Raw genomic sequence first — 288,358 nt, forward strand, 5'->3', positions numbered from 1 at the left:
GCTTGAAGACAGCTCAATATAAACTTACACAACTAAAATGCAAAGAGAAAAAAAGATGAAAAAAATAAAACAGAATATCCAAAACTATAAGACAATTATGAAAGGTACAACATACTTATAAGGGAATTGCCAGGAAGAGAAGAAAGAGAAAAAGGAACAGAAGAAATATTTGAAGTAATAATAATGGAGAATTTTCCAAAATTAATGACAGACATCAGCCAAAGATCCAGTGAGCTCAGAGAACAAGAGGCAGGATAAATAATAAATAAATAATATACATATAGGCATATCATATTCAAAATGCAGAAAATCAGAAACAAAGAAAACATTTTGAAAGAAGACAAAGAAAAAGAACACTTTACCTATAGCAAAACGAGGATATGAATTATATCAGATTTCTCACAGCATGAAGAGAATGAAGTAAAATATTTTAAATGTTAAAAAATCCCACTAGCCCAGAATTCTGTATCCAGCTACCTTCTCCTTCAAAAGTGATGAGGCTCATCCTCACATGTCCAAACAGGAAAGGTAGGTAATGAGTGAGAGTTATAGGAGAAAGGTGCTGGGAAAGGCAGAGAAACAAGGGAGTTGAGCACATAATCAGTAAAGAGTAAATGAAATAATGTAACATAGATTCTAAACTAGGCAGGGAGAGGGGCAAAATGAAAAGAGAAAATGGAGGATTCAATGGGTTTGGGGATCATGAGATTGAAAACGCTCATAGTGGTTCTGGTTGGAAGTGGATGTTTCAATTACTGAGTTTGGAAGAGAAGCACGTCCAGAGTGTGAGCTTTGGAATGTGTGACCAAAGTTAAGTAAATAAAAAGCCATTGGAGGAGACATGTCATTAAGGTTAGAATTTGGAGTGGCAAGGCTTTATTTTGTTTTGTTTTCCCTTCTTTTTTCCAAATTTCTTTAATGAGGTAACTAGAAAAAAATAAATTAGCTTATTGTACACACTATAATTACTAACCCTTTCAAACCTAACATAGTCTCACTTTTCTCCTTTATATGTACCTATCATGCCAGAATTAAATTTTGATGAATATGACAATGAACAAGTTATCTTACAGCTGAGTGGACTTTGCTATTTTAAACAAGAAAGACATATGAGACTTTTAATGAAAATTGAAAGTATTAAAAAAAGCGAAGGAGAGTGGTATAGCTACTATGGAAAGTAGTTTGCCAGTTTCACAAAAAATTAAATAAAGAATTACCATGTGACCCAGGAGTTCTGCTTCTAGGTATATATCCAAAAGGATTGAAAGCAGGGACTCAGATCTCTCTACACGAATGTTCATAGCACCATTATTCACAATAGCTAAAAGGTGGAAACAACCCAAGTGTCCATCAATGAGTGAAGAGATAAACTGTGGTGTATATACACACAATGGAATATTATTCAGCCACAAAAAGGAATAAAATTTTTATATATACTACAACATGGATGAACTTTGAAGACATTATGCTAAGTGAAATAGGCTGTGTCTATTGTATGATACTTGTTTTTGATACTTGTTATGATACTTAAATGAAGTATCTAGAATAGGAAAATTCATAGAGATAAAAAGCAGAATGGAGGTTACTGGGGGTGGGGGAGGAGAAAAGGGGGAGTTATTGTTTAATGGAAGAGTTGGGTATGATTAAATGGTTTTGGGTATAGACAGTGATGACAAGTACTCAATATTATGAATGTCACTACTGTTACTGAATTGTACACTTACAAATGGCTAAGATGATAAATATTATGTATGTATATTATACCACAGTTTAAAAAAACTGTTTAAAAAAGGGATGGAGAAGTAAACAGTTTCTCAGACAAATAAGCACTGACAAAAGATTCTAAAATTTCTGTGGGAATGGAAATGGAAAGGACCCAGAATAACCAAGCAATTCTGAAAAAGAAAAAGGTTGGAGGAGTTTACTACCTGATTTCAAAACTTGCTGTAAAGTTACCATAATTAAGACAGTGCAGTATTGGTATAAGAAGAGACGCTGATCATTGGAACACAACAAACAGTCCAAAAATACACGCATGCATATAGTGCCATTTGATTTCTCAGCACAAGTACCAAGGTAATTTAATGGTGTTGTAACAACTGGATATCCATATGACACACAAAAAAAGAATCTTGACTCTAATCTCACACTATAAAAAAAGAAAAATCACCTGGACAAGCTAAAACTACACAATGTCTAAAATAAAACATCACAGGAAAAAAACCTGTTTTCTTTATGCAAAATACATTTCTTGAGTAAGAAACTGTGCATGGGAGATGCCATCATCCTGGAAGTATGAGAGGATCCCTTTGTCTCTCCCCTTCAATCTAAGGTGAGTAAAACATCCAAAACCCAACAAACGCTACATAGCCCAACATACTAGGTTGCTGGAGAGATTCACACATTGGTACCAATGAAGGTGAGTGGATTGGAGCACATAGAAGAGGCTAAACAGGCACAGAGGTGGTGCCTAGGACCCTAGACCCTTGGCCACAGTGGCTGAGCCAGCTACCCTCAGCCCCAGAGAACATGATGGTCAGCAACAAAGGTGAGCCTATGACTCTGATGAGACAACTGTGGCAGCAGCTGCAGCCATAGAGAGCAGAGAAGCAGTGGAGGCAAACCTCCATGACACCAAGCCCCCAGCCATGGCTCAGAGCCTAGTAGCAGCAGAAGAGGCTCATAAAAGACTCCAACTCCAAACCGCAGTGGCACCTGCAACCACAAGGAAATGAGCAACAGTAGTGGCAGTGCCCCTCAAACCCAGCTCCCTTGACAGCCTGCCCCTCACCCCACCACAGTGGCAGAGCTTCCAACCCAGGTGATCCTGGACGCAGCTGAGGTGTCAGCCATCCCTATACCCCTGGTGGCAAAGCCAATGACCACAGTGACACCAGCAATAGCAAGGCACCAGTGACCCTCAGAAGTGCAGGTGGTGATGATGAGAGTACCAACAACACCTTGAATAGAGGCAAGGAAGGATGGAAAATACAGATCTTCAAGTATAACCAGAGGCAGCTCAGGTAAGAGAAACCAAAAACTAATGCAATAGCATGACCTACTGAAAAACAAAAGAAAGGTCTCCAATCTCCAACTGTTTAAAGTTTGAATCAAAACAAACAAAGCTATACTTAAGTAAGAAAAGTGTTTGCTGTGACAAATATTCCAGGAAAGGAATAACTCAGCAACTATCACAAAAAAAGCCATGATAACACAGCATCACAAAAGGAAAATAATACTTCTTCTGAAACCAACCACAAAGTCATGGAAGATTATGATCTATCCAATAAAGAATTCAAAATAGAGGTCATGAAGAAACTCAATGAGCTACCAAAAATCTCAGAAAGGTAGTTCAATGAGCTCAGGAATAAAACCAATGAACAGAAGGAATACTTTACCAAAGAGATTGAAACTCTAAAAAGAACAAACAAAAAGAAATTGTGGAGCTGAAGAACTCAATAAATGAGATGAAGAATGCATTAGAGGGGCCAGCCCCATGGCCGAGTGGTTAAGTTCATGTGCTCCGCTTCGGCAATCCAGGGTTTCACCAGTTTAGATCCTGGGCACAGACCTGGCACCATTCATCAAGATATGCTGAGGTGGCGTCCCACATGGTGGAGCTGGAGGGACCTATAACTAGAATATACAACTATGTACTGGAGAGCTTTGGGGAGAAGAAATTTTTCAAAAAAAGATTGGCAACAGATGTTAGCTCAGAGCCAATCTTTAAAAAAGAATTATAAAAAAGAAGGCATTAGAAAGTACTAGGAATAGAGAGGCCATAAGAAAGAGAGAATTAGCAAACTTGAAGATAGAAACCTATAAATGATGCAGGTAGAAGAGGAGAGAGAACTACGATTTTTTTTCTAACACTTTGGAAATTCTTTGGGAAATATCCAACTCAATTAAGAAAAGTAACATAAGAATAATAAGTATGGTAGGAGGAGAAGGGATGAAAAAGGGAGCAGAGAGCTAAAGAAATAATAGCTGAGAATTTCCTAAACCTGGGGAAGGAACTGGATATAAAAATCCGTGAAGCTAATAGAACACCCAATTACCTCAATGCAAAAAAACCTCCTTCAAGACACATGATAATAAAACTGTCAAAAGTCCATGATAGGGGCCGGCCTCGTGGCCAAGTGGTTGAGTTTGCGCACTCTGCTTTGGTGGCCCAGGGCTTTGCTGATTCGGATCCTGGGCACAGACATAGCACTGCTCATCAGGCCATGCTGAGGTGGCATCCCACATGCCACAACTAGAATAACCCACAACAAAAAAATACACAACTATGTACCAGGGGGCTTTGCGGAGAAAAAGGAAAAATAAAATCTCTAAAAAAAAGTCAATGATAAAGAAAGAACATTAAAGGCAGGAAGGGAGAAGAAAACAATAACCTTCAAGCAAACACCCATGAGGCTATCAGAAGATTTCTCAGCAGAAAATTTACAGGCCAGGAGAGGGTGGAATAATATATTCAAAATACTGAAAGATAAAAACTGTCAGCCAGGAATATTTTATACATCAAAGTTATCTTTTAGATATGAAGGTGAAATAAGGCTTTCCCAGACAAACAAGAGCTGAGGGAGTTCATCACCACTAGACTTGCCTTAAAAGACACACTGAAAGGAGCTCTCTTGCCTGCAACAAAAAGGCAAAGGCAAACGAAGATTGAGCAAGGTAATAACCAGACAGAATCAGAAAATTGCAGTTGTATATCAGAATAGGTTAGTAAACAATTAATTATTACATAAAAGTTAAAAGAAAAGGAAGCAATAAAAATAACTATAACCACTTCAACTTGATAACAAACTCACAACACAAAAAGAAATAGTATGTGACTGCAAAAACATAGAAGAAGAAGAGGAAAAGGACAAAACCTGCATAGGCAAATGAAGATAAGATGCTATCAGTAGAAAAAGGACAATCTTATCTATGAGACCTTTTACATAAACCTCATGGTAACTACAAAACAAAAACTCAGAGCAGAGTCACAAAACATAAAGAGGAAGCAGAAAAACATCAGAGAAAACCTCAAATCTGAAATGGCAGACAGAAAGACAAGGAAAATACACAATGGAAATACAGAGCAACCAGAAAAACAAAGATAAAGTGGCAGTATTAAATCCTCACATATAAATAATCACCCTAAATGTAAATGAATTGAATTCACTAATCAAAAGACACAGTGGCTGCATGGATTAAAAAACAAGACCCAACAATATGTTGCCTCCAGGAGACCCATCTCAGCTATAAAGAGAAATGTAAAAGTCAAAGTAATGCAATGGAAGATGACACTCTAAGAAAACAACAACCAAAAGAAAGTGAGTGTAGCTATACTTATATCACAGAAAATACACTTCAAGCCAGAAAAGATAACAAGAGACAAAGATAGGCATTATATAATGATAAAAGGGACAATCCATCAAGAAGACATAACATTTATTAGTGTATGTGACCTAACATAGGAACACCAAAGTATATAAAGCAATTACCAGCTAACAATTACTAAAGGAAGAAATTGGGAGCAACACAATAATAGTAGGAGACTTTAACATCCAACTTACATCAGTGGGTAGAACACCCAGACAGAAAGTAAATAAGGAGGGGCTGGCCCCGTGGCCGAGTGGTTAAGTTCACATGCTCCGCTGCAGGCGGCCCAGTGTTTTGTTGGTTCGAATCCTGGGCGCAGACATGGCACTGCTCATCAAACCACGCTGAGGCAGCATCCCATATGCCACAACTAGAAGGACCCACAACGAAAAATATACAACTATGTACCAGGGGGGCTTTGGGGGGAAAAAGGAAAAAATAAAATCTTAAAAAAAAAAAAGTAAATAAGGAAACATTGGCCTTAAATGAAACATTAGACCAAATGGACTTAATAGATATATAGAGAACATTCTATTCAAAGGTAGCAGAATACACCTTCTTCTCAAGTGTACATGAGACTTCCTCAAGAATAGACTATATGTTGGGAAACAAAACAAACCTCACTAAATTTAAGAAGATTGAAATCATATTAAGTATCTTTTCAACCATAAAGGTATGAAACTAGAAATTAACTACAAGAAGAAAGCTAGAAATTTCACAAATATGTGGAGACTAAACAACATGCTACTGAACAACTATTGGTCAATGAAGAAATCAAAAAAGAAATCAAAAAATACATACAGACAAATGCAAAGAAAATGTATATAAATGTATAGAAAATATATAGACAAATTTATGGAAAATGTATAGAAAACACACCAAAATCTATGGGATGCAGCATAAGCAGTGCTAAGATAGAAGTTTTATAGCAATATAGTCCTACCTCAAGGAACAAGAAAAATCTCAAATAAACAATATTACACTATATCTAAAAGAACTAGAAAAAGAACAACAAACAAAGCCAAAAGTCAGTAGAAGGAAGGAAATAATAAAAATCAGAGCAGAAATAATTGAAATAGAGAATAAAAAAACAATAGAAAGGATCAATGCAACTAGCAGATGGTTCTTTGAGAAGACAAACAAAATTGACAAACCCTTAGCCAAACTCACTAAGAAAAAAATAGAGAAGACTCAAATAAATAAAATCAGAAATGAAAGAGAAATTACAACAGACACCACAGAAATACCAATGAGTATAAAAGAATACTATGAAAAGCTGTATGCCAACAAACTGGATAACCTAGAAGAAATGGATAAATTCTTTGAATCATGCAACCTCCCAAACCTGAATCAAGAAGAAATAGAGGATCTGAATAGAACAATCACAAGTGAAGAGATTGAAACAGTAATCAGAAACCTCCCCAAAAATAAAAGTCCACCGGGGCTGGCCTGGTGGCGCAGCAGTTAAGTTCGCACATTCCGCTTCGGTGGCCCAGGGTTCAGTGGTTCGGGTCCCAGGTGTGGACATGGCACCGCTTGGCAAGCCATGCTGTGGCAGGAGTCCCACATATAAGGTGGAGGAGGATGGGCACAAGTGTTGGCTCAGGGCCAGTCTTCCTCAGCAAAAAGAGGAGGATTGGCAGTAGATGTTAGCTCAGGGCTAATCTTCCTCAAAAAAAAAAAAAATAAGGCCCACAATAAGACTGCTTCTCTGATGAATTCTACCAAGTATCCAAAGAAGTTTTAATAACTATGCTTCTCAAACTCTTCCAAAAAATTCAAGAGGAGGGGAAATGCTTGCTAACTCATTTTACAAGGCCAACATTACCTTGATACCAAAACCAGACAAGGACAGTACAAAAAAGAAGAATGACAGGCCAATATCAGTGGTGAACATAGACGTAAAACTCCTCAACAAAATATTAGCAAATAAAGTATAACAATACATTAAAAGGATCATACCCATGATCAAATGGGATTGATTCCAGGGATGCAGGGATGGTTCAACATCCACAAATCAACAATGTGATACACTACCTTAACAAAATGAAGAATAAAAATCACATGATCATCTTAATAGATGCAGAGAAGCATTTGACAATATCCAACATCCATTTATGATTTTAAAAACTCTCAATAAAATGGGTATAGAAGGAAAGTATCTCAACATCGTAAAGGCTATATAGGACAAACCCACAGCCAACATCATATTTAACAGTGAAAAACTGAAAGCTATTCCTCTAAGAACAGAGACAAGGATGCCCATTCTCACCATTCTTATTCAACATACTACTGGAAGTTTCAGCCAGAGAAATTAGGTAAGAAAAAGAAATAAAACAGATCCAAATTGGAAAGGAAGAAGCACAACTATCACTATTTGACGATGACATGATTCTATATATAGAAAACCCTAAAGGATCCATCAGAAAACTATTAGAAATAATCAACTACAGCAAAGTTTCAGGGTACAAAATAAACTTACAAAAATCAGTTGCAATTCTATACACTAATAATGAACTAGCAGACAGAGAAATAAAGAATAGAATCTTATTTACAAATAGAATGAAAAGAATAAAATACCTAGGCATAAATTTAACCAAAGAGGTGAAAGACCTGTACACTTAAAATTATAAAATATTATTGAAAGAAATACAAGACAACATAAAGAAATGGACAGATATTCCATACTCATGGATTAGAAGAATTAACATAGTTAAAATGTCCATATTACCTAGAGCAATCTACAGATTCAATGCAATGTCTATCAAAATCCCAATGACATTCTTTGCAGAAATAGAACAAAGAATCCTAAAATTTATATGGAACAACCAAAAATCCAAAATAGCTGAAGCAATACGGAGAAAAAAGAACAAAGCTGGGGGTATCACACTCTCTAATTTCAAAGTACAGTACAATGCTATAGTAATCAAAACAGCATGGCACTGGCAGAAAAACTGACACACAAATTACTTGAATGCAATTGAGAGCCCAGATAAAAACCACACATCTATGGACAGCTGACATTTGACAAAGGAGCCAAGAACATACAGTGGAGAAAAGAAAGTCTCTTCAGTAAATAGTGTTGGGAAAACTGGACAGCCACATGCAAAAGAGTGAAAGTAAACCACTGTCTTACACCATACACAAAAATTAACTCAAGAAAACATATGCAGTATGCTCTTTGACATTGGTCTTAGCAGTATCTTTTCAAATACCATGTCTATTCAGGCAAGGGAAACAAAAGAAAAAATAAAGAAATGGAACTACATCAGACTAAAAATATTCTGCCTGGCAAAAGAAACCATCAACAAAATGAGAAGACAACCCATAAAATAGGATAAAATATTTGCAAATCATATATCCCATAAGGGGTTAATCTCCAAAATATATAAACAATTCATACAACTCAACAACAAAAAAATGATTGACCTGATCGAAAAATGGGCAGAGGGTATGAACAGACATTTTTCGAAGGAAGATATACAGATGGCCAACAGGCACATGAAAAGATGTTCAATATCACTAATTATTAGGGAAATGCAAATCAAAACTATAATAAGATATCACCTCACATCCGTCAGAATGGCTATAACTAACAAGACAAGAAATAATACATGTTGAGGAGGATATGCAGAAAAGGCAACTCTCATGCATGCTGGTGGGAAACTAAACTGGTGCAACCGCTATGGAGAACACTATGGAGATTTCTCAAAAAGTCAAAAATAGAAATACCATATGACCTAACTAGTCCACTACTGGGTATTTATCCAAAGAATATGAAATCAATCATTCAAAACGATATATGCACCCATATGTTCATTGCAGCATCATTCAAAAATAGCCAAGATGTGGGAGAAACCCAAGTTCCCATCAACAGAAGAATGGAGAAAGAAGATGTGATATACATATACAAGGGAATACTATTCAGCCATACAAAAAGACAAAATAGTGCCATTTGCAACAACGTGGATGGACCTAGAGGGTACTGTGCTATGCACATAGACATAGAAAACATAGAAAGACACAGAAAGACAAATACCATATGACTTCACTCATACGTAGAAGATAAACTCACACATAGATAAGGAGAACAGACTGGTGGTTATCAGAGGGGAAGGTGGGGCAAAGGGCATGTATGTGTAGTGATGGATAAACTCTAGACTACTGGTGGTGAACATGATGCACTCTATACAGAAACTGAAATATAATAATGTACACCTGAAATTTACACAATGTTATAAGCCAATATGATCTCAATAAAATCATTTTCTTAAGAAGAGTTAAGGAGAGGTTCCTGATGATAGTCTTATTGCACTTACTTCTAGCCAGTGCAGTAGGTCTGTCAAAGAAAGCTAATTTTGAATTATGAATGCCTCCTGGTAATTCTCATTTGAGTTTCTGGCTCAGGACAAGAAAGGTGACAGCCATAGAGGCCAGTAAAATTGAAGGGTCTATAAACCACACAGGTGGTTTTATTTTGGTTACTCTTGCCTTGTGTCCCTTTCTTTACCCAGAACCTGGATACAAGTTTCCCTGGGTTTGGGGTTGTTAACCAGAGACAGGGAAATGGACCCCCGGGTTAGGGAGCCTGACAAAACAGAGAAGGGGCTGAGTTTGTTCCAGAGGAACTGAGGCATTGGAAATCAGGGAGAAGTTTACAATGCGCAAAAATATAGAATCACCAGTGTCATGGCAAATCCAACAGTCATTTGGAGATTGGATACCCGCCTTTGCAATGGGCTGAGATATGTGAACAACGGCATTATCTTTTCAGGCCAGAATAAGGTAAAAGGTGGACAAAAGAATCATAAAGAGCTTTATGGTGTAAGAATTAGGAAAAGGATGGCAAGAGAGGGAAGGAGAAAATAGAAATGTTCTTGATCTGACATCTTGGGAGGAAGCAGTCTTACTTGGTGTTGTCTACTTCTCTTCCCAGGCAGTTTGATGCTGAGGTCTCTAGCATTTGCATAGGACAAGATGTCAGGCGGAGCCTTCTTCAGCTATGAGATGAGTATCCAAGTTCTAGTTTCACAGCTGTGTCAGTGGTCAGGAGCACTTGGTGAGGTCCTTTCCATGAGTCTTACTTTTGCAAAAACATCAGAGTAAAACACTAACTCTTTGTAAATGAAAAAAGACTTTAAAATGCCCATGGTTAAAGATCTGCCGAGAGTTCATTCTCATGGAATTGATAAGGAAATTTGATTATTTCTGTGACATAAATTTTAAGATAATAACTGGAATTATGACTGCTAACATTATGCCAGGATTTCTAGGAATTTTAAATAACTTCTAAAATTTTTATAATGTATACCTATACAAATACAATATAAACAAGGCTTAGTAGTATTTCTTATTTCACAATACTTCCCATGTAGTTTAACATATAAAATAAGCCTAATTAGTTTAACATCTCTCTTTTTATAAGGAGAAAGAAGCTATCTTTTGAGATGTTCCAAAGGCTTTCTGAAAAATTCCAAAGTTACTTTCAGGTCAGAAAGACTTCACTCAGAATTTGATTTTGGGGAATTAATCAAAAGTAACAAAAAGTCTTAAAACACTCGGTCAACTAGAATCATATGTTGCTGTGAAACAATATCTACTTATCCACTTAACCAAAGGGACAAATAAAGACTTTACAAATACGGATAGTGACATAGCTGTAAAAAAATAAATCCCACCTTAGCTCTTTTAATAGAGGAGATTCAGTTTTATTAAGCAATCAAAGACAACATGAAACACAGGAAATTATTTTGATAAGACACAAATGTTGCATAAAATTCCTTTCCAAAGATTGCTTTCTACAACTTTCTACAACTTTTCTAATATCCCTTCAGATTTTGTCCTATGCTTTTCCTCTTCCCCAATCTGAAATTATCAGCCTCGTTTTAGAAAAAATTACTTTCTTTTCCCTTAGCAAAAATGCATCTCCATTCCTCACACCTTCTCTTATTAAAAACACACATCCTACTTTCTTTGCATACAGAGATGTTTCCCTAATTATTTCTAGTAGCTTACATATATTAGAATTGTTAACCTTCAAAAACCTTAATTTCTGGGGCCAGCCCATGGCCTAGTGGCTAAGTTTGGAAGGGGTTCAGATCCCAGGCATGGACCTACACCACTCATCGGCAGCCATGCTGTGGCAGCAACCCACATACAAAATAGAGGAAGATTGGCACAGATGTTACCTCAAGGCAAATCTTTCTCAGCAAAAAAACACCTTAATTTCTAGTGAAAACTAAGAAGTAAGCAGTTGTAAACTTTCAGCTGCACCAGCATACTTTAGATTGAAAAATTTATGAATATACTTCATAATTTTTGGAAACATACCTTTTTTATAGCACAATTTTTTTAATGTGGCACAAAATCTCTTACTAACAGATCCAAATATCTTTAATTTCTCTGTAATAAGCCAAAAAGTAGAGAAACCTACTTTCAGTAATTAAAGATTTCATAGTTTATTTGGAAATGATCTAGATATTCAATGACTACCCACATTTAATTCAGCTTAGCAAAACTTTAAGATTTCATGTTAACAAAGAGATTTGGGGAAACTATTAAAAAGTTCACCTAAGAACTTTTATCCCACTTACATCTATTTAATTCACTTGTCCTCAACAATATGCTTAGTTTACTAATGAAAATTTCATCATACCAAGTTATTTTTCTTGCTGATCAATTTTGTAACAGAGATAACATGAACTTATTTGACTAATAAAAGATATTTGACAGGTAGAGTAAGAGTTGTATGTCTGAATTATATTCAATGTTGATAACTCTAAAGACATGTCTACTTTAATTAAGCCAAGAAACTTAAATTAGCTTTAATATTGAATATTTTCCAAGACCATGTGAACATATTTGGCTGAGTTTCTATTACATTTTTGAGAATTTTATAAATACTTAATTATTATAAGCATTTAATTTTCTTTGTCAATTAAATAGAGTTCTTTTATAAATTAATTTTGGCCATACCATGAGGAGGTAGAAAATACCACACATTTACAACATATATAGGGAGACACACATAAACAGACAGAGAGATGTAAACAGAGACCTTATAGTTTCTGTCCTAACATTTTAGCCATGAATCAGATACAATAATAAAGAAATTTCACTAGTTACAAAAGAAGTTGAATTTAAATTGTTTGGGGGGAACCGACACAGGTAAAAATTCTCACCCTTTCCAGGCTTCTGCCAGTTTTTCTAGAATCTCTTCTGCAGGCTCAAGTATCTACCAGAATTTGGCAAGGTTATCCATTAGTTTTTTGTTTTTTTTTTTTAAAGATTTTATTTTTTCCTTTTTCTCCCCAAAGCCCCCTGGTACATAGTTGTATATTCTTCATTGTGGGTCCTTCTAGTTGTGGCATATGGGACGACACCTCAGCGTGGCTTGATGAGCAGTGCCATGTCCGCGCAGAGGATTCGAACTAATGAAACACTGGGCCGCTCGCAGCAGAGCGCGTGGACTCAACCACTCAGCCACGGGGCCAGCCCCGGTTATCCATTAGTTTTAATTTTAGTTTCCCCTTCACCACTTAAGGGAATAACATATAGCAGTTTACCAGAAAACCTCATCAATTATCAGTCTCATCAACTATGGAAGAGGCCCATACAGGGGCCCACCTTGGAAGGTGGATATTGGGGCATTCAAGTTGGTGTTAAAGGATTTGCACAAAACCTTTGAGGACAATCTTTTTCCCAGTGTCCCAGTTGATTACACATGAAACCTGAATTTCTGGGCCAGTGTTTTGATGACAGACCCCTAGGAGCATGTAATGAGGAAGGCCTAGGTGTTGTTTTAGATATCTTTTGTGTCTTTAATTTTTCATTAGCCTTTTACAATGAAACTTTCATTGAAGCTATTTTTGAATCTTGAAACCTTTTGGAACCTTCTGCATGCTAATTAAAATAGGTATCCCATTCTGTTTGTTTGATTTTGGAACCCCTACTTTTAACTGAACTTCCTAAATAAATGATCTTATCTAATTGGAACATTCCCCATACGGGCCATTGTAATTTTAGGTTGTCTTTAGTAAGATTTTTCCATTTTTGTAGATATTTATAGCTCCCTGGACCACAGTTCTTACACATAAAATAAGCAGGTGTGCTGGAAGGTGGCACACTCAACTCCTTGGAATTTAAGAATCCATTTTTTTAGCTAAGCCTTTGATTCTCTTGGAGCCAAACTAATACCTGAAGGGGATGTGCTGCTGGGTTGTAGACTGTGTGGTGTTTTTCAGTGTACCTTGTTGCAAGGAAATTTTCTTGAGGTTGGTGGGTGACCTAGTGTCAATCTAAGCTGTTCTATGATCAGCTTATCCTGATATAGGAGTCTTAGAGTTAGGCGGTGAGTGCTTTATGAGCTTTTAAGTGCTCAACCCATGCCCACCAATTCTGCAGCTTCTGGCTTCCAAGATTCCCATTAGTCATAGCCTTTACCTCACGTGCACATTAACGTACCAGCAGTAACCAACAAGATGTTACTGAAGACTGGCCAAAAGAAGGCAATGTGCATACCGCCAGCTATTCCCAGTATGGGACTGGGAACTAGGGAAAGGACTGAACCAGCAGACCCCAATAAACGGGGACTGAAAACTAAGATTACAAACAAATGGGAAGCTGCAGACTGAACTAACAGCAGTTCCTAATGTGGAACCTAGGGAGGGATTCCAACCAAATGGGGAACTGTGGGTTGCACCCCAGGAGTTCCTGAAGTAGAATCTGGGGACTGAACCAATGGATGGGGATTCCAATCAAATGGGAAACTGCAGAAGATCAGGAGCTCAATGCAGAGTGGAGCTCAGAACTGAGATGAAATTATCCACTGCTCGCAAAAACCACAAGAAAGGCAGAGAACTTAAACTGTTCATGGGTACCACACCTGTGTTTCTTGTTGTCTCCAAAGCTGTCAGAATTGTCCTTTGGTTCCCACTACTGACATCAAATCTATTAAAAAAATTCCAGCTAACTAAAATTTAAAGATCTTATTCAACAATTCATGAATTAGACAGCATCCCGTCTAGGAAATAGAAAGGAGCTCCAAAGAGCTCTAGAAAATGAAAGCTTTTGTTGGCAGAAGGAGACAGAATAAGGAAGCTACTAGCAAAGAGTGGATTGTTTCAGGAAAGCTCACCTTCCCTTAGGGGATGGCAGGTGTCTATCAGGCAGATTACCTCACTCGTGCTGACCACGTAATTCCAGATGACTAACTTAAGGTTCCTCTCTTGGAGGAGGTTGAAACTGTAATTAAGTTAGGTATTAAGTATTGGTTTTGTGACATGGGCTTACCACAAATGACTTCGTTTGGGGCTGCCTATCTCTTTTTCAATAGTAGGCAGAGAATAACTTGAGGAAGCAATGAGAAAACTGATGACGTGCTTCCCCAATGCATAAAAGGGGCATAAGTCCTGGAAGTTTTGACTTTATCCTTCCTTTGGTCTTGAGAAAACTTGTAATACCTACCTGTCCAGCATTTATTTACTACTTTAGATCCACTACTCTTAGGTTATAATTTTTAAATTATGCCTAATTCGCTCCCCTATTAATTTTTTAAAGCATACAATTAAATTTTACAATTATCAACAGAAAAAAAATTAAAGAATACATTAGGGCAAAATAATTTAACAAAAAGCAAAGTAAAGCAACTAGACCAAGTTAGCTAAAGAGGAGCAGTAGGTAAGACAGTAGTGGTAGCATGTCACACATGGTTGTTAGGAAAGGGAATGTCATGCTCACGGTCCTTCATGTTCAGCCACAGAAGAATGGGCCTTGGGCTGGAACACTGCCTTATCAAGATAAAGAGCCTACAAAACCTGTGTTGAACTTATCGCATTGTGTGGGAATCTATTTCCCTGTTTCAGGCTCAATGTGTGCTCCTTTGTTCTGCTTAAGTGAGTGTCTCAAGGGCCCTCAGACATGCTCCTAGCTTTCAGTATTTCAGACTCCACAGAAGAGGGGTCAGGGTCCTTCTGCAGCAGCACAAGAGGGGTGCATCCAAGCTATTTTTTCTGCCAGGGTGACCTACTGGCCATGGGAGACCAACGCACACTACTGGAGCTGATCTTGGGCTATCTTTTCTCATGTGAGTGAAAAAGCATTGCTGCATCCAGTGCTTAACTATGTTGTGTTATCCTTGGTGAATCCAACAGCAAGAAGCAGTAGGCAGAAGTGTCTGGACTTCTTTTCCTGGTGGCTGGCACAGTGATGAGCTTTGATATCTCTGCGTAGTCGGAGTCCTCCCCTGCCAATGCTAACTGGTGCACAACGTTCTGCTTAATAATAATGGCAAAAGTAATCCCTCCCTATTTGCTCTGTTTGACTAACTCTTCTAACTACCATAGCAGTTCTCAAAGTGTGGTCCCATGAATCGTTAGGGGAGGTCCCAAAATCCTTTCATGGGCTCTACAGTGTCAGAACTACTTTCATAATAACACTAAGATGCTGTTTGCCTTTTTGGCTGTGTTGACATTGTACTGATGGTGCAAAATCAAAGGTGGTAAAACCGTTGGCACCAAACCAAGGCTGTGGCACCAAACTGCATGATTAGTCCTTGTATTCTTCACTACAATGCACTAATGGCAGACAGACTGCAGGCTTGTCTAGATATATAGAAAAGTTTCTAACTCTTCAAAATTATGGACATATAACCAAACAAAGATTGAAAGAAGGCAATATAATGCATACACTAGAAAATCATTTTCTATTCCCACATACTTTGATTATACCTAATTCTATTAAACTGCCTCAATTTATGCAAGCTACAAGAGGCTACCATAACCAGTTGCACCAAGAAACACAGGTGCCATGACCGTTCACATCCAAAATACACATTGCTGGATTTCATTTAAGGTGAGTGAATAAAACAACAACAACAAAAAGAGATGTTCCAAACTCACCAGTAAAATTACTGTGCAGAGACTTAAATAAGTTATTACAATGAGAAGTCTCCTGAGAATTCTTTCATGTTCAGTTTCACAGAAAGCCAAACGTTTTGGACACTGAAAAAACACTATGATGACTGATTCCTTTCCTCGATGACTGATTCCTATGTTTCCCTCCAATTATTTTGTGTCAATAAAATTTCCTCCGTATCAAACACTGATGATAGTTTTCACTATCATGTAAAATTGTAAATGTCTTCCCATTGAGTTCTACTCAGTCATATGTCAATTACTATAGAAATGTGTAAATTCAAAATGTCTATTTTGACATTTACAACGTAATTTAAGTACAACTTTGGTCTAAAATATCAGGCTACATACAAGGCTTCTTTCATCACAGTTCTAAGAGGTGAAGGTCATTTCTTCATTCTTTTCTGCCTTTTATCAGTTCTCTGTTTTGAAACTACTTTGGACACGATTCTACCATGGTTCTGAGATTGTACACTAGAAATTCCGCATAAACCAACAGCTATAAAGTGCTCAGACTGGGTCTTTTTATCTTTCCTACCTACCTTTAGGTCAGAGGAAATTAGCCACAAGAGAGAAAGGCCCTTTGGCAGGAATTGCCAAGCTTCTTCAAACAGTGTGCTTGCTTCACGTGTCAGGGCACATGAGGACTGTCACTATGACCACCTGGGGTCAGGATCCGAACACAGAATCTGGGTTTGGAAACACTGTATACATTGATAACAGGAAAGGCATCTTTTCCAGATTTTCTTGGTTTTCTGACTAATCTGCCCTCTAAATTGTTGAAGTTTTCATTTGAGTCAGTGTTCATTTCTGATTCAAAACTGTGATAGCACCTATACTTTAAAAGGAAATTAAAACGTTTCTTTGAGGCTGTTCTTTGTGTTGCTAGTAAACTAGCAAAGCTTGCACCTATATACCCCTAATAAAAGTATTTCTACCAGGCTTGCAATTTGAGCTTCAAAGTTGTCCCCTGAGAAAGACAAAAAATTGGACAATATACTTCCTCTAAGAAATGTCAGGGTCACATGAAATGTACTGGAATTTACATTTGAATTCATTAATTTAACAGTGCAGACCTATAAATAGAAAAGAAACAGAGAAAAATGTATGAAAAGGTATTTTAAAGGGTTGGTGTTCAATTCTTTTTTTTTTTCTAGTTTTGTTGAGATATAATTGACACACAAAACGGCTGGTATTAAATCTTCACTACAAGACAAAATTTTAAAAATAATCTATTGTGAATATGGAGAGAATAATGCTGCTGAAATGACATCTAGTTATCTGTGACTCCACCAACTAATACAAAGATACTCCTCCCATACACTTGCAAACTATAGAGGTCTACCTTGCAAGTTTGCTAGCTGAGTTTTTATTTTAAAATATGCTTTATTTTTATTTTAATTTTTTTTTTTTTGAGGAAGACTAGCCCTGAGCTAACATCTGCTGCCAAGCCTCCTCTTTTTTCTGAGGAAGACTGGCCCTGAGCTAACATCCGTGCCCATCTTCCTCTACTTTATATGTGGGCTGTCCGTCACAGCATGGCTTGCCATGTGGTGCCATGTCCTCACCCGGGATCCGAACCGGTGAACCCGGGCTGCCGAACTGGAACGTGGGCACTTAACAGCTACACCACCGGGCTGGCCCCGTTTAACAGGCTTTATTTTTTAGAGTAGTTTTAGGTTTACAGAAAAATTGAGCAGAAAGTACAGTGTTACCATATACTCCCCTGCCCCTTCATCTCAGTTTCCCGTGTTATTAACATCCTACATTGGTGTGGTACATTCATTACAATATAATGAACCAAAATTGATACATTATTGTTAACTAAAGTCCATAGTTTACACATTAGGGTTCACTCTTAGTGATGTACATTCTATGGGCTTGGACAAATGTGTGATGACATGTATCCATCATTATAGTATCCTACAAAGTAGTTTCACTGCCCTAAAAATCCTCTTTGCTCTCCCTCTCTCCCCCTGAACCCCTGGCAACCACTGATTTTTTCACTGTCTCCATGGTTTTGCCTCTTACAAAATATCATATAGTTGGAATCATAGAGTATGGAGCCTTTTCAGACTTCTTTCACTTAGCAATGTGCATTTAAGATTCCTCCATGTCTTTACATGGTTTGATAGTTTATTTCTTTCTATCACTGAATAGCCTTCCAGTGTATGGCTATACCACAGTTTGTTTATCAATTCACCTTTCGAAGAACATAGCCTGTTGAAGAACATAGCATACAGAGGTCTACTTCACCAACTTCTGTGTTTTCAACTGCAATTAAAAAAGAATTTTTTAATACAAAATGCTTTGACTTCTAGGCAGATTAATCTTACCTGAAAAATTAAATCATCGTTGCCTAAATTTCAAAAAGCTTCTAAAGTCACTGAGAAATGACATATACATCAAAATTCTACTTAGATTAGTGCTGTAAAGACCTTTAGTGAATATTAAAAATTCTGGAGTATATCTGGTAGAGTACTTTGCAACAAAACATAAAGTTGAGGAAGAGTCTTGAAAGAGAAATTACTGAGTCAAATTGCATTTACATTTGTAATGACAAATAAAAATGGCAAGCAATAGGATATATTGGAGTATATGAGGAAGCCATTTGGTATAAACGTAATTTGGCCTGACTTTGTTTTTTCCAAAAGGGCCTGACTGTGGCCATTGAGCACGCATTGTATATCTGCTTAGACATCTCCTATGGCCAGAACAAAGGCCCTTGAGATACAGGTGCAACTTCCCCCCAAATTAGCATTTCCTTAGGGATAAGCATTTTTCCTTAGGCTAGGAACTGATCCCTGAACTCACCTTTGACCACCCAGCTCACCTGTGACCATTCAGCTGGAGACAACAGACTGCCACCCTGCTGTGTTCACTGAGACAGAAGACCTACCTGCTGTTTCCATCAATCGCTGTGCCGACAGAGCAGTCTCACAACTATTGTAAAAGGGACATTTCAATCCTATGTGAAACATCCTCTCTGGGGGTATATAACCATTCTGTACACCCCACTTCTTTGGTGCCCTTTCTTCCTTCGGGAAGAAAGTCCCCGAGTTATAATCCTCAGATTTAAGCTCAGAATAAACTCACCCAAATTTTATGGATTATTTTCGTCGACAGTAAGGATTTTGATTCACATTGCTAAATTCATGCCCACCAGCAGCATACAAGCAAGCCCTTTTCACTAAACTCTTGCCAGCACCGAGTATGGGAATTTACATCAGTACGTAGAGTTTGAGAAAACAAAAGTGTGTATTTATTTAATTTTAAAGAATATGTAGTTATTTGATTTTAAAGAATCATAGAAGTGGCGTGGGGAGGACACAAAGAGGCCTTGGTGGTCACCTGGCTCCACTCCTTCATTTTAGTTGAGGAAACTGAGATTAAACAACTCAACAACTTGCCCCAGGTCACATGCTCTTATTAGCTGCAGAACAGGTAAGGAAATTACTAAATGTCTCCTAGCTGTTTATGTACCTTTAGTAGTTTTTCTCTAATGGCACATAAGTGATAATGCTTATTGCTAATCACCTTAAAATAAGCGTATTCAGGAGGGGAACAGCCGAGGACTGGACCCCCCATGGTTCAGGGAGTTGGAAAAAGATGCGCAGAGCCGATGGCGGTGTAGACATGCTTTATCCTGCAGCAGACAGGGGGAGGGAGACCCCCGGTGGCTTCTCCTGCCACTTTCATATGACTTCCACACAAAAGTGACACACAGGGGCAGGCCCGGTGGCACAGCAGTTAAGTTCACACGTTCTGCTTCTCGGTGGCCTGGGGTTCCCCGGTTCTGATACCGCATGCTGACATGGCACCGCCTGGCAAGTCATGCTGTGGTGGGCATCCCACATATAAAGTAGAGGAAGATGGACACGGATGTTAGCTCAGGGCCAGGCTTCCTCAGCAAAAAACAGGAGGATTGGCAACAGATGTGAGCTCAGGGCTAATCTTCCTCAAAAAAAAAAAAAAAAGTGGCACACAACCAGTAGCAGGTTACATAAGATATGTTTACATACTCGGTTTGGAGCATGCGCTGCCTGCAGCGGGCATGCTGAGTCATGTCTGCCCAAAAACTGCTCTGGTCTTATTGTCCATGGTGTCTCCATTTCCCTTCAGTAAGCATGACCTTTAAAATCTTGCCTACACTGTTCTCCATCTACCCTCTTTCACAGAGCCTAAGTAAGCTCATTCAATCTCACTGCTTAAAATGCCATGCGTACATCATGTTGTAAGTGAGCAAAAGTGAGGCCATCTGATTATGCTAAACGGCCCCAGTCCCTCCTCTGTGTGACTACTCACTGCTCTGCACGTACTCTAAAAAACTTCACATGCTCTCCTGATTTATGAATTCTGCTTATATATGTATTCCCCAATAGCTTGATAAATTAAAACTTTCTTCTATGAGTTTCTCTCCAGGAACAGGCCAACCACAGGTGGGAAACATACCTACAAGATATTCATCACAGATGACAGAATAATAAAAGATCCTGGAGTTTGTCATGCCTGAAGGAAACCCCCTCCTTACTGCCCATTTTCCCTATCTAACTGCCTCAAGATTCTGTAATCCTTGAAGATAGTTTTTTGAGATATTAGTCTGCCATCTTCCAGATTACGCCAGCTAATCCAAATAAAACTTCCTCTCTCCATCCCTAACGTCTTAGGACTGATGGGCTCAGATTGTGGTGAGCAGAGCAGCCCATTGCTTGGTAACAGTGTCTCCAAAATTTCTGTCTCCAGCCCTATTTTCACTCCTGAACTCGACTTGTCTATCCAACTGCCTACTTGACATCTACAATTAGACATTTAATTGGCATGGCAGTTTACGGAGCTCCATGAACCCATTCCCCAGCAAAACTGGTAAAACATATTTAAAAAACAATCATTTTTAGTTTCTAAAAATTATCCTAAGGGCATGCAGCAAATGAAGAAACATTTATTCAAGAAAATCTACTACAATTTGGTAAAATCAGTGAGAGTCTGTGGTATTTGAAGCGAGACCTGCTCCCACCTTCTCACTCTCCCAACTCAGAGACAGAAACTCCACCCCAGACTGTTGTAGCCCAAAACACAGGGTTCTGTCTCCTCCCACTCCCCATCAGAGGGCTGTCTTTTGGGGAAGCCAGTATTTCTCATTCTGCCCCCAGCTCCCTGTTGCTTAAGATAAGTTCCAGGAGAATGCAGCCAAGAGGTGGGGATTCTCTTCTGCCCAGCTCCCAATTATGTGATGAAGGCTTTACTGTGAATGTGGCACCACTGAGAAAACTGGCCCTGATTGACCTTGCCATGGCTCCTAAGGCAGTGGTGCTGGGAGAAGCAAGCAGAGAAGAACTGAGGCTACTGCTGTCGCCCTCCAGTGAGTGCTCAGCTCCTAAAGCAAGGTGCCACTCAGAAAGAAGCACGCCATTGTCCCCACTCCCAGCTCGAGACCCCAGCTGGACCAGAGATTTTGCCAGGAGGGTGTAGTAGGCTGTAAAACAGTTCCTAATCTCTTCCCAAAGGAACTGACTTCATTTTCAACAGAGTATAGGAAGTTCAAGCCTAACGATGCTCTCAAAAACAGTGGAGGTTGTGGAGGAAGACAACTGGGAGGAGATTGGTAAAGTCATTGGACAGATAGGCTAAACTGTAGGCCAGCTACTTTCTTGGAGACAACTAGGGAAAGAGACTGCTGGTCTGACTACCTGGGGTCAGACCAAATCTCAAACACTGACCTCAGAAACTATCCTTTTGAGTGAGCCTGACTTTCATTGGTTTAGTCTGTGAAGTAATATATGCCCTAGGGTAATGTTGAAAACAATACAACAATCAGCCAGCAATTAGTGGAGCTTAACATCTGGGTACAGCCAGGAAAAGAGACAAAGAGAACCTTGCCAAAACCACTGTCATCCCAGAGTGACTGTAGGAACACTCAAGGCTACACCCTAAGGAGCACTATCAGAAGCTTTATACTGCAGAGGGTGGAGCTGGGGGGTGGGGACAGACTCCACTAAAATAATTGCATCACTAAACAAATAAACAAGCAAATAACAATAACAAGACTTGGCGGGGAGAGTGGTACCCAGACTTGTTAAAACATATTATCTAACACGTCTAACTTCCAACAAAAGATTATAAGACATGTAAAGAAACAGGAAAGTATGACCTCATATACTGGGGGAAAAAAGCAGGCAATAGAAACTGCCTGTGAGAGTAACTAGATGTTGGATTTAATAGACAAAGCTTTCAAAGTAGCCATTGCAATATGTTCAAAGAACTAAAGGAACCATGTTTAAAGAAGAAAAGGAAGGTATAACAATGTCACGTGAAACAGAGAATATCAATAAAGAAATAGAAATTATTTTTTAAAAACAAGTGGAAACTCTAGAGTTGAAAATACAATTGAAGTGAAAATTTCACTAGAGGGGCTCAACAGTATATTTAACTAGCAGAAAAAAAAATTAGCAAATGTGACAATAGATCATTAGAGACTGTGTAATCAGAAGAACAGAGAGAAAGAAATTTTTAAAAATTGAAGAGCCTCAGAGACATACTGAGACTATCAGAAGGAGAGAGAGAAAAAGCAGCAGAAAAATAAAGGAAGAAATAATGGCTGAAAGCTTCGCAAGTTTATTTAAAAACTATGATCTATACATACAGGAAGCTCAAAGAACTCCAAGTAAAATAAATGAAAAAAGATCCACATATAAATACATCATAGTAAAAATGCTGAATGTCAAAGACGAGGAGAAAATCTTGAAAGTAGCTAGAGAAAAAATTCATCATTTACAAAGGAACTTCAGTAAGATTAACAGAAGACTTCTCAGCAGCAACAACAGAAGGCGGAAGGCAGTGAGATTAACATATTTGAAATGCTCAAACTAACAAACAAAAACCTGTCGACCAATAATAGTATATCCAGCAAAGCCATCTTTCAAAAATGAAGATGAAATAAAGACATTCCCAAATAAACAGGAACTGAGAGAGCTTGCTGCTAGCAGACCTGAATATTTAATAGAAATACTAAAGAATGTTCTTCAGGCTGAAAGGGACCCCAGACAGTAAATTGGGGTCAAAAAACAAACAGCACCAGTAATTAGATAATTACAAAAGATAGCACAAACGCATGTTTTCCTCCTTTCTTCTCTTAAGTCATTTAAAAAACAATTGTATATATATATATATATATACACAATGGAAAACAATATATATATAGATACAATGGGCTGTTATTCAGCTATAAAAAGGAAGAGAGTACCAGCATATGGTACAAGGTGACTAACCTCAAAAATATTATACTAAGTGAAAGGAGCCAGATACAATAGGTCACATAATGTATTATTCCATTTATGTGAAATATCCAAAATAGGTAAATCCATAGAGACAGAATACTGATCGGTGGTTGCTAGGGGCTGGGTAGATGGGGTATAGGTTATTGGGTGTAGGTTTTATTTTGGAGTGATGAAAATGTTTGGGACTAGATAGAGATAGTATTTGTACAACACTGTGAATGTACTAAAAATAAATTTTTTTTAAATGAATCATAATTGTCCAGAAAAGACAAACCTATAGAGAAAGAAAGTCTATTAGTGGTTGCCTGGGGGTGGGAATGGTTAGTGACTGCAAATGGCTATGAGGAAATATTATCGGGGTGATGAAAATGTTCTAAAACTGGATTATGGTGACAGTTGGCAATTACGTAAATTTGCTAAAAATCATTGAAGTACCCACTTAAAATAGGTGATTTTATGATATGCAAATTATACCTCAATAAAATTGTTTTAGAAATGCACACATGAAAAACCCAGTTGTACAAAATGGCCTATAACATATAGAAATGTAACATATTTGCTAAAAACACTACAAAGGAGGTGGGTAGGCACAAAGCTGTATTGAGCTAAAGAAATTACTCCAGATGATAACTTGAATCCACAATAACAAGAAATGGAGAGAACTAGAAATAATAAATAAGAAGGTCAATATAACAAAAGTTATAAATATGTACTTGCTCTCCTTTCTTCTTTCAACTTCTTTAAAATATATAATCATTGTAACAATGCATTGTTGGATTTGTAACATTTATAGATACAATATATAACAGTTATACCACAAAAAGTAGGAAATGAAATAAAACTATATTGGAGTAAGGTTTTTAATCTCTTTGGAGAATCTCATTAAGTTACTATAAATCTGAAGCTGATTCCACAAAGTTAAGATGTATATGGGTAAGCCCCAGAGCAACCACTAAGGAAATAACCCCAAAAAAGTAAAAAAAAAAAAGTAATAAATAAATTAAACTGCTACACTAGAAAATACTCACTTTATGCAAGAGAAAGCAGTAAAGGAGGGATAAAGGAAGAAAAAACATATGAGACATATAGAAAACAAAAAGTAAAATGGCAGACATAAATCCAATTATATCAATAATGTTGAATGTTGTGAAATGAATAAAAGAAACCTCAACTAAACTGGAGCCTGAAAGGCCTGCAGGGGGAGCTCCCATGCCCCATCACACATTCTCAACTACACCGAACAGAAAGAGATGGAGGCTTGCACGTTCAACACTAAGTAGAACTACTTCACTACCAAGGAAGATTTCCCTGCCTGCCCAGCAACACACCAGCCAATGAGCAATGCCACAGCTCAGCCAATGAGAAAAAAAATGCCTCAGCTCAACCAATGAGAAACACCACAGCTCAGCCAATGAGAAATGCCTCAGCTCAGCCAATCAGAAACACTGCAGCTCAGCCATGAGAAGCATTGTCGCCCTGAACTGCTACTTTCCCCCAATAGACTTTCCTTTAGAACAGCCCCTCCCACTCCCCCTATTTCTCTACAAAGGCAGCTCCTGTCCTTTGTTCTCCAGATGTGCCTATGGTTCTCCACAGGTTGCACACACCAGATTGCGATTCTTATGGCTATTCCTGAATAAACTCGTTTTGAAGGTAAAGTAACAGGCAAATTTGCTTTTTTCATTTTTTTTTTCCAGGGGATGAGTTGCCCTAAGCTAACATCTGTTGCCAATTTTCCTTCTCTTTTTTTTCTTCTTGTCTTTCCCCCTCCCCCAAAGCCCCAGTACATAGTTGTGTATAGTTGTAAGTTCTTCTGGTTCTTCTATGTGAGCTCCCACCACAGCATGGCTACTGACAGTTGAGTGGTGTAGTTCTGCACCAGGGAACCAAACCTGGGCCACTGAAGCAGAGCACCTTGAACTTTAACTGCTAGGCCATCAGGGCTGGCTTGCAAATTTGCTTTTTAAGTTGATAATGTGAATGGATTAAACAATCTAATCAAAAGGCAGAGATTGTTAGACTAGACTAAAAAGAAAAACACCAAGCTCCAACTATAAGCTGTCTACAGGAGATACACTTTAGATTTATTGACACAAATTATGCAAGTGGCAACCACAAGAAAGCTAGAATGGCTGTAATGTCAGACAAACTAAACTTCAAAATTTAAAAAAAAATATTACAAAAGAGGGACATTTTGTAATGATAAAGGTGTCGCTCAAATAGGAAGATAAAACATTGATAAACTTGAATGCACCTAGTAACAGAGAACCAGAAATATGCAGGAAAAACTGACAGAAATGAAGGGAGAAATGGACAACTCAACAATAACTAAAGTCTTTAAAATTCCACTATTTCTAATTTATGTATTATTTATGTGTTTATGTATTACTTATGTAAAATATACTAAAAAGCTGTGTATAAAACCCTTTACACCCAGTGTGGTGACAGTATTTATACAAAATCTGGAAGTAAACCATGTGTGCCACAAAAAAATTAGAACAAAAGAAACTAAAACAAAACTTGCCTACAGAAATAGCTAGCACGTTCCAGCAGTTTCACTATTTTATTTAATTCTCATAATAACCCTACGTGAAGAGAACTATTATCCTCATGTTACTGATGTGTAAAATGAGGCTCAGAAAGGTTAAATAAGTTATTTGAAGTTGCAGAGCAAGTGGCGAACCCAGGCCTATCTGACTTGAAAGTCATGTTCTGCGTGCTATTCTAGATATTGCCTCCTCACAGTCATACACAACAGCGCAAGCTGAAACGACCTAGACATCCAGTAACAAAGGAAAGGGACCTCGTGTCGTTAGAAAAATGTTTACTAAAACTGGAATTGTGTAAAAATTGATGGGCATGGTACCTGAGAAAGCAAACTGTCACATTCTATACATGAGTGCGTGAGAATTTAGTATCTCATACGGAAACAGGCCAATAAGCCAAGACGTCAATGTGGCTTCGCTTTGGGTAATCGAACACTCGGTGGTTTTCATCTCGTTTTCTTTGGCTTTGTTCTTTGGTCCAGATTTTCAAGAACACATCGGAACTGCTTAAAACGAACAACAAAAAGCCGAATTAATTTTCATTGAACAAAGGGAGAAGTTTTTGTTTTGCAATAAAGAAAAAAACTCAGCCAAGTGTCTTCACAAACAGCTACGAATTCCAAGTCTAGATCTAAACTAGGCAAAACTTCAAGTGTTATCTAAAAGGCGATCTACATGTTCTAAATTGGCATCTGGGGACTCTCCACGGACCGGGAGTTTTCTTCGAAGGGTTTTATGATTCTCTTTATTTTTGTCTGGAGTTACGTTAGAAAGAGCCCACTGAGTTTATCGGGATTGATGAAGACAATGTGTTTAGATGGTCCAAATTTAATAATCCCTTCCCACGGGAGGAACATAATTCAAAAGTATTTTCAAACTATTCCCGGAATATGTAACTTGTAGACTGTAATAATACTTAAAAGGAAGCAAACATGGTAAGAAAAAGTCGAAGTGTTCAAAAATGCAAGCTTGTCCCCAAAACCTTGTCTCGGGACCAGCGAGCTCTTTTGGTCGTTCTGGCGGCGGGGCGCCGAGAGCCGCGGCTTTGTCTCCGGCAGCAGCGGCGCCGGGCCCCGGAAGCGGCCTCGACTGTGATGGCGGCTGCAGCGCCGAGGCCGACCTGCTGCAGACAGCCGCCTCGGCACCCGAACACGAGGCGCCGCGCCCCAGCGGCAGGCACGCATGCACTGACCGCAAGCCCGCGCCCGGCCCAGGGCCGCCTCAGGGCGGGGCCTGCGCGCACGGCGGCCCGCGGCTCCCCTCAGACCCGCCCTCCCGCTTCATCGGACGCGCGCACGCACGCACGCACGCTCGCGACCCCGCCGGGAAGCGCGCTCGCCCAGGCCCGGCGCCCCAGGGGCTTCCGGCGGGCGGGTACGGTCGACAAGCTGTCGCTCCGGCGCCCGTCAGACTGAAAGGCTCCTGCGGGGGCGGCTTTCTCGTGCAAAGGTCCCCGAACTCTGGGAGGCCAAGTACTGAGAAGGAAACGTCGGGCTTAAAGTTTAAAATGGGAAATTGGGTTTACGTTTAATAACCGTGGCTTAATAAACGTTTGCAGAATGATTAAAGTAATAAGTGGATGTTTGCTTTAATGTTAACTCCATCTTCAAAAACCCCATTCTTCCAAAACTACAACAGCAATAGTTTTGAGTGAGCCCTTGACGTCTCCTCTTCCTAGTGCACTCTCTGAACTGGTGGTACCTGCAAGTGAATTTGGCGAGAAATTTCTAAAGGAAATGTTTTTGCCAGCATCAGTTTTTGAAACTTTATTTTTACTACGCTCTTTTAAAAAAAACTTGAATGGTTTGTCCAAGTCTAACCCTGAGCCTGTCATAGTCTGGCTTCAGACCTGAACAACCTGAGCGCCTGTTCTCCCCGCCTATCCTTCCCCGGACTCGGTGTGCTTAACTTTAACCCGCACGTTAAGCGGACTGCAAAGAATCATCCAGCAGACAGGCAGAGAATATTCTGGTCGAGGAGTCTGAGATCGGCCTTTGAGCTCTCCCCTAATCAGCAACAAGGAAAAGACCACTGCCTCTGGACTCAGAGAGCAAAGTATTTCTGGGTGCCAATCGGTGCTCTTTCCACTACCTTTACTCAAAAAACATTTGAATATCAAAGACCTGTGTGGGCGGGTGCTCACTAAGTGGGTGCTGAACAAATGACGTTCCTGTGGGAGGCAGCATAAGAAGGGGAGCACACACCTGGGAGGCAGATTTTAGGTGGCACCTAGGAACCAAGTCATCATAAGCAAGTTACCTTACCCCTTAGTGCCAGTTTGCTAGGCTTCTTTTGTCGTATATTATTCTATTTTATATCCAAGATGAAATCTCTTAAACAGGTTTGCACTTATTTCCAAGAAGAGATGTGTAATAGTTTTGTACTACGCTGTTCATTTATTTTAATTTTAAAATTATTTTAAAATAATCTAATTTTTTGTTATTTTAATAACATATTTGAGCCATTCTTGACACTATGACACATGGCCTTGCCTTCATGAGGAGGGGTCAGAGAATATAACAAACTGTAAATACAAGGCTGAATTCATAATACCTTTGAAAACAGATATAGATACGAGAATCTAGAGGTAGGAACGATTAGAACTCTCAGATCCCGACCTACACACTATTACTACAGAAATAAATATACAGTTGAAAGTAAAAACCATTCTTAACGTATTTCTGAAAACTTTTTCCTTTGAAAGAAGTTTTCCAAGTTATTATACCTGAATTCTCATTGTTAGGATAAAGAGAGAAACCCTTCACAAAGAAAACAGTATGATTAAGGACCATATAAAGAAATACTACAATGGGGGTGGGGTGGGGGAATCCACAAAAATCAGTAATTATCCAAAGGATTAATTTAGTGTTCCATATTAATAGTCCACGAGAGGGAAATGCTTAGATTTTCACCCTTTCAGGATTCAGCCAACCAAGGACCTATTCCGTAAGAATATTTGTTAACTCTCCCCTTCTGAAAATAAGAGATATATAAGAAACTCAGATATTCCGAGCTCAAATTTCTAGGACAAACCCAAACTGAGCTAATTTCAAGAATGAAAGTGATCATCACCCTGCTTTCAGGTTCCAGGGTATGGACAAAGATACTTTCTTTTTGAGAGAGAGAGGGATGTGAAAACCTATGTAGTGCTGAAAGCTCTCCAAGAGCCAGTAATTGTTTTCTCATAGAATATTTCATTTAATGCCATTTCTGTACAGCACATTATTACAGAAAAACAAAATTATATAAACTAATTCAGGCCAGAAACAGTACTTAAAAATTCAATTTACAGAATCAGCGAACCTAATGACTTCTGCATTGTTACCCCTGGGCTTAGTAAAAGCTGAAGCAAAGTTCAAAAGTTTCAAATAAATGTATCAATAATAGTTCCGTATTAAAAAACATTTACGTTTTGGGTACGGTCCAAACTTTCCAGTATTCTCAAAACGCCTGTGTACAAACTTTCCCTTACTGCCTCCTCAGATTGAGTTATCCAGCCAGTAAAGAGGCATTCACCAGGTCCCCAACCCAGCCCAGACGCAAAAGCATCCTGTTCGCCGTGGTTTGAGAACTTCTACCCAACTTCCCCACACTGAAATCAGTTCTCAGAACCTCACACAAGACACCCCACCCCAACTCCCACTCCCACTCCCTGCGCTCCCCTCTCCACCGAGTTCGGTTCTAACACCACCCGCGACAGGCGTTCGGTTCTAACACGTAGCAGAACGTAAACCCGACACTCCCCTTTAAGCCCTTAGCAGGCACCGCCTACAGCTCCTCACGCCCGTCCCGGAAGTTGCGTCATGACGCTCGCGCGCCCTGTCCCCGGATGCACTTTTATATCCGGATTCTTCGAGCGGACTCAGAGCTCCACGGTTCCCTACGCGGTTAGCACATGCGCGCCGGCTCCGCTCCCTCTTCCTCCGCTTCCACTGGCTTCCACCGTCCGGGCAGCCGCCGCCACCGCCGCCGAGGAGTCAGGAAGTTCAAGATGGCCGCCGCGGAGACTCAGCCGCTGCGGGAACAGCCCGAGTAAGTAGTCTCCGTGAGTGGTGCTGGAGGCCGGAGCCCGGGGACTGCCGAGTGGGAAACGGCGGAGACTTGCACCGGCAGGCGGGAAAGTTCGGGCCTAACGGCGAGAGCCAAACTTTGCCTTTCCCCGCGCGAGACGCTGTAGGACGGGAGGCGTGCGGCGCGGCGGGCGGCCTTCGAGCTTCGAGCTCCGCTTCGCGGAGGCCGCGGCTGTTGGGTGGAGGGCGGTCGCGGCCTCCGCGCGGCGTTGCCCTGGGAGGCGAGGGCGCGAGCGGCCTCTACAGGTCCCGCGCGCGAGGCGGCTGCCGCTGCGGTGCGGTGCGGCGCGCCGTCTCTGCTTCCTCGGGGACCGCGCAGCATCTTGGCCGCAGCCCTGGGCGGCCTCGCCCTCGGCCTCGGCCCCCGAGGGGCAGTGGTGGCCGCGGGGCCAGCCCCGAGGCTTCTCCGCATGCAGTCCCCTCGGTCGCCCTGCTCCTGGCTTCCCTTTCAGGACCTGAAAGCAGAGAGGAGAAGGGGTGCTGCCAGGGCCACTCCCGGACCGTCCGAGAGCTATAGTTTGTGACGAGCGGGTACTTCTTGCCATCCCTGGACTGTTTACTCCAGCATCCTCCGATTTTGTTTCCCTTCTCCCTGTTGGCAGCTTATTTGCCAACTTGCCAACTTGAGGCGAAGTAAGATCGAGTCTTTTGGTTTTGAGGCCTGGCCTTTTTGGCCTGAGTTTGTAGCGCTGCTTTGGGAGTACGAGTGGAAGAAGTAGTGGAAATTGTTAGCTACTTCCAAACCCAGGCACTTTATGTCGTAATTAAGCTAATAGAAGAATCGGAGCGGCCGAGTGAAAACATATTTGTATATGCTGCAAAGGCTAACCATTGCTTAACTAAAAGCAATATTTCGTTTTTCGTGTTTATGCTAGAAAAACGCAACCTAAAAGAGACAATGGATTTTAAAAATAGTGTTCCTATAGCGACCGTTTTTTGCACCAGTTTATCTGATTTGTTTCCTGCCATCTTAGGAAAGAGGTAGATGGAGTCTCCCGGCAACTTGGGACTGAGAGAGAGGACAAATGTTGGCCACCAGACGGCCCGGCGCTCATTGCTGCGCATCCAGTCTGGACTCAGTCATCTGATTTACTCAGCTAGACAGAATTACACTAAGTTTTTCATTAAGGGTTTTTGAAAGCTGCTTTATTATCGTCACAATTTGACATAGAAGAGAGCAAACGAATTCTAAAGTTTTAACTAGACTTTGCCTCCTTTTGTTTCTCATCGAGATCGCAGTGTGGCACGGTTACAGTATTTGTGCCAATACAATACAAATCTTATGCTATCCAGCTGATTTTTCTAGTACTCTGTTTAAAGTTCTACCGTGTTATGTCCATTTATTTGATTTCAAGGACGGTTTAGATTCGTTTGGAGGAGTGGTTTGGCCATATTTTATTTACAGATTCAAATAATACTAAATTTAATAATGATAAATAACATTTTTTAGGTCTCTAATATGAATGACTCTGAGATAGTCTTTAATTCCACCTCCCCTCCCCACAGAACACTTGATGTAAATGGAATATTTGGCCTATGTGTGTCCCGCTTTCACTTATTTGAAAATGTTTAACAAAGAAAATAAGTTTGATATGAAAGTAAGTACTATGCATGCTGCTGTTAGTGAATGCTGGAATATAGTGTCTAAACAGTTTTTTAGAGGACACTGAGTATAGTTTACAATTATATGGAATCTATTCAAACTAGAACATTTAGAAAAAATATAAAAAATAGTTTTTAAGCTCCCTGAAGGTTTTTTAGTGGCTTTTACATTTGTCAGTCTCTTTAGCTCAGCCTTTTTGATGGTTTTAAATATTTAAATTTTCATATGCGTTGACTTACTTGCACTTACCAAGTACCAGGTACTGGTGAAAGCGCTGGACAAATACTAACTCGTTTAATCCTTGTAATAACCCTATGGAGGTAGATAGTGTTATTTCCCGTACTTTACAAATGATGAAACTGAAGCACAGGGAAATTAACTTGCCCAACATCACACTAAGTGATAGGCTCAGGACTCAAACTCAGGCAGTCTGGCTCTAGAACCCTGCTCTTAATTGTTGTGCTGTCTGATCTCCCACAGTACATTGTGGCTCCTTTTAAAAATAGCCTTTAAGGTTTGAAATCATTTTTATTTATTTCCAGTGTCTCAGAAAAGTCCATTTTTGATGTTGCAGTTGTAATTCTTTGAAATTTAATTTCTCACACCTGATTTTGAAAAAGTGGGAGTGGAGGTGTTTAAGACTACTTGGTCTTTTGGATTCATTCTTATTTTTATATGTACGTTAATTCTCTATTAAAGTAGTTTAATTTGTCAGAGAAATAAGCTTAATTACTTTCCTTGTACAGGAGCAGTGGCATTCACTTTGCTCACCATTCTCTGTCATTGAAGCATAAATCGAATACCTCCCAAATAACAGGTCATTAAGAATATTCTTTGAAAAAATATGAGAAAGAGGAAGTGAAAACAACACTAGTGGTTAGTAATTGGTCACTTTATTTTAAAGTTGTCCCATGGCTATTTACATTGTGCCACATGCCCCAAGATCTAGGTTGTTTGAAGGGTAAAACTTGTACATTGCACTTAACGAATTAATAAATACTGTTAAACACTCCCATGTTGTCTGCACTTTGAATTCAGCTTTGTTTCCAAATAATATGATTTGAGTGGTGTTACTCAGCTGTCAATAAGTACTGTTTTATGACAAGCGTGTTGTAGAACAGGTTGGTATAGACGTACACCTGCTAAATGTGTAGTGTTAAATTGCAAAATGTAAATTTATATATGTGGTATTTATATAGCTGTATTTATTGTTAATATGAACTATCCGAGACGACTGTTAGGTTTTCTTAACAAGAAAGCTTCCCCTAAAGCTTTAGAGGAAAGTTGTTGATAATGAATATAAGTTAACTGCCCTAGCACAAGCTCATTATATGTAATATGTTATGTCATTGATTCATTGAGTTTAAGTTTTCCTGGTTTACCCAGTCAGACTTTACTTGTTATTTTCTATGAAATTTGCTTTGAGAGATCAAGTGAGGGGGGTGAAGTTCTGCTATGTGCTTAACTCCAGTGTGGGAGAACTCTAGGATTGTTAAGGTTAACCTCATTGGCCCTAAGGTGCTTGTAGCATTTTTTATTATTTGGGTTATGTTATTATAAAATAACCTAGTCATTATTTCTTGAGATAACGTTCATTAAGTTATAGTAGAAACTGGGGTCACTCGTGGGAATAACTGTTCGATATCACTGGACGTCATGATGAAGATCTGATTCTCAGAAGCTTTAGGAGCTAGATTTTCTTTTGAAGGCAGTTACTTCCTCTATGGGTAATCTCTTAAGAATTTTGATTTGAAATTCCTTGTAAGACTTGTAAACTATGGAAAGCCTTAGAAAAGGGTCCAAAGAGCAGGTTTTCCTTGGGGAGGGAAGTGATTAAATTTAATCATTTGGGCTATTGCATTCAACAAATGGGTCTGTGCACTGTGTAAGGCACTGGGGATGTAACTGAGCAAAAACAAAATGTTTGCTTTAAAGAGCTAAGAGTATAGTATAGCCAGGATAAACCAGCTTTAGTCTGATGAGTACAGCTTTTGTATGTTGTTTATATAAAATCATTTTTTTGACACAACAAATAATTATTGAGTACCTACTATAGGTTGGATAATCTTCTAGGCCTTAGGGATAGAACGGTGAACAAAATGTGAGAATTTTGCTCTCTCAAGGGCTTATGTTATAATAGAGAGACAGACAAGAATTATACTAGGAAGTGGCAGTTACTTTGGAGAAGAATTAAGCAGAGAAGGGGAATCTGTGTGTGGTAGACTGGGGGTTGTGCTGAAAATGAATTGATCAGGAAAACTTGACTGAGAAAGTGTAGTTTGAGCAACGACCTAAGGTAGGCAAAGGAACCAACAATATATACACCTGGGGAAAGCATTCTGGGCAGGGGAAACACGTACAAGTACCAAGGCCCTGAGGTCAGAGTATACCTGTTGTTTAAGGAGAGCAGTGTGTCTGAAGCAGAGTGAGTGAGGGAGGAAAGAATTAGGTTCAAAGTGTTGGGGAGGGTGGGCAGGTAGTATAGGACCTTGTCGAGGATTTTAGTTTTTACTCTAAATGAGATAGGAAGCAATAATCAAGTTTCATGCAGAGTAGTGATATGATCCGACTTTTAAAAGCATCTTTGATCAAATGGAAGAGCTCCTGACAGACTTGGAATTTGATACCAGCCCTCTCACGTACTTCATGTATCTGTGACCTTAGGCAAGTCCCTTAACCTCCTTGAACCTTAAAGTCTCATCTGTCATGGAGACATGGAGAGATGGTATTTCTTGAGCGCTTTGTGTGACAGCTTTTTATATGTATAGACTCGATGTGACAAACCTGTGATTTGTCAATACTATTATATTCCCAGTTTTTACAGTTGAGCAAACTGAGGCACAGAGGAGTGACTTGCCTAAGGTTACACTAAGTGTCATGTTGGAGGCAGCATTTGGACACGATAATTTGACTCTAGAATTCCTGATCTTTGATAGTATTCCTTAAAATAACATTCTTAGTACCAGCCCTGCCCAGCTCCACAGTGTTGTGGTGAGTACGTATATTTATCCAGTATCTGAACGATAACAGCTTACTTTTTGGTCACTTGGTTTGTGCTAGGCATTGTGACAGCTTTAACAAATCTATAAACTCGTGCAATCCTCACAGCATGCCTTGAGGTAGGTATTATTATTTTCTTCATTTTATAGATGAGGTGATTGCAGATCAGAGAGATCTTAAACTTGCCTAAGGCCACATAACTAGTAAGTCGTAAGACCAGGATTTAAACCCAGCTCGTCTAGCTCTGGAGATTACTTCGCCACTCAACTATCCTTTTTCTTGAGGACACTTACTTAGAGGATCATTAGATAGTTTGAGTTTTAGTTTATTGACTCAGATTTTGTACTTTGGGCACTTAGATTTTTATATACCTCTAAAACATTTTCAGTCTTTAAAAATGTTCTCCATACCTATCTCCGTATCTTGAATTAGCCTAATTTAATTTTTCTCAAACTTTTAGCCCGGTAAGTCAAGGTTTAGGAAAAGAGACATACCCCACCTTCTGGATTGTGGGATGGGGGATTTCTGGGGAAGGGAGGTGGGTACCTATCTAAGGATTTAGCTTATATAAAGAACTAAGTTGAAATGTTTTTGTGCCTTTTTCTTAAATGTGTGATTTCCCCCCTCCATAAAAGAGCCATGTTGGTTTTTTTTTAAACGACAAAGATATGTTTTCTTTTTCCAAGTCTTTGAGAAAATTTGATGGTTCAGAGAACACTACTATATTTATCCTATGTCTTTTCTTACCCCATTAGAGAGAAGTCAGCACAAACTAAAACCTGGCTCTCACAAGAAGACACAGCTTTCTCTGCACCTCTCCTCAATACTTTTTCCTTTCCCACAGTTCAGAGTACCAGAAATGGAGATTGGCAGTCTGACACCCCAAAATTCAAAGTTCTTGCTGTGTGGTAGTTACATGTTCCACATTCTCCACACCCCCCTCATTGTCAACTAATAACTTTTCAAGCATACCTCCAGTGTGTCGTGCCCCCACTCCCCTCCAGGTTTATTAAAGTCTAAGACCTGGCTGGAGGACCAGACTCTTCTCCAACCTGTGCTGTAATGGCATTGTCATTAGAGACATTACATCATTGCATCCAGCAACCTAACCTTCCAGTTCCTGGGCCTCTGACTCCAGTGGTTTTAGGTGACAATTCACTGTTCCCATAATGCCCTTAGTAATGTCTTTATCATTGCACCTCTCCAGTGTTTCATGTGACTTTTCCACTTGTCTGTAATTTCCTTGAGGGAGGCAAATAGTGGTCTTGTACACCTTTGTTTTCCTATTACCTCGCTTAATGCTTACATTAAGTGTAGGTGATTTCTTAAATGTTGAAAGAGATTGAATGAATAGACTCATTAATTCATAACTTGCAAGGAGCTATTTGTAGTATATGGCACTAATAATAATAAACGTACTAAAAGTACAGGAGTATATAATTTGAAGGACTTGGACAAAATAATCCATATCTTCCTCCAAAAAATGCTATGATGGCCTGAATCCAGATAATTTAAAGTCTGATTTTGGTCTTATATTCTAGGACGTAATGGTTTAGTATAGAGTGACTTTACAGGAGAAACTTACATGTATCTAACCTGGAATTACTGAACAGCAAAGATTTAGCAAAATAATTAGAATCATAAACTCTTTAACTCAGCATAACCCAAACTTTTTTTTTTTTTTTTAAAGATTTTATTTTTTCCTTTTTCTCCCCAAAGCCCCCTGGTACATAGTTGTATATTCTTCATTGTGGGTCCTTCTAGTTGTGGCATGTGGGATGCTGCCTCAGCGTGGTTTGATGAGCAGTGCCATGTCCGCGCCCAGGATTCGAACCAACAAAACACTGGGCCGCCTGCAGCGGAGCTTGCGAACTTAACCACTCGGCCACGGGGCCAGCCCCAGCATAACCCAAACTTTTAAGCACAAAAGCCACCCGTTTAATTTAGTTAAAAAAATTTTTTTCGCATGGCATCTATTAATATGAACACATTTTGGGTAACTAATCTGTCATTTGAAATTCAGAAAGATTAAATTGCCCCCTAAACAAATATTGCGTTGAACTATATGAAATTGCTCATATTGGACTTGTTGACCTGCAAAAGACCCTTCAGTGTGGTTTAACCTCATATCACATGGTTGCTCAGTGGCCCTTAGAGGCCAAGAATCCTAACACCTGGTCACTTCACTTTGAAGTTTTAACCCCTTGGGATGTGTTCACACCATCAGTATCAACCATCAGTGCACACTGATGGAGTGCTTATTTTGGCTAGAGCTCAATTTTGGCTCTAGAGATTTTTTTTAAAAAGTATGTTTCTGAATTTCAAGTGGAGAAAGAGATTACTCTCCCAATATACATCAATATTAATATGTTTTATAGAAAAAGAAAAGAGCTTCTTTTGGTCTTAAGTCTATGTGGGAAATGCTGGTTTAAAAATCAAGTTACTGAGTGAGTTTAAATATTAACGACATTCTACTGTACCTGGTTTGGATTCCCTTTTTCTATTAAGCGTAATTATTTTAACCCCTTCCATTATGTATTTCTTGTAATACTTTTGGTATTTGAGTTCAACCTTTAGAAACAGATGAAAGGTAAATCACTGTTCAACTCAGTTCTTGCTGTATATCTTTGAAATAAAATGTCTGAAGCTGTGCTGAAAGTATTTTAGTGACTAACTTCATGTATTACATTGAGATGTATTTTATCATTACTATTATTTTGTTATGGCTGAATGCTTGATGAATGATATGATCTTAAAATGTGTTATATATATTTATAGGATGGAAGATGCTGATAATTCTGAAAAGAGTGTAAATGAAGAAAATGGAGAAGTATCAGAAGACCAATCTCAAAATAAGCACAGTCGTCACAAAAAAAAGAAGCATAAACACAGAAGTAAACATAAGAAACATAAACATTCCTCAGAAGAAGACAAGGATAAAAAACATAAACACAAGCATAAACATAAGAAACACAAAAGAAAAGAGGTTATTGATGCTTCTGACAAAGAAGGTTTGTCTCCAGCAAAAAGAACTAAACTTGATGATTTAGCTTTGTTGGAAGACTTGGAAAAACAGAGAGCCTTGATTAAAGCTGAACTTGATAATGAGTTAATGGAAGGAAAGGTCCAGTCTGGGATGGGGCTCATATTACAGGGTTACGAGTCTGGCTCTGAAGAAGAGGGGGAGATTCATGAAAAGGCAAGAAATGGAAATAGGTCTAGTACTAGATCCTCAAGTACGAAGGGCAAACTTGAACTTACGGACAATAAAAATAGCACAAAAAAGCGAAGTAAAAGCAGATCCAAAGAACGGACTAGACATAGGTCTGATAAAAAGAAAAGTAAGGGAGGTGTTGAAATAGTGAAAGAGAAGGCACCTAGGAGCAAGTCCAAGGAGAGGAAAAAGTCCAAAAGTCCATCCAAAAGAAGTAAGTCTCAAGATCAAGCAAGAAAGTCAAAATCTCCTACCCTTAGGAGGCGATCTCAAGAGAAAATTGGGAAGGCCAGATCTCCTACTGATGACAAGGTTAAAATTGAAGATAAAAGTAAGTCAAAAGATAGAAAAAAATCCCCAATTGTAAATGAAAGTAGAAGTCGTGATCGAGGAAAAAAATCCAGGTCCCCAGTTGACTTAAGAGGTAAATCCAAAGACAGGAGGTCACGGTCCAAAGAGAGAAAATCAAAACGGTCTGAAACTGACAAAGAAAAGAAGCCAATTAAATCTCCCTCTAAAGATGCTTCTTCTGGGAAAGAAAATAGGTCACCCAGTAGAAGACCTGGTCGTAGTCCTAAAAGAAGAAGTTTGTCTCCGAAACAACGTGATAAATCAAGAAGAAGTAGATCTCCACTTCTAAATGATAGAAGGTCTAAGCAGAGCAAGTCCCCGTCTCGAACTCTGTCTCCTGGTAGAAGAGCCAAGAGTCGATCCTTGGAAAGAAAAAGAAGAGAACCAGAAAGGAGACGACTTTCTTCTCCAAGGTAATTTATTTTCAGAACGTTAATGCTTGTTACCCATGCACCAGATTTTAAAGAAGCTAGAACTTGTGGACAATAAAAAGTGAGATAGTAATGAGTTTTATAATTCTAAGTATATCTTTTCTGCTGTGTTAATATTTGCACCTTTGTCAATGAGTATCTTGACTGGGTGATTTACAAATATTGAACTTGGTGACAGGATCAGGTTCTTTTTTTTTTTAGATTCTTAAATTTAGTACCTAATTTGCAGAATCACTACTTTTGAGGCCAAGTAATTTGGCTGATAAATATACATATTTATAAATATACATAAATATACATATACATAAATATACATAAATATATTTATGGAGGGAGTTAGTTTCTAGAGTGGAGGTTATTGCTTCCCTTAACATAAGCAAATAAAACAACCGGTTGTTTTACCAGCAAAATGGGTTTATTCAGTAATAGCAGAGGAGTTGCAGTTTGGGACAAGCAAGCTACAGCAAAACCCTAGATGAGTCCAGCAAACTAAGAAGAGGACTTATTGAGAAAAAGGAGGAAGTTGCGAGGGGTTGTTTTGAAGGAAAATCCATTAGTGGAAAGTAAGAGTTCAGAGTGGTGATGATTTCTCATTGGCTGATTTGCTGGGCAAGAGGAAATCTTTCCTCCTGCTAGGATAGTAATTGACATCTTCGAGTACTAAGTGTGAGGGCTCCCCCTTCTGGCCTCCCAATCTCATTTTAAATGAGGTTTCCTTTATTTTGTTTGACACTTCATTATATAGGCTGAAAGTGTTAGGTTTAAAAAAGGTGCCATCAGTTTAAGGATTGTGATCTGTCCATTCTCTTGAAGTGGCATGATTTTTGATTCTAACAATATAAATTAGAACTACAGTTTTGGGAGGCCCCCAGAATATAATTAAATTGAAAGTGGAAATTTGTTTCTGTTACTAATTCATATACTTAGAATTTCACTGTTGGAAAAAAATCTTTTAAGTTTAGGAAGAGTAGTGTAAGGAATGGTTTTATTTTTTACCAATAATAATAAAAATAATTCATATTTATGTAATAGATTTGGTCCATCAGTTCTTTTCTCATAAATTCTTGTGATTTTCTCTCCTCATGAGGTGGAGTGACTCTCATACTTAATTTGTAAATGAGAAAACAGATTGAGGTTATTTAACTTATGACATCGAAACGATTTTGGTGGGGAGGGGCAGGCGTTGTTCAGATGAGTCTAAACTACTTTAGAAACTGATTTTTAAATATTTTTGTATTCAGTAATTAGGCATGTGAAGTTAAGCAGATTTCGCTTAAAAGAATGGTAGCTTATCCTATGTAAAGATGCTATGAATTTCTGGCCAATTTACTGTTGCATATTAATGTTTACTGTGTATGGGTATAAGTATAAGTTGACCTTGAAGTTTAGATTATCATATTTTCCACGAAGTTTCAAGAATCCTGATTTCAAAGTGCTCTGTCTTGAGCAGTGTTCTTGATTCTTGTCTTCTAAGTGGCGTTGTAATGAAGCAGCCCCCTTCTTCCTTCGGCTTTCTGTGTTGAAGCAGTCGTTAGTGGTACTGATTATGTTAGCTAAAGTGTTTCTTAGTGATCCTGACCTCTTTCACTTTGCTTTCAGTTTGAGAAGGAAAATGTAAGTTTGTTGAGGGCTGAAGTTGATAATTGAAACAAAAGTATTTCTTTAAATTACAGAAGAAATCCATCCCTCCTCCACTAGCACTCCTAAGAAGAGTGTATCCTTCTAGCCCATTTTCTACGCATATACAGTTGTATGAATATGTTCTTTCTCATAAAAATGGAGTCATACTACTCATTTTAACAGTGATTTGCTTTTTTCATGAGACATTTTTGTGACAATACATAAAGATCTTTTTAAGGTCTTTATGTTAACGGCAACATGATATTTTACAGTGTAGATGTACCATAATATATTTAATCATTCCTGTGTTGAAACAGGAAAATTGAGGTTGATTCTAGTTTTTTGCGACTGTATGCAAAGATATGCACTAGTTACGTGTGAGGTTTCTTTGTAGAATAAAGTCAAGAAGTGGAATTGTGAAGTCTAAGGTTATATACATTTACATTTTAGAAAGTTACTGCCACATTTCCTTCCAGGAGAGTTATACCAGTGTGTACTTCCCTGACTAGATGGACTGTCCTTTTCTCTAAACTCTTACTTATATTTCTTCTGTTCTAAGATGAATGTTGATTGTAAGATGCTATTACAGGAGTCCCCGTTTGTCTGAGGGTGATACATTCCAAGACCCCAGTGGGTGCCTGGAAACTGGGACTAGTACTCAACCCTATATGTACTATGTTTTTTCCTATACCTACGTATTTGAGGAGTGACAGCAAAAATAGCACGGATTTCTTTTTCCTTCAAGATTTCATGGATGAAGATTCGTTCTTATCATAGATCTTAGCAACTTCTGCATGTGGTTTTTTTTCTTTCCTCATTAAGTCAAGAATTTTCACCTTTTCACTTAAAGGAAGCACTTTACAGCTTCTCTCTGGCATATCCAAATTTCCAGCATCAGTATTCTTGCACTTTGGAGCCATTATTAAGTTAAATAAGGGTGAGTTCAACACAAGCACCGCAGTAACTGCCACAGTCGATCTGATAACTGAGATGACTTCTAAGTGACTGATGGGCAGGTAGCATATACAGCGTTGACAGCCGGACAAAGAGATGATTCACGTCCCAAGCAGGATGGCTCAAGATTTTATCATGCTACCGGGAGCCACACGCAATTTAAAGCTTATGAATTGTTTATTTCTGGAATTTTTCATTTAATATTTTCGGACCCTGGTTAACCACGTGTGACTGAAACGAAGAAAGCAAAACTGGATAAGAAGGAATTACTGCACATGTAAAGCACTTAGCGTATGGAAATATTTAAGGAGGTTCCCTGACATTCTAACTAGTGAAATTCCGCCAGATTCTATGTTGTTTGTCTGGAACTAGAATCAGTGGCTTTACCAGTATGAATAACCTTTAATAATTCTTCAAATTGTGAGACCAGGCAAAATAGACCTTTTATTGTGTGCCTTGCCATAACACCAAAGTGTCATTATGATCATCTGAATTTAAGTTTTGTTACAAAATGTTAATTTTGTATTTACTGTCTTTAGGTTAGCATGCCCTTTCCTAAGATGTTGTCTACATGTAGAAGAAATTCATTTATTTTAATTTGATTTAATTTTTTATTAACTTGTATTTGGTCCCCTTAAGAACACGACCTCGAGATGATATCCTCAGTAGACGTGAAAGGTCAAAAGATGCCAGCCCGATCAATAGGTGGTCTCCAACCCGAAGAAGAGCCAGTAGATCTCCCATTAGAAGGAGATCTCGTTCCCCACTCAGACGTAGCAGGTCTCCCAGAAGAAGAAGCAGGTCTCCCCGGAGAAGGTAAAGATGTGTTACATATGCTGTCTTTTGCTTCATTAAACTCTGAATGCTTTTGAAGGTCTCTGTTAGTGCACTTGATAGGTTTTCTTAAAGACCATTTCTCTGAAAAATTGTAGCTGTGATGCTGTATAGTTTTCCTTTTACCAGCGTGTGATGTTTCACACGTACTGGTTTTTCTTTAATAAAATTTTCCCTCAAATTTAAAACGACTGAGTTTATTTAAAACTCACTCATTTAACGGTAGGACATTTTTCTGTTTTTTAAGAGAGAAATAGTAAATGAGCTAGGCTTAGGATTTTTTTTTAACTAGCAGGATAGATCATAGGGTAATAAATAGCCCAGTTTCCTGTCATTTTATCGTTGCAGTTCTGTATTTCGTCCCCTTAAGAACATGACCTCTAGATGATATCCTGAGCAAAGGCGAAAGACTCCTTGGACAAAAACCTAGTTACTTTACAGTGGTAGAAACCATTTTATGTGAAGCACATGTCGTCAGTTGGTTAATCAAAAAGATTGGTTTTTAAAGCAGGGAATCATTTAAAAGATACACTTCGACCTTAAGTATTTCAACCTAAAACATAAATGCACATTCATTTGCCAATCTTTTAACATTTTTAATTGAACTAATACATGAATATACTTTAAGAAACAGCACATCCAAGGCTTATATTGCAACCAGTGGATATGTCTTTACATATCTCTGAGTATTTTTGTATACTACAATCCTAGAGTAGAAATACTTCGTGTAAGAATGTACATGTTGGAAGAATGTACATGCCGTATTATCTTTTTATTTTCTGCTTCGTACAATCAGTTTTTTTAATACCACCCCTCACAACACACGTTTCTTTTCTGCCTGATTTCATGGCATTTCTGTATGTTTCCAGATATAATAGAGTAATTCTTAAGATCACATGCACATTGTTCATTGCTGAGCAGATGGAGGAAGCGGGAAGAGAGGCCCTTCTGGTGCTCCTAGCCTTCTGGCTCCAGACTGACTGATAGGCCTGCCTACACAGTTATCATTGTAGGATTTGTTCTCCCTTTTCTGTCCTCTTGGTATTCCTTTGTTTCTCTCTTTCCTTTTTTATAAAAGCTTCAGCGCGTGGTTCTGCATCCTAGTTGTTCATTTTTAGTTCTCTCTGTGAGCTGCCTCCACAGTATGAGACGGGTCGTGTGGTTCTGTGACTGGGAAATGAACCCAGGCTACAGTGGTGAGAGCACCGAATCTTAACCACTAGACCACCAGGGCTGGTGCCCCTTGTTTCTCTCTTATGTTGTGATTCCATCTCTTGTATCCCTTGTCTTCTCATGTTTTACCTCCTTGCTTTGGTACAATGCCTCTCCAGTAGTTTCCTGAGGAAAGTGCATGCAAAGGACATTTATTGGAACCTGTGTCTCACAGATGCTAAATTATTCTCATTGCTAAATTATCAAGGAGTAGAATTCTAGGTTGATATCATTTTTCCTTAAAAATTTTGAAATTGTTCTACTGATTTCTAGTTTCTAGTATTGGTATTGAGAAGTCCTATTCTGATGCTTGGGCATTTTTTGCGGGACATGCTTTTTTTCTCTATCCCTCTCTTTTTATGATAAATGTCTTTTATTCTGAAATTTTGCTATAATATGCCTTGGTGTGTAGTTCTTTCTTCCCATTTGTTTTGCTGGGCGCTTAGGCCCTTTAAAGCAGGGAGGTTTTGACTGCCTCTTCTGAGAAGTTTTCTCTCTTTTTTTGGTTTCTGTTTGCTTTCTTTTTCCAGTTGGACCTTCTGTATTGTTCCCATGTTTTTTGTTTGTCCTCTTGTTCTACTTTCAGTCTAGGAGATTTTCTCATTTTACCTTCTTACCCTTCTATTGATTTTTTTTCCTGTGCTCATATATATTATTTCTAAGACCTTGTTGGCTGTTTATTCTTTTTTTATTTTTTACTTTTTATAAAGATTGGCACCTGGGCTAACATCTGTTGCTAATCTTTTTTTTTCTTCTTCTTCTCCTAAAGCCCCCCAGTACCTAGTTGTATATTCTAGTTGTGAGTGTCTGTGGTTGTGCTATGGGGGATGCCACCTCAGCATGGCCTGATGAGCCGTGCTGTGTCCGCTCCCAGGATCCCAGCTGCTGAAACCTCGGGCTGCCAAAACAGAGCGTGCGAACTTAACCACTCGGCCACAGGGCTGGCCCAGGTTTTCCTCTTTTTTTGGCCAAACCTTTCTAAAGAATCCTAGCATATTAGAGTAGATTGTTTGAAAAGGTTCCTTGGAAGACATCTAGTTAGTCCAAAAAAATTGTATACTTTGAATTATAGACTCATATTTGGAAGGAACCATAAAGATAATCTATTAGCGGTGCCATGTCCACGCCCAGGATCCGAACTGGCGAAATGCTGGGCTGCCAAGGCGAGTGTGCGACTTAACCACTCAGCCAAGGGGCTGGCCCCTGTTTATTTTTAAATAATATTTTACTCTTGTTTTATGGAAATAGCATCTCTTATGTCAAAGATGATAATGAGTTTATTTTGTGGAGTTTTTGTTGTTTATAGTTTTCTTCTTTTACCTATACCTTGTTTCTTTCCAGATTCTTTTTGCTGCTTGTTTGCTTTTTCTGCTTGAAGACTTTCCTCAGACAGCTGGATTCTTCTTTGCTGCCCCTGCTGATTTACAAGTTAGGCCCTGAGAAGGCTGAATGGAAGCTTTCTTCTATTCTGACAATGGGGAACTTGTGGATTAGTGGGTATCACTTCAGGGTGAGGAGGTAGAGGCTTTAGCATGTCAGTGACTGTAGGTCTTGTCTTTGGGCTCATGAGTTTTCCAGAATCCTCTTATCTCCTGCTAGAAAGTATAGACATGCCTCCCAGTGGAGTTCTGGTCCTTCATGATGGTAGATTTCCCATTAATTCTGTTTTTGGTACAGTGCCTCCCTGATACCTTGGGCCAGTTTTTACGACAATCAGCAGCTCTTTATAAAGTGAATCTTCAGTATGATGCCTGAATGTGAGGAGGAATAGTTGGCATTTTCCCCAGGGTCAGCAAGGGGAATATACAAAGTCAAGCTGTTCCTAAAGGCTTTCAACCTTTCTTTTCAGCTTTCACCTCACATTCCACCCTTCAGAGGATATGGTGTCTCCAATTCTTGAGGCTTTCTGGGGTTTGGGGCATGCACTGACTTTTCTTATTTACCTAGTCTGTTCCTGTTGGATTACTATTTAGATTTGATTTGTTAACTACTCTTCTATCCAGTTTGTACATGTCAAGATTTTGTTGTCATCTGTGTTGTCATACCTCTTTGCATTCTCTTTGCCTGAGGATTCTCTTTTTAATTGTTCCTTTTACTGTCGTTTTAGTAAGGTTTCAGAATAAATCTGAGACAAGCAGGGTGGTCAGATGTGACATTAACAGGGAGTCTGCCAGTCCTTTCTAGACTCACAGCTTTTTCTGTTTGGAGTTTCACATCATCTTTGTAACATAAACTTTACCCTTAATGCTTGAACTATGATATTAGTTTCTATTTGTTTAACCTTTAGTCAGTTGTAGAAATATATGAGGACCATATTAATTAAACTTAGAATTTTTGTCGCATTTGTCTTCCTATGCTTTATGAGCAGTGATCTTTTAAAAAATCAGGCCGTGCTGAGGCGGCATCCCACATAGCACAATCAGAAGCACTCACAACTAGAGTATACAACTATGTACTGGGGGCTTTGGGGAGAAGGAAAAAAGGAAGATTGGCAACAGATGTTAGCCCAGGTGCCAATCTTTATAAAAAGTCAAAAAAAAAAAACAGCCAACAAGGTCTTAGAAATAACATATATGAGCACAAGAAAAAAAAATCAATAGAATGGTAAGAAGGTAGAATGAGAAGATCTCCTAGACTGAAAGTAGAACAAAAGTTGCTTAGTGCACTCTGCTTCAGCAGCCCGGGGCTTCACCAGTTCAGATCCTGGGCTCCGAAATGGCAGGGCTATTGAAAACATACTTACATAAAGTAAAATTCACCCTTTCTACTGTAAAGTTATGAATTTTAACAAACACATGCAGTCACATAATCACCGCAGGCAAGGTAGAGAACATCCATCGCCCCCAAGTTCCCTTCTGCCGCTTTGCAGTCAGTAAGAACAGTAGCTATGTTTTAGTCATTTTCAGTTAAGTTGATTATCCCAATCTTTCTGATTTATGTTATTTCGTGTTAAAATTTTAATTGACCCTTTTTTCTTAAGATTTTATTTTTAGAACAGTTTTAGGTCCATAGCAAAATTGCTTTTGAAAAGTACAGAGGGTTCTCCTCAACTGCTGCCGACACACCCAGTGCCTCCCTGACTTTAATTGACTTTTTTTTTTTTTTTAAAGATTTTATTTTTCCTTTTTTTCCCCAAAGCCCCCCAGTACATAGTTTGTGGGTCCTTCTAGTTGTGACATGTGGGACACCGCCTCAGCATGACTTGATGAGCGGTGCCATGTCCGCACCCAGGATCCAAAGCAGTGAAACCCTCAGCAGCCGAAGCAGAGCATGCGAACTTAACCACTCGGCCATGGGGCTGGCCCCTGACTTTTAAATATATATATATATTTTTTCCTCCTCAAATAGGGACAGAGGTCGGAGGAGCAGATCACGCTTGAGAAGGCGGTCTCGGTCACGAGGTGGTCGTAGACGTAGGAGCAGAAGCAAAGTAAAGGAAGATAAATTTAAAGGAAGTCTTTCTGAAGGAATGAAAATTGAGCAAGAATCTTCATCTGATGATAAGTAAGAATGGTCATTTTTTCCTTTTTCCAATTTAGGGAAATACAAAATGTTTTGACTCGGAAATCTTTAATTTCCACCTGAATATCATAAGCGAATCCATTAATTTGGTCCTGAATTTAAAGATTAATCTTTTGTGCATATTTCATAGGTCGTTTGGCTGGAGTGAATATTGACCCATCACTTTATCATGAGCCTTCCCTTCTTTATTTTTATTAGAAATGACAAGTATATTAGATAGTCTTGCCAATCTTAGTTACTGATTTTTGGGGTGGGGGGGAATTTTTATGCTAAGATTAAAGTTTTCAGTTTATGTAAAATGATACATACTTTGCAGTTGAGTCTGTCTGGTGGCAACTATGCCTGTTATAATGTGGAAAATGCAGAAACATTTCAGTGTCTGATAAAATAGTGTGGGAATTCTTTTAAAGCAAATTAATGAAATGGAACATCTCAAAAATAAATAAGACTAATTAGAGCATTGGTTCTCAACCGGAGGTGATTTGCCTCCCCAGGGACATTTTGGCAATGTCTAAAGACATCTTTGGTTGTCATCTAGTGGCTAGAGGACAGGGATACGTTTCAATATCCTGCAATGCACAGGACAACGCCCTCACAATGAAGAACTATCAAAACGTCAATGGTGCTAAGGTTAAGAAAGCCTGATTTGAGTTAGGTGATAAGAAAGTTGAGTGGGGAAAGGATGTTCTGCATAGATCCTAATACCAACAGGGTGCATTTTGCTTACTGTTTTGCAATGAACATTCCCATCATATAAAAGGCTGCGCTGGGAGGGATCATAAAGATTGTGGGGGAGTTTTTTGGGGGAGAATTGGGACCAGTCAAGGGCTTTGTTTGGAGGACAGCAACCTTCTTGAGATTCTATGCAAACATTTATATGTGCATTTTTGATAGCACAGGATCTGCTTTCAGAGGGTTCTGTGACTCAGAAAAGGTACCAATTTACTGATCTGTACTAGCCCTCTTGTTTTATAGGTGTGAAAACAGGCTAGAGAGAGAAAATGACTTTACTGATACTAAAGTCATGGCAGAGCCAGTGATGGCTTTTTTAAAACTTAAGGATCATTCTTTTGTTCTCAGTTTTGGTGCCATGAAACAGGTGAGGGGAAAAATGAGACATGGAAGGTTGAATTATTTGCCAGGATTCCAAACCAGGCACTGGGACAGTTTAGAAACAGGGATAAAGAGAATAAGGTGGCTTAAGACTTTTGCACAATCTTAATGATGACTTTCATTTTCCAGCTTTTATTTTTAAAATGTATGAAATTATGGTTTTGGAATCTCAAAGGATGTTTGAAATTAATTGTGCGTGTACGTGTGTAATTTTTTTAAGCCTCGAAGACTTTGATGTAGAAGAAGAAGATGAAGAAGCCCTGATAGAACAGAGAAGAATACAAAGGCAGGCCATTGTTCAGGTAGCTGACTTTAGTGAAATGTTCATAGTCCTCTTTAAATAAGCACTTCTAGTAAAATTAAGGTTTTCTTCTTCAACAAAGAAGTGACGGTAGTAACAATTGACTAAGTCTTGAAAAAAGAAGGGTGTATATAAAATTGTACGATTTGAAAAAATGAAAGTTTCTTAATAAAATTGAAAGTGTTGCCCTTTTTTATATGCAGGATTCTGATATAAACTTATTTTGTAAGGCATAAAATTTAAAGTTTGCTTTCTTTTTTTTTAATTAATGAACAATAAACCCTCATAGATGGGTATAGAATAAATTGGAGAAATTTCATTTAGCAAAGTTTAGGCCTGTTACTGTGTGGAAAAAAAACATTATTTTTAGTGTCAAATAAAATGTTGGACTTTCTAACACAAATGTAATTATTTAAATGGAGCATCTCAAAAATTTAAGACTAGTTTGAAGCAAGGTGATTAAGAAAATAGGGTGGAGAAATGGGTTATACATAGGTTTTGATATGGTCGTTTAATGATAAGGTTAGCTGACTTGGAAGATTGTCACTTCTTCCTTGGCCAGCGCTTGGTGAGTGATGGAGTTGAGAGGAAGAATTCTGGAAGACAGGAAAAATGTTTGGATACTGTGAGGACAGTACACAAAAGGAAAGGACAGTTGGGGCAGCTCACCTAAATATACATAGCAAACCATAAATTAGGGAATGGTATGTCAGAGCAAAGGAAAGAACTTAAATCACCAGAGGATGGAAGGCAAAACTGAGTTCCAGAGGAAACTTACTTTTCTGGGGCACTGATAAAATTGTTAATTAAACTGGTATCCCTAAAGACTTGGTTGAATCTTTTTTTGTTCTTGCCCAGGTCCATAATCCCTTATCTCCAACCCTTGGAGCCAGAGGTGCTTCAGAACTCAGAAATATTTGAATTTTAGAAAGGTAATATGGTGCCTCTATATTACTTAGCCCCATCACTGGGGTCTAGAACAGCACCCCATCATCACACACATTAGACTCTGCAGTGAGGCAGGTTGTGTTCGCAATGGGGGAGATAAATAAGGCTGTAAATAGCATCGTGTCTGTTCTTGTCAGGTTTTGCCACCTAATAAATGTGCACCAAACATAGAAAAACTTGTTCAGAGTTTTGTGGATTTTGGAATTATATATAAGGGATTGTGGATCTGATTCAATCAAGGCATTAATAACAAATTTTTAACATTATTTGACACCCTTAACTTTTAAATGCAGCACCTTTTAGTAAATATATTTGGGTAGTATCAGATTTTGTGAAAATAATATATTGTATTGTTACTACAGAAATATAAATATCTTGCTGAAGATAGCAACATGTCCGTGCCGTCTGAACCAAGCAGCCCCCAGAGCAGTACTCGTACACGGTCACCTTCTCCAGATGACATTCTGGAAAGGGTAGCTGCTGATGTTAAAGAGTATGAACGGGAGAATGTTGATACATTTGAGGCCTCAGTAAAAGCCAAGCATAACCTAATGACAGTTGAACAGAATAATGGTGAGTAAGTTAGGCTTTTGTTTTGACTGTGGCTTTTCTCTGAATTTTTAGTTCTCTAACTTCATAGTGAGAGAGATTATTTTGGGATGGGGAAAAGAGAAAGGGATTAGGAATATTGCTCCTGCTAAACATTATAATAATATAGTATTGAATGTATCCTAGAAAATGTTCTCTATAAATAGTTTTTATTAGTTCACATAATCTGAACAGTATGTGAATTCCCACATATTTATTACCTTTTGTTTTGCTTGCTCTCAATTATTTTAAAGCAAATTCCAGCTGTGATTTCATTTCATATGTAAATACTTCAATTTGTGTATCTGTTAGATGAGGACTTTTTAATAAAACATTGGTTATTCTTAATAAAGTTGATAATTTAAAAATATCTAATGTCTGATTACAGTTGGTTGGTTTGAATCGAAATCCAAATAAAATACACCTGTTTTATGTGGGGTATATAGCTCTTAAGTCTCTCTTAGTCTTTAATAGTTTTTCTCAGCCTTTCCCGTCCCCCGCCATTTGCCATTTACTTGTGAAGATACCAGGGCTGTGTGTTGTATAAAACTTTCCACTCTGGTTTTGTCTGGCCACATTCTTGTGTCATTTATCTTATTTCCTCTGTTGTCAGTATTTCTTGAGAACTAGTAGTGTCAGAGACTTAAATAGAGACTTGAATAGATTTATATTTAATTTTTTTGGCAAAATGCTTCATATGTAGTGTATACTAGCATCGCGTCAGGTGGCATGTGGTGTGTGTTTGTCCTATCTTTATTGACATTGAGGTTGTTTGTTTAGATAAGGTGACTGCCATCTATGCAACGGAAGTTTCCCTTCACCTGTTCACCTGACAGGTTTAGCCGTCATTGCTGATTGTTACTTTGATCCATTATTTCATGGGATGGGTTCCCAAAGTGGTGATTTTTTTATTATTATTATTTTTATCATTCCCTTTGAATTATTAACTCTAATTCTGTAAAAGAAAAGGTTTCTGTTCTTTGGTTACCCCAAAATATAGTTTGTACAAGAAAGGTAGGATAAATGCTTGATTGTTTTGTTTTATCGTCCAGTTTTTAGCATAGAATAGAACTGCTGCCCAGCAACCTCCAGAGATGACTAATGAGATTTTGGTTGTTTTTGTTGGGTTTTTTAAATTTGTACATGATGTACTTGTCTTTCAATCTATTGCTGTCATTTTTCTTTTTGAAGCTCAAATTGTTCTCTCTTCAAGAGCCAAGGTGGGGAGGGAGCCCTTTTAAGTTGGTTTCTAATGTCTTTTTGACCCAAACCCTTCAGTATTAAATAGTGTAGCATTCTTACTTTCTAGGACAGGGATCAGCAAACTTTCTGTAAAGGATCAGTTAGTAAATATTTTAGGCCTTTGTAATTAGACTTCTTTTCTCTATTTCAGCTACTGAATTTTGCTATTGTATAGAAGCAGCCACAGCCAGCATGAATGACTAAGTATGGCTGTGTTCCAAAACTATGGACACTGAAATGTGAATTTCATATAATTTTCATGTGTCAGAAAATAGTCATGTTTTTCTCTACATCTTTAAAAATGTAAAAATAGATCATCATACAAAAACAAGCAAGGGGCCAGATTTGGCATAGTCTGTTGCTGTTCTAACACAGTAAGATACACAGGCTCACCTTGTACATATCTTGCCCCAGAACAGAATCGGCTGTTGCTTCAAGGATCCCTGGTTCTGTTTAATAGGCAGTGCCATTTAGAGATCACAGGGCACTTATGGGTGCCCTTTATTTTTGGGCCTTTTCAGTGGACAAAGCTAGGAAATACATTTGTTTTTGGAAAGGAGGAGTTCATGTTGATATTGCCAATCCTATTTGAATTGTAAGATTTGTATTAACTACTTTGATTTTATAATTTCTGTCTCTTTTACAGTGAAAAACTTGGTTCCTAATAACATGATTACTCAGGGTATTATTTTGAAATTTTTATACACATAGTTATCGATATGATCATCAATATTAAATGTACCCAATGCAGTTTGAAGATGTAATGGTTTTTTTGTCCTTAGGGTACATTCCCGGGTATATAGTCACAAGTGTATTTTAATGTCATTTGAAATAGTTCTCTTGTATATGGTTATACCACCGATTTGATAGGTTTAGGTTTGTTTCCATTTGCTTTTGATTTTTAGGAGTTTTATGGATTTTTTAAATTATTAAAATGTCTTTTGTATGTGTATGTATTTGTATTCTATATATGCATGCACATAAAACATGCTATATACTCATCTATATGAAAAGATCTCCTTCATACCTTTTTGCAGCTGCACTCTATTCCAGTAAAGTGAATGCGCCAAATTTTATTCAAATTGTCTTCTAATGGTGGATATTTGGATTGCGTCCAGTTGCTGGCTATTCATTGGAGCCTTAATTATAATAGCATTGTGCATTAAGTCATTTTTTTATGCTTGCCACTGTCTTTGGGATAGTTTCTCAGAAATGGGATTGCTAGATCAGAAGAGTGAATGAATATGTGATTTTGCTGTATATTTCCAAATTCCCGTCTATAAGGGTTGTACAGTTTTGCCATCCCACAAGCAGTGCCTGAGTGTTTATCTAGGGCCTTTTAAGAGAATATTGTCATATTTTTGGATTTTTAGCTCGTCTCATATGAGAGAAATGGTATCATGTAATTTTAATTTGCATTTCCCTTACTGTAAGTGAGATTGGACATATGTTCATATGCTTAAAGCCAGTGTATTCTTTTTCTCTGGGAACTCCTATATATATATATATATATATTCTACCCCCAAGTTTTCTAAGAGTTTTAGGACTTTTTAGGGGAGAACTATATATAGATCTTTATCTGTCTATAGTGGGGATATTAACCTTTTGAGATTTAGGTTGCAATTTAGAAATAAATTTTTTAAAGAAGAGCATTCATTTTAATACATAATCATTGTTTCGCTGTTAGCATACTAATTTAACTGATGTTGGTGAAAGTACTGCTTTTAGGTCTTTCAATTTTCTGGAATGTATCCTTTTAGTGAAAAGTGGATAGCTTTATAAATCTTAAGTATTATAAAGTGATTTTAAGTTGAGTATTAATGGAAAACTGATGTGTGAGAAGAAAAAACGGTTAAATTGTTATTAGTGATTTTCCATTCACTTAGTATGTTTTAATTATTGTATCTCTCTTCATTTTTCAAATATTCATGCTAATTTCCATTAAGGTTCATCTCAGAAGAAGCTCTTGGCACCTGATATGTTTACAGAATCTGATGATATGTTTGCTGCATATTTTGATGTAAGTAATTTTAAGTCATAAAAATACAACTTTTAAAAGTATATATAACAAATGTGTATTTATGTGTATATACATATAGAGAGAAGCATAAAGCATTAGGTCAAAATTTTAATACAATAGTACTTAGGTGAGATAGGATGATGTCAGTAATTTCTGAGCCTTTATTAGAACAGAGTCTACTTTGGGCTTGTATGTTGTAGGTGATTGAGAACTTAAAGATTTGGAACCTAATAGAATTCATTGAAGAGTTGGAAATGTTATAAGGAGTGTTAAGAAATTTGGGTCCTTTAACCATTTTTTTCTTAAAGATTTATTAGTGCCTTTTCTTGAAAAAGTCTTAAAATACATTCAAAAGTATGAGACCGTTTTCCTTATAAATTTAAGAGAACATGAGAAATAAGACTTCGGTAAGGAGAGTTGGGGAGGATAAACATACAACAGAGAAATTAAAAATGAAATAGGATAAGCAGTCAGTCTCCAGGACCCTGAAGACTTTGGTAATTGGTGTAGGTAATGTGTCACATACATATATTTTGCAAGAGGAACACCGGAAAAAAGATGAATTAAGAGAGGATGAGATGATTATTGAGCCAGTTAAAGTATCAGCACCCCTCCTTGGCCTGGGTGATACTGAAGGATCTTCTGGATGTCATGGAGACTCTTCAGAAGTGCCAGATATTCTTAATCCCACACAAACTCAACTGTTGCAGCCAGTGACATTTCGTGCATGCATGACAACAGAGAAAGAGCTGTTATGTGGGCAGGGCCATAAAAGAAATGTGATAATTGGTCGGAGAGAGATTTGGACACTGATTGTTAACGTAGTGCTCCTCTCTAATTTTTGTCCTCCTCTGTCAGTAGCTGAAGAAGATGAGATCTGGTTTTGTTTGAGTTTTATTTTAATTTATAATGCTCTAGTCATATTCCTGGAAATTTTTTAAGATAACTTAATTTATTCCTGAGCATTATTGTGATGCAAGAGACTTTGGTAATAATGTTTTAGCTGTATTGCATTTGCATAAGTGATAGAGTATTTAATTTGGCATAAAATGTTTTTCTTCAATTTTATCTGGTTTCACCCATTTTTCTTTTAAAGGAAGTACTTCAGATGTCTGCCCAAGTAGTGGGTAAATAGCTCACATTGCCTTCTTAATTTCAGAGTGCTCGTCTTCGGGCTGCTGGCATTGGAAAAGATTTCAAAGAGAATCCCAACCTCAGGGATAACTGGACTGATGCAGAAGGCTATTATCGTAAGTTCACAGTTCTTACTAATTTTAGAGTTCATTGTAACATTTTGTAAAAGTGTGTTGCTTGATGCAGTCACACGTTGGAGAACTCTGGAAGTCACATCACAGTGCCATCGCTTAACAAGTATGGCACATCTAGCAGCTGCATGAACCCATGTTGTATTCTAGAAGCAGCCCAGAAGCATCACAACTTGAAGTGAGGTAAAGACTTGATGTGCAACTTAAATCTACTTGAAGTTATTTTCAGCCATGAGATAATCCTCCAGAATGAATGGGTGCATCACTTGCTCTCTTGATCTGAAACCAAGAAAAAATGACATAGAAGGAACTTGGGCTGCCAGTCATGCAGGACTACAGTTGGAGACTGCAGTGAGCATGTTTCTTCCCTACTCAGTGTCAAATCGTGGGCAGTTGAGAGGACAGCAGGAGGTCGTCTTGTAATGGTTGGAAGTGGGCATGTAACTCTAAGCACCTTATGAAGGAGTGACCAGGGCGGGTGTGGCATTGATCCTCCAAGCACATAGTAGAGATTTGACACATTTTTAAAGTGACTGCGCTGTTTCCTACTTTTTGATTTATTATATGTATCTCCTAGTTTTGTTTAGTAGTAATCTATTTATTATGGTCAAAATTCTAATTTTTTAATTTACTTTTTTAGGTGTGAACATAGGTGAAGTCCTGGATAAGCGCTACAATGTATATGGCTACACTGGTCAAGGTGTATTCAGTAATGTTGTACGAGCCAGAGACAACGCCAGAGCTAACCAAGAAGTGGCCGTAAAGATCATTAGAAACAACGAACTCATGTAAGTTCCGAAAACACCTGTGATGAAACCTTTCATAGCACAAGTATTCACAAATGAACATTTTTAAATGCTGTTTTTACTAAGTGTAACACAATCTTGTAAAACAAGTCCTGCAAGTATAAGATGACAGAAGCAGTTCTTTTGGACTGGATTTTTAACATATTTAGCATGTGTTATAGGTGAAGCACTAGAACTGTAGGCTGATTGTATTTAGTTCATTTCAGAGCCTTTCAGTACTTAACTTTGTGCACTGGTATCACCTTAAACTCCTTCCTTCTGCTGCTTATTTTATGGCCATCTTTTGCTGTGAATATCTTTAACGCAAGACTAGAGGTAAGAAATAAAAGGATCATATTGGTTAGCTGTCACTGAGCATATATGATGGCCTGCAAAAATAGAAAACTGATTTATCAGATAGTTCTGGGGATTATTTGTAATCTTTTATCTTTGTCCTTTAATAGAATAGAGGTAATTGCCATACCCATGTGTTGTTTTGTTTTTTGAGGAAGGTTAGCCCTGAGCTAACATCTGCTGCCAATCCTTCTCTTTTTACTGAGGAAGACTGGCCCTGAGCTAACATCCGTGCCCACCTTCCTCTACTTTATGTGTGGGATGACTACCACAGCATGGCATGCCAAGCAGTGCGTAGGTCCACATCTGGGACCCAAATTGGTGAACCCCGGGCCACCAAAGTGGAACATGAGAACTTAACTGCTGCACCACTGGGCAGGCCTCGCTATATGTTTTAATGCATAATCTATCCCATACAATGAGCTGATGTTAAAGTCAACTTACCATTAGTTTTGAAACACTATAAAGAAGTGTAGATTTACAGTAAAGTCATAGGCTGTCCAAGTCTTAATAAGTTTTGTTTTGTTTTGATGGTCATCCCCAACCTCTATTATAGACACTAACTTTAAAATGTAGCCTATTTACAAATTATAACTAGAATTTCAGAGGATAACCTAATATTAATATTTGATAAGACATCCATAATTAGGCTCTTAAAGGAACCAAGACTTGTCTACAATGTGGTTCCATTTTTGTTAAAAATAGTATTTTCATCAAGATGTTTTGAGATACAACGTGCAAGATTGATTTCCCTTCAAGAAAGGTGGGTTCGTTCCTTAATGTTTCTATTTTGTTTATTGATTATTTTGGAAATTAACTCCGTGAAAACAGTATTTGGCTAAGTACAAAGTATTGTGTGAATGATATAGAGACTTGTCACATTGCTCAACAGAGTTATTGTTAGTACTTAAAAAAATACAAATTACTTAACACATCACCTGTGATACGTCAGCCTGGGACTTTGCAGATATGGATCATTTAGTTTTCCTAAATTCTGAATGTATTCAATTTTCACCTAATTTTTTTTTTCAGGCAAAAAACTGGTTTAAAAGAACTAGAATTCTTGAAAAAACTTAATGACGCTGATCCTGATGACAAATTTCATTGTTTGCGACTCTTCAGACACTTTTATCACAAACAACATCTCTGTCTTGTATTTGAGCCTCTAAGGTACAGTGTCAAAACCTGTACGTTAAAGTGAAAGTTTAGCTGCTTCATCTCTCCCAACCTCATTTTAGATAAACACCATGACACATTTTCTTGGTATATGATTTGTTTTTCCAGTTAGTTAGCTCTGGTTTTTGTTTCTTAACTTTTGGTTAGGAGCTGCCTTCTTCACAATCATTAATGTATAAACATTAATTGACTGCATACTGTGGGCCAGTCACTGATCTCATGTAGCCTTCAGCTCAGCAGAGATTCTCTGAAAATTAAATACTTCAAAGGAGGGTTAAGCCAGGATGGAAAGAAATGGGAATAGTGGAGTAGACGTACAATTTTGATCTTCAAAAGTATGGCTTCATTGTTGTGCTTTCAAATGTAAACCCATTCTGAAATCAGTAGGAACTTTACCATTGTGTATCTGTCCATCTATTTATTTTGGAAGTAGAATTTTATTGGAAAATCACTATGTACATACAGTTTCGTATGCCCTCATTTCAGTATAGAATAATTTATCAAAGGTTTAGGAAGTGGTTCTTGACCAGAATATTTTCATCGTAATTCACATTTTGGACTTGATTTTACTTTATACTTGAAAATGTTTTTGCCCTCTTTATTCCCATTTTGCTTTTAACCCCTAATTTTATTTTTTTCTCTCCTAAAAGTATGAATTTACGAGAGGTGTTAAAAAAATATGGTAAAGATGTTGGTCTTCATATTAAAGCTGTAAGATCTTACAGTCAGCAGTTGTTCTTGGCATTGAAACTCCTCAAAAGATGCAATATCCTACATGCAGATATCAAGCCTGACAATATCTTGGTAAGTCAATCAGTCACACAGCCTTGTGCATCTCTGTCTTCTTACCAGTAATGTGATTACCACTGTGTTATTCTAGAAATGACGTTTTAGAAGAATAATTCAGTATAGTAATTACCCATAACAAGTGACTTTACCAGTTTTTACTTTTTTGGCAATTGGGCCATGAAATTTTGTAGTAAAGGACAGAAGAGGAACTAGGCTGCTGTCACAGTGTTTCCTTTTGATTGGTGGATTTAGAGGACACACAAATCCCAAGAGTGCTTTAATGGTGGGCTTCCTCTGACACCTAAAAAAACTGCTGCACATGTTGCTGTTTTGAAATAAGGAGTGTTCACACATCTTTGTTCTCTAGTTCTATAGGCTGACGGAGGTAGGCACATTTAAGGGAATTACCCTCTCTTAAGCAGATGTATGGAGTTGAGTTTAAAGGTGCCTAGGAATAATTCTTTTTCCTTTATTCTTACTGCTTTAGAAGCTGTGGCTTCTGAGGGCCCGAACACAGTAAAGCTCAGTTGTGGTTTGGCGTTGTATTGAAAGACATCCCTTTCACAGTCTTGACCTGTCCTAACTAATGACTTCTGGTGTGGTAATATGCAGATTTCACAACGTTTATGTTTTTGAAATTTAGGAATATATAATGGAGTCATTAATGCGCGCACACACCCTTTCCCTCCCTGGCCCCATTTCTTCACCCTGTTCTGTGGTGGTCATAGTTGGGGGCATGTCTGCCAGTTGTGTGTTCCACACTTCAAAAAGATTTTGGTCTAATTAAAGTTTGTTAAGGACTCCTCATCTATAACTTAGCTCTTTAGTTCAGATCTTTTCTTTTTAATATCTTAAAATACTATCTTCCAGACTACCACATTAATAATGAGGCATTCCATTTTGATATGTTTGATATCTAATAGAACTTGGGGTTAGAGGAGCTGAGTAATTACAGTGAAATGGTAGGCATATTATGAATGAATTGTAGACTTTCCTAGTCAACTTCGTAGTTGATTTTTACCTCAGTTTTTTTCTTTATTTTATTGTGAAATATACCTTCCATGTCAAAGAAGGTATAAAATATGTACAATTTAAAGGTAATTGTACAGTGAACATCTGTGTAACAACCATGGAGATTAAAGAATGCAGCATTTGCCAGTATCTTAGAAGTTCTTGTTTTTAAAACTTTTTTTTTTTTTGCATTAATGCTAAACTAGTATGGGTTTTCACATGGATTTCAGAAACTGAATCTTTTTCTTTCTTCCTGAGGAAGGAAAAAATAGACCTCAGAGACCACATGGAGCTGTTTGTTAATGAAAATCCACAGCTTTTAGCCCACGATTTCAGCCATCATTTGGTAGAAGTACCACATTCCTCATGAGGGGACTAGAAGTTGTGTAGCCAAACTAAGGTATACCTGAGTGTGGATACCCTGCTATTGTTTAAGGCATCCTAGCCAGCTCAAGAGTTCCACTGAGAGATTCTAATTTTAAAGTGGTCCTGGGGTTTTCTCTGGATATTGAAACTGCATTCTTAAGTAGCTAAATGCAGTTTATACTTCTAAAAGCTTGTAAAGTACTTTTCTATGTGAGGATACCTATTTTTCTGATCCCCAGATGAAGAGAATTGTTACTGATGTGGCAGCTAAAAATAAGCATTTCTATTATTAGCTGAATTCTGTGGATATCATCTGTAATGGACCAATCTGTAGCACTGACCAAGATTTACGATATCCCAGTAGAGAGGGCCTAGGACTATTTATTTGAGGTGTTTTGTTTCTTTGGGGAGGGAACCGTAGGCCAAGTTCAAGTCCCAACTCGGAATTTGTGTGTGTCTCTTTTGAAGGGGGGAAGGGACTCTGGAATGTGAATTATCTTCACTTGTTAATCCTGAACATGCTTCTGACGCATGAGTGGCAGCAGTCATGGGAGCAACTCCAGCCTTTCTCAGCAGATGTCACTGTTACTGTGTATGTTGAAGTATTTACAAAGGAAAAAAGAAACAAATGACTAATATAGAGTTCCTGTTTATCAGTTTTGCGAAATATGTTTAACATTTTCTTCACTAATACTTTCTTTATATTTAAGGGATGTAATATGTTTAGACGAGGGTAATTGCTAAATTTGGGATGGTCTAGCAGCTTCCGATGAAGAGTGTTTTTGTCCAAGTTTAATCTGAATCATCCTTCTGCTCTCATTGCCGTCATAATTTTCTGGCAACTGAAAGCTAATTTAAGTCAATTGAAAGTTGATCTAAGTCTGATCCCTTATTATGAACGTCTTCACGTTAAGTAGTAACTTGACTTTATTCAGGTATTCTGGGGATCTTTAGAAGACACTTTACTTCAATGAGATTTTTCTCTTACTACTCCAGCCTTTTTGAACAGAGTTGGTTAAAATTAAGTTTACTTGGCATTATCCCATATTTCCTCACTGAAGAAAGTTCTTTTACTAGTTATAATCAAATATTTGATAGTTCTTAATTTTTCATAATTAGGTAATTGACTTATAAAATAATTAGAAAAGGAATTTTAAAAATGAATGACTTTGTTCTCAGTATTGGAAATAACTTCTCAAGCTAATTATTTTTATCTGATTATTTGTCTTAATTATTCTTGGCATGAATTGAACTTCCTTGATACAATGTTTTGCAGGTAAATGAATCAAAAACTATTTTAAAGCTCTGCGATTTTGGGTCAGCGTCACATGTTGCAGATAATGACATAACACCTTATCTTGTCAGTAGATTCTATCGTGCTCCTGAAATCAGTAAGTTTGTTCAAATGTTGTTTGACCTGGGCCATCATATGCGGTGGAAACAGCATGTGTAATGTCTAAGTACTGTTTTCCATCGCACTTCAGCAGCTGCACGAGGTCATTCATGAGGAAGGGAACCATAGCAAGTTCATCCTCCTCAGGTGGAATGGTGGTAGTTGTGACAGGAGTCTTGATCATGTCTGGCAAGAGTAGCAAAACAGTTGTGGAAAATCCTCGACTTTAGAAGACTGCTCTTGATTACTCAAGGTCTGATTATCAAATTTATGGATTGTATGGGACCTTTGTGTTTTCTCTTCCTGTTGCCTTGGTTGAGTCTGATTAGCACCTCTACCAAAGGTGAAATGAAAAAGAGAAGTTTTCTTCTGCCCCTTCATTTCCTCCCCACTCTCCCATTTTTTAAGGTTTTTAAGTTTAAGAGTGTTAAGAATTAGTGGGGAAAACCATGAAAGTAATGCCAAAGTGAGGTATTAAGATTGTGGTTAGTTACTCTAAGCTAAATTAATTCCCCATTAATGGAAATAAATAGTAGTTGATTTGTTTTTATCATCATATATTGAGACTTTCATTTTGTTTTCAGTTATAGGTAAAAGCTATGACTATGGTATAGATATGTGGTCTGTAGGTTGTACTTTATATGAACTCTATACTGGAAAAATTTTATTTCCTGGCAAAACCAATAACCATATGTTGAAGCTCGCCATGGATCTCAAAGGAAAGATGCCAAATAAGGTAGGACATTAGTGTGAGCTTGTTTTTTCCAGGTCTCAGCAGTAGTTTCCTATAGACTGATGGATTGCTGACATTTATTCATCACTAGTGTCTATAAAACAATTTCAAAGAGGCAGGTACATAGCTACCAGGATTCCTTAGCTCTTTCGCACTTCTGGTGTTTAAATTAGCGGTTCTAATCAGCCACGAGCTATCAAAAGAGAGTAAGAGAACTGCATTTTTCTTTACCCCTTCAAATCTGTCTTTGTGCTTTTCTTTACTTTGTTGAATTAAACAGGAGAGTAGGGGCCTATAGTTTAGGGTGGAATTGGGATTGAAGAAGAGAGCATTGATCAGCATACATTTGTTAAGCACCATATATATATATGACTGTTTCATATCTCCATTCATCCTTTGTTCCATTGATTGTCCTTCAGTGATGGTCAGAGAAGCAGCAATGTTCTCGGGAGCACACCCTTATTGGTAACAGCACAAAACATGCTTGAGAGCTGGAATGAAAAAAGATGCAGGTCAGGTTAGTTACATGTGAGGAAGGACCTAGTACTCAGAATGAATGAGTGAATATTGGAAGAGGAACTTGATGGCAATCAGTTTATTAAAGATTGGAAGTTATTTGGGAAAGGAAAGTACCAAAAAAATTTACTGGAAATAACCATCTTTCTGACATAAAACTCACCTTTAATGCTTCAGCTAAAATGTCAGTTTCTGTTTAATTAACGTGAATCAAGAACTTTAGGAGTTTATAAAAATGTCTGAGGGGCATACCTTAGACTTACAATTTCAGCTTATTTGCTGAATTTCTGAGAGAGATTCAGATTTTTCTCCTTATAGGTGAGCAAGCCATTATAATTTTTAGGTAGTGTCCAAATTCTGTTATGTTGGACTTGTTTAAAATAAATTACATAGAAATTAGCCCTGTTGATGTTTGTTTTAATGAGGTCTGGCCTGTATCGTGTTAGGGCTATTGAAACATAGTTTGTACAATGTCATTAGGTTTCTTAACTGCCCAGAGAAAAAGCTCCAACTGTGTAATACTTTTCTATCTAGGAACAAATGATTTTAAGTCTTTGTCTAACTCTCAGTTTTGAATAGGGAAAGCACAACTTGATATAATTGGTTTAAGTCACTGCCTGGGAAAATATAATTTCATGTTATTAAATGGATTTAGGTACAGCATTTCTTTTAGCTTTTCCAAAGTTGTTAATAAGTTCTCCAGAGCAAGGAATCTCAGATCGTTTTCAAATGAGAAAACAAACCCAGAGAGACTACATAATATTTGTGTGACTTATGTATTAAATTGTCTCTTTGATAATAGTTCAGAACCCAAGTTTTGTTTTGTTTTCTTGCCAGATGATTCGGAAAGGTGTATTCAAAGACCAACATTTTGATCAAAACCTCAACTTCATGTACATAGAAGTTGATAAAGTAACAGAGAGGGTGAGTCTCTTTTAAGTGTGCTACATTCAATGATTGTTTTATTGTTAAATTGAGTACTGGTTGGTACTAGGAGCTATGAATATTTCAAAACACTGAAAATAATTTCTTTTTGTCTTTGGCCAATTCCTAAATAAAACTGAACAGATTATGAAAGAGATGATGAGATTTCTGAATGTTTGTTTCTAGTATGATGAGTTTATATTATAGGTCATATTTAGTCCTAAACTCTTCTTCTCTCCTTTGGATCACTTTCTCGCTCAGGCCTCCCATCCAGCTTCGGGACGACTGCCAGAGTGATCTTTTGGAGAAAATCTGATCATGTTACTCTCCCTGCTTAAAAACCTTTTGTTCACTCCCTATTACCAATAAGATAAAATATGCTTAAATTCGAGTGACGAAGGCCTCCGTGATAGGAACTCTGCTATCTTCCACAGCTTCCCCTCCCTCAGTGTACCCCATAAACCTCACCATTCCACACTCAGCAGTAGCTAAAGGGCCTGCTGTTGCAGACCTTTATGCCTTTGTTTACAGACCATCCTGAGCTTCCTTGCCTCCTATACTTCCTGATCCCCTAAAAAAAATTACTCAACTTGAAGCCTCCGCTGAAATACACTTTCTGTATGAGGCTTTCTAAAACCTCCAGGTTGTGGTAAGGATTTCTTTATTTTTGCCCCATTGTAGTATGTGTCCCTAATTTTGTCAGAGCACTTAATAACATTTCATGGTATTGGCTCATTTACATGTCTGTCTGTTACCACTTCAGGGTAGGGAGAGTACAGTTCACACATTGTGTTTACTATTAATTACTTTTAATTAGTTAACTATATTTTTGAATTTTCATAGAATTCCTTTCTGTTCTCATTTGATCTTTTTACAAAATTAAATTACATAATGGTTAAAAAAAAACTATCATGCTAAATTAGGGTTTTTCATTTAAGTTTTTTGGTTGCTTCTTGAAAAGATGTAGAGGATACAGGAAGCCATGTAAAAGTTTTAAATGAGTAGATAATGGCTTATATATTATTACATACTAATATTTTTGATAGAGTCTGATTTAAGTTATGTTTAGTAACTTATTTAGAGAGATGCATTTTTAAAATTATTTTTAGGAGAAAGTTACTGTCATGAGCACCATTAATCCAACTAAGGACCTGTTGGCTGACTTGATCGGGTGCCAGCGACTTCCTGAAGACCAACGTAAAAAAGTACACCAGCTAAAGGACTTGTTGGACCAGATCCTAATGTTGGACCCAGCTAAACGGATTAGCATCAACCAGGCCCTACAGCATGCCTTCATCCAGGAAAAAATTTAAACGAGATGAAGAAGCTCCAAGGGTTTGAGTAATTAAATACAAAGACTGAAGAAATTTCACAGCAGTTTCTTAATGTATATAAACTTATAAGTATTTCTCCAGCAAATTTGAGGAAGCATGATATATTTGAATTAACACCAAGGGTGATTTTTCTTTTAGAAATGTTAGTTAATCTATTGTGTCTTATGTGAAATTTCACTGTAGAACTGTTATAATTGCCAAGACTGCACAAACTTACAGTGCTAATGTATATGGTTGCAGTTCACATAAAAGAGAAAAGCATCTGTTATAAAACGAGTAGTAATACTGGGTGGTTGATTTATTTTTAGCAGACTTGGCTTCATTTTGGTCGTCAAATAAAATGGCCAGCATAAATGCTGTTTATATTCACGTTTTCCTAGGTGTGTGTGTGCAGGCCACAGCAGCATGCCCTTGGTGTAGTCAGTGCCGAAAGGGGTCTGTTCCTTCTTGAGCCTGCCTGCAGGGATGGTCTCCTCTTTTAAAGCAGGTTGTGTACAACATTCAGTACACTGAAGGTAAGCTAAACCATCAACATCACTGGTGTTTTAAGATGTTATTTTATTGGAACAATTGACAAATGAGGGATATTAGCTTTGTGGCAGAATTCCCTGCATGTGTGGTAACTGATCTTGTTTTATTTTTTGGCATTGCAACTGTGGCATAGTTACAGTTTCTGTTCTGTTCATCACATTTAAAATTTGAAGAGTATGCGCTTGATGGATAGAGCGCCTTCAGTGTACTGTTTCTTATTAACTTTAATTTTTTTAAATCAACTTGCTATAGACTTTATATACATTTTGTTAAATACAGTTCCTAGTGACATAGAAACAATGCGTAGTTTTCATTTACTAATTACAGATGTTGAGGCCTGATTCTGAAAGTCCTCATATTTAAAAATTAGATAGATGACATAATGAAATTTTTAACTATTTGTATGTCATTTTGAAAGTGTACTGCTTTATGGTAAAAGTGTTTTTCATTTGTTCATTGTTTTCATTATTTGTGATCATGTTGTCTTTCAATACAGGCATAAACCTTCCACTCTTGAACAAAGCAGCTGCTTTTTAAAAGCGGTAATTGCTTCTTTACCTTTTATTTCTTTTGTAAATGAAACTTTTCTTTAAGAATGTGACTTTAAAGTGTTGTCTATTGCATAAAACAGTTGACACTCACTTATTGTAAAGTGAAGATTGTTCTACTGCATGTGAAGTGGACCATGCAGATATCTGTATGTTCTCAGTATGCATCACTAGATAATAAAGTCTTTTGTGAACAAGGCATTTGTAGCCATTTTTAAAAGTTTTTTGTCTTCAGTGCTGGTAAGTCAGGTAAACCCTAAATAGTTAACAGCAATCTTTCGTTTCTTCCTTTTAAGTCTTTAACTAAAAGAATTGTTTAAGATGTAAACCTAGCCAAAAGTTTATCATTTTATTAATAATTCGGATCCTAATTATTTCATCAGAAAATCCTACAAATATTGTCAGCTTACAGTGTAGTGAGATAATTCCTGTAGGTTATGGGGTATAATTCAGGATTTAACTAATGTTTCTGCTATTTTCTCACTTTTCCTTTTGATGGTGCGGAAAGAGAAAAAAGGAAAACGGGGCTCAGGCCATTCAACGCCTTCTCCAAGGGGTCTGATTTGCTGAGACACCAGCTTCACCTTCTTAACAAGGTTATTTCTGACAGCATGTGTAGATAAACATTTAGCAACAATTTAAAACAAAATCATGTAAATCAGCTTGGTTTTGCAACACAAAGGAATTCGTATTTTTAACATGGTAGAAGAGAATTTTCAGAAATGTATGTAGTCTTTTCTGTTTGGGTGGTAAAATTAATGCTTGTTTCCCTGAGGAATGTGGAAAATAATCAGATTTTAGGGGTTTAAATAACATTTTTTAAATTGTAAATGGGATTTTTTTATTCACCCAGGCACCTAATTACAACAAGCATGCACATTTTCGTGCATTCAAGAATGGAAAATGAGAATAGCAGCATTCTTCTGGTGGGTTTTGCTCCATTTAAAGACATGAAATGAACTGCAGCCAGGAAGGTGGTAGATGCTATAATAAGCCAACTTTGAGTCCACACCCCGTCTCTTCATGGTTTAGCCTTAATAAAATAAGTGCAAGGTGGCTTTCATCTTCAGGTGGAGTGAAGCCTTTTAAACAAGGCCTCACAGATGCAGCTTTTCTACCTTAATGAAGCGGGTAGTGATTTTCCCACCATTATTACTTTATTTTGGTGATAATATGCTGCATATTCAAGTTTCTTACAGTTATTTTCACTCGAAATAGTTAACATTTTATGCTTCTTGTGATTTTCTTGGCTCCATTTTGTTTAGTTATTTAAGTAAGTTAACTCCCACTAGAAACAGTTCATCTTATGCCTTCAGAACTATTACATATTCTTAAAAAACAAAGTTGCTTGTTACTTGTTCTTTGTGTTTTAGGTGCAGTTGAGTGGAAGATGATGACAACCAGAAGACATGAGCTAAGGTTTCTGTCCTATAAAAGATTTAAAAAAAAAAAAGAATCCTCCATTTAATTTTTGTCTAATTTTTTAGTTTCAGCATTATGATTTGGGTTTCATTAATGTTTGGTACTTAGAGTAGTGGTGCTATTGTGGTGTTCATCTGTAAAGTGCTTGTTTTATCATCCTTCCTGCCTCTCCTCCCTGTTTCCTCCCCTGACAAAAAAACAGTGGTCAAATGTAGTGATGGAAAAGATTCTTGGATGGTGAGGTTCCACATAACATGGTTGTCAAAATTGGTGCCTAAGGATTATTAGAAAAACAGCAACCACCTAAACAGCATACATGGAAAAGTAGTCTTTAGGTTGCTTATCTTCTTGGTAGATGCAAAAGAATAGAAACTGGAGCTCTAAGAACACTGCTCGGCTCCTTTAATACTTTATTCTCCAACTTCCCCTTTAGTAACTTGTTTTAACAAGTGCTCCAGCCATGGTCTCAAAATAGGCAAAATATTTGGAGCCATTGTCGGTTTTTCTTCTTACAGGAAATAAGTAATACACTAGATCTTTGATATCCCCAAATTTAGCATTCCTAGGTTTATCTACTTGAAAGGAACCCTGTAGACGATCTTTATATACATATACATGATTCTCTTGGAATTTGTAATTTTGCTGAGGTAGAAATTTGGAACTGAGCAAGCTCTCTGTGAAATTGCGGTCATTTAGCGAATGATCCCTAACAAACCTGCATTTGTGTTCAGAGTAGCTGTATAGTTTTCACATACAACTGTCTCGTGAATTTTTTGCCTTATGACACCTCATGGCAAAAATGACATCCAGTGATTGTCAGATGTGAGGGTTCCTAAGTCTTGGGACATCGTTCTCATCTTAAGATGTCATAATTCTCTCTACAGTTCAGATGTAGAAAACAAACATCTAGACACTGTTCTCTAGCTAGAACTTACTCTCGAAGGTTGTCAGAAATTAGGTTGGAATTTCGAGGTTCTAAAGGGAAGGGAGCATCTTGTCATAAATTTTCAGATACTTCCAGGATTTGTATTCACCTGCACTCCCTTTATAATAGCATCCTCTTTCTTTATTCCCCAGTGCATAGCTTGTTCCACTCGACTTCTTTCTATCAAAATAATTGTTTTAAAATAATATGAGTTTTTTTTCTTTGCCATTATAATTACAACTTTTTTCCCTAACTAAAAGAAATACTCAGGACATTTTTACAATATGAAAAAATTATATAATGTTTTATGGTATGTGGTAGAGGCAGTGAAATGTAATGTTCTAAGATTTTTTTCCATATTTGCATTCCTCCTACTGTGCTTTAGCTGTCCTTTATCATTTTGTAGCAGAACTCTAGCTGGCAAGGTATAAATAAAATCTCTGAAATGAAACAAAGGAATCACATAGCTTAAAATTCAGGCCAAGCAGTTAAGGAATGCTGTGTTAAATGTTAGAGATAGGAAAGAAACCAGATGTTCAAATGTGTGATTTCCTTCCATTAGTTATAATGATGTCATTAGAAATTGGGCTTCATAAAGTGTTTCTCTCTTCATGGTATACTAGTTTCAAGCACGTATGCAACATGAGTTCTATCATTCCAGCTGGAGTGCTCTCCTTAGAGAAATGTGCACTACAAATTCATTTGTGTTCTTCACACATCAGTAATGTACACTAAATTGACTTTTAAAATGTTTTCCAATTATTTTGATAGATATCATCATGGCATCTTTAATTTTTCTTCTCCTTCTATATGTAGGGTTAAGGGCCTGTTCTTCTGAAGAATCTTTCCATTTAGTGATCAAGATATGGAAGCTGAGCTCTGAAAATAATATGTACCCTAATGTTCATGATATCATTTGAATTGTAACGTGCATTTTAGCAGCAATGTTCCCAGTCAACTTCCTGGGAACTTAATAAAATATGCCGCTTGTTACCATGTTGTCTCGTGAGTTTTCCTTTGCTTGAGTTTGATATTTTACATTTAGTTTTAAGTTAAAAAACACCATTTCTTACCTGATGTTTCTTAGATGCTGTTTCACTGATGTTCATGGACATGCTTTGAAAAGTGTCCGTGCCCACATATAATTGGGAACTGCTGGGTTAAGCTTAAATATTTACTTTAAAAGATCTTAGAAGACATCTGCTGCTTCGTGAATCTCAGTGAAGGGGAGAGGTGTGGAGGGATCTTGACCAGCTGCGGGGCAGCGTCTGCCCTTCCCCAGACCTGCAGCTTGGGAGCAGCCAGTTTGGCGTGATCATCCTGACAAACATCAAAACGTTTTCTAAGCAACTAAGTACAGAACACACGTGAAAGGGTGTTCTGTTGATGTTCTTGTTACATATATTTCTGACTTGGTTTTCCCAGCAACAGAAACATAAGTAGTAGTGAGATAACTCCCTTTTCTGTGATGCTTTAAATTGGTTCATTGCTGATGAGGAGCCTGACAAATACTGGCCTCCTAGCCTCAGTCAACCCACTATTTTCTTCTCTTAAAGGATCTGTCTTCAGCTTTTAAAAACAGTGAATGAGATGCTTAAGAGGAACAGGGCGTTGTGTGAATCTCGAGCACGGCCAAGCAGGATTGGGGTAGGGAGGGACAGAGTGTCACTGTAGAGTATGGCCAACCCAGTTGTAGCTGCCTGCCACCAAATGGCCAGCAGAAGCTAGTTTGGTCAAGTCCTGGTTTTTATCACCAAAGAGGCCCAATGTCAGAGGCTCTGGATAGCCGCCTTGAAAAGGCCCTGGTTGTAGTTTTCTCCTTGGGCTGGCAGAGGATTAAGAGCTGCATGTTCATCTACCTAAAGTGACTGACTGAGAAGGCTTGTGAGATCCTGTGTTTGTTGGGGAAAGTGAAATACAGGGTGTACAGGGGCAGGAGGGGGTGGCTGCAAATTGTTTCAGGAGAAATATCTCTTTTTACATGCGCTTTCTCTTACTCATGGGGAAGTCAGAATCTACCTCAGTTAAGATCCAAAAAGGAGCTAAGAAAAAATACCAGTACTGGAGAGCTAAACATGGAAATTGATGAGCAAGCCAGGAGGCTGAGTTTAACTAAAATTTCCTGAATATAATTATGTTACGAACTTTGCCAAAAATTTTTTTCAAAAATAAGTGGTATAAGTTAGCTTCTAACAGGTCTGAAAAAATAGCCAAATTTGAATTTGTTTATAGTTAGTGCCCTGCCATCCAGTGGTGAGCTTTTCTACACCCAATTCACATGTATTGGCCAAGTCTTGTACCTCGCCATTCTACAAGATGAACTTGCAACGGCTACGTCGACTTCCTGCATACCACTTCTGACCTCATGCTGGGGACTCAGTTTACCTAGAAGAATCCCAGCAATGATACTTTTACTAAGTAATCGTGACATGTTAAAATTGTTAATCCCTTTGCCTCATAATTGAAATCAGCAATGCTAATACATTTTTTGAGTAATTCCATTTAACACAATTTTGGGCTCTAATTGGAAATTGTCTGGTAGGTGTTTCAGTAGCTCCTATTTTTAGGTCTAAGGGCATCCTAAGTAACTTGTCATGTTTCCAATAGGAAAGTTGGCCTTAATTTTCTCTAAGCCAATAAAAGCCCAAAATCACTTTTCCCCCCACATTCAAAGGGACCAAAACGATCCTTTAGTGCAGAGATCCTTTTCATGGAACCCCTGACAGACTGATCCTGTATTCCCTAAACCTCTAAAATGCTCCTCCCCACCTCCTGTGTCCCATCTCTCATGTCCATTCCACACTGGTCTTCAGAAAACCAGGCTTTGTGTCTGCATTACTTCATACCACGTCCCTGGCGCCTGGTGCATGCGTGGTACGTGCCTTGTAAGAAGGAAGACAACTTATGTAGAGAGTCGTTGCTCCAGTGGTGGCTACTTCAGTGCTGTGGCAGCTCATCCCCCTCACTCTGCCCCCTGCGTCATTTCTATTTTCCCCAATGTTTTCTGACTGTCAGGCACTGTACTCAGGATCCTCACATGATTATATGAGATTAAAGGTATTCCACCCTCCCTTACAAATGATGACAGTGAGGAACAGAGAGGTTAAGGAACCTGCCTGATGGGTTAGAGTTGTTGAGTGGCAGAGCCTGGGTTCAGATTCAGATAGTCTGGCTATGGAGCCAGTGCTTGTAACTGCCCTGTCGTGTATAACGCCCCTCAGTGATGGGTGAAGTCCATTCCGTGATCAAATACTCCGAAGGGTCTCTACCAGATGCCAGGCAGTGATTGTCCAGGATACAGTCAGTGGTGAGCAAAGCAGTCGTGTGCCTTCCTGAAGGTTTTATGAGTAGAAAGTACATTATTACAGCCCTAAAGGTGAGGGTATAAAACCCAAACAGGTAAAGCAGAGATGAGAATGAGCACAAAGGGCTGGGAAAAAAGGTTCAAGACCCGCTAGAATTCTAAGAGTGACAGTAAAGATAGTAGAAGGCAGGGGAAACGAGAAAGATGACTGCAAGTTGGAACTGAGTGGAAACGTTAAGTCCACTTTTTGTTATAATTGTCTGAAAGGGATGTTACACTACTTTGGATAGTGACACCAATTGTATGAGATTTAGGTAAAATTCTGTGGGATCCTGAACAGTTTATTTTCCATTGCTGTGTTCATATGGTTCCAGAAAATTCTTCAAAATTAACCTGAAAACTAAGCATACTCTCTTTGACCCTTGCCTCTAAGAAAACTATTTGAGCCTTATTGTTTTACTAAAGATAGGTTAGAGGAAACAAGCTACAGTAGCGGTCTTCAACATTTATTTGAATTGTCGTTCATCTTGCCCATCCCTAATTCAAATATTCCATCTTATTTGGGGGGATGATAAAATTTGGTATCAACCGCCTTTGTGTGGGGAGGTGAGGGCAGGCAGAGGCTTTTTGCTTTTCATTTTTACCTTTGGGTAATATTTGAAGTTTTCACTGTGTTTTTTTTTTAATGTTTAAGAAAAACGAGAGACCGGCCCCGTGGCACAGCGGTTGAGTTTGCATGTTCTGCTTCTCTGCGGCCCAGGGTTCCCCTAGTTTGGACCCCGGGTACGGACATGGCACCACTTGGCAAAAGCCGTGCTGTGGTAGGCGTCCCACGTATAAAAAAAGTGGAGGAAGATGAGCATGGATGTTAGCTGAGGGACAGTCTTTCTCAGCAAAAAGAGGAGGATTGGCAGTAGTTAGCTCAGGGCTAATCTTCCTCAAAAAAAAGAAAAGAAATGAAAAGAAAAATGAATTCGAATTTACCAACCAGCCACTAAAACCAAAGCACACTACCCTGCCCCCCCGCACCCCTAAAATATCCAAACTCCCATCTAGGCACGTTACATTAAGTTTTCCCTTTACAATGCTCTTCAAAGTGTGATCCAAGAACCACCTGTATTAAAATCACCTGGGATGTTCGCTTATAATGTAGGTCCCTGGGCCCCACTCCCGAAGATTGTTTCCATAGGCCTGCAATAGGGCCCAGGACTCCACTTGTTTGTTTCCCTGATTCTTACGTGCAGTAAGTGTGTCAATCATGTAGTTTCCCTTTCCACCAGTTAATGACGTAAGCTCTAGCTGCCTGAGTTTCAATAAACAGGAGTTAAGACTTTTCCTTAAGAGCCTTGGGGAAAATTCTATTAACGTGAGAGTTTGGATGCTCTGCGGACAGTGACCTTTTCTCATTTTTCCTTTGACATTTAAAAACTATTGGATCCAAGAGGAAGAGGGCTGTTTCATGTCTAAACCTGTAGTTGGGCCCCAAAGAGACTGATCTTGCTGTCACGTGTATGACAAAGGGCCTGGGACAGGGGAACTTTCTAGGGATTCCTAGGAGGACCGAGAGGGTCTTATGTATTAGTTTAACCAAACAGCAACTTCTTTAGCTTTTAATGGCCAAGCAAATAAATACCCAAAGGACAGATCAAAATGATAGACAAAGGAGATTTGTGGAGGTGGGAAGGGAAAGAAAAAAAGGTACCAGAGTGGGAAGAACTGAAAAAAAGTCACTGCTAGCGGTAACTGCATTCTTAGGACTGTATGATAGGACACGTAAAAGAGTAGCTACAAGCAGCAGGAAGTCGATTGTACCATTCACTGAGGATAGCGCTGTACTGGGAAAACAATCACGACAGAAGAACAATCTTTGGAATAGACTAGTTTACTAAGTAAAACATTTCTTTGAAACATAACATGCAAAAGATTCTCAAATATGTTAGTATGGAAGCCCTGGATTTGTATTACACGTCTCAGCAGAGACTGTCACAAGCCCTATTCCATATCACATCGAAGACTGTGTGTGTGTGTGTGTGTGTGTGTTTAATATCTGTATCTTGGAATGATGAAGCGTATTTCAGCCGGGCTTCTTGGACTAGATTTGCTCACATTGAAAGAACAGTTATTTTTGATCAATGAGTGAGCACTTACCCTTAGCCATAAACGAAGATGATAAACAGTTTAGCTTCTGAATGTAGAATGGTCTGTTCAACACTATGTTTTTTCGGTAAAGTTTCTTTTTGGTCCTTGGTACCTTAATTTCTTCCCTCTGATTTTCAGGAAAAGACAGAGGAATAGGTGAAATTGGTATTGGAGACTTAGGTGGCAGACATCTCGTTGAGACCATTTTAACCAGTAATTGAGTTGTTTGGGTAGTAGTAGGCTTGGTGGAGAGTTCTTGGCATGGATTTAAAATGGAGATTTTGGGATTCTTAAAGTCATCATAAGTTGCAATCAATTGTTTTGTGGTGGTTGAACTTTTTAGAGACGGTGATCTAGAATTCCATTTATATTTGCCAGCATTGCTGCAATTCCATTTTGAAGCATTTTGTTCAAGCTTACAAGAACCAGCATTGTTTTTTCTTTTTTCTTGACTTTTATCTACACAAGTTGTCTGAAGACTCAGAGAGTCAGCAAGTTTTGGCTGTCTCATTTTGGGTATAGCTTTAGAGGAAGAGGGTCGTTCAGTAACTGCTGGAGTACAGGAGGCTGTTTGTAGTCTTGGCCTCTCTCTTTGTATAGTCATATGTTGTAATCTTTCCATTTCCAGTAAACGAGTTATCAAATGTTCAATAGAGCTTTCTGGAGGCTCCACTGTTGCTTTCCAATTTTCAGATTTTGAGAGCGCTAATTTGTGCAAGTCCAGAGTACTGAAAGGAGGAGGGAGAAAATCAGGATATGGAAATACTTCACTCGGTTCCTCTGTGAAAGATTCTTCAACATTTTCTATTGTTTCTGGCTTTAAGTTCAGGTCCATCTTTTTAAAATAGCTAAGTAAAGTATCATTTGCTTTTTCACTTTCTGACAAATCACTTTCATCTGTTAAATTTTCTTCCACACTGCTGTTTCCGTATTTTAAATTCCAATTTGGAGCAGATAAAGTTTCACCATTGTTGTTTTCTATAGTTGAACATAAATTAACAGGAGGCTCATTTCTGTCCTTAAAAAAGTCTCCGTCAGCATACGGCCAGCAGAGACCTAATGGCATCTGCAGTCCAGGGTAAGAACCAACTTGCTTATCAGCTGAAGCACTTGCTAGTGAGTGGTTCAGAGTGAAGAGGCTTGTGGGATTACTGGGTATATCAGAGCCAGTTTCCACTGAAGAGTTTTTGAAATCCCTTAAAAAAAGTGATTTAATTAATGAATGGTTTGTTGACTAGAATTAAAATGCTATTAAAATGATAATGAATAGTAATCTTTATCAAAGACTGGTTACTGTTTAGTTCCCAATGGCATATATATATCTATCTGTAACAGAAATATGTTCATTTCCAAATATGTTCTAATTATATACAACTATATACATTTTTTTAAAGTATAGATTAAAATATTAACTAGGTGGGGGCTGGCCCAGTGGCATAGTGGTTAAGTTCACACATCTGACTTCTCGGCAGCCCAGGGTTCATGGTTTGGATCCCGGGTGCAGACATGGCACCGCTTGGCAGAAGCCATGCTGTGGTAGGTGTCCTATGTATAAAGTAGAGGAAGATGGGCACGGATGTTAGCTCAGGGACAGTCTTCCTCAGCAAAAAGAGAAGGATTGGCAGTAGTTAGCTAAGGGCTAATCTTCCTCAAAAAAACAAAATAAAATATTAACTAGGTATCCCATTATGCATGGACAGGTGACTAGATCATAATTAGCCACATTATGGCTAACTGTGGCTATGAATGGCCACTAGGTTAAAAGTGGCTTATTACATCTATTTGTCTATGAATATATTATACATGCAATTATGACGTCTGAAAAGGAGGCTATCCAACTCCAACTGAAATTATAGTGAAATGTTTGTTGACTCAGAATTAGATAGAAGGAAACTCTTAAAGAATGTAGTTAGGTTACTTAATAAAGGCTTCTACTTTAGCCATTGTGATTTTTTAAAAGTATTCTAACAAAAAAGAAAAACAATGTCTATAAAGCAAAAATTATCCCAGATAGAGTGCATAGTAATTTTCATCTAATGGTGCTCTTTTATTTTAGGAGTAATACTTCTAAGTATTATATTAAAATAAAAACTTCAAAAAAGCCAGGCCATAGAAAACCGAGTTTACAGTTCGTTTTTTTAAAAAGCCTACTAGAAATAGTGACATTGAAAGATTTGATGCATTGACATATATATAGTCTCATTATCTTTTTGCTTCTTTTAAAGCCAGTTTACATTAAAGATAACAAAGTAATCTTGAAGGACTTTGAAAAATACTTTAATTTCTAGAGAAAATGGTAAAAATGTATTCATTTAGCTAAATATTAGGTATAATGACTTGAAAAACCATAGGAAAGTCACTGTAAATCTACAAGTGATAACAGCCACAATCCATGTAGTCTAGTGAAGAGCAGGGAGACGACCTGGGTTTGAACCCATTTGCCACAGTGAGCAAAATGGAAATAATATCTTCCTCGGAGGTGCACTGAGAAGCAAGACAATTACATGAATCTACTTTGTAGAATGGTCAACACTAAATGAAAGTTATCATTTATTCTCTTTACTTGTTGACAGTATATTGAGGAGAAAAATCTCTAATAAAATATTTCATTGATACCACGCTTCCAACTCTGTAACATGATTAGGCCTTCCCAATATTAATAGCAAATACCTATCAAACACATTGTTCTGTTTAGTCCTCATAAACCCCATGAGACAGGCACTTTTATTTTCTACCTTTTATGGATAAGGAAACTGAGGCACAGAGTGGTTAAGGTCATGCATCTAGTAAGTGGTGGAGCTGGGAGTTAAATCCAGGTAGTGGGATCCCATGTCCATAATCCTAGCCACTGCCCTCTCCTGACTCATTCATGTTAGCTGTCTGTCAGCATGATAAAATCCAGTGCCCTTCACTGATCGCTTGCCTTGGAATCCCGTTCCCAGCTGAGTTCCTTCTAGTACTCTTTCCTGTCCCCATCAGCTCCGACATTCCCTTAGGACATGAATCACCACAGTCCCCTCAGCACTGCTCGGTTTCCCCCCTTGAATTTCAGCCTTAGGTGAGTTTTATCCTGAGCCTCACAAAAACTGACCCTCTGACGAGGAGATAGCTGCTATCAAGTGAGCCACCCTATTGTCAAAACTGGGTACAAAAGAATGGCATAGAGCTCAAGGTCTCCATTAAATATAAAATTTCTGTAAAAGGGACACATAACAGTGAGTAACAAATGCTAATTTCCAAATAACAGAAACATGAGTTTCTAGGAAGCATTCCAGTTGGTCCTAATGCACACTAAAGTTTAAGAACCAAAAATTAAGGGAGTGATGTCAGCATCATGGCGGAGTGAACTTGCCTGGGACTCTCTCCCCTGCAACATACAACAAAAAGGGGCATCCATACTCTGACAAAGGACATCCTAACACAACACAAAAACATCAGAAAGGCACACAGCCATACAATGGAGGGCGGAGAGGCTGGAGCCCCTCCTTGGAGAAGCTGGAATAGGGTAAGAGAGAACTTCCCTCCCTCTCCTAAAGACTGCAATCATGAAGATGGGAAGATCCATGAGGGAAGGAGTAGGGGAAGGGATGCGTGTTCACAGAATCACCAAGGACTCCTTAGGGCCCTCATAGAATAGAAGGTAGCCCTCTAATGGGGCGAAAGCTTTTGTGGGGTGGGAGGTGACCACATCATGCCAAGACCCCAGGAGACCAGACAGCCAGAGCAGAGTGAGAAAGCCTGGAGTGCATGCAGGAGATAGTGCCATTCCGCCAACCCACCCACCGCCAGCTCCACTGCCTAGGATCTCGGCTGAAGGCAGAGGGCTCAGAATACGCGGCTCTTGACCCCGACGCAGTGATGACAGGTGCTAACTACAACCAAATAATATCAGGATGCATAAGATCCAACCCACTTCCTCTAGCAATATCAGACACTACATCAAATCTTCAGACCACAGAGAAAACAACAAGCACCTAGAATTCAGTCCTGAGGACACAGATATATGTAATCTAAATGACAATGATTCAAAGTAGCTATCATCAAAAAACTCAACAAGGTAAAAGAGAATGTAGAGAAACAATTCAACGAGTTCAGGAGCTGCTTCACAAAATAGACTGAAACTATAAAGAAGAATCAATCAGAAATATTAGAGATGAAAGACACAATGGAAGAGATAAAACAAAATATGGATTCCCTGAACACTCGAGTGGACAGCATAGAGGAGAGGATCAGCACAATCAAAGATAGACATGTTGAAATGCTCCAGGCAGAGGAGGAAAAAGAACTAAGACTAAAAAGAAATGAAGAAAGTCTCCAAGAAATATCCGACTCAATGAGGAAATGCAACATAAGAATTATAGGTATCCAAGAAGGTGAAGAGAAGGAGAATGGAGCAGAAAGCATGTTCAAAGAAATAATAGCAGAGAACTTCCCAAAACTAGGGAAAGAGAGGTAAATCTGTATGGAAGAGGCTTCCAGATCTCCTATATCTGTCAATGTAAAAAGACCTTCTGAAAGGCAGACAGTAGTAAAACTGGCAAAAATGAATGACAAAGAAAGAATACTCAGGGCAGCAAGGCAGAAGAAAATAACCTACAAAGGAACCCCTATCAGGCTTTCAGCAGATTCCTCTGTAGAAACCTTATTAGCTAGGAGAGAATGGAACGACATATCTTTCAAGGACAAAAATCTTCAGCCAAGAATACTCTATCCAGCAAAAATATCCTACAGATATAAGGGAGAGATAAAACCTTTCCCAGACAAACAAAAGCTAAGGGACTTCATAGCCACAAGACCCCCCCACTGCAAGAGATCTTCAACAAGGCCCTCATACCTGGGGCAAAAAAAAAAGGGAGAAAGGGGTCAAAAAACACAGAGTAAGGAGATAAATAAGTAGACAGAATCAGAATAGGATAGCAAATACTCAAGTATAGCATTAAGCTCAAGGGGAGGAAAACACCAAAAACAAAGATAATCTGTCATTTTAACCACAAACGCAAACACAAGATGGAATAAGATATGAGAAAAACAACTCAGGAGGGGAGGAGGAAAAGGACTGAATTGGTTTAGACTGAGTAAATAAGAGGCCATCAGAAAATGGACTATGTTATACACGAGATTCTGAATACAAACCTCAGGGTAACCACTAAACAAAAAAGCAGAACAGAGACACAAATAATAAATAAGGAGAAAACAAAGAAACACATCATAAAAAACTACATAATTCAATGGGTACACCAAAACACACAGGACGAGGAACAAAGGAAATGCAGGAAAACCAGAAAACAAGTGATAAAATGACAGCATTAAGCCCTCACACATCAATAATCATCCTAAACGTAAATGGATGGACATCTCCAATAAAGAGACACAGAGTGGCGAGATGGATTAAGGAACATGACCCAACAATTTGCTGACTCTAGGAAACACACCTCAGCTCCAATGACAAACACAGGTTCAGAGTGAAGGGGTGGAAGACGATACTCCAAGCTAATGACAAACAAAAGAAATAAGGTGTTGCAATACTTATATCAGACAAAGTAGTCTTCAAGATAAGACAGGTAAAGACAGACAAAGAGGGGAAGTATATAATGAGCAAAGGCTCACTCAATCAAGAAGAAATAACACTTATAAATATCTCTGCACCCAACACAGGAGCACCAAAGTTCATAAAGCAACTATTAACACACCTAAAAGAAGATACTAATAGCAACACAATAATAGTAGGGGACCTCAACACTCCACTCACATCAATGGATATATCACCCAGACAGAAAATCAACAAGGAAACAGTGGAATTAAACAAAAAGCTAAACCAGCTGGACTTAATAGACATATATAGAACACTCCATCCAAAAACAGCAGAATACACATTCTTCTCAAGTGCACACAGAACAATTCTCAAGGATAGACTATGCTTCAATAAATTTAAGAAGACTGAAATAATAACAAGCATCTTTTCCAATCACAATGCTATAAACCTACAAATTAATTACAAGAAAAAAACTGAGAAAGGGACAAAGAAGTGGAGACTAAACAACATGGTATTGAACAAGGAATGGATCATTCAAGAAATTAAAGGAGAAATCAAAAAATATCTGGAGACAAGTGAAAATGAAAACATACCATACCAACTCATATGGGATGCAGCAAAAGCTGTGTTAAGAGAGAAATTCAGATGATCTTGGGGGTGACGTCAGCCACATGGTGGCATGAGCTCACCCGGGACTCTCTCCTCTCCAAATTAAAATGAAAAAGAGCAACTGCTTTCCAACCAAAGAAAAAATCCTAATAACAGAAATCATCAGAGACGCACAGCAGCCAAACACCGGAAGGCGGAGAGGCTGGAGCCACCCTGGGAGGAGCTGGAACGGGATAGGAGAGAACTTCGCTCCCTACCCTAGAGACTGGGATTGCTGCCGTGGGTGCTGGAGGGAGCGGGGGAGGGGCCGCAGGGCCACGGGATCATCCAGGACTCCCACCGCTGGTGCAGTGGAAAGCCTCTAATGGGGGAAAGCTATCACGTGGGGGAACCCCAGAAAGCCAGGGCCCCAGGAGACCAGAAAGTGAGAGCCGATCCAATCCAGCGCAGCAGTAGTGAAAGTGCCCCTCCTCCCTCAACCCATGATGCACACCGCTATCATGGCTTAAGTTGGAGTGCTCAGAACACAAGGCTCTTGACCCCCCATCTAGTGGCAACAGGCTGTAACTGCAACCGAATAATAGCATCATGCGCAAAAACCGCTCCTCCACCATCCACCAATTTATAAAAGCTCCAGTCCAAAAGGAAAACAATGAAAATACAGAAGTAGGTCCTGAGGGCTTGAAAATGGGTAAACTAAGTGAAGATGAGTTCAAAATAGCTATCATCAAAATATTCAATGAGGTAAAGGGAACAATAGAGAAACAAGTCAACGAGTTCTGGAGTTACTTCACAAAAGAGATTGAAATTATAAAAAAGAATCAATTAGAAATACTAGAGATGAAAAATACAATGGATCAGATAAAACAGAATACGGAGTCCCTGAATGCCTGCGTAGACACCATAGAGGAGAAAATTAGCATAATGCAAGATAGACAGGCTGAATGGCTCCAGACAGAGGAAGAAAGAGAACTAAGAATTAAAAACCTGAAGAAAATCTCAGAGAAATATCTGACTCAATGAGAAAATGCAACTTAAGAATCATCGGAATTCCTGTGGGCGTTGAAAAGGAAAATGCAGCAGAAATTGTGCTCAACGAAATAATAGAAGAGAAATTCCCAAATCTAGGGATTGAGAGAGAAATGTGTGTTGAGGAAGCTTTCAGATGTCCTAGATTTGTCAATGTAAAAAGACCTACTGCAAGGCATATAGTAGTAAAAATGGCAAAAATGAATGACAAAGAAAGAATACTCAGGGCAGCAAGGCAGAAGAAAATAACCTACAAAGGAACCCCCATCAGACTTTCAGCAGATTTCTCTACAGAAACCTTACAAGCTAGGAGAGATTGGAGTGACATATTCAAAACTTTAAAGGATAAAAATCTACAGCCAAGAATACTCTACCCAGCAAAAATATCCTTCAGATATGAGGGAGAAATTAAATCTTTTCCAGACAAACAAAAGTTAAGGGACTTTGTAGTCACAAGACCTCCACTACAAGAAATCCTCAAGAAGGCTCTCACACCTGAAAAAAGAAAAAAACGGAGTAAGGGGTCATAAAACACAAAGTAGGGAGACAAATAGATAGACACTGAATAGGACAGCAAATATTCAACTACAGCATTAGGATAAAGGGAAGGAAATCACCAAAGCAAAGACAATCTTATCACCCTAACCACAAACTCACAACACAAGTTGGAATAAGAGGAGGAAAGGGACTGAAACAGTTTAGGCTAAGCAAGTGAGACACCACCAGAAAATGGACTATGTTATACACGAGATTCTGAATACAAACTTCAGGGTAGCCACTAAACTGAAAAACAGAACTAAGACACAAAACATAAATAAGGAAAAACCTAAGAAACCCAGCATAAGAAATTACAGAAGTCAAGGGGTAGGCTAAAACACACAGGACTAGAAACAAAGGAAACACAGGAAAACCAGAAAACGAGCAACAGAATGACAGCATTAAGCCCTCGTACGTCAATACTCACCCTCAATGTAAATGGACTGAACTCTCCAATAAAAAGACACAGAGTGGCAAAATGGATTAAAGAACAAGATCCAACAATTTGTTGCCTCCAGGAAACACATCTCAGCTCCAAGGACAAACAGAGGCTCAGAGTGAAGGGGTGGAAGACAATACTCCAAGTTAATAGCAAACAAAAGAAAGCAGGTGTCACAATACTTATATCAGACAAAACAGACTTCAAGATAAGGCAGGTAAAGAGAGACATAGAGGGCCAATATATAATGATCAAAGGGACACTTCATCAAGAAGAAACAACGCTTATAAATATCTATGCACCCAACACAGGAGCACCAAAGTTCATACAGCAACTATCAACACACCTAAAAGAAGATATCAAAAATAACACAATAATAGCAGGGGTCCTGAACACCCACTCACATCAATGGACAGATCATCCAGACAGAAAATCAACAAAGAAACAATGGAGCTAAACGAAAAGCTAAAACAGTTGTAGTTAATAGAAATATATAGAACACTCCATCCAAAAACAGCAGAATACACATTCTGCTGAAGTACGCATGCAACATTCTCAAGGATAGACCATTTGTTGGGAAACAAGGCAAACCTCTACAAATTTAAAACAATTGAAATAATAACAAGCATCTTCTCCAATCATAATGCTATAAAGCTAGAAATTAATTACAAGAAAAAAGATGAGAAAGGCACAAGGATGTGAGGACTAAGCAATATGCTATTGAACAAGCAATGGATCATTGAAGAAATTAAAGAAGGAATCAAAAGAAAACCTGGAGACAAATGAAAATGATAACATGTCATACCAACTCATATAGGATGCAGCAAAAGCTGTATTAAGAGGAAAATTCATCACAATTCAGGCACATCTTAACAAACAAGAAAAATCCCAAATCAGCAATCTTAAACTACACCTGAATTAGAGAAAGAAGAACAAACAAAGCCCAAAGTCACCAGAAGGAGAGAAATAATAAAAATCAAAACAGAAATAAATGCTATTGAAACAAAAAAGGCAGCAGAAAGGATCAATGAAACAAAGAGCTGGTTCTTTGAGAAGATAAATAAAATTGACAAACCCTTAGCCAGACGTACAAAGAAAAAAGGAGAGAAAGCTCAAATAAACAAAATCAGAAATGAAAGAGGAGTAATAACAACAGACTCTGCAGAAATACAATGGATTATAAGAGAATACTACGAAAAACCATATGCCAGCAAAATGGCTAACCTAGAGGAAATGGATAAATTCTTGGACTCCTACAATCTCCCAAAGCTCAGTCAAGAAGAAGCAGACAATTTGAACAGACCAATCACAGGGAAAGAGATTGAAACAGCCATCAAAAGCATCCCAAAGAATAAAACCCCAGGACCAGAAGACTTCCCTGGGGAATTCTACACAAACTTTCAGAGAGGATTTAATACCTATTCTTTTCAAGCTATTCCAAAAAATTAGCGAAGATGGAACACTTCCTAACACATTCTACGAGGCCAACATCACGCTGATACAAAAGCCTCACAAGGACAGCATGAAAAAGGAGAACTACAGGCCAGTATCGCTGATGAACATAGATGCAAAAATCCTCAACAAAATGTTGGCAACCCAAATACAGCAATTCATCAAAAGGATCATACATCATGATCAAGTGGGATTCATACCAGGGACACAGGGACGGTTCAACATCCGCAAATCAATCAACGTGATCCACCACATCAACAAACTGAGGAATAAAAACCACATGATCATCTCAATAGATGCAGAGAAAGCATTTGACAAGATCCAACAGCCATTTATGATAAAAACTCTGAACAAAATGGGCATAGAAGGAAACTACCTCAACATAATAAAAGCCATATATGACAAACCCACAGCCAACATCATACTCAATGGGCAAAAACTGAGTGCCATCCCCCTGGAAACAGGAAGGAGACAAAGATGCCCTCTATAACCACTCTTATTTAACATAGTACTGGAGGTCCTGGCCAGAGCAATCAGGCAAGAAAAAGGAATAAAAAGAATCCAAATAGGGAGGGGAGAAGTGAAATTCTCGCTGTTTGCAGACGACATGATCTTATATATAGAAAACCCCAAAGAATCCATTGGAAAACTTTTAGGAGTAATCAACAACTACAGCAAAGTTGCAGGGTATAAAACCAATTTACACAAATCAGTAGCATTTCTATACTCTAATAATGAACTAACAGAAAAAGAACTCAAGAACACAATACCATTCGCAATCACAACAAAAAGAATAAAATACCTTGGGATGAATTTAACTAAAGAGTGAAAGACCTATACAATGAAAATTACAAGGCTTTTCTGAAAGAAATGTATGATGACATAAAGAGATGGAAAGACATTCCATGCACATGGATTGGAAGAATAAACATAGTTAAAATGTCCACTCTACCTAAAGCACTCTACAGATTCAACGCCATCCCAATCAGAATCCCAATGACATTCTTTACAGAAATAGAACAAAGAATCCTAAAATTCATATGAGGCAACAAAAGACCCCGAATTGCTAAAGCAATCCTAAGAAAAAAGAACACAGCTGGAGGCATCACAATCTCTGACTTCAAAACATACTACAAAGCTACAGTAATCAAAACAGCATGGTACTGGTACAAAAACCGGTGAACAGATCAATGGAACAGAATTGAAAGCCCAGAAATAAAACCACACATCTATGGACAGCTAATGTTCGACAAAGGAGCTGAGGGCCTACAATGGAGAAAAGAAAGTCTTTTCAACAAATGGTTCTGGGAGAACTGGAAAGCCACATGTAAAAGAATGAAAATTGACCATTCTTTTTCATCATTCACCAAAATAAACTCAAAATGGATCAAAGACGTAAAGCTGCGACCTGAAACCATAAGGCTTCTAGAAGAAAATGTAGGCAGTACACTCTCTGACATCAGTATTAAAAGGATCTTTTTGGATGCCATGTCTTCTCAGACAATGGAAACAATAGAAAGAACAAACAAATGGGACTTCATCAGACTAAAGAGCTTCTTCAGGGCAAGGGAAAACAGGATTGAAACAAAAAAACAACCCACTAACTGGGAAAAATATTTGCAAGTAATACATCTGACAAAGGCTTAATATCCATAATATATAAAGAACTCACACAACTCAACAACAAAAAATTAAAGAACCCAATCAAAAAATGGGCAGGAGACATGAACAGACATTTCTCCAAAGAAGATATACGGATGGCCAATAGGCACATGAAAAGATGTTCATCATCGCTGATCATCAGGGAAATGCAAATCAAAACTACACTAAGATATCACCTTACACCCATTAGAATGACAAAAATAACTAAAACAAATAGTAACAAATGTTGGAGAGGTTGTGGAGAAAAAGGAACTCTCATACACTGAGGGTGGGAATGCAAACTGGTGCAGCCACTATGGAAAACAGTATGGAGATTCCTCAAAAAATTAAAAATAGAACTACCATAAGATCCAGCTATCCCACTACTAGGTATCTATCCAAAGATCTTGAAATCAGCAATTCCAAAAGTCCCATGCACCCCAATGTTCACTGCAGCATTATTTACAATAGCCAAGATGTGGAAGCAACCTAAGCACCCAGCAACAGACGAATGCATAAAGAAGATGTGGTATATATATACAATGGAATACTACTCAGCTGTAAAAAAGAACAAAATCGTCCCATTTGCAACAACATGGATGGACCTTGAGGGAATTATGTTAAGTAAAATAAGCCAGATAGAGAAGGACAATCTCTGTATGACTCCACTCATATGAGGAATTTAAACATGTAGACAAAGAGAACAGATTAGTGGCTACCAGGGGAAAGGGGGGGTGGGGGTGGGCACAAAGGGTGAAGGGGTGCACCTACAACACGACTGACAGACAACAATGTACAACTGAAATTTCACAAGATTGTAACCCATCATTAACTCAATAAAAATTTTTTTTAAAAAAAGAGGGAAATTCATCGCAATACAGGCTCACCTTAACAAACAAGAAAAATCCCAAATAAGCAATCTCAAGTTACACCTAGCTGAATTAGAAAAAGAAGAACAAACAAAGCCCAAAGTCACCAGGAGAGAAATAATAAAAATCAGAGCAGAAATAAATGCTACTGAAACAAAAAAGGCAGGAGAAAGGATCAATGAAACAAAGAGCTGGTTCTTTGAGAAGATAAATAAAATTGACAAACCCCCAGCCAGACTTACAAAGAACAAAAGAGAGAAAGCTCAGATAAACAAAATTAGAAATGACAGAGGAGAGATAACAACAGACACCACAGAAATACAACGGATTATAAGACAATACTATGAAAAACTATATGCCAACAAAATGGATAATCTAGAGGAAATGGATAAATTCTTAGACTCATACAACCTCTGAAAGCTGAATCAAGAAGAAACAGACAATCTGAATAGACCAATCACAAGGAAAGAGATTGAAACAGTAATCAAAGCATCCCAAAGAATAAACCCCCAGGACCAGAAGACTTCCCTGGGGAATTCTACCAAACATTCAGAGAAGATTTAATACCTATCCTTCTCAAGCTATTGCAAAAAATTAGGAAGATGGAACACTGCCTAACACATTTTATGAGGCCATCATCATCCTGATACCAAAGCCTGACAAAGACAACACAAAAAAGGAAAACTACAGGTCAATATCGCTGATGAACATAGATGCAAAAATCCTCAACAAAATGTTGGCAACCCAAATTCAGCAATTCATCAAAAGGATCATACATCATGATCAAGTGGGATTCACACCAGGGACACAGGGATGGTTCAACATCCGCAAATCAATCAACGTGATCCACCACATCAACAAACTGAGGAATAAAAACCACATGAGCATCTCAACAGATACAGAGAAAGCATTTGACAAGATCCAACAGCCATTTATGATAAAAAAAAAAAAAAACTCTTAACAAAATGGGGATAGAAGGAAATTATCTCAACATTAAAAAGCTATATATGATAAACACACAGCCAAGATCATACTCAATGGGCAAAAACTGAGTGCCATCCCCCTGAGAACAGGAACAAGACTTGGATGCCCACCATCACCACTCCTATTCAACATAGTACTGGAGGTTTTGGCTAGAGCAATTAGGCAAGAGAAAGGAATAAAAGGAATCCAAATAGGGAGTGAAGAAGTGAAACTCTCACTGTTTGCAGATGACATGATCTTATATATAGAAAACCCCAAAAAATCCAAGGGAAAACTATTGGAAATAATTAACAACCACAGTAAAGTTGCAGGGTACAAAATCAACTTACAAAAATCAGTTGTTTTTCTATACTCCAATAATGAACTTACAGAAAGAGAACTCAAGAATACAATTCCGTTTACAGTCGCAACTAAAAGACTAAAGTACCTAGGAATAAATTTAACCAAGGAGGTGAAGGACTTATACAATGAAAACTATAAGACATTACTGAGAGAAATTGATAATGACATAAAGAGATGGAAAGAGATTCTACGCACATGGATTAGAAGAATAAACATAGTTAAAATGTCCATACTACCCAAAGCAATCTACAGATTCAATGCAATCCCAATCAAAAGCCCAACGACATTCTTCACAGAAATAGAACAAAGAATCCTAAAATTCATATGGGGTAACCAAAGACCCCAAATTGTTAAAGCAATCCTGAGAAAAAAGAACAAAGCTGGAGATATCACAATCCCTGACTTCAAAATGTACTACAAAGCCATAGTGATCAAAACAGCGTGGTACTGGTACAAAAACAGGCACACAGATCAATGGAACAGAACTGAAAGCCCAGAAATAAAACTGCACATCTACAGACAGCTAATCTTCAACAAAGGTGCCAAGAACATACAATGGAGAAAAGACAGTCTCTTCAATGAATGGTGTTGGGAAAACTGGACAGCCACATGCAAAAGAATGAAGGTAGACCACTATCTCACACCATGCACAAAAATAAACTCAAAATGGATCAAAGACTTGAAGATAAGTCCTGAAACTATAAAACTTCTGGAAGATAATATTGGTAGTACACTCTTTGACATTGAACTAACAAGGATCATTTCGAATACCATGTCTTCTCAGACAAGGGAAACAAAGAAAAAATAAATATGTGGGAGTTCATCAGACTAAAGAGCTTCTGCAAGGCAAAAGAAACCAGCATCAAAACCAAGAGACAACCCGGGGTCGGCCTGGTGGCGCAGCAGTTTAAGTTCACAAGTTCCGATTCTCGGCAGCCCAGGGTTCACTGGTTCGGATCCCAGGTGCGGACATGGCACTGCTTGGCAAAAAGCCATGCTACGGTAGGCGTCCCATGTATAAAGTAGAGGAAGATGGGCACGGATGTTAGCTCAGGGACAGTCTTCCTCAGTTCAGGGCTCATGTTCCTCATAAAAAAACACAAAGAGACAACCCACCAATTGGAAGAAAATATTTGCAAATTATATATCTGACAAGGGGTTAATCTCCATAATATATAAGGAACTCACACAACTGAACAATAAGAAAACAAACAACCTGATCAAAAAATGGGCAGAGGATATGAACAGACATCTTTCCAAAGAAGATACAGAGATGGCCAATAAACACATGAAAAGATGCTCAACATCACTAATCATCAGGGAAATGCAAATCACAACTACACTAAGATACCACCTTACACCTGTTAAAGTGGCTATAATCACTAAGACTAAAAATAACAAACGTTGGAGAGGGTGTGGAAAGAAGGGAACCCTCACACACTGCTGGTGGGAATGCAAACTGGTGTAGCCACCATGGAAAATAGTATGGAGATTCCCTCAAAAAACTAAAAGTAGAAATACCATATGACCCAGCCATCCCACTGCTGAGTATCTATCCAAACAACTGGAAATCAGCAGTTCCAAAGCAACATATGTACCCCTATGTTCATCACAGAACTATTCACGATAGCCAAGGCTTGGAAGCAACCTAGATGCCCATCAAGGGACGAATGAATAAAGAAGATGCAGTATATATACACAATGGAATACTACTCAGCTAGAAAAAAGACAAATTCATCCCATTTGCAACAACATGGAAGGACCTGGAGGGAATTATGCTAAGCGAAATAAGCCAGACTGAGAAAGACAAACACCGTATCATTTCACTCATGTGTGGAGTATGAACAAACCCACAGACAAAGAGAACAGTTCAGCGGTTACCAGGGGAAGTGGGGTGGAGTGTGGGCACAGGGCGTGAAGGGAACACCTATGTGGGGACAGTCAAGAAATAGTGTACAGCTGAAATCTCACATTGATGTAAACTAGAATGAACTCAATAAAAAAAAAAGCTCTAAAAAAAAAAAAAGAACCAAAAGATAAGAATTCAAATCCAAGGAAGGTCTGAGAACCAATAGACTGTGGTGATTATGAGCATGAGCCAGGCTCCTTTTCATCCTGGTCCTACCATTCATTAATTGTATGACTTCGGGCGAGTTGCTTGTCACCCTGTGTCAACATCCTCAGCTGTAAAATAAGGATGGTGAGAATAGCACCCACCTTACACGAGTGTTTGTTGTGAGGGTTAAATGAGTCGGTACACGTACGGGATTAAAAGCCTGCCTGGCACATGGAGTATGACTTTCCTATCACAGATCCTTTCCCCTCAACAAGAGGCCAAACTATCCAGTGAAACCCTCACTGTAAGGGCACAGTAAACTCTTAATTTCCCCTAAACTGATTATCTCTGGTGTCTGCCAGCCACTTCCTATTTTAGGGTGAGTTTCTATAATTTCTCACTATTTGCACACAATACTCTTTTCTTCTGGTTCTTTCTTTGTCCTTGTATTTCAGAGGAGTATTTAACTGTATTCAGATTTACTTCATTAATTTAGGGCTTTTCAAAAATAAATCTCTCACCTGTTCTCCACAGTGCTGCCTTCCTTAAGAGGGTAACTCCATAACTGAAAAGTTCCTTGTCTACCACTCTGAGAACAGAAAAACCACAGACAACATTTTAGTAACCACATGCATTTTAAAAAAATAATCCTTTAAGAGTAGGATGAATAAAATCCCACCTGAGTTCTTTGGTGAGTGTGCTCTGACAAATTCAGATCTAGCATCAGTTGCTCTACTGGAATTTCCAAATGCTTCTAGAAAGCAGCAGCAGAATTTTAAACACAATGTATGTCTGTTCCCTACTCTTGTTCTAAGAATGTATAGTTCTTGTTTTAACCAAGAAATATATAGTTCTAGCCAAGAAATATGTAGCAAAGTCCTGTGACACTGCTTACATACAGACACACAGCATTTGTTTACTGCAGCAGGAATTAGTATAATCTGGTATAAATACCAACTAAACAGTGTCAACTAGTGAGCCTTGGATATCCTTTTCTCTATTTTACTAAGAGTTAAGTGTTTTATATTCTGATCAAAAAAGCTAAAGATTAATTTTCTCATTACTTCAAAACAAAATATTAACCATTTCAACTGCTTCAAGACATCTTAAGTGCTGAGCCCACTTCCCTTTTGGCAATGACTAGAAAACACCATATTCACTAAGAGTTTAATTTCCGCTTATAGTATTGTTATATTGAAAAAACAATTTAATACAATAGTAATTTAATGACCAATTTGCACCCCGGTAAAATAGTAAAGGCTTTGACTTGTTCGAAGATTTATACAGAAATTTAAAGTTTAACTTTGAGGGAAGAAATTTTTTTTACAGAACATACATATAATTTTAAAATGGCATTTTATGAATGAATTAAACATTTATCCTTACCTTGTTAATTTTGCCTGAAAGAATGTGTATAAAAAAATGACAATTAATAGTTACATAAAACTGATTATATTAAAAACAAATCCCCTTTACTCTGAGTGTTAATGAGACTCTAAGTAGGAATCCAAGTTTTCCTAGAGGCATCAATACACACGGAGGATGTCTTACCACCTGCTGGGCTGTCCCTTCCAGGTGGCAGGTTTCTATTCGCAGGAGCAGGTACTTCTGAATCCAAATGCCAGTAAGATAAGTTCTAAAACAACATTTGTTTCAGGATAAACTTAATGTTAGGAAAATTTTAAAAGCTCAAGTACATAACTTTCCACGTCCTTTGGGTAAAGGCTGACAAAAGGCACAAGCTTCCTGACCCCTCCCTCCTCTAAGGACACCATCGGCATTTCTGAGGAGCCAGCAATGTTCTCTTACCAAACCCTTATCAGCTAGATAACACCTATTAGTCAGGAAATGGAAAGGTGTTTACAGCAATTTATGGTTTCATTCTCATTTTATTAAAACTAACGGCACACAGGTTTTCAAAATTGATTTAAAAAATATAACAAAGTGTCCAGTTCAGTGTGTCCCTGGTACACAACGGCACATTCACCAAATTTCTGTATCTGAGGACTGTATCTGAAAGCCTATAAAATCTTTCCATCAACCAAAGAAAATTCACTGATCTCACATTATACACAACACTGACCAGCCCCACTACTCACTCTGGACTCCAGATGTTGAGAAACACTCAAGAAATATTCAAAAGAAAGCCAGAAAAAGAAGAGGAAAAGGTACAAATATCTCCTGAATATTTAAGTTCCAGACATTGTGCTGAGTGTTGTGGGGAAAAAAATGTGAGGAGTGTGTAAAAACTTACCCCGGAAAAGGGAAGGTGAAGGGGTGATTAGTTTATTAAAAAAGTAATTTTTTCGGAATGAATTCAGTGGTTTTCTATCTCAAACGAGAAAATCCTTTGTAGATTATACTCTAAGCAATGTACAAATGAAATTTTAGGCACTATTAGGTATCATCTCCCCACCGAGGAGGAAGAGGGAGAAATGAGCTTAAATACAATATGAGCATTTAATTGATCCACAAAGAAGTTATCTCCTGACACGAAGGATAGTTGAACATTGGAAAGCAGGCTGCAGATTATCTTTCTCTGGAGGTTTCTGAAAAATAACAATTCTCTGCTCTCGGAGATAACATGTATTGGGTCTAGGCTCCAGATGAGAACCACCTGGAGAGCTTTTTAAAAATAATAGTAGAAAAAAATACTCTAGATTCTGATTCAGTAGGACGAGTGTAAGGCCCAGTTATTTGTATTTTTAAAACCACCCTGACAGATTCTGAAGCTTCTTTCGGCTACATATGTAATCCTGCCGCACTAATGTACAAAGTACCACGTGAGAGAAATATCCTTAAATTAACGTGGTAAAGGGAAGCTGACGAAAACTGTGCTGTTGGGATCATACACAAAAACAGGGGGATCAAAGTGGCCAACCGGTGACGAAGACGAACAACTACACACGACGCGAGCCAGATCGCAGACTCCTTCCAGGGTGGAAGTGGTTCTCCTTTTTGATACCCCGCCTGCCTCACCAATAGTTTTCACAAAATATGTGCGAGAAAATAAAAAAAGTGAGCACTGCCTGACTGATCAAGGTAGCATCTTTAACAATACCCAACTGCAATTAGAAATGTTTTGAGATTTGGAGAGAAGCTGGTTATCTTTTCCTTTGCTAAAACAAATAAAAATTTTCCATTTGATATTCCAAATGTGCCAAGAGGAAAACTCAGTACAAACTGCTCACAAATAGGAAGCAGCAAGGCGTCTCAGCAGTGGGGGTCGACAGCAGCCGCCCCTCACAGGGGAGCCGCGGCCCGACGCCCGGGGCCACCGCCGCCATACCTCTTGAGAGACGCTGGACACACGCAGGCTGGCACCGCAGGTCTCACCATTTCTTCTCCCCATTTTGCTCCTCTGTTTCCTTAAAATCCTATACAGGTTGTGGAAAAGGCACATCCATGGGTGAGGTACGACACTGATTTAAAAGAAAGCATGAGCTTTGGCTCCCCATCTAAAGGAGGTTCAGAAAATGCTTGGAAGGCATGAGAAAGGGACTAGAGGGGCGGGGCGGGGGTGGTCATATAGAATCAAGCAGAAGCAAGGGGCGAGCCAGACAACAAAAGAGGGCTTACATAAAAGCAAATTGGAAGATCTAACTCGCAGAAGATTAGGAAATTACGGTGTGAGGTGAGAAGGGAGATAGCAGATAGGAAGATAAAATACAAATCAGAAAAACAGGTGAGTTATCTGGAACTTATAAAACAGGGCCATGAACTCTGCTTTTAATCATTGCGAACAGGCGCTGCGTTGGAAAGCCGATTAACCTTCCACAGGCAGCGCAGGCACCGCGGGCGGGTTTCAGAGACAGGGGAAGGCCCACGGGACCCAACACTGCTTTCCACACCAAACTCGCACGCCCTCTAAGCGCACCACTGTTTACGGGAGCAGCATTAGGGAACCTAAAAGAACAAGCGATCATTGGGTTAAGGTTCGGCTATCTGGAAAGAATCACAAATTAAAGCCACCGCAGTATTCCGTGTATTTGCTAATCGTTCACAATGTTTGGTCTCCTAGAGGGAAGGTGTATCCTGAAGAAACGGGAAATACAGTTCCGGTGGGTCTGGAATCAGTAAGTATGACTCCACCTGCTCTCCGCCAGGCACCGGGATGGGAGATGGCAGGAGGACGCAGGCTGCCGAGCAGGGGGCGCCGCCCGGCCGCGGACGGCGTCGGGGGCGGGCAGGGCCCGCTCTGCGGGGGTCGGGGAATCACAAAGGGCCGGAGAGCGGGCGGGGCCGGAGGGAGGTGCGGGCAGGCGCGGGGCGGGCGGGGGCGAGGGCCCCCCTCCCGGCGTGGCGGCCCAGGGGCGCGCAGGGCGAGGGGACAGCGGGCCGGCCTCTTACCCCGCGGCGCCGCAGGCCCACGTGTCGTCCCCGCCGTCGTCTCCTAGGGCTCCGCCGCCCAGAGGCCCGGGCCCCTCCGCGTGCGCGGCCTGCGGCCCGGCCTTCCTGCGGCGGGAGGACACGGAGGGCAGCGCGCGCCGGCCGGACGCCAGCGCCGCCCCCTCGGCGGAGGACGGTCCCCCCCGAGGCGGCCCGGGGCCCGCAACGCCCGCCGAGTCCGCCGGATTCGGGGGCCGGGGTCCCGCGGCGGCCGCCCAGGCCCGGCGCCTCTTGGGCGTCCCCAGGCCCGCGGGACGGGCGACGCCGCCGGGGAGGGCGCGGGGCCGCGGCTCCTGCCCCTGCGCCCCGCGCGGTCTCGGCCGTCCGGTGGAGGGGCGCCCCGGGCTGCGCACGCCGCGGGCACGGCCTCCGCGCCCCCGGCAGCCCGCCGGCGCCCCGCCCTCCCGGGCTTTCCGCGGCCCTGGCCCTGACCCCGGGCGGCGGGCCCCGCGTGGCGCCTAGTGGGCCCCTGGCACCGAGGGCCTGGGCCGCTGGCTTCCCCCCCTTGCCTGCTCCAGACTAAGCTAAATATATGTCTCTGCGTGGATATGCGAGGAGTTCCATCCTTGCTTATAATACATAATATATTAAATAATTACAATGGAAGGAGGACGGCATCCCTGCTGAGAGCAAGCCCATTCTGGTCAGTTCCAGGTCGGTCATTGGTCTTACAGCAGTAAGAACAAAAGTTGATGTTTTGTGTCTAGGTCACATTTAGATCGTGGGACGCCAATTTTGCCCTCCAAATGCATCTCTCTCACTTGAGTTGCATGAAGTAAGCGTGTGTGTTGGGGGCAGGAGGGGAGGGAATACATTCATGTACACACGTATATAACATGGATATGTTATACATACATATATAATGTCAAAATGGACTTTAGTGGAGCTATTTTAAAATGGAGTAGAAACTGCCATTCCAGAGAAACTGCCTCGCCCTTTGAACCTCCGACTAGGCCAGACATTTGGACTGGTCCAAAAGGGTGATTGTTTTACAAGCAATTGTTTGAGAAGTCAGCAGGAGAAGGGACATCCTGATCAGAAAGACCGAGGCTGGTGGGCTTTCCGAAGATACAATCAATAGTCAATCAGTATTTAGCCAAGACCAGCTCTCTGCCTCCACCTCCAGTTAAAATCCTTTGTAATACAATCTGCCGTCTTTGCTTTTAAAAGCCCCTGACTTTTACTCTCTCTGGGACACTATTTGGTTTTCTGCCTGAATCTGTGCTCCCTGAATTGCGATTCCTTGATCCCAAATAAACGTTTTGCCTCTTAAACTGGGCTTCTGTTTTTGTAGGTTGACAATAATGTAAGTAAATATGTAAGTGAATATTTATTTACATATTTGCGACTGTGATATGTGTGAGTAAATGAATGCTAAAAATGTTTGTCACATATGTTCTTTATAATGCAGCATTGCATAATGCTTTATAATGAAGCATTGACATTTGAGGAAAAAGTTTTGCAGTCCTTTGCTGATACTATTGCCTTCTGTTGGGTTGAACACCCAGCTCTAGATTCAAACCCCAAAATGTTTCATTTAAGCAAATAAATGCCCTGGTTCTTAACATTTGGGGGGAAGGGATCTTGTGCTCCTTTGTGAATCTTCCTAGAAAAATGCACATATGTACCAGATGTTGAACACAACTCATTCTAGGGGTTTCTCAGATCCTTGATCCCCCGCCTCCTCCTCCAGACCAGAGGTGTCAGTCTCCTTCCTGGGCATTTCCCTTTCCTCTGGGAAAGGCCTTCCCTGGCTCCACTTTAGAGAAGTCCTGCTCACCCACGTGGCTCTATTTCATAACACCCTGTTCTTAGGTCTTCTCTGTACTCCTCACGGCCCTGTTTGTTAGTCTTGTTTGCGTTTTTCTTTTCTGTCTCATACCTGTAGAATGTAAACCTCTCTGACGGCAGGGGCCTTGCCTGTCTAGTTCACTGCTGTGTCCCCATCCCTTTCAAACTGTGCTGGCCACGTGGTGGGAGCACCATAAACACAGGTGAATGCGGGTAAGATCAGCATAGGCCTCCTCGGAGCTCCCTCCTGGGTTCTCTCCTCCTTCAGACTGTTCATACTGCTGCTCTGAAACACAGACCTGCTCTAATGCCCTCGTAATGCCAAAGAATAAACTCCAAATTCCGCAGCCAGGCTCGAAGCGTCTGCTCCTCACCTTTCTGGTGCCTATTACGTGGCAGACACGCCAGGCACTTTGCATTTTACTGAACGCTCTCCTTCAAGACGTACGTCATTTTTACTTTTCTTATGATAGCTCCTCCTTTTTATCTCCTCCCTCTTTTTATCAGCCTAGGTAAGTCCTGTTTATAGAGATCTAGCTCACAAAACATCATTCCTGACCCCTCAGGAAAAGTAAATTGCTACCTCCTCCAAGATCCCTATTTTGGGTTTATATGTATATGATTTGTTTACAATTCCTAACTCACTGTTAGGTTATAATTATTGATTTACAGTATCTCACTCATTATCTTTACATGCCTTGAAGGCAAGACCTGGCCTTACTCTATCTGGCAGAGTGCTAGCACATCATGGGCACTCAATAAATCTTTGAGCTAATTTAATTGCTCAAAAAATAGCATTTGCTAGAGTGTATGGTGTGGTTCCTATGTGCCAGGCATAATGCTGAACATTTTACGCAGATTAATCTATTTAATACTCGTAACACAAAGAAGTTGGTACTACCGTTATTCCTATTGTATAAATGAGTAACTGGAGCCTTAAATATATTAAGTAACTTTTCCCAACCTAAAATTACTTGAAAAAATAGTGAATTGGTTAAATATTGGGGTCCACATATTTCCAGCTAACACTTTCTACAAATATATCTAGCTGGGAAATGGTTTTCTGTTCTCTGGAAAAGAGATAAGCATTAGGTGTGTCTATGTGCACGAGTGTGCATTTCACATGTCTAGCTTACACATCTCCCATCTTCCTTGCTTTTTCTTTCTGTTTGTGCTTTTTCCTGTCATTTCAGAACTTGAGCTGGTTCCTGATCCCTTAAAGTCCCTCTCAGAACTTTTTGTCGTCAGTAAATATATCGTCTAAGATTCTCTTTTTTTCCTTGACAGAAGATATTCCTAAGAATCTTCCTTTCCTATTGTCATCCCTGCTTGACTCTTCTTCCTTCCTCTGGAGACTTTGTGAATGCTATGACATCAGCATCAAAATCAAGCCTCCGCCCCTGCCCCTCAGCCCCGCCATCACGCATTGAATTGATAAAGTTTTAGTATTACAAGTTTAAAACCACAGTGACAGCATAGTCCGTGTACAGTATTTACAGGGGGCATCTAGTCTAAGTGGCGAGGAGACAAGGTTTGGAGAGAGAAGAACTCAGTGTGAAATGTTCCGGTGGTGTGAAATAGAAAGGAAACAATGAGAATGATACCCTCTCCAAACCCTGGGGTCTGGTTTGGCTCTAGTCCAGGGGGTTAGCTGGACCGTGAGCCGTTTCCATAGCAGCTCAGGTTCAGCTCTAACATCAGTCTTCACCGAGACCCGAGAGAATGCACTTTCCTTCTAGGCCATCCCAAGGCCACTCCAGGGATTCAGTTTTGAGTGGTAGCCTCCGGCTCACCCTGCTTTAACCTTGTATCTCTTTAGCTAACCCAGTGAAGGAGGGTAAGGTAGAGGCCCGCTGTCTCATGACCTTTAACAAGCTCTTCCATTAATTGCAATGGAGGTGGTCTGAATTGGTGGGAAGAAGGAAGCCTTGGGCCAGTCACTTAGTGGGTAAGCATGCCTTTCTGCCCACCTGAGTTTCTCCTACTATGACAATGGTGACAATATTGACATTAGATAACTAGTTTGGAAAGCAGTTTTGTATACATTCCATTTCATTGTCCAGGGTTATGCAAAGAAATGTCAGTAACAACATTGTTTAGCTTCTATTTATTCTGGAGGGAAAGGCTTCCATTTTCATGTTGTTACATTGCCATGCCTTTGCCTCCTCCTCCCTCCGTCTTTCCCTGCAGGGCTGCTGAGGTCATGGCTGGTCATGTGCTACCACAGGATCTTATTCAGTGTAATTGTGTAAATATCTTCAGAAAGTCAATTAATATTTTCTAACTAATATTATGCCTTTTTGTTTTCAGATAAAGATGTGAAGTCCGTGGGAAACATTTCAATTCAATTATGGGCAATTTGTATTTAGACCATAGTTCAGCTAACTAGCCTTTCTTTCTCTTTTCCAGATTCTGCTTTGTCTTTCAGTAATGGTCAATTGTATTTATGCCCGATTTAGCACTCCATTTATCTTAAATATCTCAACTTTCTTGTGTTTGTATAATTCCTTTTAAAGAAATATGTATGAAAGCATTTATAGTTTGAAGCTGTGTTTTTTGTTTTAAAAATGAACCTTTAACACTTTGCTCCCTTAGCACTGTCTTATTTGGGAGGCCACCGTTTTGTGGCAAAAATACAAGAAATCTTGTTTTAAATCTATTTATTCCTAGAATAAAAGTGATAGTATTGTATAGGAATATATTCCCCAAAGTAAGATAAACACATACATTAGTAAATTCCACATCTGCATATGTTGCAGCTAGTACTTTTGAATAATTCTCAATTATATATTTCTACCCTCATTTTGATTTTTCTGCAAGACTTGCTTTCTGCAGTTTGAATTGCTTTATAAGTCGTCCTGTCCTTCAGATGCCTATAGCCTGGAGCTGGCGTTTTCTTAGCCTGTCATCACGAATTCATGTGAACTTTTGGCCTGAGTTTCAGGATCAGAACTTACTTTCTGGGGCTGGGAAAGCTGCAGCCTGGATCGTCCTCCTGGTCATCGGGACCCTCCCACCTCATCTGCTTTGAACGGAACACTCTCTTTAGAATGCTTTCTTTAAGAAACTTGGAGATGATCTTTTCTCTTTGAACGTTACTGAATATTTTGCCTTCTGGAAGCCAGCTGATCTTGTCACATCCACCGTGGCAGAGGGGAAGGGGAAGGAGTTCCGGAGACACAGCAGCCCTCTTTGGAACAAAGAAAAGAAATTGTTGTTTACTTAAAAGTCGGGAACTGGATAAACACCCAGACTCCTGCAGCTGCTCTGCTGGGGGATCAGTTCAGCTGGGAACGCTCTGCTGGTGCCTCAGCGGCACCACAGGCCCTTCATTAGCAGCTTGTCCTCGCAGTATGAGGAGCGCTGGCCAAGGAGGGTGCTTTGCTTGCTACGCTTTTCTTGTGAGAAAATAATAATACATTACAAACACGGTTTTGAAAAGGTAAGTACATTCGTCATTGAAGAATAGAATTGGAAATAAGTGGAATCCAAAACGGAAGGATTTGTTTCATCAAAGAACATTAGCACTGAAGCCTGAGACCTGGCCGGCTGTGATCTTGAAGATCACACAGCTAGTTAGCAGCAGGGCGCTGCCAGCCTCCATTCACAACGCTTAACTCCTGTCCTGAACGGTGTTCTTTCCACCACACCGTAATAAAAAAAATGGAGGACACTGCTGCCTGGAAGAAGTCTTACCCACTGCAAAAAGCATTTATCCATCAGATACTTTATTTAAAAATAAACTTTAATAATTGTGGCCGACTTCTGATTTCAGCCAAGGTCAATAAACTTCAGATAGCTGGAACCATTCCATCAGTTGCTATTTAAAGCAACGAGTAAGAACATATGGGTCAATGTACATGGAGTGTAAGGGATCACATTTTAATAGATCACTTCCTTGGCCAGTTGAATGCTTTAAAACATGGTTTGCTCTTTCCTATTTATATAAATGAGGATACACTGAAATTTGCTTGGAAGAAAGAAGCCTCTGGCTATCAGAATACTCTACCCCCTTTACTCCCACCAATTCCCTTCTCTTCCCAAAAACACCTGTGAAATTATGAGAATCACATATATTCAAGTGGTTCTGCTTAATTCTATAACATATTTTAAATATATTTGTATTTAAAGTCTACTTTTTTATTTTTAAAAATTTTACGATTTAGGTTTGCAGTTGAAAATTAAGACGTGGAATTTTATATCTCCTGCTCTGGACACTGATGTATCATATCGTATAATCGTGTTTTTATAGTCTTGGCCACGGGTTTTAAGTTTGGTAAAGTGCTGGCAAACACTCTCGGCCTTTGCCAGCGTACGCTTGGCCCACAGAGCTTTCCTTGCTTCTCTCCACTTTGCTGTGTGACTCCCCAGCCAGTTCACAGGGTAGAACAATTACGGTGGATCTGGCTCTGTTGACGGAGCATGTTGCGATTAAGGAGTAGCTATAACGAACCTTATTATTTGCACTTTTGCCCCCAAAATCTGGGAGTAGTTCTTGGCAGCTTCTGTCTTGCTCAGGGCTGTCTATCAAATTTGGTGGTTTAAGGTTATTTAGTGCTTTTTCTGTCCTCTGCACTGGGTTCACAATGAAGAATGTCTTCTATCAGTAAAGCTCAAGTTGAGCATTTTTGTTTTTTAGCTTTGTTTCCTCGGTGTTAGTTTGGATAAGAGAAATAAGAAGCAGTCTGGCTTCTTACCTGTGTTAATCTGGACATTTCTCAGTTTGGATGATGAAGCTCTTTCCTCAGGTCTGCCGCAGGACTGTGCTGATGTAACTACTGTCCCTCAGGGCCTAGTAGGTCTGTGGAGTCCTACTTATGTTCACACGGGGTTCAAGGTCTCTACTCAGTGCCAGATGGGAAAGTAACACTGGGTGTGTGCACGCCGTGTTTCCCCTCTTTCCTTTAGGAAAGGGGAAACTCCACACTGCCTTCCTCAGATGTTGTCCATGTTCACACAGGAAACTAGAGTTCCTGCCTAAAACCCCTCTAAGACTTGTCAGGATATTTTCAATGGCCTGATTTCCACTGGTTTGAAGGTGCAGGATGAGCACTCAGGGTTCCAGGCTAAGATCTGGGCCATTGTGACTCTCAGAATGCTAAGGAATGAGAGACCAGAAAATAGATTCCACGCTGTCTTCTTGGAGATGGAGGAAAGCTTATAGAAAGAACAATTGCAATGGTCTCCACTCTTCAGATCCTCTATTTGTTCTTCTCTGTAACTCAGTGAGTCATCATGGGGACAGCCAGGAATGATAAGACTGTACTAAAACTTCCAGTCCTTGACAAATGTAAGACTCCGAAAGACTATGACCATCCTGACGTTCTGCGTCACACCTTTGAGACTCTATCTAACCTTCACGAGCTGCTTCCAAATCATCTGATGGAGCTGTTGTATTCCTACAAGAGTGAGGAGGACCGAGAAAAATGTATGTGGGTAGAGGGTGGGTGTGAAGTGTAAGCACACACTTGATCTTGATACACACGGCCGCTCCTTTCAGCCATAAGTGAGCACTTATTCTCTGTCTTGCAGATGTGGTCAGTCCTCAAGTCTCCTGGCCCACTTTGTACTAACTGTGCTGTAGGGGCCCAAGCACCGACTCACCATCACTTCTTCATGTTCCTTTTGTTTAAGAAGTCCTTCATGAACCAAGATAGGTCTAACTGTCACTCTTCTTTAGGTAAAGCATACCAGTGGAAAGACGGAAAGCAGATTCAAAGTGGAAAATATCCCACTAAAATTACAATTTCAGCTGTCAATTTGATTTCACAATTAGTGAGAGAACTTCCAAGTTGAAGGTCAGGCTTTGAAGTTTATTCTTCGCTCTATTTCCTACCACTCTTTTCGCCTTTGCCAGGATTATGCCACCCCAGAGAGAAGCTGGGCATTTCCCCTGAGGGTTATAAGCAGCCTTCACTTTTTGCAGTTTGGAGTAGCTCACCACTCTGGGCATTCCGCCAGGACAGTTGGTAACTGGACTGATTTGCAGAATTGGGTGGAGCCTGTCTCCTGTGTTGTTCTTGTTTAAGTAAAGGGCAAAGGTAGGTGGCAGCCACTTGTGTTCATGAGCTTAGGAAGCAAAGTAGTGGCTGCTACAGTGATGAAGACTTGAGTCCTGGTGGGAAGGCGGGGACTGGGCCAGTGATTTTAAAACATTATGGCAAATTTGACCGTTGACATTTTGATTACTCCCTATCCCTGAATCCACAGTATTGTGAATCAATCCCAATATCCAGATTACATAAAAATCATCAAGAAAAATATAAGCAACCTAATAGAACAGGTGAATGTTACAGACAGGCAGTTCACAAGGTGAAATACAAATCGTCGGTAAGCATGAAAGATGTTCAAACACTCTGGAAATGAAGAAAATAAAAGATAAATCAAGGAGATATTTTTAGTTCATCATACTGGTCAAATTTAAAACGATCAGTAACGATGAACATGTGGGGAAATTAATACCCTCACAAACTATCGATGGCATGTTAATTGGTTAAGGCTTTTTTGAGAATAATTTGAAAGTCTTTGTAAACATTTTAAATATATGTTATTGGCTTATTGAATGAGTTGAACTTGATAAAGAGTAAGCAGAAAATAATTTTTATTATTTTTATTTTTTCACAACTGTCCTCTTTGACCCATTCTGTTTATCTTCTCTCCTCAGCTTTGGGTGAGATTACGAGCAGATCTCATAGCTTTCCTGGTCGTATTCAGATAATAAAAAGTGCATTCTAATATCCAAACTGTACCACCATTACCCAGTTTAAAACCTCTCTCCTCCCCACCGCTCTGGCCTGATTGAGACTCAGAAGCTGGGAGTGAGGGCCTGGCAGTGTGCTGGGTTTCTTTTCTCTTTCTTTCTTCTCTTCTCCCTCACTGGCTACTGTTACAGTGACAAGGTAGGGTGGAGGAGTTGAAAAGCTCTTCCTTGACTGGTAAAATATCAGATTGTGACCTGGCATTCGTGCTCTCTGGGTTGGCAACTTTTAAAAGCTGACCTTTTCTCTCCGGGGGCATTTGTGGGTTCTTTGGCAATTCCCCCTTGCTGGAGGTCTCTCACTTACACAGGTTCCTGCTGACACTTCCCCTCCTCCGTCCCCACTCCTGCCCCAGCTTTTGTATGGTACACTTCCATCCTGTTGCAACTGAGATTGCCTCACCCTTTGACAGAAGCCCTCTTGAGATCCTATTAAGATGACTCAAAACCAACTACTTTCCAGGGGGTTTACATATAACCCATAGAAAATGTGCACCCCTGTCCTCCATACCTTCAGCCAGTTGGTAAAGTACAACTGGCTTACAACACTGACCTGTTTTCTCTGTGGCCACTTCCCCCTACACTTTTCCAGGTATTAAGGCTTGAATTGTGTCCTCCAAAAAGGTATGTGGAAGTCCTAACCATCCCCGCCCCGCCCCCTGTGCCCCAGGACGTGACCTTATTTGGAAATAGGCTCTTCACAGAGGTGCCGACATAGTTAAGTTAAAATGAAGTCATACTGGAGTAGGGTGGGTTTTTAATTCAATATAACTGGTCCTTAAAAGAAGAGAGAGACACACGGGGAGATGACAACAGAGGCAGAGATTGGAGCAATGCATCTGTAAGTCAAGGAACACGACGGATCACTAGCAAACACTCGAGGTTTCAGAGGAAGCATGGCCCTGATGACACCTTGATTTTGGACTCCTAGTCTCCAGAAGTGTGAGACAATAAATTTGCTGTTTGGAGTCACCCAGTTTGTGGTGCTATGTTATGACAGCCCTAGGAAACTAATGCATCAAGTGCTAGGGCACACAGCCCAGTTCCCCAGGCAGTTCTCTTAAAGTACCTTCATTTGCCAGGGGGAGGAGAGATGCTATAGTACACAGCACTACAACAACTCTGCCTAAAGAAATCTTCAAGTGCCTTAAAGAACATTTAGCTTTTCCTTATATAGGCAGGTATGTTATGCATAGGTGGGTATGTGGCACCTACCGGATTTTTCTCAGATTGTGTGGCCTTAGGGCAAAACAGACAAAAGAAAAATTATTATTTTAACATTCCATTACATATACATGTTCTGCAACTTAGCAATTCTACCTCGAGTTAGTATCCTAGAGAAATGCTCACACCTGTGTACTCAGATGCATGAAGGAAGATGTGCACTGCAGCATTGTTTATAATGGTGGGAACTGTAAACAGCCTAATGTCATTCAATAGCAGAATGATTAAATAAACTGCATCCATACTGTGGAATGCTATTAAAAACAAAGTTGACATTAAAATATCTACAAAACATACTGTCAAGTTTTAATAAACAAGCTGTGGAATAAGAACCAATGATTCCATTTATGCCAAAAGAAGACTGTGTATTTGTATGTACTAACTTAATAAGCAAATTCACCTGTTATTTTTCTCTCAAAATGAGTTTATTCAGGAATAGCCAAAAGAATTGCAATTCAGGATGCGCATGCTATGGTGAACCATGGACAAGTCCGGAGAACAAAGGATGGGAGCTGCCTTTATAGAGAAAAAGGGGGAGTGGGAGGGGCTGTTCTAAAGGAAAGTCCATTGGGAGAAAGTAGCAGTTCAGGGCAGCAACAGCTTCTCATTGGCTGAGCTGCAGTGTTTCTGATTGGCTGAGCTGAGGCATTTCTTATTGGCTGAGCTGTGGTGTTTCTCATTGGCTGAGCTGAGGCATTTCTCATTGGCTGAGCTGTGGCATTTCTCATTGGCTGGTGTGTTGCTAGGCAGGGAAAAAAATCTTCCTTCCTAGTAAAGTAGTTGCACTTCCTGTCGGATGCAAGATACTTCTCTTTCTGGTTGGACTAATTGATGATGTGTGATAAGACATGGGAGCTCTCCCTACAGGCCTTCCTGATCCAATTTAAAGTTCCTTTTATTAAGAGGAACAGTATAAATATGTATGTAATTGCATAGAAAAGAGTTCTGGAAAGAGACGCTCAAAATTCAGGATGGTGGCTACCTCTGGAGAAAGAATAGAGATTGGAAGAAGAAAGATGTTCCTTCTATGTATACTTCTTTAAGTTGTTTGATTTTATTTATTCCAATGAAGATCTTTTCATGTATTTTTGTAAATAAAGTGAAATTGTAAAATGGAAAATGCAGGGAGTGTTTATGTGAAGTGTGTTTGATTTTCTAGTGATTTTACAGTTATATTTTGGTTTAGATTTTGTTCCCTGAGCATCCCAATGTAGGCATTAATAGATATTGAAAATCCTTTAGCAACCAGGAGTGTTCCTGCCACGTAAAACTGCTGCCCGTTATTGTTGAGGTGCCTTTGTTTCAGAGGTGTTTGGCCACAGTGATTCTTTGCTGTGGTTGGAAACAATGGAAAGAGTTGCAGGATGCAGCTGATGTGAACTGCGTTCGCTGTTTGGGAGGAGGAAGCGTTTGCTCTGAGTCCTGAGTCTGTGCTTTGGAGGATCTGGGCCTGAGGCAGAATCCAGTCAGTGAGGGGATGTTAGCCTTTGAGGTCCTGAATTCTTCACTAAAAGGCTGCTTTCTTTCCAAAATACCATTTCCAAATGTTCAGTGATTGCCTTGAAACTGCATCCTGAAGTGACCCTATTTCACACTCTCATCTGTCAGATTATGAATTTGATAACAGATATGCGTGTCTCACGTCGCTGTGTCTAAAGCCTTCCTTCTAGCAGAAATTTCATCTGACCTTAAACACAGGGCCCTGCCCCCTGCCATCCCCCTCTCCATCTGCAGGGCAGCTCTGCCTGGATTAGACTATATTTGTTACACAGAGCAATTACAAGGACAAAGAAAAAGAACCAAAGATTTATAGCTAAAACCCAAGGCTTTTCTTCTATATGTTAAATAAAAGCAAGTTAAGTCATAAGAACAACATAAAACTAAGAGATGAGGATCCATTATATTATCTGAGTAAAGATATACTGCTGTCCAGACAATTGTCTTCAAATCATCACAAGCCTCTGTGAGAGGTCCTCCTCCTCCTGCCCATGCCCCAGTGCAGCCACGTGCGGCTTATCCTGAGAGCTCCTTAGCACTTGTTCTATGATGTTTAATACCTTCTCCATACCAGTTCCCTAAAGGACTGACTGGCGCCAAACCAAAAAATAGGAAGTGTGAGGAAGTTTAAAGTTTTGTTTGTTATTTTTAATGCTTAAGAAGATGCCTCTCTTGGTTAATTCACTGCTTTTTCCCACCAAATACTTTGGGAAATTGCCTAACTGGATGGTGGGGACATCCAGGGAGAGGCGGGGTGGGCAGGAAGGGTGGTTTCCACAGATCAAGTGGGCTTGAGGAGGAGGCCCAGGGGGCCATTTCAGAAGCAGTGTGTGTGGTTCCCGTGCCGGCAGTCCACCAATGGCCACAAAAGTCCCTAACTTTCGTTTACACATTGAAGAAGACAAACCATCTTAAAGCCCAAAGTTTTAAGTTACTTATTTTTACTGTCTGTAGTAAACACACACACGGTGGCTTGTGTACTGGTTTATACACCTTATCTATGCTGATTTGTATTGTGATTACTAATTCATCCATCCATTTGTCCGTCCATCCATCCATCAAACTTGTATTGCATTCAACGCATTAAAATAAGAAATTGAAAAAAAACATACAAGCAGTTTACAGTCCACTATCTCCAAAATCTCAACTATAAATTTACAATCAATGTTATTTTACTTCCAATAATTTCTTGAGGCTTTCCTATGCTCATTGTACTTTCTTTCAAAACCAGGAAACTTGCTTATAATTTCAGATGAGGCTGGCCATAAGACCCAATTAAATATTCACATTGAGTTCTGAGTCTTTATCTTATTTTGGTGTGCAGTACTAAATATAATTATTCATACTGGAGAATATGAGAATTTGTAATTTTTGTTAAATGTTATTCTATCTAATTTATCCATAGCTGCTTACAAAAAGGATTTGAGGCAGTTTACAATGTTAAAATATGTGTATACAATAAGGCAATCAAAACCAATTCATTTGAAGCAAAAAAGAAATAAAATTTAGTTGGATGTCACCAAATACCCAAATTGAGTTAAGTAATTTAACTGAATATTAAATTTAGTTTTGAAATTCTGACAACCAAAGCAAACTCTATGCGATTCCCATTGTTTGAATGTGCCTGTGAGAGCTTCTCGGTGCCTGGGGGTGTGACGGTGCTGCTCACAGCAGGGCGTGGAAGCCGTCTGGGCTCAGCCCTAGACCAGTGGGCAGGAGCCCCAGAGTCCAGCCCTGTTCCTGACTCATCCGGTGGTTTTCAGGTCTCTAAGGATCAATTTATTCATCGAGTCATTATACGTTTAGTCAGATTGCCATGTTATGATCCCTTGAACCAATTCTTGGTTCTTTGGGGTCTCTACCAGTTGCTCCGTCTGGGAGGAATCATCAGTGGTCCAGCCTGACAATATCAGGGACTGGCGAGTGCTGATCCAATTCCTATGGAGGGTCACACTGAATCTCTCTGAGGCTTAGCTTCTCTTCCTGCATTCGGTTTATGACAGCTCTCTTATTTTCTACAGCACCCACATGGATTACAGAGCTACTCACAATGTAGCCTGCAGACTGGCTTTGGTTCTCAAATTTACCAGCTGGCAAAGAGATAAGAAGCTTCCACTACAATATAAGTCAGCTGTGTCCCTAAACACACTATGTAGTTCAACCGACTCTCCTTTCTTCCCTTCTTCCTTCTTTTGTAGCAAGATCGTTTTGATGAAGGAAGCAGTGTATTGAATTACATTCTGGCACAAGCTCTTTGTCTCATTGCAGGTGGGCAATTTGCTTAGGGCCAGTTGAGGTCAGTGTGAAGCAGTGGATGTGATGTAAATGCAGAGTGTGGCTAATACCTCTGAAGACAAAAATAATGGCACAGTAACGTGCCATTAGTTTGAGAATCATGCACAAATTCCACAGATAACCTTCAGTATTTCTGGTGGTACCAGCAAATCTGTTTGTTCATTCATTCATTCATTTATTGCCGTGCATCTATAAGATGTCTAGGACCAGGCTAAGGTCTACATGTTACTCAGTAATATTTTTGGAATGAAGGAATGGCAAGAGCTAAATAGCAATTATTAAGTGGCATAAATATTCTTTCTCAAATTAATGCTATGTCACTCTTGCTGTGCAAAGATGGAAAGGAATGCTGAATTGCATTAATGCTTATTCTACTACTAGGTGAGAAGAATTCTGAACTCTCTGGCTTAGAAAGGATCTTAGCAAGACATAAGTTTCCAAAAGAGATTAATCTGACCCCAAAGCCAAGCAATATGCCCCTGTGGAAAAGAAAAGCTGTCAACAATGTAAGTCATGGGTGGAAGAAATGCTACTTGTGGAATAAAAACACGAAGGACCCTCCATTGTCAACCATAGTTGTCCGGTAGGTGTGTAATCTTGTCCCCTCTTTATGTCTTAGCTAAAAAGTGACTTAATGTGGTCTTTGAGATATATGGTCAGCGTGAAAACAAGCACTGCTCTGTATAAAAGCACACTAGCCCTATTTTCACACACCTCAAGTGTCTGGAGGACCCCTCATTAGGAGAAAACTCATGGAGACAGGAGCAGATGTGTGGGTCCCCCAGAGGCCATTGCATTCTAGGTTAGTGAGATCCAGCAGGGCTGGAGTGGGATTTTTGGAGAGGGACCCAACCACTGAGCTGTGGGGCTTTTATGCTGTATGCGTCAGGAAGCACCAGCGCACCCCTAGCATGACCAGGGGCCTAGGATACAATCCTATGAATGGTAGAACCTCGGCTTTATCTCTAGTCTGCCAGATTTTACACTGACAGAAATGGGAGGCCATTGCAGGGTCTTAAAAAGAGGCATGACACCTCCTGACTTGAATCCTCCCTGGCCTCTAGGGGAGCAAGGGTGGAAGCAGGAGCGGGATCCTGGCCTCTGGACCAGGCAGTAACAGTGGGGATGTGGAATTGGTTGGATTCTGGCACTCAAAGCTATAAGCTTTGGTTCCTTGGCAAGTTATCTTTGTTGGTACACTTCCTTCCCCGATTATGCCAGACAGATGGTGTTTCTATGTTTGTTTTAGTGTTGCTACATGTATTGTTGTACAATACCTAATAAGTGCTTCCTACATTTTGCACATAGTAGGTATTCAAAACATGTTGCTGCCAGGCTGACAGGAGGAATGTATAATTAGCTATAAAGACAGTGTTCTTTCTGCTTTGAAGGTAACAAACACAGAGAATTCCAGCTCATGAATTTGCCTGTACCGGAAGCACCCACTGGGGTCATTGCTCCACTGAAATAATTTCCATGTCTACTTTTGTTTTCAGTGTCCTCAGTGGCATAATTTGACAATTTGATTTAAAAATCTGTATTTAAAGAAGGGAAAGACATGTTATAAAAGAATTAGAACCATATATTTTCTTCTTAGACAATGCAAGGCACTGAATCTTTGTCCAGATTAAAGGTAGAAGTTATTTTAAACAATGATCCCTGACTACTCAAGCTAAAATTATTTGACCATACTTTGGAGACCTATAAATAAAGAAAAAATAGGTGAAGTTTCACAACCACAGAAAGTTTATACACCTCAATTTCAGACCATAATGTCTTCACATGAACAAATATATCTTACTTTACATCCTGCTTTGTTTCTGAAAATATAGCTAGGTTGTTAGAACATAAGAAACAATACTTATTTACTCATATTTCCTTCTACAAGCATTTATTTTCTTTCTTTAAAAGTGAGGCTGGTAAAAGTAGGCACCCTTGACTTGTTCTCAATCTCAGGGGGAAATAGCTCAGTATTATGTTGGCCATAGGTTTTTGTAGATCATCAGTTTGAAGAAGTTCACTACTGTTGCTAGTTTGCTTAGTTTTTATCATGAATGGATATTGAATTTCGACAAATGCTTTCTCTGTATCCATTAAGTTGGTCGTATTTATCTTTTCTATTAATATGGTGAATCACATTGCTTTTTAAAAATATTTTTTATCACGGTAAAATGTACATAAAATTTCCCATTGTACCCAGTTTTTAAAGTGTACAGTTCGGTGGCATTAAGTCCATTCACATTGTGCAACCATCACCACCACCCATCTCCAGAACCTTTTCATCTTCCCATTAAACAATAACTTTCTATTCTCTCATCCCCCCAGAGCCTGCAACCACCATTCTACTTTCTGTCTCTATGAATTTGCCTATTCTAAGTACCCCAAATAAGTGAAATCATACAATATTTGTCCTTTTGTGTCTAGCTTATTTCATTTAGCATAACGTCTTCAAGTTTCATCCATGTTGTAGCATGCATCAGAATTTCATTCCTTTTTTAGGCTGAATGCTGTTCCATTGCATGTATGTGCCACATTTTGTTTGATCCATTCTATGGACATTTGGGTTGCTTCCACCTTTTGGCTATTTTGAATAATGCTGATATAAACATGAGTGTGCAAAGATCTGTTTGAGTGTTTACTTTCAATTCTTTTGAGTATATACCCAGAAGTGGAATTGCTGAATCATATGGTAATTCTACATGTAATTTTTTGAGTAACTGCCATACTGTTACCCACAGTGGCTGCGCATCTTCCATTCCCATAAGCAATGCACAAGGGTTCACATTTTTTACATCCTTGCCAACATGTGTTACTTTCTGGATTTTTTTGATTATTTGTTTTTGTTTTTGATAATAGTCATCCTTATGGGTTTCAAATAATATCTTGTTGTTTCAATTTGCATTTCCCTATTGATTAGTGATGTTGATCTTCTTTTCATGTGCTTATTTACCATTTGTGTATCTTCTTTGGAGAAATGTGAATTCAAGTCCTTTGCCTGTTGTTTAATTGGGTTGTTTATTTTTTGTTGTTGTTGAGCTGTAGGAGTTCTTTATATATTCTGGATATTAATCTCGTATCAGACACATTTGCAAATATTCCCTCCCATTCTGTGGGTTTTCACTTTGTTGATAGTATCCTTTAATGAACAAAAGTTTTTAATTTTGATGAAGTTCAATTCACCTATTTTTTTGTTGTTGCTTCTGTTTTTGGTGTCATATCCAAGAAATCATTGCCAAATCCAATGTCATGAAGTTTTTCCTAAGAAAACTTCTAAAGAGTTTTTTTGCTAAGAATTTTATACTTTTATCTCTCTTACTTTTAAGTCTTTGATCCATTTTGAGTTAACTTTTTTATATGGTGTAAAGAGTCCAACTTCATTCTTTTGCATGTGGATATCTAGTTTTCCTAGCACCATTTATTAAAAATACCATCCTTTCCCTATTGAATGGTCTTGGCACCCTTGTTGAAAATCATCTGATTATATATGCAAAGGTTTATTTTGAGTTTTCTGTTCTATTCCATTGGTTTATATGTCTACCTTTATGCTGGTACCACATTATTTTGATTATTGTAGCTTTATAGTAAGTTTTGAAATCAGGAAGTGTGTCTACCAACTTTGTTTTGTTTTTTCAAGACTGTTCTGGCAATTTGGGGTCCCTTGAGATTCCATATAAATTTTGGATGGATTTTTATATTTCTGTAAGAACACACCATTGGAATTTTGATTGATTGCATTAAATTTGTAGCTCACCTTGGGTAGTATTAATATCTCAATATTAAGTCTTCCAATCCATGAACATGGGATATCTTTCCTTTTATTTATGTCTTACTTAATTTCTTCCAGCATGTTTTATAATTTTCATTATACAAATCTTTTGTCTCCTTGGTTAAATTTTTTCCGAAGTATATTCTTTTTGATACCATTGTAAATTGAACAGTTTTCTCAATTCCCTTTTTGGATTGTTGATTGCTAGTGTATAGAAATGCAACTGATTTTTGTGTGTAGATTTTTTTTCTCCCCAAAGCCCCAGCACATAGTTGTATGTCCTAGTTGTGAGTCATTCTAGTTCTTCTATGTGGGATGCTGCCACAGCATGGCTTGAAGAGCAGTGCTGGATCCACACCCAGGATCCAAACCAGCAAACCACAGGCAGCTGAAATGGAGTGTGCAAACTTAACCACTCGGCCACAAGGCCAACCCCTGTGTGTGGATTTTGTATCCTGCAATTTTGATAAATTTATTTATTAGTTCTATCTTTTTTTGGTGGAATCTTTAGGGTTTTCTACATACAAGATCATGTTACCTGCAAACAGAGATAATTTTATTTCTTCCTTTCCAATTTGAATGCCTTTTATTTCTTTTTCTTAATTTCTCTGGTTAGAACTTCTAGTACTATGTTGAATAGAAGTAGTGAACGCAGGCACCCTTGTTTTGCTTCTGATCTGAGAAGGAAAGGTTTCAGTCTCAGAAAGATGTCATCTTGTTGGGGTGCTGATCTCTAGTGTTTTCTGTTTGCGGGGGTGAGGAATGCACTCACAGAAACCTTTCGTTAGATATACTGAAAGCTCCAAGGGTGGTATGGCCCAAAGGTGACTGCATGACAAGGTTGGCCTTGGGAACAGCTGGCTACTGTCTTTCCCCTCTGAATTTCCCTCTAGAATGAAGGTTGTTCAGTAGTAATGTTTTGCACCAGATTTAAAAAAAATTAAGTATAAAACCAAAGTATGATTTTAACCATGGATGAGTATGATGTTACTTGTGGGTTTTTCATATATGGCCTATATTATGTTGAGGTAGTTTCCATCTATTCCTAGTTTGTTGAGTGTTTTTATCATGAAAGGGTGTTGAATTTTATCACATGTTTTTGCAGCATCAAGTGAGATGATCATGTGTTTTTTTCTCTTCATTCTGTTAATGTGGTATATTACATTGATTGATTTTCATATGTTGAACCATCCTTGCATTCCAAGACTAAATCTTACTTGGTCATAGTGTATAATCTTTTAATATGCTTTTATATTTGGGTTTTATAGTTATTTTGTTGAGGATTTTGCATCAATATTAATAAGGGGTATTGGTCTGTAGTTTTCTTGTAGGGTCTTTGCCTGGCTTTGGTATTAGAGTAATGCTGGCCTCATAAAATGAGTTAGGAAGTATTCCCTTCTCTTCAGTGTTTTGGGAGAGTTTGAAAAGGACTGGTGTTAATTCTTTTTTAAATGTTTTGTAGACTTCTCCAGTGAAGCCAGCTGATCCTGGGGCTTTCTTTGGGAGGTTTTTAATTAGTGATTCAATCTCCTTATTAGTTATAGTCTACTCAGATTTCCCATTTCTTCATTATTCAGTCTTGGTAGTTAGTGTGTCTAGGAATTTGTCCATTTCATCTGGGCTATCCAATTTTTTGGCATACAGTTGTTCATAGTAACCTTTTGTATTTCCATGAAATTGGTAGTAATGTCCCCTCTTTCATTTCTGATTTTAGTTATTTAAGTCTTCTGTTTTTCTTGGTCAGTCTAGCTAATAGTTTGTCATTTTTGTTGCCCTTTTCAAAGAACTAACTTAGTTTTGTTGATTTTCTCTGTTGCTTTTCTATTCTCTTTCTTTGCTTTAATCTATATATTTTTTTCCTTCCTTCTGCTAGCTTTGGGTTAAGTTTGTTCTTCTTTTACTAGTTTCTTGGGGTGTAAAGCTAAGTTGTTGATTTGAGATCTTTCTGTTTTTTTAATGTAAGCACATACAGCTATAAATTTCCCTCTTAGCACTAATGTTTTTCATCTCATAAGTTTTGGTGTCTTGTGTTTTCATTTGTCTCAAGATATATTCTAATTTCCCTTGTGATTTCTTTGACCTGTTTGTTGTTTAAAAGTGTGTTATTTAATTTTTACATATTTGTGGATTTTCCAATTTTCTTTCTGCTGTTAATTTCTAATTTCAGTCCACTGTGATTAGAAAAGATATTTTTCATGATTTGAATCTTTTAAAATTTATTAAGACTTGTTCTGTGGCCTAACATATGATCTCTCCTGAAGAATGTTCCATGTGAACTTGAGAAAAATGTGTATTCTGTCGTAGCTGGGTAGTGTTCTATATACGTCTGTTAGGTCCAATTGGTCTATAGTGTTGTTCAAGTCCTTTATTTTCTTATTGAGCTTCTGTCTGATTTTCTATCCACTACTGAAAGTAGGGTATTGAAAGTAGGGTATTGAAGTCTCCTACTATTATTGTAGGGCTATTTCTTTTTTCAATTCTGCCAAAGTTTGCTTATATATATTGGCATTCTAATATTTGGTGTGTAAATGTTTATAATTGTTATATCTTCTTTCTGTATTGACCCTTTGCTCATTATATTATGTCCTTATCTCTTATAACAGTTTTTGAGTCTATTTTGCCTGATATTGGTATAGCCATCCCTGCTCTCTTTTGATTACTATTTGCATGGAATCTTCTTTTTCATCCTTTTACTTTTAACCTATTCATGTCCCTAGATGTAAAGTGAGACACTTGTAGGCAGTATATAGTTGAATTCTGATTTTTTAATTCTATTCTGTCAATCTGTGTTTTTTTGATTGGGGAGTTTAATCTATTTACACTTAATTACTGATAAAGAAGCACTTACTTTTGCTATTTTGTTTTCTGTATGTCTTATATTGTATTTTTTGTCCCTCATTTCCTCCATTACTGATTTCCTTTGTGTTTAGTTGATTTTTGGCAGTGACACATTTTGATCCCCTTATTTCTTTCTGTGTATTGTCTATGGATATTTTCTTTGTGGCTTCTATGAGGATTACATATAACATCCTAAAGTCACGATGATCTGTCTTAAATTGTTACCAACTTATCTTCAACTGCATACAAAAACTACTCTTTACAGCTCTGCACCTCCACTTACCTTATTAATGTCACAAATTATATTTTTGTATATTGTATACCCATTAACATAGATTTATATCTTATGCATTTGTTTTTTAAATCCTGTAGAAAGTGAAAAGTGGAGCATTTAGCATTTCTTATGGGGCAGGTCTAGTGGTAATGAATTACCCTAGCTTTTGTATAGGAATCTATTAAATTTTTCCCTCATTTTTGAAGGACAGTTTTCCCAGATGTAGAGATACCAGTTGATGATTTTTTTTCTTTCAGCACTTTAAATATATCATCCCACTGCCTTCTGGCCTGCAAGGTTTCTGAGGAGGAATCTGCTGATAGTCTTATTGGGGAATCCCTTCTATGTGATGAGTTGCTTTTCTCTTGCTGCTTTCAAGATTCACTCTTTTTCTTTATCTTTGACAGATTTGATTACAATATGTCTCAATGTAAGCATCTGTGTTTTTCCTACTTATGGTTCATTGAACTTCTTGAATTTCTATATCCATGTCTTTCCTGAAATTTGATAAGTGTTCAGCCATTATTTCTTCAAATACTTGCTCTGTCCCTTTCCTTCCTCCTCCTGGGACTCCCATCGTGTGTACATTGGTCTGCGTAATGGTGTTCCATAAGTCCCTTCAGCTCTGTTCACTTTTCATTCTTCTTTTTGCTCCTCAAGCTCAATAATTTTAAATGACCTCTCTAAGTTTGCTGATTCTTCCTTTTACCTATTCAAGTATGCTGTTGAACGCCTCTAGTGAATTTTTAAATTCAGTTATTGTAATTTTCAGCTACAGAATGTTTTTTACATCTTTGTTGGTATTCTTGTCTGTTCATATATTGTTTTCCTGATTCCTTTAGTTCTTTGCCCATATTTTCCTTTAGCGCTTTTGAACATATTTGACAGCTGTTTTAAAGGCTTTGTCTAAAAAGTCTGATGCCTGTGTTTCTTCAGGGACTGTTTCTGGAGATTTTTTCCCTTTCAATGGGCCATGTTTCCCTGTTTCTTTACTTGTCTTATGACATTCGTTGAAAATTGGGCATTTGATAAAACAGTCCTCTCTCCCAGTGTTGGCACACTGGTGTGTAAGACCTTCTCTAATTAATGGGCCCATGAACCTTGAGATCCACCCAAGCCTTCCCATGTCTTTTCTGGGCATGCTGCTTTCTAGGCCTGTGGGTATATTTTATTTTTTATTTTCCCCTGTTTGCAAATGTCTTAATTTCCTGAAGAATCTCACTCCAGCTTTTCCTCAGGGCCTTAAATGCTCTATTGTATTCCTCTGCTTGTAATCTCTTTTTCTGCAATTAGCTTGTACTTTTCATGTGTTTCATTGCCTGCCACTACTCTCTGTGGTTTCTAGCCTGAGGTTCAAACTTTGCCAATGTTTCCTGTCTGAACTTTGAGTCAGGCGAGATATCAATCACTCCCTCAGACAGCCCAGAGGCAGCATTTGGGCAATGCTGCAAACGAGCTCCATTCTGCTCCTCTGTCCCAAGGGAGGCAGCCAGGAATGGGGCCGATTCCTCCCAACCACACCACACAGGGCAGTGGGGAGGGCAAGAGTGAGTGAAAACAACACAAAATTTCCTGTGACTTTTAACATGATTTTTTTCTCAATTGGACATTGGCTTGCTGTAGATGTTTGACTGGTTCCTGTAGTTGTTTACTTAATGTTTCTATGGGGGAAATGAGGGCCTGAAACTTCCTAGCTCACCATCTTGCTGATATCACTGTTTATTCATCTTTTCTCAATATTTTTTTTCTGTTCTTCACATTGTTTAGTTTCTATTGATTTATCTTCCACGGTGACTCCTTCCTTTGTCTAGATTCTCTCATGAGTCCCTCCATAATTTTTTTTAATTTCAGATTTTCAGTTGTAAATTTATTTGGTTCTCTTTTTGAGGTTTGTGTTTCTCTGAGAATTCATATACTTTTAATCATTTCAAGTGTGTTTTTCTCTACTACATGGAGCACAGGTATAAGAATTGCTCTAAAGTATTTGTGTGACAATTCTAACAACTAGGTCATCTCAAGATTGACTGGTGTTGTCTTTTTTCATCTGAGAGTGTTCATTTTATGGTCTTTTGTATGTCAAATAATTTTAGATTGCATTATGGGCATTGGGAATATTATGTTCCATGGACCCTGAGTCCTGTTAAAATCTGGAGACTATTGATGTTTTTGTGGGTCCTCTTACAATTGTCAGGAAAATGTTGATATTTTTGTTTTAGCAAGTAATCAACCTGATTAGGTTCAGACTATAAGCTCTGTCTTGATCTTGTATAGGTGGTGGTGAAAATCCCAGTTCAGTTCTCAAAGGCTTTACTATGGTGATTTGAGTTTGTCTCACTCGTGAACCTTAGACTTGCACAGGCTCTTAGACAAAATCAGGGCAACGTCTCTCTCTCTCTCTCTGCTCTGGGATTTTCCTGTCACTTTCACTCTTTAATCCCCAGGGGATTCTTTTGCTGGTTAAAAAAGATGTTTTTCTTTACCTCGAATTTTATTTAGCCAGCTATGCCATGGCCATCACTGCACTGCTCCACAACGGAGGTCTACCCTTGAGGCATAAGTCACATGTTCAGGAAAGAGATCCCAGCAAGTGTCTCCTTATTTCCCACAATCTGAGAAACTCAGCCCTGCACAGCTGCTTCTCCATACTCTGATGCCTTAACATGATCCATCTGCTTTTGTTTAGTTTTAGCATCATCAAGTAGCTGTTTTTCATATTCTGTGCAGAGATTTTAGTTGAAGTTAGTGGGAAGGATGGGCAGTAGTTGTTAGCTCATGGTGACACAGTGGAACTGGAACTCTGTGCAACAACAACACAAGCTGGGAGTTTGACTCTGGAAAAGCTACTCAAATCTCTATGCCTCTGGATCCCTGCTTGTAAAATGGTAGTTGCAACAGTACCTACCTCATTTTTAATTTTTGGTGGTGTTTATTGAGGATAAAACGTGATTATGGGCATTGAGTACTAATAAGAAACAGTAAGTGCTCAATAAACATTAATGGTTACTACTATTCATATATTTTTCTATGAGACTGAACATTTTGGATTGAGATTACTGAAATAAAAAAATTAAGAACTAAAAAGTTAGAGGTTTGGAGGGTTGGCTACTTGGATGCTGACGCTTGAAGGAAAGGTTAAAAAGGAAGGAGGAGGGGCCAGTCCTGTGGCCAAGTGGTTAAGTTCAGCATGCTCCACTTTGGTGGCCCAAGTTTGGTTCCTGGGCAGGGACCTGCACCACTCACTGGCAGCCATGCTGTGGCAGTGACCCACATACAAAATAGAGGAAGATTAGCACAGATGTTAGTTAAGGGCAAATCTTCCTCAGGGTCGGGGGGAAAGGATATTTAGAAGAGCACAATATTCCATGCCAATTATGTAGCCATGGAATTACCCCCTCATCCTTGTCAACTGATACATGTAGCAGTAATCAAAACAGAAAGTTGCAAGGAAAGTTAAGGCAGCTTACAGGTATGCCTTTTATAAAATACATTAAACAAGAATGAAAACTACTTAATAAATAAGGAGAGACTTACCAATACAGAGCATTGCTGTCCAATGAAATGACCCAATTCTCCCTTCATGCCTTTTTATTAAATTACGGGGAAAAAATGAAACTATGATTCTTATTTATTTTCTAGTATTACTCCTCCTCTCATTTTCTCCCTTGCTAGGTGGCTGAATAAGAACATGCAACCTAGTGAAGATCTGGAGTCGATAACCGAGAGGCTGTCAGTGTTTGGACCAATTCAGTCAGTTACCCTTTGTGGCCGGCAAAGTGCTGTAGTGGTGTTTGAAGACACGATTTCAGCTTGTAATGCTGTGAATGCTTTGCAAAGCAGGATCCCAGGCACAATGTTTCAGTGCTCCTGGCAACAACGATTCATGTCAAAAGATGTAAGACTCCCTATTACCAAAAACCTATATAAATTCTTAAAGCTTGTTTTACATAATTTGTTTTTAATCAGGACTCTAGTGAAATATGATCATCACAGATGATATTTTAGCACTGACAAAAGGCATAGTAGAGTATATTTAGATCAAGTATTGGAAATCAGGAATAAGGGCACATCCCTTCCTTGGAGACGCTTCACTCTGCTGCAGGAGGCATCATAGCTTTGCTCTTTTGGATAAGAAGTTCATGACCGCGTTCACGGCTTCATCGGACAGCACTGTTCCCTGGAGGACACTGTTTTCTTCAACATTAACAGAATGTAGCTTTTCTTTCTCCCTATTTCTGATGACCTGTTTTGAAATTCTCAAGACCTGTCAAAACAAAACCAACAATAAGGTTAAGAGGTATTCTGACAGGAGTGGATTGTTTTATAATTCTGATTCTCGTTTCTCTATTGTTCATTTAACCTTGTTACACCTTAAGATGTATGTGTGATATAAGACAGTAGTTCTCAAACTTTAATGTGCATACAAATAATCCCAGCACATGTGGGAAGAGCTTGTGATCACACATTTCTAAAAGCTCCACATAGATACTAAAGCTTCTGGTTCCAGGACCATATTTTGAGCAGCGAGAATATAAAAGCAATCAGTCACTAGCTTCACATACAAAACCTCAAGTGCCACATGGTAGGAATCTCCTAAAAGTCAACCTCGCTGGTTCTCACTGGCTTCAAGAATAAAAGCGCTCAGCAAACACTGCCTACCACCCCCCTCAAAGTCATCCCCAGGAAGAACTGTCCTTCTGTCTTCATGTCACAGAAATGAAATGACTATTTGATAAGTTTTGTAAAAATCAGTATTTCTAATATTATTATGGTTATTTTTAATCTCAAATTTAGATGTACTTAAAGTCAACCAAGATATGTCTTGGTTTTCTAATTGCTTATGCTCTTAAGGCAAATAAGTTATTTCCATGCCTCCTACAAGTAAAGAAAATGAATCCTAACATTTGAGGGGAGCTTTGCATATGCTTTCAGTCTGGTCCAAACTTCTTTCTGAAAAGTACGATCAGGAAAAACTTCAGTAACAAGTCCTTGAGCACATGCTTCTTCTGCTGTTAACTTCTTTCCAAAAATAAGCATCTCTGTTGCCTGAAATGAAAAGCACGATTAGGACATTACCTTAATTAAACAAGGCTCAGTTAAATTCAGACTTAACTGAATTTCAGTGGACATAGGGAAATTTACTTATGGCTTTTGAGTATTTCTCATGAAGGGAGAAATTAATGACTTCAATAGGCAATGGTGTGTGCTGAGACCATCTTAGGCTCCTAGCAGGTTTGGAGGCTTGTTGCCTCTGTGGGTGTCTGCGTTGGAGAGGCAAGAGTAGGGAGCCTGGGGCAGAAATGACCTGAAGCAGATGCTGATTCTATAGCCCCTGGCAGCTGTGATTTTCCATCTTATACACTATAAACAATTATAAAAGAAGAAACAAAAATCATCATCATAAGGAATGCCACTCCACTTTTAGAAACACTAGCCTTCAAAATCCCCTAGGCATTCTACCCAGTGGTCCAGCGCTGACAGTTTTCTTTACCTGCACGGGTACTCAGGTTAGTTCTACTTGACCAAAGGAAAGGGAAAAAGACTAACGTTCAGTTTCTAACAAAACCGAGGTCATTAGGTGGATATCCTTCTCTACATTTGCAATTTCTCGTCCAGAAAAGTAAAGACTATTTCAGAGCCAAATGCTCTAAGCCTTAGAGTTGGTTCTGCCCAAACTTTCAAAGTTAAATCTGTATAACAATTCAGGGTAGGTGACAGAATAGATATTTAAAATATATATATTTTCAACAAAAACCTAATAGCAATGAAAATAGGCTCAATTCCCACTCTCCCCTTTCAGATCTCAAAGAGCATCTGCTGAGCCTTCCCCCAGCCCCTGGCTCTCCAGTCTTGTCATGATCCCCTTGGAGTCATGCACACACAGCCTGGGCAACTAGGTTTCCATGAACACAGTGACAGATCCGAACTGCCACTTAACCACTCCGGGAGCCTTAATACGGCAGTCAGACAGGCTGGTGGAAAGGCTGTAGTGACTGGGAGTGGCTTCAGAAGTGGTAGACGTCCATGAGGCCTCACATCTACTGGTACTTCACATGACTCTGGAAGTCAAGATGTCCTCATATCACTTTCAAATGGATGCTGCTCATCCATAAGGAAATTAAGTGGACGAATGAGCTCAGCAGACCCATGGAGGCTGGCACAGCCCTGGTCCTTCAACTGACTAACGCCACACAGCTGTAGCGGATGAGGCCCATGCTGCTCACAACGCAGCTGCCCTGGGCACAGCTGCAAGAGCAGCATCCCAGTTTCGGGAGTTGCAGAGAGTTTTTAATTCTCCCTCATACTAGACATTTCCCATAGCCCAGCTCCTCTATACTTCAAACGAAGCCTAGAGTTAGGGAGCAAATAATTCACTTCTCTCTCTTTTGTCTACATTATTGAAGGAAAGAAAACTAGTAGGGATTACTTTTGGAACAGAGATGACTTATGAAAATTTATTCTTAAGGCTTCCAAAGGTTACCTTGGTTGGGCCCATTATCTTCGGAAAAGTGTAAGAGGAGCATCCTTCTGGATGTAAGCCTAAGCGACTAAAAGGAGTATGAAATGTTGCCTATTTGGAGAAAAGAAAGGAGAGAAAAGAAAATCATCTCTTCATATGTGATTTTTAAAAATCACTATTTGTCTATATCTTCACAATACTTAATTGAACAATACTTTTTAAGAATCATGATTATTGTGGTATTATTATATATACACAAAATTCACTGTCTTAAAGTATGCAGTTTGATGAGTTTTAACATATGTATTCAGTTATGCAATCACCACCATAATCAAGATGGAGAATATTTCCATCACCCCAAAAAGTTCCCTTGTGTCCCTCTGCAGTCAGTCCCGTCCTCTCACCCCCAAGCAACCACTGATGTGTTTTCTGTCCCTATGGTTTTGCCTTTTCTAGAATGTCATATAAATGGAATCACACCTTCTGTAGTCTTTTGTCCTTTTGTAGGCTTCTCTCCTTAGTGTAAGGCTTCTGAGGCCCCAGGCTGCTGCATGCATTAGTAGTTTGTTCCTGGTTATTTCTGAGTAGTATTTCATTGTATGGATGTGTCACAATTTGTTCATGCACTCACCAGTTGATGTCATTGGTATTATTTCCAGTATTTTGGCTATCACAAGTAGGGTTGTTATGATAATTTGCGTATATGTCTCTGCAAGAACCTATGTTTTCAATTCTCTTGGGTAAACACCTAGGGGTGGAAGTGCTCAGTTGTGTGTAAATGTAACATTTAACTTTATAAGAAACTGCCAAACTATATTCCAAAATGGGGTACCATTTAACATTCCCACCAGCAGTGTATGCATTCCAATTGCTCCACATCCTTGCTAAACCTTGTTATCATCAGTCTTTTTAATTTTAACTATTCTAGTAGGTGTGTAGTGGTGTCTCACTGTGGTTTGAATTTACGTTTCCCTATTGATTAATAGGGTTGAGCATCTTTTCATGTAGTTATTAGCCATTTGTATATCTTCTTTGGTGAAGCAACTGTTACAATACTTTATGCGCTATTTTTAAGTTACATTGGTTATACTTTTATTATGGAGTTGTAAGAGTTCTCTATATATTCTGGTTTCAGGTCATCTTCTTAATGGTGTCTTTCTCGTACGTGTTTAAGAGCCATTTATACATATTATCTGTGGGCTATTTATTCCTCTCCATTGCTCATTTTTATGTTAAGGTGTTGATCTTATCACTTTATAGATGTAGTTTAAAAACTATGTTAGAGAGATTAACTTTATTATATTAGTTGAAAAATTGTTTCCTCAATCTGTCATTTGTCTTGATTTTGCTCCAGAGGTTAATTGGCTTTAAATACTAGAATCTACCTCAATATTAGTTATTTAGAATATAAAGTCATTTTCAGCATTTAAGAAATATTTTTGTGTTCCTTGATGAATAAAAAGTCTTTATGAAAGGAAATTAATTTATAATTGACAATATGTAACTAATATGTATTCATTTCCGATAATCAGATATGGTGTTATTTTGCAATTAATATTGTTAAAAGATATAAATACATCATGTATGCAGCAAATAAATCAAAATAATAAAAATATAAAGTTATTAATGTCACCTATCTTCTTTTTTTCCCCCCAAAGAAAGCTTATTCAAGAAACCATACTAAGAAATCACAGCCTAAGGAACATAAGCAGGAAACTGGAAAAAAATGCCGACCTTACATATGGGGCCACAAGCAAGTACATACAAAGCCGACAATAAGCAGCATTTAACTTATTTATAAGCATTATTGTAAGTAGGCATTTAGCTTATTTCAGAAATAGAGCAGTAGATGCTCTGGCATCAGACTGCTTGGTGACTGCGAATTTCTTCACCCCTCTGTGCCACAGTGTCCTCATTGGTAAAATGGGGATGAGAGTGCTATCTCATAGGGCTGTCGTGTGCATTAAGTGAATATTCATACTGTGCATCAGTGGAGTGCCTGGGACACAGTGAGCGCTCAAATATTCATGATGCTTGTGATTTCCACCTTTTTATTAACTCACAGAGGAAATGTACCATTTGTTGACAGAGAAGCTAACAGGCATTAACTATCGTCCACAATAAAGAATAGTGCGGTTATATGGGTTAAATGTTAACCTACCTTTAATACGGTATTTATTCATGAAGCCAATAATGGTAAATCCTATAAATGAATTCCTCTTCACATGTTCCTTCTTCTGCATCTTTCTCTGATTTTACATTGAACTTTGGTTTAATTCAGTTGGGTGAACTCCTATCAGTGGTCCCTATTTGTCAACTATTTTCTTTGGGCCAATCTTTTAGCATTTAAACTATATATATATATATATATTTTTTTTTTTCTCTCTGGTTTCAATTTTAACTCCAAATTGTAACATAAGATAGAAGTCCTAGAAATCTTTAAAAGGATGATGTATATGACAGGCATTTTGAATTCAGTGGGAGAACCAGGGCAAGGTTCAAATAAGATAATATTTACTCTCCAAGTACCGAAGAATGAGACCCCCAAGTTCAGTTTGGGAACTCCTACTCCTGTTCACACCAGGTCGCTTAATCTGTCAGCTAACACACAGACTGTGACCAAAGACTACTGATTTCTCCCTTTGAGCAGAAATGTCCACCTATCAAGGTTAGTTGGCCTGACACCTAGAATCTCATTTGCTATTTTTATGGGAAAATTATTAATAAGAAATTCGATCTGACAACATTGCCAATCTGATCAAACGGAATCCAGAACTCTAATTTCTGGTCCTGTCTATCATTGGGGAAAATATCTCTAAACAAAATTAGGAATCTCTTCAGCAGTAAAAACTAAATGTTTCCCACAAGGCTGAAGATCAGCCAGTTTTATCACCACATAAGCAAGAGTCGCTCTAAGAATCTGATAAGCCTACAGGCGGGATGAGTTCGACAGCAGAAGTTCTGGGCTGAAAGTTCTAAGATGAATGTTCGTCACCCCTTTGTTTATAATGACAAAAACGGGAAACAGCCTAGGCTGCCTGCAGTTGGGCCTGGTGAAGTTAGGTAGGTTAAATAACCCAAATGCTAGCACTGGTTAGCTCTGAGTGTAGGAGAAGGAGTGATTTTTAACTTAATTTTTCTCTTTGTACTTTGTCATATTTTTCAAAATTTTATTTTCTACTATGACATATATTACTACTGAGTAAGAAGAGAAATTAAAATCTATTAATTCAGTGGTGAACACAAGGCTGAATTGTTTTTTGGGCAAGTAACTTCTCTGAGCTTCAGGTTTCTTACCGGAAAAGAGGCAGTGAGAGTAGATTATGCTCGAAAGTCCCTTCTCATTCTAAAATTCTAAATTCCAGAATTCATTTACTTGGAAAAAAGTATCAAATAGTCCACTTGCATAACCTGCAAAGTTATTTCTTTCTCCTTGATAACAGGCTTTCAAGGTCCTTCATATTTTAGAGTAATATGAAAATTGAATAACTATTGTGTAATTTGGTTAGAATCTAGAACCAAAGGAGTTGGGAACAATGTTCACTACACTATTGGTGTTTAGGAAAATGCAAGTTAATAATGAAGGAAAAAATAAAATGAGTCAAATTAGCTAAACTAATTCTTTGGGAAAAATTTAAATTTAGTCCATCCTACCATGAGCCATACCTAATCCATTTGCTACAGGCAACAGTAAAGGAGACGTCAAAGGATCTCATTTTCAATCGCATGACTTGATAAGTTTCTGGGAGCTCACTTACCCTGTCGGATGCATACACGATATCAAACAGCCCAAGAAGGGTGACGGCGATTCCCACAGCTGGACCATTCACCACTGCGATCAGAGGCTTAGGGAAATCTATAAAACAGCCTACGAATTCCCTACAGAAATGGAAATATAAAAGCAAGTTTAAATATTCCCAAGCAGCACTCCTGAAGTACAGGCAAGACAGTAAGAGTCTGAAACAAACTCTTCTGGGCGGGCGGGCCGTTTCCTCTACATCGAGCAGCCGTGCTCCCTGTCTCGCCACCTCCCTGGTCTCCCACGGAGGACGCATGCAGGACGCTCGCCGAACGGCACTTGATGGAAGCTCATAGAGTGAGTCCTGCAGTTCTGCCTTGGCTCAGATCTTGTATTCTAGGCAGTGAGGTCAGCGCTGTAAGCCAGCTGGACTTAGAGATCAGGATGGCTGACCGAGCACATGCTGCAGTGGTACAGCTCAGTGGGAAGCCGAGACTCAGCAGGGGTAAACGAGAGGGGAAGAGAGAGGCCTTCAGGACCTGGGCGTGGTCTGAGACTACTTCGTCTCCCTCCCCGGCAGCCGCGGAAGTCATGCCCTCCTCTGGCTGGACGGGAACGTGCTCAATTCCTCTGCCTCAATACCAGCGAATTTCACTTATAACTGTAGTTTGCTTTTACGCTTTCCAATCAAATCTTATGGAAAGCAGCAGGATGAACAGGTAACAGAAGTTAAAGGGATAGAATGAATGCCCCCGTATTGATAAGAGGCAGTTTGGAGAAATATGCTTGTTCAAAGTCACAATTAATTACACTGACCCAAACAAATATTTATTTTACTTTTGCTCAACTAAATATCACTTTGATGAATAAGGATGAGCCCTCCGAGATCAGACAAATGTCACTCTTACCTCACTAAAATGAGACTATTTTTAGCTTTCTCCTGTATTTCGCCAGGGGAAGTATTAGTGAAGTTGGTCAGGTCATTCCCACTGGAGTAATAGTCACCATTTCCTGTAAATAAAATCAACAGACTTACCATCGACCCATCCTATAATTACCGAGTACCCGCTATGTGCCAGGCTCTATGCGCGTCCTGGAAACGCACGGGTGAACCAGCTATGGCTCTTGCCCGAACTTATGGTTTAAAACACACGAGGAAATGTAGGCAGCACAACTATGACAGAAAGGAGACGTGCAGGTGCTGATGTGCGAGTGCTAACGGCGTTTGCTCTAATCAGCGAGTTCAGGGAGGCACTTTCCTCAGGAAGGGACAACGGAACTGAGGCCTGAAGGACAGGCAAGGTTAGCTAGAAAAAGAGGGTTGGGAAGAATATTCAGGCAAAGGGAACAGCACGTGCAAAGTTCTCTGGAGGGGGGGTAACCCTGGTGTGTATGACGAGCTGAGCAGCGCCACTGTGCCAGAGTAGAAAAGCCTGGGAGAGGAAGCTGCTGCAGGACGAGCACAGGCAGGACAGACCACGGGTTTGTCTGTTAGGAAGTTTTGCCTTTATTCTAAGACCCACTGAAAGTGTTTTGTTTTAAATTAAATTATAATTTACATACAATAAAATGACCAGTTTTAACACTTGGTTCAATGATTTTTCATAACTGTAAATATTCATGTGATCACAATCCAAAACAAGATAAAGAACATTTCCATCATCCCAGAAAGTTCCCGATCCCCTTTTCGCCACCCTCCACACCCCACAAGATCACTTTCTGACTTCAATCACCAGAGATTAATTTTGTCTATTTTAGAGCTTTATCTAAATGGAATCATGCAATAATGTACTCTTTTGTCTGTCTTCTTTTGCTGAACTATGTTTCAAAGATTCACCATGTTCTTATATGTATCATTTATTTATTCCTTTTTATTTCTGAGTAGCATTCCATCATATGAATGGTCAATAACTCATTTATTCATCCGTCTATTAATGGACATTTGGACTTGTCCTGTTCTGGCTGTGACTCAAGCCACCATGCCTGCTCTTGCACAAGCGGTTTTAGGAACGAATGTTCAACGCATCTTGAGTAACTGGTGTGTCGTGGAGCTGATGTATGTTGAACTCCATAACACGTTGCCAAACGTTTCTCCAGCGTGTTCTCATATCAGAATTGTATGAGAGTTCCAGTTGTTCACATCATCACCAATACTTGGCAGCCTCTGTTTTTGGATTTTAGCCATCTTAGTGGGTGAAGTATCTCACTGTGGTTTTAATTTGCATTTCTTTGAAGACCATGACGGTGAGCACTTTTTTGTGTTTATTGGCAATTCACATATCTTCTTTTATGAAGTGTCCCAGTCTTTTATCTAGTTTTTTTTTTTTTTTTTTTAAAGATTTTATTTTTTCCTTTTTCTCCCCAAAGCCCCCCCGGTACATAGTTGTGTATTCTTCGTTGTGGGTCCTTCTAGTTGTGGCATGTGGGACGATGCCTCAGCGTGGTCTGATGAGCAGTGCCATGTCCGCGCCCAGGATTCGAACCGACAAAACACTGGGCCTCCTGCAGCGGAGCGCGCGAACTTAACCACTCGGCCACGGGGCCAGCCCCTCTTTTATCTAGTTTTTAAATGTGGGTGTTTATCTTATTAATTTGTAGGAGTTCTTTATATATTCTGGAATATTAGTCCGTAATCAGCCTTATGTAGGGCAAGTATTTTTTTCCCAGCCTGTGGCTTACATATTCATTTTCTTTTGGTAAAGCAGACATTTACAATTTTCATGAAGTCTAAGTTGTAAATTGTTTCTTTTATGGTTAATGTTTTTTGTGTCCTGTCCAAGAAATCCCTGCCTAATCCAAGGTCACAAAGACATGCTATGGTATCTTCTAGAAGCTGTATCTTTCTGGGTTTAATGCTTAGATAACTTTTGAGTTAATTTTTGTGTGGTATAAGATGGGACTGAAGTTCCCCTATGGATATTCAGTTGCCCTGGCACTACTTGTTGAAACATTTTTCAACAGATTTCTCTACTGAATTATTTTGGTGCCACTGAAGAGTTTTCAATGGGGGAGAAATAAAATTTTTTTTGAAAAAAAATTATGTTGGATGTAGTGAGGAGACTGGACCGGGCATGGGAGAAAGGAGATGTGGACAGATTTGATAAGGGCTTATTTAAGTTCAGAAAAGAGTCCACAGTGGCTTGGACCAGTGCAGAGGAGACAGGAAAAAAAGGACTGATTTCAGAGATATTGATGGAGTGAAATGGGATTAGACTGCACATGGGAGCTAAGAGAGGGACAAGTGTCTATAAGGAATGTTAGGATTCTGATCAACATACCAGCGGATGGGGAGTCACCCACTGTGATTTGGAACACTGAAGAAGGTCCAGAGAGAGAGATGTGGAGGTGACACCCATGAGGAGGTGCCAAGTGGGTACACCAGTCTGGAACTCCCTGAAGCATCCTGAAGATGCAAACGTGGGAATCACTGCCATGTGGACTTTTGCTGAGTGGCAGACATGGATGAGAGGGTCCGGGGAGAGCATAGGGTGAGAAGAGAGGAGTGCTTAGGACTACGCCTTCAGGAACTCTCCCATTCGATGGCCACAGAGAGGATGAATCTGCAAAGGGGATCAGAGCAGCCAGAGCCAGGAGGAAAACCAGGGGCAAGCTGTGCCCTGGAACCTAGAGATGTTTAAGAAGGAGGGAAAGTCAGGTGAGGCCTGAAAAATGCCTCTGGATTTAATGATATGAGGTCAGTGGGGGCCTGTGGAAAAGGGAGAAACCACACTGGAATGGCGTCCATGGCAAATTTCAAAGGAAAAATTCAAAGGACGTGTTTGTTTTGTAGTAGGCCTTTGGACAGTCATATTTAGGGTATTGAGAAACATGGAGGTATATTCTATTTCAGCAGTATTTTTACGTAACAGATTTGTTAATTTTTCCTATATTTTTACCAGGAGCAAACAGTGTCATAAATACTATTTTCAATAACTTTATGAGCTATGAAACTTTGTTTCTAAACAAATTCTTATGCAGGTCCTCAATATATATAAAACATATTAAGAGCTGAGCTGTCCTGTGAAAGACGGCTCAAAATAGAAGTGATGGGCAACAAAAACAGCCTGAGAGAGGGTGGGGAAAAAATGAAAGAAAACCATAACCATTAAAGAAATGATGCTGGGGCCAGCCCAGTGGTGTAGGGGTTAAGTTCACGCACTCTCCTTCCATGGTACGGGATTTGCGGGTTTGGATCTTGGGCGTGACCTACACGCCACTCATCAAGCCATGCTGTGGTGGCATCTCACATACAAAAAATAGAGGAAGATGGGCACAAATGTTAGCTCAGAGACAATCTTCTTCACCAAAATAAAAAAAAAAAGAGATGATGCCATTATAAGCAGTAAAAAGAAAAGACATTGCTAAAAACACAATCAGTAACCTAGAGTACAGGATTGAGACAACTGAGCAAAATAAATGAGTTATTAAACTCTATTAGAAAATAGAGTTAAGAATTCAGAGAAAATAATGGATAATAGTCCCAGCAGACCAGACATTTCTTTTCCATAACTAGAATTTCTTTGAAAGAGAACAGATCAATTGAAACAAAAATATTGAGAGGTATTATCAAAGAATACTTAAAATAAGGCCTTAATAATCAGTTTAAAGAGGATATGCATTTCCTAGGGAAAAGTGATAATGTGAAAGTAGCCCTTGGTCTTCCAGGGAAAAAAATGATCTGATAAAGGTGCTGAAAACAAAAATAATGATAGTGAAACCGAAGACAGAGGAGTTCAAGTTTCCCTGGATTAGGGTGAAATTGTACTGGTATCCACAAGGTTCATGTGGGAAACAAAGTAATCAAGTTTCTGAGCTTGCCTTGCAGGAGAGCAGGAGGACCACTGAAGAGAGAGGGGCTTGCTGACAGCCCCTGCCTAACCAAGCATCGCAGAGGGGCACGGAGAAGCTAAAATGACCGAGCATAAATTTTAGATGTCACAGACTAAAAGTCCACTGTATGCAATACAAAGACACCCCCCACCCCTGGGAATTTGCACACGTGACCCATGAAGAAATCTGAAAGACAGTCAACGCCTGTGCAGAGGACTCTTAAAACTTTAGCCCTGAAGGCCACATGCTCCCCTCTCCCCTACCTAAAACTCCAAATAAAAACCCTTCCTTGTAGCTTTTCAGGGAGTTTGGGATTACAACGTTAGCTGCCCATTCTCCTTGCTCAGCACTTGGCAATAAAATCCCTACTTTCTTCCACTACACTCAGCGTCAGAGACTGGCTTGCTGCACGAAGGTGAGTGAACTCACCTCAGGTTCGGTAACAGTAGCCTCAAACTTCTCCTGCAACATCCGACACTAGAAGATAATGGAGCTCCACTTAACAGACTACACACTTGGAAGAGAGATGTGAGGGGTGTCAGAAATTCATGCTAACCTCCTCACCTTTCACAAGGGAAACCCACAGGCACTGTGCCAGGGAGTAATACAAGGTGGAGACGTCAGTGTGCACCATATGAAGCTATAAAAGTAATTCCTAAAAGCAGTAAAAAAACTTCCAAAGTATGAGAAATAAAACACACAGAAACAAAACAAGGAAAATACAGTCTATGATGTAAAAAATAATCAAAGGAAGCATTGTAAATAGAAAGCATGAAAGATGCCAAACTAAAACCTAGCCTATCCATCATATACATATAGCTAAGCAGGGAAACAGATCTTTACAAGAAAAACTCAGGCTGGAGCAAAGGGGGAAGATCCATATTTGTGCTGTATGAGACACAGCCAATAAAAAAATAATTTGATAAAGCAGGAAAAAAAAAAACCCCACAACTAGAAGGACCTGCAACTAAGATATACAACTGTGTACGGGGGGGTTTGGGGAGATAAAGCAGAGGAAAAAAAATAATAATAATTCGAAAGGCATAAAGCTAAAAGGATGGGTAAAGCTTTTCCAGACAAGTGCAAAGAGTACTGAAGCAGGTGTTATGGTATTAATATTTGATAAGGGTGATTTCAAGGCAAGAGCGTTAAATGAGACCAAGACGGCTATTTTGTAACAAAGGATAAAATACACAGTAAAGACCTAACTACTCATAAATCTTCCAGTGCCAATAAGATCAACACGTGCTTTAAGGCAAAATTTTTTTTGACACTAAGGAGAAACTGACAGAAACACCATAGTAACAGATGCCTTTAATTTACTTTTTTTCAGTCCAAGACGGATTAATTAGAAAAAAACCCAGAATTTGACCAATTGAAATAACATAAATTAGAAAGGTAAGTGTAAGATATATTTTTAACTCTACACCTTAAAAATAAAGAATGAACTTACTTTTGAAGTGTTCCTGGATGATATAAAAAAAATTGGCCATTTTCCAATTCTTTATCCTCAAGGTAGGGATTTCAATATATAGCAATATACACAAAATTTTAATAGATTCTTAAAAAGTAAAATTAGTAAAACTGGTAACCTCTGATTATAATACAGTAAAGCTAGGAATTAATAACCGAAATGAAAAACCAAAGAAAAAACCTCTTTCTGGAAATTAAAGGAACTATTATTATTATTATATAATGCTTAGATCAAAGAGGAAATGGAAACCAAAAAGTGAAAAATATATGGAAAATAACTATAGTAAAAGCACTATTTATCAAAATTTAATCATTCACTTTTTCTCACCTGTAAGATAGGAGTAATACGGTCTAACTTCATGGGGTTGTTGTGTGAAAGTTTAGAAAAATTAACAATTATAAAAAGTTTTAAAAAGAATTAAAGTGCTTAGAACAGTGCTAGGCAAAGTATTTTACAAATGTCATCCACTAGTATCATTATTATTAAACTCAGCAGTTTTACTTCTAGGAATGGACCCTGCAGATATATTTGCGTGTCAGCTGAAAGGCGTACATCCAAGGATACTCACTGCAGCATCCTTTTAACAGCAAAAGAGAGTGAGTACAACCTACGTGCTCATCAACAGCGGGATGACGAACTCAATCGTGGAATCAAAAAAATGTAATACTTTGTAGTCCTGAAGAGAACAACTTAGATGGAAACAATTTTTCAGGACATGTTGTTAAGGAAGGAAGGTGGGTATAACATGTGTGTATTATATGCTTCCTTTTCTGTTTTAAAGAAAGTAGAGGGAGACAAGCACACATGTGGGCAGTTACACAGACAGCTTCTGGACGGCATCAGTGAAAACGGAATTTGTCTAGGGAGCAGGACTGGGGTTCCAAGGAGAGTGAGATTCAGTTCTGTTATGTACCTTTTCAGATTCTTTGGATTTTTTTAAATTCATGTGCCTATATTATACTTTTAGTTAAAAAATAGTTAATAAAAAAACATAAAACATTCTTCTCCTGTACAAATTAAATCAATGCCACTTCTCGGCCACTGTTTTTGTTATCTCATTCTCCTAAATTACCTAGGTGTATACAGGAGATCCCAGGGCATCTTCAATTCCTCCCTCCCTCATGCCCACGAATCAGCCATAGACTTCTCTCTCTCCTCCACTGTCTTTTTTTACTAAAAGCTATCTGATACCTCTCTATATTATTTATGCTACAAATTTAATGACTATTAAAAGAAAATAAAATCACCCCTGCTTCTGCCATGCCAACACTCAGTAACAGCTGCCATCTCTCAAGTGCCTGCCGTGTGCCAGGCCCCCAACCTGCACTATCTCATGGCATCACTCGGCCACTCAACAGGGTTAGTAAAACACTGTCTTCTCCACGCAGGAAGCAGAGGTCGTCTACAAGTAGTAAGGAGTGAAGCCAGGATTTATACGCAAGTTGATCTGAGTCCTGAGCCTAAGTCGTAACCGCTATACAGAGTGCCTCTTCTGATTCCAATGATTTTCATTTGCCAGGTTCTCATTAGTCGAGGTCCATGGGCACCCAGAATATTTGCCAGTTAAAATGACAGTACTGATATAATTTTTAATAATTTTTTATTATAGCTTAAACATTTCCTATATTGTCTGTCTTCACAATGATAATTTTTAATGCCTGTGAAATATATACTCTAGTGGATGTTCTCTAATTTTCTTTATTATTCTATTATGGCAACATATTTAGAATGTTTTAACATTTTTACAACTATATGAAATGCTGCAATAATTATCTTCATTGCATAAGACCTTTCCTTTTTCTTGCTTAATTTCTCTAAAATAAATTCCCATAAATGGGATTCCTGTGACAAAGGATGTGTACATTTTATATATTGCCAAAGGCCCTTTTCTTTAGCTATTTACACTTTTTATAGCCATTTACACTGCTGTCAGCAAGGTATCAGAAGCATTTATTCTACCATAACCTTGTCAAAACTGGGTATAATTAAAAATGTTACTAATTTAGATAAGAACAAGCTGGCATCTCATCATTTTGATTTGTATTTGTGATTATTAATGAGGTTGCATTTTCCTTGTTTGTTTAATACCGGGACTTTCTCATAGAAATTGTCTATTCAGTTTACTCACTGATTTATCTAGCAGGTCTTAATACTTTTGTTCCTAATTTGTGTCTGCTTTTTACAGGATAAAGATATCAATCCTGTTTCTATCATATTTTGTATATATTTAAGAATTAGAGTATCTCAGTACTGGAAAAGATCTTAGAACTTATTTACTCCATTTCTTATCTAGTAGGAAATCCCCCAAAATAGAAATTTAATTAAGAAATTCAACAAAATGTCTTACCTGTTAGAACAGTTATGGTTGAGTCATCCTGGCTTGCAGCTTTAAGTGCAAGTACGATTTCTTGATACATCTATGTAAAGAGGGAAGACGAGGAAAAGCAAACAACTCTGAAAATGGTAACCATCACCCAGTGGGTTCCCCAAATGAGCATCTGCAAGCCTGCTCTCTGCAAAGTGCCAAACATCTATGCTGGTTGTATTTATATAACCAAAAAGGTGGCCCTATGCACTGGAGAAGACTTCCAGTCCTTCAAGAATTATGTGGTGTGCATTATGTACCCAGTGCTACAGCAGATGCTGGAGGATATATATATTCACGTTTTCCAAGTGAACAAACTGGACAAGACCCTTGAGCTTTTGGAATTAAGAGAGGGGCTTAGCTCTAAAGTGGGTGGAAAGCACAAAGCAGCAGGCAGCTCGGAGGAGGTGCTGATGCTTCTCTAGGGCAGGTAGGATGGGAGGTGGCCAGAGAAAGCTTTCCATCAAGAAAGAAAGCAGCATTTCGGTTGGGACCTCAAGAAAGAGCACAAGTGTCACAGGCAGTCTGGGAAGTGTGAGTGTTAAAAGGCTGGGATTTCCAAGAGGGCAATGGGCCTCATATTGGAAATCAGCAACATCTCTAAAAATCTTGGACATGTAGCTGTTATAGCTTTTAATGCATTTAAAACAGGTACAGTTTCTACCTTAGATGCGACTCCAATATGGGAGAGAATGATGCAGAGGGCTGATATTTACAGACACAGAGACACTGAAAAAATAAATCAATGAACTCTACATAATATATAATATATCAATAAGATGAAATCGTTTCCACTGAGGGAGGGACAAAGGAAGTAATTCATTATTATTACTGTTATGATGACACAGCATGACAGGGTAATGGCAAGAGCCAGGGTTAGAAGACGGACAATCAGAATTTCGACTTAGGTTTTCCTGCTTCTTAGTTATGTGAATTTGAGCAAGTTACTACTTAGCCTATTTTACTGTTAAATAATAATAACGTAGGCTTTTTGTGGAATTAAATCTCTGCAGGGCAAGTGCTGATACACATTAGGCACTCTAAGGAGTGGTGACTATTTTTTTTTTACCATGATTACATAGAAATGAGTCGGGGAAAAGGAAATAAAGTTTTGAGAATTAAATGCTTCATTAATTGAATGGCACAGCTTCTATGGACTTCTTATCTAAGACTATTATAAGTTAGCATATTCCTTCTACTACAATGCAGATGATAAACCCAATGGAAGGGGTTAGAGACCTCTTCGAATTTTACTCCTCGTTCAGCAGCAAGCATCCAATTAATTCCCTATAATTTTCAAGGGGAAAGGGCTGAAAGGGTTATTTTTTTAATTGTGATTTTTTAATTGAAGTATAATTGACATATAACATTATATTAGTTTCAGGCACTCAATGATTTGATATTTATATATATTGCAAAATGATCACGACAATAAGTCTAGTTAACATCCATCATGGTACATAGTTACAAAAATTTTTTCCTTGTGATGAGAACTTCTAAGATCTACTCTCTTAGCAACTTTCGAATATGCAGTACAGTATTATTAACTATTGCTACCATGCTGTATATTGCATCCCCACGACTTACTTATTTTATACCTGGAAGTTTGTACATTTTGATCCTCTTCACCCATTTTGCCCACCCCCCGCCCCCCTCACCTCTGGCAACCACCAATCTGTTCTCTGTATGTATGAGCTTGGTTTTGTTTTGTTTTAGATTCCACATAAAAGGGAGATCATAAGGTATTTGTCTTTCTCTGTGTGACTTATTTCACTTAGCACAAAGCCCTCAGGATCTATCCACATTGTCACAAAGGGCAAGATTTCCTTCTTTTTATGGCTGAGTAGTACTCCATTGTGTGTGTGCACCTATATACCACGTTTTTTTAATCCATCCATCGATGGACACTTAGGTTGCTGAAGTGGTTATTTTTATTTTCATCCCAGTTCAATGACAGATTGAACTAGCAGACTAGTTGCCTCTGCAAAACAGCTCATTTCAAGCAGAGCTGGGTCATGATCTATTTAAGATAAAGTCCTTATCCTTCCTCCCTCTACTCGTACAAAATAAAGCTCCACGCAAGCAGAGTAGTGCTCACTCTCAAGTCTAAGGGACATGAAGATACTTCCAGGGACAGTCAATACCAACCTTAGAGAACCTCTACCCAGATTCTCTTTTATCAATGTATGTTTCATTTGTGTTCATTTCTTTGTGCTTCCATCATTAGGAAAGTTGCAGTGCCTTTTGGGCATGTAGGACCCACCTGAAGCTCACAAATTCTAAATAATGAATACAAGTTTTGTATGAAGAAGTATCCACAATTACTGATCTTCCTGCACAAATCAAACGAGATATCAGAAAAATAGGAATGATGTGGAAACACTATAGCTTTTGAGTGAAAGAGAGAAAGAAAAGAAAAGCAGGACAAACCTCCAGGGTAGCTAATGTTACCTGAAGGTTGACTGCATTCTTTTTGCTGGGCCGGTTCAACATGATCTTTGTGATGCCGTCTTCAGAGGTCACCACCAGGGTTTCATATCTCAGTTGTTCCCTGTCTGCTCCAGGCTTCCCTTGGCTAGAGGACTCAGATGAAGAACACAAACTGGACACTAAATCCACATAATTCTGCCTGGCAGTTTCCTGAAGAGAAGATGACAAATCGCTTCAGCCAATGGTCAACGGACAAGTATCTTAAGAAACCTCCTATGCTAATAAATAGCACCTTGCAATGAAGAGAGAACAGAGGTTCTGATTCAGCAGAGGCACCTCAAGATCCTGAAGGCTCCAGTTATCATCACTTGATAACGAGAAGCACCCAACGTCCTTTACGAGTACAGCCAGTAAAACAAACTCAAAGTAACAAGTAAATTTACCTTGGGCAGGTTGCCAAGAGTATTCCATGCTTCCCATTTGGCCTTCCTGATCAAGTCATAGATGCCTGGTTTGGGCATGTTACAAGGTCCTTCAGTGGCCTGTGAAAAGGAGAGGGGCAATTACTGGTCAATGCGAACTGGAGCCTTACCCATCTAAGATCCATAAGACGCGCAGGGGAAGCATGAACGCACCTTCCCCTCCCAAACACTGTCACAAGGCACGGAACTTGGTCTGAGCTTTCCCCTTGCCCTCTCTTTCATGCTGCTGCTAAATATGCACAAACAACAGGAGAAAGACTGGAGAGACAAAATATGCTATCAGCTGTCGATCCCTAAAATAAGTTATAACTGCCTGCATATGACAATAATGCAAGATACGGGTTTTGGGAAAGCACTTTTTAAAAAATTCTAATAGCTCATTAGTTTTATATTGATGATCACATTTTTCACACACAATCAAAATATTCAAGCCAACAATCATCACAGGTAACTAGGCAACAAACATTTGGGACCCAAAGCATATTCTGAAAGCCACTCAGAGCTGCAAACACCCACCACTACTTCAATGGCCGATTTCTGGTAACTGAGCACAGAGCTGTGGCTGGGGAGCAGGGCGGGGCTGTCAGGGCCGCTGGCCCTTAGGGGACTTGACTGAGGGACCCGCAAATAGAAAGCAAAGTGCAACTAAAGTTTACTTGTTTGAGGGTAGGTGGAGTGAGTGTTTTGAGATGAATAAAATATCCCACTCAGTTACTGTTTAGAAATGGCAATTTAAAACTCCACTTAATAACCACACTGCAAATTTTTTAATTTTGTAATATAATTAGCCACCTCTGAAAAACAAAGGCAGTAAAGGAAGCTGAGACTTTCCAAAGACAAAGAGACAAGAGTCACCTGCAGGAGCTAGCCCCTGAGAAAACAGAGGCAGCACAAGCCATGAGACTGCGCCCACATCTGATGCCACATGGCAGGCCAAGGGCTTTTGAGACCACCCTCGGGTTCATCATCTGCTCGAGTGACTCACAGAAAGCTGTTTTACTCACAATTATGGTTTGTTATGGGGAAAAGATACAGATTAACATCAGCAAAGGAGGAGATGCATACCGGAGTCCGAGGAAGTAAGCCCCTCCACACTCTGAGTCAGGACAGAGGATGTCTCAGGATGAAGGTGTGGCAACGCACACGGAGTACTGCCCCCCAGGGAATCCCATGCAAGCCTCAGCATTCAGAGTTTTCACTGGAGCTTCATCACTCAGGCATGCCTGACTGGGTAACCCCAAGCCCCACCCTAAACCACACTGTTGCCCCCTGGTGCGGGCAGGCCCACCCTAAATCACACTGTTGCCCCCTGGTGCGGGCAGGCCCACCCTAAATCACACTGTTGCCCCCTGGTGCCGGCAGGCCCACCCTAAATCACACTGTTAGACGGTCCAGGCAAACACACACACTCCCACCAGGCGCGGTGTCTCAAGGGCTCAGAGAGCACTTCCCAGAAGCCAAAGGGCAAAGGCCAGACCTCTTCTTGGGCAAAGTTAAATTCTTTACACACCCTTATAAAAGTAAAAGAGGTTCATACCAATAGGCAGAGAAAAACAGGTAAATACACAGGAGCCGAGAGGGGCTGACTTCCCAGGGTAGTCTTTAGACATTACAACTTAAAAACTTAAGTTTTAGAACTTTGTTATAAAATTCTACAAAAGTAGAATATGATAATGAATTCCCAATACTCATCACCAACTTCTACTATCATTTTTTGTCATACTTGCTTCATCCATTCTTCTTTCTTTTTTTGCTTAATTATTTTAGTCATCCCCAACACCACACTATTGCACCCCTGCATACTTAGTATGCCTTCCTAAAATGTCAACATTTTCTTATATAACCATGATGCCCTTTACAGTAATTCCTAGGTATTATCTAACACTCAGTCCATCTTCAAATTTCCCCAATTGTCTCAAAATACCTTTTTCAGTTGATTTATTCCAATCAGCAACCAAATAAGGTCTACACATTTGGTTGTTTCAAAAATCTTTTAAGTCTGTTTTACTCTGGAATGATCCTGAGGGGTTACTTTTTGCCTTAATAGTATTTCAAAGTCTAATATACAAAACTCTCATGTATACACTCTTTAGAGGAAAGGGAACAATACAAACCCTAAAAATATTAAAGCTGCATTTTAGTAAAACACGGAGCAAAGCTATGTGAGGAGTCATCAGCCTCAAATGTCTCTAAATTATATCAGACCTTAGACATTTACCTGCTTATATAGCGCATACAGTTTCAGCTTCACTTCATTTCCTGGATCCTTCTTCAAGAGTTTCATCTGATTCACTGCATTTTCCAAGTCCTTCTGACTGGCTCTCATTGCTGTTCCACCCACGTGCAGCTTAAGTGCTGGGAAACGAGCGTCCTGCACAGGACTGGAAACGGAGACTGGTTTCTAATTGTTCCCAGCCCCTACCTTCAAAATGCTATGTTGCTCTATAAATATTTTCCCTATACTTACCCCAGCAAGCTGGCTGCCGATGGTTAGTGGTTTCCCGAATGATCCCTAGATAAGAAACCAATACGGAACCTAACTGTAGTAATTTTTAAATAAAGAAAAAGAAAGCTGCAACCCAGCACGGTTGGGTTGTAACTCGAATTACATATAGATAAAAGCAGCCAGTACTGGAATGTCCACATAAATTTTGGCTCACTCAAAAAGTAGATGAAGTGTGTGCAACAGAGACGTGAGCAGGAGACTGAGAGCACAGGGTAAACAGCACAGAAAGAAGCTAGTCATGATCCAAAGTCCAGAAACAGCTTCTGCGTTCACTAATTAACAAAGTATAAACTATTATCAGGTCAATGTTTTTCTCTCTGCTCAGAAAGACATGTGTCCCAACATATACACAGGTGGAAGGAGGGGAGATGGGTGAAGATATTAGAAGTGTTCAAAAGGACAGATGAGTAGTTGCTGGCATTCCACACAAGGACCTTAGCAAGGTGGGGGACCTACCTGGGGGAAATCGACCTGCTGTGGATGCTAGGCTGTGATGCCAGCTGAGCAGACATACCCAATCCTCACCCCACAATGTTTAACCAGCCAGGAAGAGAGCAGAAACAGCAAGCACGCCCAGGTAAGTCAGTTTTTAAGCACACACAGTAAGCAGAAGGGAGGGGAAAACTTCAAATCATAGTGCTGAGCTCACAAGCAAAACCTGAATTTTCACAGTGATGTCTCAATAATAAAGCTAATGGCATTGTGGGGCCCAGGGCAGGCCACCCCAAAACATCCCACAACGACATATTGATTATTTGGAATTAAAGTTACTTGAGAAGCAAAAAGGGCATTCTGACCCTCTTGTCTCTGTTCCACCTGAAAGCAGGAAATGAATCTCCCACCAAGAGGGGTTCTCCCTGCCTCAACACAGAGCTGGGGACTCAGGGCAGAGAGGCTGTGTGAACAAACCTTGCTCGCTCACCCTCTCAGACCTAAACTCTGTCTAAATTCCTCACTAATTACCTACCCTACACCTAAGTTGGTCTTGACAATTCCTCACAACATTATTTCTTTGTGTAAAAAGATACACAGACTGTCTGCTTTGTTCACTCTCTGAGTATCGTTTTCATGATTCTCTTGTGGGCATATAATTAAATTGGGTTTTTTCCCGTTAATTGGGTTTTGTGTATTAGTCCAGCCAGAAGAACACAAGAAGAGTGGAAGGGGATTTCCCCCACCCCAACAGCATCAAAGATGATTAAAATGACACAGGTAGAGGTCAGCCTAACAAATGTATCACCTTTTCTGCAATTATGTAACTTTCAAAGAGTACAATGGACTCTAGGTTCAAACCTTGAAATATTAGTGTGTAATTCAATAAAATCAGCTTTCAATAAGCTTAATATTAGGTAATTGAATTAGGTTTTTTTCCCCCCAAAAGGGAAAAACTCTGCATCCTACATGAATTTGGCACCTGGCAAGTTCCAAGTAGAAAACCGAAAGGAAAATTAACATCCATTGAAAGCCTAAATGCAAATGTGCAAGTTCTCACAAAATGTGGTGCAAACTTATTTATTTCAAAATAAAGTGAGTTAAATACAAAACACAACCATTTAACATATAAAATAGGGAACATTGCTCGTAAGTCCACCACCTCAAGGCAACTGATGTGGATTAAGGCTGCCCCAGCTACAGAAGCCCAAGGTGACCTGGCCTACATGCCAAACTATATGACCCAGTGGACTTTTTTTATGGTATGAATTAGGACTGCCCCAGGGAGAGAAGCCCAGGGCATCCTCACCTACATGCCGATCTATATGGCCAGATTTGTATCTAAAGTTGTATGACCGCACAATAACCAGACCCCATCTGTACTGAAATCATTTAATGACTTTTCACATCATCTTTTCTTTTTTCCAGTAAAAATAAGTCACGTACCCATGCCTTATAAAATTAGCCATAACCCTCAACTCAGGGCAGCAGCAGGAGCTCTGACTGCCCATGGGTCCTGTCCCCATGCAGCAGCAGGAGCTCTGACTGCCCATGGGTCCTGTCCCCATGCAGCAGCAGCAGCTCTGACTGCCCATGGGTCCTGTCCCCATGCAGCAGCAGAAGCTCTGACTGCCCGTGGGTCCTGTCCCCATGCAGCAGCAGCAGGAGCTCTGACTGCCTGTGGGTCCTGTCCCCATGCAGCAGCAGCAGGAGCTCTGACTGCCCGTGGGTCCTGTCCCCATGCTATTCCACACTATTCTCTAAATAAAAAGAGCACTACTGCCAGATCTAGAGAGTCCAAGAAACCTTTCTTTCAACTCCTTGGCTCACCGACCCCGCATCAGCAGCCACCAAGTTCCAGGGCTTTCTTGTTCCCTATGCATAGATTCGATTTTGGTTTCTGATGAGGATTTTTAGGCTGCTTAATTTTAAAACGGTTTTTGATGAGGATTTTTAGGCTGGTTACTTTTTAAACTACAGATAAGAAGCAGGCTCCGAGGAGTGGAATTTGCTTGCCCTTTGATCAGAGACAGTTGCATTTGTGAAGGAAATCTCCATGCCTCCCTCTCTGCGCCAGGAGGAAGGGGGGATGGCCTTATCTCTGGAAACTCTTAATGGGGAAGGCAAGAACTTAAGTTGTTTACTGTCTGGCAACCTCATGTAACTGACCCCCACCCCAAAATCCTCCTTTGTCTTTAGTTGAAGATAATATTTGAGCGGTGACTTCTGCCATTTACTCAATCCGGTTTGATTCTTATCTAAAAGTTGTGGGACCGCCCAATGGCTGGACCCTACCGGCACTGGTACCATTTTAACTTTTTTTTCTTTGTCTCGTAAAGAGATGACTCGCATACCTATGCCTTAAATCTAGCCCTAACCCTCAACTCGGGGCAGCAGCAGGAGCTCTGACTGCCCGTGGGTCTTGTCCCCACGCACCAGCTCTGCCTGCCCATGGGTCCTGTCCCCATGCCAGCGGGGGCAGCAGAAGCAGCAGCAGAAGCTCTGACTGCCCATGGGTCCTGTCCCCATGCTATTCTATACTATTCTCTAAATAAAAGAGCACTACTGCCAGATCTTGAGAGTCTAAGAAATCTTTCTTTCGACTCCTCGGCTCACCGACCCCGCATCAGTTTCTACGTAGTTTCTGTATCCTGCCATTTAACATTACAGCAGAAGTATTCTCCAAAAAGCAAATCGTTTAACCCAACACTGACAATGACTTGCATTTTCACAGCGTTCAGCAAATAACCAAAGCGTGCCTGGATTCCACCTGCTTTCAGCAAACCGCGTTCCCGCCCAGCAGCAGGCTCGGCGGGCTGCGTGCAGGGCGGCCGAGGGGACGCACACCCGGCGGGCGGGAGGCGGCTCAGACCTCCCGACGCGTCCTTCCCGCCCCTTCCGGGCCCCACCGTGGAGCGGGGTGCGCCTCGAGGACGGTCGATGTCACGCTCTCCCTGGAAACCGTTAACAGCCTAACCCTGTTGCTACCGAGACAGGACAACAGAGAAGGCGACGACTCCCGCAAGGACGGCAGCGTCCCACGGGCGACCTCGGGCCCCGGGCTCGGCGCTTACCTCCTGACAGCGCTCGCAGCCCAGCGCCGCGCCAGCCTCACGGCCGCCCCAGCCATACTGCCCCGGCGCGGACGCGGGCGGACTGGGCACGGGCCCGGGGGATGGCGGGGCCTGGGGACCGGGCAGGCGGGGCGTTGGGAGGAGCGACGCCGGGCACCGGAAACCTCGGACTCCGCGGCGCCGCGCCGCCCCTCGGGAGCGGCCGTGGGAGGCGCTGCTGCCCCCAGGCCGGCGGCCGGCGCTGCGTCGGAGGCGGGAGGGGGGACCCGAGGCGGGGTGCGCGGGGGAAACACGGTATTCGCCCCGGAAGACGCAAGGTCTGCAGACCCGGCGGCGCGCCTGGGCATCGGAAGTGTCTCTCGAATGTCTTCAGCGCATGCTTTCATGGCAGTAACCGTCTGTGGCTGTCTCTGAGTTCTGTCGAAGCATTTAACAAACTGTTCTTTGGAAAAGAGTTCTTAAGAGTTGGAAGGGCCTTTGGCTCTCACCTCGCCCAGATCCAGGAGAACCGAAAAGAAAAGGAAAAAAATCACTGCTTTAGCCCGCGTGCTGGAGGTGGAGTATCCAGGCGCGCCTGAGGCCGGTCAGACTTGTAATGAGGCTGACACTAGCGGACCACCTATAGTGAGCCGGGCTAGTTGCAATTCTCTCCGCAACCCTGTAGGGAAAAGGTGTTGCCCCATTTCGCTGATATAGAAATTGAGGCTTAGAAAGCGTGATTAAGGTGACTGGTCCAAAGATTTGGGACTTGCAAGTGTTCCGGAACCTGGTTCATTCTGCCGGTCGCATGGAAAGCCAGCCAATCACCAAGACAAGGAGTTTGCAGCGAGAAAGCGTTCATTCCCCAGGCAGCCAAGAGAGGAGAGGGGAAAACAAATCTCAAATCTGCCTCCGACAAAATGGGGATTCGGGCTGTTTATGGGGTAGCGGTCAGGATGGTCCAATGGCTGCATAGATGACTGGAGGTAAGGAAGGGTGAGGTAACTGATGATCCCTGCAGGGTGGTCAAGCTTCGTGGCTCTTCACTGGTGCACGTTCACAAAATGGTGGCGTTGGCGTGATCTGAGGGTGGAGTTTTCAGCTCCCGGGCAGGAGGTCGCCTATTGGACACTTGCACAGATCCAGTTGGTGGGTTAGTGGTCTCCCTTGGCCTGAGCCGGACAGGAGTTGACCTTAGTTCCTAAAAAACAACTCACGTATCCATCACTGTGGTGACCCAGGTGTCAGGGATGTTACCTAAGGAACCTAGTGGGCGTTGGGTAATGTGTTGCCTAAGCAGCACAGCTAACAGTGGGCAAGAGAACAGCTAAAGGCAGCAGTTAATAATTACCAAGAAAAACTTGACCAACTAGCTACATAGTCATTAATGGCTAACTGTCCACAGGTTTCACAAGCGGTCAGAGTTGTGATTCAAGTCAGTCCTCATAAGTCCCAAGTAATTTTATTATTCTGTCCTGATGGCCCATTATTATTTGTGCTTCATCAGGCAGATTTAGGTAATAGTGTGGTGGAGGCAAGAGCGAAGCCCATAGAGAACAGTTTGGACTTACTCCAAAACCTTTCTTCAGGTGTCACAAGGTGGTGGCTGGTATGCTGAGCGGAATCTGTCAAAGACCCCAACCCTCTCCCAGGCTGGGTTAGGGGACCCTGGGGGTACTGGAAATGCACTGGTCAGAAACTGCAGATACTGGAAGATTCACTGGGCTCCAGAAGATGAGACACTTCTCATAGAAATATTACTATTTTTAAAAAGTCCCTTACTGGTAAGCATATTTGGTCTGTGAAACCTTTCGTAATACAAATGAACTCTTCCCAGGCTTCAGCCTGCTATATTTCACACAGAAAAGTGGAGTGTGGGAGATTAGCTATCTTGGTCAAAGTATAATTTAAGAAATATTAGAGGAGCAACTGTCAAAGATTTACTCAGCTCATTAATTGGGGAACCAGCTGGATGGAAAAGAAGAATTTGAAAGACCGGTTTGTATAGTCAATGTGAAAACGGTTGCCAGAATAGATTACAAGATTAGAAATGAAATTGACTAATGTCCTGCAGGGCGATAAAACTGGAACCACTGGGGCAGTTTTTTTTTTTTATTGGACAAATCATTTGTATCTCTACCAGCAGACATTTGCTAAAGACCTATTATTATGCTAGAGTTTGACGGAGGGAAGATGGTTGAGAAGACAGATATTCTGGCAGTGAGTTCATCTTGGGTCCACCTTTGGTCACTAAACTGTAGCTGGGAGTCCGGGCCATGCCATTTGAACCTGGTAACCATGGCCTTGTGGGTGAGGAGACCAGTTCTCAGGAAAAGGGAACCATTGTGAGTTGGTAGCTACTCCACCTGAGCATGAAGATCATTTTATCCATGCTAAGGAGTTTGGCTTCTGTGTTACGAGCAGGGGAGAGCCATTGAAGATATAACCAGTGTGTCTGGTTATCCAATTCTTAGTGCAAACGTATACGCCTAGTACATCCTCAGAGTGTAATGCTCCTGGGCAAGAGTAAAGATTGCAGACCACCAGTCTAGACCTCATCCAAAGTTCTAATCTCCACCCTGTTATATGCTCAGGTTTTTTGGTGCTTATGAAGGCTTTGGGAGGGGTCTGTCCTATCTGGTTAGATGCTGTCTTAGAGTATTGATTGGAGCAGAGGGGTCTACTTGGGACCGCAGTTGATGCTGCCTTTGCACACAGCGAATCCTAGACCCCCTAGTGGTCACAGGAGGAGTTGTCCTCTGCTATACTGAATCTTAGGGGCCAGGATGTCCACTTCACAGTGTTGTGCTCAGTGGTGGGGCTAAATGTTTGTTTTTTAAGGTCACAGAGTAGAATCTACCATTTGTGATTCTCCTGGCAGTCATATTGATTATTTTTATTTCCGACATTAAACCATCAGATACTGTTATTATGACATATAAAAAGTCATGAGGGGGGCCGGCCCCGTGATGTAGCGGTTAAGTTCGGGCTCTTTGCTTTGGCGACCTAGGGTTCGCAGGTTCAGATTCCAGGTGTGGACCCAGCATGGCTCATCAAGCCACGCTGTGGCAGCATCCCACATAAAATAGAGGAAGGTTGGCACAGATGTTAGTTCAGGGCCAATCTTCCTCACAAAAAAACCCCCCAAAAGTCACGAGGAACTATTCTGGCAGCACCGTCCAATTAACACTGTAAGCCAGAAACTTGAAAGCATCCTGGACTCCTTCCATCTCACTGATGCCTCACTTCTATCAGTTGCCAAGTCCTAGTGATTCTGTCTCCTAAATATTTCTTCATTTTCCCCTTTTCCCTTACCACTGCCTTAACTCAGGCCCTCATCACGTTTGGGTTTTTGTTACTTTGATTGATTACCATTACTTAGATTACTGTAACAGCCACTTAACCAGTTTTGCTGACTCTAGCCCCAAATCTGCAGCCCATTCTCTACCTGCTTCCTAACTGATCTCCCTAAATTGAACATCTGACACTACCTGCATCATTCTCCCCTAATCTTCCTCCATCGCTGAAAATCTTGTAGTGGCTCCCCTTTGCCTTCTGAACAAATCAAATCTTTTAGCCTGTCCCGTAAGGCCTTCAAAATCTGGCCCACGCTTACCTGCCCAGTTCATCTCTCACCAGCCCCACCCTTGAACCTTCTGTCTCAGATGAACTTGGCACGCTCAGGTTCCCTGACTCTCCATAGTACCGTGTTCTCTCAGTCCAGGCACCATCTTATCCAGGAAGTCTCTCTGACCCTCAGCTGGGGAGTGCTCCCCTTCTGAGTTCCTATAGTCTTCCTGGGCTTCTCTCTCTCATAGCGTTTCTGTCACTACGCACATGTCTGCTTAGTAATTTGTCTCGTTACTCACCCAAGGGCACATCTGGAGAAGAAGTCTCCTCTTAGAGTAAACCCCCTTTCCTAACACACTTCTTGACACAAAATACTCCGTGAATGTGTGTTGAGTGATGGATGAGCTGTTGAAAGTTTCTATTGAGGCCATGTTTTTCCATGTTTGATAATAAGTTGTGAGTAAATTGCTACCTTTTTATTAAGTTGTCAGAAGGAATTAATATCAATGTTTTTAAGCTTTAAAATATTTCTTTGTCACTGAGTGGTAACTTGAGGAAAAGAAATTTGACTATTGCCAGCTTCCTGTGCTAAAATGAACTAGAAAAATTGGTACCAATGAAACTATGGTATTACTTAAGTATAAATTTCTGGGGGGACTATATATCTTCTTGTGTTGGTCATTAAAGAGTATTGGTCCGTGTTCTGTGTTCCATGCCATAACTGTTTCCTGCTGTAGCTCTGTGACACTGCTTGAGATCAATTAAACCTGTGTTGTTATTATTATGCCTACTTTATCAAATTACTTTACCTCCCCCCCACCCCCAGTTAGTCTTCATATCATCTTCCTACACGGTCTTACATGTTCATGTCAAAGCTATTGAAAATATTCTGGAATCTTCTCTGCTTTTGAGTGTTCTTTCTTATTCTTGGTTGTTATGATTTAGAGAAGAAAGACTTTTCAGAAGCAAACATCTGACTCACCATTACACCTCAGCCTTAGTTCCCTGACCTGCATGATGACAGCACCCAATGCTATTTTATCCACATTTTCTTGTGCTGCACAAACATTACACCAAACTTGTCCTTGAGGTTTAATTTTCAACTATTCTTCTTTAGCAAAGAAATCTCCATCACTTATCCCCCTCTGGTTATGCTGATACACTCCTCCGTGGTGTCTGCTCGAGTGTTCAGTGAGTCTGTATTTTGTTTTATTTCTTCCATTGTGTCTTTCATCTCCAATATTTCTGATTGATTCTTTATAGTTTCAATCTCTTTTGTGAAGTAGCTCCTGAACTTGTCAAATTGTTTCTCTATGTTCTCTTTTACCTCATTGAATTTTTTGATGATAGCTGTTTTGAATCCTTTGTCACTTAGATTACATATTTCTGTCTCCTCAGGACTGATTTCTGGGTACTTGTCATTTTCTCTCTGGTCTGGAGATCTAATATAGTGTTTGATATTGCTAGAGGGAGTTGCTCTGTTCTTTAGCATCCTGGTGTTATTTATAGTTACCACCTATTGCCCCTGGGTGGAGGTTAAGAGCCAGGTATTCTGAGCCCTCTGCCTTCAGCTGAAATCCCAGGGGCAGGAGCTGGGCTGAGCGGCACTTTCTCCTGCGTGCTCTCTCGGTTTTCTCCCTCTGCTCTCCTGGGGTGTTGGCTTAATAAGGTCACCCACTGTGAAAGCCTTTGCCCTGGTAAAGGGCTTCCCTCTAGGCTGCAAGGGCACTTGGGAGTCCTTGATGTTCCCATGAATGAACATTCCTCCCCTCATTCCTTCCTTCTTGGAGGCCTCCCATGGTCCTGGATCTCAGCCTTTAGGGGTAGGAGTGAAGATTTCTCTTACCCCATTCCACCTCCCCTGAAGGGGGACTTCAGTCTCTCTGCCGTCTGTTGTATGGCTGCGTGTCTCTCTGACATTTTTGTGTTGTGTTTGGATGGCCTCTGTTGGAATATGGATTTTTTTTGTTGTAGGATGTTAGTGGGGAGAAAGTCCCAGGCAAGTTCACTCTGCCATGATGCTGATGTCACTCACTTATCTCCCTCTGAGAACTATCGGAATTGGTAGATATTACTGTGGAAGAAATGGCTGCTTTTTCCAGAGTCATTCCAATTTTTCTTGTTTACAGCAAAGCTTAACTTACAACCTGTCCAAATGCATAGAAAAGAACAAGAACAGGCTATAAGACAAAGTCAGCTGAGGAGAGCACAAAATAATCCTAAGTGGGAAATAAGTAAGAGAAACCTTACATAAATTGGAGAGGAGAAGCCCTGTAGGGAGAGCTCTCACACTCTATCATATATTGTCAGTTACACCAAACAGGAAGAGACAAGAGCTGGCATTTTAGACAGGAAGTAGAACTACTTTACGGCTGAAGAAGGATTTCTCTCTCCACCTGGCAACAGCTCAGCCAATCAGAAACACTGCAGCTCAGCCAATGAGAAGCCGTTGCCTCCCTTAACTGCTACTTTCCCCCAATGGACTTTGCTTTAGAATAGCCCCTCCCACTCCCCTTTTTCTCTATAAAGGCAGCTCCCCTCCTTTATTCTCCAGATTTGCTTATGGTTCTACATAGCATGCATATCTCAGACCGCAATTCTTTTGGCTATTCCTGAATAAACTCATTTTGAAGGTAAAATAACTGGGGAATTTGCTTTTTAAGCTGATATATATGGTATCATAAAAGTGGGATCTGAAGGAGGCGACCCCCGATAGTTGGCAGCCCCCAGAACTGAGCAAGGTACCCACACTGAGCCCCTGTGCTCATCGCTTCTGTGAGTTGCCGCCTGCCTGTGTTTGGTGAGTCTTCTCTCGGATTCTGGGCTCTGCTCTCCTTGTGTTCTGAGCTCTCAGGCTGTCTTCAGGATCAGGAGAGGCTTTGTCCTCTCAGCACTTCGTCCTCCAGGTTGAAGGCTCTGACCTTGGGTTTAAGGCATCGTCCTTGGTGAGTACTCAGTTATTTTCTGAAGGAACCACAGTTCCTTTTGGGGCTCAGCCTTGCCTGGAATCCAGGAGTTTTCTTTGGTTTTCAGATTCCTTTTGGAGTCAGGGCTGGGAATCCAGCAACTTTCTTCTGTTCTTAGCCTCCTTTAGGGATAAGGGCTAGGACTGTAGTGACTTTCTTGGGTTTTCAGAGGAAATTTCAGAAACGGGATCCCTGCCATCTCAATGTTCTGAGGGAAACTCTCCTTCAGGGACCCCTGGTCAGCTTTATGTTGAAGAACTTTGGGGCCCTTACATGTGCGTTTTTAACTAAGTGGGCTAAACAGACCAAATGCAGTCCAGAATTGCAATGGCCATGTGGGGGAACTTTCGATCTCCCCAAACTAGCTTTTCCTAAAACCAAATTGGAAGACCACAGCTCTAAAGTTAAGCAAAATGAATGGTATGTCTATTTTCATTGGTGCTTGGAGGCTTCTGGACGTGCACAAAGCTCTGAAATCACCTCACGGCATGGAACCTTGTCTAAATTAGCCAAAACACCTAAAACACTGAGGGAGAACAAAATGGTTTCTGAAGCCTCACGTTCCCCCACCGTCTTTGTCTTGGGTGCCATCTTGTCTTCCCACACTCCTTTGTCTCAGGCTGCACCCCAGCAGCCGTCTTGTGCTCAGGCTCTACCCCTGACATCATCTTCCTCTCTTTCTCTCTGTGAAAACATGCTCCTTTAAGATCAGACCCCCTGAGGATTCAAATGGTTGTCGACGAAAATAATCCATAACCAATCTATAAAGGAAAATTTGGGTGAGTTTATTCTGAGCTGAAATCTGAGGACCATGGCCCGGGGCCTTTCTTCCCTAAGAAAGAAAGGGCACTGAAGAAGTGGGGTGCACAGAGTGGTTATATACCCCCAAACAGGATATTACACATATGATTGACATGTCCCTCCCACAATAGTCACAAGATTGCCCTGTAGGCACAGCGCTTGATGCACACAGCAGGTAGTGGGTCTGCTATCTCGGAGGGCGTAGCAGGAGGCAAGTCTGTCGTCTCCAGCTGGGCGGTCACAGGTGAGTGCAGCAATCAGTTCCTAGCCTAAGGAAAGATGCTTAATCCTTAAGGAAATGCCAACGTTGGGAGGGGGAGGGAAGTTGCACCTTTATCTCAGGGGCCTTTGCTCTTGCCATAGGGAATATCTAAAGCAGATATACAATGCATGCTCAACAGCCACGGTCAGGCCCTTTCGGAAAGACAAGGTCAGGCCGAATTAGGTTTACACCAAATGGCTTCCTCATGTTCTCCAATATATGCTATTGCTTGCCATTTTTATTTGTCATGGTAAACCCCTAGTTACTATTTCTAAGTTAACTGGAGCAAATAAACAACTAGAAGGAAAAATTTAAATAGCAGTTACCCCAGACTTTTGATAATAGACAAAATGACTCCAACAACAGCTCTAAAAGGATCCTTAGAGCATGCAAATTAAAATATTCAGTAAAAGACTTTGGCCACTTAAACAAGTAAGCTCACCTTAGCCCATCTGCCAGAAATATAATTTGGATCCAACTGTTCTTTTGAGTTCTATATCACTGTACTGAGTCATAGCCAAAGTTTTAAAATGAAAGCAATGAGATCTCTGTTTATGTCTGTCTATGTGATGCGGGGTCGGTGAGCCGAGGAGTTGAAAGAAAGATTTCTTAGACTCTTAAGATCTGGCAGTAGTGCTCTTTTATTTAGAGAGTGGAATAGCATGGGGACAGGACCCATGGGCAGTCAGAGCTTCTGCTGCCGCTTGTGCTGCCCCCGCTGGCATGGGGACAGGACCCATGGGCAGGCAGAGCTGGTGCGTGGGGACAGGACCCACGGGCAGTCAGAGCTCCTGCTGCTGCCCCGAGTTGAGGGTTAGGGCTAAATTTAAGGCATAGGTATATGATTCATCTCTTTACAAGACAAAGGAAAGAACATGAAAAAAGTTAAAATGGTATCAGTGCAGGTGGGGTCTGGTCATTGGGTGATCCCATGACTTTTAGACAAGAATCAAATCGGATTAAGTAAAGGTCAGAAGCCACCACCCTAAACCAGTTACATGAGATTGCCAGACAGCAACCAACTTAAGTTCTTGCCTCTGGCATTGATTAAGAGCTTCCAGAGATAAGACCATCCCCTCTTCTTCCTGGCACAGAGAGGGAGGCACCTTTTACAGATAGAGATTTACCTTACAAATGTAAATGTTTCCCAACAAAGGGGCAAACAAATTCCACTCCTTGGAGCCTGAATCTCATCTGTAGTTTTAAAACTAACCAGCCTAAAAATCCTCATCATAAGCCATTTTAAAATTAAGCAGCCTAAAAATCCTCATCATAATGTGTCTATGTATGTTTTGAAAATGTGATATTTTCTACCTTTGGATGGTGTTGCCAAAGCAAGTTTATAAAGAGCTCTGTTTAGTTGGCTTGAAATTAAGCACTTATAAATTAAGTATTCCTAAACCTCAGAAATAGAAAGCAGACCAAATGTCTTCAAGTTTATATGCTCTAAGATTAATCTTTATTAAACAGAAGCTAGCTTAAGGTTATTGGTTTAATTGAAACAGGCATGTTTTTAGAGTAATCAACACTGAATATAATGCAGACATACAACTTTCATTCTTTCTGGGTTTATTAAATTCGTGTTATTCTGTTATAAAATTTATCAGCAAGAAAGTAACTTAAGATGATTGGCTATTTAATGTGTAACCCAAGCATGCTTGTTAAAAGCATGTATTTTAAATAAATGTAAATAAGATCAAACTTTATACTAAGTTGAACTAAATAATGGATAATCATTGAATATCTAAATCACTTCCAAATAAGATGAGCATTTATTACTGAATGCAGATTTATCTACTTTTGGCTTCCTATGGTTGAGAGGCTAAGATATTTGAGTCTATTAGTGAACATGTGAACACATTTTATGACATGCTGAGAAATTTTCTATGAAATAGGCATATGTTTCTAGAAATTTATAAAAGGTGTTTATAAACTCACCGAGCCACAAGATATATATAAAATATAGGTCACAATTGCTTACTTCTTAGTGTTTCACTAGGAATTAAGGATTCTAAGGGTTAAGAATTCTAATCAACATATGTAATAAGGTAAACATCTCCATATGCAAGGAAAGTAGGATGTGTATTTTGATAAAACAAAGTATGAGGAATAGAAATGCATTTTGTTGAGGGAAAAGAGAATAATTTTGTCCTAAGGAACAGCTGGTTATTTTTGGATGGGAAAGAGGAAAACATGGGACAAAATCTAAATGTAAAAAAGTCTAGAAGTTTTGTGGAAAGGAGTCTTGGGAAAGTAATTTTAACGTTTAGTCAAGCTGGCTAAGATGAAAATGAGTTTTAATACCAAAATAAGCTGGTGGAAAATTAAAATTTGGCTTTCTTTTCTGTTGAAAAAAGATTTGGGCCAGCCCCGTGGCCGAGTGGTTAAGCTCACACGCTCCACTTCAGCTGCCGGGATCCTGGGTGTGGACCTGCGCACAGCTCATCAAGCCATGCTGTGGCGGTGTCCCACATAGAAGAGCTAGAATGACTTACCACTAAAATGCACAACTATGTTCTGGGGCTTTGGGGAGAAAAAAGGGGGAAGATTGGCAACAGATGTTAGCTGAGCAACAATCTTTAAAAAAAAAGATTTTCTTGGGCTATAGGTAAAATTTTGATAACAGATTGTGAAAGCTTCTTTACCTTTAAGTAATACACCTAGAACACAGGGACTTTGTGTTTTATCAAAATAATTTCCAGTCTTGTTTCCATCAAATCTTTAATTACTTAAAAGAACTGAGTCTTCTTAGTATTAAAAAAGGTAGGTTTTGCTTACAATCATGTAACCATTTATATTTGCCTTTGAAAACTTTTATTTATATTTTGGTCAAATAGATACTTACGTATTAATTCATAAGGATCTGTGATCCCATTTGGTCAAGCGTCCAAACCTTTTGATATTTTTGACAAGCTTCCTAAAATATTCAAATTCTAAATGAAGTCTTTTTGACCTGGATGTAACTTTGGGATTTTCTAGTAGGCATCAGGAACATCTCAAAACATTTGTTTCCTCTCCTTATAGAAAGAGAGATATTACACTAATTAGGCTTATTTGGTATGTCAAGTCACATGAGAAGCGTGGTCAAATAAGCAATAATAAGCATTTTTAGGTTATATTTTATGGGTGAAGGTTACTAAAAAGTGCTCTAGAAATTGTATAAAATTCCTAAAAATATGATATGTCCTAATATAATGTTATTACCTGTAATTCTAGCTACTATCTAAGATGTATGTCACAAAATACCCAATTTTCCTTCTCAATTGCTTTTACCCCTTGCTTTTTGTCAGTTACAGATAGTTATTCTTTTACTCTGATGCTTTTACAAATATGTTTCATTTTCAAAGAGATTCGTGGAAAGACTTTGACAAGAACTCTGGAATACAGGTTTTGATAACTTTAAGATAACACTGAACTGGGCAGCAGTTTCTGGAACTTGAGTGGAGGACTAATTGCTTTGATGCTTTGTTTTGCAGATGTAAAAGACTCCTTTTCTTCATCCCCTTTAAGCTACCTATAACTTATAGCAATTTGGTAAAGTGTATCTTTGCAACAAGAGTTGAAGCATTTATCTTTTTCTCTCTACCTGATCCCTGCAGAATTTGGAAACTCTTAAGTATTCTTTTCATGATAATATATGCATTTGCATGGCCTCAGTGAATGTCTGTTCTCCTTGTAACAAGATCCAATTGGAAACATTGGCTGTGTTACTAAGGCTTTGACTAGAGTATTATATTCAAGAAAGATGTGCATAGACTCAGATATGACCAGGGAGCTTTAAGGAACTGCTTGAAAAATTAGCCTAGCACCTTGCTTACAAGGTTGCAGTGAAGCAATCTTAAAAAAGAGCTTATATGGTCAATCACTATTTTTTCTGCCTTCGTACAAATCATCAGGCCAAGTTTAATACAAACAAATTAGTTTTACTATGATTATCTTTAATAAAAATGGGAGTAGTTGTGGAGAGGGAAATTATGCTCGTACTTTTGTAGGTATTAAATTCTAGTCCTCTACTTAATCATCTTTAAGGTTTTGGTAGATTCCTGTAAGTTTGACTGGATCCTAATTCTTCTAGTTTCTTTAAATGTCTGGCTATGATACTGCAAACTGACATTTCGAATTTTACTGCCCTTGAAATATCTTTGTAAGGGACATACCAGGTCCTCCTCATTATCCAGATGTAGTCAGACTTCAGGGATTCAAGCCTTGGGTACACATCGCACAGTTAAAGAAGGCTCTACCTGACTTCTGGTCCTGTGCGAGTGCTGGGACCTCCAAATCAAAAACACTGGTAAGAGAAGCAGCTGACATCTGAGGCAGACAGCTTTCTCAAGATGACTGGACCAGTCCTCTATACTTTTCTTTCACTCTTGTTTCTTACCTTGTTTTCTCCATCTCTTTCCTGGAAGGGCAATGACCTTGTCTGCGTTTTTCGATCTTTTGAGAAAGGGGAAAACCTCTCTGATTGCTGGATCTGTTATTAGAAACCTTGGTCTGTCCAAGATAGTAATGACCCCTTAGTTCACCCCATATGTGATTTCACTGGGATTCCAGATGCTTGTTTGTCTAAATTGCTCTCCTGGCCCATTTTACTGAGTCAGGACACTAAGCCTGCTTAAACTTGTCCTTTGCTTTAATTTAACCCAAACTTGGAAGGGGAAAACAAGATCTTTTGAATATTTGTATAAAAAAGTTTTGTGGAACCATCAGTGTAAGTCAAATTGTTTGTATATTTCTTAACATGTCTGTGTATTTAGGCAAGCCCTTGGGATATAACAACATAGTGTCTGAGACTTGGTTATATAATGCTAATGCCTTTATGCTGATGAACGAGTCTATAGATAATATCACTTATATGGGAACCTTATGTACACCCCCGGTGACATCTTCGTCTGTGGTGATTTCAGTAATGGCCTTTATGCCTGGGCAACTCATTGCTTTGACAACCAGAGAATACAAAGACAGTGTGCTCTTGCCATATTCACTATCCTGTTCTCTCTACATGACCAGAGACCTCTCATTGATCTCTCCGATTAAATCTCCATAGTCACCCTAAACGAGAACTCCCAGGAGACGTATGTGACTCTGGGTTTGCCTCCATGGGGAGAACAGTTTCAGCTCATCAATGGTTGCTTAACTCATTGGCCAAGGTAGTTTTGGGCAATCATAGTGCCTTTGATTACTCGCTCAGCAAGGAGATGTCTGTGCAATGGCAAACACCTTCTGTTGCACATGGATAAAGCCCTCTGGGGAAGTAGGAACCCAATTACATAAGATTAGAAAGCAAACATATTAGTTACAACAAATTTCACCTGACAACCAACTTTTGATTTATTCAGCTAGTTAACTTCAGATCTTGGCTCCTGGTTTAGAATCATCCTGTAGTCTGAGTTCATATTATTCCTTTTGATCTTAATCTGTATACTTGTTGTGAAGTTCTATCCCTATTGCCTATCAAAGCTCTGTAAAAAGGGCATGCCCAATAAGATGATGCTTGCTCAGCACTTAGAGATGATCTTTGATGCCTACAACATTGGAGAAACATAGACTTTAGATGAGAAATACCTGAGAGTTCTCCCTCCTAACCTTCCGTGTACTCGGATATGGCTTAAATGGTTTCCAACCACTATGCACTTTCCCTCCAACATGGGACACAAAAACCAAGAAAGGTTCTTCCTGCCACCAAGGGACAAGACCACATGTACAGAGGTCCTATACCTCTGTACTAACTGTTGATCAGCTATGCTTTTGTAGAAAGATCTTGACCAAAAGTGAAATGAATAAGAGAAATCTCAACTAACTTGGATCTGGAAGGCTTGCAGGAGGAGCTCTCATGCCCTATCATACATCATCAATTACTTCAAACAGGCAAAGACATATGCTTGCATCTTTGACAGGAAGTAGAACTACTTTACTACAGAATGAAGATTTCTCTCCCCAGCAAGAGCCCAGCCAGTGGGAAATGCTCTAGCTCAGCCAATGAGAAGTCATTGCCACCCTGAACTGTTCCTTTCCACCAATGGACTTTCATTTAGAATAGCTCCTACCTACTCCTCCTTTTTCTTTATAAAAGCAAGCTACCTTTCTTAGTTCTCTGGATTTGCCTATGGTTTGCCATAGCACGCACATCCTGAATTGCAATTCTTTTGGCTGTTTTTGAATAAACTCATTTTGAGGGCAAAACAACTAGTGAATTTTCTCTTTAAGTTGACATAAGCTATATATTCAGCACAATGTTACATAATTTACATTGATTCTAGGGCTGAGAAAGAGGTCAGGGAGTGGCATCCATGGTAGGTGGAGCAGATGACATCTTTATCGACTAGCAATGCTGACCCAGTCTCTCCTTTCTGTATAAGAAGTAAATTAAAAAGTCTATCCATAAATCACCAAGTTAAGACTTTAAGAAAGATTAAAAAGATACGGTTGATCATCATTATTCTCAGATTCTGTATTTGAAAATTCAACTAAAATTTATTTGTAATCTCAAAATTAATACTCATGGGGCTTTTGCAGTTATTCAGACAATGTATACAGTGTGGCAGAAAGTTTGAGTTTCCCTACATGCGTGTTCCCAGCTGAGGCTGAGCAAGGTGATGCAGTGACTTCCTGTTCCAGCTCTCATACTATAAGTGTCCTTATCGTGGACATTAAGTATCATGTTTTCCCACATTTTTATGTTTTTTGTTGGTGATTTCACTGTTTAAAATGTCCTCCAAGTGTAATGCTGAAGTTCTGTCCAGTGTACCTAAGTGCAAGAAGGGTGTTATGCACCTTATGGAGAAAAAATGTGTGTTGGATAGGCTTCCTGTAGGCATGAGTTATTCTACTGTTGGAATGAGTTTGACCTGAATGAATCAACAATATATATTAAATAAGATGTCTTTAAACAGAAACACACATAAAACAAGGTCATGCATGGATCAGTAGATGAAATTCTTGTGACCAGAGGTTCACAGAAACCTAACCCTGTATTTTCTCTAGGAGCAATGTGGTTCACTCCTCGCTAATTCAGTGTTCACGGTGACTCTAGAGAATCTAAATTCCACAAATAATGAGAATTAACTATATATGCAGTTGGCTTAGCCTGAGTTCTCTCAGAAGCAGACCCCAAACAAGGAGTTTATTTGGGAAATGGTCCCAGGAAACATTGGTGTGAGAGTAGGGAAGTAAGACAGGGAAGCAAAGGTAGCCATAAAGGGTAAATTATCAGCAAATTACCTCTATGGGCAATTGAGGCTCAACCTGGGCAACTCTGGGAGTCACTGAAGAACCTGTGCCTTGGAGTTTAATTCCATTATGGTCCAAGAACATACTGTGTATAAATTCAGTTCTTTTAAATTTGTTCAAGTTTGTTTTATGGCCCAGTGTGTGGTCTATCTTGGCAAATGTTCCATGTGTCTTAGAAAAGTTTGTATTCTATCAGTTGTTGGGTGGATATTCTTTGAATGTCACTTACTGATTTTCTGTCCACTTGTTCTATAGATTGATGAGACAGAAATGTTGATGTTCCTGAGTATAATTGTGAATTTGTCTATTTCTCTATTCAGTTCTATCAAGTTTTGCTTCATGCTCTGTTATTAGATGCGTACAGGTTGATGATTGTATGTCTTCATGATGAATTGACCTTTTTATCAGTATGTATTGTCCCTTTTATTCCTGAAAAATAATTTTTCTTGATCTGAAGTTTAATTTATTTGATATTAATATGGATAGTACAGCTTTCTTTTGATTGGGGTTTGTGTGATTTATCTGTTTCAAATACTACAGATACTAGAGAATACTAAGGATACTCCTTGGTATCCTTTTAATATGTATATCATTGTATTTGAAGTAGGCTTCTTGTAGACAATATATGGTTGTTTTTTGTTTAAATCCAATCTGACCATCTTTGTTTCTTAAATGGTGTGTTTAGATCATTTACATTTAATGTGGTTACTGATATGGTTGAATTAGGCCTTCCATTTTATTTTTCTGTTTGTCTCCCCTGTTTTTGTTCTTCCTTCCCCCTTCCTGCCTTCTTTTGAATATTTCTTAGTATTCCATTTTAATTCCATTCCATTTCATCTGTTACCTTTTTTGTCTATATCTCTGTATATATTTTTCCACTGGTTGCTCTAGAGATTATAATATACATGACTAAGTTTTCACAGTCTACTTAGAATAATATTTTACAGCTTCAGGTAAAACATAGATTTGCAACCATATAGGTCTCTTCATCCTCCGCCCTTTATCTTATAGTTGTCGTATGTGTTATACTTACATACAATACATTGATACCTTCCGAGACAATGTTAAATTTTTTGCTTTCAAACTTTGTACATATTTTAGAGAACCTTAAAAAGGAAAAATATCATTTAACCAGACTTTTATTATTTCTATTGCTTTTTCTTCATTCCTGAAGTTCCAAGTTTCCCCTGGGAACATTTGCCTTCAGGCTTAACTTCCTTTAGCAATTTCTCTTAGAGCAGATACACTGGCAATGAATTTTCTTTGTTTTCCTTCATCTGAGAATAACCTTATTTTACCTTCATTTCTGAAGGATATTTTCACTGGACATAGAATTCCAAGTTGACATTTCTTTTAGCACTGCAAAGATTTTAGACCACTGCATTTATGGTTTCTGATAGAGATCTTTAGTATTCTCTAGTATCTGTAGTATTTGAATTATTGTTTCCCTATGTGTAATGTATCATTTTGCTATGGAGATTTTCAAGATTTTTCTTTATCTTTTGTTTTCAGCAGTTTGATTTTTTATGTGTATAAGCATGGTTTTCTTTGAGTTTATCTTGTTTGGGACTCACTGAACTTATAGAATCTATAAATTTATGTCTCTCACCAAATTTGTGGAGTTTTTAGTCACTGTTTCTTCAAACATTTTGTCTGTCACAATATTGTTCTCTTCTTCAGGGACTCTAATGATATTGATATTGCCCCACAGATCCCTTTGACTGTTTATCTGTGTTTGAATAGTTTTTCTGTCTGTTCTTCAGACTGAATAATTTCTATTGATCTGTCTTCAAATTCACTGATGGTTTTCTCTGTCATCTCTATTCTGCTGTTGAACCTCCCTAGTTCATTTTTTTCTTTTAGATATTTTATTTTTCAGTTCTAAAATTTCTATTTGGCACTTTTTTATAGTTTATCTCTCTCTGCTGACAATGTCTATCTTTATTTCCATTTCAGAAGTGCTCACATTTACCTCATGGAGGAAGATTATAATGGCTACTTTAAATTATTGACTCCTATTGGTTTTATTTCACATTGCCTCATGAGTTTGGTATCTTGCATTTGGCCACTTGGATTTTCCCTGTCTGTGATGCTTTGTGCTCCAGCTTGTCTGTTGTGCTCCTCCACCCTCATTGTCCAGTCATACATTGGGCAGTCCTGCATTTGACAATACCATGTCAAAGGGATGTCTTGGGTCCTCAGCTAGGCTATTAGATCTTTGCTGATTAGGTTAGGACTATTGATTCCTTTTCTATCCCCTCCCCCAACAGTGTCTTCAGTGTGTTTGATCATGCAGGACAATTTGAATTAAATTGAAGTAAGTTGATTCTTTGATAGAAAATTCACAAGTTGAATTTAGCCAATATACTTTGTCTATTACAATGTGATTATTATCTTGAATAACTCTTTTCATTTTAAGCATCAGTGGAATTTTATGGAGCAGAAATGTAGTGTACATTTCATACTTCCCAACATTTTTAGTCCAATTATAATTGGAGGCAGTGCTCATAAATCTAATTCTACACCTTACAGAGATTCCATAGGTACCCAGGCCAGATGGGATTAATGTATTAAGTGTTGCTGTCAATCACAGAAAGTTGAAACAAAGCCTTTATTAACGTGATTGATATAACAGGAATGATCTGCCATTCATCTGCTATGGTCAACTGCTTCATGAAGATGTTGGCACTGTTTAGCAAGGCTGGAAAATTGATTGATTCACTCATTCTTCAATCAGTCCTTCAACAGACATTATTGATCATTTAGAGTGTGTCAAGCAGTAGCAGAGGACTCTGTTGGAGTGAGACTGAGGCTTTCATGCAGAGCTCTGGGTACTCACAGAGTGAAGAGTGTGGAGGAGAAGCTGTGGAGAGTTAGGTCTCTGCTCTTTCTTCTGATACAGAGAAGGGAGAGTGAGGCTCCAGCAGAACTGGTTCAAGAAGCCACGCACAGGGAAGGGAGGGTCTTAGGGTCTATATTTGCTATAACAACAACAACATCAATAAGAGTTCAATAACTCAAGTTCAACAATATCAATAACCCATAATGTGCCACATGTATTATCCAAAATTACCTTAGAGGTCAGTACAATTATTTTTATTATTTTACAGATCAAGAAATTAAAGCACAGAGAGTCTCTAACAGCTTGCGCAAAGTCTCAGGGTTAGTTAGTGGCTGTCTGATCTGGAAGCTCAGACTCTGAACCACAATGTTCTCTCTGCTGGTTACTCTTATGGTGAGCAGAGAACCAAGGACATGGATATTGTGAAAATATACAGAGTTTCTGGTAAGTAATACCTTTTTAAAAAATAAATCAGAAAACAAATATTGTATCAAAAAATCAAACACCATATTATTTTAATCCAAATGAGTCTAATCTATGTTAAATTGAATTTAGATAAATGAATTTGCTATAAATGGAAAAGGACCGCGGATTAGAGAGGTACTGATGGAAAACTTTCAGGAAAATATATTTAAGGGTCTAAGACCATCTGACGTTAATATTTGGAGATTTTTATTTTCTTAAAGTAAACAGATGAAATTAATGAATTGTAATTATTGGTTTTTTTAAACTGTAGTAAAATACGCATAAAGGAAAATTTACCTTCTTAACTGTTTTAAGTGCACAGTTCAGGAGTGTTAAGTTGTGCGTTCAATCTCCGAAAGTCTTTTCATCTAGCAAAACTGAAACTCTGTACCCATTAAATCATGGTTCCCCAGTCCTCCCCCCACTTCGTCACTGGCAACCACTATCTTACTTTCTGTATCTGTGAATTTGACTACTCGAGGTACCTCATAGGAGTCAAATCACACATGATTTGTTTTTCTGTGAGTGGATTATTTCGCTTGCTGTAACGTCCTCAGGTTTCATCCATGTTGCAGTGTGTGTCAGTTTCCTTTTTAAAGCTGAGCAGCACAGCATTATACATGTGCACCACGTTTTGTTTATTCCTTCAGCTGTTGATGGACAGTTGGGTTGCTTCCAGCTTTTGCTTTTGTGAATAATGTTATATACCCAGTACATACCCAGTTGTCGATTACTTTTAACCAATTTCTCCAAATATTTGTGAGTCTCTTTCCAAGAAGATAAGCTGTATGTTGTAAGAAATGAGGAGAATAGATAATTTCTGCAAATTTTCTGGGAAAAAACCTCTCTTGATCTACAAATTGTATGAGCTAGCTTTCCATTTTCTACTGGAAAAATAAGACTAGAAAATAATTGTCCTTCATTGAACCAATTGAGTTAAGAGAGTTATGATAACTATTCTCACAGGCCCATAATTTCTGCCCCAGAGTAAGTCAAAAGGCTATGAGTACCTGCCCGCTTTGGATGGGGATGATGTCCCACCAGGGTGAAGACATTCAGCTGGAAAGCATGGTGCTCCCTTGGTCATCAATTTTCAATTAAATAAGGAGCGCCATCCAAACAACCGAAGAGTACCCCTTCAGGCAGAGAGCTGGAAGCAGTGTGGGCAATATCTGAATTTTGCCTAGTATAACTTTGTTTTGGAATGAAGGGTCCACAAAAACCCTTTGATCCAGTCGCTGACCTCTGATGTCCTGCAATTTCTATCTCTTTTCAATTAAAGGAGCTGAAGTTTGGTCTGAGAAGAGACATACCTTCTTGTTTTGCAGGTCTTAGGACAAGGGAAGTTGAGGAATCTTTTCTTTTTTCCTCCCCTCAAAAAGAGGATCAAAGTCAGTACTAGTTCATGTGGCACATTTTTATTTGAATTAGAAAGGATGACACAGCTGGGCATATGCAGCCCCATGAGCACATGGCTTAGCCAGCACCTGGCTTAGCAAACTGAGCTGGCTGGACCTTAGCCCCTACTTGTCCCTTTGCCCAGCAGTGCTTAGATAATGAATATTCTTACACAACTGTACTTGTTCCAAAACATTCTCGTGGGCCCAAGTGCCAGGTACATTGTGAGACTGAATAAATGTTCACAATGCAAAGTGCTTGTTATTTGGCTCAGCAAACAGCAAGAAACTATTTGTATAGGCAGACCCCGAAGAGTTGGAGACGGGAGCTGCCATGTGGACTGGAGTGGTCAGGGAAGGCCTTAGGAATGTGGAAAGAATGTGGGTACGTGGGGAGTGGGGAAAGATGCTCTATTTTTAAAAGATATTTTATCTACTTTTATGAGTGAAAGTCCAGACTACAGGGCAAATCGTGGGCTTTAAATCAGTAGTATGCACTATTGTGGGAAATACACCATAGTATGCACTATTGATCTTCTTTAAGAACTCCGTAGAAGATAGACAGCTCTAAAGTTATATGTTTTTCAGAGAGTCCTACTGTATAATGTATTCAAGGGAATAAGGACTCAGCAGAAGGATATATTTTTAAAGAGAAATAGTAGATAAGACATGAGATGATCCATGGGCTGTTTCACCTTTTCTCTCACTGATGGGTATTTAAAGGCAATAAATTCCTTCTTGACTCAAATAAAGTAATGGCAGATACACCAAAGGCCACAAATCTTGTTAATGTAACTGGGGTTAATTTGCTTAATTGTGGATTTCTAGGCAGTGATTTCTTAAACTTTGTACTCAGCTTTATTAGTTTTTAGAAGCCAGGATCAATTTCTCTGTTGCTGCTATACCTTTTTGAATTCATATTAAGAGCTAATTGCAGATCTCAAGCCCATTTTAAAAATATTAAATTGTTTTCTGGATAAGTTTATTCCTTTTTATTGAAATTTTCCACAGGAAAATGTTTACTTTTTTGGATCAATTACAGATATTGAAAATTGGAGTTCATTCCTTTATGTCTTCAAGAGGGGCTTATTGAGCAGTTACCGTGTGCCAGGCCTGTCCTAGGCACCAGGGGGATGGTGGTGAACCAGACAGAGAGAGTCTGCTTTCATGGAGCTCACATTCTAGTGGAGGGTGGAAAAAAATAGTAGGCAGACAAATAAAGCAATTGCCAGGTATTAAATATTGTGTAGAAAATTCATCAGGGTACTGATTTTAAAAGGTTCTGGGAAGAGGTTTGTCAAGAAAGACTTCTCAAAGGAGGTCAGATTTGAGTTGAAACTTGGATAATGATAAGAAGCTAAATACAGGAATACCTGAGGGAAGAATGTTCCAAGCAGAGGAAACAGCGGCCAAGGCCCTGAGGCAGGAAGAAGGTTGGTAAATTTAAGAAACAGAAGAAAGATTAATGTGGCTTGAATCTAGCAAGTGATGGAGAGAATGGGCAAAGCCAAGAAGGAAGAGAAGGAAATGACCAGATCATTTAGGACCTTGTAGGTTATGGATTTTATCCTAAGATTAAAGAGAAGTCATCAGAAAATTTTAAGTAGGAAGATGTCTTGAAAAGACCAGTCTGGCTGCAGTGTTGGAAAATGGATTTAGGAGAGAAAGAATAGTTAGGGGGTCAATGTAGTAGTGTAGATAACAGAGGAATTTGAAACAAGGTGGAACAGTGAAATGGAGAAAAGTAGGTCGATTCGGCATGTGCTTTGGAGGGAGAGCCTATAGGACCTTAGGATGTTTGGATGGATATAGAACATGAAGGAAAGAGAGGGATTAAGGATAACCTCTAGGTGTTTGGCTTGAAAGATGTGGTGATACTATTGAGATAAAACTGGAGAGTAAGAGAGGAACAGTTGAGTGGGAATGAAGAATCCGTTTTAACATATTAAGTTTAAGAGGCATATTGGAATAAAATTAGGTAATAATTATATAATAATCTAATACGATGCAACTGTTATAAAAAATCCGTATTAAACTTTCAAATGTAGGTGTTAAGTCACAGTTAAGACAATTAAATTCAACCGCAGTTCTTGAGCACCCAATTGAGCTTGGTACTAAGAGTGATCAAAATGAACAAGACAGTATCTCCACCCTCAGCAACTTCCCATCTACTGCAAGATTCAGATAAATAGGTAAGTTAATTTGGAAAGTTAACTTGTTCATATTTGTAAATTTAATTATTAGCAAGTAGCCCTGAAAGCCCCATGGCCTGTAGAAATGCACCAGGGAGGTAAAGGCCTCCCTTGCGGGCTGTTGTGAAGGTGTAAAGCGTCTGGCTGACTTTGGGTTTTAGGGGCTGCAAAGCTGGGTTGTAGCAGGGAGTCACTCCTGTGGCTTTGCCAAGGAGCCAGCTGCTTCAGATCTTGTGTGCATCTTGGCAGTGTTTCTGGTTTTAAGGTTTTCAATGAGCTCAGGTGGATTTCTGTCTAAGGTCCAGGTGGTTATTTTGTAGTATCATTGAGGTACAATCAAAGAGAAGTGAGAAAGAGACAATGAGAATTCCCTCCTAAGTGATGAGGGCTTCTGAAAAGATCCATGAGGAGCTAAGATCTTAGCAGGGCTTGGGAGCATGGGCAGGCCTTACACAGGTGGAGTGAGGTAGGGAGCAGTTGTGTCCGAGGTGAATGCCTAACCCAACTCCCAGCTGTAAGAGCAAGTAGGGTGTGTTCCAGCGATGGTGTAATCCTAGTTAAATTAGAGGAAAGTATTTTTACTGAAAATACAACCTCAGGGCAAAACTGTTGGCCTCTAAAGATCCATGCTTGAATCAGCTCTTTGTGAAATGTTAAAGTGACTGCTTTAATTATCATTGTATGAGAGAAGTTCTAAGGAGAGAGTTGGCACTGACCTGACCTAATCAAGATGGCGGTCCTGACAAAGGACATCAGCAGCCTGTCACTTACACTGCAGAGTTCAACGCATAAGGTTTTTGGGAAATTCAGAAACAACTAAAGTTGTTTATTTTTGAATCCCCTAGTCAATGTGCTCAAGGTCAGATTACTCAAACTGTTTACTATTTTCTAACTGATGAGTTTAGTTGGAAAATGTAAAGTATGATTCACTGTGTCCAGACTGCAGTTGTCTTCTGTCCCGTCTCTCTCCTTTCCTGTAAATCGTGTCTTTGCCTTTGTCCCTTTGTTACCAAAACCTCTCCTTTCCTGCCAGTCCTGTCTTTGCCTTTGTCCCTTTGTTACTGAAACCAAAATGGGTTCCCTCCTGGCAAGTTAAATCAGACTCTCCACTAGAAGTAGTTGTCTCACAAAGTAAAGGATATTTGCAGCAAATAGGAGACCATGAGGAGCCATTTCCAGAGTCCTAGCATCCCCAAACAAAGGGAAGCATGGACATTTATTTTGGGTGGGGAATAAATATTCAAAAGGGAGAGCTGGGCATTATCTTGCACAGGCTCAGTTGGAAAACATGCTTCCTCACACACTGCAGGTTACAACAATAAGGCCTAAGCTCCTCCTGGAGAGATCTTAGCATTGAAAATCAGGCAAAAGTCATGGGCGTGGCTCTCCTGGTGAGGCTAGGTCTGGTTCAGGCTGGTTGGTGATTTCATCTCCCTAACGTAACAAAAGGAAAAAGAACAACTTGGAAAAAGTTAAAATATCTAAACACACCCTTGAGTTCTTAGGGTAGCTAGTCAGTGATACCTTGACCGCAGTCTGTGGACTGTCTCCCTCATATGAACACCAGGTCTCTAGGTTTTTCCCTGGCCCCTGTTGCGTCCCTAGGGTTGCAGCAGGCGGGGATCCAGTGCATATTGGTGTCGACATGCAAGCACTGTGGTCTGGTCTGCTGAGGGGGTAATATGGTGGCAAGAATAGCCTCAATCCTTCAGATGTTCTAGAAAGCACCCCAAATAACATTGGTCATATTTTCTCTAGGAAAAAAAAAAGAATGGTAGGTTTTGCTTTCCTATTTTTTTAAATTAGTAAGATTCCTGTCTTTTCATTTATTTAATGAATGAGAACAATCTGATTTACTTGTTACTGATGTACAAGATCACTCTGGTGTGGAGGATGGATTGGAGAGGTTGACAGTGTGGAGCTGGAGAGCCAGTGGGTGACCACCCTGGTGCCCTGGAGATGGTGGAGCCTGGCTAGTGGAGCAGTGGAGGGGAGACAGAACTCAATCAGAAATTTAGTTTTGGGTCTATTAAGTGTGGGATGATTGTCAGAAATACAAATTGTGATATAAAGTAGGGAGTTGGAAATATCGGTTTGGAGCCCAAAAGTCAGATTAGAGATATTTTCTGACTGGTTACTGCATATAGAGAGGCAACAAAATTTATATAAAAGGACTCTTGTTTTAATATGATTGATGTATTTCTAAGAAAATTTGAATTATGAAAAATTATGTTATAAAACAGTATTTCAGTGGGAAAAAATATCAGAGCAGAAAGTTTCAGACATACAATAGCACTTTTTCCCCTGACAGCCATCTCTATGATAAAGGTTTTATTATTTATATTTGCAGATTGTATTCCCTAATGGTAAAGTGTGTGTTATTAAAAACTCAAAGAGAAAAGTCTAATTTATCTTGTATCCAGACATCTTTGCAATGTTTTAAAACTGTTTGGTAGTTCTTACTCTTTTTTTGTTACTGAAAAATTCTATCCTAAACCCATAAGGTGGGTAGAGAAAGGCTGGTGCCTGTGTAGGGGTGTGGTGGGGACTTTTACAATTGTGTTGTTGCATTGTAGGAGAATGTCCTTGTTCATAAGAAATATTCACTCAAGTATTCAGAGGTGAGGGATTATTATAACAACTATTCATTTTTTTTTAGTTTTAGGAATATCTTAATCAGTTTATTTTATTTATATTTTCCTTTTTATTAGGCATGAGAGTACTGCATAACAAAATACTATCTAATTCAGTCAGAGTTCTTCAGTAGATATAAAGTAAAATTTCTAAGTGTGGAAAAGCATAGGTTAGTTGGCAATGTTTTTCTTTCTTAGTGGTACATGAAATAATAGTGGTACGTTAAAAAATAACTTTACAATAGATGGCATCTTCAGTTATATGAAATATAGTGTACGAAACATTTTGAACTTCTCTTTAATAACATAGTATAGAGATATCATTTATCTAAATATTTGAAAGCCATAGAGAGATTTCTGGCCTATCAATATGGCAATGAAGTGCCAGAAACTCAGGGATACAAAGAGCCCTCCTCTGATTTTTGATACAAATAGCATTTCTTGAGCTGCTGAGGTCTAAAGTAGACTAGCGCAGAGCTTCCCAAACTTCAGTATGCATGAGAATCACCTGGAGAGCTTGTTAAACGAGATCCCTGGGCCCACCCCAGAGAGTCTGACACTGCAGATCTGAGATGAGGGCTGAGAATTTACATTATTTTTTTTGAGATAACATTGGTTTATAACATTAAATCAATTTCAGGTGTACATCATTTAATTTTGATTTCTGCGTACATCATGTTCACTGCCCAAAGACTAATTGCTATCCATCACCATACACATGCGCCTAGGCACCTCTTTCACCCTCCTCCCTCCCCACTTCCCTGCTGATAACCACCAATCTAATATCTGTATCAGTGTGTTTGTTGTTATTTTTTTTTTAAGATTTTATTTTTTTCCTTTTTCTCCCCAAAGCCCCCTGGTACATAGTTGTATATTCTTCGTTGTGGGTCCTTCTAGTTGTGGCATGTGGGACGCCGCCTCAGCGTGGCTTGATGAGCAGTGCCGTGTCTGCGCCCAGGATTCAAACCAACAAAACACTGGGCTGCCTGCAGCGGAGCACGTGAACTTAACCACTCAGCCACGGGGCCAGCCCCTGTTTGTTGTTATTTTTTATCTTCTACTTATGAATGAGATCACAACGTATTTGACTTTCTCCCTCTGACTTATTTCACTTAGCATAATACCCTCAAGTTCCATTCATGTTGTCACAAATGGCAAGATTTCATCTTTTTTATGGCTGAGTAGTATTCCATTGTCTACATATACCACATCTTCTTATCCATTCGTGCCTTGATGGGGACTTAGGTTGTTTCCAAGTCTTGGCTATTGTGAATAATGCTGCAGTGAACATACGGGTGCACATATATTTATGCATTCTTGTTTTTGTATTCTTTGGATAAATACCCAGCAGTGGAATAGCTGGATCATATGGTAGTTCTATTCTTGATTTTTTGAGGAATCTCCATACTGTTTTCTATAGTGGCTGCACCAGTTTGCACTCCCACCCGCAATATATGAGAGTTGCCTTTTCTGCACATCCTCTCTAACACTTGTTATTTCTTGTCTTGTTAGTTATGACAATTCTGAGGGGTGTGAGGTGGTGTCTCATTGTGGTTTTGATTTGCATTTCCCTAATAATTAGTGATGTTGAACATCTCTTCATGTGACTGTTTGTCATCTGTATATTTTCTTTGGAAAAATGTCTGTTCAGATCTTTTGCCCATTTTTAAATTAGTTGATGTTAGTTAAATTAGTGTTGTTAGTTTCTTTGTTGTTGAGATATATGTTTTTTATATATTTTGGATATTAACCCCTTATCAGATATATGGTTTGCAAATATCTTCTCCCAATGGTTAGGTTGTTTTTTCGTTTTGTTGATGGTTTCCTTTGCTGTGCACAAGCTTTTTAGTTTGATGTAGTCCCATCTGTTTATTTTTTCTATTGTTTCTCTTGCCTGCTCAGACATGGTATTTGAAAATATGCTGCTAAGACTGATGTCAAAGAGTGTACTACCTATCTTTTCTTCTAGAACTTTCATGGTTTCAGATCTTTCATTCAAGTCTTTAATCCATTTTGAGTTAATTTTTGTGTATGGTGTAAGATAATGGTCTACTTTCATTCTTTTGCATGTGGCTGTTCAGTTCTCCCAACACCATTTATTGAAGACACTGTCCTTTCTCCATTGTATCTTCTTGGCTCCCTTGTCAAAAATTAGCTGTCCATAGATGTGTGGGTTTATTTCTGGGCTCTCAGTTTTGTTCTGTTGGTCAGTGTGTCTGTTTTTTGTGCCTGACCATGCTGTTTTGATTATTATGACTTTGTAGTATATTTTGAAATCAGGGAATGTGACACCTCCAGCTTTGCTATTTTTTCTCAGGATTCCTTGGTTTATTTAGGGTCCTTTGTTGTTCCATATAAATTTTAGGATTCTTTGTTCTATTTCTTGAAAAGTGTCATTGGTACTTTGATAGGGATTGCATTGAATCTGTAGATTGCTTTAGGAAGTATGGACATTTTAACTATGCTAATTCTTCCAACCCAAAGAGCATAGAATATCTTTCCATTTCTTTGTGTCTTCTTCAATTTCTTTCAGCAATGTTTTATGGTTTTCAGTATATGGGGCTTTCACCTCTTCCGTTACATTTATTCCTAGACATTTTATTCTTTTTGTTACAATTGTAAATAGGATTGTATTCTTAATTTCTCTTTCTGCTAATTTGTTGTTAGTGTATAGAAATGCAACTGATTTTTGTATGTTGATTTTGTATCCTGCAACTTGACCATATTCATTTATTATTTCTGAAAGTATTTGGTGGATTCTTTAGGGTTTTCTATATATAAAATCATGTTGTCTGCAAATAGTGACAGTTTCACTTCTTCTTTTCCAATTTGGATCCCTTTTCTTTCTTTTTCTTGCCTGATTGCTCTGGCTAGGACTTCCAATAATATGTTAAATAAGAGTAGTGAAAGTGGGCATCCTTGTCTGTTCCTGTTCTTAGAGGGATCACTTTCATTTTTTCACCCTTGAGAATGATTTTAGCTGTGGGTTTGTCATACATAGCCTTTATTATGTTGAGGTATTTTCCTTCTATTCCCGTTTTTACTCAGAACTTTTATCATAAATGGATGCTGTATCTTGTCAAATGCTTTCTCTGCATCTATTAAGATGATCATGTGATTTTTATGCTTCATTATGTTAATGTGATATATCATGTTGATTGATTTGTGGATGTTGAACCATCCCTGCATCCCTGGAATAAATCCAACTTGATTATGGTGTGTGATCTTTTTAATGTATTGTTGTATTTGATTTGCTAGTATTTTGTTGAGGATTTTTGCATCGATGCTCATCAGTGATATTGGCCTATAATTTTCTTTTTTGTGTGTTGTTCTTGTCTGGTTTTGGTGTCAGGGTAATGTTGGCTTCATAGAATGAGTTAGGAAGCTTCCCCTCCTCTTCAATTTTTTGGAAGAGTTTGAGAAAGATAGGTATTAAGTCTTATTGGTAGAATTCACCAGGGAAGCTGTCTGGTCCTGGATTTTTATTTTTGGGGAGGTTTTTGATTACTGTTTTGACTTCCTTACTGGTCATTGGTTTATTCAAATTCTCTACTTCTTGATTCAGTTTTAGAAGGTTGTATGATTCTAAGAATGTATCCATTTCATCTAGATTATCCAATTTGTTGGCTATAAAGCTTTTCATAGTATCCTCTTATAATCTTTTGTATTTCTGAGGTGTCTATTATAATTTCTCTTATTTCATTGCTGATTTTACTTATTTGAGCCTACTTTCTTTTTTTCTTGGTGAGTCTAGATAAAGATTTGTCAATTTTGTTTATCTTTTCAAAGAACCAGCTCTTGGTTTCATTGATTTTTTTCTATTGATTTTTTTAGTCTCTATTTTGCTTATTCCTGCTCTGATTTTTATTATTTCCTTCCTTCTGCTGATTTTGGGCTTTGTTTGTTCTTCTTTTCCATTTCCTTTAGATGCGCTATTAGGTTGTTTATTTGAGATTTTTCTTGTTTGTTGAGGTAGACCTGTATTGCTATAAACTTCCCTCTTAGCACCACTTTTGCTGTATCCTATAGATTTTGGCATGCCATGTTTTCATTTTCATTTGTCTCTGGGTGTTTTCTTGTTTCTCCTTTGATTTCTTAATTGACTCCATTGTTGTTCAGTAGCATTTTGTTTAATCTCCACATATTTGTGGCTTTTCTAATTTTCTTCCTGTAGTTGATTTCTAGTTTTGTACTCTTGTTGTCAGAAAAGATGCTTGGTATTATTTCAATCTTCTTAAATTTATTGAGACTTGTTTTGTGGCCTAATATGTAATCTATCCTGGAGAATGTTCCATGTGCATTCAAAAAGAGTGCATATTCTGTGGATTTTGGGTGGAATGTTCCATGGGTATCTACTAAGCCCATCTGGTCTAATGTGTCATTTAAGGCCAATGTTTCCTTATTGATCTTCTGTTTGGTTGATCTATCCATTGACATAAGTGGAGTGTTAAAGTCTCCTACTATTATTGTGTTACTGTCTGTTTCTCCTTTTATGTCTGTTAATAATTAATAAGTTAATAAGCTTTATATGCTTAGGTGCTCCTATGTTGGGTGAATAGATATTTGCAAGTGTTATATCTTCTTGTTAGATTGTTCCCTTTATCATTATGTAGGGCCTTTCTTTGTCTCTTGTTACAGTTTTACAACAACTATTCTTAAGTGGTTTGGGAAAAAAGTTCTTTGTACTGTACTTTCAACTTTTTTGTAAGTTTGATATTGTTTCAAAATTTAAGAAATACACTAATAGTTTTCAGCTAATTCATTTGGACTCTCTGGCTGCATAAACTAAAACATTTTCTGATGCAAGTAATACAAAAGAACTTGAATTAGCATAAACAAAAAGGGAAATTTATTATGAGGATTTAAGAATGCTTTATGGAGTCCAAGAACAAGAAAGAGTCTCTGGTATGAATAGGAACCAGGAAGTGAATGTGATCAGGACACTCTTTTCCACATCCTGTCTTCACTGCTCTCTGTATGTCCTCTTTATTCTTCTCTCTGCAGGCTGTTCTCTCCTGCTTCTCAGTAAAGCATGGGTACCAACTGCTCCAGAGTTTTGTGTATCAGGGTTTAGGTATACAGAAAAAGACTAAGGTAGGGGCAAGTCCAAATATCTGTGGAAGGGGCTTTGCTTAGCCCAGCTCAGGTTAGGGGCTTTCCTCTCTCAGTCAGCTGTTGCCAGGGAGTGAGGATCCCATTTTACTAACCTGAACTTTCCTAAATGACCACAAGGGACAGAATGGTAGGACACAGGGGCAGTTTCAAGAAAAAGGGAGAAGTTTCCAAAAGGGTACTCTGCAAAGTCTAGAATAGGCGTTTAGATCACTAGGAATATAATTATATTGTCCCACATATAATGTCATTTGTTTTCCTTTCTCTTTTCTTAATATAACTCTTATTTCTTTTTCATATTTTCTTTTGCATTGGCTACAATTTCCAAAATATTATAAAATAGTAATGGTTACAGAGGACATTCTTCAGGGTTTTAAGTATGATGATGGCTTTTGGTCTAGGAGAGAAAATCTTTTCTATATTAATGAATTATCATTCTCGTTGCAGTTATTGAGAGTTTTAACAGGAATGGATGATAGATTTTATTGAATACTTTCTTAGTATTAATGAAAAGATTTTCTTTTTTACTGATGTCTTGCATTAAACCAATACATTTCTTAATATTAAGCTATTCTTGATTTCATAGATGAGACCAGAGATTGGCCAACTGCAGCTCCTGGGCCAATCCAGTGGCCCTGTTTTTGTACTGCCCTTGACCTAAGAATGGCTTTTACATTTTGAAGCATTGTAGAAAGAAGGAAATAAAGGAAGGAAGAAAGGAAGGACAACAGGAAGGACAACGTAAGAAAAATATGCAACAGAAAATGTAGGTTGCCCTCAAAGACTAAAATATTTACTATCTGACCCTTTATAGAAAAAGTGCTTACCGCTGAGTTAGATCTTGCTTATAGTGGAGGATTAATGTTCTAATATACTGTTAAATTCAAATTACTTACATTTTAATGGAAACATTGACATCTATATTCAAATGTGATATTTACCTTTCTAATTTTTCTGTTTATTATCTTTGATAAGCCTTGGTATCAGTTATTCAGGGGCAATTTTCCATGCTTAAGAATTGCTTAGATAACATAGAATTATCTATTCCTTCAAAGTTTCAATGTCATCGAAGTGTAAAACTATCTGAGACCAGAGCTTTTGAGACATGTGTGTATATATATATATATTTTTTTTTTTTTAATTTTAGGAAAATACACATAAAATTTACCATTTTAGCCATTTTTAATCAGATAGTTCAGTGGCATTAAGTACATCCACATTGCTGTGCTGTCATCACCACCATCCATCTACAGAACTTTTCATGTTGTAAAACTGAAACTCCCTATCTTCTCTCCCCTCAACCTCTGAGAACCACCATTCTACTTTCTGTCCCTATGATTTTTACTACTCTAGGTACCTTACATGAGTAGAATCATACAGTATTTATCCTTTTGTGACTGTCTTATTTCAAGGTTCATCCATGTTGTAGCATATGTCAGAATTTCCTTCCTGTTAAGGCTGAATAATATTCCAATGTATGTATATACCATGGTTTATTTGTCCATTCATCCATCAATGGACAGTTGAGGTGCTTCTACTTTTTAGCTATTGTGAATAATGCTGCTTTGAACATGGTTGTTACAAACATCTGTTTGAGTTCTTGCTTTTAATTCCTTTGGGTATATATACAGCAGTGGAATTGCTGGATCACATGGTCATTCTATTTTTAGTTTTTTGAAGCCACACCATACTGTTTTCCGTTGCCACTGTACTATTTTACATTCCCACCAGCAATGCACAAGGATTCTAATTTCTCTGCATTCTTGCCAACACTTGTTGTTTTTATTTTTTCTGATGGTAGCCATCCTAATGCATGTAAAGTGGGATAAATATATGGCATATAATGTTTATTTATATATAAAAATAAATATATTTACAAATAAAATATACACATATCTAATCTCTTTCTCTTTCTTTTTCTCTCTCAGTTAAACCTACACAGGTTTTTGATTCTTGTTTGGTGATTTTACTTCCTCATTATTTATTTTCCTGAAGAAAAATCCCTATTTTGCTTAGTGTTTCTAAATGTATTAGTGTAGAATTACACATAGTATTTTAAAAATCAACTTCTTGCCTCCCACCATCATATTTTCTATTTACATGTTTTCTTATTTTAGCTTTTTGTTTCTCTGTTTTCCTCTTACAACACAACTAATTAGGATATATTTGGATATATTTGTCAATTCTATAAGTGTTCTGTTTTCTAATTTATTAACTTCTACTGTGGACTTTTTTTGTTTTTTCTTGTGCTTTTCTTGAAGATGCCTCTTTGTTTTGTTTTTCCTTACTTTTTGGGCTGATTATTTATTTTCTTTCTTTCAAGTTAATGAATGTATTTAAGTGTGAGAATTCCCTTTGAGTACAATTTTGACCACATTCCATATGTTTTGGATGTCGTTTGAAAATGGTCAGTAATTTTAAATTTCCTTTTGTCCCAAGAGGAGAATTCTTTTAATCTCCATGTGATAGTTTTGCTGTGTGTGTGTGTATGTATAGTGTGTGTGTGGTGTGTGTGTGGTGTGTGTGTGGTGTGTGTGTGATGTGTGTTGTATGTGCACGTGGGTTCTTGTTACTTCCTTTGTTCTCCTTTTCCCTTTTTCCACCTCTCTCTCCCCTTCCTCCTTCTCCTTCTCTTTTATATGTACACTATATTTGGTTTCTTTTTATCTTGTGTGGTGATTTCAATGATAGATGGTTGTTTCTAAGTTTCTTAAGTGTATACTTAAACATGCATTTCTTGACTTATCAAAATCAAAAGTAATCTACATTTTAAACTCATCCCTGTGTATGACAACACATTTATCATGCTTTTGTTTCTCTAATCCTTTCTTTTTCAATTTCTAGTCTTTTAAAATTTGTTTAGGGGTTACAAATACGGATTTCTCTTTCTGTCTGGATGTGTAGGTTTTTTAAAAAGCATTTTTTAGTTGAAATACACCATAATTATAGAAAAATACCTAAAACATATGTACAACCTATCCAAAAATTATCACCAATTTTTCATTATTAAAATATTTTTTAAGAATAGTTTTGTCTTGGGGCTAGCCCCGTGGCTGAGTGGTTAAGTTCGTGCGCTCCACTTCAGTGGCCCAGGGTTTTGCCAGTTCGAATCCTGGGCCCGGACCTAGCACCCCTTGTCAAGCCATGCTGAGGCAATGTCCCACATAGCACAACTAGAAGCACCCACAACTAAAATATACAACCATGTACTGGAGGGCTTTGGGGAGAAGAAGGAAAAAGAAAATCTTTTTTAAAAAGGATAGTTTTGTCTTTTGTAGTCATTTTAGTATCATCCCTATAATGACAATTTTAGCTTAGTGCTACGCTTTAGTTTCAGGGCTCAATGAAATTATTTTTATATTACACCAGTAATTCTCAATCTATGTAAAGTGGTAGCATGGGAATCTAATAAAGTCTTAGAGGCTCTGATACGTCTTCCAAGGATAACGCGTGTGTTCACATGTGCACATGTTGCATATACTTTTCAGGGGACTAAAGGGTACCATTCAGCCCAGTAAGGAGATATGGACTTTGGTACCTTTTCTTTACTGAGTTCCCACTTTTCATTTATCTCCTAGTCTGTTGGAGTATGACTTAAGCCATGTAAGGCACATTCATGGTGAAGTCCAGGGTCTTCAATCTTTTCTTGGTAGGTTAGCGCAAAAGGAGAAGTTAGGTGACTTGGCTAGAACTTCTGTTCACGTTTCCTTGCTTGGACTAGGGAAAAAAATTTGAATGATTCATTTCTTATGTGCTTGTGTATGTGTGTTTATAAATGGATGCCTATATCATCTCCTTTGTGAAATTTTTCTTATCAGATAGATTCTAGTTAACAGTGTGCTTTCAGAAACTAACTGCAGCATAGGGTAGGGCAGATCACTGATACTCCTGGTGATTATAATGGACAAGAAAGAAGCCTATAATTTAGAGAGAGATGCTCAGTGAAGCAGAAAGGTAATTAGAAAGGTACACAGTTCAGGCAATGCAGAGTAGGTGATTGTGTTCTCTTTCTCTTAAAAGGGACTGTGTGCAAATTATAAGTAAGAAAGCTAACTTAGGGAGTAAAACATTTTAATTTACCGAAGGATGAGTGAGGCTGAATGAGGCAAAATTTTAACTGAAATATGACTGACTTTCATGTTATGACAGGGTTGAACATTGGAAAAATAAAAGATTGACTGTAGACAGAGGATTTATAAATGTAACAGCAAGAATGGGGATAATTAGATGTAAATTACAAGGAGAACAAAGAATGGTATCCTGTGTAGAATTGATCATTTTCATGCCCCAATTTCACAGGTTGAATTGTCAAAGTTGTCCTGTCCTTACCTTCATCCTCTTGCCTCCTCTCCTCTCTACCTTCCCTTTCCTGTTCGTAGCTCCTTAATTAAATTTGGTTACCAAAGTATTCCCCCACAGGCAGTAATGGCTTATTTTTAACAGAAAACATATATTAGGAAATATAAATGAATCTCTAATAAAAGAGCTGATAATGTTGTGAGATTAAGATATTTTATATTGCTATAGTTATATTATGTATGGTCCAATAACAAAGGTTATTAGTCAATACATGGCAATCGGGACATTATTTTGATTAGCTAAACTCTTGAGGATCTGTGCTGGAATTTTACTATATACAATAACTGTATTCCAAGATGAACCCTCATAAAAGCTATAAATAAGAACAAACCATATGTGGCTGGCCTCTCATTGGAAGCTGTTAGTTTGCCAGTACTGACCTTGTAGCAAGAATTTGCACATCATTGCATTCCACCAAGGAATCTATTACACAAAGTATTAGTGAGAAATGTATATCATACTGATTCCCATTAGAATTTTTTTAATTTTAAGTTTTTATTCAAGTTATATATGTGTATGATTTAAAGAGCCACCGAATATTATAAGGTTTGTCAAGGCAAAGAGCAATCTTCAACACCCCCTCACCCCCGCGACAGGTACTTTCAACTCTCTTAGCTGATTTTCTCACTGCCCTCCATCTTTCTAAATAGTATCCTTATTTTTGCTTTTTGCTTTTTGAGTCTTAGGTATTTGCCCTATTGACTTCCCACTTTTGAAGATAATGATAACATATAAGGGGGGGTTTCCCTAAACTCAGGCACTCAAAGGAGAGTGAGAACAACACCTTGTATGTATGTTGGCACAATTTAATATTTGAAAAATTGACATCCATGAAGTCACTATGATACTGCAGTAGTTCCCAGACTTTGCTGTGCACCGGAACCCTCTGGGGAATCTTTAAAACGTACTGATGCCTGGCTCCCACACCCCAACATCCTTATGTAACTGGTGTGGTATGAAATCTGGGTATTGGGAGCACTTAAAGTTCTCCATGCGATTCTAATGTACAGCAAAGTTTGGAAGCCTGTAAAGAGAGTGGCTAATTGGAAATATGGGCTTGGAGTCCACGTAGTTGTACAGGTGAACATATCTAATTCAAGGTAGAGTTGCAGGAGTGTGATGAAATGTAAGTGCTTCAGAGGAAAGCAGAAGGTCAGACCTGAGTCTCAAGAAGTGATGTGATGAAAGTCAACCACACTGCCAGACCCAACATGTCTTTTAATTACTTTTTATGACATGTAATTTTGTGTCTCTACAAATGTGTATTAGGTAGTAAATCTGAAATTAATGACTTTCACTCATGTCTTGCTGAAATCTACCAAAATACCACTAATGCCTCAGAACTTGTCAGCGCCTTCAATAGTTCTCAGGCATTTACAAACTGTAATGTATGATGCCCAAAATTTATGCTTCCCTTGTCACTGTGCATGTTTTGCATCTCTACATCTGGTTCCCAGAGATTAGAAAATGTTCTCTATAGCTAGAGATGGAAGGTGTGGAAATGCAATAGAGACAGGGGCCAGGTGATTTCTAGGAGCAGCGCTTTCCCTTATGGCTGTGACGTCTAGAAAACCTTTCAGTTAGGAAAATATTATTGAAAAAGACCTTTTCACCAGTCCCAATCTATAAAATGATATGATCAGCCAAGCCTGGGCAGTTTTCCTTTTAAAATTTTTGTTTCTTTTACATAAAATATTTTTTTAATTAAAGTAATACTTATACAAAGTTTAAAAAAGTCAACAGGACTATAAAACTCATAATGAAAACTAGCTGTCCCTGATACGTCTCTCTCCCGGGTATCTTGAGGCTGTTTTCTCAGAGGTAATGCTTTTAACTCCTTGAGCTCTTTCTTCACTTATTTCTCAGTAATATTCTTATTTTAAGTTTCTTGATATCTGCATTTTAGAGATTAGCAGTTGATTTCATGCTGTAGAAGGTAAAGAGTTTTACTCTTTTCTCTCCTCTCCCTTCATTCAATTTTCCTCTCCCAATGAAATTTTATTACAATTTCTAGTTAAATCGATACTCAGTCATTATTGTAATTATGTAAACTTTGTTCTCAGGTGAGCTGAAGTGGGAACTAAGGTGGGGAAAGAAAGGCCTTTAGAGTCCACCACTGCAAACAGGGCTGCCTTTGTGGTTGGTCCAATATAGGTTTACGTGATAAAAAAATCTCAGTGATGACAAAGACTTTCAGGTTTCCTAGTGAATAACTTTCTTTAAGGCACACTCTTTATGAAGTTTTGTTTTAACAAATTTTAGGGGAAAATCATAAATAAAACCATCTCTAAAACTATAATTGAAGTGGGATCTGAAAAGTAGCTTGTATTATTCATCCATGCACATTTTTAATTCAACTGAATAAGTTCTGATTTCTTTCAGGAATTGAAATAAATTCCACCACCACCGCCACCAATAATAACAACAACAAAACAGAGGACGAGAGCCTATATTGAGTAATATTGCGTTGAGTCATTTCAACATTTAAATAATATGTGCTCCTCATTGTGCTGGGAATTAAATAAATAGAAGTCTCAAGGCTAATTTTGTTCATTGTGTTCATACTAGTTTTATAATGTTTTCACTCCTGAGTACCTAGCATTCCCACAGCATTCTGTACTTCTGTTGCCATAACACTTATTGCATTGTTTTAAAATTTTGCAATTACCTGGAATTGCTCATCGCCTCATAAGCAATGAGCGAGCAGGGCTGTGGCGCATTCGCTTTGAGTCCTGAGTCCCTAGAACAGGGCTCAGCACACAGGAGATGCCCAGTGTCTTTTTCTTAAATATATAGTAAGAGTCAAGATACGTTCTCTGAACGACAGGGATGTTCAGTTTTGTTTTCACACAGAGGCGTGGGTTTCTTAGCCCTGGAGATGGACTCTAATTTTGCTGATGGCGTTGACCCTATAGAGAGAAAAATGATAAGACACCTTTGCTCTGATTCCTGCACGGTTACTGGTCGTTCACTACAAGTCCCCAAACTCCTGAGCCCTTCGTCTTTAGTTTCCTTGCTCTGCACAAGGATCAGGACCACGAGGCAATTTTATTCTAGGTTAATAATTGGTAATAACAGCTCCAATTAAAAATAAATAAGGTGAGAAGCACGAACCACCTTTTGGAATGTGATATCTCAGCAGAAGGACACCCTGGACAGAAAACCACCCTCCTTCCCCAGAGAAGCAGCTGCCTCCTTGAGAGTGAACACAAAGGGAGTGTGAGGGTCGAGTGGACTCTGCATTTGTAGCCAGGTTAGTTGCCCCTCAGTGATCAATGAGATATCGAATATTGGTGCCAGCTTGCTTTCACAGCTACTCTGGGGAAATACACTGGTTTAAAGAAAATACAAGTTATCAATTATGCCATCAACTACAGATAACCATTGTTATCATTTTTGTGTATATCCTTCCAGGTTTTTCTATTTACTTTTTAAATGGGATTATGCTGTAATATGTTTTATAATCGTTTTTCTTTTAAAAATCTAGTACAAACATTTCCATATAGCATTATGTATTTTCCCATAAATTATTTTTTAATTGATTTCTTCTCTGATCTTTATTTTTTCCTTTCTTCTACTTACTTTGTGCTTATTCATTCTTCTTTTTCTAGTTTCTCAGATAAAGCTTAGGTGATTGCTTTGAGACTTTTCTAATATATGTGTATAGTGCTATAAATTGATCTCTATTAAATCTCATCCTGCAAATTTTGATATGTTGTGTTTTCATTTTCATTCTAGTAAAAATACTTTCCAATTTCCCTTTTGATTTATTTTTTGACCCATGGGTTGCTTAGAAGTATATTATTTGGTTTCCAAATATCTGGGATTTTTTTCAGAGGCTTTTCCACTATTCATTTTTAATTGTGGTCAGAGACGGTACTTTGTATGACCTGAACCCTTTACAATGTGCTGAGACTTGTTTTATGGCTCAAAATATGGTCTGTCTGGTAAATGTTTTACATTCACTTAAAAAAATGTATATTTTACAATCATTGCATGAAGTATCCTATAAATGAATTCAATTAGGTCAATCTGTCTGACAGTACTGTTTAGGTCTTCTCTAACCTTACTGGTTTTCTATTTATTTGTTCTATCACTTATTGAGAGAAGGGTATTGAAATTTCTCACTATTTTGCTGTAAATTTTTCTGTTTATACTGCAGTTCTATCAGTTTTTACTTCTGTATTTTGAAGCTCTGCTATTAAATGCATAAATATTTAGGAATATTATCTCTTCTTAATCAGCATTTTGACCCCTTTATCATTATAAAATGACCCTCTTTATCTCTAGATTTATTGGTCTGAAATACTTTGTCTTATAACAATATAGGCACTCTGGCTTTCCTTTGATTAGTGTTAGCATGATATATCTTTTTTCCATCCTTTTACTTTTAACTTATTTGTGTTTCTTTACTTAGAGTGAGTTTCTTGAAGTCTGCATTTGGTCGGACATATTTAATTATTTAATTCAATATGACAATCTCTGCCTTTTAATTGGAGTGATTAGACCATCTACATTCAATGTGATTATAAATTGGGTACAAATCGTCCATCTTGCCATTTTTTTCCTATTTTTCCCATCTGTTTTTCTTGTTGTTGTTCCCTTCTTCCTCTTTTTTCTGCGTTTTTGGGGTTATGGTTACATTTTATCTCATTTTCCATTACATTTTACCCCTTTTGCTCGATTATTAGCCATGATTAGCTGTAACTTTTTGTTGTGTATTTTAGTGGTTGCTTTGGGCTTGATAGCATCTATCTTTAACTTTTGTCACTGTCTACCTTCAAGTGGTATTGTACCACTTCACATGTGGTATCAGAATCTGAAAACCACATACTTCCATTTCTTTTCCTCTCTCCAACGTTTGTGCTATTGTTGTTGTATCTTTTACTTCTACTTATGTTATACACGCTACAGTGCCCTGTTATTGTTAATTATCTTTTAAAGAGATATAAATAATAGGAAAAATAGGCATTATATTTACTCATCGAGTTACCATTTCCGGTGCTCTTAGTTCCTTTGCGTAGATCCAGGTTTCTGTCTGGCATCATTTTCCTTCTGCCTCAAGGACTTTTATATTTCTTGTAGTGTAGGTCTACTAGTGATATATTCTTTCAGCTTTTGTATGTCTGAAAAAGTCTTTATTTGACTTTAATTTTTAAATTTTAGAATAATTTGAGATTTACAGAAAAGTTATAAAAATAATAGAGAGCACTCTCATATGCTCCTCACACAGTTTCCCCTGATGCCAATACCATGGTACTCCTGTCAAACTAAGAAACCAACAGTGACACATTACTATAGTCTAAACTGTAGATTTTATCCAAAGTTCACTTGTTTTTCCACTAATATTCTCTTCCTGTTCCAGGATCCCAACTAGAATCCCGCATGGCATTGGGCCATCATGTACTCTTGGTCTCATCTGGTTTGTGACAGTTTCTCAGCCTTTCTTTGTTTTTCATGACCTTAACAGTTTTGGGGAGTACTGGTCAGGTATTTCACAGAATGTTCCTCAATTTGGTGTTGTCTGATGTTTTTTTCATGACCAGGGTCATGGGTTTCTGGGAAGAATACTACAGAGGTGAATACCTTCTTATCATATCATATCAGGGGTACGTTCTATCCACATGACTCCTCACTGGTGATGTTAACCTCATCACTTGGTTAAGGTGGTGTTTAAGGTAGTGTAAGGTAGGGTAAGGTAGTGTTAGGTAGCTTTCTGCACTGTAAAGTGACTATTTTCCCCTTTGCCTACTCTGTTCTTTGGTGGCAACTCACTAAGTCCAGCTCAAGCTCAAGAAAGAGCAAGGAGGAATATCTACTTAAATTGTTTGTAATAGTATTTTTTCTGTAAGGAAAATTCACCTCTTCTCTCCCATTTAAAAATTTATGTTATCATTTATTTATATCAGCATGGTAGACTGAATGGTTGACTTCCAAAGATATCCATGTCCTAACTCTGTAAAGATATTACCTTACATGGAAAAAGGAATTTTGTGCATGTGACTAAGTTAGGGAACCTGAAATGGGAGGTTATCCTGGTTTATCTGGATGGGCCCAATGAAATCATAGGGTCCTTATAAGAGGGAGGTAGGAGGGTCAGATTCAGAGAAAGAGCCAAAGGAAGCAGAGATTGGAGTGATTGGGGCAGCCTCGAGAAGCTGGAGAAGGCAAGGATTCTCCTCTGGATCCTCCAGAAGGAATGCGGCCCCACTCAACACCTTGATTTTGGCTCACTAAGACTGATTTTAGACTTCTGACCTCCAGAACTGAAAGATAGTAAATTTGTGTTATTCTAAGCCACTAAGTTGTGGTGATTGTAACAGTCAGACACTGATACAATTAGCATCAACTCGTGTATGTATTTAACTTTGGATTACCATTTTTGAAAGATTTTTTTTTTGGGTGAAGAATAGTTTAACAGCAGTTTTTTTCTTTCTTTCAATACATTAAAGGTATTACTTCACTGTCTTCTGAATTTCTTTACTTCTGGCGAGAAATCTGCCATCATCCTCATCTTCGTTCCTCTGTAGGTAAGGTCTTTTTCCTTTAGACACTTTTAAGGTATTCTCTTTATCACTAGTATTAAGCAATCTGATTATGGTATGCTTTGGTATAGTTTTCTTCATGTTACTTGTGCTTAAAGTTTGTTGCTTCTTGGACATGTGGATTTATAGTTTTCAACAAATTTTTAAAATCTTCAACTATTTCTTTGAATTTTTTTTTCTGTCATCCCCTCTTCTCTCATTTTGAGTCTACAATTCCATGTACATTAATCTCCTTGAAGTTGTCCCACAACCTACTGGTACTCTGTACACTTTTCAATCTCTTTTTTCTCTGTGTGTTTTATTTTAGGTTTCTAATGCTTTGTCTTCAGTTTCACTTATCTTTTCTTCTGCGGTGTCTAAACTGCTGTTAGTTTCACCTAGTGAATTTTTCATTTCAGACATTGTATTGTTATCTCTAGAAGTTTGATTTGGGTCTTAACATGTTCAATTTTTCCTCCAGTCCCCTGAACATATGGAATACAGTAATAATGACTGTTTTAATAACTTTATCTATTAAATCTATCATCAATCTCTTTTCTGGGGCACTTTTGATGGACTGCTTTTTTCTCTTCATAATGAGCTATGTTTTCCTTCTTCTTTGCATGCCTGATAATTATAATTGGATGGCAGGCATTGTGAATTTTACCTTGATAAGTGCTGGATATCTTTATATTTCTATAGATATTCTTGAGCTTTGTTCTAGAATGTGGTTAAGTTATCAAAGAAATTGTTTTATTCTTTTAGACATTGCTTCTAAGCTTTGCTGGGGATGATCAGAACACTGTTTAGTCTAGTGTTAATTTTCCCCACTATTAGGACAAAACCCTTCTTATTATCACATCTAATCTCTGTGAATTATAATGTTTTCCACTCTGACTGTTGGGAGCAGGCACTATTCCTGGTCCAGTGAGATCATTGGTAGTTGTTTCCTCTAATCCCTTTGGGTAGTTCTTTCCCCTGCACTGGGTAGTTTCCTCACGTTCATGTACCTTGGGAGAACCATTTGCATATTAATGAAGTGGTCTCATTCAGCTCTCTCCTTCTGGCTACTCTGCCCTGTGAACTTCAGCTGCCTTGGTCCCCCTGGACTCCTAGCTCCATTTCCTCAACTCAGGGAGACCGTTGGCCTCTGATTGAGTTCCCCCTTTCTGTGCCATGGTCTGAAATATTTCTCAAGGCAGTAAGATGGAGTAATTGTAGGGATCACTTTATTTGTTTCCCTTCTCTCTGGGATGACTGTCCGGTTCTGCCTATTGTCCAATGCCTGAGAACCATTGTTTCATGTATTTTGTCCATTTTTTCGAGATGTTTCAGGTGAGATGGTAAATCTGGTCTCACTTGCTCCATCCTGTCTAGAAGTAGAAGTCTTCTTATTCTTCCCACAAGTCACTTTTAGTTGAATGGCTGAACTGTAATTGATTTTAAAAGCCTCTGTTGTTTGTTTGTAATTGCTGAATCATATTTCATTGTATTGATGTGTTATCTATCATTTAATATGCAACCTATTTTTTGACATTTGGGCCAAGTTTTAGTTTTCCTTTTTGTAAACAGAGCTATGAGACTATCTTGCAGCCACATATTTGTGATTTGCATGTTTATTTCCTTACAATATATTTCTTGGTATGGACGACTGGCTCGAAGGGTGTGCGGCATCTCAAAACAGTCATTATATGCTGCCAAACTGTGCTCCAGGGACATAAAACCAGCTTATATGTTGCCCACATACGACTTAATTGGATGTGGAGCTCTCCTCAAAATCGTTTTTTCTCTTGACTGTTTTATGTCATCTTCTTTCGTATGTACCTCTCATATTGGGGGGACCCTCTGTTATTCTGAGTTCCAGATTTAACAGCACATCTGACGCTCTGAAATATTGATATTTAGATCATTCTGTGGGTCAGCCCAGTCTTGATTAATATGACTTTCTTCCAGCTTTAGCACTTTCCAGATTCTTTTGCTTATTAAAATTCTTCTGCTTCAATTAATTTGGTTTATATGTACTCATTTCTCTGCTTACACCAAAAATATTTATTTTTCTAGTAAAAAATACAAAGCTTTGTATTGGTCTTACCTATATCAATATTAGTACTCAGAAATCAATTTTAAGACTATTCTCCCATGGGTGGAATCAGAGAATAGCAATAGACAAAAAATTATACCCTGACTATTGAGGCATTGTTATTGGACCAAGATTTTGCCTGGGACCCTCTATCTTTAGGATGAGTTATTTCTCTCCAGCCTCTTTAGTCTAAGGGGACCTACTCCACCAGCACTTGAACTTGCTCTTTCAGTAGAATTAAAGCAAGCTGGGACTCATGACTACACATACAGCATAATCTTTCATAAGAGGAAACTCCTTGTATTCAGGGTTATCTACACATAAGTCTAACTTAAAGGGACAAAATGATGAGGTATAAGGAATTTTTGTTTATTTGTTTTTACTTTTGGAGCCTCCAGATTTGATGTAAAATTTGCAGTTAGAACAGTAGAAGCTGCTTTAAGAAGTGTTGTTTTTAATTTTTCACCCATAAGATTATCTCTAGAGACAGACACACAGTATAAATAATTGGGTAGGAAAGTTCAAAAGCATCTAGTAGGGTCAGAGCCTATCCTCAGCCTTTTGACTCTCAATTTTATGCTTCCACCCTGAACTGATCAGCCTGTTCAGAACAATTAACAATGGCTAACATGCCCAATGTTACTGTGAGTCATTCTTTTTAAAATTTGTACTTATTCTGCATTGCATAAGTTCTTTTGTTCATTGTACGTGCATGCAGAAGAACAATAAATGATCGTGGAGGCAGGAGAAATCTAAGTGAGTCCTCACTCCTTTTATAGATGAGAAAGTTAGAGCCAGAGGAGGGAGGAAGCGACTTGCCTGAGGACACAGAGCTGGCCATGACTGGAGCAGGACCTCATTTAAGTAGACCACTGCTCAGCCAATGACTTTCGCATTTCCTTAATTAAAGAAGAAATAAGATCAGTGTGAGCATCTGTGTGAACATGTGTTGGGCAGGATGGGGGAGGCAGGTAGAGAGGAGGAGACATATAGAAATTAGTCAATCTTTAAACTATGAAATAACAGAACTGAAAGGACATGACCACAGTGGGTTTAAGTATATGTTCTAGACAATCTATTTTCAAAATAAAACACTAAAAGAAAAGCTACACACATTTTTTCAAACCCCTTAATATTGAGGCCTAATGCTGTAGTTATTATATTTCATATTTGTGTGAAAATGTGTGATCTGGGCTGTAAAGGGAAAACCCCCCATATTTCTAGCTCCATAACCTCTTAGTAGGTGCTATAGACTGTCTGCGTCCCCCCAGAATTCAATCCCCAGGGTGATGCTGTTAGGATGGGGGGCCCCTGGGAGGTGATTGGGTCATGACAGTGGAGCTCTCAGGAATGGGATTAGTGCACTTATCAGAGCTCCAGAGAGCTTTGGACCAAAGAGCTTCCTCACTCCCTCTGTCATGTGAGGACACAGCCAGAAGATGCTGTGAACACCAGGAAGTGGGCTCTCAGCAGACTCCGAATCTGCCAGCATCTTGATCTCGGACTTCAGCCTCCAGAACTGGGAGAAATCAATGTCTGTTGGTTAAGCCCCCTAGCCTGTGGCAATTTGTCACAGCAGACTGAACAGACTGAGACAGCAGGCCCTCAAATTAGAAACATAGACAAAGGTAGGCAAGTGAAATGTTGACAAAAATAATCCATAACCAATCTATAAATGAAAATTTGGGTGAGTTTATTCTGAGCTTAGATCTGAGGATTAGAACCCCGGGCCTTTCTTCCCGAAGGAAGAAGGGGCATCAAAGAAGTGGGGTGCACAGAATGGTTATATACCCCCAGAGAGGATGTTTCACATAGGATTGAAATGTCCGTTTTACAGTAGTCGCGAGACTGCTCTGTCGGCACAGCGATTGATGGACACAGCAGGTAGGTCTTCTGTCTCAGTGAACACAGCAGGGTGGCAGGTCTGTTGTCTCCAGCTGAGTGGTCACAGGTGAGCTGGGTGGTCAAAGGTGAGTGCAGCGATCAGTTCCTAGCCTAAGGAAAAATGCTTATCCCTAAGGAAATGCTAATGTGGGGGGAAGTTGCACCTTTATCTCAAGGGCCTTTGTTCTGGCCATAGGAAATGGCTAAGCAGATATACAATGGGTGCTCAACAGCCACAGTCAGGCCCTTTTGGAAAAAAAAACAAAGTCAGGCCGAATTAGGTTTATACCAAATGGCTTCCTCATATACTCCAATATATCCTATTGCTTGCCATTTTTATTTGTCAGAAACAACAGAGAAAGGAGGCTTGACGCCGTGTCCCTCTGATCACCTCCCAGTACAGGGGTCCACCAGTCCATGAAATTCCAGAAACAACATCTGACCTCAGAGTGACTACCGGTAAATCATGCTCCCCAGCCTGAAGATGAGCCCTTCACCCCTTCCTTCGTTGGGGTGGCGATGAAGGGCTGTGGGGGAAACAAGCCCCCTATAGCCTTCCCACCAGGGACACCGATTCCTGTGGGATGCTAAAAAATGCTCAGGGTCTTGCTTGGAGTAACTCTTTGTTTTTCTTCAGAAAACAATTCAACAAATTGGTTTGGAGAGCTTACTCTATGTCTGGTATTAGATTAGACCGGGAAATTCCATGGTCAGTAAGATATACATAATGCCCACCCTAAGGGGGTTTATGGTCTGGAGGGGGTAGCCAGACATTACTTAAATAAAATGATACAACTCACCTGCTCTTTGACTTCTTTTCCTTCATCTCTGAATTGATTACATGTGCAGATATACATATCTATAATATGTATATATGTGTGTATGTGTATATATCTGATAAACACATATATGTGAATATATATATATATATATATATATATTATATAAAGGAAAATTGAAAAAGCTATTGCTTTTTCCCTCTTGGAAATATAGGGATAAGTGTTTATTAAATACTGAGTATCTTCTTTTCTTTGTTTTCCTTCTTAGCCTCTTCCTCTCCCTCTTTCTGTTTTTCCTTTTTTCTCTTATTTTGTCTCCCTTTTTTCCTCTTCTTCCTTCCTCCCTGGGGAATTGGTGGATGAGAAGAGGAACAGATGGTGCCCACTGATGAACAGAGTTACATTCCCTTTTGCGGCACGGACATCACGGGGATTTGGGTAACCTGTAGGCATCCACTGTCACCCTGCGGGGCTCCGTCCAGTGTTCATGTTACCCTCTTCTCTTCCTCTGCCTGGCCCCCGAGAGCCAGGAGAATGTGGTCCCCCTTTGCTTCTCCAGCATTATTTCTCACTTGTCCCACTAGTACCAGTATGAATGTTAGAAAGCTCTTTTAGATATTTTTTTTGAAAAGCAACCATTTATCAGAACAATACAAGAATGTGAAAAGAGAAAAGAGGAGGGTGGAAGAGGGGGAGAGAATGAGGTCTGAATTGGATGTCAGTTGTGGAAATGCATCAATTCCTTCTTTTAAACATTTACATTTAAAAGGTGAATATCCTTAAAAAAAAATAAAAAGCAGACATGTTTCACTGAAATAAAACTAAGAAACACAACCAAAATTCTGTCACAAACCAAAAAAGTTGGTAGAGAATTCAATTTTCCATTTAAAAATCTTCCATTGAGTCAAAACCTGCCTCCTTATCAATTCCAGTCATTGGTTCTAGATTGACCCACATGGTGGGCATTTGATGACAGCTTCATTTGTCTAAAAGTTTCTTTTCCAGCCTCTCCTCAGTTGGCTCAGTTTTTGAGTACCCTCGGAATCTTTGTTGCTTTCAAGTTTCACTACCCGACCGAGTCAGAGCTCAAACTGGGTTTAAACCCTAGCTCTGTCACTTACTGTATTTGTTAAGTGGGTTTCCAAATTTGTCAGATGGCATTAAGATAATGGAATGTAAGGGAAGACAATGGAAGATAACGGCATAAGTGCTTGAAAGAATGCCTAGCCCATGGTAAATGGTAGCTACCACTATAACCATTACAATGATTGTTTTTAGCTGTCTTTGTCAATGTCCCTAGCCACAGCACTCCAGATGTGGTCTGACAGCTTGAAGTAGAGCTGAACTGCCACCTCTACTGCTTTCTTCTGGACAGGGTACTTCTGTTAATGTAGTTCATGTGGGTGTGCAAAAAGACTCACATTTCTTCGTCTTTAAATATCAACTTAAATTCAAATTAAACTCCATTCAAAGTTCCCATTCTGCCTAATGCAGAATTTCAACACTAGTCCTTAATGGGGCTCCATCTCCTCCTCTAGGGTCACAAGCTTACCTGATTGGGAGAAGACGGATCCTCTTAGTCACAAGTCTCTGGCAGCAGCTACATTGATTACACCTGCACCAGGTTTCAGGGGCCTCTGGGAATTGTTGCAGAGGTGAGACCACCTGTCAGCCCCTTGGAGGTCTGCCATCTTCCCAGAAGGGCCACCAGGCAATGTGGTCTGGCCCCTTTTCTCTTGGGTCCAAAGTCCCTTGTTTCCACCTAGCCTGGTAAAAAATGTCTTCTGCAATTCTCCAGCTACCTTCAAACTTCATCCCCCATTCCTCCTCTTTCTCATCAACCCTTGAAATGGCCACTGCAAACACCTTAGGCTTTCACAGAAGACTTTGACTTTAAGCCACAAACTTCAACCTGAGGTAGGAGAGACAAAACCAGCCTCTCCACTGATATGGGGAGAGCAGGAACAGGAGCATGGGGGAAAACTATACTATACGCCCAAGTCCCTTTCCACAGTGTCCTCTTATTAAGAAGGGTTTATATATATATTTTAATCCCTATTTCTTTTATTGAAACAAAATTCACAAAACATAAAATTCACCATTTTAAAGTGTACAGTTCAGTGGTATTTAGTGCGTTCACAATGTTGTGCAACCATCACCACTATCTAGTTCCAAAACAATTTTCATCCCCTTGAAAGAAAACCCCATTAAGCGACCACCAATCTGCATTTGGTGTCTAAGGATTTGCCTATTCTGAATGTTTCATACAAATGGGAGAACACAACATGTGGCCTTTTGTGTGTGTCTTCCTTCACTTAGTACAATGTTTACAAGGTTCATCCGTGTTCTAGCATGCATCAATATTTCATTCCTTTTATGACTGAATTATATTCCATTATATGTGTAGATCACAATTAGTCTATCCATTCATCTGCTGATGGGCATTTGAGTTGTTCTACCTTTGGGCTATTGTGAATGGTGCTGCTGCGTACATTCATGCACGAGTATTTGTTTGAGTATTAGTCCTTCATTTTGATTCCAAATGGGGACTTAATTTATTTATTTATTTATGTTTAGTGCAGAACATTGGTCCTGAGCTAACATCTGTTGCCAATCTTTTTCTTTTTGCTTGAGGAAGATTGTCACTGAGCTAACATCTGTGCCAATCCTCCTCTATTTTGTATGTGGGATGCCGCCACAGCATGGCTTGATGAGCACTGTGTGGGTCCATGCCCAGGATCTGAACCTGTGAAGCCCAGGCTGCTGAAGTGGAGCACACAAACTCAACCACCATGCTGCCAGGCCAGCCCCAGGGGACTTTATTTTTGCCTTGATTATTTTCCACATTATAGATTTGGCTCAACTGTCTTGCTCAGGGGTTCTCAATCTTGTATGCTCATCATCTGGGAGCTTTTGAAAAGTATATGCTGGGACCTCACCCCAGAACAGTTAAATCAAATCTTTAAAAGGTCTCCCACTGACTCTACTGTGCAGCCATGGGGAAAAGCACTGGCCTCCTGCCCAGGCTTCGCAGATTTTGCCATGCATCAGATGCGCTTGGAGGGTTTGTTAAAACACAGGACGCTGAGTTTCTATCTCAGTAAGTCAGGGATGGGGCATGCACATTTGTATTTCCAGTAAGTTACCAGATGATGCATAGGGCCCACACTTTGAAAATCACTGGGCTGTCACCCATCAGAAGGGGGTTGGGGGCCTCAGAATCACCTGGGAAGGTCTGTCAAGTCATACCCATCGCCTTATGTTATCTTCTGGTGGGGGGAGGTGGCCTCTGCATTTTAGAAACTTCCTAGCTCATTTTGCTCAACCCCTTCTTCTCCCACTTGGAACTGAGAACCATTGTTTCAGTTTCCACGTCTTTCTGGATACAGCTTCTGCCATCCAACCTGTTCCCTGCTCTGCAAGACTTATAAAACCTCATCCTTGTATTCACACTGTTCCTCACGTCTAAAGTGACTTCCTCTGTCCACTGTTGAAGCCCAGCCATCTTTCACCAACTAAAGTGTCACCCCGATATTTTCTCTGATGTGGTCTCCGACCCTCTTTTATCTCTCCCATCTCTGAATTCTCATTGTATCTGCAAGGCTGTGAGGCACTCGAGTGTAGAACATAGTGCTTAGGGAGGTACCGTTTTCAATTATTTATGGATTGTTTCATCTGGGTTATGAGCAGCCAAGCTTTGTATTTCTTTCATATTTTCTTTGCTGCCTTTTGTTGTGCTTTGTGTTGATTAGGACCTCAATACAAATAATCATAAATGGTAGACTGTTTATCTAGGAGAGGATTTGCCCCGTCATCCTATTGTGCAGGCGAAGATTGCTGAGTTAAGGATCTTGACCTCTACCCAAGGGATTCTAGGCACTGATATACCATGTAGAGAGGTAAACACCCCTGCAAAGAGGCTCCCCAGCAGACGGGCCAGGGGGCAGTGTTTTTGCAGTAGAAAGCTATGGTACTGGGTCTGCTTTCCCTCTCTACAAACACTGGTCATTACTAATTAAACAAGAAAAGCACTTAGAATGGTTATTTCCCTTGGAAACCACATGAAATCTCCTTAGGTGGAATAATGAGAAAAACTCCTGTTACTCCCAGAAGCAAATTGGATAAAATTTAAAATAAGGTGTAGTGATACCCAAAAAAATGGTGGCCACCACATTCCACTTTTTGTTAAAAATACCAGCAATTTTTGCGTTATACAAACTCTTGGTACTGCCATTTTCTTCTGATGTTGCAATTACTATTGCTAAGGTCATTAATGCCTTTATTGCAAAATGCAATGAATACTTTCCTGTTTTACCTTTTTAATGGTCCCTGTAACTCTCATTTCATATATCCAGTTATTCAGCAAACATTTAATGAGACCAGATACTGCACTAGATGCTAGGAATGCTGGAGCAATCAGGCAAGAAAAAGGAATAAAAGGAATCCAAATAGGGAGGGAAGAAGTGAAACTCTCGCTGTTTGTAGACGACATGATCTTATATATAGAAAACCCCAAAGAAGCCATTGGAAAACTTTTAGAAGTAATCAACAACTACAGCAAAGTTGCAGGGTATAAAATCAATTTACCTAAATCAGTAGCATTTCTATACTCTAATAACGAACTAACAGAAAAAGAACTCAAGAACACAATACTATTCACAATCGCAACAAAAAGAATAAAATACCTTGGGGTGAATTTAACTAAGGAAGTGAAAGACCTATACAATGAAAATTACAAGGCTTGTCTGAAAGAAATGGATGACGACGTAAAGAGATGGAAAGATATTCCATGCACATGGATTGGAAGAATAAACATAGTTAAAATGTCCATTCTACCTAAAGTAATCTACAGATTCAACACCATGCCAATCAGAATCCCAATGACATTCTTTACGGAAATAGAACAAAGAATCCTAAAATTCATATGGGGCAACAAAAGACCCCGAATTGCTAAAGAAATCCTGAGAAAAAAGAACAAAGCTGGAAGTGTCACAATCCCTGACTTCAAAGCATACTACAAAGCTACAGTAACCAAAACAGCATGGTAGTGGTACAAAAACAGATGCACAGGTCAATGGAACAGAATTGAAAGCCGAGAAATAAAACCACACATCTATGGACAACTAATGTTTGACAAAGGAGCTGAGGGCCTACAATGGAGAAAAGAAAGTCTTTTCAACAAATGGTTCTGGGAGAACTGGAAAGCCACATGTAAAAGAATGAAAATTAACCATTCTTTTTCACCATTCACCAAAATAAACTCAAAATGGATCAAAGACTTAAAGCTGAGACCTGAAACCATAAGGCTTCTAGAAGAAAATGTAGGCAGTACACTCTTTGACATCAATATTAAAAGGATCTTTTCAGACACCATGTCTTCTCAGACAAGGGAAACAATAGAAAGAATAAACAAACGGGACTTCATCAGACTAAAGAGCTTCTTCAAGGCAAGGGAAAACAGGATTGAAACAAAAAAACAGCCCACTAACTGGGAAAAAATATTTGCAAGTAATACATCTGACAAAGGCTTCATATCCATAATATATAAAGAACTCACACAACCCAACAACAAAAAATGAAACAACCCAATCAAAAAATGGGCAGGGGACATGAACAGACATTTCTCCAAAGAAGATATACAGATGGCCAATAGGAACATGAAAAGATGCTCATTGTCACTGATCATCAGGGAAATGCAAATCAAAACTACACTAAGATATCACCTTACACCCATTAGAATGACAAAAATAACTAAAACAAATAGTAACAAATGTTGGAGAGGTTGTGGAGAAAAAGGAACCCTCATAGACTGCTGGTGGGAATGCAAACTGGTGCAGCCACCATGGAAAGCAGTATGGAGAGTCCTCAAAAAATTGAAAATAGAACTACCATAAGATCCAGCTATCCCACTACCAGGTATCTATCCAAAGAACTTGAAGTCAGCAATTCCAAAAGTCCCATGCACCCCAATGTTCATTGCAGCATTATTTACAATAGCCAAGAGGTGGAAGCAACCTAAGTGCCCATCAACAGATGATTGGATAAAGAAGATGTGGTATATATATATACAATGGAATACTACTGAGCAGAAAAAAAGAACAGAATCATCCCATTTGCAACAACATGGATGGACCTTGAGGGAATTATGTTAAGTGAAATAAGGCAGATAGAGAAGGACAATCTTGGGGATCTCATCAAGATGGTGCTGTGAGCAGATGATGAACTCGCCTCCTCCCATGAACACAACCAGGTTACAACAATTTGGGGAAGAATCACCCTGGACTGAAAACTGAAAACTGGATAAAAAGAACTCCCATGACAAGGGATTGTCCTGACGAAAGCAGAAGAGGCAGCAACTCCAGCTGGAGAGGAAAAAAGCTACCTTTGGGAGCAGCAAGCTTCTCAGCTGGCCAGGCGGGAGCCACCCTAAGGTACAAGCCCTCCCTTGAGGAGTGAGTTCTGGAGCAGGGGCAATACTGCTATAACCATCCTTCGGACTCAGCCCAACTGAGATGGGGGTCTTACTGTCTGGCTTTGCTGGCTATTAACTGCAGCAAGGACACCCCCAGAAAAGCTATTGGCTGAAAGCCGAAAAGATCCGGGTCTTAAAGGGCCCACGCACAAACTCACTCATTGCAACAACCTAAAATCACCAGAGAGAAGGCTGACTGTCCTTTGGTGAAACGAGACTCACCTGATGGGCTCTGGGGGCATCTTGGTGAGAGGAGGGTCCTCTCCGGAGACTGAGGCATTGGTGGGGGCCATTGTTCTGAGCTGGTCCAGGTGTGCTGATACAGACACCAGTGGGGGCCATTGAGCTGCATCTCTTGGGCTGTTAGCCCAGGAGTCTGCCACACCCACTAGACCACACATTTAATCCAGTTCAGCCAGGGCAGGCAACCCACCCTAGGGACTGGCCCCACCTAACAGCAAGCCCTCAGGCTACTTTTCAGCCTGCATTGACTGAGTGCCTTGATCCTCTACAGGCAGGCAAGGGTGTCTGCCTCTGTGGGGCAGGGCTTGTGTGAGGACCAAGTGAACTGTGGGGGGCATTGGGGCAGAGGTGGGGGCCTCTGCAGTGTGGCGGTGGGGTACGCTCCAGGGGGTTGAGAAGTGTGCACAGACCAGAACTGTGTTGACAGTGTATGTGGTCCAGAGGCAGGTGAGGCTTATCAATGGCAGAAGACTTGTGCTTCACAAATAGCCATAAAAAGGATCAGCCCCACCTTCCAAAGCCTGAAAAAACTGAGTGCCCCCATGCCAAGGGCTAGCCCCATTCAGCTACACTTCTAAGAGAACTGACATCAGCCTTGTTGGCCTCAGGCCTATCACAACTGCATGCCCCTGAGCCTAGCAACCAGCTACACTGGGTACCAACCCAATTAAGAGGACACTTGCAATAAGAGTGTGCTGATAGACTTTGTAGCCAACAGTGCTGAGGCCCCCCCAAACCGGATTTACAAACAGCTGGCCAGGGAAGGAAAGATCAGACTCCCTGGGTACCTGCAGAGAGAGCAGCCCTTTCACAGCAGAAGAACACAAGTAGCCCACAAAGGGGTCACTCCTGGTTCTTAAGGTCTGGTGACGAGAGGGAAGCACACTGTTGGGCCTCATAAGGCATCTCATACATAAGGCCACTTCTCCAAGATCAGGAGACATAGCCAACTCACCTAGTACAAAGAAAATAGCACAGTGAAAGAGTTATAATGAGGAGGCAAAGGAATACTTTCCAAGCAAGGGAACAGTACAAAACCCCAGAAAAAGAACTTAGTGAAACAGAAACTAGCGACCTCCTCGACAAAGAATTCAAACAAAATATAATGAGGATGCTCACAGACATGCAGAGAAGAATGGATGAACACAGTGAGCACATCAGCAAAGAACTGGAAGATATTAAAAAAAAAGAAATCAGAAATGAAGAATACAATACTCGAAATGAGAAATTCACTAGAGGGACTCAATAGCAGAGTAGAGGAATTATCAAAAAACCCCAAAACAACAACAACAACAAAAAACAGGCAATAAAATCACTTGTAAGGTAAAAGTATAGTAAAGGCAGCAGATCAACTACCTGTGAAGATAATATGAAGGTTAAAGGACAAATGTACTAAAATCACCTATTTCAATGATAAGAGGGTAATGGATAGACACACACTAAACAAAAGACTATATATGATGTGAAAAACATGTAATGTGGGAGGAGGGGAGTGAGAAAGTAGAGCTTTTAGAAAGAGGTCAAGCTAAAGAGTCTATCTACTCAATATAGACTATTATATGCATAGTATATTAAATAGGATCCTCATGGTAACCACAAACCAGAAACTTATAACAAGCAGGAAAAAAAGTAAGACAAAAGAAATCAAACATATTACTAAAGATAGCCATCAAACCACAAGTGAAGAGAGCAGGAGAAAAAGAAAGGAACTGTGAAGAACTACCAAAATACCCCCAAAAAAGAGAAAAAGTGACAAAATGGCAATAAATACATATTTATCAATAGCTACTTTAAACAGTAACACAATAATAGTAGGGGACTTTAACACTCCACTTACACCAATGGATAGATCATCCAAACAGAAGATCGATAAGGAAACACTCGCCTTAAAGGACACATTAGACCAGATGGACTTAGTAGATATATACAGAACATTCCACCCAAAAACCACAGAATACACATTCTTTTCAAATGCCCATGGAACATTCTCCAGGATTGATCACATATTAGGCCACAAAACAAGTCTCAATAAATTTAAGAGGATTGAAATAATACCATGCATCTTTTCTGACCACAAAGGTATGAAACTGGAAATCAACTACAGAAAGAAAACCAGAAAAGCCACAGAAATGTAGAGATTGAACAAAATGCTACTGAACAATGATTGGGTCAATGAAGAAATCAAAGAAGAAATCAAAAAATTCCTGGAGACAAATGAAAATGAAAACATGACATGCCAAAATCTGTGGGATACAGCAAAAGCAGTTCTACGAGGGAAATTTATAGCAATTCAGGCCTACCTCAACAAAGAAGAAAAATCCCAAATAGACAATCGAAAAGCACACCTAAAGGTACTGGCAAAAGACCAACAAACAAAGCCCCAAATCAGCAGAAGGAAGGAAATAATAAAAATCAGAGCAGAAATAAACGAAATAGAGACTAAAAAAACAATAGAAAAAATAATGAAACCAAGAGCTGGTTCTTTGAAAAGATAAACGAAATTGACAAACCCTTAGCTAGACTCACCAAGAAAAAAAGAGAGAAGGCTCAAATAAATAAAATCAGAAACGAAAGAGGAGAGATTACAATGGACACCTCAGAAATACAAAAGGTAATGGGTGTTTGACCAAATATCTATGAACCATGGCTCAGCCAAGTTGATACAGAAAATTAACCATGAGGGCAAGGTGCCAGGGAAACATTTAGAAGACATCTTTAGTGCCCACCTGTCAGACACCAGTTAGACCATGTGCACCTCCAATTAGAGAGCAGCAAGACATCAGTCAAGAGTGCATGGCATTCCTGAACCCAGGGCTCCCGGAAAGCCGCTCCCTTCATGTTTGTCTTTTACTTTTCACAACGTGCTTCATGGTTGAAGAGAGATTTTCATAGTGCATTTCCCAGGATGAATTTGGCACCAACATTTCTTGAGGACAAGTGACTACAGGGGTGTGTGTGTCTATGAAGACACAAGAAATAATCCTCTGGGTCCAGGACTGGAGAACAGGAAGAGGAAGGGGGGGAGGCACCACAGAGGAGTTTCTGGATTTCCTGCTGAGGATGCACCCCCAAGGGCTGCTCTGGTGTCGGGGCATGTGGCAGGGGCGAGAGTGACTGCACTTCCTTTAATATTTTGGCTTTCTACCAAGTCACATTTTCACCAACTTGTTGTTTATTGCAGCTATTTGCAAACCCTCTTCAGTTACTGGGTGTTCAGCAATGTGATATTTACACATGTGTGACTATAAATATACATAGTAATTGTAACAAACTAAAATGAATTATGGAAGAAGAATTCTTTTTGATAATTTCACAGTGTGGAAATCGAAGACCTTTGGAGAGTTGTAAATATACACTTTGGGGATCACAAGAAAAATGACTTCAAGAGTACCATAATACTTAAAATCATCGCTAGTCTTCCTTCCACCCAGGTCTGGCTTGAGGTCAAACAGTAAATGAGGGAGCCCCTTGCAGCTCTCGCCCCATGTGCAGAGACACTCATCGCCTTCTGTGCTGCGCGGCCCCGTCAGCGGATCTCTGCTGCATGCCGAGTCCTTGAAGAGAGGGATCGCGGGAAGAATATGTGCCCAACACCTGCACAGTTATAGGCAGTCTGTAAATGTTTGATGAGTAAATGAACAAAGGAATAATGGCAGTTTTGCTGTTGTTTGTTTATACGTGGGGCAGGGTAGATCTGAGGTGGTAAGAGCCTGGGCAGCCTCACGAGAGCCTCAGACTCAGCATGTCCAAAATTGAACTCACCTTGTTTTGCGCTCTGCCCCGCCTGCTTCTCCAGCTCTGCCCCCACCCCCCCCATCCCCCCCATCCCCCGCCACCACACAGTTAGTCATCAAACCAGAAATCCTGTTCTCCTCCTTGACTCGCTGCCCCCATCTCCCTCGTTCAGCCATCGAGTCTTGGGATTCTACCCCTTGGGTCATCTTGGCCCAGCCCCTCTCCCCTCCCCCACCTCTGGCCTTGCTGCTCTTCACCTGGATCCTGCAAGAGCTTCCTAATATGTCTGCCTCCCTCCAGGTGGCCCCCTCCCCGTCAGTCCCATCTCTGTCAGGGACCTTTTTAAATAAGTCGCATCACGTTACTTCCCTGCCTCACACCTGCCCGTGGTTCCCGGACTGTCAGATGAAGCACAGACTACGACGTGGCCCAGAACGCCCTTTGCGGTCAGCACCTGCCCACTCCTCTTGCTCCATCTTGTCACTCCCCGACAGTGGCCTTTTTCTCCAATAATACAAGCAGCTGCATCTCCATACAACTGCCAAGCTCTCCCCTTCCTCCTCACTCAGCTAATCCCTGCTGTGCTACTGGTCTTTTCTTGTTTCATTGTCAGCGTCTCTTCCCCCTTACTCTTTAGGGACGTTTTCTCTCCACCATTATGTGCAGGACTGTGGATCTGCCAGTTTCAGGCTCTGCCCTCCCTTGGCCAAGGGGAAGGCGTGGGCCTCTCGCTGGGCCCCTAGATCCTCATCTCAGGATTTGGAAAGGTGACAGAAGCGACACAAGGAAGGACAAGAAATGCTCGGAGCTCCTCCCCTCAGCTGTGAAGCTCTGGCAGATGCCGGTTGGACCCCTGGATCCCGATGGGCTCTGACGCTTGCCTTTCCTGGGTCTGTCTTCATCAGAGTCTTTCTAATATGATCCATTTTGCTTGAGTTGGCCAGAGTCAGATTCTGTGCTTGCAACAAAAACCTCAAATCAACAACCTCTTACCCAATACAGGGCAGCTTCTGGAAGCTTCCAGATGCCCAAGCTTGGCCGAGAACTCTCTGCCCTCTGCTCCCAAAGGCCCCCACCAGTCTCGGCATGCTGTGAATGCCTTTATAGCCCTGATGCCTGGGGCCATCTCTGTGTCCTATTTGGCATGTGGTAAGTGCTTCTTGTATTCCTTCATTAAAAATAAGCAGAGAAGGGAATCAGGAAAGCACAATTTCACAGAAATCAAGGAAAGGAATAGTTACTTTTTCTCCATTTTTAATAAAAATCGTTAAAAAATATAGAATTTCTCTGCTCTGTGCAATATAAACTGAACAAAATTCAGCCCTTTCTTGATGATTCTGTGAATACCCTTGGTCTCTCTGAGCTGGCATGTGACGGCTGCCCTTAGGGTCTTCTGAAGTGTATCTTCTGCACCAAATGGCTCCCGAGCTGCCTTACAGCTGGGAGGTCTGTAGCCTCTGTCCTGGCACCACTGTAATAGCCCTTATTTGTTGATGTTTCTTTGGCGCATTATTTGACAAATTTTTATGGAAAGCATGTCAGGTGCTAGGCACTAGGCTAGGTATTAGAAATGCAAAGATGTTTGGCTACAGTTGCATGCTCAAGGAGAGCACAGTCTGGGGAAGGGGTGTCAGGCCATTGACCAGAAACGGTGTAGAGACAGATGTATGTGCTGGGTGTTACTGAGCAAAGGCTCGCTGCCTGATGCGGAGAGAAGCCAATACTATGGGACCCGCTTTATAAATAAAGAAAGAAAGAAAAGGCTTTATTGCAGGGTCCACCCACAAGGAGACAGGAGGCAAGGTTCTCAAATCTGTCTCCCAAGCCAAGGTTTGGGGTGAAATTTAAGGAGTTAGGGGCCACTAGGCTACAGCTGGGCCCATGTAAGCTGATTGGCTAGTCTTGAATCAGTCCATACATGGTCATCAAACCCGTTGAGTTGCTGGAAGCCGGATTTTCCTTACTGAAAGATTTCTCACTTTGTAAAGGGCTCAGGTGGCAACATTTTGAAGATTCTTGGTTCTGGGGACATCCTGGGGCTACGGGTTCCCACCTGGCACATGCACGGTGCTGTCTCTGCTATGGAGCAAGGTTTGATTAATCAACAACCTGTTTTAAGGAAGGAACACTGGTTTAAGCTTGTCAATGTTTTATGTGCTGTTTCACTGGGGAGCACACAGGCAGGGAGCTTAATCCAGACTGGGTCAGAGAGCATTCTCTTGAGCTGAGCCTTAAGGGGAAGTAGAGTTATCCACGCGAAGGACTTTCTGAACTTGGGGCAGACATCTGTGTTACTGGACGCCTAGCCCTTCCCTTCTTCTGGGAACGGCGGCTCCTCTACTCCAGCTCTGAGCTTCTCTTGGGAGCGACCTTATTCATGGAGTGCTCTTCCCCTGCCCCCTACTGTTTCTTGGTGTTATGGGTGGGATAAGAGGAGCCCCCCATCCCCTCGAGCACAAGTGATCAGTCAGGTAGGCATTCTGACACACTGAGCATGTCCGAGTCCTCCCGGAATGTATTGAATTGTCAGTGAAACACAGAGTCTTTGTGAAGGTAAGAGAGCCAGATGTGGGACTCAGGGGTTTGCCTCCATGTTTCTTGCCCCATGGAGAAAGCTGTCTAGCAGTGAGGGGGAATGGAGGCTATGAAGGGAGGCACAGAGATGAAGAATCCAGGGGACATCCAGACTCTGACTCCAGTTATTCCTAACGTCCACACACACACACACATTTTTTCTTATAGCTTGCTGGTCGACCCTTCCCTGGATCACATGATGCATTCTAGTTCTTTCCAATAAATTCTTAATTGTTTAATAAATAATTTATAATAAATAACTAAATTCCTAAGAAATAGCTTAAGCTATTCTTGGGTTTCTGTCATCCACAACGAAAGAAGTTCTGACAAATGCTGTGTCCTCATATCTGGGGTGCTCTGTCGACGTGAGTCAGCGAGAGCTGGAGGACAGTGCCCCAGCCTGCATTATGGAGGAATGGTGTATGCACGTAGTGGGTGTTGTCACTCCAACAGTGCTTGACATTTCTCAGCAGATGGACTTACAGATCTGATTTATCAGAGCCACGCTGGAGGCTGTAGTCATTCAGGCTCGACTACTTAGACCATGAAAGGAGGGGCTGTCAGAGGCTCAGTTTCCAGACCTGTGCCTTCAGTACCACGCACTGGCCGCCCAGTACGACCCCCTTTCCTTCCCTTGCCTCTTCCCGAGCCTGTCACCTCAGATCTCAGACTGTCCTTGGCTTCAGATGATCACATCCAGATTAGAACTGTCTGTCTTAACCCAGTCCTTGACTTCAACCTATTTCTCCAGAGTGTAGCCATCGAGGGTGTGCTTACTCTTTTCCTAGCCTATGACCACTCTCTGGAGTCTGTTTTTAGTTTTGACTTTTTATGTCCCAGCTGAAAACTTAAAGAGACGCTTGAGCCACAAGGGGGCCTAAGCTCCCCGCTAGTGGCTGCTCAAAGGCCAGCCAGACACTCCTTGGCTGAAAGGCCTGTAATAATTTAAGGCAATCCTCCTTGAATTTTAGGAATGGCAGAGGCCCAGCAGGGCGCAAGAGATTATAAAGAAACCTCTGAATAGTGAAAAGCAAAAATAGTTAAAAGGAGAAACATCTGGGGTCCATAAGGCGGGGAGGGGACAACTGGAGGGTGAGGGTAGCTCACTGGGGCCAACACCTAGTGGGATTGTCATCCAAGGCCCTAACTGTCCCAGACTGGTGTGGTCTGGGGAAATCAGGCTCGTGCCAGTCTCTGCTGTGAAACTCCCAACATCCCTGGAAGAGCATCCGCCTCCAGAGCTGGAGCTCAGCCGAATCCCAGCTCTTAACAAAGCAGCTCAGGAGGTGTTGACTCCAGTCTTCGCGGTGGGAACGAAAGTCGGTCTAATTTTTAACACTGATGTCGATTCTATTCGTTCTTGAACTTTGCTCTTCCACTCCATACCTCTCAGAGGTGTTAAATGGGCCAGGAAAACAGCAAGTCTTCATCTCAGAGCGCTAAATTGAACGGGTTTTCAACGGTCAAATTCACCTGGACAGAAGTAGGCCGCCGCGGATGTTCTTGTCCCTTTTTAGGCTCTCCTCATAAAACAGAAGGAGGTTTCTTACTGCTTGGAAAGGCTTTCGGGAAAGACACCTTCATGGAGAAAGTGGAATAAGAGAGCCTTTGATCCAGCAACACGCCGCCTCTCTCCGTTAGCAGGCAGAGCGCCGGGCACCCTGCCACCGTCCTCTTCCTGCTGAAGAAATCTGGGGGAGAGATCAGAGGCAAGACATTTTGATGAAACAGCTTTTCAATATCGAGTGGGCTCTCCCTTCTCTGAGGTGGAAGAAGCCCGGGGGACCGGGGAGGGCTGCGTGGTCTCATCCGGGTCCAGCCTGCAGTGGCGCGGGGCGGAGATGTGGCCGAGGAGGGAGGCAGCGGCCGGAGGGCGCCGGGAAGAGAAGCAGCCCGGGAAATTCCCGAATGGAATCGACCCCTGCATGGGTAACACGTGGTGGTCGGTTAAGTTGTAAAAATTCTGGGAAAAAGCTGCATAATGAACGTCCTGCTATGAAAGCAGTCAGTGAAACAGGTTCTCTAAGTCTCCGCAGAAGCCTTAGCGCGGGCGGCACAGGCCGGCGAGCTGGTCCTCACCGAGGGGCTGACGCCCGCATCTGAATCGGATGGATTCGGCGTCTGCGCTGTTCAGACCGCAGGCAGCCCGCTCGCATTGTATTTGTGAGATCTAGATGTGATGGCTCTGAGGGACAAATCCTTTCTAGCTTCTGAGGGAAAGGGGCGCTGTTCCAAGGAGACCATGGGAAAATCTGCAGGATATATTTCCAGTGCGAGTAAAGGCATATTTCAAAAGTATTAAATTACGTAGAGGCTTAGCTTGTGCAATATTGAGATTATGTGACAGAGTAGAAGGTAGAGGCCGGTAGCTGTTGAAGGATGAGATACCTGGCAAAGGGGACCATAAACGGCCAGAGGCAGCTGGGGAAGCTCCCCTCGTCTCAGCCGAGAAGCCTGCGGCGGGTGCGCGCGGCAGCTGCCCCTCTAGGTCTGTCTGTCAGGAGCAGCAGGCGGAAGGGTCACTGCGCTGATCTCGGGCTAGACTGCAAATGGGGAGCCTGGAAAACAGGCTCTGTGCCCACTCGCCCCTTGATGGCTGCCATCCTGGACCTCCAACGCAGAGGCCTGTGGTGCTGCTGCAGACCACTTGGGGGACCCCAGCATGGGGTACCAGGGGTCACATCTCCTGGGCAAGAGGCTAAGAAAGCAACAGTGGGGACCCAGGACCCCCAAATCCTTGGGCCAGGAGCCAGCTGTACGTACAGGCTTTCGGCAGAGCCGTGCGTGGAGGATGAGCGGCCACCCCAGCCAAGGCTCCTACTCCACGGCTTTGGCCCCTGGAGCCTGGGAGGAGCCCCTGGCCCCGGAAAACAGGGCCACAATCAATAATTTGTGAGCCTCAATCAACAATCCAGTAAACTGGCTTTTGGTGAATCAGCCTGTTAGTGAATTTGGTCATTTGGTGAATGGGTTTTTGAAGAGCTGATTTTTGGAGAAATGAGCGAGCACCCCCCAGGGCCCGTCTCACAGTCTCGTAGACACAGTTAGGGCGGAAAGTTTAAAGAGAGAAGCTCAGCTCAGCCTCTAGGTTGAGGTGGAGCTTAAAACTGATATGATGTGGGTGGGCAGAGTTTTCCCGCGGCCTCTGTGCCCCCCAGTCGTCCACGGCCCGGAACTCGGCGGTCAAAACGTGCAGCAGAGAAGTGCCCCTGGGAAGTGAGGGGAGTGCAGGTGTTGGGAGAAAGAAGAAAGGGAGAAACTGCTTTGATCTGCTGGTGGGAGTGGGAGGGCTCAGACAGAACATTCTGTGCCGCTCGCATCGCGTGGGCATGTGGGCGAGTCGCCTGTGCGCGTCTCCATGCGCTGCTCCCTTTGCTTGCCGGGACCGTCATTATCGGATTATCCTTATGGCTGCCCAAGTCTCCCGGAGGGAAAGCCTCCTCTGGTCAGACGGGCCTGGCGGGCTTGTCCAGGCTCTCTGACCGCCCTCTGCATTTGTCAGCTCCCTCGGGTCCGCCTCAGTGTCTAATCAGAGCCTGTCGGTCCTGCTGTTTCTTCATTCGCTGTTCACAGCGTGCTCTGCTCTCCACCTACCACTTCTATTCTATTTGCCCTGGGTTTTGTTGCTGTCGTTCTTTTGCAAGAGTATGCTTTCTGCTCCCGAGATGCCCACCTTTCCCACGCACTTCTCCTCTAATTAAACGCACTTCAGAGACACGTTCCAGTTGAAAATTTTTCCCTTTGTCCAGCTGTTGGGTTGGCTCAGGGCCTGCACCCCTTCACCTGCCGCACACCCAGGGATGACGATGGCTTTCTCCTTTCCTCTTCTTTCTCTTCTGTAAAGTGATGGGTGGATTGAAATATCTTTCCATTCTCTTTTTTGTTTTTAAACACCTTTACTGAAGTATAATTGACTGTAACCATATCACCTTGAGTAGGATATGGGGAGACCACACGCAGAGCAAGAGAGAGCAATCAGAAAATTTACTGTTTTGTTATGCTCACTGCTCCCTGGGGAGGACACACAACACCATGCAGGGCCACACGGAAGCACTAGGGTGGCTCAGGAGGCAGAGGGGGAGGGGAGCTGGGGACAGGAGCCTTCATGGTGGTTTCTGCAGGAAGGGACAGGTGAGGGGGGGTAAACAGCCTTAGGATTGGCCAGTTTGAATAGTTCAGGGAGCTCTGGGGCAGAGGGTGTCCCTGGTTGTTTAGTACCTGGTCCTGGGGTGATTAGGGTGGGCGGATGGTGGCCTGGAGTGTGAGAGCCTGATAAGGGAGGTGTTGTGGGTGTGGACTTAATTAGCTCAAGAAGGGGGATGGACTGACCTCTAGCCATGACCTCAAAACTGGGTCAAGACAGAATTTTAAAAAATTGTGTTATATTGACGTAAAATAAACTGCAAGTACTTAATGCGTACAGTTTGATGATTTTTGACATATGTGAGCACCTGTGAAACCATCACCACAATCAAGATAGTGAACATATCCATCACCTCCAAAGGTTTCCTTGTGCCCTTTGGAATCCTCCCTCCCCAAACAACCCCTGATCTGCTTTTGTCCCCATAGAGGAGTTTGCAATTTCTAGAAATTTGCAAAAATGGAATCATACAGTATGTACTCTCTTTTGTCTGATTTCTTTCACTCAACATTATGATTTTGAGATTCAGCTGTACGTTTTTCCTCTGTCACTCACAGCATACAAGAGCTCTACCTGTACCACATGCTACGCCAGCACTTGGCATGTCAGTCTTTTAAAGTTTATTCATTCAGGCGGTTGTGTGGTAGTATCTTATTAAATTTTAATATGCATTTGCCTAATGATGTTTCATGGTGAGCATCTTTTCATAAGCTTATTTGCTATCTGTAGATCTTTGGTGAAGCATGTGTTCAAATCTTTTGGGCATTTTTTAACCAGTTTAATGGAATTCTTACTGTTGAGCGGTAAGAGTTCTTTATGTAATCTAGATACAAGTCCTTTGTTGCATATATGTTTTGTAAATATTTTCTCATCATCTATGTCTTACTTTTTTACTTTCATATTCATTTCCTTTTGAAGGGCAAAATTTTAATTTTGATAAAGTCAAATTTATTTGGTTTGACTTTTACACTTTGTGCCCTTTGTTTTGTATTTAAGAAATCCTTCTGAAACCCAGGTCAGTAAGATTTTCTGTTCTGTTTTCTTCTAGAAATTTTATAGTTTTGACTCTTAAACTTAGGTCTATGATCTATTTCCAGATAATTTTTGCATGTGGTGCCAGGTAAGGGTCCAGACTGATTCTTTTGCAAATGGATACTGAATTGTCTAAAATCATTTGTTGAACATATTATTCTTTCCCCACTGAATTGCCTCAGTACTGTTGTCAAAAATTGATTGATCATATATATGTGGCTCTAGTCCTGAATTCTTCTGTTCTGTTCATCAGTTTGTCTACCTTTACGCTAAAACCACAGCGTCTTGTTTATTGTGGCTTTATAATGAGGCTTGAAATCAGGTAGAGTTAGTCTTCTAACTTTGTTCTTCCTTTTCAAGTTGTTTTGGCTGTCCTACATCATATTCCTTGGAGCTGTGCCCATACCACACTGTTTTAATTACTGAGGGGCTGTAATATGTCTTCATGTTTATCAGGACTAGTTCCCTCAGGAGAGCCTGAGAGGGCAGGCCCCCCACCTCCGTCTCCCAGCTCACACTTTGCCTGGATTCTCCTGTCCTGCAGGGGCTTAGGATAGAGTAGAGCATGTAGGGGAGAGAAGGCAAGAAGTGGCCTGCCCTGTCCTCACTGGGAGTTTTGGACCAAAATGTGCCTGCTAAGTCGTAGAGGAGCCAGATGGAAAGTCATGGTGAGATTCTGCCTGGAGCTCTCCAGGTCTGAACACTTCAGACATAAAGACCTTTGTTTTGAGAATGATGGTGAATCTCAGGGGGAAACGGTAGGAGAAGTTCTCATGGCTTTTCTTTGAAATTCTTTCGCAGCAGCATGACAGGATTTGTATAAAGAGTTTACTGGCAGGTTCTTCAGGAGAAAGCAAGACCAGGTTGTTATTTCAGGCTGCCATTGACCTCACAGATATGTGGTGTCTTTTCTTCAAGGATTACAAAATGCTTTACAAATGTTAAATTGCCAGACAATCGTTAATCCTTCCAGCTTCCCTGTGAAATGGAGAATACAGTTGAGTGGTTGAGATGAATGCAAATGGCCTCCCACTTGTGCTCACCCACCCTGAGCAGTGAACGATGGAGGAACTCCTCCTTACGTGCTAGGGGGATGTTGACGGGTGCCCAGAGCTCCTGTCCACGGAACACCCGCCATTCACATGCTTCTGCACGTTGGCTATCCCACTGGCTCTTACTAACAGCCACACAGATGTTTCTCTGACAAACTTACACATCTTTTAGGAAAGAAATCCTGCAACTGCTCTAGGTAATCCTGTTCAGATAGACATATGTGTACTTTTTTCTATAAAATCTCCTTTCCCTTTATGTACAAATATGCACATTGACACATTGTTCTTCAGGAGACAGGAGGAGTAATTGAATCATTTTCTTTATAGAAACCATAGAATTTTAGGGCAAGAAGGGGAATTTTCTCCCTGTTGACTTGTCTCCAAGTCATCTCCCTGTTTTTGTTTTATCTCTGAGGCCATTGACACACAGAAAGCTGAGTGACACCTGTAGTCCATAGAGAGGGCAGAGCCAGGCCTAGAACCCAGCTCCCTGGCCTCCCTGTTTAGTGCTCTGTCCACTGGGGTGGAGTATATACAACACACGTGCGCTACCTCCCCACTCTCACGTCTGTGGCAGACATCCACAATCAAGGCCGGCGTGGGTCCCATTGAACCTCACCATCTTTCCACCAGGGATCCAGGTAGTGCTTCTCTCAGTGGGAATTGGCACAGGGAGCGTGGTTATGGTGAGCACAGACCTTAGAGCCAGGCAGGCCGAGAGTGAATCCTTTGTCCGTTCATTAATTGCTGGGAGCTTAGACAAACTACTCAATCTTTCTGAGCCTCAGTTTCCTCATTTATAAAATGGGAACAGTAGTCATCCTTCCCCCACTTGTCTGAGATGAGGATTAACTGTGTTGAATCACGTGAAACAGCATACTTCTGGAGGTGCTCATCACTCGTGGGCTGTGATTTTGGTGACCACAATCGTAATGGTAACGAGGACTCTTTTGTGCCACCCTGCTCTGCCGAACTCCCATGACTGCTCTGAAATCAAATGGGTAATGCATCCCCTCATCCATCCTCATACATGCACCTGAGGGTGGTGCAGCCTTGCTCTTTCATCCTGTCTCTGCTTCCCTCAGCCACTGGTGTGCCCCACTGCGGGTTGAGACTGAATCTGGACCCTATCATCCTGATCAGTCTGGAGCTGTGTTATGGCTTGCATTGTGTCCCCTCAAAATGCATATGTTCGAGTCCCAACTTCCATGACCTTAGAATGTAATCTGATTTGGAATCAGGGCCCTTGCAATGTAATTGAGTTAATGTGAGGTCATACTGGAGTAGAGTGGGCCCTAAATCCAACATGACTTTATAAAGATATTTTCTTATAACAAGGGGACATTTGGACACAAACATGCACACAGGAAGAATGCCATGTGAAGACTGGAGTTATACTGCCACAAGCCAAAGACTACCAGAGCTAGAAGAAAGGCGTGGACAGATCCTTCTCTGGTACCTCAGAGGGAGCATGACCCTGCCCGTACCTTGACATTGGACTTCTAGCCACCAGAACTCGGTTTGTGGTATTTTGTTATGGCAGCGCTAGGGAACTAACATGGGCTGTAAATGAATTCACTCCTCTGAGCCCAGTTTCCGGGGGCTCAGTGACAATAACTGGGCTCCCTGAGTTGCCCCCAGGTGTCTCCCACCACCAGGAAGCCCACGGTTTAGAGCCTGGGGAGAATCCTCAGAACCCCATGTTGACGTTTTCTGAACTCATTGAGTACAGTATGGTCCTCTAATGTCCCCTTTAAGATGGAGGCTGCACCTGTCTCAAGCTTAAAAGGACTCTCGCTGAAACCAGATCCTGCTTGGGCCTTAAAGGCCCAGAAGGCGGGACGTCTTAGATGGATAGATCTGAACCATGGCAGCCTGCCGCTGGGCTCCTGAGAGCTCAGCCTCTGCCTGGCTTCCAGACACTACCGTCTGCCCTCTACCGCCACCCTACCATCAGACTTGTGTATTGACCGACTCAGGAATTAGAACCGAGCCTGCTGTGCCCTTTTGGGCACTGCTGGGACCACATGGTTGCCGTCTCTTGGCCCAGCAGTGTCACGTCTGCCAGGCTCCAGGCCCCTTCCTGAGCTCTGATTCTGTTGCTGAGCAACCTTTGGTGGCTCCCTCTGGAGTTTCTGGAGGTAGGACAATTATGACCTCAGATGAACCAAATAGCCTACCTAAGAATTCAGTCTTTTGTTTTTTTTTAAGATTGGCACCTGAGCTAACATCTGTTGCCAATCTTCTGTCCTTTTTTTTTTTGCTGCTTCTTCTCCCCAAAGCCCCCCAGTATTTAGTTGCATATTCTAGTTGTAGGTCCCTCTGGTTCTTCTCTGTGGGAATGGCCTCAACATGGCCCAATGAGTGGTGCCATGTTGGTGCCCAGCATCCAAACCGGTGAAACCCGGGGCCACCAAGCGGAGCACGAACTTAACCACTCGGCCACGGGGCTGGCCCCTGGATATCTTTTTATTCTTAAAAATGGCCATTGTAGAAAAATCAGGGGAGTATAAAGAAAAAATAATAACTTCTAATCACATGACTTAGAGACATGCACTATTAATATATTGGTTTACGTTCTTTTAGCCTTTTTTTCTCACTTCATTCTTTCTTTGTTTAATTACTTAATTTTTGTTTTATCAAAGTACCGAGCACAGAATTTTAAAAGAATCAAATAGTTCTAAAAGGCTTGTGACAATGCAGTGCTTCCCCGTGCCGCTCTTCCCCCAATTCCCACTCCGGAGACCCTCATTTTCAATTCTTTTATCTATTTCTTCTGGCCTCTGCACATCTATTTCCAAAATTTAGACATTGTCTATTGACTGCCTATTGTGGCAAACAAAGATTTATCTTTCTTACGATGAATTTATCTTTGAGTTCCCTCCCCCACCCCCCACCTAGTCCTCTAATTTGGCAGAAACAATATTGAGAATACACGTAGTGGGGCCAGCCCAGTGGCACAGCGGTTAAGTTCGCACATTCAGCTTCTCAGTGGCCTAGGGTTTGCCAGTTCGGATCCCAGGTGTGGACGTGGCACCGCTTGGCAAAAGCCATGCTGTGGTAGGCGTCCCACGTATAAAGTTGAGGAAGATGGGCACAGATGTTAGCTCAGGGCCAGTCTTCCTCAGCAAAAAGAGGAGGATTGGCATTAGTTAGCTCAGGGCTAATCTTCCTCAAAAAAAAAAAAAAAGAATACACATAGAGATAATTTTCACTGCTTCAAGTTGTAGTGTACCATGATCATATCTTCTCTTTTCCCTGAAAATAAGAGTTGCCTATGTCTTTATTTGCTTAATTTTCTTTGCGTTCATTACCACTTCTTCCCCTACATCTCAACATCTCATAGCCTCATGGTGCTATTTTCCTCAAGGCAGTTCACATCAAATAATCGATTGGTTCCATTTTTCCTTCCAAAGGATCCTTCAGAGACCTCCCTCCCCTCTGCCAGGTGGGCTGCCCTCGGGGCCGCTGTGCAGTTGTGATCCTGGGGTTTGCCTTGCTCTCCTTGGAATTCCCATGGTCTTTTTCCTGTGTTGCATCCCTGCTTTCTTGGATGTCATGCCTTCCTCTTTCTTGTTGCACAAGTTATGTTGTTGTCAACATTAATGTTCATGTTTTTTAATGTAAATTTGTGTGCATTTGTATTGGGCAAATATGTAGGAATGGGATTCGTCTGTCTTGGCATGTTTTTTCAGCTTTACTTGGCACTGAGTTTTCCAGAATGAACGCACCAACTGCTGCTCTCACCAGCAATTCCAGTTGTGCCACATTCCCAGCCCTACCTGATATTGTCCATTTTTAAATTTGAGCCATTCTAATGGGTGCGTGTTGGTATTTCATTGTGTTTTTAATTTACATATACTTAATGACTAACTTAATGATGTTAAATATCTTTGGGTCATTTGTATATTTTCTTTCATGGAGTGCCTATTTGAGTTATCGCCCATTTTTTTTTATTGGGTTATCTGTCTTTTTCTTATTGATTTGCAATAGATCATTTTATTCTAGATATGAATCTTTTATCAAATATATGGTTTCTAATATTTTCTTTCTTTTGGTGACGTGCTTTTTCTCAATGTGAGGAAATTCTTAGCTTTTCCAATTCATCAATCTTTTCCTTTAGGGTTGATTTTTAAAATGTACTGTGTAAGAAATCTTTGCCTACTCAAGAGTCATGAAGATACTTTCCTGTTTTGTTAAGAAGTTTTATTGTGTTACCTTTCATACTTAGATTTTCAAAAGTCCTTCTGGACTAAGTTTTTGTGTATGGTGTGAAGTAGTGGCCAGGATTTATTTATTTTTCCATAAAAGATAGCCAATTGTGCCAGCACCATTTATTAAAAAGACCATTCTTTCCCTATCTGTTTCTGAACTCTATACTATCCCATCGGTCTATTTGTCTTGCCTTTCAAGAATATCATGTTATTTTAATTATTGTAGTTTTATAATAGACCTTGATATACGTTGGTGTGTGTCTTCTGTTTTTAAGATTGTCTTGGTAATTATAGGCCCTTACATTTCCACATGTATTTAGAATCAGCTTATCTTTCCACAGTAAACCAAACCCAAACCAAAACAAAACAACAAAATCCTGCTGAGATTTTGATTTGGATCTCATTGAATTCGAGTTCAATTTGGTGCTAATGACGTATTTACAATATTTTTCTTTCATTCCATGAACATGGAAGTTTTCTCTATTTATTTAGGCTTTTAAAATTGTGTCTCTAAAATATTTTGTAGTTCTCTGCATAGAAGTCTTATAAATCTTTTTTTAGATTTATTCTACATATTTATTTTTTCTGATGCTATTTATATAGTATTTCTAAAACGTCATTTTCTTTTTTTAAAAATTGAGGTATAACTGACACATAACATTATATTAGTTTTGGAGGTACAACATAATGATTGATATTTGTATTTATTGTGAAATGATCACCCAATAAGTTTTGTTAACATCCATCACCACACAGTTACAAATTCTTTTTCCTTGTGATGAGAACTTTCAAAATCTCTTTTAACAACTTTCAAATATGCAGTACAGTAATATTAACTCTAATCACCATGCTGTACATGACACCCCCAGGACTCAGTCATTTTATAAGTGGAAGTCTGTAACTTTCGACCCCCTTCATCCATTTCGTCCACCCCCCACCTCCCACCTCTGGCAACCACCGATCTGTTCTTTCTATCTATGAGCTTGGTTGCTTTTTGTTTTCTTTTTTTAGATTCCACATATAAATGAGATCATATGGTATTTGTCTTTCTCTGTCTGACTTATTTCACTTAGCATAATGCCCTCAAGGTCCATCCCTGTTGTTGCTAATGGCAAGATTTTTTCTTTTTTATGGCTAAATAATATTCCATTGTATATATATACCACAATTTCTTTATCCATTCATCCATCAATGGACACACAGGTTGTTTCTGTATCTTGGCTATTGTAAATAATGCTGCAATGAACATAGGAGTGTACATATCTTTTTAAGTTAATGTTTTCATTTTCTTCTGATAAATAACTACAAGTGGAATTGCTGAATCATATGGCAGTGCTATTTTTACTTTTTGAGGAAACCTCATACTGTTTCTGTAGAGGCTGTGCCAATTTACATTACCATCAACAGCGCACAAGGGTTCCCTTTTCTCCAAATCCTCACCAACACTTGTTATTTCTTGTCTTTTTGATGATAGCCATTCTTTTTTTTTTTTCTCCCCAAAGCCCCAGCACATAGTTGTATACCTTCTAGTTCTTCTATGTGAGCCATTGCCACAGCATGGCAACTGACAGAAAGTTGATATTGTTCCACGACTGGGAAATGGACCCAGAATACTGAAGTGGTGAGAGTGTGACCTTTAACCTCTAGGCCAATGATAGACATTCTGACAGATGTGAGATGATACCTCATTGTGGTTTTGATTTGCATTTCCCGGATGATTAGTGATGTTGAGCACATTTTCATGTACCTGTTTCCCATCTGTATACCTTCTTTGGAAAAATGTCTATTCAGATTAAAATGTCATTTTCTAATATCTATTTGGTAGTATATAGAAATCAACTTAATTTTTGCATATTGGGCCTTATTTCCAACATTACTAAATTTACTTCTTTATTCTGATAATTTATCTGTAAAGTTTTCTTTTTGGATTTTGTACGTATGCAAACTTGTTGTCTGCAAGTAACGAGAGTTTTATTTCTTCCTTTTCAACCTTATACCCTCCACCCCTTCTTTCTTGCCTATTGCAAGACCTTCTCGCAAGCTAAGACCTTCAGTACAACGTTGAACAAAAGTGGTGATAGCTGACGTCTTTGTCTCATTCTTTCTCTCAGGATGGGGGAGGTGAGAAGTCAACATTTTACAATTAAACATGATGTTTGCTGTAGTATTTTCTAAATTTTCTATACTATATTAAGGAAATTACTTTCTTTCCTAGTTTTCTAGGACTTATTTGTTTAGGAAGATTAGCCCTGAGCTAACTACTGCCAATCCTCCTCTTTTTGCTGAGGAAGCCCGGCCCAGAGCTAACATTCGTGCCCATCCTCTTCCACTTTCCATGTGGGACTCCTACCATAGCAGGGCGTGCCAAGCGGTGCCATGACCACACCGGGGATCCAAATCAGTGAACCCCAGGCCGCCAAGAAGCGGAACGTAAGAACTTAACTGCTGCGCCACTGGGCCAGCCCCACTAGGACTTATTTTTAATCTTAAGTGGGCATTGAATTTTATCATGTTTTTTCGTCATTTATTGGGATGATCATATGATTTTTCTATCTTACTCTGTTAATGTGCTCAATTATATTAATTTTCAAATGTTAAGCCAACATTACCTTCCTGGAATAAAACCTACTAGCTTGTGATGTATTATTCTTTTTATATGTCACTAGATTCATTTTGCTAATGTTTTATTGAGGAATTTTAATCTGTGTTCATGAGAGAGTTTGGCCTGTAATTTTACTTTCTATGTCCTTGTCAGATTTTGATATCAAGATTATGGTGTATTAGTAGAACGACTTGAGAAGTGTTTCCTCTTCTTCTATTCTCTCCTAGAATTTGCATATGATTGGCAATATTTCGTCCTAAACAGTCTAGAAGATTTCACTGATGGATTTTCTGAAGTTTTCATTTTCATTATATTCTATAATTGGTGGGTACAGTGTTCTAGCTATGCCAATTAGGGCAAGTTAATTATTTGTGTTGTTCAAAGTATCTATATTTTTACTGATTTTTATTTTTGTCTTTCATGTTCTATTAGTTATTGAGAGAGGTGTGTTAAAATCTCCTACTATGATGGTACATTTGTCTATTTCTTCTTAGTTTTGTCAATCTCTGCTTTATGTATTTTGAAGCAATGTTATTAGATGCATATGGATTTAGAATTGTGATATCTTCCTAGTGGCATGATCACTTCATCATGGTGTTGTGACCCTCTTCATCTCTTGTGGTCCTTCTTGTCATAAAATCTACTTTGCTTGATTATAGAATAGCTACGGGGCTCTCTTGAAAATAGTATGTAGCTATGTTTTGTTTGTTTTTTGCTTTTTATGCAGTCTGATTATCTTAGTCTATTAATTGAAGTTTAATGGAGATATATTTGGGCTTCTATTTGCCACATACTATTTGTTTTCTATTTGACCCACCTATTTTGAACTCCTTTTTCCCTTGCTTTCTTTTGGATTAATCTTTTTTTTATTACTCTATTAAAAAGTTCAATTTGGGGGCCAGCCCAGTGGTTCAGTGGTTAAGTTCACACCTTCCACTTCTCGGTGGCCCGGGGTTCGCCAGTTCGGATCCCGGGTGCAGACATGGCACCGCTTGGCATGCCATGCTGTGGTAGGCGTCCCACATATAAAGTAGAGGAAGATGGGCACAGATGTTAGCTCAGAGCCAGGCTTCCTCAGCAAAAAAGAGGAGGACTGGAAGTAGTTACCTCAGGGCTAATCTTCCTCAGGAGAAAAAAAAAGTTCAATTTGTTAGTTAAACATCTTCTTTTAGTACCTATCCCAGAGGTTATAATAATCATCTATGACCAATCACAGTCAAATTCTTTTACTACTTCCCTGTTAAAGCTGGGACTTTAGAATGGTTTGTCTCCATTTATTCCCCCTCTTCCTTTTTGTTCTCTTGAATTTTAATTCGAGATATATTTAAAACTTCACAAGACATAACCACTATTGTTTTGTATGGTCAATATTCACATATATTTTAAATATATGCCCTTTCTAGTGCTCTTCATTCTTTCCCTCATTTTTGCACTTATATCTGGGATCATTTTCCTTCTGCCTAAAGAAGTCCTTTTAGTGTTTCTTTTTAGTGCAGGCTACCTCGTGATGAATTATCTCAATTTATGTATTTTGCTGTTATTTTTTAAGGATATTTTTGCTGAGTATGTGAAGGAGTAAGAAATTCACTCTCCCTCTAGTGTGAGGAGTTGCATAATAAAAACACAGATAACAGAGCGTCATGAAGAATCAGCCCCTTTCAGTGAGCCATGCCTGTTGTCCCCATCCTTGTGGGAATTTAAAAACTCTTCTTCACTATTAATTTACTGAGATTTTAGAAAGACTGAAATGATATGTCCAATCTCCCATGTTAACCCAGAATTCTTATTTTACTTTTTTCTTGAGATTTTTATCCACCAATTTTTTTGCTGATGCATTCTAAATGTGAAGTTCTATCTATATTACTTTTGTCCTGCTGTGTTAAAAATTGCCACAAATATAGCAGCTTAAAAGAACATATGTTTATCAACTCAGTTTCTGCGGGTCAGGAATCTGGGCGTGGCTTAACTGGGTCTTCTGCTCAGGGTGTTGGCCAGGCTGTGTTCTCATCTGCAGTTTGGTGTTCTCTTTCAAGATCACATGGTTGTCAGCAGAATTCGGTTCCTCATAGTTGTAGAACTGAGGGTCTCAGCTACCAGAGACTGCCTGCATTTCCCTGCCATGTGGTTCTTGCCACAGGCCGCTTACAACAGGGCTGTTTGCTTCTTTGAGGCCAGCAAAAACTCTCTCTCATCTACTAAGAGTCTTATATAACATAATATACTCACGAGAATACTATCCTATTGTATTTGCCAAGAGCATAACTTACTCTAGGAGGTAACATCCTATCATCTTTGCCACATAATGCAATCCACTCAAAGGAGGGCCATCCCATCCACCTTTGCCATGTTCCACTGGTTAAAAGCAAGTCAAATGTCTGCACTTAAGGACAGGAGTTTACACAAGGAATGTGACTCATTAGGGGTCACGCTAGGGTGTGTCTGTTACACAATCTATACAGCATAATGCTCTGTTTCTTTCCTACAATGAAAGAAATGCTTGAATTCCCTTTATTTTGATGTTTTTAACACTTTTTTCTCCTCTGTGTCTTTTTGCTTACCCATCTTTCTCACAGATAATGCAGACAATTCATGTTACAAGTGAGAAATCTGAAGCTCAAAGGTGAAATTATTTACTCCCCTTTCTCAGTCTCTTTCCCTAATTTCTATAAATCAAAATTTTATGATGAAAGCCCTTATAAATAATAAATTTATACAAATAAAACATGTTTAGTGTAGAAAAGATGGAAAGCACAAGTAAGCATAAACAAAATAAAAATCCTCTGGGATCATGGAATTTTGATGTCAGCTATTTCTAAATCAGCCAGTGTACTCATACTAATGAAAATGAATTCTTGTCCTGGACAAGATTCATAGCATCAGTGATGTGGCACCCAGTAAACCCTAGTGCATTATTTCAGCAACTTGCTAATTAAGAAAACACCACTGTGGATGGGTAGTATTTCTTGGGAACCCTGACCATAACAAATGGGAAGTAATTTTTACCCTGGGGATCCTGGAATATCCCAGAAATGGAGTTGTTTAGGCGACTTTCATTTTCACCCATAACCAGGTCTATCCTCTTTCTGTTGAACATGTGTGGGTTTCTCCACTGGGAGTGATTTGGCACACCCAGGGGACATTTGGTTGTTGTGAGGTGGGGAGCAGAGAGGAGGGGAGAAAGATGCTACTGGCTTCTAGTAGGCAGAGGCCAGGGATATTGCTAAATACCCTACAAGGTACAGGACAGCCCCCACAGCAAAGAAGTAGCCAGCCCAGTGTCAATAGTGCCAAGGTTGAGAAGCCCCAGTGCTCTCCTTCCTTTGCAGTGAAGTGACCAAGTCCATGATGTGTCTAAAACTTGAGGGCATGGTTTCTGCCACACCTCCTTATGTCACCAACTTTGCTTCCCTGAGGCAACCAAACATTATTCACAGAACACCAACAACCTGGTTGTCATTTCTGTCATATCTTGGGGCAAGGTCTAGCTGGATATCTGTCTAAGCAGGGGGGCGATGACTAGGAGAATCCAGAATCCAATATTTGGTCCTGTCTTTGCCCTCTGGGGTACTGCAGGCACTGAGAGGACATAAGCAGCTATGGGCTTTGGGAGAAAATCCTACTGCAGAAATAGGGCAGCCATTGAAAGTGTGGAGACAGAACGCATCCTGAAGGCTCTTACACAATATAAGGTGGACAGAACAGGGCCGTGGGGCGTCCAGGAGAAGGGAATATTCAGAAGCCTGAGGGCAACAAGAAGGGAAGGGCCATATTCACAATAGCTAATGTTTAATAATAGCCGATACTTAACGAGTCCCTCAGTGGCAGGCAATTCACTAATATGCACTTTTCATCCCTTCTCTCCTTACTCCTCACAACAACTCTATGAAATAACTACTATTATTATCTCTGCCGAAGCGAAGAAACTGAGGCTCAGAAAAGTGAAGTAACCTGTCGAAGTCATGGAACCTGTAAGTAGGAAAAGGAACTGAGATGAAAACACAGAGTTTCTCTCCCAAGCGTCGGCTCCTGAGCAGATGAGGAGCCCCAATACCGTGGGCGGCTGGCCCCTGGGCACCAGGCAGGGGCTCCCTCACCAACTGGGCAGCTTGCAGGTTTGGGTGGGAGGTGGGGCCATGGCACAGCTAGGTGGGCCTGATGCTGACTCCCACGGTGCCGTCTCCGCTGTCTCTGAGCTCAGAGAAGCCCTGCACTGTTAGGGGAACAAAACGGGGTGACGTGGGAGGAAGGCGGAGGATTAAGGCCGGAACGGACAGTGTCAGCACTCCTGGTCGTCAGGTCCTGTGTTCCGAATCTGACTTTCCCTATACGGAGGGTCTGGGCAGCTCCAGCCCCTGGGCCTAGAGGAAACCCAGCAGCCACTCCGCCTGCTGCGTAAGAGGATGCGCCCGCTGATCAAGATGCCGTTACCAACGCTGCCCTCAGCCAAACTGAGACACACCCCTGTGGTCTCTTCATCTCTTTCTAGAGAATTCTTTCTTTATTTCCCCTCCAATACACACTCTCAAAATCAAAGACACAAAATGATAAAAACTTGAGGCCTCAGGTTAGAACTGTGATCTTTGCGAATGCTCTGTCCTATAGAGCAGTTTGGTGCAACGAAGAGGACACTGGCTTCAGAGAAAGACAGACTTTAAATTCAGCTCTGCTCCCTAGTACCCACGGGGACCTGACCAAGCTCTGTAACCCCCTGGCATCAGTCTACTTATCTGTAAAATAGGGATGAGAATCATTACAATAATAATAAGTGCATAATTCTATGCATGAAATTATAAAACATAAAATAATATAATACATATAATATAATAAAATACAATAATATAATAAAATAATATACAAAAATATAAATACGATTACAGTATAAATATAGTTTTTAAATGCAATGATAAAATGTTATATAATATATGATTATATATAAATAAATATAAATGAAATAATTTCTGAGAAGAGTTATATTAGCTACTATCATTTGACTATTTATTAATGAAATGTTATTCTAAGTCACAAGGTTGGCTAGTCCTGAGCTTAGCAAATCAACCTGATTCAGCTTGATCACATTTGGGGAAAAAGAAAGATCCATGACAAAGTTCAGGAGATGCACATGAGGGACCATTGCAGGTTTCGCTGATGTCCTCGAGCATGGGACTAGCTGGGTGCAGGGAAATCCCCAGGGAGGGGATGTCTAGGGTAACTCTTCTCCATGCTCCAAAGCCACTTCTTCTGACTTAGTGATACTTTATTTTCAATATTTTAAATTATGAAATATTTCAAACATCTCTAAGAGTACAAAAATGATGTAACAGGCACTTACATACTCACCACTGATGTTAACTGTAGGTGAAGATTTTGCGTATTTGTTTAGGTCTTCTTAAGAAGCATTAAAACATTCCTGAACAGCTCTCTTCCCCCTTGGAGTCTCCCCTCTCCAGCCCTTCCCAGGGGTCTCCAAGATTCCCTCACACGTTTTGGCTCTTTTGTATCCACGAACAATTACAGCATGCTTAGTTTGTTTAAAAACATAAAATAGATGGTGTAATCTCAGTAGTCATTGTAAATTACCTTTTACCCCCACTCAACAGTATGCTTTTGAGATTTAACCATGTTTGTATGCATATATCCATCTCAGTCAGTTTAACTGCTGGACAGTAGTTCATATACAATTAAGCATAGTCTGTTTACATGTTCCTCCTTTTGTTAGTACTGTTGAGTCGACTCCGACTCCTAGCGACCCCCTGTACAGCAGAGAAGAACTGTGCCTGGTCTTTTGCGCCCCCTGGGCTGAAGCAGTGAGAACAGGAATCTCACCCACTGGACCACCAGGTCAGGCTCTATATTCCTCCTACGCAGGAACTTTTAGATTCTTCTTCTCATCCTCCCTCCCTCCCTCTCTCTCCCTTTATTTTTTCTTTCCCTTTTCTTTTCTTTTTTCTTCCTCTATTACAAACAGCTGTGGACATCCTTTTAGCTGTCTCCTGGCTTACATGTATGAATTTTTCTAGGGTGTACCCTTAGAAGTGGAATTGCTTGGTTATAGAGCTTGCCCATCTTTACCCTGCTATTGCAAAATTGCTTTCCCAAGGGATCATTTCCGTTCACTCTCCCATCAACCATGCAAGAAGTTCCCGCTTCTCCACATCCTTGCTAACACTGGTGTTGTCAGACATAAGTTTGGCCCATCTGATGGGTGTGACATATCATCTTATTGTTTTAATTTGCATTTCCCTGAATTTTATTGATTGAACATTTTTTCATATGATTTCATACTGACACTGGTTTCTTTCTCTGTGAGTCCTGTTTGTATCTTTTGCTCATTTATCAACCATGCTGTCTTTCCCTTACTGATTGAAAGGGTTAAGTTTGTATATTCTAGATAATTAATCCTTTATCACATTTGTTGGATGTTAATAATGTCTGTAAATCTTTAGGTTGGCTTTTCATGCTGTTTATGGTTCCTTTATGATCCAGATGTTTTAATTTTTAAGAAAGTCAAATTTATATATATATATATTTTCCTTTATGATTTGTGATTTTCACATCTTAAGAAATCGTTTCACATCCAGATGTCATAAAAATATTTGCCCATGGTTTTTACATATTTCTTCGTTCTTTTACATCTAGGTCTTTAATCCATGTGAACTCTATTTTTGTGTATGGTGTGAGTTAGGGAGCTACTTTTATCTTTTGCCACATGGATAGTTGTTTGTCCCAACATCGTTTATTGAGTAGTCTGTTTCTTCCTCATTCATCAGTAGGGTTACCTCTTTCGTGTACCAGATATACCACACACGTGGCATACCTTTTCAGCATGCTCCCGATGACTTCCAATTGCCATCATTTTATCTCTGTGCCTGAGGACTTTTGCAGAACTACAGAAGCCTGAAAGTTCTGGAGAATTAGTGGGAGCAGTTCCCAACCACAGTCTGAAAGGGCTTGGCTTACGAACGACCCAGTTCACTCCCTCCCTCCTTGGGTGAGATAATTCTGAGTCCTGATTGGACCTTTTCCCAGGGTTTCCTTGTGGGAGGTAGTTCCGTAGCCCACTGTTGTAGCTGGTTTAGCTGTGCACCCTTTACAGACTGCCTCTCTGCCTATCTCAATTCCTCATGTCTCCCAAATCAACCGCTTGCACTCCATTTCTTGTCTCAGAGCCTGCTTCTAGAGGAACTAAACTAACATGTGTGGGCCTGCTTTCAGGCTCTCTGTTCTGTCCCATGTTCTATTTGTCTGTCCTAGTCCCCCTCAACTTCTTTATTATTATTATTATTATTTAATTAATTAATTTATTTTTTGAGGAAGACTGGCTCTGAGCTAACATCTGTGCCCATCTTCCTCTACTTTATATGTGGGATGCCTGCCACAGCATGGCTTGCCAAACGATGCCATGTCCACATCTGGGATCCCAACCCGGGAAGCCCGGGCCGCCGAAGCGGAATGCGCCAACTTAACCGCTGTGCCACCAGGCCGACCCAACCACTCAACTTCTTAAAGCTGTTGAACCCATCCCCGTATCATGTAACAGGTTGACATAAGAACGGGCCTCCCAAATCCTCATGGTATCCTCAACTTTGTTGTCTGCTACATGTGCTCATCTGTCGTCCTTAGCATTCTGCTTTGACTTCGATTCTCCTGGCTCTTGCCCTGTGATTCACCTCACCTAGCTTCTTATCCTGTTACTCAGCACAGCCTCATTTCCTTGCTGTGACTTTAGACTTGCATTTTTTTTTCTTTTTTGCCGAGGAAGATTCGCCCTGAGCTAACATCTGTGCCAATCTTCCTCGACTTTGTACGTGGAATGCTGCCACAGCATGGCTGACGACTGGTGAAGGTCTGTCTGAACCTGGGATCTGAACCCAAGAACCTGGGCCACAGAAGTAGAGCACGCCAAAGTTAACCACTATGCCATGGGGCCAGCCCCCTAGACTTGTTTTACTTAAGATAATTTGGATTTTCTTTCAGGCTATGGTCTTTGGCTTGGGGAGGTAATGCACAATCTATCATGAAAAAAATGAAACAAAACTGGCGAAGGAGAAGACTGTCGATAATTGGGAGTTATCAACATGGTGTCGCTTTGGGTCCTTCCTGGGTCTTCGTAGTGTATCTTGAAGAAAAAGTTGCAGTTTCACTGTGCAAAAATGAGTAGAATCTTGCACTGACTTCACAATTTACTTTGTTAATCTTATGCATTTTTTGCTTTTCTATCAGGCTTTGGAAGATTGTGTGTACCCTTTGTCTTCCACTCCTGTACCCCACTGAAGTGATGCGGCCTAGAACTTTCTCATCAGTCGTTCTTTAAACCAGAGCACTTGGGAACAATGTGAGCGCCAGGGGGAGGCCTCAGTCTAACTATCTCTGGTTTCTTTGGAGAAATTAGAAATTGACTTCAGAAGCTGCTGTGTATCATTTATAATCGTATGTCATTTAGACGTAATTCTTATTACACAGTGTGAGCGTAACCATTTTTAACTAATACTTTTGTTGTCTACATAAAATCTTGAGTTTTTAAAAAAACAATACTGCTGTAATTAGTAGATGTAAATATCTGGACGCTCCAGACCCTACCCCAACAATCATGGTTAAAAACCTAAAGTCTCAGGGTGAGCAAAACCAGGAAAAGAACCTCCACATGGAATTCTTAATACTTTTTATTTCTGCTTGGGAGAGCTGCACGTTACTACAATACAGGTGAAAAATCTCAAAAAGGGAAGTGACCATACAATTATAGGAAATGGTACTAATGTCAGGGCAGGGGTGTGGTCAGTGAGGGTGAGAAAAATTAAAGGTCAAAAAGAGCCATCTAATACATTCCTTGGTTAAGTTTTGAGAACACTGGAAAGTGCTCATCCTGTAAAAACTCCAACTCTGCCCAATTTCCACTTTCAGCGTTTTCTTTCTGGGCGCTCCCACGTGATCCTCCTCAGCCCTGAGTGATCTGAGTTCCACCACACAGAGCACCGGAAGCGCGAGCTGCCACTCCACGCTGTGCCGAGCATCCTACAGGATTAGTCTGAAGCTGTCCTGTTAAGTGTTTTTTGTAGGTGGCGCTGTTGTTTATCTATGATAAACATTATTCTAGTGACACAGATGGGAGTTTTACTTATTTTACATATGTTTCCAAAGTTAGCTTCAGACTCTTTCTTTTTTCTTTTCTTTTCTTTTTGTTGCAAATTTTGCTGGAGTTACCATTCCACTTTGCCTGTTTTCCCACAGTTGTTTTCAGATTTTCAGATAAACGACTTTCATTTACTTCTGCTTTGAGGCTCTTAGTACAGTGTTTTAAGTGTTATTTACACCAGAACTGCCAGCTAGCTGGTGTTGCCTTTTACTGATTCACCCATAGTCTCCTTTGTGGGGGAGCTGGTGGGTTCCCCACTGCAACTCTTTGGGCCCACACGCCAGCACCAGAGTGGCGCAGCCACGGGCCCAGGCTGGATGTGCCCGAGCTGTCCTAGCTCCCTTTCCTGTTCCTGGGGCTTTAAATTACACTTTTACCCCAAGGAAAGGCCCCTGGTTCCAACCACGAGATGTGATTATTCCGGAAGGCTCTGAGGACTCCAAAGAATTGTAATTAAAAGATTCCTTTTCAGATAATTGAAAGGTGGTGGCAGAGACCCAGGAGTTAAACACTTTTTAGACCACATTTATCTGTACACAGTTTCCTCTTTAAATCTCTACGCTTTGCCCGTGAGTCCTTCTTTTCTGGATGACCGAGAGCAATTCCAGTAAGCGTCTAAAGCGGTCGGTTTGGATCCACCTGAGGATCTCTGGGAGCCATCAGTCCATCCCACGGAGCAACACGGCACCTGCTCCGTTCTGCCCCAGCGGGTCCCGCCTGTCCTGGGCCCACGTGGCCACCAGGAGCGATCGCTGCTAAATGCAGAGCTTGTACCTTTCTTGCTACCTTTTCTCCAAGGATGAGGAAGAAACTTCTCTGTGCATCCGCCCTGTTCCTGCCTCGATTGATAGCACTCGCCACACTGCTTTGTCATTACCTTGGTGTCTCCCATTTCCCCGGGCCGCACGGGCACACTCAAGGCTCACAGTGGCACCACTCTCCGTGGAATTACTGCTTCTCTAAAGCCTTCCTTATCCTCCCTTGCACCCTTGGCTCTGATTATGCTTTGCCTCTGCAGTCTTCAAAATGTTCTTGCTGTATGGTCACTGGCTTTTTGTTCCTGCCCCTCTCAGCAGCCGAAAGTGGCAGTTCTGCCACCTTCAGTCCCTGTCCAGTGTCTGGCATATAATAGGCCCTCAATAAATATGATTGGCCAAAGGAAAAAGTTCTGGTATTATCTTTGTTATTTTTTTTTCTCTTTTTTGCTCCAGATGTCACCACTGGAGTAACTGGGTCGAGGACAGACTTTCACCCCAAGTTAGTAAGTACAACTCTTCCAGGAAAATCTTAAGGGGTCAGAACAGTTCCCACAAAGTTAGTCTGTTCTTTCTCTTGTGTGGCCTTTCCCTGTAGTGACTTCCTACAGGACAAGTTTTCTCAAAGATTGCATTAGAGGATATTTAGGTAGCACCACCTGTAGTCGCTCTCAGGACTATCCCTTCATGCCAATCTCAAGATTCTAGCCCTCAAGAATATGTTACAGGGTGGCCCCGTGGCGCAGCAGTTCAGTTTGCCAGTTCTGCTTCGGTGGCCCTAGGTTCACCTGTTTGGATCCCAGGTGCAGACCTATGCACCGCTTATCAAGCCATGCTGTGGCAGGCATCCCACATATAAAATAGAGGAAGATGGCACAGATATTAGCTCAGGGCCAATCTTCCTCAGCAAAAAGAGGAGGATTAGCTGTGGATGTTAGCTCAGGGCTAATCTTCCTCAAAAAAAAAAATAAGGACTATGTTATGCAAGCAGGTGCATGACAATGAGTGAAATATCTTCAATGAGTCCTCCCCCAACCCAAGTGTTACTAAGTGCTCATGTCTAGTAGATTCAACTTTCCTTCACTCATAAAATACAGATGCAGGAGATAGAAGAGAGAGGCCCAACCAGTCTTTGGACTCACTGGATCCCGGAGATGGATGAACTAGCCCTAGGCAGCATGCTAAGCACCAAAAAGATTATTGTAGCCGAGTCTCTGTGCGACGTGTTTTAGCATCACAGTGGGAACATCTCCTCAACAGTCAAATAATGAGATGGTAATGAAAGAGATGGAAGCTAAGAAACTAAGACAGTCAGAGTGACCATTGCAGAGAAGTTGAAGGAGGAAGCAAGAGGAAGGGTCAAAGAGAGGCAGAGTCGGTTGTGTTGAACTCTGGTATCGGGACTTGGGGTTTGAGTGTTACAGATTTTGAACCTATTCGAGGCGTATCCTGGTCAATTACTATCATGCCTAGTAAAGTGAGTTTTGATTTCTAAACTTTAGCCTCCTGACTTGCCACAGTGCTCAGGCCTCAAATGGTACATGGGGCTTAAACAGCGAGGCTTAACCGATTTGGTTTCTGCTGGTCCTCAGTCTCAGCTTGCTGTGTGGACCGCTGGAATACCACCCCAGAGCAATAACTGTGGGGGGCAGCATCAGCCCTCGTGTCAGAGTGCAGCCTGTGAATCTCGACATCACTTAAAGGCAAGTGTTCTTCCCTCCTCGGATACTTCCCCCAAATTAGGGGCATCTCTTGTGGCCCCTTGTTTGCAAATAAATGCTAACTAGTGCTCTAAGTCCCCGGTCCTTGTTCCCCCACAGAACAGGTATACCACCCGATAACCGAGTGGGCCCACAACCGCCACCAACTTTAGTTATAAAACTCTCTTCACGCCTGGATTTTGAGCTCCTGGAAAGCAGGTCCCCGGTATTATTTATCTTTGATTCCTTAGAAGCTTGCACGTTGCATGTGTATAGTTAGGTGGAAGCTTGTAAGTATTTTTTAAATGATTAATCAGAGGAGACAGAAAGACTATCTCTGTGTAGCTAGAGGGGTTTATTGAAAAGTTTGCCATTGTGGTCAAAGCAACTGGGAGGGCTCAGAGATGGACATTTTGACCTGGGGTCTGGGATGATTTCTGAGAATCCTGAAATACAGCTGAGCATGTACTTTTGCACCCATGTCCTCTGCCAGTTTATTTATAAATGTTCCTGACTGTCTGGTTGAAAAAGAATTAGTTATTATGTTCAAGAGTAGTTTTAAGGGTATATGCATATTTGAAAACACAGATCAAAGCATTTCAAAATTAGGACCGCTATTACAATATCTCCATCTGTCACTGTGCCTAAAAGTGATAAATTTGAAACACATCTTTGGAGCCGTGTCATAAACTCTGGGTCCTATTGAATGGTGAGTGTGTCCCAGGCGGCTGGGGGCTCTGTTTGCATGGCTTCTGTCACTCTGTCGTAGCTTCCTTTCAGTGCAGCAACATTCCTGGGATCTCTGAGCGTCTCCTCGGTCTTTGACCACTTCTAACTAGCTATAAGGCAGTTACTTTTTCTTCTCATGAAGAGGATGTGGAATGACCTTACATAGAATCGCTGTGACACCTTGTGGGCATGGCTAGGGATTGCATCCCAGCCCCCTCTGTTCTAAATAATAGCCCAATCCACACGTCTCGCCTTGGGGCAGGCTGTTGCTCATTCTTTGCCAAAAAGCCTCACCATCCCCTCCCGCTGCCGCCCCAGGTCACTCCCTGGAGAGAGTCCTGGAATAGGAGCATTTGGAATTGGTGTGCTTGATCCTGTGACGAGGCAACCCTGTGAATTTGCTTCCCTCTTGAGGTGGGTTTCAAAAACTCTCTGTCCCGTCGACACAGGATTGGAGCGGCCTGAAGTGCATCAGCTTCCCGCTGGAGTCGGTGCAGCTCTTTCCTGTCTCTCTCTTCACTTCCCTTGGTGACCTCTTTACACCAGGAGGCAACAGGTCTTTATGGTTCTCCTTCAGCAAATACACTTTTCTCCCCCAGAGAGATTTCCACGGAAACCAAACCAAGAGGGAACATTCTAGAGAGACAGAGTTTATCAAGCAGGGTGTGGCAAAAACTGCACGAGAGGTGAGGGGAGAAGGCATTTGTCTCAGGCTTACACTGGAAAAATATTGTCAGAGGCAACAGAAAAGCATGTTGAATTTTAAACTGTTTCTAAATGTTGGTATTTAATAGGAGTAAAAGACCCTAGAAAGATCAGAAGACTATACATATGGCACCAAGTGTGTGCAAGGCATGATGCAAAGTGCTGGGAGGGGTCAGGGGTCAGATGTGACCCTCCCTCAGGGAGTTTGCAGCCTCTCTGGGGAGGTGAGGTGCACACGGGTAATCCCAGCAAATGACAGGGTGGTACAGCAAAGTCGCAAAGGAATGGGACCAACAGAACCAGAAAAGAGGCCGGTATGGAGCTCCCTTTTTTCCTCACACAATCCAAACTACTCTTAGAGGCTGTAGGGGCATTAGCTGGCAACCCTCTTTAAAGACCATGTGTCCTTGAGGCTCCCTGTCTGGGCTACTAGTCAGCACTCACGATGATAACAGGCCTGGGCTTGGCCAACCCGACTGCTTTCTCATGGGAGAGTTAACACCAAGACCCTCGTGGTCTGAGGGAATACGGAGGCCCTCCCAAGGTGGGGGGGCGCTGGTCCTTTGAATGCAGGTCATACAGGGACAGTCCCCCTTGGCAAGCAGGCAGCCTTTGTTCCTCTGCCTCCTTAAGCAAGCTTCTCTCAGGGGGCGGTAGCGGGTGCATGTTACTGTCCAGCCTGACGCCACTGGACCTTGGCTGTAAGTAACTCTCAATAAACTCATATGTCTCATTCACTGTCTCCAGGTCTTTTCTTTGGTCTCTTGGCAACTGATCCCACACTGCTCACCCAGATGGACGTGTGGTGGAACAGAGGTCCATCTTTTTTACCTCGGGTGCTCTATTACATTAGCATAAGCGATGAGAAGAACAAAGCCATGCCAGGGTGAACCAAGGGGAACTCAATCTGTAGCCCTGGTTCTCGACCCCAGTCAAAGTGATGAGGATTATTTGGGGCTGGTTACTTTTAAAACCTGCAGACAGGAAAGAACCCGAAGAGTAGAATTTACTTACCCTTTGTTAAGAGACATTTACATTTGTATAGGAAATCTCCATCTGTGAGGTGTCTCCCTCTCTGCACCAAGAAGAAGGGGGGATGACCTTATCTCTAGAAAGTCTTAATGGGGAAGGCAAGGACTTAAATCTGCATTAATAACCTGACCCTTGTTTCCTGTACTTGTCTGGTAACCTCATGTAACTGACTCCCTCCACGACCAACATCCTCCTTTGTCTTTAGCTGAAGATGATATTTAAGGTGGTGGCTTCAGCCATTTTGACAAGTTGCTCAGGTTGCCCGAGACTCTCCCATGTATACATGTTATAAGGCTTTGTTTAATTTTCTCCTGTTATCCTGTCTCATGTGAATTTAGTTCGTTCTCAGGCCAGAAGAACCCAGAGCGGGTAGAGGAAATGTCTTCTTCCCCTCCAGTTTGGCGACTTGGACGGGATAAAATTTCACTGGCTGTGATGAGGCTCAAGGCTGCCCCAGGGAGAGAAGCCCAGGGTGACCTGCTCTACATACTGATCTATATCATCCTCCAGGAGGCATAGGAGTCCTGAGTTAATCCGATCTGATTCTTATCTAAATTTATAGGACCACCCAATAACCAGACCCCACCTGCACTGATACCATTTTAATGACTTTTTTTTTTACATAATCTTTCGTTTGTCTTGTAAAGAGATAACTGACATACCTATGCCTTAAATTTAGCCCTACCCTCAACCCGTGTTTGCAGCTCCTACTGCCCATGGGTCCTGTCCCCATGCTATTCCATACTATTCTCCAAATAAAAGAGCACTACTGCCAGACCTTGAGAGTCCAAGAAATCTTTCTTTCAACTCCTCGACTCACTGAGCTCACATCAAAAGGAGGAGTTTCAAAATATGGGAAATAGGAAGGCATGAGTTCATAGTGTTGATGATGGTCCACGGGGAAGACAGAGTTAGATGACGTGGTGATACTGGCTCAACACAAGGTTGACATAAGGGAAGCCATATTGTAGAAAAGAAACCATATTGTAACTTTAAATGACCTCTGACTAACTAGCCCAGACATGCTCTGTAGGTTTTGTGGCCCCTCCCAGCTGCTTTAAGATGATAACTTTTGTTCTTTTGAGTTCCTTAGGAATGTGATGACCCCCAGGCAGAGAGCCTATGCTGATAGCCAGAGTCAATGACCACTGAAAGACCAGAGTATAGGGCAACTGCTCCATTCTCTAATGCATATCCAGTAAAACAAAGGACTATCAGGAACTGGGACCGGATGTCTGCCCCACCCAAAAACCCGCCACCTCCCCCACCTGGAGACCAGCCTGTATATAACTGGCCTGTAGTCTTTGTTCTGGGAGATGGTTCTTTCGGACATGAGTTGGCCAGCTTCCCTCTTGCTAGCAAGCTGCAATAAAGTCCTTTCTCTCCTACCACCTTGCCTCCTGACTACTGGGACGCCTTGCAGCAGGCAGACGAGCTCACTTGGGCGGTAAAAGTGGGACAGAGAGGACAATGGTTTACAACATTGGCTACACATGTGAATCACTTGGGGAGTTTTAACAAATGCCGATGCCTGCCCTACCGTGGAGGCTGTGACTAACCTGGGTGGGGAGAGCTTGTGCATTGGGATTTCAAAATTTTCCCCAAACGAGTCTAGTGTTCAGCCAAGTTTTAGAACCCCTGGAGGATCCTATTCCTACCACTCTCCTCCTCCATATACTGCGACATACACATTCACACGAGCCCATGTGTTGTGACACACACACAGAGCCCTGTGCTTTCTCTTGTAATTTTCAGCTTTGCAGAAAATGGCTTAAATATTAAGTGGAGTAGGACAGAGATTTCTGAATACTGGAATTCAATAGGCACATAATTGTCTGTTTACTATGCTAACGAAGAGAGTGATGTGGCCTGGAGGCCTAAAGCTGCAACGGATTACGGGAAAGACTTACAAAGAGTGGCTGCCCTAGTATGAGTCTGACTCTCGACGTATTTTCCTGCAACCAGCTGTGACTCTGACTCTGCGCCAGTTTAGCGAGGTGGTGTGTCTGCGCCAAGGATTGTGAAAATACACCGTGTTTTTCAGAGTCAGTTACAACACCCCACATGTCCCTTAGGTCCCCTTTCCCTGAGCCAGTGTTCCCGTGACTGTCTTCTCTGGGCATTCTGTTCACACCTATGCTTTGCCTTCTGAATATCTGTTCGAAACCCAAGAGCTTAACTGAACAGGGATACCTTGTTCTATTTTCTGACAACAGTGGACTCGAGACCATAAAGGAGTATTGTGTTTCTATGGGGTTTTCTTGTGGTAAAATGTCTGCCATGATGTATAACATACTACTGGTTTTCCTTTGTTTGTGTGATAGTTTGTTGCAGTTGGTGAGGAATTACTTACTGGTGTGATTTTAGGAATGGTAGGAAAATCCTGTTTTTCCCTTACAACCAAAGTTACAGTTCAGGGAGATGAGCCCGGAGGCGGGCATGATGGAATGGGCTGGGGGTTGTGGCACTTAGGAGTTATTGCAGTAAGACTGTGGGAGTGAAAGGAGATCCTATGCTGGGAAGTAGCAGGAGAAATAAAAGAGGGTGTTGTTGGTTCAGGGGACATTTTGAGGGCAAATTTGATGGGACATGGCACTTCTTAGGCAGGAAGGAGAGCGAAAAGCCTGGATGATCACAGGGCTTCAATCTCGTGTGAAAGGAAGAATGGTACCAGTGTGTACAGAATGAGGGCAGACAGGAGAAGGAAATGATGGTTGGCAGCTGACAGGTTTGGTTTCATACATATTGGGCTTGAAGTGCCTTTGAGAGTTCACATGGAAACATTCAGCAAGCAGTTGGAAGCTAAAGAGAAAGTTTAGAACTAGAGACACAGATTTACTACCTTGGACGTGATATAAAGTTGTGAGAGTATTAGAAACTGGCACAGGAGAATGGCTAAAAAATATGGCAAATAAGGCCAGAACTTTAGAAGAATTCCAAAATTTATGATATTGAACAGGAAAATGTGCCAATGAAGAACCAGGCAGAGGGTGAGAAGGAGGACCGGAGGATGACCTAAGTCGTGGAGGGAGAGCTTCTCAGGATGTTGGTGGTCAAGCCTCCGAGATGCTACCAGGAGCTCAAGGAGGATATTAATGGCTCTCATGGGAACCACGCTTATTTCACTTGGTCACACCTTCCTTCTTTTCCTTTGGGTTCAGAACCACTTTTTTCTGGTTTCCTTCCAGATCTTTGTCCACTCCAGATCTTTGTCCAACCCCCTTGTTTCCTTTTCTTCTTCCACTCTTCCCTTAAGTATTGATGCTCTTGTTGGGGTTCTGTCCCCAGCCCTCTTCGTTTCTCAAGCCACACACTGTGCTCTATAAGGCCATGAGCACGTAACCACATCCAGGTCAAGGAATGGAGTCTTGGCAGCCACGTTCCCCAATGATCCCCAACCTCTCACTATAAGGAGCCACTCTCTGATTTTTACAATTACTACTTATTTATTTTTCTTTATCATTTTATCACCCAGTGCTATCACTATACACTACAGTTTAGGTCTGCCTTTTTGCTTTATTTCAAAATGTCTCTTAAGTCTATTTTAATTCCTAGGTGCCGCCTAGATTTTTTTTTTTTTTTTTGGAAAAATATCACTGTAGGTGGTGTTTTCTTCTTCTCTGAGAGGCATATAATGTCTAGTTGTTTCTCTTTTTGTGCTGTTAGCAGCCACTGACAATCAATGCCTAGATTCTTTACTTCATTAGAGATTGCAAGATGGTGATAGTCCTATTCATCATTTCTTCTTTATTTATTAGCTGGAGTAATTTTATAAAGAGAAACTTTCAGTCGTCTACTATTTGATTACCCACTGGTAGAGTTTTCAAAGGAAAGACAGCATAATAGCTTGAAATCTTCCCTTTATTTTCTGGTTTTCAACATTGCATCAGCCGTCTAGCGCCCTCCCAATGAAACTGACCAGGGTTAGGGTGTTTTTTGGGGGGAGTACGATTTATGAACTCAGGGATCAAACAATATTTGATGCATTTTGACCCACTACAGCAATTACCTTTACTGATGCTCAAATAGTTCGACCTTTGGTCAGTGGGAGTCTTTTCAGGTTGGTGCCCGCATTCTTTGATCAACTCTAGCAGTCTTTGATAGCTTTCTTGCCGTATGACATGATTTTCCAGGTTCCTCTTGTACATTTTCTGGCCCGTGCCTGGAATCATGGGGCACAATCTGGAAATAGTGATGCTCATTGCTGTCGGTTAGGTCATCATTTCCAGGCCTTTTCTTTCTTTCTTTTTTTTTTTTTTTGGTGAGGAAGATCATCACTGAGCTAACGTCTGTGCCCATCTTCCTCTACTTTATATGTGGGACAATGCCACCACATGGCTTGATGAGTGCTCTGTAGGTCTGCACGGGGGATGTGAACCCATGAACCATGGGCTACCAAAGCGGAGCGCATGAACTCAACCACTACGCCACCAGCCGCGCCCCACATTTCTAAGCCTTTCTAATGGGCAGAACTAGAATATTTAAAGATTTAATGATTTGAGGCCTGCCCAGTGGCACAGCAGTTAAGTTTGCATTCTCCACTTCAGTGGCCTGGGGTTCGTCAGTTCAGATGCCTGGTGTGGACCTAGCACCACTTGTCAAGCCATACTGTGGTAGGTGTCCCACATAAAATGGAGGAAGATGGGCACAGATGTTAGCTCAAGGCCAGTCTTCCTCAGCAAAAAAGGATTGTCGGCAGATGTTAGCACAGGGTTAATCTTCCTCAAAAAAATAAAATAAAATTAGAGATTTAAATATTTTAAAAAGTACCTCACGAGTTCATATTGTTACTTCCTTCAAATTCAGGAGTAGAGGATAATTAATCTCGTCCATTTTACATTTGTATCAATTTGTTCCCAAATCAAGAATCCTGGTTCTCAAGGACAGGTACATGATAGAATTAGATATCAGAAAGTTATTAATTTGCTTTCCCAAAACATTTTCAGAATAACAATCCCAACACTTTAAACATTAGGATTACTGGAAACAATTAAAATTAAATTTTTTTGCATACGCTTTCCCCCTTTTTTCTGGTTATACTGTAGTCTACATTGTCAAAACACATAGCTATTTTACATTTTCTCTCCCTCAGATCTTTCAGTTAGTCTCCATTGCACATTTAAATACATGTTTAATGCTCACTGCCAGTATTGAAGCTGATGTCTCTCCAAGGTAATTTGGTTGATTAAAGCTTTTTCTCTGGTAGATCTTGAAGAAGGACTCCTGAGAACAATATTCTCTTAGTTCTTGTGTGCTGATGACAATTTGCTGCTTTTATACTTGAAAATAAGTTGGCCTGGATGTAAAGCGCTTGGCTTCCATTTTCTTCCTTTGAGCACCTTAAATATGTTACTACATTTTCTTCTAGGAAAAAGTATTGCCATGAAAAATCTGACAGCGATTATGCTTCTTTCCCTTATGTGGATAACTAAAGAAGTTTATCCTTTCTCTTTAAAGTCCAATAGTTTTACTAGACTCTGTCTTAATGCTGATGAGTCTGAGGCAGTCTTCCCAGGTCGGTGAGGCACCCCATCCACAAGGAGGTAGTTTCAAACCTCTTTTTTATTTCAGGAAGGTTTTCCTGAATTATAGTTTTTAGTGTTTGTTCTGTTTTCTTGCTTTACTTTTCTTCTGCAGGGGCTCCTATGATTCATTCATGGCATTTTCCTCACCCGTCTTCTATATTCATCACTTTCTGCCTAATCCAATTTATCTTTCCCTTCTTTTTTTATTTTAATTTTAAATTTCTATTTCTGTTGAGACATTATCTATGTTTATTTATTCTTATATTGCTTCCAGTTTGGTTTTCATTTATGAAATGATTTTTCCATGTTTCTAATTCTTTTCTTTCTTCTTTACCCCAAAGCCCCATAGTCGCATATTCTAGGTGTGGGTCCTTCTGCTTGTGGCGTGTGGGACACCACCTCAGCAAGGCCTGATGAGCAGTGCCATGTGCGCGCCCAACATCCGAACCAGTGAAACCCTGGGCCACTGAAGCAGAGTGCATGAACTTAACCACTCGGCCACAGAGCCAGCCCCTATATTTCTAATTCTTTACTGAGTTTTATCACTTTCTGAAATTTCTATTTCAGATGTATATTTTCCTTTTATATATTTTACCATTGTTTTGGTCTTTTTGCTCTATGTGAAATATTAACTTATACTTCTGTCTTTGTTGGGTTTTTTGGGGGGAGATACTATTCTGCTTCTTTATATCTTTGAGCTCAATCATTTTTATCGGTCACTTTTACATGAAATTAGTTTCCCTGGACTTTTAGAATGAGATGGGGATCAAGAGAGCTTTCCTGACTTCACGGACCGCCCTCTTGTATTATTTTACCCAGTGTTCAAAGATATGGCAGTTTGCCCCCTTGTATTTCCTGGTTCTATTTCCCTCCCCGACAGTTATCTGAACTTTCTTTTTCCTTGGTGTCTGTTGTCCTTGTCCCCTCACTCTGGCTTGTTCTCCCAGTTTCTCCTTGGTGTGGGCATGACTGGAAGGGAGCTTTGCCTATTTTGTTTTCAGAGTTAATGGACCATCTCAGCCCCTGCGCCTTCCTCAGGATCCCTCAAACTCATCTGCTGTTGGACCGTGCAAACTCTTTCCAGTTTCATTGCTGTTCTCCAAGTTGGCTTGCTGAGCTTTTCCTGTGGCCGCTGATGGCCATTTTGGAGTTCTTGGGTCCCTTGGATGCCCTGTTGCTTCCCTCGACTTCCCCTGCTTCCGGTGCTGCTGCCATGCAGATCTTGTCACTGCCAGAGACGTGTCTACACCTGCTTGGATTTTGGAATCTGTGGAACATTTTTTCAACCTCATTATATTGTAGATATTATCCGTAGGCCTTTTGTTTTGCCATCCTAGTTTATTTTATTACTTTTATGGGGAGGGGGTGTTCAAGAGGTTAAAAATATGCTGCCACCACTGCCATCTTTTCTAGCCCTATTTCTTAAATGATGATTTTGCCCAGATTTTGGTCCTTGATCCTCTATTCCTTTTACATGTATATTTTTAAGTAAACTCATCACATCTTTTATCTTTATGCCCTCAATTTCTGGAGCCGTATCTCCAGTGTTAACTTCTCCCTCAAGCTTGAGTCCATTAATCTCCACTCCCACTGGGCGTCCTCACTTGGGTGCCCCATGAACACCTTAAAGATAGATCCTTATTATTGCACCTCCCCATATGCTCACACCTGTTTCTCTTTTCTTGGGAAAAATACTTTTGTGGGGAGGATTTACTCTTCTAACCAATTCAGTGCTGTTGGTGAGAGATCCTCACATTGTCCTAAAATATCTGGAATAGAATTTACTTGGACACTGGTCTATTTACTTTGTGGTCTAAAGGCACAAATAAACTTTATTAAAATAAGACTCTTTCAGGGTGGCCTCGTGGCATAGTGGTTAAGTTCTGCACGTGCTGCTTTGGGGGTGTGGGTTTGGATCTCTGGCGCATACCTAAACCACCCATCAGCCATGCTGTGGCAGTGACCCACATATAAAGTAGAGGAGGATTGGCACAGATGTTAGCTCAGGAGTAGTCTTCCTCAGCAAAAGAAAAAAAAGGGATTCTTTCAAGGAAGTTGCTTATTCTGTTTTCCTTTCTTTTGGTACTATAACGTTTAAAGGTTACAGGTATTTCTTACTATAAAAGCAATACAGATTTATTATAAAAAATTTTAAAAAATTTAAAAATTGGAAAAATGTGGAAGTCTTACAATCCTACCACCCCAAAATAATTGCTGTTAACATTTTGGATTTTTCTCTTAAATTTTATTCTGCTTGGACGTATATTTCTTACAGTTTTTGGTGAGCATTTTCTTATGTCATTTAGTAATCTTTAAAAACAATTTTTTAATGATGGTGTAATATTCTATCATATGGATGCACCATAATTTATTTATTTATATTCTAATTGGTTGTCTAAGCTATTTTCAGCCTTTTTGCTATTATAAACAGCACTGCAATAAAGATGAGTGTATATAAAACCATGTATCTCTGATTATTTTGCCTTAGGATTAACTCCTAGAGGTGAAATTGTTGAACCAAAGGGTATCCATATTTTTAAGGTTTCTGGTGTACATCACCAAATTTTTCTCTAAGAATTGCACACCAATTTGCTATCCTACCATCAGTGCATAAAATTCAAAATCTCTTCATGCTGCCATTAAAAAAAGTCTTGCCAATCAGATAGACCAAAAGGCATTTCACTGTTATTTTAATTTGAATTTGCTAGGCTGCTAGGATAGTTCAGTATCTTATACATAAGACTCAATCATATTTGTTTTGCATGTTGCAATGCTTGAAGGACTTCTTCAACTGCAGTCTCCAGGTCATCATCAAAATCGTTTGTTGAAACAATATTTTGAATGAGTACACATTTTACTAAGTATATATCCAGTGGGATTTTAATATGGGTCATTTTTAAATAATAAAGTTATTTAAAATATTGTTAAATAATGAATGGTCACCAAATTGTCCCTCACCTGCTGACAATAATAGCGACCATCATTTATTCTATACTTGCTAAGCACTTGACAAACAGTGCCTCATTGCACACGACCTTATGAAGTGGGTGTCTGTGTGTCCCATGATTGAGTGAGCCTTAGACATCATAGGCACTTTGCCCAAGGTCGCATAGCTATTGGGTGATAAAGCCAGAACTGAAGCTTGCTTGCAAGCTCACTTTAAAGTCCACCTTCTGAACTATTATACTCTGGGGCTTTTCCTCACTCAGGGGTTTGTAAATGTGCTGCACATTAAGATTACTGGAGGACTTTAAAAAAGTACAGATGCCAAATCATATAATCCAGACAAATTGCATCAGAGTCTCTGGAGTGGTACCCAATCACTTGTATGTTATAAAGCCTTCCTAAGTAATTGTAATGTGCAGCCAGGGTTGGGAGCCACTGCTAGTAATTGTTAACCAGTGTGGTTAAGGAAATAGTCTTGATTTGTCAAGTTCTAATCCTCAATGTTCCATACCATTCATATCCCAACCTGTGTGTTGGAACAAATCCCTTTCTTGCAACTCAATTCGGTGTTCTTATTACTAATCTCTCTCACACACACACTAGCCCAGAATCTCTGTTCGTACAAGCAGTAGTAAGGATATGAGACCCCAGTTGGGGTGTATTCTTTGGATGTCAAGGTCAAACACAGGTGGACTGTCACTCATCCAAAGACGGCAGTGGATCAAGCCAAGAAAGATGATTTGAAGGGCAAATCTGAGGAGATGCCAAATCAAAAGTTTGGCAGAGAGTCTTCCATCCAAAGAAGCAAGACAGAAGGATAATCTGGGGATGAGGCTTTTGGGGACAGGGACCACATGGTCTGGAGGAGGGATTTTTGTAGAGCATTGGCGATATTGGATATGAGAAGGAAGGGAGCCATCAATGCAGAGGTCACGAACAGTTGGCTCATAGATGTGTTTTGTTTGCCTTTCACTGACATTTCAAAAAAAAATAAAGTTAAAACTAGGAGATTGCATATACAAATTGAGATTCTGGCTTAAAAAAGTCTGAAGATTTGGCAACTCTAGGTTATTGTTCTTACATGGCAAAAATCAGTGGCCCTGGGTAGTGGCTTTCCACTTTCAATGGAATAGGAATCTCCAGCCTCCTACAGCCCCCACAGGGCTCATGACACTCTTTTAGGTGATGTGACTGTCAGTACCGACATGTGTTGGCATTAGTTGCTTCTGATTTAATATTGAAAATCAGCCTGGACAACCAGCCTGGAATACCAAATTTTCATTTGTTGATTTTTATGGTAACCTTTGCTTCTCTCCAAATATCCCTACAGGGTGTCACAGCTGCCTGTTTCATGAGTTAGTGGGACTGGCTGCACAGTGCTACAACTCCTTGTCTCTCTCAGCTAAGTGCTGCATCCTGCCCTGCTGTGTGAGATCTCTCCTGCTTGTGTTCTCTCTGTGTAGTCAGCATTCAGTGTTCAGAGCCCTTGCCTGCTGGGCGTCGGAGCAGAGGATGGATCTCCCATTGTGTCGCATCATGGAACTTCCTGTGTAACACCATTACTGCCCCTCACTCCTGCAGCAACAGACACCAATGAAACGTGCTCAGATCACGTAGCCACCCCAGAATCTGTTTTGCCTTTTCTCCATTGTCTTTCCTGGTAAACTTGATAGATAAATTCCTAGAAAAAGTCAAATGAAGTTCTAACTATTCCTCTCAAGAATAAGCTTTTTTTGGACATCAGCATCATGGTGGAGTGAACTTGCCTGGGACTCTCTCCCCTCCAACATAAAATAAAAAGGGGCATCCGTACTCCAACAGAGGACATCCTAACAACACAAAAACCTCAGAGAGACACACAGCCACATGATGGAGGGTGGAAGGATTGGAGACCCCCTTGCAGGAGCTGGAATGGGGTGAGAGAGATCTTCACTCTCTCCCCTAAAGACCACCATCGTGACCCCAGGAGGATCTGTGAGGGAAGGAGCAGGGGAGGGGTCGCTTGTTCATGGGATCACCAAGGATGCCCTAAGGCCCTTGCAGCATAGAGGGAAGCCTTCTAAAGGGGCAAAAGCTTTTGCAGGGGTGACCTCATCAAGCCAACACCCCAGGAGACCACAAAGCAAGAGCTGATTGATAAAGCCCCAAGTGCATGCAGCAGAAAGCACCCCTCCCCCTCCCACCCACCCCGCTGCCACTCCAGTGCCTTGGATTTCAGCTGAAGGCAGAGGGCTCAGAACACTTGGCTCTCAACCCCCACCCAGTGGCGATAGGCTATAACTGCAACTGAATAATATCAGAAGGGGAAAGACCGACCTTCCAACATCAGACACTATATCAAATCTCCAGACCAGGGAGAAAACGACAAGCACCCAGAACTCAGTTCTGAGAACACAGAAATATGTAAGCTAAACAACAATGAATTCAAAATAGCTATCATCAAAAAACTCAACGAGGTAAAACAGAACGTAGAGAAACAATTCAACAAGTTCAGGAGCTACTTCACAAAAAAGATCAAAACTATAAAGAAGAATAAATCAGAAATATTAGAGTTGAAAGACACAATGGAAGAGATAAAACAAAATATGGATTCCCTGAACACTCGAGTGGACAGCATAGAGGAGAGGATCAGCATAATCGAAGATAGACATGTTGAAGTGCTCCAGACAGAGGAGAGAGAACAAAAGCTAAAAAGAAATGAAGAAAGTCTCCAAGAAATATCCGACTCAATGAGGAAATGCAGCGAATAATTATAGGTATTCAAGAAGGTGAAGAGAAGGAGAATGGAGCAGAAAGCACGCTCAAAGAAATAACAGCAGAGAACCTCCCAAATCTAGGGAAAGAGAAGGAAATTTGTGTGGAAGAAGCTTCCAGGTCTCCTAGATTTGTCAATGCAAAAAGACCTACTGCAAAGCAATATAGTAGTAAAAGTGGCAAGAATGAATGACAAGGAAAGAATATCAAGGGCAGCAAGGCAGAAGAAAATAACCTACAAAGGAACCCCTATCAGACTTTCAGCAGATTTCTCTGCAGAAAACTTACAAGCTAGGAGAGAATGGAATGATATATTCAAAACTTTAAAAGACAAGAATCTTCAGCCAAGAAATATCCAGCAAAAATATCCTTCAGATATGAGGGAGAAATTAAATCTTTCCCAGACAAACAAAAGCTAAGGGACTTCGTAGCTATGAGACCCCCACTACAAGAAATCCTCAAGAAGGCCCTCATGCCTGAAAAAAGAAAAAAGGGAGAGAGGGGTCACAAAATACAGAGTAAGAAGATAAATAGTGAGACAGAATCAGAATAGGATAGCAAATATTCAACTATAGCATTCGGCTAAAGGGAAGGAAAACACCAAAAACAAAGACAATCATGTTACTTTAACCACAAACTCACAACACAAGTTGGAATAAAATATGAGAAAAACAACTTAGGAGGGGAGGAGGAAAGGGACTGAATTGGTTTAGACTAAGGAAATATGAGGCCATCAGAAAATGGGCTATGTTATGCACAAGATTCTGAATACAAACCTCAGGGTAACCACTAAACAAAAAAGCAGAACAGAGACACAAGAAATAAATAAAGAAAAAACAAAGAAACATATCATAAAAAAACTACGTAATTCAAAGTGTAGCCCAAAACATACAGGACAAGAAACAAAGGAAATGTAGGAAAACCAGAAAATGAATGATATAATGACAGCACTAAGCCCTCATACATCAAGAATCACCCTAAATGTAAATGGATTGAATTCTCCAATGAAAAGACACAGAGTGGCAAGATGGATTAAAGAACAAGACCCAACAATTTTCTGCCTCCAGGAAACACATCTCAGCTCCAATGACAAACACAGGCTCAGAGTGAAGGGGTGGAAGACGATACTCCAAGCTAATTGCAAACAAAAGAAAGCATGTGCTCAATACTTATATCAGACAAGTAGACTTCAAGGTAAATCAGGTAAAGAGAGACATAGAAGGTCAATATATAATGATCCAAGGGACACTCCATCAAGAAGAAATAACACTTATAAATATCTATGCACCCAACACACGAGCACCAAAGTTCATAAAGCAACAATTAACAAACCTAAAAGAAGATATTAAAAATAACGCAATAATAGTAGGGGACCTCAACAACCCACTCACATCCAGACAGAAAATCAACAAGGAAACTGTGGAATTAAGTGAAAAGCTAAACCAGTTGGATTTAATAGACGTATAAAGAACACTCCATCCAAAAACAGCAGAATACACATTCTTCTCAAGTGCACACGGAACATTCTCAAGGAGAGACCGTATGTTGGTACACACAATTTAAGAAAATTGAAATAATAACAAGCATCTTTTCCAATCATAATACTAGAAAGCTAGAAATTAATTGCAAGAAGAATAAGCTTTCTCTCTCTCTCTCGTGTTGGCCTGGCTTATTTTCCTGAAGATGCTTTGTATTTTTCTTTAAAGACGTAATAATCAAGTTCTTTGAATTTGGCTGACCAATTTAGGGAAAAGTCTGAATGTTCTGAACTTTGTACTCCTTCTGGTAGGGCCTGTCCTCCGTAAAGACGTCAGTTAAAGCAAAGGAAAGAAGATCAGATATTTTCGTAGAGTTTACTCCCAGGAGAACAAGACAGTCTTGCACTCTCTTTGCTTGTTGCAGGAATAAATAAGTAACTACACAAAAGACACACCAAAAGAATGCATAAATCCCAGTAAAACTTGTTACCATTTATAGGTTCAAAAGGCTAAATTTGTACAACCATGTGCTTAAAGTTTATGTTATTCATTCTCTTATGTATTCAGAGTATTAAGGGAAAATACCCAAACTTGGGTATAAAGTAAAAGAATGACCATGTCCCTTTGTTGTCATTCAAACGTTGTCTGGGGGGATTGTTCCCTTGTTTCACTTACTGTCTACTATTGGTTAGGGCTCAGATTCTGTGGAATAGAAATGTTAACTTGTAGATTTATAAGATGGAAATGATTTTTGTCCAGTAGAGGTGCACATGACTTCTCTACTTTAGAAAAGGTAGTGACAAAGGTTATGATTTTATTGCCCTATACACTGGTGGCCGGTTTTATATCTAACCTAACAACCTTATCACAGAGTGATTTCTTTCAGTGCCTGCCTGTGCTCAGTCTCTCCAGTTCTCTTTGAACCAGCTTTACAATTCTGCTACTTCCTTCATTAATGAATAAAGCAAATTTTTGAAGCATATTCACTCTATATTTGTATAAGCCATGTTTTTAACTTTAAAAAAATTATACTTTGACACTAGCATTAGCATTATCCCAAAAAAGAATTTTAGGTAACCCCAATCTCATGTTCATATACAGAGCTTCTTTCCTTGGCTGCTGTGGGCTGCACTAGGCAATACTTTGGAAGTGGTTTTGTATTAATGTATAAGATTAAGACTTTGTTGAGGAAGAGAGAACTGATCAACTAGCTTCAGTTTAGGGGAAGAAAAACCAGAGGAGGTTATTCATTGGTAAAACAAATACCATTTAATGATGCCTCTGCTTGTCACAAACACCACCTCCATTGCTGTCATGGCAATCACAGGTTCACCTTTGCTCAGGCACACAGAATATTTGCTGCATCTCTCTGCTGGCGCAGGAGTTTTTCTGAGGTTCTCTGCATCCACTCTGTTCCATTCCTATGCATCACAGAATCTGAGAGGTGGAGGCTCGGAGGCCGTCTGGCAGATGCCACCAGGGAGAATCAGTGAGGCTCTTTAATAAAGATGTTCCCAAAAGGTTAAGTATAAATTCAATTTTAAAAAAATCTTATTTCAAATGAGCTGGGATGTTTGCTTTATTGTAAAGAATAAATTACTTAATAATTGTAAAGAAATCACTGTGTAGCTCTATTTGAAAATGGTGTTAGGTTCTGCTTAAACATTATTACATGTTTTAAGGAAAAATATATTGCCTCTACCAAATATTGAGATAGCTTTGGAAAATAAAACAGTCATGAATTATCTGTGAAAGGAGAGTAAAAAGTGAAAGAGCTTTGCAAACTGTGTAGTGCTACATTTTCACAGAAATGTTACTTATTTTCAATATAGTAATTAAATGTAACCTGAATGTCCCCAATTCTACAGATAACTGAGGGGTCACCATTCCTTTGATATTCCAAATAAAATACCTTGAGTCCACATTCCACGTTTGATTTTAGTAAATTCAGTCTCCTCCGAAATATCTCTGAGAATTCCAGAGAGAGTGTCAACAACAGACTCCAGCTGTCCCCTTATTCTAGACCACTTCTGGCTGTCGGGCTCTCTCCCAGCCTTCTCCCTACGCCTCTTTATTGCCTCCTGTCTTTCTGTGGTCCAGTCCACCGACCAACATGATCACAGCCTTTCCTGTATTTCCCAAGAAAATGCTAAAATAAATCTGACTCTAACTTAGTAGTTAATAAAGGTTTGCTGAAACCACTGGAGCATCCGGAGAGGAATTAAGATATAAAATAGGAGACAACTCACAATACGCCCTCCTCAGGCCCGCCTCTCGCCATACTTCTGTAGTCCACTTTCCCTAGCCAGGGTCCTTTCTACTACCTTCTTGCTCTTTTTCCAGAGGGATCTGAAAATCATTCAAAATTAGATCATACTCTACCTTACAGAAGCTAGCCTTTTCTATTACTGTAAAAAGAACCTTTGTTCTCTTTTACCAGACCTCCCCATTCCAGCCAATTCTTTGAGTCTTTCCTTTCATAACCAACAAGACTCTAAAGATTTGTCTCCCTAAACAAAAGACCAACTCCCCCTTTAGGGACCACCCCTTACCCTCCTTCAAGGAATAGGGAAGTTGCTCCAGCCATTTTTTCTGCCATCTACGCTAAGATGATCACCTGAATGGAGAAGCCAAATAAATTGCCAAGTGTGGGGAAGACTTTGAACCAACTTTTAGACTATGTGACGCTACTTCCTAAATGATTTTATTTTTATATATTAACCGCGTGTCTAATAACTTTGCTAAATTCAGCCATATATTCTAATAGTTTATAGATTGTTTTGAATATTTTATGTACACAACCATTATTTTCAAGTGAGAGTTTTACATTTTTCTATAGAAACCTTATACCTCTTATTTATTTTTCTGCCCACACTGCAGAGACTAAGACCACCAATACAAAGGTGAAAGAAGGGACAGTTGTGGACATTCTTGTCTGGTTCAGTCTGGAAGTCAGAGGAAAGCGTTCAATATTTCAACTTTATGTATACTCTTGGTTTCAGGTTTTTGGGTCTTCCTTTTTTCAGATTAAGGAAGTTTCTTTCTAGATCTACTTTGCTGAGTGTTTTTTATTCTGAATGGATTTGGAATTTTATCAAATACCTTTTCTGAATCATTTGAGATGACTATATATTTGTCTTTTATTCTGAAAATGTGATGAATTGCATTGACTGACTTTTGAATGTTAATCAATCTTGCATTCCTGGGATAAACCACACTTGGATTTGATTTGTTTTTATTTTGTTTTGAAGTTTTGCATCTTAGTCTATCAGAAATTGGCCTATAATTTTACTTTCTTGTAATATCTTTGACAGATTATGGTACCAAGTCCTCATAAAACGAGTAGGAAAGTGTTCCTTCATTTCCTAATCTCTAACAGAGTTTGTATAAGAGAGGTATGATTTCTTCCTTAATTGTATGGAAGAATTTACCAGTGATGCCATCGGGACTAGGGCTTGCTTTGTGGAAAGGTTTTTAATTATGGATTCAATTACTTTGACAGATATAAGACTACCTAATTTTTCTATTTTTTTGTGACTATTTTAGTACGTTGTGCTTTTTAAGTAATTTGTCCATTTCATCTAAGTTGTCAAATGTATTGGCACAAAATTGTTCATAATAGCCTTTTATTATTTTTAAAATATATACCAAATCTTGATATTGGCAGTTTATATTCTCTTTCTCTCTTTTTCTTGATAAGTCTTGCTGAGGGGTTATCAATTTTATTAGTCTTTCCAAAGAACCAGCTTTTGATTTTGTGATTTTTCTCTCTTGTTAATCTGCTTTCTATTTCATTGCTTCCTGCTCTTATTTTTATTTCCTCTCTTCTATTTTACCCGTATTTAATTTCCTATTCTTTCTCTAGCTTCTTTATTTTTGCATTTTTAAAAATTGAGGTATAATTGATATATAGCATTATATTAGCTTCAGGTGTACAACAAAATGATTCAATATTTGTATACGTTGGTTGAGAAATATCACCACAGTAAGTCTAGGTAACATCCATCCCCACACAGTTAAAAAAAATTTTTTTCTTGTAATGAGGACTTTTCAGATTACTCTGTTAGCACCTTCAAGTATGCAAGACAGTGTTAATACTATAGTCCCAAAGCTGTACATTACATCTCCATGACGTATACATTTTGTAACCGAAAGTTTGTACCTTTTGACCACTTTCACCTGTTTTCCCCACCCACCACCCCTTCCCTCTGGCAACCACCAATCTGTTCTCTGTATCTCTGAGCTCAGTTTGTTGTTTATCTTCCATGGATAAGTGAGATCACACGGTATTTGTCTTTTTCTGTCTGACTTATCTCACTTGGCATAATGCCCTCAACGTCCCTCCGTGTTGTTGCAAATGGCAAGATTTCATTCTTTTTTATGGATTAATAGTATTCCACTGTATATCTATGTCTATATCTATATATATCTCTTCTTTATCCATTCAGTGGACACTTAGGTTGTTTTTTTCTTTTTCCAGCTTCTTGACATGGCCACTTGAATTATTGACTTTTCAACCTTTCTCCTTTTCTAGTATAGGCTGTGGCAGACAGAGAGAAGTACCACTCAGATAATCCTTCAAGAAAGAACCTGTCCAGCTGCTATGAGTGTGGTTGTTTACAGCCTCCAGCTGTTCTCTTCCTCGGGTCTACTTTGGTTTCAAGCCAGGGTCTGCTCTTCTTGGAGAAGCCTCCAGGACAATGTCTGAGCAAAGCGGTGGTGGCTGACTGCAGGTTCCTCTCAGGGCAGCTTCCAGACAGTGACTGAAACAGACGGTGGGACAAGGGCCTAGCTGTTTCCACCCAACGTGGGACTCTTCTACAGGGCAGCCTTTGCTCTGGAGCTCCTTTTGGGGTGCAGAGACGTGGGGTCAAATTGACATTGCTATCTGATATAGGGTAACTTCCTGACCTGCAGGAAGTTATGGAGATGTTAATAAAACATGGCATTCCTGTTGACAAATTCATTGGCAGTGTACAAGGTACATGTGTATGAATATGTATATATATTCAAAAGAAAGCAAGAATGGAAGAAAAGGAGACTGAGTGTGTTTGCCCTCCAAAAATTTATGGTCACTTGCCCTGTTTCTGAGTGTTTTCTAATAACCTTAAAGAAAAACCCCACTGATTTCTAGCTTAGTTCCATATTTTGTACGATCTCAATCCTTTGAAATTTGAAAAGACTTGCTTTATGGCCTAGCATACAGTTCATCTTGGTCAATGTTCCATGGGCTTTTGAAAAGAATCTTTAGTCTGTAGTTGTTGGGTTTTGTGTATCTATAAGTCAATTAGGTCAAATGGGTTAATCATGTTGTTTAAATCTACTATATTCTGGCTGATATTTTTACCTTCTTGGTCCATCAGGTACTAAGTGAGATATGTTAAAATCTCCAATTATTCTACACAAATACCTGCAGTGGATGTTTATAGCAGCTTTATTCATAATTGTCAAAACTTGGAACCAATCTAGATGTCCTTCAGTGGGTGAATGGATAAACTGTGATACACCCACACAACAGAATATTATTCAGCATTAAAAATAAATGAGCTATCAAGCCATGAAAAGATATGGAGGAAACTTAAATGCATATTACTAAGTGACAGAGATGAATCTGAAAAGGTTCATACTGTGTGATTCCAATTACGTGACATTCTGGAAAAGGCAAAACTATGAAGACAGTAAAAAGATTGGTGGTTGCCAGCAGTTGAGGGGAGGGAGGGATGATAGGCAGAGCACAGAGGATTTGGGGAGCAGTGAAACTATTCTGTAGGATACTATAATGGATATACATCATCATATATTTGTCCAAACCTATAGAATGTACAACACTAAGAGTAAACCCTAATGTAAATATGGACTTTGGGTGATAATGATGCATCAGCGTAGGTTCATTGATTTTAACACAAGTAACACTCAGGTGGGGGATGTTGATAATGGGGGAGGCTGTGGGTGTGGGGGACAAGGAGTATGTGAGAAATCTCTGTACGTTCTCTTCAATTTTGCTGTGAACCTAAAACTGCTCTAAGAAATAAAGTCTGTTAAAAAAGTCAACCGAGGGAGAGTTGACTGGGAAGAAGTTTGAGAGGAGCTTCTGTGGTGCAAGTAATGTTCTCTTTTGAACTGGGTGTGTTCACTCTCTGTAAATCCATTAAACTGTATACTCATGAGAAAAATCTCTAGTCATAGTTGAGAAAGAGAATCTATTTCTCTTTTTAGCTCTGTCATTTCCTTTTTTAATTTTGAAGCTAAGTATTAGGAAGAAGGAACTGGTCACCCAATTTCGAAAAAATTGGCCATGAAAACCCCTTGAATAGCAGTGAGCACTGTCTGATACAGTGCCAGGAGGTGAGACGATGGCGCAAAAAGACCAGGCAGAGTTGTGCTCTGCCTACACAGGGGCCCTGGGAATTGGAATCTACTCGACGGCACTAACGAAAAGTTAGATGTATATCAATTTAAGATTTCTATGTTGTCCTATTCAAGTCACTCTTTCATCATTATGAAGTGCCCCTCTCAATCTAGCACTACTTCTTGTCCTAAATGCTACTTTGTCTATTACTAACATAACTTCTCCAGCTGTCCTTTGGTTGGTGTTCCCATGGTATATTTTTTCCATCTTTTTACTTCCAACTCTGTAAACAACACGTAATTGCATCTTGTTTTCATTACTCATTCATAGTTTAAGTACATTGTCATCATTAAATTTGATCTGTAAGATATCAATTCTTCGAAATGCATAGAAGTCTAGCATGTGATAAATTTTCGTAAATACTTCATGTGTGTTTGAATGTTATGTGGTAGCTTTGAACAAGCTTATTTATTGTGCTGTTCCAATATTCTATATCCTTTCTCATTTTTTTTTGTTTCTTTAACTTACCAAACATTGAGAGAAGAGTAAAATCTCCCACTATAAATGTGGATTTGTCAATTTCTCTTGGTAGATATGTCAATTTCTACATCATATGCTTTGAGGCTATGTTATTCCTTGCATACAAATTTAAAATTATGTATTCATGGTTAATTGAGGATTTTTATCATTTTTAAATTGACATTCTTTATTACTACTAAAGCCTTTGACTTAAAGTCTGTATTCTGTGATATTAATATAGCTACTCCAGAGTTTTTGGTTACTATTTATCTGATTTATTGTTTTCCATATTTGATTTTTAAATATTTGTATTTTTATATTATTTACCCTCCTTTTCCATGATAGAAAGACTGAAATTCATGAACTCTAATCACCTCCATCCCAACTCAGATACCAGAGTTTTCCACTATTTTACTTCTAGTCTATTTTTCTCACTTATTGTAATTATTGTTTGATAGAGCCAATGCTTGCTTGAATTTACCTACATGCGTACCAGAATCCTTGCTCATTATTCCTTCTTGCATCTCAGACCTTCCATCTGTGATCACTTTTATTCTACCTGAAGTACATCCTTTAGAATTTAATTTAGTGAGAATGTTTTGGTGAGAAACATTTAATTTTTGTTTGTCTCTATAGTTTGCTTTCCCTCTTTATTGAAAGCTAATTTTTCTGGTTACAGGTTGACAGTGATTTTCTTTCAGTTTACTGAAGATGTTAATTCTATTATCTTCTCACTTCCATTGTTGCTATGAGAGGTTAGCAGTCAAATTGCTATTTATTTGTTGATGATCTCTTTGGCTTCCTTTTAAGATCTCTTTCTATGCAATGTTCTGGAATTACACCATAATAAGTCTAGGTGTTCATTTGGGGGTATATTTATCGAGCTTCCTGTAAATGAGCATTGAGGTATTTCAATAATTCTGGAAAATTCTCAACTATTATCTGTAGAACATTTCCTATTCCCCTATTGCCGTATTCTAGAACTCTGAGTAGACAGAAGATAGGACCTTTTAATTTTTTTTTATGTCCATTAACCTCTATTTCAAGATATGAATTTTAGAAGTCTTGATAACTCCTTGCTTTTTGTCAAATCTTCGATGCCTTTACAAATGTTTTTTAGAACTATAATAGACAGTGCTACAATATTTTTTACTATCAAACATAATTTAGAAAACTCAAGAAGAGGAGAGCCTATTGTATTTACCCATATTTTGGTTTACTAGGTTCTTTTTTTTCATCCTAATATCCCAAGCTTCCTTCTTTTATAGTTTCCTTTCTGTTTAGAGAACATGCTTTAGCTATTCTTTTGTGGTAGGCATGCTGGTGACAAATTCTCTTGGTTTTTCTTCATCTGAGAAGGTCTTGATTTTCCCTTTATTCCTGAAAGACATTTTCACTGAGGATAAGATTCTGGGTTGACAAGTTTTCCTTTTTCTTTCAGTTCTTGAAAAGTATTGTGCCAAATCCTGTTGGCCTACATATTTCTTTATGCTCTCAATTTCTAGAGCCATATCTCCAGTCCCAATTTCTCTCTTGAACTTGAGTCACTTATCTTCTGCTGCCACTGGGTGTCCTCATTTGGACGCCCCATGAGCACCTTAAACATACATCCTTATTATTATACCTTCCCCTACTTTCACATGTGTTTCTCTTTTCTTGGGAAAAATACTTTTGTGGAAGGATTTATTTTCCTAACCAATTCAGTGTTGTTGGCGAGAGATTCTCCCAGGGATTTTTTTGTTTTTGTTTTTGGTGAGGAAGATTGGCTCTGAGCTAACATCTGTGCCAATCTTCCTCTATTTTGTATATGCGATACCTCCACAGCATAGCTTGATGAGTGCTGTGTATGTCCATGCCCAGGATCTGAACCTGTGAACCCTGGGCTGCCAAAGTGGAGAACGTAGAACTTAACCACTATGCCACCAAGCCAGCCTCTCCCAGGGTTTTTTTTAAGCCAGATTTTTTAGGTTTTTTCATTGGGAGGATTAGTCCAGATAGCTAACCCATCATTTAAAGGTATTAGAACGGGTCTTGTTTTCTTGTGTTTGTTATTTTTTATTGTGAACTGCTCATTTTTATTAGAAATTTATCCATAGAGAGTTCTCATCAAGATGGCGCTGTGAGCAGACGTTGAATTTGCCTCCTCTCGCGAACACAACCAGCTTACAACAATTTTGGGAAGAATCACACTGGATTGAAAACTGAAAACTATATAAAAAGAACCCCCACAACAAGGAACAGTCCTGACGAAAGCAGAAGAGGCAGCAACTCCAGCCAGAGAGGAAAAAAGCCACCTTTGGGAGCAGCGGAGCTTCTCAGCTGGCCAGGCGGGAGCCAACCTAAGGTACGCAGCCCTCTCTGGAGGAGTGAGGTCCAGAGCGGGGGGCAATACTGCTATAACCATCCTTCAGACTCAGCCCAACTGAGATGGGGGTCTTACTGTCTGGTTTTGCTGGCTATTAACTGCAGCCAGGACACCCCCACAAAAGCTATTGGCTGAAAGCCAAAAAGATCTTGGTCTTAAAGGGCCCACGCACGAACTCACTCATTGCAGCAACCTAAAATGACCAGAGAGAAGGCTGACTGTCCTCTGGTGAAACAAGACTCACCTGGTGGGCTCTGGCGGCATCTTGGTGAGAGGAGGATCCTCTCCTGAGACTGAGACATTGATGGGGGCCATTGTTCTGAGCTGGTCCAGGCATGCTGATGCAGACACCGGTGGGGGTCATTGAGCTGCATCCCTTGGGCTGTTAGCCCAGGGGTCTGCCACACCCACTAGACCACACATTTAATCCAGTTCAGCCAGGGCAGGCAACCCACCCTAGGGACTGGCCCCACCTAACAGCAAGACCTCAGGCTACTTTTCAGCCTGCATTGACTGAGTGCCTTGATCCTCTACAGGCAGGCAAGGGTGTCTGCCTCTGTGGGGCAGGGCTTGTGTGAGGACCAAGTGAACTGTGGGGGGCATTGGGGCAGAGGTGGGGGCCTCTGCAGTGTGGCGGTGGGGTACGCTCCAGGGGGTTGAGAAGTGTGCACACACCAGAACTGTGTTGACAGTGTATGTGGTCCAGAGGCAGGTGAGGCTTATCAATGGCAGAAGAGTTGTGCTTCACAAATAGCCATAAAAAGGATCAGCCCCACCTTCCAAAGCCTGAAAAAACTGAGTGCCCCCATGCCAAGGGCTAGCCCCATTCAGCTACACTTCTAAGAGAACTGACATCAGCCTTGTTGGCCTCAGGCCTATCACAACTGCATGCCCCTGAGCCTAGCAACCAGCTACACTGGGTACCAACCCAATTAAGAGGACACTTGCAATAAGAGTGTGCTGATAGACTTTGTAGCCAACAGTGCTGAGGCCCCCCCAAACCGGATTTACAAACAGCTGGCCAGGGAAGGAAAGATCAGACTCCCTGGGTACCTGCAGAGAGAGCAGCCCTTTCACAGCAGAAGAACACAAGTAGCCCACAAAGGGGTCACTCCTGGTTCTTAAGGTCTGGTGACGAGAGGGAAGCACACTGTTGGGCCTCATAAGGCATCTCATACATAAGGCCACTTCTCCAAGATCAGGAGACATAGCCAACTCACCTAGTACAAAGAAAATAGCACAGTGAAAGAGTTATAATGAGGAGGCAAAGGAATACTTTCCAAGCAAGGGAACAGTACAAAACCCCAGAAAAAGAACTTAGTGAAACAGAAACTAGCGACCTCCTCGACAAAGAATTCAAACAAAATATAATGAGGATGCTCACAGACATGCAGAGGAGAATGGATGAACACAGTGAGCACATCAGCAAAGAACTGGAAGATATTAAAAAAAAAAACAATCAGAAATGAAGAATACAATACTCGAAATGAGAAATTCACTAGAGGGACTCAATAGCAGAGTAGAGGAAGCAGAAGAACAAATCAGTGAGCTAGACGAAAAACTAGAGGAAATCACACAAGCAGAACAGAAAAGAGAAAAAAGAATTAGACAGACTGAGAACAGTCTAAGGGAACTCTGGGACAATATCAAGTGTGCTAACATTCGGATTATAGGGGTCCCAGAAAGAGAAGAGAGAGACAAAGGGGCAGAAAATCTATTTGTCGAAATAATAGAGGAAAATTTTCCTCACCTGAGGAAGGAAACAGACATCCAAGTTCAGGAAGCACAGAGAGCTCCAAACAAGAGACGCCCAAAGAGGCCCACACCAAGACATGTTATAATCAAAATGTCTAAAATTAAAGACAAAGAGAGAATCCTAAAAGCAGAAAGAGAAAGGCCACAAGTGACATATAAAGGGAAGCCCATCAGTCTGTCAGCAGACTTCTCAGTCGAGACCCTACAGGCGAGAAGAGAATGGCACGACATATTTAAATTGCTAAAAGGAAAAACCCTACAACCAAGAATACTCTATCCATCAAGGTTGTCATTCAGAATGGAGGGAGAGATAAAGAGCTTCCCAGACAAGCAAAAATTAAAGGAGTTTATCACCAAGAAACCAGTTCTGCAAGAAACCTGAAGGGACTTATTTAAGTGGGAAAGCAATGACCACAGATAGAGATAAAAAAAAATTATCAAAAAAAACCCAAAACAACAACAATAACAAAAAACAGGCAATAAAATCACTTGTAAGATAAAAGTATAGTAAAGGCAGCAGATCAACTACCTGTGAAGATAACATGAAGGTTAAAAGACAAATGTACTAAAATCACCTATTTCAATGATAAGAGGGTAATGGATAGACACACACTAAACGAAAGACTATATATGATGTGAAAAACATATAATGTGGGAGGAGGGGAGTGAGAAAGTAGAGCTTTTAGAAAGAGGTCAAGCTAAAGAGTCTATCTACTCAATATAGACTGTTATATGCATAGTATATTAAATAGGATCCTCATGATAACCACAAACCAGAAACCTATGACAAGCAGGAAAAAAAGTAAGACAAAAGAAATCAAACATATTACTAAAGATAACCATCAAACCACAAGGGAAGAGAGCAAGAGAAAAAGAAAGGAACTGAGAAGAACTACCAAAACACCCCAAGAAAAGAGAAAAAGTGACAAAATGGAAATAAATACATATTTATCAATAGCTACTTTAAACGTCAATGGACTAAATGCTCCAATCAAATGCCATAGGGTGGTCAACTGGATAAAAAAACAAGATCCATGTATATGCTGCATACAAGAGACACACTTCAGACCTACAGACACTCACAAACTGAAAGTGAAAGGATGGAAAAAGATATTCCATACAAATGGCAAAGAAAAGAAAGTGGGGGTAGCAATACTTACATCAGACAAAATAGACTTTAAATCAAAAACTGTAATAAGAGACAAAGACGGGCACTACATAATGATAAAGGGAACAATCCAACAAGAAAATATAACACTTGTAAATATCTATGCACCCAACATAGGAGCACCTAAATATATAAAGCGATTATTAACAGACATAAGAGGAGAAATAGACAGTAACACAATAATAGCAGGGGACTCTAACACTCCACTTACACCAACGGATAGATCATCCAAACAGAAGATCAATAAGGAAACACTCGCCTTAAAGGACACATTAGACCAGATGGACTTAGCAGATATATGCAGAACATTCCATCCAAAAACCACAGAATACACATTCTTTTCAAATGCCCATGGAACATTCTCCAGGATTGATCACATATTAGGCCACAAAACAAGTCTCAATAAATTTAAGAGGATTGAAATAATACCATGCATCTTTTCTGACCACAAAGGTATGAAACTGGAAATCAACTACAGAAAGAAAACCAGAAAAGCCACAGAAATGTGGAGATTGAACAAAATGCTACTGAACAATGATTGGGTCAATGAAGAAATCAAAGAAGAAATCAAAAAATTCCTGGAGACAAATGAAAATGAAAACATGACATGCCAAAATCTGTGGGATACAGCAAAAGCAGTTCTACGAGGGAAATTTATAGCAATTCAGGCCTACCTCAACAAAGAAGAAAAATCCCAAATAGACAATTGAAAAGCACACCTAAAGGTACTGGCAAAAGACCAACAAACAAAGCCCCAAATCAGCAGAAGGAAGGAAATAATAAAAATCAGAGCAGAAATAAATGAGATAGAGACTAAAAAAAGAATAGAAAAAATTAATGAAACCAAGAGCTGGTTCTTCGAAAAGATAAACAAAATTGACAAACCCTTAGTTAGACTCACCAAGAAAAAAAGAGAGAAGGCTCAAATAAATAAAATCAGAAATGAAAGAGGAGAGATTACAATGGACACCTCAGAAATACAAAAGATAATAAGAGAATACTATGAAAAGCTATACGCCAACAAATTGGATAATCTAAAAGAAATGGATAAATTCTTAGAAACATACAACCTTCCAAAACCAGACCTAGAAGATGTAGAAAATTTGAATAGACCGATCACCAGTAAGGAGATCGAAACAGCAATTAAAAACCTCCCTAAAAATAAAAGTCCAGGACCAGATGGCTTCCCTGGTGAATTCTACCAAACATTCAAAGAAGACTTAATACCTATCCTTCTCAAACTCTTCCAAAAAATTGAAGAGGAGGGGAGGCTTCCTAACTCCTTCTATGAAACAAACCTTATCCTGATACCAAAAACAGACAAGGACAACAGAAAAAAAGAAAATTACAGGCCAATATCACTGATGAACATCGATGCAAAAATCCTTAACAAAATACTAGCAAGTCAAATACAACAATACATTAAAAAGATCATACATCATGATAAGTGCGTTTCATTCCAGGGATGCAGGGATGGTTCAACATCCACAAATGTATCAACGTGATACACCACATTAACAAAATGAAGAATAAAAATCACTTGGTCATCTCAATAGATGCAGAGAAAGCATTTGACAAGATACAGCATCCATTTATGATAAAAACTCTAAATGAATTGGGTATAGAAGGAAAATACCTCAACATAATAAAGACCACATATGACAAACCCACAGCAAATATCATTCTCAATGGAGAAAAACTGAAAGCTATCCCTCTAAGAACAGGAACCAGACAAGGATGCCCACTGTCACCATTCTTATTTAACATAGTATTGGAAGTCCTAGCCAGAGCAATCAGGCAAGAAAAATAAATAAAAGGGATCCACATTGGAAAAGAAGAAGTGAAACTGTCACTCTTTGCAGATGACATGATTTTATATCTAGAAAACCCTAGAGAGTCCACTAAAAAACTTTTAGAAATAATAAAGGAATACAGTCAAGTTGCGGGATACAAAATCAATGTGCAAAAATCCGTTGCATTTCTATACACTAACAACGAAGTAGCAGAAAGAGAAATTAAGAATACAATCCCATTTACAATTGCAACAAAAAGAATAAAATGCCTAGGAATAAACTTAATGAAAGAGGTGAAAGATCTGTACACCGAAAACTATAAAACATTGTTGAAAGAAATCGAAGAAGACACAAAGAAATGGAAAGATATTCCGTGCTCTTGGATTGGAAGAATTAACATTGTTAAAATGTCCATACTTCCTATAGCAATCTACAGATTCAACGCAATCCCTATCAAAGTTCCAACAACATTTTTTACAGAAATAGAACAAAGAATCCTAAAATTTATATGGAACAACAAAAGACCCCAAATAGCCAAAGGATTGCAGAGAAAGAAGAACAAAGCTGGAGGTATCACACTCCCCAATTTCAAATTATACTACAAAGCCATAGTAACAAAAACAACATGGTACTGGCACAAAAACAGACACACAGATCAATGGAACAAAATTGAGAGCCCAGAAGTAAACCCACACGTTTATGGACAGCTAATATTCGACAAGGGAGCCAAGAGCATACGATGGAGAAAGGAGAGTCTTTTCAATAAATGGTGTTGGGAAAATTGGACAGCGACATGCATAAGAATGAAAGTAGACCATTCCCTTACACCACGCGCAAAAATCAACTCAAAATGGATTAAAGACTTGAATGTAAGACCTGAAACCATGAGACTTCTAGAAGAAAACATAGGCAGTACGCTCTATGACATTGGTCTGAGTAGCATATTTTCAAGTCCCATGTCTGACCGGGCAAGGGAAACAAAAGAAAAAATGAACAAATGGGACTACATCAAACTAAAAAGTTTCTGCACAGCAAAGGAAACCATCAACAAAACGAAAAGACAGCCTAACAATTGGGAGAAGATATTTGCAAACCACATATCAGATAAGGGGCTAATATCCAAAATATACAAAGAACTCATACAGCTCAACAACAAAAAAACCAACAATCCAATTAGAAAATGGGCAAAAGATCTGAACAGAGATTTCTCCAAAGAAGAAATACAGATGGCCAACAGGCATATGAAAAGATGCTCAACATCATTAGCTATCAGGGAAATGCAAATCAAAACTACAATGAGGTATCACCTCACTCCGGTCAGAATGGCTATAATTAACAAGACAGGAAACAACAAATGTTGGAGAGGGTGTGGAGAGAAGGGAACCCTTGTTCACTGCTGGTGGCAGTGCAAACTGGTGCAGCCACTATGGAAAGCAGTATGGAGTATCCTCAGAAAATTAAGGATAGATCTACCATATGATCCAGCTATTCCACTGCTGGGTATTTATCCAAAGAACTTGCAAACACAAAGGCATAAAGATACTTGCACCCCTATGTTCATTGCGGCATTATACACAACAGCCAAGACGTGGAAGCAACCTAGGTGCCCATCAAGGGACGAATGGATAAAGAAGATGTGGTGTTTATACACAATGGATACTACTCAGCCATAAGAAATGACAAAATCCGGCCATTTTTGACAACATGGATGGAGCTTGAGGGTATTATGCTGAGTGAAATAAGTCAGAGGGAGAAAGTCAAACACCATATGATCTCACTCATAAGTAGAAGATAAAAACGAGAAAAAAAACTCACCAAAACACATAGCATTGGAGATTGGACTGGTGGTTACCATTGGGGGAGGGGGGAGGGGGGAGGGCACAAGGGGTGATTAGGGTCACATGTGAGGGGATGCACTATAATTAGTGTTCGGGTGGTGAGCATGATGTAATGTATCCAGAATTTGAAATACGATGTACATCCGACAAAAATAAAAATTAAAAAAAATAAAAATTAAAAAAAAAAAAAGAAATTTATCCATAGAGATTCTTTGAGGTCTAAGTTGAAGCTGAGGACTTACTGTTTTTCCTGCCAATCACTTTGGCGCACTACCAATTAATGACTCCCTCAAGTTAGATTTTCCTTTTGACATTTTTCAGACTATATAGGTAACAGGAATCCAAATCCACAATAAGTCCAACTTGTGGTTAATAATTCCCAGGGGATTATTTTAATTTTACTTCTACCAACCCTGGGATGGAGACCGTCAGTTTCCTTGCCATTCTCCTCTGCTTGCTGGGGCGTCACTGTGGGAAAGCTCTTAGGAGTCCCATTTTGCTGTGAGAATCTCACTTTCATTCTCCACCTTGGGTGTGCGCTGGGCTTCACCTTCTGTCCCCTGTACCTGGTGCAATCATTAAAACACAAGCTCAAGGACTCCAAATTTTGCCAAAGTTTTCCAGGGTGGATGCTGGCTTTGGCACTTCCGGATTTCCTGGTTTTACTTCACATTGGAGATTGGCACATACTTTATTTTCCCACAAGCTTAATGTTAAAAAAAAGATTTGAAAAGCTTTCCTATTCAGCATTTGAATTATTTTATTTGGGTGGGTTATTCAGGGTATCAATCTGCCATTCTGATGGAAAAAAGAGATTTCCCATAATATATGATTTTCTTTTATACACTCTTATCTTCTTAGCATATGTCTCTTAGCTGAATATGTTGTAGTCGTAAATATTTAATGATTAAAATCTTTTTATCATTACTTGGGTTTTTTTTTCTGAATAGTTAAAAATTTCTACTTTCAATTTACTGTCAGCTTCTTTCTCCCTCTTAGCCGTCTAATATAAAACAGGCAATTGAAAAATGACTGTCTGAAAAGCGGTGCAGTCAGCCTGACGTGATTAGATGTCATGACAGTGATGTGGCTTAATTCTTTGGCCTCATAATCATCTCAAGTTCTTTGCCTCTGGGTTGAGAACTTGGAGATTAGAGGTGATTTATTGTTTTATTTACACAAAAAGTGAAGGGGAAAACCATTCTACACTTAGCTGGAAGTGTTCTTGAGAGAGAGAGTCTCTCAAAAAGCAAATGGGGATGTAGGGGTTAGAAATGAGACCAGAATGGCTATGGAAATGTTATTTCAGCCAATTTAACAAAATCTACAGAAATAATTACGTTAGAGTGGAAGAAGGTTGCTTTTTCCCAGATTTACTGGGAAAGATTAGTTACTTTCCCCGATTAGTCTGGGATCAGGCTCGGAAGATGGCTCAGAAAGAGACACATACGCTCACGTACATACATGCGCACACACACACTTGCATACTTACACAGACACACACTACAAACACACACAAGTAAGTAGTAGTTACTCAAGTGGGAGAATTTGGCAAATGAGTCATTGGGTTTTGTTTTTTATTTTCTCTCCTCCTCCGAATTCTCAAAGTAATGTGTTCATTAAAAAAGCACTGGAAAGTCCAGAAAAATCACCCATAGTGCTACTTCCTAGTAAAAACAACGGCAACGTTTTGGCGCATTTCTTTTCTTTGCATTTATTAAATATAGATCAGCTTGTATAAGCAATTACACTGAATCCTGCTTTTCTCTCCCACTTAGCATTTCATATTAGGCGTATCCGCATGTTTCCAAATAGTGTTTTAATCACAGCAAACTATTCCTTCATGCGAGTGGTTCACAATGTCCCTAATGCCCTCTCATTAGGCGCTGAAGTTGTTACAATTGTTCCAGGAATAAAATGAGTCACTGTTTTTATATCTCACTGTCTCCTCTGTCTTGGTCCTAGAAAAATAGTGAAAGATTGCTTTCAGTTTCCAGGGTCAGTGAAATCCCTGGGAGGTTCGAGTTCAGCCGTCAATCTGTTGTTACCCCAGCATCCTCCGTGAGGGTTCCCCCCTCTAATTCCCACCCTCCTCCTTGCCACAGCAGGCCTTTCAAAGCATTTCTCCCAACCGCATGTAGTATGTGTTCCTCTTGCGGGGAGTTCTAATAAATGTAAAAAAAAAATCCCCCATCTCATTACATTTCAGGTGCTATTTTAGCCCCTGTTGCATACACGATACATTAGTGCCTGGGGCACCCACTGGTGCCTCGTGAAAAGGCTGAATTACTCTAGACCTGCACTGTGGACGAGCATCTGAAGTGTGACTAGTTCAAATTGAGATACTGTGTAACTGTAAAATACACAGAGAATTTCAAAGAATTCATATGATAAAAACATAAATTATCTTATTCATAATATTCTTTATATTGATTGCATGTTAAAGCAAGAATATTTTGGACATACTGGATTAAATGAAATATTTTATTAAAATTAATTTTTAAAATATATTTTTAACGTGGCTGCCAGAAAATTTAAAATTACATATGTGGCTTGCATTTGTGGTTGGCATCACATTTTTGTTGAGAGGCTGATTTAGAGCTCGGAGCTGGAGTCTGGGCCCCATACTAACACCCCCTCTCTGGAAAGTGCACCCTCCCCTGCTCTCTGCTCAAGCCTCCAAATCCCGGGGGAGGAGAAACCACTGTCTCATCCTCTCTCCACACCCAACCCACCATAGAGCGTGAATTACGGCCTGTGGAAACAGAGGCTTCTGTAGAGCATGAGAGAATTAACTTGGCTGGTCACGCTATTTTACTAACTGTAAGGTCCATTCTGCGTTAACTTGGGTGAGTGACAGTTACTCCCAGGTGGAACAGATGGAGCAGTAAAGTGCTTCCCAAATACTCTGTGGCTTCGGGCGTTGACTGCAGCTTTGAGCCATTTTCTTCTCCTCCATCCGACTTCAATCACTCCTTTTGCAGAAGCCCTCAGCTCCCTTGTGCCTGCTCTCAGGGATTCCAAGCTGAGACTCCATGCACCTTTTTGCCATTTCAGCTGCCAGGCAGATAAAAAATGGCTCAGAGCAGAGCTCCCTGCTCCGAGCAGCTCAAGGAGAGAAAGCTGGAGCTGGCCCAAGCTGATTCAGGAGGAGCCTGCGATGACTGAGCCAGTTTCCCGGGATGCAGCAGTTTTGCAGGCCTGCCAGGACACTTCAGCCTCCTAGACAACTCAAGGACTAGGACAGCAAGAGTTGGGTTACTGAGTGATGGCTGACACACTGTCTTGAACCCTGAGGCAGCAGTGTGTGTGTGTTCAGGCCTTCATTGGGAGATGGCCCAGGGACAGACAGAGCCTCTGGGCTGGGAGCCAGCCCCTGGGTGTGGCTTCATGTGGCTCCTGATTTCTGAACTGTCAGGACTGAAACTCTGAGGGCAGCTGAGATTACTAGTTGCCCTAACCCACTTATAAAACTGGCCAAGCTCCCGTCTAACCACATGTCCTTGTGCTCTCAATTATTTTTATCAAGAGCCTCTGTTTGCACAGAGTCGTATTTCTTGCCATGTTCGTTTAGTCTTTTTCCACTGGCCCCTTCCCTTCAGGCTGGTAGAGGCAGAGTATTCCTTACGGCTTGATGCCAGTTGAGTCTTTTCCAGGTATGACTGGAAGGGGCCTGGCACATTCCCCTCTGAAGCAGGAACTTTCAGGCTGCCTAGTTCCTGGGAACTGAAGTCTGGGAGCAGAGACAGATGGTGGGTATTCCTCACTCACGCATGTCCTGAGCATCTGAGTGCCCTTCTGCTGCGGACTAAGCTCCAGGCCAGCTGCTAAGAACTCAGATGAATCAGGTGTGAACCCACCCACGCGGAGCTCTATAGCCTGTGGAAAGTGATGAGTGCCACTCAAGAGCTATACAGAGTAACCGGGAATTCAGTCGGGGAGCAGACAGCTTTGAGCAAACAGGAAGGGGAGGAGGCCATCATGGGCGTTTCACGAAGGTGCAGTTTGAGCTGGCACTGAAGGGAGACTATAGTGGGCTCTAGAGCAGTGATTCTCAACGTCGGTACTATTGACCAGAAAATTCTCTTTTGCAGGGGCAGTTCTTACATTGCAGGATGTTTAACAGCATCCCAGCCTTCTACTCACTAGATGCCAGTTAGACCCCATCCAGCTTTGACAATCAAAATGTCTCCAGACATAGCCAAATGTCCCGTATGGAGAAAAATCACCCTGATTGAGAACCACTGATATAAAGGAATAGGCAAAAGAATATTCTAGAGAGAACAAAAAACACATGAGCAAAGGACAGGCTCTGAATGGACAGCTGGTGACTCTGTTTCCCTGGAATGAAGAAGTGTGTGACGAGGACTCTCAGGCAAAACAGTGAGAGTTTGGAATATAAGCTCCACAGAGTGGGAGTTTGGGGGGGGAATCTGTTTGTTCCACGATGACACCTAAGCACCTGGAACAGCGTCTGACACATAGGTGAAACTCAGCGGTGTTTGTCGAGTGTAAGAGAGTCTAGGATCACTTTATAGAGGATTAAGGAGTGTTGGTTTTGTTCAAATAGGGAGACATTTGAATATTTTGGAGTAAGAGAAGGCAACCCATTCTAGATATCAGGAATATTAATCAGACAATCATAAGTCAGGAAGATTGGGGAAGAGAATGTAAGGAAATTTCCAAAAGGCTGCTGCAGGTGTCCAGGCAAGAGGTAATAGGAGCTTAGCCACAGATAGCATGTGGAGGGAGATGAGAAGTTGCACATGAGAGCAAAGATTTGACTGTGGGTGATGGGAATAGGGTGGGGAAGGAATGGTGATGTGTAAAAGTAAGGAACACAGAAGAACAAAGAGGGAATGTGGAAAATTATTTAATTACTGACATTTTGCATTTAAAGAATTAACATCGATCTTTCCTACACTCTTCCAAAAAGTTGAAGAGAAGGGAAGACTTCGAAACTCACTTTACAAAGCTAGCATTACCCTGATACTAAAGCCAGACAAGGCCACTCCAAGTAAAGAAAATTACAGGCCAATATTCCTTATGAACCTCAATGCAAAAATCCTCAAAAAAAAAAAAAAAAACAAGCAAATCAAATTCAACAGCTCATTAAAAGTATCAAACAGCACGATAAATTGAAATTTATCCCTGGGATGCAAGGATGATTCAACAAATGCACATCAGTAAATGTGATACACAACATTAACAGAATGAAGGATAAAAATTATACAATCATCTCAATAGATGCAGAAAAAGCATCTGACAAATGTCCACACCCTTTCATAATAAAAACTCTCAACAAATTAGGTATAAAAGGAATGTACATAATAAAAGCCATATATGACAAGCCCACAGCTAACATCCTACTCAACAGCGTAAAGCTGAAAACTTTTCCTCTAAGATTAGGAACAAGACAAGGATGTACACTCTTGCCATCTATATTCAATATAGTACTAGAAATCCTAGCCAGAGCAATTAGGCAAGAAAAGGATGGGGGTGGGGGGAAGCATCCAAATCAGAAAGGAAGAGGTAAAACTGTCTCTGTTTGCAGATGACATAATCTTATATCTAGAAAACCCAAAGACTCCACAAAAAAAAAAAACTGTTAGAAGTAATAAATTCACTAAAGTTGAAGGATACAAAATCAACATACAAAAATCATTTGCATTTCTATACACTAACAAACTATCTGAAAGAGAAACTTAGAAATCAATCTCATTTACAACATCAAAAACAATGAAATACTTAGGAATAATTTAATCGAAGAGGTGAATGACCCATACACTGAAAACTATAAGACATTGATGAAAAAAATTGAAAGAACACAAATAAATGAAAAGATATTCCATGTTCTTGGATTGAAACAATTAATATTGCTAAAATATCCATAGTACCCAAAACAATCTACAGATTCAGTGCAGGCACTACCAAAGTTCTAAAGGCATTTTTCACAAAAATAGGAAAAACAACCCTAAAATTCATATGGAACAACAAAAGACCCTGAATAGCCCAAACAATCTTGGGAAAGAAGAGCAGAGCTGGAGGCATCACACTTCCTGATTTCAAACTATATGTCAAAGTTACAGTAATCAAAATAGTATGGGACTGGCATAAAAATAGAAACATGGTGAGTCTGGCTAAGGGTTTGTCAATTTTGTTTATCTTCTAAAGAACCAGCTCTTAGTTTCATTGATCCTTTTTATTGTTGTTTTAGTCTCTGTTTCTGGTCTGATTTTTATTATTTCCTTCCTTCTACTGACTTTGGGCTTTGTTTGTTCTTCTTTTTCTAGTTCTTTTAGGTATAAGGTAAGACTGTTTATTTGAGATTTTTCTTGTTTCTTGAGGTGGGCCTGTATTGCTATAATTTTCCCTCCTAGTAATGCTTTTGCTGCATCCCATAAGTTTTGATATGTTGAGCTTTCATTTTTGTTTGTCTCTAGGTATTTTTTAATTTCTCCTTTGATTTCTTCATTGATCCAATAGTTGTTCAGTAGCATGTTGCTTAATCTCCACACATTGTGACCTTCCCAGCTTTTTTCTTGTAGTGGATTTCTAGTCTCATAGCATTGTGGTCAGAAGAGATGTTTGATATGATTTCAATCTTCTTAAATTTATTGAGGCTTGCCTTGTTTCCCAACATATGGTCTATCTTTGAGAATGTTCCATGTGCACTTGAGAAGAATGTGTATTCTGTTGTTTTTGGATGGAATGTTCTCTAAACAGGTATTAAGTCCATCTGGTCTAGTGTTTCATTTAAGGCCACTGTTTCCTTATTGACTTTCTGTCTGGATGGTCTATCATTGATGTAAGTGGGGTGTTGAGGTCCCCTACTGTTATTGCATTGCTGTCAGTTTCTCCCTTTAGGTCTGTTAATAGTTGCTTTATATACTTTGGTGTTCCCATGTTAGGTGCATATGTATTAACAAGTGCTATGTCTTCTTGGTGGGATGTCCCTTTTATCATTATATAATGGCCATCTTTGTCATTATCTTTTTTATCTTGAAGTCTGCTTTGTCTGATGTAAGTATGGCTACACCTGCTTTCTTTTGCTTGCTATTTACCTGGGGTATCATCTTCCATCCCTTCGCTCTAAGCCTATGTTTGTCTTTAGAGCTGAGATGTGTTTCCTGGAAGCAGCATATTGTTGGGTCTTATTTGTTAGTCTATCCTGCTACTCTGTGCCTTTTGATTGGTGAATTCAATCCATTGACATTTAGAGTAATTATTGATATACAAGGGCTTAATACTGCCATTTTATCTTGTTGTCTGATTGTTCTATGTTTCCATTGTTTCTTTTTCATTGTATTTCTGTCTTCCATTTCAGTTTGGTGGTTTTCTGTGATGCTTATCTCAGTTTTCTCTTTATTTATGATTTGTGACTCTGCTGTGATTTTTGTGTTTTGTGGTCACCACAAGGTTTGTATAAAAGGTCTCATAGATGAGATAGTCCGTTTTCTGGTAGACTCTTATCTCCATTAGCCTATAGAGGTTCCATCCCTTTCCTCTTCCTTGTCCATATTTTTGTTGTCACAAATTGTTCTTTTTTGTGTTGTGAATTTATAACTAAATCGAAGTGGTTATAGTTATTTTTGATGCTTTCTTTTCCTTTATCTTTTATTTTATAATTAAGTGTTTGCTAACCTATTCTGATATAGAGCTGCCATTTTCTGATTTTGTCTGTCTATTTATCTCCATGCTCAAAGTTTTGTAAACTTTTGCCTTTTTGTTTCAGGCATGACAGCTCCCTTCATCCTTTCTTGTAAGGCAGGTCTAGTGGTGATGAACTCCCTCAGCTTTTGTCTAGGAAAGCTTTTATTTCTCCATCATATCTGAAGGATAATTTTGCTGGATAGAGTATTCTTGGCTGATAGTTTTTGTCTTTCAGTATTTTGTATATATCATCCCATTCTCTCCTAGCCTGTAAGGTTTCTGCTGAGAAATCTGCAGAAAGCCTGATGGAAGTTCCTTTATAGGTTATTTTCTTCTCTCTTGCTGCCCTTAATACTTTTCTTTGTCATTGACTTTTGCCAGTTTTACTATTATATGCCTTGGAGAAAGTCTTTTTGCATTGATGTAATTAGGAGTTCTATCGGCTTCATGTACTTTCATGTCCAGTTTCTTCTCCAGGTTTGGGAAGTTCTCAGCTATTATTTCTTTGAATATGCTCCCTGCTCCATTATCCCTCCCTTCTCCCTCTGAGATACCTATAATCTTTATGTTACTTTTACTAATTGAGTCAGATATTTCTCAAAGAATTTCTTCACTTTTTTTAAAAGAGAGAAAACTCAAATTAAGTAAAATCAGAAATGAAAGAAGAGAAATTACAACAGACACTACAGAAATATAAAGGATTATAAAAGAATACTCTGAAGAGCTATATGCCAACAAATTGGATAACCCAGAAGAATCAGATAAATTCTTAGAATCATACAACCTCCCAAAACTGAACCAAGAAGAAATAGAGAACCTGAATAGAGCAATCACAAGCAAAGAGATTGAAACAGTAATCAAAAACCTCCCAAAAAACAGAAGTCCCAGACCAGATGGCTTCCCTGGTGAATTTGACCAAACATCCAAAGAAGACTTAATACCTGAATTGTGAATTGTGCAGCATGTAGATTAGATCTTAGGTTTAGCCCTGGGATCTTCTTCTTTCCCTCCCTGTCTTTTAGATACTCCTTACCACACTGCCCCACTGTACTGTTATCTCTTGACATGTGAATTGCATCTCACCGAATTTGTAGTCTCATAGAGTGTGAGTATTATGCTTTCCACATAATTATTCAATAAATATTTGGGTAATTGAAAAAAATTTTGCATTTTGGAGGTGTTGAGTTTGAGGTCTATCGATATCCAGGTGGAGGTATATAGCCGACAGTTGGAAATACAGTTGTTGAGCTTAAGAGAAAAGTCAAGAAGTGGGGAATATGGGCATCCTCTGCATGCAGGTCTAGTTGGATGAGACTGTCAAGTATGGGGCTATAAAGGACAGCCAAGTCAGAATCTCTCATGGTGCCCACATCTAAGTGTGTGTGCTGAGACTAGTGGCTGTCCGCTATTATCCATCCTCACCTTCTTCCACAATAACAGGACCCACATTTATAGTTGGGCAGAGAGTTGTCTGAAATAAAGACTATATATCCCAGGTTCTCTTGTCACTAGCTGTGGTTATGAGACTAATTTTAGTCAAGAGATTTAAGAATCAGTGTCATGTAATTGTTTTCAGGAACCTGTCCTTCATAGACATTTGGCACGTACCCTTTGTCCCTTTATTTTTTCCCCATGTTCCATCCTGCTTCCTGGAATTGTGATGTGAAGGGCTGGAGTTCCAGTAGTCTCCTTGGGATGTGAGGATGCATACTACATCCTAAGGATGGAATAATAGAGGCTGGCACGGGACCAGGGCTCTAGATGACTCTGTGGATCCACTATACCAGCCTTTGAATGCTGACCTCCAGAATTTGACATAAGGGAGAGATGAGATTCTATATTGCTTAAGCCACTGTTATTGTGGGTCTCTGTTGCTTGCAGACAAACCTAATTGCAACCGACACAGCAAAAGTAACAGCAGATGGGGAAGAAATGGCCAGAAAATTAGAACAGGAGTGATACAGTGTCATGGAAACCAAGGAAGGAAGAATTTCAGAGAGGTGGTAACCCCACAGTGCGGAAGAGAAGGAGGCCTGAGAACAGACACACTATATTTGACAGCTCAGGGGTCATGGTGGTTTTAGGTAAACACTGTCCCAGGTTAACTGTAAACCAAAATGAAAAGCCTCCTTGCAGCATCTGCAGATACTCATGACCCTCCAACAGATCTACGTTTGGTGTCTGGAAGGTGCCTGAGTATTATGAGGAGAGAAGAATATTTGCACACTCACCTCATATCCATGGACTGTACCAGCCTTCAGGGCATTTGTTAGAACCCACAGTCATTGTAAAGGAGCTTCAAGGTACTGAGGGTGGAGCACGAATGAAGGGCAAGGAGCCTTCCCCCCCACCGACACCCTCTTCTCTTGGCTGATGCTCCTGGTCCTTCACATCTCACCAACAGCCGCAAGTGCTTAGACAGGCACTCCCTGTGCCCGCTGTGGTCTCACATAGCTCCCTAAACTTGCCTTCCATCTTTCCCCTTGTTTACTAGCTGCCTGCCTCAATGGTTTGTAAGTTCTGCGAGGCCTTGGGCCCTGACTGGTTCATTCATTGTGGTGTCCCCAGGGCATAGTCGAGTGTCTGGCAAAGAACAGGAGCTCAAGTTAGTGTGTGAAGTTTCTCCTTGCAGCGCCTGCCTCAAAGTCTTGGTCTTTTGCTTAGTTTGTTCTGGTGCACGAGGGGGCACTTTTTGACGTTGCTTTCTCTCTTGGCTTGTCAAGGTTTTTGTCCTAAAAAGTGGTGATGAAGAAGAGAGGAGAGACAGGGATTCCTGGTTAACATTCGCCTGTGCTGGGGTGGATAGTATCTTACTTAATTTCCCCTTTGCTCATTGAGGGCACCAGGGAACCAATTAGCATATTAATGCCATGTGGTGCTCAAAGGTCTCTCAGAAGCTGGAGGAGTAAAAGTTCCCCCAGGAGTACCTTCCCGTATGAGGGTCCTCTAGTAGGTACTCTGGGTCAGCATCTACTAGAACGGCATTTCAGATACGGAGAAGGACTGGCCTTCTGCATCCTCACATGCTGGCCTCCACCTCCCCTCGGGCCTTGTATCCTCATTCCCTGCGCTCGAGTGACGGCCATCAATCTTCCCAACACATCTTGGCCCCCCAGCTCTGTGCCTTGGCTCAGGTGCTTCCCCATCCTGAATGTCCTCTCTCCCGCATCCCTGCCTCCCCCAGGCTGCCCATTCTCAAGACTCATTGAATGCCATCCTCTCTGGGAAGCCCTCCCTCGCCACCCAGCAGGCACACGTCTTTCTCCTCTGAACTCCAACAACACCTGCTGTCTAGTGTTCCTTTGAAAATTAGCACATTCTGTCTTTGGCATTAAGGTTATTTTCAGGGGGACATTTAGCTTCTTGAGAGGGTGCTGTCTTGGGCTTCTTTGCAGCCCTTAGATATCTAGCAGACTGCCTTGTACGAAGTCGCTATCAGTAAATGACAGGTTGCAGCATCCTGTTCCTTAGCTGTGCTCTCCTTTTGCTGAAGTGAAGAAGAAAACAGCAACACGCACAGTACCACAGCAGCCCCTGCATCCCCCAGTTACGCGGCTTTCACGGCTTCTCATCTTGGACCGTCAGACAGACGAACCACAAGATACAGGGACTTAATTTATTTTCCTGTCTCAAAAAATCCCACAATCTGCTGTGGCTGGTAACTTATAAACTGTAGTAGATGAGTATAAGTAAGATGCAGGTAATTGTTTTAGCAACAAGCTTTAAATAAAGACTTAAATTTCAGTGTCTCTTCTCATTGGATTTCCTGACACACTGGAACTGATCTGAGGTCTCACTGCAATTGTAAACTATACACGAGCCTCTGAGGCTCTTCAATCCGGAAAGCGGGACTAGAGATAACAGAATGGTGAGCACCTCTGAGCAGCACGGCCGTTTGATAGAACAGTTCGCAGGTTACATTTTGTCAGCCGAAAGAACGACAGCTGCATTCGCCCCAGGCTGCGGAGTGTCTCTGAGCTGCTTCTCCTCTGCCTCTGCTCCACTGTCGAGGGCCTTTGGCTGAGACCGGGGGGAACAGGCCACAGTCAGAGCGATAACCTCCTCTTGTGACATAAATAAGATTCTCATTATCAAAAGCTCGTTTTGCAACCATTCCTCATAGTGACTATTAGTCAGTATTCTCCAAATAGGACATATAAATATAGATATAGATATAGATAAGAGGAGATTTATTGTAGGAGTTGGTTCTCATGGTTATGGAGGCTGAGAAGTCCTACAATCTGGTGTCTGCAATCTGGAGACCCAGGACAGCTGATGGTGTAATTCAGTTCTAATCCGAGGGCCTGAGAACTGATGCTATGACTCCCAGTCCCAAGTCAAAGGCCTGAGGACCCATGGGCTGCTGGTGGAAGCGCCGACGTCCAAAGGCCCAGGAGCTCCAGTCTCTGAGGGCCAGAGAAGATGGACCTCCCAGCTCAAGAAGAGAGAGTAAAGTCACCCTTCCTTTGCCTTTTTGTTCCATTCAGGCCCCCAACAAATTGGATGATGCCCACCCACATGGGTGAGGGCGGACCTCTCCACTCAGTCTGCTGAATCAAGTGCCAACCTTTTCCAGAAACACCTCCTCAGGCACACCCAGAGATACTGTTTCACCAGCTACCTGGGCATCCCTTAGCTCAGTCAAGTTGATGCAGTTGGTGCATAAAATTAACCATCACAGTGACAGTCTCAACATCCCATTTTAATTGCATTAGGGCTCATTTTAAGCAACTTGGCCAAGTCAGAAACACAGTCCCTTAGGTACAGCCCCAGCTTATTCAGAGGTTGGCATGAAGGCACATTTACCGACGGCAGGGGTAATACAGACGAAGGAGGGAGCAATGAGGGTCTTGGGACACAGCGTAAAAGTGTGTCCGTGCACCAACTCGCGCTAGCACACCAGCCATGATGGCTCAGATAGTGTCTCCAAAGGCAGCCCTCTCCTCTCAAGGTTTCAAGCTTGCACTTGGGCTGGGGTAAGTCCCTTCCTTGTTTTAAACTGTTATGTTTGTTTTAAGTGTGTTATAAAAAGTTATGGACCAATAACCCTACTTTCTTACTGACAGATTTCTTGCTGAAGCATGTCAAGTCAGAAATTACTGATGATTCTTGAAGGACGAATATTAGGACCAATTTAAAGGCACAACACCACACGGCAATTTGCCCAGGTTAGAAGAAAGGAAAATGACTCCCTTCTGATAGGAGGAAGAATCCTAACACAGAAATCACCGGATTGCCTGATAGCACACATCTAAATAGAGAGCGGGATTGTGTTCGTCTTCTTCATCTGCATATAGAATAAAAAGATTCAAGAATACTTGGTTGTCAAAGAGATGATGGGGAATTCTAAGGCGGCAGCACAATGCCCTATATTTGGAAGAAATCAGGGACCTTCTTGCTAAAAGAAGTTCTGAGACAGAAAGAAAGTTGTTTCCGAGGGTTTTTGCCACAGAAAGCCATGGCCAAGTCCAATATGAAGAAAAATTTTATATGATTTAGATAGTTGCATCCTCCCCACATCAACAACAGATAAATTAAGCTGTGATTGATAGTGGTTAGTGGTTTTCTGGGTTTTTTTTTGAAGTTTGTACAATGTGATGTTTTTTGTTAAAATGTACAACATGATTTAACACACGTACACATTGTGAAATGACTACCACAATTAAGTTAATTAAAGCATCCATCACCTCACACAGTTACCTTTTGTTTTTTCGGTGGTGAGAACACTTAAGATCTATGCTCTTAGCAAATTTCAAGTACACAGGACAATTTTGTTAACTATAGTTGCCACGCTGTGCAGTACATTGGATCCTCAGAACTCACTCATCATATAACTGGAAGTTTGTATCCTTTGACCAGCTTCTTCCCACTCCCCGCAACTCCCAGCCCTTTGCAGCCCTGCTCTATTTGTCGGCATTCAACTTTTTTTTTTTTGATTCCACATCTAAGCAACCTGAACAGTATTTCTGTTTTTATGTCTGGTTTATTTTACTTAGCACAATGTCCTCCAGGTTTATCCATGTTGTCACAAATGGCAGGATTTCCTTCCTGTTTATGGCTGAATAATATTCCATTGTGTACATATACAGCACATTTTCTTTATCCAGTCATCCATCAACAGACACACACATTTTTTCCATATCTTGACCATATTGAGTAATGCTGCAATGAACATGGGAGTCCAGATAGCTCTTTGAGATGCTGATTTCATTTCCTTTGGATATATGCCCAGAAGGGGAATTGCTGGATTGTATGGTAGTTCTATTTTTAATTTTTTGAGGAACCTCCATACTGTTTTCTATAATGGCTGCAGCAATTTACTTTCCCCCGAACTGTGTATAAGAGTTCCTTTTCTCTACACCCTCACCAGTACTTGTTATCTCTTGACTTTTTGATAGTAGCTATCCTGACAGGTGTGAAACATCTCACTGTGGTTTTGATTTGCAGTTCCTTGATGATTAGTGGTGTTGAGCACCATTTCACATACCTGTGGGCCATTGTATGTCTTCTTCCGAAAAACATCTATGCAGTTCCTTTGCCCATTAGATAAACTGGACAAATAAAATTGGGTTATTTGGGTTTTTTTGCTATTGAGTTCTATGAGTTCCTAATATACTTTGGATATTAACCTCTTATCAGATAAATGGTTTGCAATATTTTCTCCCTTTCCATAGGCTGCCCTTTCATTTTGTTGATCGTTTCCTTTGCTGCACGGAAGCTTTTTAGTTTGATGGAGTCCCACTTGTTTACTTTTGCTTTTGTTGCTTGTGCTTTTGGTGTCATATCCAAAAACTCATTGCCAAGGCCAATGTCAAGGAGGCTTTCCCCTATGTTTTCTTCTAGGAGTTTTATAGTTTTAGCTCTTACATTTAAGATTTTAATCCATTTTGAGTTGATTTTTGAGTATGATGTATGAGTCCAATTTCGTTTTTCTGCACATAGATGTCCAGTTTTCCCAACACCATTTGTTGAAGAGACTATCCTTTCCCCATTGTGTCATCGTGTATTTTTGGTGCCCTTGTGAAAGATTAGTTGACCGTATATGCATCAGTTTGTTTTTGCTCTCTCTATTCTGTTCCATTGGTCTATGTGTGTGTTTTTATGACAAAATCATACCACTTTCATTACAATAGCTTTGTAATATAGTTTGAATCAGAGAGTATAATGCCTCCAGCTTTATTCTTCTATCTCAGGGTTGCTTTTGCTATTCAGGGTCTTTTGTGGTTCCATACAAATTTTAGGATTTTTTTTACTATTTCTGTGAAAAATGTCATTAGAATTTTGATAAGGATTGCATTAAATTGGTTATTGGTTTTCATGTTTTCCTGTGATTTCCACATATCCTGTAAGTGAAACAACGTGATTAAGAGCATGAATTCTGGAGCCTGCCAGACAGGCTGGGTTTTAATCCTGGTTCTGACATTTACTGACTTAACTTTTCTGTGCCTCAATTTCCTCATCAAAAAAATGGAGAAAGTTACAGTCCCTACCTAATAAAGGTCTTTAGAAAGATTAATAGAGTCAGTACATGGAAAGTTCTTAGAACAGGGCCTGGCACATACCAAGCACTGTGTAAACGGCAGCGGCTGCCGCTGCTGCTATCACTACTGCTATTATTGGGGGTGAGGGAGGTGAGCAATTTTTAAGAACTGTAATTCAGAATTATTGAGAAAAGCAATTGAAAGAACATGGACCCTAAATTTAGACACACCAGGTTTCAAGTTCAGCCTCTAGCTGCGTGAACTTAAGCAAGAAACTTCATATATATATATATATATATATATATATATATATATATATATATATAATACATGTATATAATTATTATTATTTTTGGTGAGGAAGATTGGTCCTGAGCTAACATCCATTGCCAATCTTCTTCTTTTCGCTTGAGGAAGATTCACCCTGAGCTAAAATCTGCATCAATCATCCTCTATTTTGTATGTGGGACACTGCCACAGAATGGCTGACGAGCAATGTGTAGGTCAGCACCCAGGGTCCAAAGCCGCAAACCCCAGGCCACCGAAGTGGAGCAAGCAAACTTAACCACTATGCCACTGGGCTGGCCCCAAGAAACTTTATATCTTTATGCATCAGCTTCTTTGTCTATAAAATGGGGGTCGTGTTAGTATACACACTGTAGAGTTGTCAGGGTTAAATAAGTTAATCGAAGAGTTCTCAGCATAGTCCTGATACATAGCAAATCCTCAAAAATATTAACTCTGTTTCTCACACCATGATTAGTGCTTCACCTTCTTTAAAGAATGCTTTCAGTGGTGCCCTATCAATTTAAATTTAGTTATTTTAGTTCTTTTGAATACTTAACACTTGCCTGTCTTAATAAATTATTATTTTTGTAACATAAAATGAAAGGCATAATTGAGAGGGAAAGTGTGATGCTCTCTTTTTCTCACTTAAATGTACTTGGAGGGACTCTAATGATTCAGATCACAGGCCATTACCAAGGCCTCATATTTTACCTGTTGGCAACCTCCCTAATTACAAGAAAAGTACCAAAGAGAAAATATACATCTCTACAGGGCTAATCTCAAGAACTTAGCCTATCAAATGGTGAATGCCACATGCGATTAGGGAAAATAACAGATTTATGGAAACAGAGATTGCAGAGAGAGCCATCCTTCTTCTTTGGAAATATGGGAAATAATCTTTTTCTAAAATATATTTTGGAAACACTCAAGAGAAATATAAAGCCAGGGATGCTCTTAGATTTTTATTTCATACAGTGACATAGTTGAAGTGAATGCCTAGAGCCATGGCAGCATTTGGTTCTCTAAGTAAAGCAGCACTGGCCGAACGGCAGAGACGGGGCACTGTCCCAGAAAGAAAGACAGGTCAAGGTTGCAGGCTCGTGCATCTCACTCGTTGTGGACTTCATCAAGGATCAGGTCTGAATCAGCATGAGATATGGCTGAAGCTACAAGGACCAGACACCGTATCCTTAGCTGGAAGAATGAAGAAACAGATGTATAGGTGACTTGAGGTTAGGGGTTGGCAAACCACAGTCTGAAGTTCAAATCTGGCCCACCATCTTTTTTTGTAAATAAAATTTTATGGCAGTACAGCCATGTCCATTTATTTGTGTATTGTCAATGGCTTCCATGTTACAACAGCAGAGCAGAGTAGTTGCGCCAGAGACCGTATGTCCACAAAGCCTAAAGTATTTAGTCTCTGGCCCTTTACGGAAAAAGTTTGCCTACTTCTAGTCTAAGTGAAAGTTAACCAATTCTGTTCAACTAAAGAACCATAAACAATGTTAAAGAGTAAATGGTAAAATGGAGAAAATATTTGCAACAAATGTAATAAATAATAGATTAATAGCTTTAAAATAACTATAAAATATAACAGCTATAAAATGTAAAATACAAAAATATGCTGATATCTAAACCAAAAAGAAAAACATGAATGGTACCAATGGAAAAATAGGCAATGGTGACAAATAGCCAATTCACTACTGAAGAACTATGATCGTATGAAAAATTGGTACCATCACTTATAATCAAGGAAATACAAATTAAAATGATAAAACTATTTTGTCAGTAAAATAGCAAAATTTTTTCTTTTTTTTTAAAGATAATACTCAAGGTTGATGAAGTTACCAGGAAAAGAGATTCTCATATGCTCCTAGTGAGAGTGTAATTTGGGGCAAACCGTCTGGAAGAAATTTGACAATATGTACCAAAATCTTGAAAATTTTGCTCTCCTTTTGACCTAAAAAATTCACATCTGGGAATTTTTTCTTAGGAAACAATTTGACAAATGATATGAGTACAAAGGTATTCATGGCAGCAAATTCTGAAGCAATCTAACTGTGAATAAAACAGGATTGGTTAAATAAATTAGGGACATACTGACAATATTACTATGTGGGCATTAAAAATTTTGAATTAGTGTTATGTTTACTGACATGAGAAGAGGTTCCCAATTTAAAAAAATACCTCAGAGCCGACTGCAGGGCCGAAGCTCAGCTTTCAGGTTTACAGGATGGGCAAGGTGAGGCTCAGTAATAAAAACACCACGTCCCCATCGACTGTCAGAACTGGCGGTACCCCTGTGACGTCTCCAAGTCCACAGGCCTCCCTGCAGATGCTGAAGTCCAGGTCCTAGAGAGGAGGTGACTCGATGGCGCCACACAACCAGTTAACTGAGATGAGTCTGAGTCTGCTGTGAAGAAGGGTGCTTTGTGCCCCCATCACACCCTGGACAGGGACGTCTAGATGTTTCCTGGACAACGTTGTCATAATACTACCCCACGTCCCTGCGCGGCCCGGGGACATCCCCGCACCTCACTCTACCCGAAGCCGTCCTGCTTTAGACGCAGTAGGTGGCTGGAGAGGTCTGTCCTCTGCTCTGTTGCGAGCTCTTTGAGAACAGAGAGCATGTATTATTTAGTTCCTGTATTTCTTAGGTTTAGAAAGTGCTTTAAACCCAGTAGATTATACCTTCAAGTATAGTTGTTGTTTCTGTTTTCTGTTTGGTTGGTTCCTCCTCCCCTTTCACATGGGCTTAGCCTGGCATAGAGGCTCTGAGGTCAAATCGCCTGGGTTTGAACAATAGCTCTGCCATTTACCTGCTGTGTGACTTTGACCAAGTTATTTAACCTTTCTGTGCCTCAGTTTCCTTATCTGGATAATGGAGATAAAAATTACACTTACCTCACAGGGTTGTTAAGAAAATTAAGTGGGCCGTGTTTGTAAAACCCTCAGGACAGGGCGTGGCACATAGTAAGCACTATGTAAGGATTCAGTTAAAAAATTAACTGGGCCTAGGAAAGCTCTGACCTGTATGCACTTGAAGGGGCTTATACGGGAAAACCCACATAAATAAACATGTGAGGAACCCAAATGCCAGTCTCCAAGTATATGAGGGGAGAAATCATGGAAAAAACATCCAGATATTTTTGTGCAACTCAAAACCAAAGCAAGGGAACTCAGCGTCTAAGTAGAAAAAGAAGAAAACATCTATTTAGGAACTCATCTGCCTCCAGTTGTTTGTTTCTTTGATAAGCCGATTGGAATGAAAACCCAGCAAAAACATCTGCCTCCCTTGAGGGGGAGAGGGCAGTTCTGAGGCACGGCTGACTGTGCCTACCGTCGGTATCATGCACATATCATCTAAAATTACAGTCAGCGGCACGTAATGGAAACCTAATTGCAGTGGCTTAACCAAATAGGGATTGGTCTTTTCAAAAGCAGCAAGAAGGCCAGGGAGAGGCAGTGCGAGGCTAGCACAGCTGTCCCTCCAGGCGGCAGGAGTCCTTCCCAGGTGACTTCTGTTCTGCTCAAAAGAAGGCTACCGGGCCCCAGGCATGATGTGCGCATCTTCGCCAAGAAGAAAGATAAAGGGGGAAGGGCGAAAGCAGTAATACCCACTGGGTCTTCCCCTTTTAGAAGCTTCCTTGGAGACACCTGCCCTTGGGACTTCCGAGTACATCTTATTGGCTAGAACTGGGGTCATATGCTCACTCCTCTCTGTAAATAAGTTTGGGGAATTAGGTACTTTGGCTGTTCACATTGACCCCCTGAACTTGGAAAGAAGGATGGATATTGGGTAGAAAGTAGCAGTGGGGCCTATTGGAAGAATCTGAACACTTGGTTGAAGAAGCAACCCAGTAGAAAGTAATGCCGCCTGCTGAGACCGGGAAAACTGGGGGAGAAACAGTTTCTTTGGGAGAAATTAGGAGTGCTGTTATGCCAAATGTGAGTTGCTTATCACACATCCAAATGGAGATGTCAAGTCTGCTGCTGGAGATACAGTGTTGGAGCAGTGCGGCCGTCAGGCTGGGCTTTTAAATATGGAGTCATCAACTTTAGATGGCGTCTATTTTTCCCGTAAAGATGAAGTAAGACCATCAGCTGAGAGTGGAGAGAGAAAGAGATTTGAAGAGGACGAAGCTATACAGAGAATACGAAAACAAACCTACTGGGGTGGTGGGAACCCTAGGGAGGGCAGTATGTTTTTAACGTTTGTGGTCTTGATCTTGTGCAATCAGTCAGCCAAATTGCGTAATTTTTCTTGAGCAATGTTTGGTTGCTTGGATGGAATCACACCAGAGTGGATTGAACCAGGCTTGGATTTTTCCCTGATGACTATGAGGAGGGGAGAAAAGGACAAAGGAGCTGAGACTGTTTGCAAGTTGATGTTTATAATTATGTGATGGCTATTGAAAGAAAGTTGTGGCTCATGGATTGGCAGTCTTGATAAGGTGAAAAATTATGTTGTCGGGTTCCTAGAACCAATATACTGAAAGGAGAAGAGGCAGAAGTCAGATTATAGGATGCTTGAAGAAGGGCTTTCAGGCATGGTGTAGTCATTACTTAAAACAAGGTCTAGGATGCGATCTTGGGAGCAGGTGACTGAGATGGAGGAGGAAAAGATTGCTCTAGATAGAAAGTCGGCATCTGAGGGCTGGGTGTGGGCTGAGACATTCATGAGGTTGGTGAAGTTATCAAAATGAGGACAGAACAGAGCGTAAAGGTCTTCATTGAGCCAGGAGCTAATGCCCGAAAACAAAGGCAGGAGGAATGGTGCAGGGGTTTGGAGGATGTGACTAGAAAAACAGAGGAATGGTTAGCGGTGTATTACCATGGTATGTGCTTCAGAAGAAAGTAGTGTCACAGAGCCAAGAAAAGGAGTCTGAAGGCAGAGTACTCTTTGTTAAATGTCGTAGAGCAAGGCTCAAGATAAGATGGGAATGGATGAAGGGCAAAGATGGAGGGATTGGTCCAGAACAGGGGGAAGAGCACCCCATCCTCTGAGTACAGAGAAGAGCAGAAAATTGGGTGTTTAGGCTCTGTGGCCTCAATATAATCAAGTGGGAGGCAAGTCTGTGTCCTGAGAATGAGGAAGGTGGGGATGGTTTGTGGGTAAGGACTTAGGATTTGGATAAATGTTGATGAAAATGAGAAAACATTATTTTCTAATGACAAGTAAGAGGATTGTCAAATCCTTCTGAGGTGGACAATGATGAATTTGCTGGGCCATCAGATAGACACCGTGATGGTTAATTTTATGTGTCAACTTGACTGGGCCATGGGATGCCCAGATAGGTGGTTAAACACTATTTCTGGATATGTCTGTGAGGATGTTTCCAGAAGAAGTTAGTGGTGGACTCAGTAAAGTAGATTGCCCTTCCCACTGTGGGTGGACATCATCCAATCCGCTGAGGGCCTGAATAAAACAAAGAGGCAACAAAAAGGCAGAAGGTTGAATGAACTGTTCGAGCTGGGACATGCATGAGCTGGGACATTGATCGTTTCTGGCCCTCAGAGCTCCTGGTTCTCAGGTCTTCAGATCCGACTGGAATCTACATGATTGGCTCTCTGGCTCTCAAGTCTTCATGCTACACCACTGACTTTCCTGGGTCTCCAGCTTACAGACAGTAGATCATGGGGCTTCTTGGACTCCATGATCATGTGAGCCAATACCTTACAATAAATCTCTCATATATAAATATATATCTCCTATTGGTTCTGTTTCTCTGGAGAATTCTGACTAATACAGATCTCACGGCTCTAGACTTTTCTATGTCAGGGCTCAGCTGCCCAGGAATAGGAGCAAACAAACAAGCGGAATTGTGAAAGTGATCCAGGCTGACTTTTCCCCAAGCAAGTGGATCGGAAGGATAGGAATACAAAGGAGTGGAGGGAGGTCTTGCTAGTAGTTTAAGCCGATTACCTGTGGGGCTCAGAGGGCGGGGAAGAAAGTCAAGTCTCAAGGGAGTGAGACGTGGGGTAGAAGGGAAGGTGCCCTGCCCTCAAGGGGAGGACTTCAAACTCTGATTGCTCACCCCCGAGAGGGGCTCTTGAGAAACCAGGTACCTGCTCTAACACTTCTAAGCTAACGCCTAAAAATCTTTGCTTCAAGTTTAGGTAGCAGCAAAGGGTGTAATTTTCAGGATATTGTAAATATTGACATTGTAAAATAAAACAGTTGTATTTCTGATTTCAATGTGTCGCATTTAAATGACACACTGCCTTGATAGCCACCAGCTGTTCTTTCACAAAGGGATATTTTTCAACAGTCCTTTTCATATTTTCATCCCACTCTCCCTAAAGAATTTTGCCCCATTTTAGATTCTTGTGCTTGAAAGTTTTTTATTGTTGACCCTATCATATTTCCCCATAACAAAAATATTTATATAAATTGAAATAAGATTTTAGAATATTTCCTATGAACATTAAGCTGGGAACATGAACCTTTTTTCCAGGATTGAATTTCGTTACATTTAATGCCTCATTGATTAAAACCACACACACGCCCACGCCTTTCTTTGGTAAAAGTGGGAGAGGAACAGTTGTGAAAGGGGAGGTGGAAAGAACTAGTGTGACACAGGCTCATTCACTCTCAGGGAGACCAGTTTTAGAAACAAGGACTGTGGTGGGGTGAATGACCAGTCATTCTCTATTGCCCCTTAATAAAACTATGCGCCCATAGCCTCCCGTGGCCTCATGGCCTTGGGCTTGGTTTAGGGACTTGCTTTAGTGGACATAATGTGATCAGAGCCTTGCAATATGCTTGCACAGTTTGATTTGGCCTCTAGAGCTCCTGCCATTGCCGTGAGAAGGAAGACCTTACCCTGGGTAACTGCTGCCCTCCAACTGGGCCCCAATGAGATATGCAGTTGAGCTGGCCCAGCCAGTGCCTGCTACATGATTGCAGGGCCCACTGCCAAATGAGTATTTGGGGATCAGGAGTCAATCTCCCTTTCCCACAGGTCGTCACCCCAACACATGATAGGTAGGCAACCCCCAAAGCATAGCAACCTCCATGCAGGGGTGGGAGTTAACAGGAAGTCCCTGCTCAGCACCCACCAAATGTGCCATAGCACTGTCAGTCTGGGGCAGGGATACCCACCACCTTGCTCTTCCCTGAGACACTGCAGGGTGCCGTGCAGCTGACCCTAACCCTCCCCGTGCCTGTGCCCAGGCCCCCAAGAGGGGCAGAGGGCAGCAGTGGTCACAGGCAGTGATGGAGGAGGAGCCATCTATCCTGGAGGTTGGGGAGGTGGTGGAAGGCAGCCCCGTGTGTGAACAGTGGCACTCAGCCCTTGGCGCATGCTCCATTGCACCGACACAAATGTTTGCAGGGTCCTTCTGAGTGCAGGGCTCTGGTCAACTGCACTGGTCTCACAACAGGAAGCCAGCCCTGGCCCAGCAAACTACAGACCTACAGCTTAGATAGGGACACTCCACCAGCCTCACAGTTGCCATGAGAACACATGATTGTTGTTTTAATCCACTACATTTTGGGATGGTTTGTTCTGCAGCATTATTGCTGCAATAGATGAATGAGACAAGTTATGTTCCCATGTAAGTTTAGCATCCAACATACGGTTTCTCTCAAACCACCCATACCCATTTACTCCTTGGAAAGTCCCTGCACACCCCCAAGGATACATGTAGTCTGATTTGAGGACTGCTGGCAGAAGATCAAAGGTTAGGTGGAGTGGGAGGGAGCATGTGAGATGGCTAAAAGGGGAGAGGGTTGTGATCTGCAAGTGGCATCCTGGTGACGTCAGCGGTAGAGCAGGCCTGGGGATGGCGGTGTGAGAGGACGGAGGGTGTGACCTGGATACTTGACATGTGCAGGCATTGCAGACTTAGTGGCACCCTATGTCCAAGTGGACTCGATGTCACCCATTAGGGGCAGTGTCACCTAGAGGTGATGCACGTGGGTTTATGCTCAGACAGGGCACCTCCACTGGAGTCCCACTGAGCCCCTCACTCCCACCTGCATGACGGTGGGCATGCTGCTCATCCTCTGAGAGCTTTCACGTCCTTACCTGTACACGGGGGATGTAACAATACCTACCCTGTAGTGTGATTCCATGCAAGGTAGTGGAGTTAGCCACCTGCATTAGTTTCCTGTGGCTATTGTAACAAATGATTACACCTTGGGTGGCTGGAAACAGCAGACATTCATTCTGTCCCCACCTGGTAGTCAGAATCCAAAGCGACAGTGGCGGCAGGGCTGCACTCCCTCCGGGTGCTCCCGGGACCTTCCAGTCCTGGCCTCTCCCAGCCTCTGGGAGCTGCCAGCGTTCCTTGGCTTGTGGCCACATCACTCCAGAATCTGCCTCGGTGGCCACACGGCCTCTTCCTCCTCTGTCTGTCTCTCCTCCGCATGTCTCTTACAAGGATACTTGTCATTAGACGTTGGGGCCCACCAGGATGGTTTTCTCTTCTCAAGATCCTTAACTTAATTACACCTGCAAAGAGTCTTTTTCCAAACGACTTCACATTCATAGGTTCCAGGGATTAGGGCACAGACAGATCTTTTTGGGGCGACTTTTCAGCCCACGGCAGCACCTAAGTCTGCAATGAATGTGCTGGAAGCACCAGCTGGCAAGAAGGCAGAGGGTGGCAGAGGCAGATGCCATGGGCCTGAAGAGGAAGGGTTCATAGTGTAGGGCAGGAAGACATTTCCTCTACCCAAAGTGGGTTCGTCTGGCCAGAGAATGAACTAAATTCACATGAGACAGAATAGCAGGAGAAAATTAAACAAAGCTTTATAACATGTATACATGGGAGAGGTCAGGCAAGCTGAGCAACTCACCAAAATGGCTGAAGCTCCCACCTTAAATCATCTCAGCTAACGACAAAGGAGGATGTTGGTGGGGGGGAGTCAGTTACAGGAGGTTACCAGAAACAGGAATAAGATTATTATGCAGATTTAAGTCCTTGCCTTTGGCATTGATTAAGAGTTTCTAGAGAGAAGGTCATCCCCTTTCTTCTTCCTGGTACAGAGAGGGAGGCACCTTTACAGATAGAGATTTACCTTACAACGTAAATGTCTCCTAACAAAGGGCAAGCAAGTTCCACCCCTCAGAGCCTCCTTCCCTGTCCAGTTTATCAAAAGCAATCAGCCCAATAATCCTCATGCCAAAGAGACATATCTTGGTGTGGCCAAGACCAGTCCCCCAGAATAGTGACTGATGACTAACGCTGAGGAGGTGGGAGAAGCTGATCGCACCAAGGTAGAGCCACACAGGGTGTAGACAGTCTACACCTCTAGGCAGAGGGCTTCAAGGGAGGCATCACTCATGAGAAAATCTGGCTTCAGCAGGGTCAGAAAGAGGGGGACAGTGGCCTGAAGCAACTGAAAATATAGCAGATTCCGACGGGGACAGTGTATGCCATGTTCAAAACATGGACTAGAGCAGGGAACGGGAAAGGTTTCAGGCAAATACAGTGAGAAATTGTCAGAGAATGTGTGTCAAGGCTCAGAGGCTGGAAGGATGCCGAGGCTGAAGCCTTGAATCCACAGCCAGCATCCCCACCATCCTCTGCCGGAGCCCCCTCCTGCCTTCTCCTCCCCTCCCCGCTCCTGATGGCTCACCCAGAGCTCCCCAAACCAAATCTGTTCTTCCAAAGCTTCACGTGCCCTCGAGTCCCCAGAAGCAGTGGGATTGGCCTGTTTTGGTGTCTAGGGAGTGGTTGACCCTTTACTGATTTTATTTTTTTCATCTGGAACGTCGCTATTCAATCCTTACAGATCAGTGTGGTTTTCCTTTCATAGTTGATACCACAACTGTATCGATGTAGTTAAATATATCTACTCAGCTCTTCGTCTCAGAGGAAGCATTTTGCTAATGGAAGGATTAAATCAACCCTGAAGGGAATGATTAAGGTTTACAGATAACTGCTATCAATTGGGATAAGTTGTCACATGTTATTTGCATATATAAAGGCCACCCTAGGAATACTCTGGCTTCTCCCTCTCAGAATTAATATTTGGAAAGAAGAGAATAGTTAAACTATTCCAGGAAGGGAAATCTATGAAGCCCCAGGGTCAGGAGTTGGTTTTGTTGTAAGTTCTGAAGAGAAATTATGAAGCATAGCATGAGATAGGTCAAGAGGCGTGGAGACGACATTCGCGGCAAGGAAGACATGTATAAAATTATTTGTTAACCCTTCTTTTGAGGGGGATGCCATTGAATTTTTGAGGATCTGATGAAAACTTTGGATTCTTTCCCCAGACAGACTCACAGAAGCACACATGCAAAACTCCACCTGCATCCTTGCAGGGTCCTCAGACTTCCTGAAGCCCACCCATGGGCTCCTAGTAGGGGGATCCAAGGAGGCCAGATAAGGCCCGTGGAGGCATGACAGGCGCAGAGGACACCAGCAACACCTAGTCCATTGGAACGACGCTTGAGATGGGAGAAGAGAAGAAGAGGTTGGAAAGCTCTGTGGAGAGGCTGGGATGGCAGGGGTTAGGGAACATCACTGTACCCTGCAGTGGCATGCAGACTGGGGAGGATTCACACTGAGGACCAGGGATCCCAGGTCTCAGACAAGTCACCTTTATGGGCTTTATGGCCTCATCTGTAAAATGGGGCTGTTCTCAGGGTCAGCGTGGGAGCAAAGCGAAATGACGTTAAGTGAGGGTGCTTTGTAAACCTTTCAGGTTACCAAGTATCGAATCAAATCAAAAAGAGGTTTAGGGAGACTGACCAGGTTGTGACTTGATGCTATATTCACACACAATTGTGTGTTTTCACACCACACAATTCACACACACTTCAACTGTGGAGCAGGGAACGTTTCATGAGGCTGGAGCCAGGGCAAGACAATGAGGAAAATGCATGGACGTATTACAAAGTGAACCGGGTGGAATGAATTTACCACTTTTTAAATAAGGGGCAATACCCCTGAGAGATTATTGACCTTTGAGTGTGAGTGGAAAGGTCTTGAGTGAGATCAGGAAGAAGATGAGAAATGTTAATCCTGAAAGCCCCTGAATTTTTCCAGAGCTCTTTCTTCCAAAACCAGATGGTACATGAATTAGATTCTCTGCAGATTATAGAATATTAAATTTTATAACCTAACCAAATTGATGTCTTATGCCTGGAACCAGTGCACTACGGAATCTATTGGGAACAGCTTAGATTATCTTAACTATTGATTCATGAAAAAGGTTTTGGCAAATGGTCTCAGACAAGGAATAAAGCCAGAAACAGCATTTGTCATACCAGATGGGTTGACTCACCCTTTGGACTGAAAAATTCACCTGCCTTTTTGTGAAAACTGTCTAGTGGTCTAATAAATGGAGTGCGGACATTTGCTATATCGTATATCAATGGACGAGTCTTGATTATCCAATGTATGTGAACTTCTGGGACACTTCCGTTCGGTGCTAAATGTTATCTATAAAGCTGGTCTTTTAGAGAAGCTTAATAAAAACTCATTTGGACATCCTAAGTTCAGCTATTTGGAGGAAGAGATGGGAAATTGGCCCATAGCCACTTTGGGAGAAAGAAGACATTGTTAGGGGTTGAAAATCTATTACATGCAAGAGAAAAGTGAGGTCATCTACTCTGCAGGACAGACTGTCCCTTGTCTGGGGGCTATAGCAGGCAGGAGCTCATGTCTTAACACCAAAAGATAATTCCCTAAAAAGTTATTTGGATTCAAAGTTGCAAAGACTGCTCTTCCCCCAACTTTCCCCTGTCTGTCTTATGCCTATCAGGTAAGGTTCAGCCAAAATGTCACCTCCTTACCTGAGTATCTTCCCTACACCCCAGTCCTGCCTCCAGAACATTCTGTCATAGTGCTCTCTTACTTCCTCCCTCATTTCCATACTGAGTTACCTATTTAGGGTCTCACTCCCACGAAGGATCCTGTCTGTCTTGCTCACTGCTCTATTCTCAGCCCGTAGCACACATCTGACCCACATTTGTTGAATGGATGAATTTGTGGAGCTTTTAAAACATTGAAACAAATCCTAATTTGCTCATCAGTTCTTAGAGTCCCAGATCTTTGATATTCTTTATTCTGATAAGTCTTTTGGATTCTACACCTACAAGATATCTTCTTGTTCTGCTGCTGCAGTCCTAACTCAGAATTTCCTCACATTTGGACCACTGCAATGACCTCAGAAATGTTCTGCCTGCCTTCGATCTCCATCCACTCCAGGTCATCTGTAACCTCCTGCTGGATCAATTCTCTATTTCCTGCTTAAAACACAAGTCATCAGTCCAACTTTCAAGTTCCCTGTTTTCTGTCCCTGTTTCCCACCTTCTTCTGTATGTCCCAGCTGATGGAGTCAAGTCAAAGGACCCCCCCTCCTCTCCATACACAGCCCGCAGTTTCCTGCCTCCAAGCCTCTACTCAAGTGGTTCTCTTTACTTGCCCAAATATTAGCCTACTTTTAAGACATATTTCAAATAGTCTCTCCTCCAAGGAGCTTTCCTTGACTTCACTAAACTGAAAGTAACCCCTGCTTCTTTCAACTTTTCTAACAGTTTATCTGCTCCTCTCTTAAGGTATGAAACACTTTATATAAACGGCTGGTGTCCTCCAGACCGTGAACTGGTTGAGGGTAGGCACTAAACCTTATCCATCCTCGCTTGCTTTCGAGCACTTCACGCAGAACCTTGCATATAGGAGATGGTCCCAAATTGAATGACAGACCGCGTCTGCGTCCTTGTTTGGCTCAGTTTTATTTTAAGGCCAGGAAAATGCAACACATCCCGGAATATATTAGTCATGATCATCGCCAAGGGAAAGAAATCTGTCTCCTATTTGAAGAACTGCCGGGCAATGGATTGTGGTTTGGATAGTAAAAACAATCACACAGAACTGTACAATTTGCAGTGGGCTCCACTCCATCAGATCTCACAGGATGGTGAGGGAAGTCGGCATATCATGGGTATCTCCAGTTCACAGTTAAGGAACCCGAGGCTCAGAGCGGAGAAGCTGCATGAAGTGCGACAGCTGGTGTGTGGTGGGACTGCTACTCAGGTCTCTGATTCCAGGTGGCACGTTCTCTCCCTCCTATACTGATGTCCTCCAGCCCTTGTCAGGAGGTGGGTGGAGACCGTGGTAAATTCTTACTGCATTTTGGAGAGCTGGCCCCAGAAATTCCAGTATTTCCAATAAGCATTCATCCTGGGTGAGAAAGATTGAAAATAAATGAACTAAGTTATCAATTCAAGAAGTTGGAATAAAGAACAATTTAAAAAGTAGTGGAGTTTGATTAGACAGTGATTGAAATATTTTATGAATTAAATGGAAAGGACCCTTACCTGTGAACTATGAGCTCAAGTGTAGTGTCTTCCTGCCTGATTCCTCGTGTTTCCTAGAATATAAAAGGCAGCAAGAAGTAAGAGAAAGATTCAGGCCTGGGAGGCGCAAACCCCAGCCCTACTACTGTCTGGATTTGAGAAGATTACTGTCTGAGGCTATGAAACAGTCATTGTAATCATGTCCCAGATGCTATGAATTCATTAACCCATTCAATTCTCCCCCAGACTCTAAGAGGTAAGCATTAATATTATTTTGTACTAGCTTTTACTCTTTCTTCATTCTACAGACAGGGAAATGGGTTCAAAGGGGTTAAAAGCCAGGAGCAAGAGGTTGGCAAGAAGGTGAACCCAAGTCCATCACTCACCATCCAGTGTACCAGCTTCCACCTACACACAGTGAACGGGAAAGCCCATCCCAGCAGCATTCACGTGACAGTCAGATGGGAAAATGAGTTTGAAGTGTCAAGATAATATTATGATCCCATCTTATTTCTTTTAATAAATATTTGTGAATAAATAAGCACATCTAGGAATCTGTATTTCTTTAAATCATGTTTGAATTATTAACCCTCTGTTGAATGATAATGATTAGTCAATCAAGTTCATGTTTATACTCCGCTTTTCTAGTAAACGACATTCCTTACCGTCAGAACAGGGGCAGAGCCGAGCACCGTCCCCCGCCAGGCAGCAGATCCGACTGCTGTAAGCGGCCGAGACACAGGGAGGAGCCTCTGAAGCCTTGCAAAAACAACCCATAAATGATGGCATACGTCATAAGCACAGTAATGAAAACGGCCTTAAAACTGGTGTCTGCTTCACTTTTAATGTTTAATGGGGAGTTGCAGAAGTTAATCAAAGCAGGAAAACCTGGGAAGAAAAGATTGCACAAGGATTATTGACAGGTCTGGGAAGCCTCAAAACTATATTTAACATGTTTTCATCAGGCTTTCTTACCCTCCCCAATGACCACTTCAGCCTCAGTGCCCTAGATGGATGCTAGTAGCAGGAGACTAGAGAACATTCCGGAGGGGAAAGGACTTCGAGGGTCTGGAAGAGGGCAGAGCCTCAAGATGGACAACACTGAGACTCAGCCCTGATTTGGAATCTTTGCTGTGTCTCTTACTAGCTGTGTGACCTTCAGCCAATGACTTTATGCTCTTTGGACTCTGGCAGAGATTGCTAGCTCTCCCTCAGATAGCTTCCTTTCTCCTAGGCACGGGAAGCTAGCAGCGGTCCCGGGACTGATTCTAGCCAATGGGATGTACATGGAAGGCACATATGCCACATCCAGGCCTGGCCAGTTGTAACCTCCACAGGCTTCTCCCTCCCTGCTGGAGGGGAAGAGAAGGCTCTGAGCACCTCCTCTAGGTGGAAGGGACTTGGGTCCCCAAATGCCATGTGAAAGGCCACCACACCAGAAGTGGTCTGTAGACATGACTGTTCTGTGACTAGGGAAAAAACTTACTGTGTTGAGCCATTGATAATTTTGGGTGTTACTGCATCTAGTGTTACCTTTACTAATACAGATTCATTTTCCTTGTTGATGCCATGGGGTAATAATGGTCCTTATCTCAGTTGCTATAAGGATCAAAAGAAATAACGTATAGGAAATCACTGTAGAAACTCTAGAAGTCCTGATCGTCAATCTTAGTAATCAGCCTAGTCACAGAGCTACTGGCGCCTGACTACATCCATAGTTTCTCTGTCCATGGGCGACACTGGGTCAGACTCCCCCAGCAGAAGGAGTCCTGGAACCACAAGCCACCACCTCAAGCCCTGTCATGGACACTGCTCATGTCCAAGCTGGTGTCACCCCTCCCACTTTTGCTTCTCCCCACAGCTGCAGTAGGACAGGCTGTGAGATCGATGAGGTCTTCCCACTCACCTCCTCTGTGCGTCCAGGCCTTTGTTAAAACTCTTCCATCTTGCCACCTAGAATTTCTCCCCAAAATGTTTATTTTTTTCTGATAACAAAAGTATTCCATACTTACTGTGGAAAATTTGAAAAGAGAATTTTAGAATGAAAATATCCACCCACTAATGATCATTATTAATATCATGGAATATTTCTCCCCATATTTCTTAAGGTAAGTATATTTTTGCAACAGTTGAGAACATAATTCCCATATGACTTTGTATCTTGTGTTGTGTTTTTTGCTTGCCATTACCACATTTCCCCATGTCACTAAAAATTATGTATAGACATTACTTTCAGTAATTCCATAATATCCCATTTAAGGATGCACCATAATTTTCCTAACCAATTCCCTATTGTTGGATAGTTAGGCTGTTTCTAGTTTTCAGTGTTATAAAAAACTGCTGCAATGGTCCTATCTGTGAACTTTGGATTGCTTCCTTTACAGTCTGAATTCTTCAAGGCCATTCAGGTTTGGAGCTGGGTAGCGGGGAGAAAACCATTGGATTAGACACAGCTGATTTCTGGGCTGTAGTAGCGTTGGAGGGTCAGCTGTGACATCTGGCACAGAAGAGGCCCTGGGGAGCACAGCTGAGAGTCTTGGAGGAGATTCTTTATTCCAGCTGTAAGGAGCCGTGCTCGCTGCCTGAGCCTGAGGGACAGTGGAGGGTCCTGCCTCCAGTTCTCTTTGAGGGTCAGGCCAGCCCTTTTTCTGGAGAGAGTCTGGGCTCATGTCTTAGGAGCTGATGGCTGCACTCCCAGGCCATACCTCTTGAAGTGTTATTCTTCTGCTATTTGTTTTTGACCCACATCTGAGCTTTTTCTTTAATTGAGCTATAAGTAGCATACCATAAAATTCACTCTTTTACAGTTTTAATATAATCACGAAGTTGTGCAACCATCACCACTATCTAATTCCAGAACATTTTCATCACCCCAAAAAGAAACCCACACCCATTAGCAGTCACTCTCCCATTGTCTCCTCCCCCTGGGCCCTGCAACAACTAATTTACGTTCCTGACTCTATGGATTTGCTTATTCCAGACTTCATACGAGTGGAATCTATGATAAGTGGCTTTTTGTGTCTGGATTCCTTCAGTTAGCACAATGTTTTCAAGGTTCATCTATGTTGTACTTCTTTTTTTTATAGCTAAATAATGTCCATTGTACGGATATACCACATTTGTTTATCCATTCATCAGTTGATGGATGTTTGGGTTGTTTCTACCTTTTGGCTATTGTGAATAATGCTGCTGTGTGAACATTTATTGTGTGCATATATATTTCCAATTCTCTTGAATATATTCCTAGGAGTGGAATTGTTGTTTAACTCCGTGTTTAACTTATTGAAGAATTGCCCAGCTGTGTCCCAAAGGGGAAACTCATTTTGCATTCCCACTAGCAATGTATAAAGGTTCCAATATCTCCACATCCTTGCCATCACTTGTTATTTGTCCGTCTTTTGGCATATAGTCATTCTAGTAGGTGTGAAGTGGTTTTGCTTTGCATTTTCCTAATGATTACTGATGTTGACTATCTCTTCATGTGCTTATTGACCATTTGTATATCTTCTTTGGAGAAATGCATATTCAAATCCTTTGCCCATTTTTAAATTCAGATATTTGTCTTTTTATTGCTGAGTTTTAAGAGTTCTTTATATATTCTGGATACAAGACCTTTACCATACATAAGATATGCAACTATTTTTCCCCATTCTGTGGGTTGTCTTCTCACTTTCTTGGGGGTGTCCTTTGAAACAAAAGTTTTTAATTTTGATAAAGTTTGATTTATCTACTTTTCCTTTTGTTATTTGTGCTTTTGGTGTCATTTCTAATCCAAGGTCACAAAGATTTAGTCCTGTTTTCTTCTAAGAGTTTAATAGTTTTAGCATTTTCACTTATGTCTGATTCATTTTGAGTTAATTTTGTATATGGTGTGAGATATAGATCTAACTTCATTCTTTTGCATGTGGATATCCAGTTATCCCAACACCGTTTGTTGGAAAGATTATTCTTTCCCCATGGGATTGTTTTGGCACCCTTGTCAAAAATCAATTACGTATAAATATACGAGTTTATTTCTGGACTCTCAGTATATGTCTATCCTTATGCGAGTACGATTACTATAGATTTGTCATAAGTTTTGTAATTGGGAAGTCTGTGTCTTCCAACTTTGATCTTTTCTAAGATTGTTTTGGCTATTCTGGGTCCCTTGCATTTCCATAGGAATTTAGAATCTGTTTGTCAATTTATGCAACAAAGGCAGATGAGATTTTGATAGAGATTGTGTTGAATCTGTAGACCAATTTGGGGAGTACTGCCGTCTTAACAGAGTGCTATTCTTAAAAACAAAACAAACCACAAACCTCAACAGTTACCCAACTCGCATAACAAACAATTATTGTTTCTCTGTAACACGGAAGCTTGTATTTTCTCCAGCTACTTTTTAAAATGGGATGCTTTGCCTTTAAAGGCATTGTCTTCTTTTACCAGACAAGCTTGACTTTCTATATTTCCTTATTAAATCATACGGATTCTATTTTAGTAAAGTTATCAGGGCTAAATACCATATGAATTTCACTAAAAGATGGAAAAGCCAAGGCAAAAACCAAACATTCAAACCATTGCCCAACTTGCCACAAAAGAACAGGTGGGTCTGGGATGAAAATGAAAGGCTCTTGGTCCTCACATATGTGCTCTCCCAGAGTATTAGCAAGAGCCGATTTCGAATACCAACTGCTCTCCACTCCTCTGCCTTTGTGTGAAATTTAATTTCTCTCAACCTGTTTCCTTTTCTTTATAATCACGGTGTGATCCAGGTGCCCAGGTGACCTCATGGGCCTGTGTCTGTAATATAACTCACACTTACTTTTAATGACAAATTATAGTGCCTGAGCTCCCCCAGGTCTGGCTGCCAGAAACTGACCCCCTTCACAGTGTCCCCTACTTGTTTCTGTGCCTCCCTAGAACCCCCTCACAGGCCCAGAGCCAGTCTGTCATCCTCTCCATCACAGGAGCGCCCTGCTGCCTCTTCCGCATCTGTCCCCACCCCCTCACTTCCGCTAGGCCTCCAGGAGAGCCCTTCGCTGGGTTCCCACAACCACGCGACACTGCTGTTTTGGGGATTCTTTTAAACCTTCCCATCCTGTGAGCACCAGACCAGTGCCGTTTCTATGTAGACAAAGAGAATGGTCTTCTCTACCCTAAATGCAGCAGGCAGCCCTGCCCAGTTCGAGGCCTTCTGAGTTATTTTTGAAAAATGGAATAAGCCTCGGACCCTTAACCACACTCGAATCGGATTGAAGCAGT

The 288,358-nt window shown here is 40.3% G+C and overlaps 4 protein-coding genes and 3 long non-coding RNA genes across 57 annotated transcripts in view; 4 read left to right on the forward strand and 3 right to left on the reverse strand.

Moving 5' to 3' along the window:
• Positions 1-29,890: 29,890 nt before the first annotated feature.
• Positions 29,891-68,191, forward strand: PRP4K (pre-mRNA processing factor kinase PRP4K). 33 transcript variants are annotated; one of them, XR_011529882.1, is made up of 24 exons: positions 29,895-30,135; positions 37,555-38,754; positions 41,986-42,162; positions 46,741-46,896; positions 48,248-48,329; positions 49,639-49,849; positions 53,053-53,126; positions 54,286-54,376; positions 55,032-55,179; positions 56,563-56,700; positions 57,357-57,510; positions 58,765-58,906; positions 59,341-59,464; positions 60,149-60,263; positions 60,357-60,518; positions 60,850-61,001; positions 62,352-62,438; positions 63,548-63,825; positions 64,153-64,287; positions 64,800-64,845; positions 65,360-65,447; positions 65,705-65,777; positions 66,225-66,270; positions 68,015-68,191. XR_011529882.1 is itself a non-coding variant. In XM_008540411.2 (15 exons), the coding sequence occupies exons 1-15, from the start codon at positions 29,999-30,001 to the stop codon at positions 63,749-63,751; spliced, it is 3,126 nt and encodes a 1,041-aa protein (XP_008538633.2). In that variant the 5' UTR covers positions 29,891-29,998; the 3' UTR covers positions 63,752-65,050. The 33 variants fall into 33 exon arrangements, 1 of the variants encoding a protein (XP_008538633.2); XR_011529880.1 differs by having other exon boundaries at positions 66,225-68,191; XR_011529881.1 differs by lacking the exons at positions 60,357-60,518; positions 65,705-65,777.
• On the reverse strand, positions 61,003-99,397 carry FAM217A (family with sequence similarity 217 member A). Of its 6 annotated transcripts, XM_070584999.1 has the most exons (10): positions 99,010-99,397; positions 97,270-97,502; positions 92,483-92,587; positions 91,422-91,509; positions 89,684-89,768; positions 89,519-89,532; positions 88,812-88,886; positions 88,654-88,721; positions 72,651-73,837; positions 61,003-61,489 (listed from the first exon to the last, which is right to left on the reverse strand). In XM_070584999.1, the coding sequence occupies exons 1-10, from the start codon at positions 99,025-99,027 to the stop codon at positions 61,458-61,460; spliced, it is 1,905 nt and encodes a 634-aa protein (XP_070441100.1). In that variant the 5' UTR covers positions 99,028-99,397; the 3' UTR covers positions 61,003-61,457. The 6 variants fall into 6 exon arrangements, with proteins under 6 accessions (XP_070441100.1, XP_070441104.1, XP_070441099.1 ...); XM_070585003.1 differs by lacking the exon at positions 89,519-89,532 and having other exon boundaries at positions 72,651-73,369; positions 89,670-89,768; XM_070584998.1 differs by lacking the exon at positions 89,519-89,532 and having other exon boundaries at positions 89,670-89,768.
• On the forward strand, positions 99,388-135,120 carry LOC103540724 (testis expressed protein 56). Of its 7 annotated transcripts, none has more exons than XM_070585006.1 (7): positions 99,388-99,740; positions 106,467-106,668; positions 116,633-116,855; positions 121,079-121,229; positions 129,323-129,387; positions 129,971-130,197; positions 134,056-135,120. In XM_070585006.1, the coding sequence occupies exons 1-4, from the start codon at positions 99,548-99,550 to the stop codon at positions 121,208-121,210; spliced, it is 750 nt and encodes a 249-aa protein (XP_070441107.1). In that variant the 5' UTR covers positions 99,388-99,547; the 3' UTR covers positions 121,211-121,229; positions 129,323-129,387; positions 129,971-130,197; positions 134,056-135,120. The 7 variants fall into 7 exon arrangements, with proteins under 7 accessions (XP_070441107.1, XP_070441108.1, XP_070441109.1 ...); XM_070585007.1 differs by having other exon boundaries at positions 99,408-99,740; positions 121,079-121,177; XM_070585008.1 differs by having other exon boundaries at positions 99,408-99,740; positions 121,079-121,173.
• Positions 116,899-141,138, reverse strand: ECI2 (enoyl-CoA delta isomerase 2). Of its 5 annotated transcripts, none has more exons than XM_008507381.2 (11): positions 140,753-141,030; positions 137,208-137,252; positions 136,959-137,121; positions 134,702-134,800; positions 134,280-134,468; positions 131,811-131,880; positions 124,068-124,170; positions 123,179-123,299; positions 119,442-119,531; positions 117,863-118,006; positions 116,899-117,224 (listed from the first exon to the last, which is right to left on the reverse strand). In XM_008507381.2, the coding sequence occupies exons 3-11, from the start codon at positions 137,064-137,066 to the stop codon at positions 117,069-117,071; spliced, it is 1,080 nt and encodes a 359-aa protein (XP_008505603.1). In that variant the 5' UTR covers positions 137,067-137,121; positions 137,208-137,252; positions 140,753-141,030; the 3' UTR covers positions 116,899-117,068. The 5 variants fall into 5 exon arrangements, with proteins under 5 accessions (XP_008505603.1, XP_070441105.1, XP_008505604.1 ...); XM_070585004.1 differs by lacking the exon at positions 140,753-141,030 and adding an exon at positions 140,438-140,743; XM_008507382.2 differs by lacking the exon at positions 140,753-141,030 and adding an exon at positions 140,403-140,634.
• Positions 141,139-141,579: 441 nt separating this feature from the next.
• On the forward strand, positions 141,580-222,187 carry LOC139077388 (uncharacterized). Its single transcript, XR_011529883.1, has 7 exons — positions 141,580-141,717; positions 142,321-142,515; positions 214,466-214,512; positions 215,808-215,860; positions 217,609-217,730; positions 220,113-220,224; positions 220,791-222,187. It is a non-coding gene; the product is annotated as an uncharacterized lncRNA (long non-coding RNA).
• Positions 222,188-247,610: 25,423 nt separating this feature from the next.
• On the forward strand, positions 247,611-267,777 carry LOC139077389 (uncharacterized). The gene is made up of 2 exons (XR_011529884.1): positions 247,611-247,858; positions 267,153-267,777. It is a non-coding gene; the product is annotated as an uncharacterized lncRNA (long non-coding RNA).
• Positions 267,778-282,531: 14,754 nt separating this feature from the next.
• The window catches only part of LOC103565732 (uncharacterized), a 6,715-nt gene continuing 888 nt past the window's right edge, over positions 282,532-288,358 (reverse strand). For 3 of the 4 annotated variants that reach the window (XR_011529886.1, XR_011529885.1, XR_548357.2), the window contains 3 exons: positions 283,780-284,002; positions 283,136-283,188; positions 282,532-282,998 (listed from right to left, as the gene is read on the reverse strand). This is a non-coding gene — a long non-coding RNA (uncharacterized lncRNA). Of the gene's footprint in view, positions 282,999-283,135; positions 283,189-283,779; positions 284,003-285,020; positions 285,126-288,358 lie in introns of all 4 variants that reach the window. The other variant, XR_548358.2, reaches the window with a different exon arrangement.

This window comes from Equus przewalskii, chromosome 19, assembly GCF_037783145.1.
Source record: "Equus przewalskii isolate Varuska chromosome 19, EquPr2, whole genome shotgun sequence".
NCBI classification, from domain to species: Eukaryota; Metazoa; Chordata; class Mammalia; order Perissodactyla; family Equidae; genus Equus; species Equus przewalskii.

Excerpts from the sequence above, each read along its gene's own strand:
- FAM217A (XM_070584999.1), bottom strand. Across the intron at positions 88,722-88,811 it reads ACACTCACCAAAGAACTCAG|AGTGGTAGACAAGGAACTTT; the intron begins GTGGGATTTTAT and ends TTCTGTTCTCAG. Across the intron at positions 61,490-72,650 it reads ATCTTCGTTTATGGCTAAGG|CTCTCAAGCATGTTTTGTGC; the intron begins GTAAGTGCTCAC and ends TTTTCATTCCAG.
- LOC103540724 (XM_070585006.1), top strand. The coding sequence starts at position 99,548 with ATGGGGACAGCCAGGAATGATAAGACTGTACTAAAACTTCCAGTCCTT. Across the intron at positions 106,669-116,632 it reads TTGTCAACCATAGTTGTCCG|GTGGCTGAATAAGAACATGC; the intron begins GTAGGTGTGTAA and ends CTCCCTTGCTAG. Across the intron at positions 116,856-121,078 it reads AACGATTCATGTCAAAAGAT|AAAGCTTATTCAAGAAACCA; the intron begins GTAAGACTCCCT and ends TTCCCCCCAAAG.
- PRP4K (XM_008540411.2), top strand. The coding sequence starts at position 29,999 with ATGCGCGCCGGCTCCGCTCCCTCTTCCTCCGCTTCCACTGGCTTCCAC. Across the intron at positions 56,701-57,356 it reads CTTGTATTTGAGCCTCTAAG|TATGAATTTACGAGAGGTGT; the intron begins GTACAGTGTCAA and ends CTCTCCTAAAAG. Across the intron at positions 60,264-60,849 it reads CTATCGTGCTCCTGAAATCA|TTATAGGTAAAAGCTATGAC; the intron begins GTAAGTTTGTTC and ends TTTTGTTTTCAG.
- ECI2 (XM_008507383.2), bottom strand. The coding sequence starts at position 141,138 with ATGAAAGCATGCGCTGAAGACATTCGAGAGACACTTCCGATGCCCAGG. Across the intron at positions 119,532-123,178 it reads TCGTGTATGCATCCGACAGG|GCAACATTTCATACTCCTTT; the intron begins GTAAGTGAGCTC and ends TTCTCCAAATAG. Across the intron at positions 118,007-119,441 it reads AGATAATGGGCCCAACCAAG|GCAACAGAGATGCTTATTTT; the intron begins GTAACCTTTGGA and ends TTTTCATTTCAG.